General features: G+C 42.3%; 21 protein-coding genes across 22 annotated transcripts in view; 10 read left to right on the forward strand and 11 right to left on the reverse strand.

Annotated features, from left to right (window-relative positions):
* Positions 1-2375, reverse strand: part of crcp (calcitonin gene-related peptide-receptor component protein) — a 3877-nt gene extending 1502 nt beyond the window's left edge. The window contains exons 1-5 of the mRNA XM_079171544.1: positions 2340-2375; positions 1541-1577; positions 1344-1430; positions 1146-1240; positions 937-994 (exon numbers count right to left, since the gene is read on the reverse strand). Coding sequence (XP_079027670.1) covers positions 937-994; positions 1146-1240; positions 1344-1430; positions 1541-1577; positions 2340-2347 — 285 coding nt within the window. The 5' untranslated portion in view covers positions 2348-2375. The remainder of the gene's footprint in view (positions 1-936; positions 995-1145; positions 1241-1343; positions 1431-1540; positions 1578-2339) is intronic.
* A 554-nt stretch (positions 2376-2929) lies between these two features.
* Positions 2930-8031, reverse strand: LOC306704621 (serine protease FAM111A-like). The gene is made up of 3 exons (XM_079171051.1): positions 7981-8031; positions 5809-5933; positions 2930-5728 (listed from the first exon to the last, which is right to left on the reverse strand). The coding sequence occupies exons 2-3, from the start codon at positions 5872-5874 to the stop codon at positions 3839-3841; spliced, it is 1956 nt and encodes a 651-aa protein (XP_079027177.1). The 5' UTR covers positions 5875-5933; positions 7981-8031; the 3' UTR covers positions 2930-3838.
* A 1336-nt stretch (positions 8032-9367) lies between these two features.
* Positions 9368-14491, forward strand: asl (argininosuccinate lyase). The gene is made up of 16 exons (XM_079172308.1): positions 9368-9503; positions 9739-9933; positions 10484-10567; positions 10992-11048; positions 11168-11265; positions 11362-11439; positions 11573-11650; positions 11739-11791; positions 11943-12005; positions 12097-12211; positions 12645-12729; positions 13151-13210; positions 13312-13395; positions 13515-13595; positions 13896-14002; positions 14129-14491. Exons 1-16 carry the CDS (start codon positions 9489-9491, stop codon positions 14271-14273), a joined length of 1398 nt encoding a protein of 465 aa, XP_079028434.1. The 5' UTR covers positions 9368-9488; the 3' UTR covers positions 14274-14491.
* A 1067-nt stretch (positions 14492-15558) lies between these two features.
* ca4c (carbonic anhydrase IV c) lies at positions 15559-21395 on the reverse strand (the record flags this gene model as incomplete). Its single annotated transcript, XM_079172404.1, has 8 exons — positions 15559-15747; positions 16220-16379; positions 16529-16599; positions 16697-16789; positions 17429-17574; positions 17690-17854; positions 18344-18391; positions 21341-21395. 8 exons carry the CDS (start codon positions 21393-21395, stop codon positions 15559-15561), a joined length of 927 nt encoding a protein of 308 aa, XP_079028530.1.
* Positions 21396-23557: 2162 nt separating this feature from the next.
* Positions 23558-32334, reverse strand: LOC306704747 (aldehyde dehydrogenase family 3 member A2-like). Of its 2 annotated transcripts, XM_079171254.1 has the most exons (12): positions 32262-32334; positions 31115-31277; positions 30357-30494; positions 30263-30290; positions 28276-28361; positions 27489-27697; positions 27248-27365; positions 26342-26483; positions 26026-26192; positions 25805-25904; positions 25179-25417; positions 23558-24319 (listed from the first exon to the last, which is right to left on the reverse strand). In XM_079171254.1, the coding sequence occupies exons 2-12, from the start codon at positions 31274-31276 to the stop codon at positions 24305-24307; spliced, it is 1404 nt and encodes a 467-aa protein (XP_079027380.1). In that variant the 5' UTR covers position 31277; positions 32262-32334; the 3' UTR covers positions 23558-24304. The 2 variants fall into 2 exon arrangements, with proteins under 2 accessions (XP_079027380.1, XP_079027379.1); XM_079171253.1 differs by having other exon boundaries at positions 30263-30494.
* A 4371-nt stretch (positions 32335-36705) lies between these two features.
* LOC306705034 (uncharacterized protein) lies at positions 36706-37999 on the forward strand (the record flags this gene model as incomplete). Its single annotated transcript, XM_079171678.1, has 3 exons — positions 36706-36835; positions 37078-37256; positions 37349-37999. 3 exons carry the CDS (start codon positions 36706-36708, stop codon positions 37997-37999), a joined length of 960 nt encoding a protein of 319 aa, XP_079027804.1.
* Positions 38000-39477: 1478 nt separating this feature from the next.
* vtnb (vitronectin b) lies at positions 39478-42795 on the reverse strand. Its single transcript, XM_079171503.1, has 8 exons — positions 42719-42795; positions 41984-42100; positions 41613-41870; positions 41299-41438; positions 41026-41182; positions 40408-40566; positions 39990-40319; positions 39478-39822 (listed from the first exon to the last, which is right to left on the reverse strand). The coding sequence occupies exons 1-8, from the start codon at positions 42780-42782 to the stop codon at positions 39686-39688; spliced, it is 1362 nt and encodes a 453-aa protein (XP_079027629.1). The 5' UTR covers positions 42783-42795; the 3' UTR covers positions 39478-39685.
* A 3479-nt stretch (positions 42796-46274) lies between these two features.
* Positions 46275-57282, forward strand: LOC306705072 (solute carrier family 13 member 2-like). Its single transcript, XM_079171739.1, has 12 exons — positions 46275-46399; positions 48677-48805; positions 49458-49594; positions 49944-50200; positions 50276-50453; positions 50540-50662; positions 51316-51525; positions 52005-52105; positions 52266-52381; positions 52982-53143; positions 53225-53362; positions 53693-57282. The coding sequence occupies exons 1-12, from the start codon at positions 46298-46300 to the stop codon at positions 53822-53824; spliced, it is 1785 nt and encodes a 594-aa protein (XP_079027865.1). The 5' UTR covers positions 46275-46297; the 3' UTR covers positions 53825-57282.
* Positions 57283-57305: 23 nt separating this feature from the next.
* Positions 57306-66665, reverse strand: LOC306705073 (protein unc-119 homolog A-like; the record flags this gene model as incomplete). The annotated part of the gene is made up of 5 exons (XM_079171740.1): positions 57306-57418; positions 58329-58501; positions 58621-58720; positions 59024-59137; positions 66416-66665. The coding sequence occupies 5 exons, from the start codon at positions 66663-66665 to the stop codon at positions 57306-57308; spliced, it is 750 nt and encodes a 249-aa protein (XP_079027866.1).
* Positions 66666-72542: 5877 nt separating this feature from the next.
* Positions 72543-73670, forward strand: LOC306704760 (beta-crystallin A1-like; the record flags this gene model as incomplete). Its single annotated transcript, XM_079171274.1, has 5 exons — positions 72543-72590; positions 72756-72874; positions 73001-73142; positions 73241-73383; positions 73523-73670. The coding sequence occupies exons 1-5, from the start codon at positions 72552-72554 to the stop codon at positions 73668-73670; spliced, it is 591 nt and encodes a 196-aa protein (XP_079027400.1). The 5' UTR covers positions 72543-72551.
* A 1815-nt stretch (positions 73671-75485) lies between these two features.
* On the forward strand, positions 75486-86221 carry LOC306705348 (Golgi SNAP receptor complex member 1-like; the record flags this gene model as incomplete). Its single annotated transcript, XM_079172080.1, has 9 exons — positions 75486-75528; positions 76470-76590; positions 76949-77024; positions 77361-77468; positions 77599-77690; positions 79772-79846; positions 85189-85218; positions 85444-85526; positions 85758-86221. The coding sequence occupies 9 exons, from the start codon at positions 75486-75488 to the stop codon at positions 85880-85882; spliced, it is 753 nt and encodes a 250-aa protein (XP_079028206.1). The 3' UTR covers positions 85883-86221.
* LOC306705349 (trafficking regulator of GLUT4 1-like) lies at positions 86216-88029 on the reverse strand. The gene is made up of 3 exons (XM_079172081.1): positions 87602-88029; positions 87277-87403; positions 86216-87195 (listed from the first exon to the last, which is right to left on the reverse strand). The coding sequence occupies exons 1-3, from the start codon at positions 88001-88003 to the stop codon at positions 87182-87184; spliced, it is 543 nt and encodes a 180-aa protein (XP_079028207.1). The 5' UTR covers positions 88004-88029; the 3' UTR covers positions 86216-87181.
* An 18379-nt stretch (positions 88030-106408) lies between these two features.
* LOC306705179 (apoptosis-inducing factor 3-like) lies at positions 106409-114201 on the reverse strand (the record flags this gene model as incomplete). The annotated part of the gene is made up of 19 exons (XM_079171881.1): positions 106409-106493; positions 106785-106889; positions 107004-107079; positions 107423-107521; positions 107661-107778; positions 108131-108207; positions 108673-108736; positions 108860-108931; positions 109016-109131; positions 109621-109769; positions 110768-110859; positions 110990-111076; positions 111172-111284; positions 112007-112088; positions 112819-112863; positions 112940-113049; positions 113459-113568; positions 113868-113958; positions 114183-114201. 19 exons carry the CDS (start codon positions 114199-114201, stop codon positions 106409-106411), a joined length of 1710 nt encoding a protein of 569 aa, XP_079028007.1.
* A 2797-nt stretch (positions 114202-116998) lies between these two features.
* LOC306704937 (F-box only protein 40-like) lies at positions 116999-123303 on the reverse strand (the record flags this gene model as incomplete). The annotated part of the gene is made up of 6 exons (XM_079171549.1): positions 123171-123303; positions 121076-122227; positions 120103-120389; positions 119138-119269; positions 117949-118285; positions 116999-117220 (listed from the first exon to the last, which is right to left on the reverse strand). The coding sequence occupies exons 1-6, from the start codon at positions 123171-123173 to the stop codon at positions 116999-117001; spliced, it is 2133 nt and encodes a 710-aa protein (XP_079027675.1). The 5' UTR covers positions 123174-123303.
* A 595-nt stretch (positions 123304-123898) lies between these two features.
* LOC306704706 (F-box only protein 40-like) lies at positions 123899-129219 on the forward strand. Its single transcript, XM_079171198.1, has 9 exons — positions 123899-123953; positions 124570-124608; positions 124731-125280; positions 125362-125774; positions 127143-127322; positions 127587-127828; positions 127917-128048; positions 128465-128798; positions 128907-129219. Exons 2-9 carry the CDS (start codon positions 124606-124608, stop codon positions 129117-129119), a joined length of 2067 nt encoding a protein of 688 aa, XP_079027324.1. The 5' UTR covers positions 123899-123953; positions 124570-124605; the 3' UTR covers positions 129120-129219.
* Positions 129220-130767: 1548 nt separating this feature from the next.
* Positions 130768-133173, forward strand: LOC306704791 (coiled-coil domain-containing 92B-like; the record flags this gene model as incomplete). The annotated part of the gene is made up of 3 exons (XM_079171309.1): positions 130768-130897; positions 131031-131078; positions 132455-133173. 3 exons carry the CDS (start codon positions 130768-130770, stop codon positions 133171-133173), a joined length of 897 nt encoding a protein of 298 aa, XP_079027435.1.
* A 3112-nt stretch (positions 133174-136285) lies between these two features.
* Positions 136286-148569, forward strand: LOC306705180 (clustered mitochondria protein homolog; the record flags this gene model as incomplete). The annotated part of the gene is made up of 28 exons (XM_079171882.1): positions 136286-137411; positions 137874-138031; positions 138140-138311; positions 138964-139104; positions 139202-139332; positions 139450-139604; positions 139893-140018; positions 140257-140404; positions 140514-140606; positions 140851-141069; positions 141607-141782; positions 141879-142187; positions 142295-142377; positions 143358-143459; positions 143560-143660; positions 143778-143930; positions 144430-144492; positions 144593-144840; positions 144917-145001; positions 145742-145895; positions 146428-146567; positions 146692-146772; positions 146904-147029; positions 147675-147796; positions 147915-148008; positions 148105-148236; positions 148338-148396; positions 148491-148569. 28 exons carry the CDS (start codon positions 136286-136288, stop codon positions 148567-148569), a joined length of 4776 nt encoding a protein of 1591 aa, XP_079028008.1.
* Positions 148570-149744: 1175 nt separating this feature from the next.
* Positions 149745-160896, forward strand: LOC306704886 (lissencephaly-1 homolog A-like). The gene is made up of 11 exons (XM_079171474.1): positions 149745-149899; positions 154857-155126; positions 156268-156352; positions 156439-156513; positions 156628-156834; positions 157717-157885; positions 158147-158249; positions 158382-158610; positions 159086-159187; positions 159270-159426; positions 159571-160896. Exons 2-11 carry the CDS (start codon positions 155095-155097, stop codon positions 159642-159644), a joined length of 1233 nt encoding a protein of 410 aa, XP_079027600.1. The 5' UTR covers positions 149745-149899; positions 154857-155094; the 3' UTR covers positions 159645-160896.
* Positions 160897-165088: 4192 nt separating this feature from the next.
* Positions 165089-177960, forward strand: mntb (MAX network transcriptional repressor b). The gene is made up of 6 exons (XM_079171273.1): positions 165089-165383; positions 168197-168800; positions 168917-168958; positions 169326-169437; positions 173851-174043; positions 174233-177960. The coding sequence occupies exons 1-6, from the start codon at positions 165311-165313 to the stop codon at positions 175039-175041; spliced, it is 1833 nt and encodes a 610-aa protein (XP_079027399.1). The 5' UTR covers positions 165089-165310; the 3' UTR covers positions 175042-177960.
* A 605-nt stretch (positions 177961-178565) lies between these two features.
* Positions 178566-184372, reverse strand: LOC306705181 (septin-5-like; the record flags this gene model as incomplete). Its single annotated transcript, XM_079171883.1, has 13 exons — positions 178566-178637; positions 178715-178817; positions 179089-179251; positions 179385-179481; positions 179570-179671; positions 179775-179892; positions 180056-180190; positions 180394-180517; positions 180684-180770; positions 181123-181219; positions 181831-182217; positions 183352-183377; positions 184315-184372. The coding sequence occupies 13 exons, from the start codon at positions 184370-184372 to the stop codon at positions 178566-178568; spliced, it is 1569 nt and encodes a 522-aa protein (XP_079028009.1).
* Positions 184373-185034: 662 nt separating this feature from the next.
* LOC306704834 (LIM domain kinase 1-like) lies at positions 185035-194949 on the reverse strand. The gene is made up of 15 exons (XM_079171377.1): positions 194760-194949; positions 191617-191755; positions 190657-190766; positions 190379-190552; positions 190137-190242; positions 189759-190030; positions 189491-189680; positions 189296-189382; positions 188867-188998; positions 188735-188794; positions 188584-188649; positions 188044-188230; positions 187307-187362; positions 186647-186804; positions 185035-186277 (listed from the first exon to the last, which is right to left on the reverse strand). Exons 1-15 carry the CDS (start codon positions 194801-194803, stop codon positions 185746-185748), a joined length of 2313 nt encoding a protein of 770 aa, XP_079027503.1. The 5' UTR covers positions 194804-194949; the 3' UTR covers positions 185035-185745.
* Positions 194950-216636: the final 21687 nt, after the last annotated feature.

Raw genomic sequence — 216636 nt, forward strand, 5'->3', positions numbered from 1 at the left:
GCTGCAGGGCCATTCTGCACGTGTACCACCACAGTTTATTGACGTTTCTGGTGATGGACTGGATGTCTGAAAACCCCCAAATGCTTTATGGCCTGGGTGTAGGGGCAGTACATCACTGCTTCTACTTTGAAATTGCTTCTCCACGAGAGGATCAGTGACACAGATTCGTACATTTCCAATGTTCCACCGACGAGTGATTCTGACAGGGATTTCCCTTCTATAATGGGATCAATGGAGTCACGTACGGTGCAGAAATGGCTCCATTCAACTTGTGTTTTGGAATAGTGAGACACATATAGATGGTCATAAATAAAGCATGCCCTATGAAATGTATTTATTACAGTCTGTAATGACAAGGCTGGCATTATTCTATATTTTCTTTAATATCAACGAACCCCACGAAAACAACAAAACTAACAATTTACAAGTCAGTTTCTCAATATTTCAGAACCCTGTCTGAGGTGTTCAGCCTCAAGCCTATTTATCCCACTGTGGACTGAAATGTTAAAAAATGAGTTCAAGTTTCAAGTAATAAATATTGAAGAGCTGGGGATTGTGTATTTTAGCAAATGTTACTTAAAGAATAGTAAATAGACCATCGTAATGAAGGTATATCTCGACCAGAGCAAAGGTGAGGCTCACTGATGTGTTATTGATAGGGACTGTACTTGTTATACTAGGATGAGTTCATTGTTAGTTTTTTTACTTTCTTTGGGATTTGTTGACGATAAGAATAAAAGTAGAACGCCACCATAATTATCCTTTAAGCAACTCTTAGCATATGACACACTGGCTCATTTCTATCACGATAACTGCGTGAAAGAATCGTGGAAATGTACACCAGTAGGGAAAAAGAGATGAATATGAATAAGAGATAAAGAGAGGTATGGTAACGTGTAATAACAGTAATTGGTGACGATTAAGTAAAACACTCACGAGCTGAATTTCCACTGCTGTCTGTGGCCGGTGGTTCAATAGCTGCAGTTTTTCTGCCCTGATGGGGGAAAAACATCAGTGAATATAAGATGTAAGGAACAGCACATACAGCGTATCTGCTTATCTTAAACATACTGTGCATCTTGGGTCATCTGTAAATTCCAAATGGCAACATGAATGAGAACATAAATGCCTTTGATGTCACTGACTTTGTGAGTTTGTGAGGCATCATGGTGGTGAGGAACTCTTTGACGATCTCTGGAGTCTGCCTGCTGCAGGGCGTCTTCGACAGGTATTTCAGTGTCTGAGTGGGAACGCAGAGGAAACTGTGGTCACGCTGTTGCAAAAGTTTAAATGTGACACAAGAAGTCAGTGCAGAGAGAGCGAGGAGGAGGACGTGTGCTTACCTCATACGTGATGGTGTTGAGGTTCTGCTGTTTGCTCTTCCCGCTGTCCTTCCTCTGCTCCTTCAGGTCTGTCAGGAGTTTGAACACCTGAGAAACACAGGCGGACAAATCTGAATTTGCGACACTTCATTATTTGCATCTCTTGACTGGGCGCTACAAAAAGATTTAATGGTAAACAATGAGACACAACACATTACCTCATAGTTACTGAGCATAGCAGCGTTTGCGTTTTTCCTGAAAAGAAGAAAAGAAGTCATGATTAAGTATAAGTTCATTCTTGACTGTTCAAAACTGTATATGACACCAAATAATCCAAGATGAAAGGTCAGTTTAGCTTCTAAATCTCACAGTCACCTTACTGAATGAAGACTGTGAGACCTGACTCAAAGCTCCGGAAGATGGATGATTTAGTTTAGATCATTTTGGTTAAATAAACGTGACAAAAGTATTTATGATTACAGTAAAATTCACAGGAAGTTGTGATTTAGACAAGCAGACGGGGCAAAAGGAAGAATAGGCAAATTAGAAAATGCTCTTAAAACTTTTCTATTATTTTATGAAGTTTTTAAAAATGGTGTCAGCTTGTGGCTATTTGTCAGACAATAGTTCCTCCAAGCAGGACTTATTTAAACCATTTATATGTAGAAATCCACCAACACAAAGTCTCAGTGTTGCATCAGCTGCTGCAGTGTTGTCGGGACCAGTGAACTAAAGCTTTAGCTAACGTATTCACTTTCAGAGTAGATCGTTATTGTCTTATTCATCTTTTTGTTTTAAAAACAATTGTTTTTTTTTAAATTGCAATCACAGGGACCTGACATGTGTCTAAACCAAGTTAATGTGTCACTACATCTTTCCCACAACTCGATCAATAAATGAACCGGAAACTGCTACAAAGACGTAGTGACGATACTTTTAACCATAATAAACACAACATAGAGCCGCCAAATAACAAACATATTGCACAATATTCAGAGTTTAAAATGAAATTCTTACACTTCCATTTCGCCAGGCACTTAGCTTTGGTCCGTCGCAAAATGTGCCCGTGTAGAAAATGTGAAACGAGTCAAGAGTTCCGCCCTGGCTTCAGTGTTGCGGTATATCTCCCCCTCATGTTTGGTGCTTCTCACTGCAGAAAAGCACAAAGCCAGGACCGGGCTCTTGGAGGAGGAGAGACAGAATGGCTCTAATACTGATTCAAATTAAATGATACATCTTTGGTGCACGAAACCAAATAAAGAAACCCTGTAATCCAGGATGTGACATTCATTCACAACTCACAGCACATTGCTATGTAACAATACACTTAATATTTTAGATAAAATGAAGACATTATCTTGTCCTTTTGTCTTCACTAACTCAAAATCAGATGTATTCAAGGTGACAGATTCTCAGTTAGTTGAACTCAGAATTCCACCTTTGACTTCTCATTCACACATTTATACTGTAGACGAGAGAAAGGACACATAAAAACACAAACAAAATCCACACATGAAAGTTATCACTTTATTGAATATCGAAAAACAATAATCATCACTCATTTGTTAAAACAGGTTTTTTTCATGATGACAAAATTTAACCAGGTAAGAAATTAAAATTCTCACGTTCAAGAGAGACATTCCCAAGACATTGGTGTCAACACACTGACAGTATGACGGAACATTATAATATCCAATATTATACAATTTATTAAAAATGAAAAATATTTCTGAAAACATAAGATCTCAAAGGGGATTTTTCTTAAAAACAGCCCAAAGACAGAAGATAAAAAGGTATAAAGCAGATCTTTGAGGCCAACGTCAATATTTGAGTTTTAAAAAAACCTGATAGATAATTATTCTTCAAACATAAACGCTGACACATCGCTATGGAGATAGATCTGGTTACCCCAAACATCTCTGAAGAGAATAGTGACCAAAACATTTACTGAACCAGTGTACAGTCAGTAACCTACTGTATCTTTGGCATTTCTGTGCTGCAACTTCATGTTACTTGTGTGATGACATATAAACCAACACCGATATATCTGTGGTAAGAGAATAGCGGCCGATAAGACATTACAACCAGGTTTTTCAAATCTAACAGGGCAATGGTGGACAGTGCAGTCGCAATGAACAAGCACAATAACCAAAATTCACAAATATTATTCACAGATATATCCCCAGAACAGAGATTTAGCAGTTGCCAAACAAAAATTATACAAAATACAGTAAAGACAAAAAAAAGCATTTAGAGATTCAAACACATGACTAAAAAATGAATTATGAGAAACCATAGTTCCCTTTATCCTAAACCTGATTATGGTTCCCCAAAACATTGAAGACAATAAGTTTTGTATGAGATCTTTTCCCCCATCCCTGCACCACTTCAGTGCTTAACAACAAGAGTACCCTGATCATAGAGCTGATATCTGAAAACAGACATGACAGTCTTTGTTGCTCACTGCTGAAGCTGCTCGCCCTGTATCTTTTGTCAGCAGTTAGCTTTGTATCTGCTCAATTAGTGTCCATTGGGACAGAATCCTCTCTCTGAGAGATAAATTCAAATAACTTCTTCAACCTCTCGTCATGTGTGACCACATTTTTAAATGAGAGATTTCTGCTCTCGACCAGTTTCTTCACATTGGTCATCATCTGTTGTTGATGTTTATAACTGCAAGCCAGGTATTCCTTCAACACATCAAACCTTCTTCTTTCCACCATTTGGATAATGATGTGCTCAATAATGACGGACAAAGGATAGCCATACTCTATGACACTACGTTCTTCACCTCTTGCATTGCGGTAGGGATGTCCGCCTGAATGCATTGCAACAACATTGCAGTGATCATCAAAGACAGGAGAGCCAGATGAGCCAAAAGAAAGAGAACTATTGTAAAGTAGAAACTGCTCGTTCTCTTTATCATTTTTCACATCATCAAAGAAACGGGACGTAATCAACTGAAAGGGAGCATTATTTTCACTGTAATGAGGGTTGTGCGGCCGAACGCCCTCTGGATTTTTAAGGCGATGCCTCTCGACAACCTGGTTGAAGTTTTCAGTTGGAACTATGAGGCATGGCTCTATCTTTTTCACACAACCACCAGGATGCCCAATAATGCAAATTCCACCACTTTTGGGAAGGAATCCAAAGCGCGTTAACAGACCTTTCGGTAATTTCTGTTTAGCACTGATCTTCAACAAAGCCCAGTCATGCTTGTGCCCCGACACATCACAGCAGTTTTGAAATCCAGCAACCTCTTCCACTAGTGCTCCTGAATCTTGCTGGCCTAGACTTTCAAAAGAGAAATGGACTGTGACCGTCTCAGTAAGCTGCCGTGTGCTCTCATTATAGACGCTATCAACTACATGGCCATTTGTGAGGACAAACTTGTCAAATAGGAGGAAGCCACTTCCTTCCGCTCTCCCGTTTGTTCTCACTTGGCAAACAAAGTTACTGAGCTCCATCAGTGTCTTCATTGTTTTCACGTCCCTGCATGCCTCAGCGCTCTTTCCGTACTCCACGCGGTAAAGATTCTGGATACGAGAACGCTTAAATACTGGCTGACTTTTCTTTCCCTTCACCGAATCGTTAATCTGTGAAGGTGGGTAACTCTGCATCTTTGTTGAATTAGCTATTTCACGTAACACTATTTCTGGTTCCTTCTTACCATCCAGCCCTGCTTTCTGTTTTGGTGTGTTGACATTCACTGACTTAGCTGTGGTAGACTGCTGTAGAGCATCTCGGTTTCCTTCAGAGTCACACCTCTGAGATTCATTTGGCGTCGTGTAAGCATCTTCCAAACTGCTAGACTGACTGTCTGGTGGACTGGACTTATCGAGCAGTTTGATCCTGAAAGTTTTACCATCAAGACAATCAACGAGATCGGACATTTCAGTGGTTACCTCAGTGGTTGTGTTGGAGAGTGCACAGTTCTTTGTGAATACGATATTCCCTAAACGACCATCTCTTTTCAGAGCACGCTTCACTTTTTCCCCTCTGTATGCATAAACAGTCATTTCCTCAATGTAATTTTTTAGTGCTGGGTTTCTCATAATTTTCACTACATCTTTACCTCCCTTTGTCAGTAAATGAAACGTCACAAGCTCACTAGATGACCCCTTTCTCTGGCAACGATCAGAACGACTAAGAGGTTGCTTTGGCCCGTCAACATACTTAATAATAATCCGTTCATCTTTGATCAAGCTGCATGGAAAGTGTGAACTGATAGCTTTCCCATCTCTTACAATAACGAGCTCTTTGTTTTTGTTCCTGTTTGCAATTTTTCTGAACTGTGAACTTCTCTTCAGCAAGCTCTCAACAGTTCCTGCTTTATTGCAGGTGATAGTTGTGCTTTTCTTATTCCAGCACCACTGGAAAGAATGGGTTTCATGTGGCTCCTCTTCCTAGGAATGAAACACCATTAAATCTCATTTCATTTCATTTAATTACAGAAAAAATGTTTTATTTTACTGAGGAGAATTACCTTGATTACTTTATCCATTTGTTCATTGTTTGCGGTCTTCAAGCGTTGATCTTGGGACGGTTCCATTTTTTATTTTTCTGGCTGAGTTTTAATTCCCCAGAAAAGAAGGTGATGTAGTAGCTTACCTTCAGGAAAAGTTCATGAAAATTATTAATATCTTACAGTACACATGGAATAAACATATTTATTGTGCTTCACAAAAAAACAGCAATAAAAACAACAAATGTGAGATGGCTGTTATTAATGCATAGTTGTGTGTGGCATGATGTCATTTTTTTCTCTTGTTCCTGGAACACATATCTCTCACTCGCTCTAATGACACAAAACTAAACATAAGAAAATGTGCATCTTATTGTTGGAATGCTGATTCAGCATTCCAAGTATTGTTATTCTATTCTTTATTCCACTATTTCCTCTGTACCTATTTTGTCCCCTTTCTCCTATATATTTTAAAGCTACAGAAATCGTTCAACTATCAAAATGTTCAGCTCTTTCAGGAGAGGGCTGCTATGACTTTTTGTATTTCTACCTCGCAATTTTTTTAAAAATGGGATCTCCATGGAGAAATTTTTCGAATCCTCTTAAACTTCTTCAATTTTCAAAGCTTTCTTCTTCCTCATACTTTCAGCTACAGACACCATTTTAACTTTAAAATGTTGAGAAAACCCTGAACATTTCTGTAGCATTTCGCTCTTTGATATCTTTGACACACTTTTTGAACTGTAGCAATTGAACTTTTATGATTTTTTCAGTCCTTTTCTGACTTTATAATGTGTGATGTCATCGCCAGAGTGAAGAGTAGCTTCAGATTCTTGTGGAAAAAATATTTTTTGGTAAAAAGTAGCTATTCGTGTTCTTGTCATAGACAAATGACTGTGACTCCCACAGATTGACACATTTAGAACACCAGCCTCACATTGAGAGGAGGTCCAACTATCTGCTCCATAGAGACCAATGTTAATTCTTACTCCAAGAACATCTTCTACAGGTACCTCATTGCAGGCACACAGGTGTTTATGATTGAGCTAATTAGTGAAGTTTAGAAACACACACACACAAAAGATTGTTAGAACTTCTGTCTGTCTCACTCATTCACGCCGTCTCTCTCTCTATCTTAATAAATATAATAAGTTATAATTATAAAAAAAGAAAGAAAAAAGGTATAATTGTTAATAGTTGTTTAAAAAAATGTAATAATAATAAATAACCACAAAGAAATAAGAATATAATTGAATATGATTGTCTGATTTATGTTTTCCGTTTGTTTTTTGTTAAAAAATTCTAAGAAAACACTTCTGTAGACTACTGCCTAATAGTCTTATTATTGACATTTGATGACAATTGCTTATATACTGTAAGCCTAAATAAGTATATTTATTATTTTGAACAAAGTTTAAATGTTATTTCAAAAGTTTCAAAAAGTGCCCCCAATTCTTTTTAAATGCCCCTGGATTTCAGTCAGTGGGGGCAAAAATAGCCCCCTAAAAAATATGTAAATGTCCTACCCTGACTCCTACTACTATTCATGCTACTACAGCTATTAGTATGACCACTATATATCGATATATAGCCAGACGAAGTGGGGGTAGGAAGGTTTTTGTACTGTCCCTGATAGATATGACTTATGTGCAGGGTTAGTTACAGTGACAGATGCTGATTGTATTTTGGCGTACTGTCACTTTAAGAACAGTGAAGCGTGAGCTACGCGAGAGCACGGAGTTCACGTGAGATGTGTAAATAAAGAGCGGGAATCAGAGGCTGCTGAGGACCGAGCATTAGCATTTAGCATCCAGACTGAACTGAAGGGAAAGACCTGAACTACGGGTCAGCGTAACTAGCGGGAGAAGTTACTTAATAAATGCAGAATCAACTTGAAATTGGGGCCGTTAACTGTTTAAAGACATGGTGTTAAGTTGTATGCATATGTAGCTTCCGAATATAGTGTTTCCAGTTGTCAGTCCATGTATATTGTAATCCTAAATTGAATAAAAAGCAATTGTTTAAGTTTGCTGTCACTTGTTCTGTACCTTAAAATTGGACTAATTAACGCTGTACTCCGCGAGTGCAGTCGGGGGAAATAAAAAACCCACATAAAATATAAATGTATCTTATAACAATACATATGCCTAAAAGAATGTTTACATTTAGTTTCAACATTTAGTTTCAACATACCAAAACCGAGTGTAGTCAGAGGGTCGGTTTGGACGTACACCCTCTTCAAAGAGTGGCCAATGAATGAATGGTGTTGAACATGCGCTGTGATTGACGGTCACTGCAGAAGGTGCTAGAAGGACAGCCTTCCAGGGGTACATCCCAAGTCTCTTAGATGTAAGTTCCTCGTTTCCTCTCTCCTCGCATGGTTTCATTGCGTATCTCCACGCATCCCTGGTGGGAGGGACTAAGACGCAAGGAAATGACGCAAGTGAGGGAAACGAGGATGCAATTAAGAGACTTGAGATGTTATCCACCCACAGTGGTTAGAGACGAAGCTTTAAACGTCTTCGGTGACGCCACGTCTTTTAAAGTGACATACACAGCAAACGGCCACCCTTGGGAAAAGGAGAAGAGGGAGACAAGAAGCTTTGGATGGACAGTAGCACAGAAAGCAACAGAACTTGGCATAGCTAAATTAAACTTCAGTCCAACAGTCCCATTACCAACAATAGCACCGTGGACACTTCCTGATGCAACAGTAGACTTTACATTATTAAAAAAGAAGAATAAGGGTAGAGCGGATCATTTCAATTAGCATACAATACAGGCACATATTGACAGTTACCAGGCTTTTACAGATGCATCAAAGAATTTTGGAAACAAGGTAGGAGTAGCATTTATTGTCCCAGAATTTAATATTAAAATAGGTAAAATGATCACAGAGGGACTATCGGTGTACACAGGGGAAATGCTGGCAATAATGTTAGCACTACAGTGGATAGAGGACACAAGACCATTGAGGGCAATAATTTGTTCAGATTCAAGTTCATCATTAGCCAGCTTACAGAACAGCCATTCAGAAAGTAGACCAGACATCCTTATAGAAATACAACACACATTATACAGAATTCAAATGATGGGTCTGACCGTCATATTCCTCTGGGTACCAGCACATATTGGGGTGAAAGGAAATGAAATGGCAGATAAAGCTGCAAAAGAGGCCACAAAAAATAGCTGCACTAATGTTGCAGTCAGCTTCAGTAAATCAGAAACCAAAAGTATTATTAAACAGAGGTTGAAGGAAAAAGGTGGCAGAAGCAATGGGAACAAGACAGAAAAGGTTTTACCGAGTGCAGAGGAAAGTGGGAGAAATGAGATGTGCAGGAAGGAACAGGTAATATGAAAGAAACAGGATTGAGCAATATAATTTAAATCACTGAAAAGATGAATCTCCCTTTTGTTTTGTTTTGTTGTTTTTATTTTGTTTTGTTTGGTCTGGTTTTGTAAGGGGATAGGGTACTCTGGTCCACACTCCACTACAGTAGGTGGCGGGAATGCACCTTTCACTGGATGCCATCCGCCAAGAAATTTAAAAGAAGAAGAAGAAACCGCCCCGCTCGCGAACCACGCCTAGAAAAGCTCCAGCCGTTAGCATTGTGCATGTGTCCGTTAGCATTCAACGTTAACCACCAGCCAAAAACATTTCAACCGGACTAAACCGCTACAGATACCCATCGGAGACAAACATGGCCAACACCGAGGTAATGTTAACGTTTAGCGTGAGGAACCCCGACCACCGGCACGTGTTGTTGTTTTAACACCCAGCTGAACGCTAAAGCAAGCTGTCAAACTGGGGTCCGCTCTTCTCCATTTTACACCGATAAATACGCGTAATAGCTAACGTGTCATACTGCATTGAGTCTGTTGCCAAAGGTGTTGAATCTAACGTTACTGTAGCAGTGTACTCACATTATCTCTGTCTCCTTTGCTCACAAGGGAAGTAAACTTTGGGGAGGTCGCTTCCTGGGAGACACTGATCCTATTATGGAGAAGTTCAACGCTTCCATCGCTTATGACCAGAGGATGTGGGACGCTGACATCCGAGGGAGCAAGGCCTATGTGAAAGCTCTGGAGAAGGCAAAGCTGGTCACCACGGCGGAGATGAGCCAGATTTTACAAGGCCTGGAAATGGTGAACTCTCACACACACACACGCACTCACTCATGGAAGTTCACCACATTTTAAATCCAAGCTGACAAGGAGGCTGTTTAATTATTAACTTTCTGATATCAGTTCTCTCACACTTGCATGCAAGGAAATATACTCCTGCTGCATTGTGGGTATACGCGTGTCATTGTCTGCCCATCAGTGTTGGATGTAGGTTAAGATGACAGCTGAAAACGTGCAATGGTGTAGAATTCCTCTCTGTATTCTGCTGAGTCGGTGCTGAACAATACTGTCATCATGTGATGGATGTCAGCTGCCAAACAGCTTCATTAATTCTTTCACTCACACAGTCAGGTCATGGTTCAGGCTGCCGTCTATCCTGATGTTTTGCTTTGGCAATGCAAGTGGCGTTAGGCAACCAATACAGAAACACTTAATACGATGTTGTTAATTTGCTGTGCAATCAGACATAAGTGGAGAATTCTGCCTAGGATTCAGTGGGTCCATTCGTGTGCTGTGTTTACGTGGATCTATTTAGCCTACTTGGTGATATAGTCCTCTTTTTACCCTCCAGATTTCTAGAGAGTGGTCTAGCAGTGATTTTGTGATCAAACCTGAAGATGAGGACATTCACACTGCCAATGAGCGCAGGCTAAAGGTGAGGTAGCGCTCGTTTGTTTTTTGACATTACTACATAAGAGTCCTCTTATTCAATAAGGAGGCAGACATTAAATTGTTTTGTTATGTTTTTCAGTCAGATAATTACAGGATAAATCCATTTAATTGAAACTGAGGTCTTATTTTCTTATTTTAGAGTTTAATGTTAGCTGTCATTCACCCACTTGCTATTGCTCTTTTCATGGGATATGTTAAAAAGGAAAAAATAAATAAATAGAAAAACACCAGCCTTATCTGTTAAGTGTCAACATCACATGGAGCATTTGGAGGAATGATTAACCAGGATAATTCTAGTATTTTTATCCTTTCTGTTGTGGGCTATGAACGTAGCAGTATAACTGTTCTACTGCTGGTTGATGAGCGATGTTTTAGTCATTTTCACTGATTGTTTTTTCTTGTTTCAGGAGCTGATAGGTGCACCTGCAGGGAAGCTGCACACTGGCAGGAGCAGAAACGACCAGGTTTGTCCTTTTATAATAACAAAACTGTAGTGACTGAATTACTTTTTGGACTTGTAGCCGCATTAACTGTGGTACCTGATGCAGTGAGACGCTCGCTGTGCTGTGCGTGTGTTGACCAGGTCGTGACTGACATGAGGTTGTGGCTGAGAGATGCCATCTCCACCCTGACAGACACCGCCCTCCAGCTGATGTCTACCATGGTGGAGCGGGCGGCAGCGTAAGACGGATACACATTGGTACACACAAACACACACACTTGTAACTGGGCCTTTTTTTAAATAGTTGCCCTTTTATCCTCTTTCTGAACCTTCAGAGAAATTGATGCCCTGTTTCCTGGTTACACCCACATGCAGAGAGCTCAGCCAATCAGATGGAGCCACTGGATTCTAAGGTGACTTTAAAAGAAGCGAATCCTACACGTCTGACACCTTTTTTTTTTCTTTTTTTTCCTATATTAGATGATGTATTGTTCATGTCATTCTCGTGCATTTGTTTCCCCGCTCGCTGGTCGAACCAACCCTCAGTCATGCCGTTGCTCTAAGCAGAGATGTGGACCGACTTCTGGAGATCAAGAAAAGAGTTAATGTTTTACCTCTTGGCAGGTACGCTGTGAACACGCGCTAACTATCCAACACTGATTTTCACCCACAGAGAGGACCAGTTAATGAGAATGATTCTTGTTGTTTTCAGCGGGGCCATCGCTGGAACACCTTTTGACATCGACAGGGAGCTACTGCGGAAAGGTCAGGCCACTTGTGCAAAATACTGCAGGATTAGTACTCTCCTGTCAAAAGTGCACTTTTGTTGCAGCTGTCCTTTTGTGTCTTGTTTATCAATGAAATGCGTATTAAAAGAAAAAACAACTGAAACAATGTCCTTTCTGCTCATCTGTAGAGTTGGAGTTTGATAGCATCAGTCTTAACAGCATGGATGCCACGGGCCAACGGGACTTTGTTGGTACGTGAACCATACGTGTGTGTCGGCGCTCTCATCCATTACAATGAAATAGTCTGTTCTAAGTGACCTCGTGTTCTGTGTGTTTCTTTAGCGGAGTTCTTGTTCTGGGCTTCGTTGTGTTTGACCCATCTCAGTAAGATGGCCGAGGACCTGATGCTGTACAGCACGAAGGAGTTCTCCTTCGTCTCGCTCTCTGACGCTTACTGGTCAGTTCCTGTTTTATATTACGTGGTCCTAATTTACAGTTTAGATTAAAGCCATTCATTAATATAGAATAATAAATATGTTAAACTGTCTGGGTGAATTCTAATGGTGAGTGATGTTTGTCAAACACTGATTACTGCACTTGATGATAAATGTGTACATCTGGTCATTTTAACAAAAATACATTTTATTCAACTACTGTTAAAACCTCATGTTACACACTGTATGGTGTCAAATGAAAATATGAAATCATTGCTGCCACTGAAGTTGTCCACCTCCACTTTCAATCTGGCCTTGAGAAGTTCATTCTAAATCTTAGAGCTGGTGTTACTGCTATGCTGTATTTTCATGAAGCCCAGTCATTTATTGAGGAGTTGAAACTCGTGTCTCCCTCATATTCACTCCTCTATATCTCTATACTCGTTGTGTATGTAGCACAGGCAGCAGTCTGATGCCCCAGAAGAAGAATGCTGACAGTCTGGAGCTGATCAGGAGTAAAGCAGGACGCGTCTTTGGCAACGTAAGACCTCCGACTAAAGATACTCTTTGTTAAACCGTCTGTTTTTCTTTTCTTTCTGTTCATCAAAGGGCCCACGTTACCAGTTATGTTGTGTCAGCAGAGCTCACATCCACTGTCTTTTTTTTTGATCAGATGGTGTAAAAAAAACCAACAAATTATGCTGAAATGGCTCCTTTCTTTTGTCAAATTAAACAGTGATATTTTGGTATAATTTCTGCAAACATGTGATCATTGCAATTAGTGCAAGTGAAGACCACATTTCCCATAAACACGGTTGCTTCCTGTTGCAACAATGTTCCTTCTTTCTATGCTGTTCTCTTTCCCTGATTAGAAAAGGATTAATGTGTTAAGCTAATGTTGTATTTGTCTGCAGAATCAAAGCTTTTCTTGTCGAACTGTTGACTGTCTGTCTGTATTTCAGTGTGCAGGGTTCATGATGACACTGAAGGGCCTTCCCAGCAGCTACAACAAAGACCTGCAGGTATGAAAGTGTGTCTTTGTGAGCTTTCACTACATTGTTTCTCTGGATATTTCCTCTCTTAACTTTTTTTTGGTCACGCTGTCCTCGTCACCCTTCACCAGGAGGATAAGGAGGCCATGTTCGACTGCTATGATACGGTTCACGCGGTGCTGCAGGTGGCAACTGGAGTCATGTCCACTCTCAAGGTCAGAGACCTCAGACAGTGTTGATTGTCCTGAAAAACCTGGTTGCGACTGCTTGCTTTTACTTTGTATAAAAACCCTGACCTCTCTCTGTTTTTGTTGATGTTTGTCCGGTGTTTCAGATCAACCAGAGTGTGATGGAAGCCGCCCTCAGTCCGGACATGTTGGCTACTGACTTGGCCTACTACCTTGTCAGGAAGGGGGTGAGTGGTGTTTAGGTATACTCCTAAGAAAAGTAATTTTAACTACATTTTATTCAAAATTTGAATATTCTAGTCAAGACTATATTAAATCAGATGGGTACTCGCCTTCATGCAAACTGTTCCACTAAGTGAGAAACGTCTTAGCTACATCAAGGCTTTTCTGGTGACTCCATTTAACAAGAACCACAGAGAACAGGTGGATGAAATAAATGCTTAATATGTGGGATATCTATAATATTTGACATGGCGTTACGTGTATTGGTGTGTTGTTGTGTAACCGTGTGTTCTTCTGTGTTGCAGGTGCCGTTCAGAGAGGCCCATGGTATTTCCGGTAAAGCTGTGTTTGCAGCTGAAAACAAAAATATCGCCCTGAATCAACTCACTGTGGGTGACCTGAGTGCTTTGAGGTGACTCTCTTCTTCTCATTCTCGCACACACAAAACCAGAAAGAATAACACCCATTGTTTAATGGAACAGGATTTTCTACAACAGCCATTTAGATTTTCTCACATTGGCCCTCTCTTTTATCTCAGCCCTCTGTTTGGAAGCGACGTGTCCTCTGTGTGGGACTACAGGAGCAGTGTGGAGCAGTACAGCGCCGCCGGAGGAACAGCCAAGAGTAGCGTTACTGCACAAGTAGAACAACTGAGGACCTGGCTTCAGAAGCGGAAACAGTGACCTCGACCTAATCTCACTTCAGTGTTTTGGCTCAAATTTACTGCCACAATTTAGATTATCAGGAAATGTCACATTGAGGTCAGATGGACTTATTTATGACTTGAGAACCATGTTGCCTTCCGATTGTCTCCTCTCTTCTTTTTAAGTAGCGATGTTTCAATTGATCATGGACCAATCGTAAGTGTTACTAAAGACCTGACAATAAATAAATGTTAATCAAACTAGCAGTGTGTTACAGGTTGATCCATTGAAGCAACTGATTTCCACCACACAGACTCAAGATGGTGCTTAATCCCACAGATATGCTTGTGTTAACTAATGAAAGTCATGACTGGTTTCAGTGATCCGTTTGCCCAAACACATAACAGCAGAAATAGGTGTGGTTTGGTTAATTTAATGGTAACCTACATACAATCACTGTCAATTTACAGTTATGTTAATGTAATAAAACTCACCTGTTGATGAGCTCCACACAAAGCATGTTGTGGTGCGGTAAAGCAGATTTAGTTTAATAGGTTCTATTTAAGTTTTAGGCAAAAGTGCAAAACATTTCACGATGTTTGTACAGAAACACTCAGTGATCAGTGTCAGACTAATGACATGAAATCCACGATTGGTGCAATCAGAGCATCCGTCAAGGGTTCATATCAATTTGATGGTTTGTACTGTCAATTGTTTTTCATAGTTATCTGTGAAAGTTTCATATAAAGCATTGCATTCAGCACTTAGTAAGAGTCATATAAGCAGGAGTCGGTATGCTGGCTGAGAATTACAGGCATTTATGTACATTTAGAACTCATTTGTTTTTTCTAAACAAAAGCAAGTGTACAGTACAATTTAAAATGCCTTCATCCTCTAATCTGCTACATTTAATTATCTGACAGTGAAGAGAACCATATGCATGTCAAGTAAAGAAGAAGTAGTAAATGAAACAGTCCCAGAGCTTGTAACTCAGAAAGAAAAACTGACTTGTAAACCCCTAATTCTACACTTCTATCTTACTCTAAAACACATTAAAGGAAAAGCTGATTTTAGTTGAGTGTGCAAATTTAATATATTGACTCCTAATGACAACAAAAATAAGGAAAAATAAAGGCCTAACTGAGGTAAAGACTAAACACCAGAGGTGGACAGTTTACTTTCCCTTTGCACAATAACTTAGCTGTAATTCATGTGCCAAATGCAGGTGACATTCTTTAAATGACTAACTTCTCACACAGGTAAAAGTTGCCTTTATACATACAGTAGCGTTTGTCATTTACATCCTGTGTCTTCATGCGCCGGGTCAGTGTATCAGACACGTTGTCCCGAGCACCACTGAGAAAGCGCTGAGCCAAAGGAGGACCGCGCTCGTCAGAGCTGCACTCGCCTCGGACCGGTACACAACTCTGCCATCCAGAGGCTGCGTGGGCCTGAAGATGTCCGTCATGGGCTGTCCCGTCCAGAATCGACACTGCATAACTATTGCATCCAGCTGGAGAGGAGAGGAAGACGATTTCACATCTTTTAGTCAGAAGTGGCAGTATAAAGTATTATGTTTCTCCTGCGAATAGGGACAATGCAGATTACTTTTACTGGCACTGACCCGTCAGACTTCTCAACATTGACTTCTAGTTCTAGTCTTTGAAAATAAACACGTCTTCCCTCTTACCTGTAATGCTATTTATCATGAATCATGACCTGTTCATGATTTCTGGAAAGAGACTTTTTGAGTTTTTCCAAATGTATTTCTTTGAGAAGCACAAGCCGAGTGCCATATAGTCCCGTTATATTTGAGAGACGTCTCTACGGCCCATACCTCCAAAACTAGGCACCTCACACCAGTAACATAAAAAGGTTTACCTGTATCTGTATTTTATATCAAAAGTCAGTTTGGAGGTTTGAGGAAATACAACGGGGAGCACTAGTTTGTCACCAGCGTGTAGCCTCCATCTATAGCTGCTCACCTGTCGACTGCTGATGGACAGGGTCCTGTGAAACACCGTCCAGGCCACCGCCTGTTCACATCCTGGAGTGGTCATGGAGCCCACATAGCGGTAGTAACTGTGGAGGTCCTTCGCTGGCGGGATAATGTCGCTGAGTTGAAAGTTAGTGATCACAGTGCTGCTGCCTTAACACAGAAAGACGGGTGGAGACGTGTTTGGAAGAAATGTCGAGGTTAACTTAAATGTACAACAGACTAAAAAATGCATCTCAATAAAAGGCTCAGGGCCCTTTTACTATAAGAAAGTTAGTTATGTTCTCAGTGACCAAACATACCATTGTTCTGTACTCGGCCCAAAGCAGCTATTACTGCATCCAGATGAGGATGATCATCTGGTGTTTCCTGTGAGGACGACACCATCAACATTAGGACACAAGCGGAAATGGTCTTTGTATTAAGAATGCCGAGTCACCAAGAGGAATACATATGAAAGCATTACCTCAAACAGGAAGGCAAGCAGAGCGATGCCCGCCATGTCATGTTCTGCCTCTGCCAGAGAGCCGTACGGCTCCTTGATGTGGACTATATGCAGCTGGAAACCCAAAACACAGCCAATGAGTTCCAGTATTAGTGGTGCAGCTCACTGTGTGACACACAACTGTGTGAAACATGAACTCTGGCTGATATTACGATGAACGAAAAGGCTCACGTTAATCACAATGAATATGAACATATACCATGTTGTACTGCCCCCACATGCAAACCGTGGCTCCTGTAACTCTGTTAGTCCTACTTATATGATTTTAATAAATAAACAAACAAAACATTGAAGGCGTATGCTTGCATTTCTGACACGTCTGTAAAACGTTGGCCTTCTTGAGTCCTAAAACCAATAAAATAAGTAGCGTTATTGCACTTACGGATCAGAGTTAATGTTTTTTTTTTCTGTTAGATGCCTGTAATAATATGTCAGTAATGATCTCATTCGTAGGCTAAATCACTCTCTGGTACACTGCAGCCACTGCCAAGGACAAGCGCAGACCGTGCTGCGTATCGTTTGATCTGCTCAGAAGCTGATTTTCTGCAATCTGCATATCAAAATACTACTGTGACTGTTTATTGTTATGCACCAATCACCGTTTGACCCCTGCGTTGTCTAAAAGATCTTTTTCCAGCACACCTCTTTTACTTTCATCGCAGCCAATGATATTGAGGCTCCGGTGTGACGTACCTCCATGGGGTACCTCTCTCCGTCAATGGTGTGCTCTGATCCCGGCCTCCCATTACCTCCCCAGTGGAAGTGAAATTGGGCGGCTCTGTAGTGACCAGGCAGAGCTCCTCCTGTCAGTCGGACCGACTGCGGTAGAGCAAAGTGAGCTACGGGGAAGAGAATACAAATGTCAAACTTAAGAGAACATCAACAAACCAGAGGTGTTCAACATCTGGTAAAAGTCTGGATGGTGCGAGAATAATAAAGTGGGCTCTTAAATACCCGAGTGTCCTTTGTTTTCCACTGTGACGTTGATTGTGTTGGTGTGGCCGATGAAGTTGAAGGGCGGCAGGGCGCTGTTGACGTGCACTTTGTTGGTGACGATGTTAATTGGTGATTGGCGTAATCCACCACAGCTGGGAAACTGAGCTGCCCAGTGGATCGGGTCTAAACCATTCAAACAGCGGCAGGAACAACATCAAATTATTTGTGTTTGAAAGAAGTGGGCATTTAGGAGGCAGGGGGATCTAAAAAAACAAAACTGAGTTGCATTATGTATGGAGTTTATGTATTTTGTTCACTTGCGCGGCAGCATTTAACAAGCTGTGAACGTAACACTGATGTGTTTTCACGTAATTAAATTGATGGGGTGAACATCGAAGCTAACAGTTGCCTTTTTACACATCCAGCAGACTTGAAGCATCCTTAATATTTATGTGGAGTTGTATATTTGTCAACCTGACAAATGTACGTCGAATATTCACTCGTCCCTGTTTATCTCTGTTTTTGGTCTCCACTAACTCCTTCAGCTGCTAAATGATCCTCAATGTGGTTTGACTTTCAGATGCTTTGACGGATCACAAACCTGCGATTGATTTGTCAAGTGTGTTCGTACAATTTTTGGGGTTTGTCTCTTCAAATACTCGGGAGTCTTACCTCTGCATGTGTCGTCACAGGAGTACTGGCTCTGGTAACACCACTGAGCTGGAGACAAAGCACAGCTCTCAGTTCAGACACAGACACACAGTATGTTCTTGTTCAGGACACAAACAACATGGCTCCCTCCAGTTAATAAATGAGTATTAATTCTTCTCATTCTCACGCTCCATTAGACACGGTGTTTTTGTTCTCAGTCAGCAGTCTGACTGGCTGATCTGCTAATGTGTTTGTGCTCTGCAGCTGAACTTTGAGAAGTCAGAGCGGGTGAAACATTCTCACACACACACACACACACACACACACACACACACACACACACACACACACACACACACACACACACACACACACACACACACACACACACACACACACACACACACACACACAAGCCCAGATAATTATTAATTCTCACATTACTTATCCTGTCCTTCAGATGCCTTTTTGTGTTCATTAGTTTAACATAAATTCTCTTAATAGCACTTATATGAACAAAACATGACAAAAGAGTCAGCAGTGATAGATTAACAGTATCTAACAGGACTCAGTGAAGTCCTCACCAGCTGTTCTGTGCTCAGCTCAACGCACTTTAACTGGAGGTTACACAGACACTAAACAAAATGACTTTGACCGTGAACATTTAGGGTTAAAGAGAAACCACAAAGACCGCTTAAAGAGAACGTACGTATCCAGCCAGCTAGAACGCTGCTGTCATGACAATAGGATAGAATACACAAAATAGTCATTATTTATAACTTGTGCTTTATTCAATTATATAAATGTAAAACTAAGTTTTCCTTTATTGTTTTGACATTGTGCTAAAAACAAAAAAAGAGAAAAACTAAAAATATCATTTGGAGAATAAGCAACACAAACATCAAAGCTCTGTTTTTAGCTGCAAAACAGCAAATGCTTCCTTAAAAGTGTGTTCTCAGAACAGACACCTAAAATATGACAAACCCTCGGTGTGAGTGCAGTGATGTCACCACGGTGACCTCTGAGTGTGACCTCTACGGGATTTGTGTTTGAGGAATCTCCAACATCAGAAGAAATATCCCGCTTTCTTAGATTTCTTTGGTAAAACTCCTAAACTGCTGCATTACTGCTGAATATCCTCCCCTCATGGATTTACTCATCTGACATTGTCCACATCACAGATGCATTTCTTACTTCTTACTTCCTACGGCCCCGTTTTTAGGCAAACACCACGAAACAAACTCAGTGTTTCCCTTCACATGAGAGAGTCAAACACTCAATGAGTTGAAACACAAATACAATTCTCTTTACTGGGAGCAAGATTGAGAATAATACGAGCAGAAGATGTAAATGTACACAAACCATATATATGTATATATATATATATATATATATATATATATATCAAATATAAAGGAAACTGAAATCCTTAAAAGTTGAATGTGTTTGACACTTTTGATCGCAGAACTTGGCAGAACATGAGAGAAAAACTGTTTAAAATAAATGTTTGTATAATATTTGCATCTTGGTACGTGTACTTGCTTGTAGATTTTTCTTTGTTCTCCACTGTTAGAAGTGAAGAAGTGAAGAAGTGAAGTGACTACCATTAGAAAAGACACTTTCCTGCATATGATGAAGACGTCAAGTGCAGCTGTGACCATAAGCTCTGTTGAATCAACGATCACAGTAGACGCTAAATGGAGGGAAGCCATTATCTTTCATTGATTGAGTCTAAATCAAACAGTGAGTTGTAGATATGGAGGTACAGACAGTCGTGCAGAAGTGGCTGTGATTACACCGACTGCACCGCTGCGTTAAACGCGTCCGTCAAACAGGTGCTGAATAAGTCATTCAGTCTTGTGCTGGCGTCGTGTATTGTGTTGCAGATGTGAATGAGACTCCGGTGTCAGACTCAGCGGTGGGAATGAAAGGCGCTATAGAGAACCATTTAGCTAATATAGGAACGCAGATTAACCCCGCTGAAGCTCCCACAATGCCATTCTCTGAAATGGGACAACAGTTCTCACCATGCGAGAACAATGCACAGGTGGAGTTTGGCTTCGCTCCACCTGGCTCGTACACATGCAGCACAGAAAAGTCAAACCTGAGACAACCCACCATAAATACACCAGCTTTAATGTTTTCCCCTTATAATTAAAAGAATGAACCAACATCCTGGAGAAATTGATTTAATAAGTGGTTTCCAACTTTTTTTTTAGCCTTTAAAACAACACCATGTACATTTTGAAAGAAGAAATAACACATTTGTTCCTCTTGCGATAGAGACGTTGAGCTCATAATAGAAAGCACTTAAGAGCATTGATCTGGTGTGACCAGTAAATTGTGGTGGCTAATGTTAGCGCCTGCTTTTAAACAAAGCAACGTCTTATTGAAATTAGAGCTGCAAAGATTCGTCCATTAACCAATTAGGTCATCAACAGACAATTAAGCATTGATTGATTTTTGTTTTAATCTTTATTTTTTCACGGTCTTAGATTGTAGTAAATTAGATGTTTTGGACGCTTGATTTGACAAATCAATGACGTCACCTTGAGCTCTAATTTTTCTCCACGGGTATTTTTTTTGTTACTGTTTTCTGATGTTTTATACACTATGAAGCAAAGATGAAAGACAATCTGATACAAATATAAATATCTTTGTGCTGCAGAAATGTTTTTTCTGCTTTTTGATTATCTTGTGATCCCCTCAATCACTGCCTTTCATTTCATTTCTCTAGCTGTAAAAGCCTTTCGGTGTCACATTCAGTATTTCAAGCCACATTCACAACGCGTACCAGCTGTGATCTTTCTTAATTAAATTATGCAACAATATCTTTAGTATATCTTAAGTAGCTGCAATCTCTGCAACATAATACTCTTAATGTTGTGCTGAAATGATGCTCTCAAATTAAAAGAATGGGGTGTAAACTGAACTCAAGCTGAGATTTTGTATGCAGTTTTAATCGTCCTACTAATATAAGTGTGTGTGTGTGTGTGGGTGTGTGTATGTGTGTCCTACCTGTGCACTGAGAGAGGAGGGAAAGCAGAGTCGAGAGGTAGACAGAAAAATCCATGATCAGCCCAGAGACCAGAAAAGATCCTGACAGACTAATTTCAGATGCCTTCACATACTGACTCTGAGCAGCATTTGAGGGTGGGAGGTAGACCGTCATGAGTTAGACAAAAGGTGTGTGTGTGTGTGTGAGAAACAAAGAGAGAAGAGAGAAAAAAGTCACTCTGAGAAAGTTGTCAGGTGTCTGATCGAGGAAAGACGGACACCTGGTGGAGAAATCTGATATTGTGTTGTTACAAAGTCTGTTTACAGGCCTGTATAGGACGACTGCACATGCACAGAGGGAGCAAAGTGAAGTCTGATAAATTTACTCAAGTCATCACTTCAGCGTCAGTTGATGCTGAAGACTACAAGCTTGCAAATGAAAAAGATTTTGAGGGTGTGGAGTTAGCAAAAAGGTGAAGTTACCAGACTGTAGCTCATTCCTCAGCTCTGCTTCATACGGACGCAAAAAATGTATTCACTTGAGAAAAAACATTCCCGTTTCTGAATCAACGAGATCATTATCTCAGTAATTATGAGAACCACATGCGACCAAAGATCTGTCAAGCGACTTAAAATTTTCATAGATTGCACTGGAGCGTGTGACATTTATCAGGTCTGTCTCTGTGTGCATGCGTGAGAGCACGCGCGCACACACACACAGAGTGTATGTTCCCTATAAATGGAGTGTGGTGATGTCTTGCTTATCTGTACGACGTGATGAAGACATGTGGAGTGAATGAGGACTCTTGATTGGTGAGATGCTCCTCTGCTCATCCTCTGCTAGTCTGTTGTACGTCCACCCAGCGACAAATCATTGGGGGCAAAAAAAAGAAGAAACAACCTGCATAGACAGAGCAATACTTAGTTAATCTCTTTTAAATTATAATATTATCAAATCTGGTATCTCAAAAATGGAAATTAATGAATTACCTTACATTCAAGATTAAAAATCACAAAGCTGCTGCACATGTAAAACACTGATATTATTAATTCAACTCAAGTTAAAGCATTTTAAAGCAGTTACTTGACATTTTTTTCAGTAAATGTTTTAAAGGGTTAGGGTTAGGAACTTCTCACTCTGTGACAGAATAACGTTACATGGCTGAGCTAACTTTAAGCTAACTTTAAGTATCTAACTTCAAGTATCTAACTTTAAACTAACTTTAAGTATCTAACTTTAAGTATTTCACTTTATTAAGTAACTTTATGCTAACTTGATGTTAGCTAGCACAAAACGGGATATTTGGAACAAACACTCACGGGACAATTAGTTAAATTCTCGGCAGAACTTCGACCAGTTGCTCCTTGCAACCCATTTTGGGGCAGACTTCGTTCAGAAGAATCTTCAAACTAACTTGTATGTTGAGTTAATACTTTCTGCTCTGTGTGGTTCATTTACTTTAGTTAGCTTGCTATCATTCTGTGCTCTTATTCTACTCTCCCTCGAGCGAGAAGCGCTGTTGTTGTTGATCTCTCTCTGCAGCGCCACCACTGCCCTCTGCTGGTCAACAATGGCTAGTGTAGAAGGAGAAAATACTAAATAAACTCACTTTTTTGTGCTATTTTAAGTGGGTTGCATTAGCATCAAAATATACTTCAAGTACCGAAAGTAAAGGCACTCATTATGCAGAGGAGCCTGTTTCAGAATAATATTATTATTGTTATATTATTGTTATTATTTTATCATCATTATTGAAGCATTAATGTGCTCATCATTTTAATGTTGCAGTGGGTAAAGGTGCGGCTAATTTTATTATACTGCTGAGTTTTGTATTACTACTCTGAGACTGCAAACTAAGTAACTTTGCCAAATAAATGCAGTGCAGTAAAAAGTACATTATTGACTTCCAAAATGTAGTGGAGTAGAAGTATAAAGTAGCATCACATGGAATATTTAAGTAAAGTACTTAAGTACATTCCTTGACTACATTTATTTGCATTCCACCACTGAGGTTCAGGTTCAGGTGACCTATATTTGTACCCGTAGGTAGAGTGAGAGATTTTGAAGTATCTCGTTACATCAGAAAAAAGAGCAGATTTTTTTTGTACTTCTCCCAGAAATACCGTAATAACTATCTTCTTAAATAAGAAAAACAGCAAAAATGCATTATGATTATGTACTGGAATGGCTTTATAAATTAAATGATTAATTATGAAAAAAATCAAATCACAAACTGATACATGTAGAAATATATTTATTTGAATATTAATCCAATATAGAAATACATGTATGTATGTTGTATATTCAACTATTAATTACAAATTCCTAAAAATTGCGATGGTTTGATAAAACCAAAAACAACGTTAGCAACTACAGTTATTTATAGACCACTAAACAAGTTACACGGTTGCTTAAATTCGTTAACAAATCTAAATTAATGTTCAGTAATTAGCTGAACCATCATTGAAATGGAATGGACACAAAGTGAACTGTAGGTTACTTCGACACATAAAAACAGTTTCATTATGCAGAAATTGCAACTAACTTCATTTGTTTCAGCCCTTCAATTGTTATCAAATGCTACAAATTGTGTTGATCTCACACTCTCTCACATCTCTTACTTCATTTGAAATAATTCTAGCAAAATCACAGCATTATATTGTATGATTTAAAGTGTATTTAAAGTGTTTTTTAAGTATGTAAACGTTATCTTACGGGTTAAAATGGAACATAGTCATGCTGAAGACAAATTTAAGAGCCATACATAAATAATTACCTTCATGAAAATAAGATGCTGGCTACATTGAAACTTCTGACACCGTTATTGAAATATAAAATGAATTAAGGCATCACCGCAAACATTTCCCATATTATGTCCTGAGCAGATGATGATCTGATCCATACAGACACTAATTGTTGAAATGGTATGAAGTTCATGCCGTTCTTTTCTTCAAACAAGACATTTGTGAATCAGCGCGATGTCTTCAAAGGAGATAATTCTGGAGGAAAAAAAAAGAAAAAAAAACATTTTATTCCCTCTCTTTATCAGGAGTAATATACTTCACCGTCAAGCATCTCAAAGGTATAAGCTGTGACGGGTGCCTGTCCTGTTTGTATCCTGTGTTGTGCACAAGTTTGTTAGTAGTATCGTCAAAATGTACTCAAAGCATCAAAAGAAAGTACTCATTATGCAGTAAAATGGTCCCTGTCCGTGTTTTACTGTTATATGTAATGATTTTGGATTAATATGACTGATGCTTTAATGAGTATGCTGCTAATCTTAACTACTTTATATACTGATGTGTTGTTTATTAAATAGCAACGCATCATATTCTACTTAAAACAGCCTGGTTTTCAGCTTTGTTATTATACATTTTCCAGCTGATCTTCGTGGTTTTTTAATAGTTTATTCATCTTAAGAAGTAGGAGATTTTTCTTCATCCTTCAGTTTATCAGAAATCATAATCACCAAATTTGGCGATTATGTGGTTTTCACTGGACAGGAAAGGTTATGAAATATTGTAATTTGAAAGGTCAGTGAAGTTTAAAAAACTACAACATTTCCCTCTATAAAAGTAGAAAGTTGCATAAAATGGAAATACTCAAGTAAAGTCCAAGAACCTTGAATGTGTAAATTCTGAAACTGAAATTAAACTTCTTGGCATCTGCAAAATATACACGCAGCCGATGACTGGCATTTCAATCTTCCCAGTTCTTTGCAACTTAAATAAAATACTCTGACAAACATCTTAAAGTTGGTGCTTGAAGAGCGATCGGTGTGTTTTCGTTCATCTCTGCCTCCTCACGACACTCAACGTGAACATGTTTCTATCTGTGTTCGTCTCCTCTGTGACCCACCTGCAGCACAACAGCAGCCACCACAGCCAGGACGGCTAAGAGCATCATCCGCCCGATCCAGCCCACGTCTACGTTATTCAGGATGAAGAAGCGCGCCCAGCCCAGTTTCTTGAGTGTGTGAGGCGGGTAGCGCATGCTGTTCACGCCTTCCATTTTCAGCTGCTTGATGAGACAACCACGCAGGTGGCTCAGCTGGTCGAAGCTGAACTTCCCGTGGTAGCAGCCCATTCCACTGTTTCCTGTTCAGGAAAGCAGAGAGAGAAGGTTTGACTGTTTCATGGCTTTAAATCAATCAAAAACATTTTGATGTGGGATCAAATATTGATGGCACTGATGGGCTTTGTAACCGTAAATCAAATCGGGTCTTTTTAAGCATTTGCATGTCCACAGAAAAGTGCCATAGTTTTGAAACCTTTTTCTTTCCAGGTATGTTTGTGACTTATTGGCTTTATTTTTCCATAACGTCACACTGGAGAGCACCTTTATGCCCCTCTGCATGACCAATACAGGTAGTACTGAGTGAGTGAACGGCTTAGTTCCCCAACGAGTCAAAAAGCAAAAGAATAAAACTAAGAGAACTCTTGTTTTTAGCACCATTTCTACAAAGAGTTTCTGTTAGTACTCACCCACTCCTCCGAAAGGCAGCGAGCTGACAGAATAGTGCACGAGACAGTCGTTGGCCAGCAGTCCTCCACTGGAGGTCTCGTCTGTCATTCTCTTTATCACCTGAAGAGAGAGAAGTCATGTTCTGCTCATGAATCTGTAACTACACCCTGTACGTGTAGACGCCTGCATCTGTCAACTGCGCTGCTCTGCGTCTGCATGTGTGATATAATGTCGTGTATACCTTGTCATCTGATGAGAAGACATACAGGGCCAGAGGTTTCTCTCCTTTATTGATAAACTTGATCGCTTCGCCCAGGCCGTTGACCGGCAAGATGGGAAGCAGAGGTCCAAATATCTCCTCCTGCATCACCTTCGCCTCTGGCTTCACGTCCCGCAGAACCGTGGGGGCTAAACACAACACAGAAACACTGTTTATCAAATATTGCACGGTTTCCATCGTCTGTTCTTCTTCACTTACGTCTCTGTAATTGCCTGAATGAAAACCATGGAAAGAGCTCCCTCCTGATTGATTTTCACTTGGCTGTCGGCAGGATTACCTATGTAGCAGTCTGACTCGTCGTTGTCTCCTCCTGCGGCGATGGCGCTGTCCTCCAACATGTTCATTATTCTCTTGAAGTGGCGCTGGTTGATGATGCGTCCGTAGTCCGGACAGGTCTTGGGGTTGTCGGTGTAGAACTCCTGCAAGAGGAAACAATCTCATTACTACACAAGTATTCTTGTTACATGCAGGCAAAGAAGGCTGATTCAACTGAAGAAGTACTGTAATGGTACATTTTTACTTAGTCTATATTTCTACTTAGTATAGATATTTCTACATAGTATAGTATACGTAGTATACATATTTCTACTTAGTTTGCTCTGAACTCAGTTGAACTTCACAGTGTTAGCGTACATGCCCAGATGTATCTTTCTTATTGTTGTGCAAAGGAAGAATTCACCCTTGCCGGCGCGCAAAGATAACTGTAACTGTGTTGTATTAGAATGTTCCAGCACCAAGGCCGTCCCGCCACTTGTTTTTCATTGTTGTTTCTATCAGTCTGAGACCAAAATGGCTGTAACATCGGCCCCCACCATTGCTCCTTCAGTATAAAGAAAGCGCGTTGACTTTACACTTGGTTCACTGAGACTGTACGCATTCTGATGTGATGATTGAATCTTCTCTGCGCAGAGAATAAATACTTAAAAGACAACCTCTAGTTTTCAGCATTAAAAGACTCACGCAAAGCGGGTATGGAATTTTATTTCCTACATTATTGATTGTTTTGTGGTATTCTTCGGTTTTTAAACTATTTTACAACAACATGACTTTCTGACATTGCAGGTTACAGCTACGGATAATTTTGGAGTCTTTGACAAAGAATCTGGTGGAGAGCATTGCCTGTTTTTGAAGTTTAGGATTGAATGAATTACTTTTCCTGAGTGTGTATTCAGGCCTTCAGTACCTTTATGGACTTCTTGACCTCTTCAATGACCCGGTCCTGGACGCTGGGCTCACACAGGATGTAGTCTGGGGCGATGCAGGTCTGACCACAGTTGGTGTACTTTCCCCAGGCAACACGCCTACACAGCAGCAGAAGAGTTAACAGGAGGAGCTAAAGAAAAGCTACAGTAAAACCAGGGACTGGTGTAAAAAGAATGGAAAGATAACCGTGAAGCCAAACCACGTCCAATCATCGTTCTGACCTGCAGGCTATGCTTATGTCACAGTCCTTGTCGATGTAGCAGGGGCTCTTGCCGCCCAGCTCCAGGGTGACAGGCGTCAGGTGTTTGGCAGCAGCCTCCATGATCAGTTTGCCCACCATGCTGTTGCCCGTGTAGAAGATGTGATCAAACCTCTGACGCAGCAGCTCCTGGGTCTCTGACACTCCCCCGGTTACTACAGGGTAAAGCTCCTGACACACACAGGGTGGAAACACACACTCGGTTATCACAAAGCAGCGCGCAGTCCCTCAAGCAACGTGTTGTGTGTCTTTGTAGCACAAGTTATAATCAAGTCTTGTGATGTGTCTTTTTTTTTTTTTTTTTTTTCCGACCTTTTAGTAGAAATAATAGAGATTAAAGGAGAGAGAGAGAAACTGGTAGCTGGATATTTTTCACAATAAAAGAGCCAAGCAAAGACTTTCACTTTACCTGTTATGAGCCTTTGTATGCATGGTTGCCCACCACCAACTTTACATTCTACCCTAAAGGTGAGAATTGTTTGCCTGATTACTGTGTCAGTGCACATGGAGCCAGCAGGAGAAAAAAAGGAAGGCTAGTAACGTGGACTATAAACACGGCCAAAAATCTGTGTTTTTGTTCAAAGAGGAAATAATCGTGTTTGAGAAAGTACATTTTTCTTGAACTTATCATTTACATTATATTTAATTTGTCTGTTGTCAATTAAGTCTGCTTAAGAAACAACGATATGCTGACATTGTCATGAACAATAACAGTGTCTTGGTTCACTTTCGTGTCACGTCATCCTCACTTTGTCGATGTACACCGGCAGCAGGTCCTCCATGACCTTTGCAGTGTGAACACAGACCTCGGAGGGCTTCACCACAGCTGCATTACCTGGACAAGGAAATGACAAAAGCAGCAGATATCACCAGATAGAAACACATGGCCCACTCTTAAAAGTATAATCCCCAAAGTCTTGTTTTCTTCCACTGTACCTTCATTTGAACCTGATATAACTTGACTTATTTGGCCACTAGGGGGCAGCAAAGACAAGTTGAACACTGAAATCGTCACATCTTCAGTTGACACAGTGAAAGCACCGAGCAAACAGTGGCTTATTTACACAGTATATGAGTATATCAGGCTTCTTTTTGAATGGAGGATCAATGTAATACCACTAACATAGACTACATTAGTAGTTGCTTCTCCTCGTCATCTCTACAAAATGCCCTTTTCAGTTATGAAGCTGCATTTTATTTATGCAACTTCTGATGTACCTTTGGATTTTCTTTGACCGCTGTCAGTAGGTGGCGCATGATGACACAGCACACACATTTTCTCCACCTGTAACTGTCTTTATGTGTTAAAGGTTGTTATATATAAGAGCCTGTCTTTAAAATCACTTTTGTCTGGTGCTGGTGTTGACAGCTGCCTTTCAGGTTGATTATCTGTATTTGTCCAATAAATAAAGAGAGAAGATACGACAGTCAGAGTAAGATCTGATAATGCAGGAGCGAAGGATAAAGTCCACGCTGTGCAAACACTTAGTGCATGGGGCTGCAGTCTGAAAACACTCAGTTCATCTAAGTGCTTTAGCCATCAATGTTTTTAGTCTAAAGCCTTCATCCAAATGAAGCACACATGAGCCGTCTACCTGCCGTCGCTCCCCTATAGCACTACTATGTAAAACTATCATTGGGGTCAAGTTACAAACAAAAGACTCGAGCACATGAGGACCAAGACAAAAGACTGTGAAAATACTGCAGTGTCATGCTAAACAGTCACAAGAAAACTCTCCACACGGGGGTTCGCATCACAAAGCGATGAGATTCGAGCCAAAGCACTCAAGGCAGAGTGGCCATTTAAGAGAAATAAATTATACATTAGTTCACTTATTATCGTGGAGCTGATTAGTGACTCGCTCAGGCTCCAACCTTGCCCTTCGAGAAATCACCGATAGGATCAAGGCCCAAAGTTGAGACACGCGTGTTCACGCGTGAACAACACACCAACACGGACACATGATCACCTGCACCTGTGTGTTAAATACAGACGTTAGAAGACATTTTCTTACTCTGAATCTACTGCTAATCTTATAACTTTCTCTCGGCTGCAGCGCAGAGTGTGGCCTTTGACCCAATAATCACAAATGGATAGAGAGAAAAGAATGCTGAGCAGTGACTGGATTAAACAGGAACTGAAGTGGTTATGATCACACGACCGGGACTAGAAAAATAAAAGGAGAATGATAGAGAACTGGATACCCACATTGCCTCCAAAAATTAAATAGAGATGTTGTGGTTTATTGGTCAAAAGACAGTTATGAAATGTAGGGAGCCTTCCGGCTGCATAATCACCTTTTTTGTCCACCGGACAAAAGGCTCGTGAATGTTCAACTTTTACCAGCCACTCTAAATATTAACATTGTTTTTCTTGGCTGGTGAGTGAAGCAGATGTACCAGCCACTTGTAACAGCATTTGGCTGGTGGCTGGTGCTAATGTTGAGCCTTGGGTGCCTCTAGAAACTCTACATTGTGATGATTGTGCTATCTTGTGTCATTTTGAAATTGCTCAAGCGGGTCAAAGCGGACACAGATCTTGCATCAGTGTTTCCAACTAATGGTGTCTGAGATTAGACAGATCCCTTCTCAAAGTTCATCACAGGGGGAAGTGACGATGGAATCAGATAGAAATGTGAACGCTGACCTGGTTACATCACACACACACACACACACACACTGCCCTTTCACCCACCCCGCCCCACACACACACACACACATAGCATGCTGCCGTACCAGCTGCGATGGCTCCTATGAGCGGCTGGATGGTGACAGCCCAGGGGTAGTTCCAGGCCCCGATGATGAGCACCACCCCCAGCGGCTCCGGCTTGATGTAGACCGTGTCCGAGATGGTCATCAGGTTCTTCTCCACGGGCCGAGGGGCGGCCCACTCCTTCAGCTTCTTGATGGCCAGGCTGATCTCCCCCTCCAGACCCAGAGTCTCGTACAGCTGGGTGCCCACCTCGCTCTGGGGTTGAAGACAATAACGTTGGGCTTGCTCATTGCTGATGTTGCATTTTTGGGGTATTTTTTTCACTGTATGTTTTCATTATAAACCCTGTCTGTGCAACCAAAAAGGTATTACAATTGTAACCACTTTAATCCTTTCCTTTGTGGAGATCTTAATATGTTTTCTGATCTCCTTTCTACGTCATTAATATTTGCATCTTTAACTTGTTTCACAACTGTTGTCTTTTTGGACTGTTGGATGATAATTCTGACTTTCTTAAAAGATCGTATCATTTGTTTGTTCACATAATTCCGGTCGTCTAGTTCTTATTTTCTACTCAATCTTAACGTTAAGACTTTGAATGCCTTTCCCTGCCTTGATAAAGGTTTGTGAACATCAGGGACAAGAGTGGAACTAAGTCCAGGACTTCATTGTTATATTTCAGACCTGACGTCTAAACCCTTGTTTAAAGTTTAGATTAAACCATGAAAACCAGTATTGTGCACAATCTAAACACACAGGTCCGACCCAACAGACTCAGAACTGACGAGCTTTACTCTCAGACCCTGACTCTCAAGCTTGTTGGAGACCAGGTATATATTATTTTGGGCCGTGAGGAAGACCCTCGTACTACTCACCTTATTGAGGTCTTTCTTGACGGCATCTGAAATCACACTCTGTTTCTCAATGAATAACCGCTGCAGGTTCTTCAGTTGGCGAATCCGGTGGTCTAAGCATTTGGACCTGCCTGTTTCGAAAGCTTTCCTGGCACGAGCCACCGCCTGCTGCTCCCGGGACATCCTGTGGAGAAAAAGATTCCCAATTAGTTTTTGGACTGTTGTGTAGTGCACTGTGCATCACAACTGTCAAACAGGTCATGTGATGGCTACTAGGCCACACACTGTAGTTTTGGTTCACTTCCAAATACTTTAATTTAATTATTAATAATAATAATTTCAAACTAGAGAACACAAAGCACTTTACTGTTGAATATTTTACCCAGAAAGTAATAAGTGACGAAATATGAATTGTTACAGATAAAAGTATGCACAGTATCCGTATGTAAAGTAGATTAAAACTTCTATCATGAAAGACTAAGAAAGCAGGAAATGTATTTGTGATAAACAGGGAATTTAGCAATTATTTTGTTTCTTAAAAGATAACCCAAAAGGATTAATCGACTATCGAAATAGTTATCTGTCAATAGATTAATGTTTGCAGCTCTAATCAGAAACAATAATGCAATAAATGTCTTTGGTACATTCAATACTGTATTTTACTTTATTCAAAATGTCGTAGAATTCAGGACTTTTACTTGTAGTGGAGTGTTCTTACAAATAACTTTAATAAAGTAGACGACCTCAACACTTAATACTTATAACTATAACTTATAATACTGTATGATAAAACCACTGAAGGCTGTTCACCTCATAAACTCTGTTATTGTTCTGCAGTGACGCAGTTTAAATGTCTCTCCTTCCAGGTGGTAGTCTGTGCTGCTCTTTCTTTTGTTTATATACGACATGGAGAATGTGTTATAATAGGATCGTAACAGGAAACCTCCATGAGAACTACAACCAGCCCACTGGGTCAGAGTTGAAGGTGCAGTAATGGGAAACTAACGTTTCACAGTTACAGTTAAAATACGCGTTACAAAGAACATCAACGAGGACATCCGGTATAGTATGCTGTAGTTACTTGATAATAGACCTTTATATCTTTTTAACTGAACCTGGACTATTCTGCACTTATTAAACACTGCACAGTTTTGTTTTTAATTCCTACCTGATTAATTGGAGTTCGGGTGAATGTCTTGAGATCCTTCGCTCTGGATGGAGGGACAGTCCGTAGCAGAGAGGCTGAATAAAGACGACTGCAAGTAAACACAGCCCTTGTTCCGTTAGGTCACGCCCACACAGGGGCGGGGCCTAACTGACAACTGCCTGCGGCTAGCTTTTAGCCACGTTAGCATCAACGCTCCATGACTAGCTCAACGTCTGTCAGTTGGTCCACCGCTGTAGTCCGGACCATCCCGGATGTTTTGAACAGACATGTGTAGTACCCAGAGGATGAACCCAAACGTTACGTTTTCCTCTAACGCCACTGTGAGGTTGACGTTTTTACTTTGAGACAGTTTGCATACATACTTAAACTTACAAAATACCTGTAACAGTAAAGTTATTACCATTAGCTGCAGCTAGGTCTATATTTTGTGTTTAGTGCTTAGGAAGTGATAGGATATGAAAGCCCATTCCTGCTACTGTGATGGAAAAAATAAAGATCCTGTAAGTCATTAGTATCTCATAATTATGACTATCTCATAGTATCTCATAATTTTGAGATACCAAGTCATTATTTTTAGAAGGTTTCTCATTATATTGACTTACAGGATCTTTTATTATTTTTCGGGCCTCCATAGAATGGCCTTCCATACTAGCATGCTCACATGCTAAACTAAGATAGTAAACCTGATTATAGCTGATTAACACAAACCAACCTGCATGATGAGCCAAAGAGAAAGAGTCCTCTACCTTTATCACAAATAATTAAAAAAACACACACAATCCCTCATGAACATGTTTAAGTTGTGTAGGTATTATACAGAATAATTCACTTTTTTGTCAATTTCATGAATAGGCTAGAGCTTTATAATGACAAAATATTCTCATACCAATTTGATGCAGCAATATACAGATATAATGTTATCTCTCCAGCCTGGTCCTAGTCCCTGAGAAACAATGCTAAGATCCAGAGGAGTTCATTTATTTATTTTTAGATTCTAGCCTATAATAGTTTGCAGCATATGTCGACGGGAAAATATAAACAAAACACCAAATACACATATTAGCCTATACAAATCTCATTCAGAGTCAGATAAAAAGTAGAGTCCTTCCAGGCTTTACATGTTATTAAAAGGGTTCTTTTGATAATATCTGTAAAATGTTTACTTCAACCTTACTCTATCAAGTTCATGTCTTCACCACTGACTATCCAAACACTGGCCACTGCTGTAAAATATTTAGTCTTTAGTTTTCTGCTCTGCTCTCCTGCTGTCTGTACTTTGATCCAAAGCTTAAATCACATCGACCAGCTGGATCACAGTGCTGTAAATGCTGCTGAAAGAAGATTCCAGTGTCTTGTCCTCAGCATTCCTCCTGAGCCATGATATCTGTTTATTTTGTTACTTAATCTTAACTCCTGCTTTCCCTCCCGTCCCTTCAGAGTCTGACGGTCTCTTATCCCCAGCCAAGCTGGAATCACACTCAGCTTCTATTTCTCAGATCAAGAAAAACTGTTTACAGCGCGGGACATGATACAAGGAGTAACCCTCTTACCTCAGGCATGCAGCGCATGGATTAGACCCATAAATCCCTCAGGTTGACAGGAAATGTGGACGGAGTTTCCACATCAAACAGCGGGCTGAGGAGTGGTGTTTGTGTATTGTGAAGGATGGAGCGAGGACGTAGGTGAGGGAGAGGAGGGCACAGCGTCATTCACACCTGAGTGTCACTCCTGATTTCTTAGAGAGGAGTGTGGACACAGAAGACCAGCATTTCTCTGTGTGCACACCTGAGTGTGTGAGGTATACACTAAGGCATTCAGACACAGAGAGAAGCACAGTTTGTGTATTGTGAGTTGTTTTTTTGTATTTTTGTTACAGTTTGAAGGCTAGAAAACTCAAAAGGAGATGAAGAGTGTCACTCCATGAACAAGGAAAGTGAGAGAAGTAAAGATACATTTCAATAATACCAATATGTCTATTTGACCCCATACATTTTAGTAGAATGAGTTAATACTAAAGTATAACAAGTCACAATCTAATCAAATGCAACTAGTGAAAAATACTTAAAAAACTAAATAATTGGCCTAATTTGGCACAGAATTGCATGTTGACAGTTTGTTGTGTTTAGCCACCATTATTGGTTCTGTCTCTCTCTCTCATACATCCACTAATACGCCCTAATAATATACGGAAACTATCCGCCTGGTGAATAAAGGACTGAATTATGGGCTCTATCTGGGGCGTGGCACATGAAATAATTAAATGCATCTGCCATGTGAACTATTTCCTTATAATTATTTTAAATGACTTAGATTACTTTTTGAATGCAACTGCATTATCAGCTCAAAGCAGTCCCAAACAGCTCTTTTACTTTTAATTGTCTGTTTGTTAATATGTCTGTTTTTAATTATGACCAAAATCAAATTGCCTTTGTGGAATAATAAAGTTATATAATTGAATTGAGTTAAAACAATCTCAGAGCTCTACTGGAGGGATAGACAGCATTTCTACGAAATGTATTCCCTCAATTGGTGTTTTGATGAGACACGTTGCTCCAAAATCTCCCATATGTGAATTGTGTTGAGATCTGGTGGCAGTGAAAGTCCTAGATTCACAGAGATGACAGTGAACATGTAGAGGACATGTGTGCTCACTGTCATCTCTGTGAATCTAGGACTTTGTTGGAAGCATCAACATTTGTTATATTTTTCCGTCATCTTATTTGGGTTTTTTTCTTCAATTTGTCACCTGTCTGTATATTTATCTTTACCATACTGTATTTTAGCTTGTGTAGGCCTATCGTGTTCTCATCATTTTGGGCTGCCACCAATACATTATCCACATACCAAACACTTTTGCAGTGGAAAGCAAAATAAGTGTTACATAACCTGTTACATACATATATATATATATATAAAGAGAGATAGATAGATAGATAGATACATAGATAGATTGACAGACAGAGAGATAGATAAACTGTCTAATGTTGCCATCTAGTGGCGTATTTTCACCTCTCACTCTTCTTTTGCCTCTAACAACATAATATACTACAATAACAGTATAAGCTATGAAGTAGGCCAACTAAAATAATACGAGGTATATAAAACATATTTAAATATATCACAAATAATACATTGTCAATCTTTAAAAATGGGAAATCTGCAGATATCAAGCTTATAAATAAAACGTGTACGCCATGTTTCTGTTTGAGAGAATAAAATGGTCAGGGTCAGGGGTCACAGAAGCTCTGGCAGCGCGTGACCCCGTTTCGACAGCCCATCTATTTGTTTTTTTGGTTTCGATGTACAGTGGCCTTAATGTCAGTCATGTGACGGTCAGCGGTAGTTTGAGTTATGATCGTAATGGCCCATTGTTCGTGGGAGTAGGAGTAAATGTGAATACTTCACTGTTGATGTGAAGCAATCATCAGAGTTGGTGTCTCATCTTCAGACCGTTATGACCCCAAAATCATTTCTATCACGTGCTCCTCATATGACCTGACAAGACAAAATTAACTAAATGTATGGCGTGTCATTGTCGTTTATTTTATATTTTCGATACATTCAAAGCAAAAATACGCAATTGAACTGAATACATTTCCATCTTAGATTTTAACCTTCTGAGGCCGCCTTATGTTTGTAAATTTAAATTCAGTTTCCAATGGTCCGAACCCTGTGAGTCTGGCACTAGCCTGGGAACTGGCTGTGCATTGGACTGTGCGTTATCCGGTGTTTTGATGTCTCGATCGGTGGAAACACAACCGACCAGGAAGGAGAAAAAGTAGCCTGATTTGTCACCTCAACACATTATAGCTGACTGAAGCCTCACACTCCGGCAGCTTCTTCAATACACTTCCAATATCCACACACTGCTTTTTCTTCTTCTTCTGATGCGCACCAGGAGGCAGCAAAGGTGGAGGAAAGGAAGTGCCACAGACTGAAGTGTCAGAAAAGTGTGATTGCTGCTTTACCTGTCAGGTTATTAGCCTTGTGGAGCCGAATCTTTTGGCTACAAATTGCAGAAACATGTTGCTCCTTCATTCTTCCATTTCCCCCAAAAGTAAACAGGTATGAGTGACTTTAGAAATGTTTTTAGGCTATGACGATATCAGTGTTGTGTGAGCTGACGCTCCCGCAGGCTACAAGCTCTGTCTAGGCTAAATGGCCACATTAACGGGTCGTCGGGGATCAAACAGGCACCTAATAGCCGAGGCAGTGTATAGGTGTGTAATACATCAAAGGCACGCGTTTGTAAGGCTTGACAATATCCACTGAGACGTGCAAGAGGGTGGGGGTGCAGGGGGGGGGGGGGGGGGGGGGGGTCGTCCTGTGTCTGTCAAGCAAAGTATAAAACCCTCTTGTATCCTACCTGATCACCAGTGTCGTGGAGAGACTCGATGAAACATATCCCTCTTTTTGCTTTTGTGTTTGAACTCTGTAGAGGAGAATGGCATTCGGGTTGGATTTTACTGGAGGTCATGTTTCTGAGATAAACACGTTTTACTTGGGACATTACTGGCCCGCTGCATGCCCGGACATGAACAACAACGACAATTACGCCCAGGACTCCAGCAGAGGTGAGTGACTGACATTTATTTTTAAATATGGCTCAGTGGACCAATTTTAGTGGATAACAACGCATATGCTCTCTTTAATTTTGGTTGCAAAGATGTACAAAGTTAAGTTTAAAGCATTTCCTCAAGTCGTTATGTAGCCTATCTCCAAATGTAGTTACTTGCAATGTGTTTGTTTCCAATTGGTAGGTCAGAAAAGCTGATAAATAACTGTAAACATAACATGTAATGTTTTCTCCCTACAGTGCATCACGGTGCTCCCCACAGGACGCGCTCGGGAACCCAGCGCCGCCGGAAGCGCACAACTTTCAGCAAGGCTCAGCTGAGCGAGCTGGAGAGGGCCTTCTCAGTCACACAGTACCCGGACATCAAAATGAAGGAGTCTCTTGCATCTATTACTGGGCTACCGGAGTCTAAAATTCAGGTATGCCACACGCTTCTCAAACTTCCAATGCGTAAATGTGGATAACGCGCGAGTGTGTCATGAAAATAACCACATCTCATTCTTTCTATCAGGTCTGGTTTCAAAATCGACGGGCGCGCTATTTCAAGAGCAAGAAACCAACAAAAGAGGTCCAGAAGCCCTCCACGGACTACCTTCATCAGTTCTCCTACGGCCAATCTCCCAGTCCACCATTCCCACAGTTGGTTCCTTCTTTCCCTCCTACTCCCAGCCTACCGGCCCCGGAAATTTACCCTGATCCAAGTCTACCTCAGTCCACCAGGCTCTCAACCATACTGGGGAGTCAGGCCATGACCCTGCCCGCACCTACATCCCCTGTCACCGCCGACCATGCTACATGCTGCTCCCCGCATGGACCGGGTCTCCTAAGAGTCCCCCAAGACCACTATTATCAAACCCCAGACGTTACTGATTACTGCCATGATATGTTCCCACATGGTGGGCTCGGTGAATGGGATTTGACGGAGGACTTTGAGGCTTTCCTCGGAGATGCACAGGGATCCCAGCCTGTCGGTAGCCGCTGCGTTGCAGTCGGACATCCTGGACCCAAGGAGAACGTCCAGAGTCAGCTGGACCATCAGAGCTTCTACATTACTAACGAGTCCATGGACGACCTGTCTGATCTCTGCTTTCAGCAGCTGGGCGACTTTAATCTGTCAGATTTGGATATTTCTGCGGCAATGATTGATTATCTTTTGGGTTGACTGAAATTGTGGGGGAAAGTTACATAGTTTATACAACATTGTAAATAGGCTTAGTAGTATTTATGGTGTGACTGCTCTAAAGAAAGGACTTTCCGATGTGAATTAAATGCATGAAATTATTCTGTTATTTACAAATTGTGGATTATCATTGAGATTTTTACAAATAAAACATATCTATTCTATACCAGTACAGTAGTGTGATTCATCACAGGTCATGTCGGCGTGGGAATCACGTGGCGCCGTGGCTTAGATGGTTAAAGCGCCTGTCTAGTAAACAGGAGATCCTGGGTTCGAATCCCAGCGGGGCCTTTTTGTTACTGATTCAAATTACTTAGTGTTCAACATAGTCGTCAAACAGACGACAAGGAAATGTTTGCGTGAACTGCAGCTGCTTTAACACTGTGGTACTACGATAAAGGCAACATCTTTTGACTCTGAAAAAACCGGAAGCCATCCCTCCGTGATGTTTATAGGCTAACATACACTGTAATGTTAAACGTAGTTTTTGTAGTACACTATGGTTATGATGTTTGGTCTTTACATGGTGAAGAGAAAGTAGTCGCAATGCTACTCACGAGCAGTTATATGAACGGTCTATTGTTATCCATAGTGCAGTCACGAGAGCGTCTTTTTTCGACACTTTACGTTCGGTTTCGATAACGTGACTCACCGCGCTCATCCAATCAGAAGTCGTTTTCGACAGTACGAGGCAACACACTTACAAACGTGTTACAACTCATGTTTGGAATCAAGATAATCTCACGAACACTTCTAGCATTCATGTACACTATCTTAGCAGGTTAAATAGGGGAAAACAGAACATGAGACTTTAGGATATACGGCAGGCTGCAGTATGTCCTCCTCACTGAATCAACATGCTAAACAGTGACTGTCTAAATGTAAAACTGAGTATATTGTAGCTTGTATTTAAGCAGGATAAGTGCATCAGGGTTGTATGACTGCAAGCAGAACACAGTGATAAAAAAAGTGTTATGAATGAATTACATAGGATGGCAGATCTACACAGACATATAAAATGCTCTTAATTTACATGTTTTCACTTTTGTCCAGCAGAGGGTGCACCTCTTTCAAGAGAGCAACTGTGTGCTGGACAGACTGGAGACAGAATCACCAGGTCACAGTGCACCAATCTGTTATTCTTGTAACAGGCTATGTTAGAATATCTAGACCACCTGAAGTCAGTGTGTACATGTGCATACATAAGTTCACTTATACCAATGTGACTATTTGTAAAAACAAATAAAGAATCTTTTGTGAGGACACATTCTATACCATTTATTATTGAAGGGCTTTGATTTATCGGTTCAGGTAACGGATAGGGTCAGTGTTAAGGTTGGGCATGTAGTGATAGCTAGACAGGGCATTAGGTGTGTGTGTGTGTGTGTGTGTGTATCTTTGTGTGTGTTGACTACACCATTTGGACAAGAAGATTATTAAGGCGCTCACAGAACTGAAATCTCAAGTTTATTAAATCATGCAGAATTTTAGCCTTTCCACCTAAATATAGAGGGGACATCAGAGGGGCTATTTATCATGAATAAAATGCAAACAACAAAAATAACAGAAGCTATTATAAGCTCATTTTGTAATTACGTCAAGACTTCTCACTAAGAGGTGCGTTTAAAACAGAGTGACAAAAAACAGAGCTTTCTCCAGTCAGCCGGCCTATCTCTTCTCTGCCCTTGATACATCAGGTGTCGCTTCACGCTTGCAGCCCAGCCAGTATTTCGCAATGGATCGTGGGTAAGGAGGGTTGGCAGAATCCACATGTTTTGTCTGCAGATCCACTCTGTAGTATTTATCTGCCATCATAAAAAGATAAGAAACACACAATCCAAACAGCGTTAAAGGAGGAAGCTCAAAGATAATCTTTATCATTCCTGTTGTAGTTTTCACTAGAATTGTTCTATTGTGTTGAAACACAGCCGAGCCCGACTATGGAATAAAAAATAACTCCATGTATTCATACCTTTCTTGAAAAAATACACATTTTGCACGGGGGTGCTTCTGGACTCCTGCGTGGGGGTCTCATCAAAGAAGTCGCTGAAGTCGCTGTAGTCAAACCAATCATCATAACCCCACAGATCATCGAGCAACGTGTGGCGACTCTGCCTTCTTCGCTGTGCCCGCTTCTTGCTGGGCTTCCTCCTCCGACTGCTGCGCCTCCTCGCTGGTGGAGGAGAAGGGGGCATGGGTTTGGGGCTGAGGTAGACTCGTCCCACCATGGCACCATCTACAGGAGAACTGATGCCCTGCCAGTCCCTGCTGGTTAAGCGAGGGCCTGTTTGGTGACTGCTGACTGAGTAAGGGTGAAAAGTGCCAGATGATTAGAAACAAACACACGTGTAAGAACACCATGAAACACACAAAGACAGCTGAGGCCTTACAGGAGCTTCCAAAGAGATCCGTGAAGAAATCCTCCCATGTCTGATCACAGAAGAGGTCCGTGTATCGTGTGAACAGCACAGAGGGGGAGGTCCTGCTCATGGAGACGCACTCCTCATGGGAAGGCTGGTGCTTGAACTCATACTGGTAATACTTGTCCCCTGAAGAGAGAAACAAACTCATTTTGACTTGTCACAGTAGGAAACACAAAATAATAAACTTGATGCCTGAATTCCATTTAGCTGCTGGGGTTTCAGGGTCCTGCCATGGTTACATCTATTGTCCACGCCAACATTTCTTTGGGTGTCCTCATAGTTACTAAGCTTTGCCCAGTACGAAATGATGAGACGAGGTACTTTCACTTTCAAGCAGGGATTTCCAAAAGTACTCAGTTCTTTTACTGAAGTAAAAGTAGCAATAGTGTAGAAATACTCTATTACAAGGACAAGTCCTGCATTTAAACGTTTACTTAAGTATAAGCATCGCATACCTCAGAAGCGTATGCAAGTTGAACACTGCATTCATTCAGTGGTCATGTCATGTATGATCAAAACCCATCACAGTCTAAACTCAAGAAGCTTTTCAATACTGAAAAATATCACACATCCTTATAAAGTTACCTTTGAAAAAGTAGGCTTTCTCTTTGCCACGGTGACTTGGTGCTGGTATGGCGAAAGAGGCATCGACGTCATCTGGTATGGCATCAAAGCCGACTGAAATGTCCCGCGGATAGTCCTCATCCAGAACGTCACCGTCAAACCTCCAGTACTGTTTCCCCTGAGAGAGAATAACGACAATGCACAAAGCAGAGTCACAAAGAGTAGTCAGAATACACCTCCAGTTTAATATAAAGACTCATTGTTTGCAGACTCTAGAGAGGAAGAAGTTTCCACCTTAAAGATGTAGGATTTTCCCTGGCAGTTGATGCGTGTGAATGCCGCGTCTATGGGTCCAGAGATCCCCCACACATCCTGGATGAGTTTTGGGTAACCGGGAAGTACGGACGTCTCATCCAACTCAAAGAAATATTCACCTCGGAGGAAAAGCAGGCGTTGGATCAAAAATCCACAAAGTATCAACACCGAACATTTTGAAATACCAAATGAAATGTACAGCCTGCACAGGTTGGTCCAGTCAAGGGTACTGATGTCCAGATTTGAGAAACATACTATATAACACAGAACCCCTTGTGGACATCGAGGTTTACCTCTAAAAGCATATATCGAGCCATTCTTCAGCTGCAGAAAAGCATCAAAAGGTCGACCACTGCAGGCCGCAGCGTCAGGCTCCACAGATGGTGCAGGCCCTTGTGTGGTGATGGGTGTGGGAGAGGCAGTTACGGTTGCTGCAACTGTGTTGAAAGTTGGTGGGAGAGTTGTCCCTTGGGCTTGTCCTTGTTGCTCTGTGACAGTCGTCGCTGCTTCTGTTACGTCATCCGTTTCCTCGAAGGTATCGCCACGAGCAGCTGAGGGCAGAACAGACGAACGTTGTGTCACGTGAAGGTGTTTCCGTAAAAATGTATTCATTTGCAAAAACTGTTTATTCCGTGAAATGGTAATAATCTACTGCTGTACAGACTTTTTTTGGGGCAGATGGTGTCAAAGTCCCCGCAGCAGCTCCCATAGTACACACACATGGAGTCACACTGGCATTTTGTCTTCAGCTCGAAGGAGCCACAGCGACCCACACAGGACTCTGAGGAAATGCAGTTTGTTTGTTTCAAATGACATGACATGTATTGATATATTCAGACTTGGACAGACAGTGGCGGAGGAAGTACTCTTTTACTTGAGTAAAAGTACATTGGTAGCAGTGCAAAATACACCATTACAAGCATTTACTGACACATTATTATATACTGCACTAATTCATCAATGTGTTGGTTACTGTAAGTAGCATTTTACTGATGTAGCAGGTCGAGGTGGAGCTTGTTTTATCTACTTTATTTACAGATAGCAGGTATTTGAGACTAGTGGTTCGACGCCTCCAGTAGGTCAAAGGTCCGAAAGGTCTGCCCCACACTTTTCTCAAATCTTTGCTTTTTTTTAAAAATATATAGGGAAATATGTGATTCATTACTGAAATGGTAATACATTTTACAATGCTTACGAGTTACTAATACAATGATAATAATAATTTATATTTATGTAATTTATATGTCAGAAATGTCATGCCTGTGAAATCTACATTCATAAACATAATGCTATGACAGTCTCTGGTCATTCTTTTACTTTTATTATTTAGTGTGCCGGTGTAATATTTCATTTAGCTTCAACATTAGTTAAATTAGAGAAGACAAACTGGAAGACTTACCTTCTGCAGCAAAGCTGGTGTCCAGCAGGAGGACGAGGCCCAGCAGAGCCACTGCTGGCTTCATGTCTACTCACAGAACAGACACTTCTGACCAACAAACCAAAAATGTGGAATCTTAATTCAGAACACAACCGTGTGCCTGTTTACATCAGTGAACTCAGATGAGTTTGAGTGCCCCAATTCAGGGTGCAGCATTGTGTGCAGATGATCAATAGATGTTTTTCAGAAGCCGTTGACCCCCAGGCTTCTGCCATCCTGATTGGTCAACACTCAGCTGTGACAATCATTAAACTGTGACGGCTGATCTCTGTCCTGTCTGTCCAAGAACATCCCCCAAACAACAACATGATCACTATACGGCTCAGAATATACAAATTGACTTTCCAGTTATGTGGCAAATTTAAAACTCAACTTCAGCAAATTATTAATTTATTTTATCCCCAAAAAAAAAACAAGACAGATGATTAGAATAAATGTATCATTGGTGGTCTATTTAGCTTGAATGGCCCTTAATAAGGAAAATAGTTTAAATGCAAAATTACAAACCAGACTAGACACTACAGTGTGCTATTGTCTCATGAAGTCGATATATACGGTGTATGTGACTTCTGGTCGAATGAGGGAGCGGCTATCTGAGCTCAAACATTGTGTAACCAGGGCAGTCATTTTCCTCTTATTGATCTGTGGTGTAAAAAAACAACCCTAAAGCAAACACAATGCCTTCCTCTATGAAGCCCTGATAACTAAAAAGAGTTCAAACAACACAAATGTTCCGTATTTTTTAAAAAGCAGTATGCGTTTTCCTTTTCATATGACCGACAGGAGATTGTCTCACAGAAGTTGTTGATCAGATTCAGCACCACGGAGAGACTGAGAGGCCGAAATCAGCAAGTCACCACCAGGCCGACTGATTCAAGTGATGATATTACTTCCTCATCACTCTGTTAAAGATTGAAATATCTTGATTTTTCCATATAAACTAAAAGACTCAGTCAAAGAGTTAAAGAGCAGAAGAGTGTTTGTATTTATTTTTTCTCCACACTCAAATTGAAGCATTTCTGGCCCAGTCGCACCAAACATGAAGTGAAGTGAAAACTGGTTAGATTAGATTTTTGGGCAGCTGGACTTTGCTTTCTCAGTCAGTTAGTGAGAATATCGATGTTTGGTTTGCTGCTGCATCTTTATTGTTGTCAACTAATAAGACATTTTAAAAGATCAGTTCAAGGAACACACACTGAAAAACATAGAAATGTCCCGAAGAGTGTTTTAATCTACAGAGTTTAATGAGTTATATTTTTTATTCTAATTATTATTATTGTTCAGATCTATTTATCGAGGAGCGATGTGGTGTAGTCCAGACTGTTTATATAGCTTAACCTCAGCATCTGATGCGAGTCCTGTTTAAAAAGCCAGCAGCAGGTCTGACAGAAAACAGCCTCCTGGAGTTTATAAAGATTCAGATTTGAGTTCAGGATGAGCTGCACCAACAAGAATGAAGAAAAGATTTCGGTCAATGAGTTTTTATTTATACTGGATGTGAACCAAAACTATATTGAAATTGAAACTGTGTGCATGTCAATATTGAATATGTATTTCAATATGGTGCAAACCAGCACAGTTTAACAGCTGTTTTTTTGGTCAGTTGGTCTAGCTTTATAAACAACATTAATAATAATGTATGTTCAGTATATAAAAAAAAGTCCCTAAGCTACAGAAATAGCTTCCTGTGATTAGAAAAGATGAGAAAAGAAACATGGTGAGAATTATGTATCAGAGAGAACCTCAGAGCTCCCATTGTGAGGCCTAAATATAACATTTATGTAAATATAATGTTGATAGCTACCACATTTAACTTAATGATTCTCTGGTAGTCCCTACATTTATACCTTCTGTGATGCGACACATGCACTTCGTTTGATTTTATGTGTTTTATGACTTAATTGAAGCTATTCCTTGACCTTATCTCACAAATGAAGAATAAGTCATAAAACAACAAAGAGATCTCGGCGATTTCTGTGTGTTGTGTAAGCTCATAAAACATTACAGTGATGTTGATAGTCTAATAGTGGGTTGTTCTCACGTTGCTCTTTATTGGTATACACACTATGAGTACTTATTTTTAGTTAGTACCTGTGCTGATATTTGAGTTATTTCTGTGATTTCTGAAAGAAACCTTCATCTCCAACAAAGACAAACAATGCTGAAAACAACTCTAAATTGACTTGAGTTTACTTTACTGTTTTATTTCACTCTCCTTGGGTCTTTCTCATTTCCCAGTTCCCTTGATTCCTCTCCTTACCTCCTCGCTTGTGTCTTAGTCCTGCCCACAGGAGACGTGAGCGGAGGAGGCAAGGAGGAGACTTGAGGAGAGAGGAGTCGAGGCAACATGCATTGAACAAATGAGACATCCTCGCCTTGGAGCCGTCATTTTAAAGCATCATCAATTAAATATTAGGTATCACAGCTGTAACATACAGCCTAACGCAGTATGTAATGATCCCTGTCAGATCAGCATAACAGCATTCATGACAACTTATATATTTACTAATAATTCAAATCACAAAGTAGCAAATATATATATATTACTTATGTTTTTATATTGGATGTAGGCTACTAATTAAACTGCTATAATCTTGACATCGTGACATCGGGAGATACTGAACCAGCTTGTTTGCAAACATGTAAGCAAGAAAGTTGTTTAAAATGACACATTTTTATTTTTACACTCAGGTTTTACGTTAAACAAATGAGTTGTAAGTGTCAATAAGTGAGCTTTAGAGGTGCTATTGTGACCGTTTACAGAGCCAGGCTTACTGTTCACAGGCTCTGTGCTAAGCTAGGCTGCCGGCTTCATTCCTTTGAAGTCTACTGGTGTGTATGTGCAATGACAAATACTAGTAACTTAGGTGTGACAGTAGCACATTAATGACTCATTAATGTCAGTTACACAGCGATGTATTTTGATAACATTTTAGTCATACCAGAGAAGTATGGCTGCAGTAGCAAAATCATTGAGTGTATTGAATGGAAAAAAAGGCTGCTTATTGATTATACATTTAACTTAGGCCAACACATGTCAGACATTAAATCACTTCTGTCCTCTGACACTGAAAAGTGGCTACATGCTCATTGGCTTTTTCCTTTCCTTCAGCCCAGCTGGCCGTGTGCAACACCCGACCTTTGGCTACACCTGACAGACTGCTTTCCTTCAGTTGATAAACCTATCGTTTGGCTATCTTTCTCCTCATGTCAACCCCCCCACCGCTCTCTACCTTTACTATTACCTTCTTCTCTTTCCCAATAGCTCCACTTCCCTCTCTGCCAAGGATTGCGATCTCTTCGGTGTTGAGTTAATGTTCAATTTGCAACTAGAGATATCAAGTTTTTTTTTTTTACCATTCTTATTAGTCTCATTACCTCAGTGGTTCTCTGTGGAGCACATCTGTGTTTCTTCACTTGTACTTTACTGTTGTAGGCAGATTCAGTCTTTGTTCGTCTTGGTCAGCTGTCTCTTCTGAGTTGCACTGTGGATAGTTTTCCTCCTCCTGGCGGCTTTTTGTCAGTTTTGCCAGGAGAATCATGGCTAGTTGGCTGAAGTGGCTGTGGTACCACAGAAACTACATCATCATTGTTGTCACTCCGCTCGCACTACTTCCCCTGCCACTCATCATCCCTACATCGGTGAGTGTGTGTGCATGGAGGAGACTTGACTAAATTAACTGGGTGTTTTTAACCTGTGTTTGTCTTGACTGAAAGAACATTACAGGTGTTACGTCTTAAACAACAGTTGTGATGGGTTTGACTGTTGAAAAAGATGTTTGCTGCCTATAAAATGCTTATTAATTATGCTTGGCTAACATTGTCCACGTTATTAACACCTGGAGACGATTGCAACAGATGTGCACATGTTTCACATGCACATCAAATATTTGTCCTGAAGATTTAATATCCTTTGAGTAGTCTACAACCTGTTAATTATTAGTTATTTTATATTGGTACGCATTTTGAGGTCTGTCTCTAAAAATGTCAGGACACACTACAGTGCATGTGTCGATCGCATATTAACACATTATGGATTTAAAGAACAACTTAAAACCACAAATTAAAAGGAAATCAGACACTTTACTTCCCACTTTTAGAAATGAGTGACGTCACACAGGATTCTCTGTCTGTAAAGGAAAACATAAACCATCAAACTGATAATATTGATAACATAAATCCAGCTATAATGTACAAAACATGAATGCAGGTGACTTGTTCTGTAGCTTGTCTTTGGCCATTGAATGTCACTTCCTAACATTCCTAAAAGGATCTGTAGGAACGCAGTCATCTTATAAACCTGGTGACCCATGTAACCTCATCAGCATGTCGATTTGCTTGTAATTATTTAATGACTTACTGGGCGAAGGTGAGGTGAGTGTGCAGTTAATTTTAAACCAATTTGTAATCACATTTGGCAACAAAGAGCCTTGAGGTGCCAATAAAGACGCATAAAGATGGCTGCATGATAGATATTTAAATGGTCAAATGATACATCGCATGCAAGGTTATTGATGCATCTCGGCTTTTTTCATTGCAGAACATGTTAAACTATGGAAACACAATTACATTATTGTCATTACTATAATAACAATAATTACAAAAATAATTGAAAATGTATACCACTCATAATCTCTATAAAGAGATTCTGCAGTCATATGCAGAGTTGTTATCAGAAGCATTCTGGTTTCCGTTTGTAGTCGGAGTAGTTTTGACTAATCTCTTTCCAGCAGACTTTGGTTGAATGGAGGTAAACAGTCGGTGTGAAGAGCAAAAGAGGCAGAACGCATTGGCCGAAATGCAATCTGGGAACCCACAGATTATCGTTTAACGATGGTTTAGCTTTTTATTTGTTTGAAATTAGCTTGTAAACTCGCTATTTGTGAAACAATTTGGTCATACACAATGTCTCTGCACTCTAAATCCAGTCTCCATCTGAAGTTGGTAATCTCACTGTGAACAATAAGCAGAGCACGCAAAAGGAAGTCTTTCCCCAGATATCTGCTGGCTACAGCAGAACCCCTGAAATAAAGCCACTTCTTAGCTTAGCTTAGCATAAAGACTGGAAACAGAGGGAAACAGCTAGCCAGATTCTACCCGAAGTACAACCCCCCCCCCCCCCCAAAAAAAAACACTGACCAGCATCACTGTCATATTTTGTTTGTTTAATCTGTACAAAAAAACAAAGTGTGACAATGACAAGTTGTCGTTTCACGAGGGGTTTATCTGCCGGACATTGACTTCCGGGAGTCTTGTTGCTGCAGCTAAATATTGGTTGCTAAGTAGAGCCATCCGGCAAAAATGATAATAGTTGTAAAGTAAGTAAAAGGTATTAAGAGCAAATATGATACACAATACTGTTGAAGTGGGCTATCGTTTCATAAAGTGTAAATAGATATTACAATTAACATATTTTACACATTTTGTGATTGCTACTTTCACTCAAAGTGTGGAGCTGAGCGAGCTCTCGTGGGGAGTGGAAACAGTTTAAACAGCGTTTGTGAACTGAGGACCCATAAACAGTTATCTAGTGAGACAAGAGCACAACAAACTGTTTGTTTTATGATCAAGGGTTGCCGTTATCTCCATGTGTCTTATTGCCTTTACAAGAGAGGACAAAGGACGAGAAATCGGACGTACTGCATGAACTTCACTGTAAAGTGTGTCTGTCTCTGTTTATGTGTGTGTGTGTGATATTTGTGCCAAACATCTGAATCTCTACTTTGAATATCATGTATTGAATATAGCATATTTTAGATGTACAATGATATAATGCTGCACTAATGACGTGATGTTTGTCATTTCTCATGAAGACAATTTGGCCTGAACACTTCTTCTTCACTGCCAATTACATCCGACCCGAGTATGTGTGTGTGTGTGTGTGTGTGTGTGTGTGTGTGTGTGTGTGTGTGTTTACAGGAAGCCAAATGTGGTTATGCCATCATCCTCATGGCTCTGTACTGGTGTACAGAGTGTATGCCTCTGGCGGTGACTGCCCTGCTGCCGGTCGTCCTCTTCCCCATGATGGGCATCATGAAGGCTGGAGACGTACAGTACTTATTTAGACGACAGTTTTGTGCTTCATTATGCGCCAGCTTATATGTTTTTTACCAATACCTGTAGGAATACTACTGCTTCTCAATAGAAGGTTCTCTGATATTTTGGTAGGTTTCTGAGGTTTTGTTCTTCTGTCGTCCTTGACAGCACTTGGAGCAAAGTTTTATAATGTGAACAAACAATCAGAAAAGGGATTTGACCAACTTAAGTTAAATGCAGCTGACTTGCTATGAGTCATCTTCACTTTTTTCCTCCTCTTACCCCTTGATCAAGTGATTATATTAAGCTACACATCTTTGAGATTTCAACTTACTACGACCTCATATTTGTCTTTCCTTGGCTTGCAAAAGGTCAAAGGTCAGAATCAGACAGAGCAGGAAATTGGCTTTGTGTTAATTGACGAAACACCGCATACTGAAGGAGTCGATCCGACCTTCAGTCTCATAACATATTATAGACACAGTCAAATCTGCTGATCCAGTGTTTTACTTTTAATGCTCATAAAACAAATTGGATGAAACATTATGTACAGGGAAGCATGTTCACAGGTCATTGCATTAGTTCAAAGACATGCAACGTTTGTTTTGCACGTGTTTGGATTTTTGATTATTCTGCTGAAGTTAGTGTGTGTGATGCGTTTCAGGTCAGTATTGAGTATCTGAAAGACTCGAACATGCTGTTCATTGGTGGCCTGCTGGTGGCCATCGCAGTGGAGCACTGGGGCCTTCACAAGCGCATCGCTCTCCGAGTTCTGCTGCTGGTTGGCGTTCGTCCGGCGCTGTAAGGAAACGTGATACGGCTCACCTGTGTACACTACAGCAGACAGCGAAAAGAAAGATGTGACCGGAAGGTCAACGGTGCCTCCACGGATCTTTTTAGTCTTGACTTGCTCATGTTTTCAGATGTCAGAAATGCTCAATTGATTACACAAATCCTCCATTCAGCAGTTCTTATGATATAATGTGTCTCTCGGGATGATAGATGCACATACACAAAAATAAATCAAAGACCTCAGCTTCATCCATTTGACAAAAACAAAAAAACAGCACAGATCTAATCACCACCCCTACTGTTCTACTCGTGATCCCCGTCCTCGTATTCACTAACCGTCACCAACCCTCTCACACAGGTTAATGTTGGGCTTCATGATCGTCGCATTCTTCCTGTCCATGTGGATCAGCAACTCGGCCACCACGGCCATGATGCTGCCCATAGCCCAGGCCGTGCTGCAGCAGCTGAAGGCCACAGAGGCTCGGGCGGACGAGCGAGATTTCCAGGCTGCAGCCGAGGACAACCACGCGTTTGAGCTGGAGATCGCACAAACTAAAGAGGAAAAGACGGAGGAGAAACAGCCAGACACCGAGGTTCAGCTGGAGGACGGAGAGTGTAAGTAACAAAGTCTGCTATAGATGACAACAACCTTTCCGATAACTTTAACTTACTGAATGCCTTGGGCTCCAGATGAACATGAGTGTAGGCCAGAGTCACTGCAGGAGTCCACGAGAAAAGCGCTGGAGATGAAGTACCAGCTCCTGACCAAAGGGATGAGTCTGTGTGTGTGTTACTCTGCCAGCATCGGAGGCACGGCCACGCTCACCGGCACGACCCCTAACATCATCCTGAAGGGTCAAATCGACGAGTAAGGCATTACCAAACACAGGAGAATGTTATTCCAGCTGTTTGTGCTCTCCTCTCATCTCGCCGTCTTTCTCATCTTTTGTAAAGGCTCTTCCCTGGGAATGATGATGTCATCAACTTTGCCAGCTGGTTTGGCTTCGCTTTTCCCAACGCGGTGCTCATGCTGGTGTTGACCTTTCTCTATCTTCAGTTTGTGTTCCTGGGCTTCAAGTAAGACAACTTCAGCCTAGTACAGTCAGTATGTTTGAATGGTCACTGAATGGTCCCACTTCCATTATGTGGTGTTTATTTCTCAATAGTTCAAGGTTTGTGGAGTACCCTGAGTAATCAGCACATTGCACACAGTGAAATTACCTCCACTGTGTTGAAGGTGGCAGGTGCTTTTAAAACCCTTTTTTATTTCACAAAATCATGACTTTGGGTGAACTGAACCTTTAGAAAGGAAGCTGAATTTATACCAGAAAGTAACAAAAACATACCTTACAGTATTCTTCAACATTTTGGGGAAAATGGTTATTTTCTTTCTTGCAGAGCGTTAAATATCAGAAAGGAAGCTACATGCAGAAGCTTGTTAGCCTAGCTTAGTACAAAGAATGGAGACAGCCAGCCTGTTCTGTCTGAAGTTAAAGCACCTAAAGCTCACTTAGTATTTATGTGTATTTTATTTGTACCAGATTATTTCTTGACTGGGACCAGTAACTTTTCTGTTCAAACTTGGTATACCATATAATGACACTATGAAAAAAAATGCTGTAAATCCATGGTTTCCTCAACCTTTAAGTTTAGTCCATGCTCATAAATCCTCAAACGTTTCTTTGATTTCCAATCTGCGGCATATTTGAACTTTGTACTTTTCTCCTCAGCATGAAGAAGTCATTTGGCTGCGGCATAAAAAGCGACAGAGATAAGGAGGCGTACACGGTGATGAAGCAGGAGCACAGCAAGCTGGAGCGCATGCCGTTTGCTGAGTGGGCAGTGCTCACCATCTTTGTCCTGCTGGTAGCCCTGTGGTTCACCAGGGAGCCGGGCTTCATAGACGGCTGGGCAACAGTGCTCTTCAATAAGGGGGGGCCGTGAGTCTTTCACTTTCTTACGCTTTTTCTTTCTGATATACATTATTCTTCTGTGCCATACACCTCCATTACTGTCTGAAAACTATGGAAAACATATCAGTGAGACACACCGTTGCACTTGCACGGGTGGTCATGCAGTTTTGAGAGATGGACTGTTACGCAATGTTGCTTTTGGTCTTTTCATTTGTTTGACAATTGCAAACATGTAGAATATTTTCTGATTTATCCTTTAAACTTCTCTCTTTCACTTCCTTTTACTCTTGGCCTCTCTTTTTCCGTCAAAGCATGCAGAAACTCAAGAACCCTTGATCTCTTCAACACAAATGGCATTACGATGTAACACTAGCACATCATTTACACATAAATGCATCGCTGTTCTTAGTTCCAGGGTTTTGCGCTATGACAACAGTGAAACAGAGCCGGAAAAAATAGCAGCAACACATTCAAACTACAACATGCGGAATCATTTTGTCCCTCAGGTTTGTGTCCGATGGAACCATCGCTATCTTAATGTCGATGCTGTTCTTCGTCATCCCCTCCCAGATGCCCAAGCGTGGAGGCTACGGCAACAATGCCGAAGGTGAAACGTTAAATCCACTAATCCCTAATAACACAATGCCTTCATGATGTTCGTCATTTCAGCTCATTGTAACACTGGATGATGATAACCAAGCGGATATCACACCGCTCTTTAAAACTAATTTACTTTTTCATGCTCACACTTCATCTGGGTCTCACAGGTGAGATAGTGAAGGCTCCCACCACTCTGCTGACCTGGCAGGTGGTCCACGAGCGAATGCCCTGGCACATCATCCTGCTGCTGGGAGGAGGCTACGCTCTGGCTGCTGGCAGTGAGGTAAACACCCAGAGAGGTATAGTACGGAGTATTTGAAGTGGGGTTGTGTTAGGTAATCCGAAGTCTGTGCATTATCTACAGTAAATGGCGATAAGCATGCCCCTAGTTTGGAGGAGCAGCCAGGAGTACCAGCACGAAAGCAAAGCAATGTACTGCTGTCAAAAAGAAAGGCCCACCTGAAAAAAAAAGTATATTTAGGTGTACGCTTTATCTAGAATAATTTCCCTGCTTTCCCTCGCTGTCAGTCAGCCCTTTCCGACGGGGAACTGAAAACTTTCTTTTAGGTCTCTAAAACATGTTTTGCTGCTGCCCCTGTCTACAGCAGTGCATTGCTTTGCTCCCGTGCCGACCGTCATCTACTGTAGATAACACACTGACTCTGGATAAGTACCTCATACAACCCCACTTCAAAACATCCCAACTATACCGCTGAGAATTCATGTTTCCTTTTTATCGATTTATGATTTGTTGACTGATCCACGACTGAATGCTAATTTCTATTTATCTTGTCAAAACGGTTCTGTTTTCTGCTTTTCAAATGCGAGGAGTTCCTCTACCTCTGTGTTTCACGTCATTTCTGCTCAAAACCTTTGTTAACAGGAGTCAGGTCTGTCCAAGTTGCTGGGAGATAGCTTGGCACCTCTGCAGCAAATTCCCCCCTACGCCATCTCGTTGCTGCTCTGCATGCTGGTGGCAACGTTCACCGAGTGCTCCAGCAACACAGCCACCACCACCTTGTTCCTGCCCATCCTGGCCTCAATGGTACGCAGGTGTCCACGTGCACACACAGGTGTTAACACACAGCTTCTCCATGTATTTAACTGTGCTGTGTGTTTCTGATAGGCCGTATCTATTAAGATACACCCGCTGTACGTGATGATTCCCTGCACCATCGCGGCCTCTCTGGCCTTCATGCTGCCTGTGGCCACACCACCCAACGCCATCGCCTTTTCTTTTGGAAAACTCAAAGTCATGGACATGGTGAGATTCATACTCACAATACACAATCTATGTTACAAGAATCATTCATGTGAGGGAGGTTTAGAGGACCTAATTTAAAAAAAAGACAGTCTTTGTTGAGGCCGGAGGGAGGAAAAGTGTACTTTACAAAGACTGGTGAGAAATATTGATGCAGCAGAGACCTTTTAAAAACATGTGTTGAGTCTTTGATTTTAGTTCACGGTGTGTAACATCTCCCTTTAATGAGACTTAATTCATTGCTTTTTAAGACTTTTAAAGACCTGTACATACCATGTTTTTCGACCTCTACTCGTACTGTATACTGATCAGAATGTCACTCTGTTCCTTCAGGTGAAAACCGGCTTCGTGTTGAACATCATTGGGATTTTGACCGTTAATTTAGGCATCAACACCTGGGGATATGCCATGTTTGACTTGGGCACCATACCTCATTGGGTCAACATTACAAACAGCGGACCTTGAGTCGGGGAGGACGGAGAGAGAGACATGGAGAACAGGAATAACACAGAATTGTTTTTGAAAACTTCAAACCTTAAGTGACTCTCTATAAAACAGTGTAAAATATTCATGACTAAATAAGCAATTATAAAGAAGGGGAGTAAATTAAAGGTTGGTTATAGTAAATGTAAAGAAAATAAAGTTTAAAGACCATTTAGATACATTTTCGCTTGGCAGTGGTGCACCACATACTCTCATACAAACCTGTAAGTATATAAAACAAGACCTTGGCAGAAAAAAGAAAAAAGCTGTGATAGGTTTGAAGCAATATCAGACTATCAGCTCAATAATTAGACGGACTCTCTCCTCTTTGTGTTCAGTACTTCCTCGTGTCATTCCAGTGACAGAACAAAACAAAAACTAAGGTCACTTCCTTGTACACACTTCCCTGAATTTGACGTCATCTTTTTGATCTATTTATCACTCACTGTGAGTGTGAGTGGTTAGTTAAATTGTGATTATTCTGAGTGATGTTGTGTTTACAAACAATGTGGAAATGAGCTGGAACTGAAATAATTGCATGAGTTGATTTAATTTATTAATGTAGTCTTTTGTTGTTAAATACTTTTTTTCATTGTCGCACATTTTATTTTGTATCAGTGTATTTGTCGCACAAGTATTTACTTTACATTTCTTATCATCTTTTGTGATTATTTGTTTTTCTTCAAGGGACATTATAATATCAATTTCTAAATACGTTGCCGAGATTAATCTGGCTGAAAGCTATTAAAGGAATAGTTTGACGTTTTGGGAAATACGCATATTTGTTTCCTTGCAGAGAGAAGACCGATGTCACTCTCATAATTGTACGGTAAATGTAAAAATAAAGCTAGCAGCTGGTTATCATAGATTAGCATAAAGACTGGAAACCAGGGTAACAAGCCAGCATAGCTTTGTTATGATAGAAAAAAGCCTTTAAAACTCACTAATTGACATGTTCTTTGTTTAATGGGTACAAAAACCCAAGTGTAAAAATGTTATCCACCAAAAGATTTCTTGTCTGATTAAACAAAGCATTTGAGGTGCTGGTAGGCTAATTTTTAACCATCTTCATGGTTAACCATCCCCTCACTCAGCTTCACACTGAAGGGACAAACATGAGAGTGGAATCAATCTTCTTATCTCGGTAAGAAAGTGTATTTCCCAAAATGTTGAACCATTCCTCAGATAAATTCCAGTTATAAGGGCCACATGTCCTCAAAGTGCTTGAGATGCTAAAAAAACATCCTTTAGCATCGAGGAAGTTAAAACATAGAAAGTGCACAAATCAGTATCAGGAAGCGTAAGATGAAACGGCTGGTTGAAGGATAACTTTGAGATAAGAAACTGCCAACAGGACATGGTTGTATAGTGGAGGTCAGTATCTACTAATGTTATTACAGGTAAAAGTAATAAATGTAACATTTTTATTTAGAGGAGAGGTAACAACCCAGCAGTGTTATATTCCCACATTTATGTACCAGAGCTGTTTATGTCCTAAAAATATCATGTAAACAAAGTGTGAAATATCTTTAATTCACTCACAATATTAACAGTCAAGACACTGTGATATTTCAAAAAAATCTGTATTTATTTTTAGTTTTTTGTTCAGTCATACCGACATTTGAATGGTCAAGAAATCGACATCAGTTCAAAATAATTTGTACATGAGTCACAATCAGTCAAAAATAAATCTGCTCTACTTATCTGTTACATTTTTTGACATAACATTCAAGTTTATCAACACACCCGAGTTCAATTTGAGCTCTTCTTGTCTGTATTTTGTATTCATTTCTTTAAACTTGTGCAGACTAAAACAAAGTCCCAATGACAATCTGAATCCATTTCCACCCTTTTCTTGTGTTGATCTGAACACACAACGGGTGCATTAATGTAAGTTCCTCTAAACTGGCTGCACTTCCTGACATGCCTGACTCATCTAGTATTTGCAAATGCAGCTCTGCACTTGCTGTAACAGACAGGTTGGATTTTACTGCAGAATCACTAAAAACACAGCAACCAAAATCTACTTTCGAGAAATTCAAATCAAAGAGTCATATGCTGAAATAAAAGAACTATTTGGACCCTTTTTGAGTCAGGTTGTGTCTCCGCACAGTCAGAGAGAACGTCAAGTGCGCGTACTACGACTTAGAGGCGTCCCAAGACACTGATTCTCCGTGTGATAGATTCCCTCAAATAACAAGAGATCAACACATTCAGGTCCTAACTTACTGGAATGTGTCTACAAAAGAAGAGACAGAAATGTATGAGAGAAAGAAATTAGAGAAACAACAAATGGACTTAAGATATGAGACAGACGGATTTAGAAACAGACATTAGAATGCACACAAACCAAAAAATATATGAGATTTTTAGGGTGATTTCTGCTACATTCCCTCTATCTTTTTCCTTTGTGCAACACAAATCTGATTGAAACATATCAACATTTAAAAATGTTAATTTTCTTCGCTTCTCTTCTCTTATGAAGTGTTTCCGAACAGCAAAAACGTCAACTCGGATAGGCAACCTAACAGAATTTTTAACATCTTCTTTCTGACCTAAACAAAGCAACATGAGGCTGGAAAAGTACAACTAGTACACACATGACAAAGTGCATTATGGGAATTTCAGATTTGCTCATCTTCACAAGTTCCCCCCCTGTTAGCTCTGTCGACATGTTGTGCTTTGAGCAAAGACAATGAACACATACGCCCTACGGGCAACACACGTCACACAACTCTAGAAATCAACAAGGAACAAAGAAAACAGGTCTGATGAACTAACAGGTTTCCAAAATCTATTTTACCTTTAGAAACAAAATGACCACATTATTGACATTTAAGTTAATATATTCTTACCAGACCATTAGTCATGCTTCACACTGACAGACACAGACAGTCATACAAAGTACACAAACACACTCCAAAAAGCTCACTCACAGAAACTGAGAAGAAGAACTGAAGTCCATAAAACACTCGAGTTTAGATGCAATATTTGTTCCTAAACCCTAACATACAGCAATGAAAAAAATAATAATCTATCAATATTACGGAGGTTTTAACTTTTTCCACTTCACAGAACGTGGCTAGAGAGCGAAAACCCATCTGATGTTTCCTAAAAAGTTGCTTACTTGCTGGTTTATCATGTTACAAAATCACTTTGTCACAGCGACCCCACGCCGTGCTGTGAACTGTGTGTGTGTTTGCAGCTTTTAGGTTTTGCTAAACTTATACATGCTAACACACACACACACACACACGCAAACACACAAACAGTTTGCAACTGACACGTCTGTGTGGCCGTTTTCTGGATGGCGTTCTCTCAGCAGGAGAAAGAGATAGAGAAAGAGAGAGATAAAGAGAGAGAGACTACTGGATTGACAGGATATTAGTCCCACCAGTGTACTCTGATCGCCCCCCCGGGTCAGTCCGTACATCCACCCGTCTCTCGTGCCAGCGTGTCGTCTCTACGTCCCGCCGTTGTACGAGTAGTCCGCCTTGTTGTGCATCACCAGCTTATTGTCCACAAAGTAGAAGCTGTCGGACTGCGTCTCATACGGGTGCAGGACCATCTCTCTGACTGAGGGCAGACACAAACATCACTGCTGTTAGAGCACTGGTTCACAACCAAGGGGTCCAAGATACATTTGAAGGGGTCCCAAGATGAGTATAGCGATAAGAAACAATTAATACACATTTTGTATGTGTTTTCTTTTAGCGATGCTAGCAGCACGGCGCTATAGGGATGGCAATGTCGGTCTGTCGGTCCACCACTTTGGTCCAGACTGAAATATCTTGACAACCGTTCATTAGAGTGCTATGAAATTTGGTAAAGACATTCATGGTCCCCAGACAATGAATCCTACTGGTCTTGGTGATCCACTGACTTTTCCTCGAGCACCACCATGAGGTTGACATTTGTGATTTTGAGGGAAATGTCTCAACAACTTTGGGATTGATTGCCTTGACATTTGGTACAGACATGCATGTCCCCCCTCCGGATTCATTTTAATAATTGTCTTGATCTCACAAGTTTAATTTAGCGCCAACATCAGGTCAAAGTGTCACTTTGTCTAGTACTCTGGTTCATGACCAAATACATGCAAAACATACTTAAACGCATCAGTACTTTGCATTAGTGCTAATTAGCAAACATTAGCACGCTAACACACTAAATTGAGAAAGTGACCATTGTCAATATTATACCTGCTTATCATCAGCAGGTTATCATAGTTATTGTTAGCAGGCTGATGTTAGCATTTAGCTCGTAGCATCATAGCCACACAGAGCACTCCAAGACCCGTCTTGTTGCTTGTGAAATACTCGATACTTTCACATCTCTGGGTCTCTAAAAATCCTTCAAATTAAAAAATCGGAGAAGAAAAAAATACTCTTCGACAGAACTGCTATTGAACGCCAAAGAAAGAAAGCTTATCAACAACTGTTTTGTTAATTGAGTATATATTATAAAGCAAAAAACATTGACTTACTGATGTCTTCAGACAGAGGTGGAAATTCGTAGATATGTTCACAGGTGTTTTTGCTGCTGGGCATGCAGAAGCCAAACTCAAAGTCAAAACTCTTGAGCAACTTCTCTCTGAAATAATGTCTCTCAATCATCCTGAAGTTTTCTATCGGCATGTCTCCGACCGTGAACTCAACACTGCAGGGACGAAGACAGACAGACAGAAACCGGTGAGCGGGGCAGGGAAATGACAGACAAACAAAGAAAGACACAGAGGACACATCCTGATAAATAAAGATTCACACGTTCTCACTTACGTGGCTCCAACTTGCCGCAGTCGGAGAAAAGCGGGGGTGAACTGGTAACGGACAAATCGGCCGGCGTTTGGGTCAACATCCCCCTTCTCCCCTGCTTTGTCTAAGTTGAGTCAGTTTGCACGGAACAGAAACAGAATTAAAGTAGATCTTTTTAGTTACGGTTATTTTCTTGGCTTGCCTGTTGCAAAACACACAGTATTAAACAACCCAGAAAAGTAGAATAAGTGCCCGTTTTACATTCCAGTTCATGTCTGCTATCAAAAACTATGCATTTTGTTTGGTAGAATAAACACCAATGTGTTAAAGGATTTGTTTAGTGGATAAGTGCTTTATAATGTTGATTTACTGCAAGTATTTTCATGGTAATTATAGGTTACGTGAAAGAAATCCATCAGTGACTCGCCTGTGGATGGAGGTTTGGTGATTTCAAACAGCACCGTGGCGGACTCCATGTCTCTGATCCTGAACCTGGTGAAGTCAATGTTGTAAATGTTCTCGTCCGGGCTGCAAAGATAATCTAAAAAAGATAGGGAAACATAGAGAGAGAATTACAGATTAGACACTAATACCAAGGATGCACTTTTTTTAACTTTCTGATCAATACGTTTTGAGAGTGAAATGTGTTCAGAGCAGAGAGGGTCAAAAAGTGATCAGATATTATAAGATGTCATTGAAGAAATATTTCATTTAGGCAATGTGTTAGAGGAGCCATCTCCTCAAAAATGAGACAATGGAGGCACAAACACACACACACACACACACACACACACACACACACACACACACACACACACACACACACCCAGTAAGAAAGAGACACAAGTTATTTTCATTCCTCTAATCCTTCCTGCCCTCACCGGGCAGTGTCACTGCGTATTAGCGTTCCCCGGCAGAGCAGACACTTTCTGCCTGATCCGATGGCACCGCAGGCCGGCATGTGTAACTTCCACATCTCCCCATCGTCTCCACTGCCTCACTACGGCACATCATAAAGCTCACGTGCATGAAAAGTAAACGACAAATACATTTGGGATAACGTTGTTTCAGAGAGGGGAGCGCTGCAGGTCTGAGTCAGTGAATGTGTGATTACAAGTTAATACATCTGCAGTTGTCACACAGACACACGCTGTGTCGGCTGACCACATCTGTCTGCTCAAAGACAAAGAGGAACAACAGTGGAGACATGGACGCCTATCAGTGCACAAGGGATAATTTAATCACTAATGATGGGAGCTCTGACTGTCCAATCAACCCACCAGCTGTTCTCTGACGCATCGACAGCTTCCCACTAAAAAACAAGATGACGTGATGTGTCCAGATGTTAACATCAGCTCCCAACTCTGCATCTCATGATGGTTTGTTTGTTTTTCATATTTTTGATTAAATATGAAGTTTTTCGCTAAATTCAATCAGTATCTTACTTTTGGTACATTTAAAAAAATGTCATGATGTCTTTTAGTTTGGTAGATCAGGATGTGTGTAAGAAGAAACAGGAGGGTCAGCACTGACGGTAAAGGTCTGATTTAAAATAAACATGCAATTACGCAGTGCTGTGTTTATTCATAGTCACTTACTCACATTGTTACCAAGCTGGAGCCTTTTTGCTTCCTGAATGCTGTTTATCTCTACATTAATTCCCCCTGGAGGATTGTTTACAATGCTCCCTGCATGCTATTTCTCACGTGCATGTGTTCATGCCGGAGCAGAGAAACATAACCCGAAGTCACAGCGTGTTGTCGACTCCGTTTAAAGAGTGCTCCCTCCTGACAGAGCTGATCTGATTCGTTGTGACGCTCGGATGCCTTTGCTCCTCTGTCAGTCTGAATGCTGAGGTCGGCTCTTCTGAACACATCAGCTGAACACGCCGGCGTACAACACCTGAAGATCCACACACACACACACACACACACACACACACACACACACACACACACACACACACACACACACACACACACACACACACACACACACACACACACACACACACACACACCTTGCTGCTAGGAGCTAATGAAGCCGCGATCAGACCCCTGTTCATCACTGTCAGCTCTCCTTCGGGGTGCTGTGATAGTAAACACACCCAGACAGAACCCGTCCCTGTCCCTGTGTGTGTGTGTGTGTGTGTGTGTCTTTATAGGACTTATCCGACCAAAAGACAACATTTGTGAATTCAAAGTGTTCAGTGACGTGAAGTTGAATGAGGAAACACACTAAGATCACTATAAGTGTTGCAGTAACTCTGCAGCGCTGCTGGAAAACAGGAAGCTCGTCTCAACCACTTCTTCAAACTTCAACGTCAGCAGTTGTTTTTACCAACAGGGACTTCAGATGTCTTGTGTTCTCGTCACAAGACTAATGTATCGACCTCCAGATTCAATATTTTACAGCCTTCACTTGTAATTTATTCAAACTTCAATTTTTTGTTTTTTTGGTGTTGGAAACCAACACAACGATATGTCTCTTTAGGACTTTTATAGTTTTTTTAACAAATGGTTTAAAGTGTGGTAATAAAAAAAGTAAAGATTTCTGACGAAGTAGCTGCTCAACGAGTGTTTGCTGCAGTTTCTTTTCTGTCATCTCTCGGCTGATTGGTGTCCCATCACAGCAGGAATCAGCAGTTTACTGGCTAAACTGAGTTGCTCAGGTCCACAGTTCAACACACACTGTACCACATGGCCTAGATTCAGCCTAAATAAACAGTTCTTAGCTTGTTTTAGCTGTTCACCCAGATAACGTTGGGACAGGAGAGATCTTAGGAACCTTCCAGTGGGAGGGTTTAAGATTACTGGCATATGAAGCCATATTAAAGCAACATGAAATTGGACAAAAACTGAGAATGATCGATCTTAAAATGGCGAAATGCATTTAAAATATTTTGTGAGCATGTTAGCATGCAGACATTATCCTTTTTAAGCACCGCTGTGCCTGAGTGCAGCCTCACAGAAGCTTGTTGTGAATGATACTTGATTTGGAGTGGAACAAGTATCGATCGTCAAATGCTGAAGATAAAATCTAGAGAACTGGTGGCATTAATCAGGTTTAAAGGAGCAGTTTGCAACAAGTTTGAGCCGTTCAGAGAGTTTGGTGAACACTCGTACAAGAAAGCCTCGCGGGGAAAAAGAAAATGTCATTGCGTGCTCGTGCTTCGTTACAGTAATTAACACCCACCACTCTCAGGTTTGTTATCCCACATGAGACATAAGCTTCCCTTCAGCTCAGTGAGGGCTTCTCTACTATTGACACAACACAACCAGCTCATACTGGACTTCTACCACTCTGTCCCGTTGGCATGTAAACCACACATATCGTCTCCTCTCCTCTTGATCACCTCACAGCGGCTCTCAGTAACAAGTCAGATTGAAGAGTATCACATGTGGACAAACTGATTTTCTCTCATTTTGTCTTGATGAAGGTCCCCAAACACACAAACAGTGTTTGTTTTATTGGCTGCTTTTTATGTATATTTGATCTCACTTACTTAGTTTTACAATTTTCATATTAAAGTTGAAAGTAGAATTTCCTGACACAGCTGGCTCATGATTACGAGGATTACGTAGGAAAAGACAACTTATTGTGCATTCTTTTTGTAGGTATAACTGTAAACAGTGTAAGAGAAGAGCCCGACCAGATAAGTGGGAGGAAGAAGGCACTTAGGTCCAACACAGCTCACATGGACTGATCCTGTTTAGTTTTTTGTATCTGGGCAAATCCAACAAGTTACTGGAGCGGGAGGGGGGGGGGGGGCATTGTTAAAGCAGCAAGGGGAAAGGAAATGTGAAACGGTGGAGAAAAAAAAGTGTTTGAAATGAATGAATGAAACGTAAAATATGCCAAATTGCAGAAGGACAATGCTCTAAAATGCCATGTCATCTTCACTTTACAACTTTTTAATTAGTTTGCATTGTAAGCCAGAAAAAGGTTGCAGTGCCAAAGACAACATCCTCTTCTAATCACTCCGCGAACTGTGATGGAGTTCGATAGTGTTCAGGTTTAGAGGGCGACACGTCTCGTCCCTGTCTTACTGACCTGAATTTACCTGACTACAGGGTCATGGCACAATGAGTGAGTCAGTGTATGTGTTGGGCCTTCTCTAATTTTATGACCCATCTGTATAATCTCATAATTATTCTGACAAAGCAAATCAATTCGACCTCGGTTTCATCACCTGCTGCCCCGTTTAACTTGACAGTACGGAGCATTTAACTGCATCAGATCTGCTCCAGCACACTGCTAAAAGACTCCGACCACATTTCTAAAAAAGTAATGAGACGTTATAACACCTGTTAAAACATATACCGTGACTTACCATAGCAACAAAGATAATGCTTTACATTCAGTAAATTAAACTTAAAACTAACTGGCAGTTAAAACAAAAGCACTCAAAGTAACACTTGTATAAGTACAATGATGCACTACAAGGTGTCCAGATATAGACAATAATTCATCAGTCCTCGACCTCAACCAGTATGTTCCTTTGACAATCCGAGTAGCGCTGCAACAAACCATTATTTCATTATCAATTAATCTGCCAGTTGCTTTCTCTATTAATCGATTTGGTCAAATTAAATGTCTTTAACAGGGCAAAATCCGAAAATACTTAATGACTAATTTGTACTCATATTAGCAGCTTAACTTGTTTATCAGGCTACAGTTTCAAACATTTGCTGGTTCCATCTTCCAAAATGTGAGGAATTGCAGTTTTTCTCTGATTTATAATGTAAATTAAATGAATGTTTAAGAGAAATGTGCTACTTAAAAACGTTACTGTGAGCTCTGGATTTTATAAACAAAATTAGGGCTGGAACTAACAATAACTTTGCAATAATTCCTTTTTAGAAATTGTTTCGTCAATGTGTTGTTCGACCAAAATATCCAAATGTATTCAATGTCAATGATCCATGTGTCAAATTTCCACATATCAAAAGCTGGAATCAGAAAACTATTGGCAATTTTTCCTATTTTGGGCTCGAAATATAATGAATCTTTCATCAAAAACATTAACTGAATCAACAAATCATTTCAGCTTGAAACAAATCAATTGATTAATCTGAAAAGATAATAATTTCTAACTGTTCCCCTAAAAGAAACAAGTATCTGCAGGGGAGTCTTTCTTGCAGATCTGAGTCTGTGATGGGTCCACTGACTCGGCAGATTAAGATTCAGTTAAGAACATAAGTTTGATCAGATCAGTCAACTGAGCAGAAAGCTTACATCTATAAAAATCTGAATAAATCTCAGCAGTTTGCTTTGATTACCAGACGGATGGAGCAGAAAATGATTAGTGGGAAATTCACACTATTTGAAAGTCTTTTTTGTGAGAATGTATCCGACACAAAGGGAAGTTTCCTCTCCTGTGAGACATCTATGCTCCTAACAGCTTCAATCAACAACGTTTTTGACTCACAACTGTTGTCAAGTATGACTGAGCTGTGCGGAGTTTTGTCAATTGTGTATCATGCCACTTCGGGAGGGAATCAATTTCAGCCACTTGAGAATGTGCAGCAGCAGGAAATAACCGGGACAGACGAGTCACAAAACAACAGAAGGGCAGCAGTGGCTTTCTTCAGGCAGTTTCCTGCTCTGTATAACCGCCACAAGCAAGCGTGAGTGTGTGTGCACATATGTCCGTTTTGTCTGTGTAATCCATCAAGTGACAGCACAGCTACGTGATACGGCGAAGCAGAGGAGAAGAAAGAAGAGGAGGAACTGTGTAGGAGAACAGAGCTGCACGCTCCAATGGCTGTAACCACGGGGAGATGCTTCATGATGCCGTAGTGATTCAAGCGTGTGTTCACGTTGCTGTGGTGATTCACACATGCCTCCTATATTGCCTCCGGCGATGATGCTGCGAGATAGAAAAGTGAGAGTTTCCAAGACCATATTAAGTTCGGCGTGGGAGACCGAATCATTACGACGTCGCTGTGCAGCTGGACAACGATCCCACACACAGACTCACTCATGGAAATCACCAACGACAGACAGATCAAAACACAAAGATAGACACTCATGTGTGCAACATATACATACAAAAAAAAACAGCTGCAGTTAAAAAGACATTTAAAGAAACTTGACGGTGGCTGTCAAGGAACAAGCTGAGCCAAAGGATGTTCCCAGAGCTTTTCCTCTTCTCAGTAAACTGTGATTACGTTGGGAGTGGATGAGCAAGATCTGATTCCTCATTACAGCATGAACGTCCTGTATTAGCATGAGCTCCGCGAAAAGGTAATACGAATAAGAAAAAGGATAAAATGATGACAAATATGATTTGAGGAAGTTATCTTCACTGTAGAAATAGTTTATAGAGAGACGAGCACTAGTTGCATGGCTTATCTCACTGTCACATGTGGAAAGCTACAAGACCATCAGTACAAAATGTGAATGTGTGCCGGTGAGTTTAAATGCCTTTTAAAATAGCTGGAAGAAAATCCAACATGTCTGCATGTTATCACACTCAGTCTGCACCGTAATGGCCAATGTAACCGTGTTGTGTAAGGTATTATACCGGTCTTTAAATAGTCAAATGCCCTGCTGGCCACCTATTAGCTAACTACATGGTTTAAGACCTGAGTTGGTGATAAATGTAGCTGTTCTTTTGCACATAAGAGCTATCGCTCCATGTTTTCTCTATAAGAGGCTTGTTTGAGATTTAGAGGTGTGACATAAAAAAGAAAAATGCATTAAGCTTTATAATTGTAACATGATGAATATGTCATTAAAATGAGCCGTTTAAAGTTCAACATGGTATTCAAAATGTGTGAAGAGGCAGAAAATGCCAAGAAAATAAATATAAAATTGGTTTGTTTATCATTGAATGAGATGCTCTACTAAACCTAAACTTTACTTTGATAGTAGCTACTTTTCTGATGTTACAGCACTGTAATATGCAATCATATGCAGATGTATAACAGGGTCAGTCTGTCTGATAACAAATACCTAAGTGCTGATAATAACCTTTGTACTTTAACTTGGATTTTGAGTGCAAGACATTTACTGTAACGGAGTGTTTTGACATTGTGGTATTACTTGTATATAAGTAATGGACCTTATTGCTATTTATATTTAAGTAAAAGCTTAATTTACTACTGATACAATACCATACAACCTTTTTGATGAAGTTTATTTTAAATCCCAAACAACCTGCCTGCAGAATTAAACTGTAAACTCCAGCTAGAACATTTCAACACCAGCTCCAGAGCTGGAAAAGGTTTTTTAGATATCTGTATTCTACACAAACAAAAATGAATTTGTCGATTACAAACACACACAGACATGACACCTGGGTGTTTTAATTCTCTGCTCAGGTGAAAACTTCTGCACTGAAGTAAATGTGAACTGATGTAAAGGAAGCATACTGCTTTGAAGGATGCCTCCTCAGTCCTCCCCATTCTCATTCTGCATCCTTCTAGTCGGATAAAATCATCCTGTTTAAGAGGATAAAATGGAAGTCATGCATGTTTGCAGCAAATTAACTAACATCTGCATTTGAGGACGCTTTCACCGCTCCATCACAATTACTCGAACTGCACATGGTGTTATTTAAAGCACACCCACCGTGTGCTGAACTTAACCTCCAACAACGCTGGCAGGTCACAGGGCAACCGAGATGCCTGCACAGGAGGTTAACGTTCACTAGGGCTCCAGTGATGCATTACCATGTGCTGGAATAGGGCCTAAATAGATTACATAAATAAGGGGACACGGCAATGACGTGATACGTGACTCATGCAGGAGCTGGAACATTTCAACACCTTTGTCCTTGTGCGTGTCACGCAATAACCGACAGTAAACTTACTCTCTGTGATCTTCTGCAAGCCCAGAACATCCTCCGGAGTGATCACCGTGTTGCCGAGCAGGTCCTCCTCCGTGGTCACCGGGACCCCGACGTCGGTCGAGTTGCAGCCCTTCTTCACTTTCATCGCTGCCGTTTGCTTCGGGCTGCTGCTGTCTGTGCCTCCGGTGTATCTGCCCGGATTATTACCGGCAGGCTTCTTAACGGTTGATGGGTCCTGGCTGCTGCCTCTGCTGGTACAATAATAGCTCATTCTCCGCTCCTCCTCCCCCCTTCTCCTAACCCAGGGCTTCCAAGATACAAAACAGTTGCCTCCCTCTCCCCCCTCCCTCCTTCACCGAAGGATGCACAGTCGCTGTATGTTATCCGGTGCTTAATTCAAATCCACTTCGTCTTTATGAGCCTGCAGTCTGTCTCCGCCGCAGACGGCTTGCATGCAAGCGGCCGCGGCTCTCGTTGGCTGTGAGCGCAATATGTGGAAAGCGGGCTGATTTTTGTATTTTTTTTTATTGCGCAGCTGCTTTCTGAGACGCTATTTCTGCGGTGTCAAGTGAAGCTATAGTCTGTGGTAAATAATCTGATGGGTTTGAAACTGAAAAAGAGGCGGCAGATGGCAGTTGCTGTCAAGGAGGGGGGGGGGGGGGGGCGTCGTCTCAGTGCCTGGTGCTTCTACGCGCAATCTGTGCAGCAACCGTCAAATGCACGCAACAATCCAGATGACAAAACCGCTGATAAACGAGCCTTATATCATATGCAATGTGTGTTCCCTTTCTGTTGAGGCCCCTAAGGCAGCAATAAACTCCGTTAAATGTTACCATTCGTCTTGAATAAGGACTTTTTTTATAGTAGTTTGTGGGAAATAATGATGAAGTCACTGTAACTTTCAAACAGTTTTTTCCGTGCATCTTTTCGGAAAAGTTGAGTCTTGATACACTCAACTTTTGAAAACTAATACAAAATTGGCAATGGCATAAGGCAAACAAATACAATTGGATAATTGGTTGAGGAGGATTTAAAATCTGTTGGATAATGGATCCATATGTGTTGCCAAAGCCAATGTAAAAGTGCCACTATCCCCTGCATTATAATAACATAAGATAAAAAAGAACACACATAGCCAATCTTAAAGAATTCGGAGCATTTGTGTTGCCTCCACACGGCTCTCAACATGGAGACGGCTGAGTCAGCGCCAAGCAGCTAACGGTGCTAACAACTCTAACAGTGCAAACAACAGCAACAGAGCTAATATAAGAGCGTTATAAGCTGTACAAGTACAAGTAGCCTACTGCATCCATCAAGTGTAATCAAGGAAACCTGACAAATTCAGTTCTTCATTTATGAGAGTGAATCCAACCTGCAGAGCGGTGAGTTGTCACCACCTCTGGAGAGGGTATATTTTTTTCCTTCTCCCCAGGAAGTTAGATTTGAATGCAAAACTGATACTTGATACTAAAGGAGTGTTTTTATATTGATGTATTGGTACTTTAACTTAGCTCAGGTGAAGAATCTCAGTAGGCGTACCGCTTCCACCACTGACAACATGGATACCTGCTTCCTTCTTAAAAGGTGCAGTGTGTGGGATTTGGCACCATCTAGCGGTGAGGTTGCAGAGTGCAACCAACTGAAATTTCTTCTGTTCGCCAAAACATTAGGAAAACTATAGGTTGACCCGAAAACGTGAAAACATGCGTTTGGTTACTCTGTTCAGGGCTACTATAGAAACATGTGAAACATGGCATCCGGCACCGTGAAGAGAACCAGCTTTGCATGTAGATTGAAACGGCTCTGCCAATGGATCACCCTTAATGTTACACACTGTTACTTTAATGCAACTATAACAATAGTCCAATAACAAGGAGAAGAGACATTTAGCATGAATTGGTAATTATTACTCTTCTGTACTTAAAACAACTGTGTTGTGGTGCCTTACAGGTGGACCCAAATGCAGGACACTGATACAGAGGTTGCACAGGTTACAAGAATACAAGGAAAGCTATTCATATACAAAGTTCAGCCTGAGCATAGCTACCGGTAGTTGTGACAACGATCTAATGAAATGCGAGGGACGAAATGGAGTTGATGTTCTGCAGCGTTAATGAGTAGATTGGTTGCAGCTGTGCAGTTTGCAACAGGTGAATCAGCTTGGCAGCAATCAGGGAGCCAGAAGAGTGAGTGGAGGAGCCACAACGACACCAACACACTCAGACATGAGACACAAGAGACGCTGGGAGATGGCCGACTTTTGCTATTCATGTAGATGTTTTCATAGTGTGTTATTGCTGCATTTACTTCTTAAAAGCAAGTAAAGAAAATGATCCACCACTGCTTGTGTTGCAATCAGCTCCCAGAAGTTGTGTTAAGGCTAAGATCTCCAGCCTCATTCACCAAATAAAGATTGATAAATTCAGCTCTAATTGCGTATTCTCCAGCCTTTACATTTAAAGTTGGTGCTGGAAACAATCACAACTGCTGTACAGTGGGAAACAAAGAGTCATATAGGCTTATTTTGTCCCTAGAGAGCAGAATGGAAACAACTCTCTGTGAGGTATTAATCCTATTTCTGTCTCTCTTTCACTGATGCATGTAAAGTCTCTGCATGACTCACTGGAGACCTCAGTCACACATGAAGATCCGTCACAGCTCTGCAGTGGCACTGTGTGTGATGATAACAGCACCAAACCAACTGTACCTGCGGTTAACAGCAGCCGCAACAACAAAGTCCCTGGTGAGACAAAGACCGGCCTAAATATTCAGTGTATGGAGATTTCATGTCAAGGAAGAAACAAAGTCCTTTTCAGCAATACGTTAATGTTTCACACGTGGCTCTGCACTGATTGACCGGGTTTATGTGGAAATGTTGCACCCTAGAGGCAGTCTGCGTTTACTGTTGTCCTTTCCTGAGTAGCTGAGGGATAAATGAGATCGAGTTTTCTTACTGTATCTATTTTGACAGGTGCCCTCGACCCAGAGCAATTTCATTCAAGCAAGACAGGACGTGATGGTTACATTTGTTCATATGCTGACCACAACCTTAAAATATTAAATTCTAGAGTAAACAAAAACCCTGCTTGGAAAAAGATAATGTAATGATAGCCTTTTACAAACAGATATCAAGATTTTGCTTGTTTCTTTGTAATTAGTATTAAATATGGCTGGTGTGTGTGTGTGTGTGTGTGTGTGTGTGTGTGTGTGTGTGTGTGTGTGTGTGTGTGTGTGTGTGTGTGTGTGTGTGTGTGTATGAGAGAGAGACTGTATGTGCTGTAATGTTGTCTGTTAAACATGTATAGAAGAAACTGATGTTTTGTTATGTGGATGTCTGTGTGCACTGAAAGCCGGCTATATGGTCACTGTTGGCTCTTCACATCAGCCTGCTGAGTTTGCTTGTCCCTTTGTCACGTCTGAGCTGCTGCTGCTATCATCAGCAGAAACACACACACACACACACACACACACACACACACACACACACACACACACACCTACACACACACACACACACACACACACACACACACACACACACACACACACACGTCGTGTTTTCATGACTTTTGGGGATATTGCATTGACTTACATTCAGGAGACCTACCATAACCGCGACCAGCCTAATCCTAACTCTTACCATAACCGTAATCTAAAACCTAACCGTAAACAAAATCTTGACCCTAAAATGTAATGATCTCCGTTATGGGGATGTGCATTTTGTCCCCATTAAGAAGAGTCCCAACACTGTGACTGTTTAACAGATTTATCACACACACACACACACACACACAAACATACAATATCCCGACTCACATTCTGATCTCAACAGATCCACTTTGATCAGGATTGTGCTCACAAAAATATTCTTATTGTGATATTATTACGTCAACCTGTAGCTCTCTCTCTCTCTCTCTCTCTCTCTCTCTCTCTGTACTGTAGACACAATCACATAATGATATGGACACACACACACACACACACACACACACACAGACAGAGAGTCTGCGCAATGTGCTGACCTCGGTAAGCCACTCCTAAATGTTTATTGTCCAGTGTAGCTAAGAGAGCGGAGGGTGTACCCATCAGCTGCTCTCTCTGTTTTGTGTGCTCTGTGCTTTCCTACTTTAATGACACAATAAAGGATGCCGTAAAATACGGTAAAAACAGCTTTTGATTCAGATGTTGGGAATAAATTAAATAAGCAGTAACGCATGCTCTAAAAAAGCTTCCACAAAAGTGTGATTAAAAGATGCTTGTGTGATTGGCTTGATGGGGGGATTGCATGGTACAGATCAATCAGCAGTCTGACAAGTTACTAACAGCTTGACGTCTTTCATACATCCCACCTATACTCAACATTTCCCCTGTGTTCCCGCTGCCACTCTTGCCAATGAGACCTTTCAGTCGGTGCCGTTGCCCCCTGCTAACCATCATTGTTGATTTATTCCCTCGGGCAGGTTTGCCAAAAATAGCAACAGGTGCTTTCATTCATAACTCACATTGAAACCACAAAGTGAAAACAGGACAAAAGCAGCATCATGTCGTCTGCTGCTGTCCACTGGGAGGGTGAATCAGTTTGGACTGGTTTTTGATAAAAGATTATATCTCTGAACACCTATCAGACTCTGATGATGGACTACTGCCATTTTAGTTCAAACTCTACTCAGCTTTGACTCTGTTGCCAACTAACTTGTCCCTCTTTCCCCCCAACATGGATTGCTTTGTTATTGTCCATAAAAGAGCTTGATTAGATTTCCAACACGGCCGCCAGCTTCCTGTTTCAAATCCTGTGTTAATGTCATTGATCCGTTTTTTTCCAGCAGTCATGAAACTTGATATTCAAGTTTCAGGAAATTAGATTACCTTTAATGTTTTAAAGCATTTTCAAATGAGTCAACACGGAGGGGGAGACAAACAATTGATCTGAGTCTTGACAAACAACATGATGATACACTGCACATGTAATAATGAGTAGGGACACTGGAAGTCAGTCAGAGTTGTGGGTGCTGAGACAAACTTCATAAAATAAAAAACAGATACAAAAAACAACCTCTATGTAGTACACGGTAAAGAATGAGGAAATAATATGAGTTCAAATATTTTAATTAAAGACTGATCATTTTTTAAATTCCTGATAGTATCCAACGTGTCAAGCATGTGATTGGTTGAATCCGTGTAATAATCTAGTAATTTAAAGATTTGACTTTGACTAATGATTGACTAGTATAGAATACATGCTCTTATTTGGAGTTTTTGCAAAAACTGTCATGCAATTCGTTCCAAGTTTGCCTGAAAAGTGGCTTTTGAAGAATTTTCCTCTTTCTACTAACATTAATATAACGACAAAAGACAATACATAGTGTCATTTTTTCATTTGATAAATCACAAGACATACAATGAGTGTAAATTATTATGAGAAAAGAAACGTGGACATTGAGTCAAGATTGAATCCAAAATAATTCAAAACACATATATATATCTACATACTGGTGAAGAAAACTATTATTTATATTATACTATATTTTTCCCCCGACATATATATTTACCACATGGCAGTATATGTGTGTGCCCTCTTTGTGTTTGCATGAATCCCTGTGTGTCTGCGTGTTAACCCCTCTGTGGCTCACACAACAAAACAATTGAGTCCAAAGCAAAGTGCTGACTGAGTCCAGGCGTGCCCCCCCCCCCGTCACCCGTCACCCATGGGTGTATAAATGCCCCCACACACATCGCCTCTGCAGACCGTTCAGTGGAACCCTGCGACACACAGTTCACCAGTTTGGGTAGGTCAAACCAGTTAACAATACAATACAGTTTCCTAATCTATGGACATGATGTAGTGGCATAGCAGTAATAATAATGGGGGGTCTTAATTGGTTGCAAGGAAGACATAGTGGCTTCACCTTTACTGCAAATAAGGGAATCATTTTTAAAACAAATCAAGGAAAGGAAATAGGAGGCTTGATTCTGTAGTCTGTGTGAGAAACCTGGGAGTTAATTGTGCTAGACAGTAAACAGCGAGGTACAAGTGGCAGACAGGATGAGTAATAGACTGTTATTTATTGTACAGGTTTGTTTTTTTAACATTGTCTTACATCGGCGGGCCTGACCATCTGTGTTTTTCCCCGCAGGTACTACTGAAAAACTAGACAAAATGGCTCAGACAAATCCCATGCCCATGGGCCCTTGGAAGGTAAGTGTTTGGTGTACACGTTTAACACTACATTACTCATGAGCACAGGGGTTCCAATGCATGATCAGAAGTAGATTCAATTGTTATGTATTTTTTTGGGGGGGGGCTAATTCGTTAGACTCGCCTTCGTTCATCCGTTTTCGTGGTCTTCTGTGTTTTTTACAGATCACCGTGTACGATCAGGAGAACTTCCAGGGCAGGCGTATGGAGTTCACCGCCAGCTGCCAGAACATCATGGAGTGTGGGATGGAGAACATCCGCTCCCTGAAGATCGAGTGTGGCGCGTACGTACCCACCGAGCATTCTTTTAATCGCTAGAGCTGATTCAAAAAACAAAATGGATTCTGAAAGTGTGCTGATTTTATATTTCCTTGGATTGTGACAGTATTATTTTCCCTCTCTACTTGCAGCTGGGTGGGTTATGAGCACTCTAGCTTCTGCGGCCAGCAGTTTGTCCTGGAGAAGGGAGACTACCCTCGCTTTGAGGCCTACAGTGGCAGCAACTCCTACCGCATTGAGAGGATGATCTCCTTCAGGCCCATCTGTTGTGCTGTAGGTTTAACATACAGCACAGAGACAGCCCTTATTTCCCTTTAGGCTAAGCCTCATCCCAGGTTGTGCTAAACCTGCTGCTCTCCTTGTTTGTATAGAACCACAAAGACTCCCGCATGACCATCTTTGAGAAGGAGAACATGACCGGTCGTCAGTTCGAGCTGTGCGATGACTACCCCTCTCTGCAGGCCATGGGCTGGATGAACAACGTGGTCGAATCCATGCACATCCAGAGTGGAGCGTAAGTCCATCGCCACAATGTTTGCTGTGAAGCTTCACACACACTTTGAGCACCTTCAGCTACTTACATAACTATTTTAACGATGATTATTTAGATGTATGCGCTTAATTAATGAGCATGTTCTTGTTTATTTCTGCAGCTTTGTGTGCTACCAGTACCCAGGCTACCGTGGCTACCAGTACATCATGGAGTGTGACTGTCGCGGAGGAGAGTTCAAGTGTTACCGTGAGTTTGGCTCCCACTCCCAGACTCCCCAGATTCAGTCCATCAGGAGGATCCAGCACTGAGAGGGGAAGGCTTCCATCACACTTTCTTATCTCCTCCTCTCCCTCCTCCTGCACCTCATTTCCTCCTTCTCTTCCTCCTCTCCCACCAAACCTCCATCTCCCGGTCCAGCAAATCAAAGCAGGATCCCGGGCTGGACTTCAGGTGCTTACTGGTGTCAGTTGTTCACAGCACTTTTGCATTTTTTAAAGAAACATCCCAAAAGAAAGGAATGATGTAAGAAAGACAGAAAAAAAGGAATGACAGAAATGAGAGAAAAAGCTGAATCAGTGTCAAAGAGAGGCCTCATCTGCTGGGGTTGGCTGCAGAACGGTGAAAACACCTCAACGTATTTGCTCTTTTTCATCTCCACCATTGATGGCATCATCATCGTCATCATCATCGTCATTGTCTTCCACATCAACACGATCACCAGTCTTGCTGTGATACTGTGATTTCCATGACTGCCTGTGATGATGAATAAAGAGAACGAGCAAAGAAACAGAGAGATTTACAATACGAGTGACATGTACCTCAATCACATCTGTGTCTTTTCTTTCTATACTGACACTTTGACGCCACTGCTGAGCAGCAAAGCTCAAAGACTAATCAACCCATGAAACATGAACTTAAAGGTGAATCGCATGGACTAAAAGTCAAGATATGAGTGAGATTTCATCTCTTTGAACCCCACTGAACTCATCATGGGGTTGTCCAAATACACAGAACTTAATTTTAATTAAGGTCTCAAAGTATGTCAATATGGTATATGGTAATATGGCAGGCTGAATTTGGGGGAAATAAATTGAAACGATATTGAAAACATATCTGCAATATTCACATTTGATTCAATGCTGCAGCCATAAAAAAATACATTCAAAAAACGTGGCGTCAGATTGAATATTTCAGACAAAAATCATAGCAGCGAAGAGCTGGAATATATTTATACAAAATATATTGTATGTCAAACAATTTGCAATTAGATGATAATATCCAGCCCTGCGATAGTCTGGCGACCTGTCCTGGATCAGCTCCAACCCTGAACAGGTCAACCGGTTAAAGATAATGGATGGGATGGGATGATTTTACCCATCTTAAAGTTATTGAAGGAGAAAGGGGAAAACCTGATATTAAGGGTATAAATCCCCACACAAACTGCATTTGGGTAGGTTTGACCTGCACTGTATGTGTACTGCATACTAAAGCACCTAAACTAAAAATGTAAAATGAATAAACAGTTCGGTTTAAAAGTCAAAAACTATTTAAGGGGAACGAACTAAGATTGATGAATAGGCTACATAAAAACTAAGATAGATTGAAATGAGTCCCGTTGTGTGCCACGTTTGTATATAATTTGGGAAATACAAGTCTCAGACTGCCTCACATCCCAACTACTGATGGATAAGATCCAGAAAAAAAGCCTCTTTGCTCTGTACATAACACCTGAGCAGGCGCAGCCTCACAATAGCTTATACTGACAATACTTCTGTTCTCTCACAACTGTGAAATGTGTAATGGGGTGTTTTATTTTGGTATTTCTGCTGCTCAAGTAAAGGAACAGTCACCATCATGGAGCAAACAATTCCCAACCGTTTGTCCAGCGATGAGTGTGTTTCAATCATTAAGCAATGAGCCCATTAGGCCTCTGCTATCGTGTTTCACATTCTAACCCTCGGGACAATAATGAGTGGTCATCCTCGACTGATTTGGTTCTTTAAGTAGTACGCTTGCGGCCAGAAACCACCAGAGGACGCCGTTCTCTTTACACATCCGTGGGGTGCTGTGTGGCACAAATGAGAATTTGCGACAGTTGTTTCTTCTTCACGGCCGATGATGACATGTCAACAACAAACATGGAAACCGGCAGCAACTATTGGGAAGGTAAATTATTGTTCCAGCATCTGATTTCAAACGACTGTCCGTGTGTCCATCTTTAACTGTTCGTCACCGATTCAGATTAAAAGCGTTAAAGATGTTGTGTGAGACGTTACGGTAACCGTCTTTGTATCACCGCCGATATAAATATATATGTAGCTGATTACAAGCTAACATGTTAGCATGTTGGACATTAAAAAGTTAACGTTATCAGCCGTTGTCAATGATTAACAATCATACTGCGGTCTTAAGTGTAGCTTCTCCTGTTAGCTGAGTTAAACTGTTCAGTTTGTATAACTTTAGTTGACAGTTTGCTACCTGTTTACATGAAAAGGTTAGCTAAGTGTTAACAGTAGAACAACAGTAAAAAAACATACAATGTGAACTTTCAAGTCGTTGTTTTGTTTTTACTACTCAATCTTTAACCCAGCAGAGATGTTTGCATCTGTTGTCATTCATTTTTGATTATTAAATCTATTAACTCATTAAAAACACACTGTTCACCACTGCGTTCATGTTCTAATTGGGGAACTGTCACACGAGCTGGAGCGTTAATCCTCCTGCAAGGTAAATTAGTGAAGATTCAATCCTTTGTTTTATAGTTTCTAAAATAGTTGTAATAAGTTCAACACTTGTACTGAAAAGTGAGTGTCCCTTTGACTACAGCATTGTGGCCCCAATGCTGTAATTTCATTTCTGGGTCAAATAAAGTAAAAGCCCATGTATTGTTTGCCATCTAAAAAAAACATGCCACTCCTTGTTCATTCACCTTATGGCCCTGCTAACCAAATACCAACAGTGTCAACATCAAGCCTCAGCATCAGTCTGCTGCGTGGAGTGATTTTTTTGAATGGTGCCTATAGGATGCCTTCTATCTTGTCTCCTTCTCGTTGCCTTCATGCCGTACTCTTTTCCTTTTCTTCTTGTTCCTCTGTCTCTTCACTCAGATTTGCGTAAACAGGCCCGACAGCTGGAAAATGAGCTGGACCTCAAGCTGGTGTCCTTCAGTAAGCTCTGCACCAGCTACAGCAGCAGCAGCAGCCGGGACCAGCGGACAAGAGACAGCAGGTCAGCCGGCCACTCTTCATTTAAACAACTCTTACTCTAGCTGGGATATAGTATTTAGAACCTCATTTTGACTACCAAACACATGGTTTTGTATTTAACAACGCATTGTTTTTACATTTCGACAGAATAGCTGATGTTGCACAATGTCTTTTATTAACTGTTAGCAATATCATTCGTTAGCCAGTAAGTGATCGAATATTTTGTATCCCCTTCCATTATATGAATTGGTGGGAATTTAAATTGCTCCTCTTTAATTGTGCTGCTCTAGTCTGTACACTGTTTTTATATATTTTTTATATATATACGAAAGAAAATGAGCTTGAACTTCAGCATCCTTTCCCTCTCACTCTTAAATCAGGTCTGATTCTGTCGGCTCATCTCACGACAACATGCTCGTGGCCATGACCACTGAGCTGGAGCAGCTATTGGCCGGTGTAAGTCAAATATCACACACATGTGGTCACTAACAGTCACAGTTGAAGGGCTGTTAGGGTCCTCTTCACAGGCAGCTGTTGGGGCCTCAAGCCCAGGGGACGGAATTTATGTGATGCCGAATTTGATTTGTAACAAATGTTCTGCAATAGAAAAAAAAGAAGTGAGCAGCCAACCAAAGCTCCTGTGTTTTATGCTTATTATAATACATTCACGTTTACTTTGAAATTCATTTTACTGTAGTCTGATTAGACTAAGTGGTTTTAAGATCTCATACCCCCCCAAAAATCATTATTTTTATGGCGACCTGTTTGCATTTTACCTTGTTTTTTTTGCAGCTTACTGGAGTCAATGACAAGATGGCAGAATACACACACACTCCGGGGGCTTCGTCGCATAACGCAGCGTTGATGCACACCTTACAGAGACACAGAGACATCTTACAGGTACATACAAGTACTTAAAAGTGTTCCAGCTCCACCTGTGAGTTTTAAGTTATTTCTATATTTTTAAGAAGAAACATTTGTGAAATTGTCACACATTTAGTCTTTTTTCTGTCCTTTGTTTTTCCCATAGGACTATACGCTTGAGTTCCACAAAACCAAAAGCAACTTCTTCAGCCTGCGAGAGCGAGAGGACCTACTAGGCTCTGTTCACAGAGACATTGAGTAAGCACCTTAATACATCTCTTGACAATAGAATATATTGTATAATGTTAGTAAATACAATATAATCATGGTGTTCTCCATTTAGCCACAACATTGCAGTTTGCAAGTCTTGTGTAGGACATCTGTGTGTTATAGATAGGAACTGTTGATGACAGATTGGCTGAGCTTCTCCTAATTTCACTGGCTGAGTATTGATGTGAAGTAGTTTCCCCAATACTGCTCTGCTGAAATATGAAGTTTAACTTCATTTTCCTAACCTCAATCGTGTTCTTATATTAACATTATTACCTGTATGCTTGGGACTCTCCTGTGAACTGAATGTAAACGTTTGAATCCACTCTTATTCTCAAAGTGAGGGATAAGGATGCAGTGATATTTAGATCTGGTCAAATGTATCATTATGTGTCAATCGACTGCTAATTTCAGCTCTAAATGCATTTGTTGCTTAAAATTATGAATTGTATTGAAACCTTCTTTTAGTGGAGTAGTCATTGCATTCATTTTGACCGTTTCTTGACCATCCTACTCTCGTAAGTCTCCCAACTTTATGGAAGTACAATACTAAATCACTGGATGGAGTACTCTCTTAAGTCTGCTTTATGTTGGCACAGTCAATCTTTCCATCCTCAGGTCCTTCCAACCCTGGTTTTTCGCTACTATGTTTTACATTTTCATCTTTCCTACCCTTCTTTTCCTTCTTTCCTTCTTTCTCTTCCTTCCCTTCCCCTCCTCCTCTGTGGATGTTTGCTATGTTATGCTTAACCAGGAGGAGGCAGAAATGTCCAGTTTGTTGCCGAATTCCCCCACCCTTTGATAATCTCCATTCCCTCCCATCATGTTTCATCGGCTAATAAGAGGCACCTCCTCTTATAAGCTGATCGCCCTCTCTCTCTCTCTCTCTTTGTCTGTATCTCCTGTATCTCTCTATCTGTGTATGTATCTCTCTCTTTCTCTGGGGATCTCTTTCCTAAGTGCCTTCTACAGTAAATCAAACCGCAAGGCTTTCATTCAGCCCAAACTGAGGGAGAGTGGTTAGGTCTGGCCTGACTGATACAGAGAAATGCTTCATCAGGGGAGGAGAGCAAGACTGTCAGAGAGAAAGAGAAACAGAGTGATAGAAAGAAACAGAGCGAGAGAGAGAGAGAGAGAGAGAGAGACACACAGACATTGTCCTGATCTGATGTTGACTGATTACAGTCCATTTTAATTATTCTCATAGAGGTGAGAGCTATGGAGCAACAGTGAAGGGGGGAGATAATGGCTGATGAATTGATGATCAGCCCAAATAGGGAGGGGATGGTGTAAATAAGAGATGGAGCACAGAGTTGTGGGTTAAGCAGAGCTAATCACTTAAAAGCCTTAACGCAGGAAGTACATAATCAGCATCCAGGCATCAGTTAATAGGAGGGAGTGAATTACCCTTTCAGACTAAAGACCGGCGAGAAACTTGTTTTTGGTGCCCATTTCTCCTGTTCGCCAATTGGAAAGCTGCTTAAAGGGTAATGTGTTGCTTCAGGTTTTTATGAAGCACCACCAAACGGAGCCAGATGTCCCCCAAACAAATACATTTGGCCAGAATTTGTTACTTGGCACATTCACATTTTCCTCAGGATGAATTGTTATAGCTTCAGTGATCCCTTCACTTTTCATCTAGCACCATCGTTCGGCAAAAAATGTCAGTTTGTCTCATACTTTGTTGACCAAATACAAAACAAATGACATTCCCAACAGCCTCAGCCGCACTTTGGGGTAAATGCTAATTAGCACATGTTAGCATGCTAATCTAAGATGGTGAACATGGTAAATATACCTGCTTCACGTCTGCATGCCTGAATACGGCCTCACAGACCCGCTAGCATGGCTGTAGACTCTTAGTCATGTTATATACATTTTTCTTCATTAGCGGAGACCTTTGTTGCGTGTCGTACGTCTCTCTCTCTCTCCCCTAATTTCTTGTCTGGCTCTCTACTGTCTCTGTCAAATAAAGGCAAAAGTGTTTAATTTGCTGCATCTGATTTGCTATTTGTCAATCCAATTCCCCATCATTTAATGTTTCTCTCCCTTCTGTTTTTCTTACTCAGGTCCTACAAGAGCAGCGCAGGAGTGAACAACAGAAGGACTGAGCTCATCCTGAAGGAACATGAACATCTCAGAAAGTAAGAGATTTCTTAAAAAACAACATGTCACTTAGAACCACTAGTACAGAAGGCCGAGGGCTATCATGTGAGAGTAGTTCAGGAAGTGAGTGGGCAGTGTGGTGTTACTGTATGTGCTCTAGTGTTTGTGTGGTCATGTGTACATGCACATATGCATGTTAATCGTTCACGTGACGTGGTCTTAATCACGTTACCGTGTGGCTTTATAATATGCCTCTCAAGCACTTTCTCATGACTGCACTCAAGTAGAGGAAGATAAACAAACAGAGACAGAAATTGAAAGAGCAGAAGTCAAACAGGAGATGTGGTGAGGAAGAAGGTTTCAAACAGCAATGTTCCCAAATGTGTTGTGGAACCGGTTAGCAATTTAGTCGTCAAAACGAAAAGAGGAAAACAGAAGAGAACCAAATGTTTTAAAAGAGTTGTCCTGATCAAGTTTTTTGGGCCCGGATCCGAGTCCTTTACTTGCCAATACAGATTCCGACTGATATTGACCTGAATGTTGATTAAATATGTATCTGACACGATGAAATAGCAGATGTACAACCTACCAAATCGGATATTCCTTATTTTACACAAGCTATTCAGAAACACTCACCGTTGTACTGTGGTGTTAAGAAATCAAGCTTCTTCTGCAGAGAGCACCTGACAAACGTTTGTTTTTGTTCTGTCATCGAGTTGATAAGATAAGGCGCTTCATCGTCATTGCATGTTCAACACAACAGAATTGTGACACTTTCAGAACCAACATTAATTAGCTTTGATAGCATCAAACCATGTTAGTTACGAAAATCAGTGCATTTTGCCAACGTCAGTGTCAGATTTCAGAGACACTCGCACTGCTGGCGCTATATCATTTTTCACATTCACACGCTCTAATTGTCACTGGTATGTGAGAACTGTAGAGCCCGATAACCGCTCTGCAACATCAGCAGGCTGAGATGAACAAAACACTGTAGAGAACAGAGTTTAGCCAATTCTGATTCGGCCCTGTCGCTAGTTTTCAGGTGTTTTAATAAGGTATTGGGCTCTGAAGGGATGGACACCATTCTGTCATAATATATCCCCATATTTGGTGTTTTGATGGTGGGGAGTGCTGTCTAACATTTCTCCCATAAGTCTATGTCTCTTTATTTTGACCATTCTTTTTAGCCAATATAGTGGTCTGTTGGTCAGTCAGTTTGCCTGATGGAGAGAAGACTCTGTGTGTGTGTGTGTGTGTGTGTGTGTGTGGCTTTGGGTGATGAGAACTTCCTTATATTTAGCTGGTGTTTTGTTTGTTCTGCAGAAGTCACATTTTACCACATTCTAAAGGGGGGGGGGGGTCTAGCACTGCTGCATCAGCACTACCTGTGATTTCAAATACACAGTTACACGCATTAAATTGCCTGGACACAGAACAGTTGTGTTAAAAACAGTCACAGGCGATGTTAAATTACATTTAAGATATACATTTACATCCACGTTTCTAGGAACGGTGGACTTTTGGGTTCTGCTATAATTCACTATTGTTGTCGACCTTCAGTGGAGTCATTTCATTTGTGTTCATATGTAACAAAACTGTGTCGTCCAAATTAATATTTAGGAAAATTAGATTTACACTGGAGTAACACATAACCGTTATTTGCATCAGCATCAATTTCAATTTTATGCAAGTTTTGCAAATATTTTCCACACAGCGATACACACTGATACCTGCACTACATTCTTAATGATGTCATTGATTTAAACCACATCACCCAATAGTTGACGTTAACATTTTCATTGAACAGCAAAATAATGAAATATATTGCTGTCAGTTATATGTATGATATATAGGTCCTGTATCAAACAAGAAGCTGGCCTCTTAGTCTAACTGAGCCACTATCTGCAATGTTGTCCTTATAAGTAATTTAACAGCACAGTTCAAAGATTTAATACGTTTTCTATGTTCACATTAATCTCTTTTTTTTTCATAACCAAGTTCCAGACTTGAGTGCACCTCCCCAGCATCATTTTCTTCATTCTGTTTTTGTCTTTGCTGTATCTTTGTAAATGTAGATCGCCTCATAGATCCAGAATATAACCAACTCACATGCAGCCTATTAATTATTTGGCATTGACTCCCACAAAGGGACTGTTGCTCAGTGATGTCTGGTGACGTTCTCATCTCTTCTCTTATAGACGGATTAGAGCTGAACGACGTGACTTCACAAATATCTTTGTTAAGCTTTATGGATTCATGGTTTCATTTTATTTATTGATTTCTCTAGATAAACTTAAAGTAAAAAACTAACTCGGCACATCTCTGCAGTATTAGTGTTTTCCCCCTTTTGAAGCAACTGAAATTGAGGGGAGATAATGAGTTACATTATACAGAGTTGGAAAACCCAACTGCTGGTTTCATGATTTAAAAAATCAAAATTGGAAGACAAAGCAACGCTCAAAACATATTAATGACAAAGTTCAGACAAAGGATGATTTAGAAGGACTCTGAAAATCCTTCTACAGCAAGGTCAGTTATAAAATGTTGTTTAAAACATCACACAGCAGACGGACTTTATTTTCATTTTTGTTTATTTTACATTTCTTAATGCTTTGTTGAAATACATTTCAATTAAATGTCATAGTTAAGCAAATGGTTCACCATTTTTAGAAGAGTTGTCCTTTCGTCTGTTGAAGGGCGATTCCCTAAAAGGGAGAAAGACAAAAAAGATTCAAATTGTGTAGTTTTAAAATAATGGATTCACAGGAAAATGTACATTATTGCTATATTTCAACTTTATAACTAGCATAAACATGTCATATCCACACATCCGATACTGTACATTTCAGACTTTGTACCTCAGTTGATGTTGACTTTATTCTTTGAAGCAATGGCTCCTGAGTTTAATACCAACTGTAACTTTAGCGATGTTGCCAACGCTTGCATCGGCTGGCAGTCCTGTTGAAACACGAGGAATGGCAGAAGGAATAAAAACACCAGAAACTCAGGCATTTGCCTAAAATATGCTGATATCTGAGTAATGAATCTGAAAAAGAAAATGTGATTAACTCATCAAAAACTGACCAAAAAGTAAGAAAGAGCTCCCGCCTGTCACAGTGTTGTCGTTCCCTCCCTCCGATGCATCCGCGGTTTGTTCCAGAAACATGAATGCCGCTGATGTCACCCAGAGAGACATTTTCTCCAGTGCGTCCTGTAGAGAAGAAGACCTCGGGGAGGACGATCCCGCTGAAAGTTACAGTTACACTCGGATAAAGATGCCGAGTTGAACTTACCTCTGACGTTGTACTCGTTCTCAGAGCCTGTCTTCCCTTCGTTGCAACTGATGGAAATGTTTCTGTTGTTGCCGGTGTTGTGAGACACTGGTGCTGGTGGTGCTGAAATGCAGACCGATGAGCCTATAAAGACGAATAAAACTGCATTGTTTAATCCCATGGCAGCGCTCTGCAGCTGTGACTCCCTGTTGTTACTGTCTGGCTGTAATGTTTTATTATCACAGCAGCAGCTCAATGTGTAACATGTCAATGTAAACAAACGGACTCGATGGAGACGGAGCAGTCGACTTAGAGTTAGAGACGCATTTAGTCTGAGATGGTGGAGATCTGAAGGAACGCCGCTGCGCTTTGTCTGATTCTGGTCTGTATTTCACAAGATCATTTATTGATCCAGATTATGACCTCATAGCCACACAATCTAAAATGGGGGAAGAGAGTTTGTTCAAAAGAGTTACAGCAACACATCGATCATAAAAACCACCTCATCATGGCGCCGCCAGAACATTTCTAGGGATTTATTTGAAAAGTGAGATTCAGTTTTGTGGTTTGAACATTGTGGATATTTGATATTTTTTGTCAGTAGCATTGCTGTAGGAATAGTCATTTATTGTAATCATGTTCTCTTCGTGGCCAAGCGCACCATTTTATTTTTAAAAGTCCGAAATTCACGAGTACAATTATATGTGTGGCCATGTGGTATTAGCGTAGCGACAGGCAGTCCTGATGCATTTCACTGTGAACCATTAGCTATCTGGCATAACTTGACTGTTGTTCGGCCTCTCAGCCGCAACAAACCAGAAGTGCTTCCCTTAAAAGGATCCGTCTGTGGCACGGACCGTCATGCTGCTCCAGGTCCAGCCTGCAGCTCGTTCTGTTTTCAGCAGCACAGAAGTCTGCCAGTTGTGTTTCTGCCTCACTTGCTGTTTATTTTTGTGAAGAGTCGATTGTTGGTTCAGAGAGAATCTGCAGTGGATGAACACCGTCGTTTAGATATTTCTCTGTGAAATGGGCTTTGTTTTGTTTATTCATCACAAAAGCTCATTTAGTACAGTTTTACTTTACCTACTTGTAGATCTTTGTATTTAACTACAGGTGTACATACTTTTGTTTCAGCCGACTGTCACGCTCAGACAGGTAGACATCTGCAGCTCATGAAATGCGTTTCCGATTGAACTTTTGTATCTTTAAACTTTGAACTGTTGCGACAGTGTCCCCGTCAAGCCAAGTAGGCCACACCAGGTTTACAAACCAGTGATCAGACCACTTTGTGAAGGAGGAAAGTAGTTACAGCTAGAAAAAGGTAGTAATAAAGAATAATAAAAAGGGAACACAAACACAAGCAAGAAGCTGCCTCGCCTGTAAAGAATAGAGAGAAAAAGCCGAGGACAGCAGTAGATGGATAGTGGGAGAGGCGGACGGATAGATGAGGAGGAAGTATAAAGCGCAGTATTGATTTTCGCTCTCGGGATGCACACTGCTGACCTGATATGGACTGCTCAGCTCAGCTCTGGACTGAACACTTCATGTTTCTGTGCGTCACTTATCTCAGCAGCTAATGGCGGCTGATGTAAACCTCCCACGTGTTCTGTCCGTTCTGCTTATATGCACATAAAACAAACAACACAGGGTTCGGGTTACCGTCCTGAGATTCATACTATCTGTCCGTGGTGAGAGCTGTGGTACTGTACTGGCTTCTCCTTCGATGAGGGTTTTGATTGGTCCAATCACATCCTGACGTTCACAGGAAGTGCTCCTCTAATGATAATACACCCAAAGAGCTGTGTGGTTTCATGGCACCGGCTTTCTTTGTCTCCTGTCGTAAATGTTCTTGGCTCTCAGACCAGGACATGTATATTTATGTATATTTATATATATTTTATATATATATATATATATATATATATATATATATATCACAGTATGTTTGACATTATATCACAAGGTTATTTGTTACAAGTGATGAATGTTAGATTATGGTACTCTAATAAATGATTTTAGTTGATGTAATTGTTTGTTCACTAAATTAAGCTTTCTGACATTTTATCCTTTTTCTCTCCTTTTTTTTTTCTTTTTCATGTCGACAGCTCAGATAGTCTTATTGACAACGCAATAAGGTACGTTTTATTGCCCCGTTCACTCTCCTCCTCTCTCCTTTTACTCTCCCTCACTCGAGGGTGAGAGTAAAGACACACACACACACACACACACGCAGCACATTCGGGTCTATTAAAACAGACCGTCATACCAGCCTACTTTGTGGCTCATCAGCCGAAACATTAGACTCGACGTGATGCCTCTTTTCCTTCCAACTAATCCCTCATGGTTTCTTCTTCCTCTAGCATCGCTATAGCTACCAAAGAGAACATCACATTTCAGCGTGGGATGTTGAAGTCCATTCAAACCAGGGTCACAACTCTGGCCAGTATCCTTTAATCACCTGTCCTGCTTTTCTCTCCACCTCGCCTTCTGTACGTTGTTTTGTGTCTGAAGCTGGTCTGACAGTAAGTACGGCCGTAGACTTTGACGAGTCTCTATTTATTCCTCTTCCTGGTTGTGTTTAGAGCTCGGCTGATGTGTTTTCCCCGCTGCTTTCTGTCTCAAGGCCGACTTGGATCTTAATTATTTTCCTTCACCACACCTCCCCTCCCCTCAGATCGTTTCCCCGCCATCAACAGTCTCATCCAGAAAATCAATTTGCGCAAGAGGCGGGACTCTTTAGTTCTAGGCGGGGTGATCGGCGTCTGCACCATACTCCTGTTGCTCTACACTTTCCACTGATTCCTTTACTTTCATCAAAAAAAAGAACAGAATATATTCATTGTATCTCAAGACTTAATATTCAAATTTACTCTCCTTAAAAAAAACTGTTTAAAGAGTTAAGAAAGGATTTTATTTTGAAAAGAAAATATCACATAAATGAAGTGATTTGAACTGACTGGAGAGTTTATTTATTTTCTGATTTATGATCAAGTTTCCATCTTTGGTGTTGTATATTGCTGGTTATGTTCTATTGTAATGTTTCACTCTTTATAAAAATCTTTGTGAAATTTGTTAACTGTTGATGTCACACTTCTTTATATAGTGTCGGCGGCGCCTAATAAAAATAAAGGTGATGAGCTCACTGTCAAGTTTGTCATGCTCATTCAAGTTTATTTCTGACATGCAGAACTATGGCACAGTAAACCAGTCATACAGTATAAATGTATAAACATCAACATCAGAGTGCCAAGAACAGTGCATACAGGGAGAACAACCCCATTCATATCTTGCAGTATATTGTAAACGTAATGAGATTTAGAGATCCAGGCAGTTCAGGAGAGTCCGATCAGTTTATCATGGTAGCACGCAAAGCAAGATATCACACTATGACTGCAGCAGGGCGTTGTTCAGATAAACGTACAGGAGTTTTAAACTTGATGTAAACAGTGTATGAAATCAGTATATACATCTTCCCACAGTCCGTACTTAAGATGCAAATTTTAAGAGAAACAGGGCAGGCAGTGGCGGCATTACAGACTAGCGGTGCACTGATGCCTTTTGTTTTTGTCTGACCACAAGAGGGTTTACTGTTTTATCTTCACATCACGTACTTGCTATATGTGTTGTTTTTTTTAGTGATGTATCCTTTTTTTTTTTTTTTTTTTTTTTTTGGTCTTTAGGAAATCCTCTTATGTAATGATGTCTTTTTTATAATAAGCAAATGACAGTGCCGTCCAGTTGTCTGTGTGTCAGGCAGGTGTGTACCTCAGTGCACCATTAGTTTGGACTACTAGTAGTTACACTTTCTCCTCAGCATGTGCTGTCTGACGATCCGACACTATGTGCAGCCTTCATTTTCCTTCCTTTCTTCCTGAGTTTGTGGGGTTATTGGAAATGAGTGTTGCCGGGAAAAAGAGAAACAACCTGCGACTTCTTTCCTTTCTTCTTTTCTTTGGTCCATAGCAGAAAAAAGCAATACGGTGTACACTAGAGTCTCTTCAGCTTTTTTTTTACGGTTTCATCCTCAAAACGACATTCATCCACCTCTCTTCTGTGCAAATTTGAGAAGTGAAATGACACTCCTTCCAATCCCACAGTTCACTTCTTGTTCTCTGAGAGGCAGAAAAAAAAGACACATTAAGTTACACATCTTTCCACTTTGAGTGTGTTTGATGTGTGTGTTTCTTTCATACCTATTGTAAGCACTATGAAGATGATGACAGCCACACCCAGCAGCATCGCCAGACAGCTGAGCAGCATAGACAGACGCCCATACTTCCTTGCTCCGTCAATATCTCCTGTATGAAGAACAGTCCTCGACTAACGGGAAAGGAAAAGGAGTGAGGGGATCAACAATTCATTTTAAACGCAGCAGAAGCAAAACACCTGTAGTGTTTGAAAAGATTACAGCCGTATTTAGAATATAGGCTACTCAAGCATCTCAAGCACAGACGGATTGGTAATAGTCTGCACTGTGTTATGAATACAATCAAAGCTTTAAATAAATGTAACACTCACCACATTCGCGTACCACAAGGCACATATGTTGAGTGGCACGGCGGGGCAGAAACAGGACAGCACGGCGAGCCAGAGAAAACTCGGCGGTACGGACCCGGGCGGCCGCGTGGAGGGCAGCGGGCCCAGGCTGAGACGGGACAAGGATTTGGGTGGGGCCGCCAGATGCCCGATGGAGCCCGACTTTAACGGTGATCTGTGTCCGTTCAGGTCCGCATCCAGGGACCGGACGCTCCCTCTGATGTTGAGGGAGAAGGAGTCGGACGGTTTGAGGTTGCTCTGCCCCGTGGGCTCGGTGGTCGCGGCGCTCAGCAGCTTCTCCGTGTCCTGGAAGTCGCTGGGATTGGAAACTTCCCTCTCGCCGAGCGCGCTTTTCCCAAAGGCAGCATCCGTGTTGATAGCCATCACTGAAAGATAAGAAGTCTCCCAGTCGTGTTATCTGTCTGACCGAGCCGCTTTCCTGTGGATGGAGATGCTGAAGAGTCGTCCTTCAGATGTTCTCCATTGGGGGTCATTAGATTAAATATTATATATTCAGGGAGTCCAATACCTTCAAGGCAACCTATTTAATTAAGTAGTCTAACTCCATCAAAATGTCTTATTGATGAGTGAGATGTTATTGATGTCTGAGTTCCTCTCGCGTTTAGTCGGCGTTGAGCGTCCGGACGCACTCCTTGCCTTTTACCCCCCCGCCCCCCTTCTCTATTATGTAGTGAGGTATTACCGCATCCCTTACATCTCCAAAGCATATTCCCGGTGTCGGAGGCCTACTTATGCACCAGGCGAGGCGTGTGACAATGCAAAAACAACAATTAAACATCTTTTGAAGTGAACACGCGCGATGCGTAAAAGCTTTCCATTTACGCGCGGGGGCATCAGCTGGATCAGCATGTAGGACACCGCACAGGTTGTGTGACGAAGAGAGAGAGAGAGATATGTAGAGGGCGTAAGGTGAACCCCATGAACCACAAGCCTCTCAAAACACGCACGCCGACCGAGGTCCACCTGTAAAGTCTGATTCTGCTATTTTTGGTCCCAGGTATTCAAACTTTACATGGCGCCCCAATTAAACGTTCTCGCCCCTTTAATCTTTCTTTGACTACCTAAATCGATTTAGGCTACTTTTAATTTACGTATATAGGCCTATTTCTAGTTTATACTTTAATTACCACTTTATTATTTGTCAGTTTTAGTTATTGCAGATTAAGATTTAACATAACAAACATATTACCTTTTGGAAAATATCAGTGGTGAAGGAAGTATTCAGATCCCCATTTTAAGTAAAAGTATTTATTGGCCAAATGTACTGAAGTAAAAATGATCATAATGCAAGAAACACAAATGTTACAGTATCAGATTATGATTATTATTGATTCATTCATATGTAAATAGCATTTGATTGTTAAGGTGGGGTCAATACAAAAGGTGGGGTTTCCAATACAACAGCACGTCATCTTAATGTAATGCATTATTGCAGATTAACAACCCAACATTAATGCACCAGTAATACTATTCCAATAATATATAAAATATGTTAAGTGTCAACTAAATGAATGCCGTATACTATATAACTCAATAGTATATTCTCTATAATATAACACTCATTTTCACTTTATTTTTCTGATAGTACTTAATGTACTTTTACTTCAGTACAATAGAATATTAATACTTATTCCACCACTTCCAATCAAAGACATTGATTTAAGTAATGATAATTAAATCCCATTTTACTTCAATTATTTCACCACATATTTTATATGATGTTAATCCACATAATTCAGTCTGATTTAATTTTCCTCACTATTCAGTGACACAAGACTACATGGCGCCCTCAGCCATGTTTCAACCGTTTTAGTTTAGTTTAGCACAGATTATTACGCCATCTAGTGGTGGGTTTGGGGATAACACCAAGATCCTGAAAATGAAGGTTAAAAACACTCCAAATTCAGATTATTTCCCTGATTTGTCCATGTACTGTCCCAATAGTTAGTGTAAACAAAATACTCAAACTATTATCTATTCAGTTTCCTGATGTTTCTGTTCTTTCTTGTCAGCGCAAACCAACAAAGCTCAATCAGGTCTATAAACAGAAATGCTGAATGCACAGTGCACTCAGAAATTACAAGCATTTAATTTAACAAATATGATAATCAGGCTATTTTATGAATAATTGACAACACATGATTGAAATAAACTGCTTCCTTTATTAAACCAATTCATCTTACAGTAATACAATTAATCAATTAAGCTGCTGCTGATGCCAAATAAATAAAGAAGCAGCAGCATTGCAGTAGATACTGGTCAGTTATAAAGACTATGTCACATCCAATGAGTCCTTCCTCAGTCTGGGAAAGTTGGTAGTTTGTGAAGGAATCCATTGAAGCAGCCGGTGATGCATTGAAGCCCTGAAGAAAAATGTTCACCTGGTTTCACATCTTTTATGCAACATTCAGTCCTGATTAAATGTCAACTAGCTGACTTGTTAATGTGAGAACAAACAGCACTTTCAGAAGTTATTGCCTATCTGAGGACACTTTTACATTTTAAAGAACATCTCAATTTACTCTGATCTTTCTTGCTCCCCTTTAATGGGATCACCAGAGACTTTAAGGTTAAAAGCGGATCAGTGTGACACATTCTTGCATAAATCTATTGTGTGCGTCTTTGTGTGTGCTGTTATTTTTGGACGAGAGAGCCTTCAGTGCTGGTTTGAGTTTTATTGTTCATAGTGTGCCGTTTTGTCCACAACAAAAAAGTCTGAGAAAATATTTAGTTCTTTACTGTAAGAAACCAAAACATCATGACAACATGTAAGCAGGTTTTTGTGAGGAAAAAAGACCACAAAATAAACATTCTCAACTGCCTAAAATAAAATACACCTTACATTTCTTTAAAACAGGATTATAAACAGTGGCCGGTCTGACCGAGCGTGAGAAACACCTCCTTCCTCAGTCTTCTTCTCAGCAACCCCCATCCGCTTCCATCCGCTTCCTCTTCTCGAGTCATCCGGGGCAGGGCTGACCAGAGCAGTTCTTCAGCTGGCAGCTTTAGCATGTGTACGGGAACATAAAGCTTGCCAGTGAAGAACTGCTGTGTGTCAGCAATTTGGGGCCAAGTGTGAGGGAGCTCTGGGAGTCAGCCAGAGAGCGTGAGAGTTCGAACCAGACAGCCTGGAGTGACGGCTTTAAAAAAGGCCCAAATGGCGACTCCTTCTCCTTCCTTGGTCTGCTTTGGGCTCACATATTCCTGCAGAAGGAGAAGAAGAGATGGTTTTAACTTCCCCTCTAAACTTCCTACTCCGGTAGCGTGGGTATGAGGTGGCCTGCAGCCAGGCACACACACACACACAAACACACACACCCACGTACAGTAAGTGGGTGCAGTCGAGCCACAGAGTGTGCGATCAGCTGTGAGTAAGTGGGTGAAATGAGCCGATATGCAAGAACGACTGGGAAGATGCACACAAGATCATGCCTCCGATTACCAGAAGGGATACACGCATCAGCTGCTCAGCTCTGCCTCTGCACGTTACACAGTGCCAGCAAGATATTACTAGATATTCTCTTATTATGATGCTCAAAGTCACAGGCCCCTCCCTCCACCCCCCCAGTAACCGTGGTTACAAAAGCGTGAGTGAGAGGGCGATGAAGAGGAGTCGACAGCCTCGACATGAATCCTTTCAGAAGTCATGAGGACTATTAGTTTTGAAGTCTTAATTAATAGAGTGACTGTTCTGGTGTTTCCCCAGAGAGAAAACCTGAAGCTACACCTGTTCTCTACATGTTGAAGCCTGTAGGTGGTTCAAAATCACACTTTAGTGTTAAGTTTATGTGTGAAAAAATAGAAACGCTACTTATCTGCAACGTAACCAGTAACATTTCTCTGTCAGGTAAATGTAGTACTGCAATGTTGTCCTCTGAAGTAGAAGTACACAGTGAGTAGTATACAATTGTGTTGCAAGTGCTTTGAGGGTCTTTTCTAACTTATTTCAGGCTACAATGAGTTAGAATAGCAGCATAATTCAATATTTTTAATAACTAAATATTATAATAAATGAACTGTTGGAGGCTCTTTTAGTTGGGGGCCCCAGGAAGTTGCCCTCTACCTAACGGTAAAACCTGCCCCCATTGTTTCCTCCACTGTTGATCACATCTGACCACACCAAAAGCTAAAGCAGGTCTGTGCTTTTCTTGCCTTCAAAGAATTTAATCTTGTGGTGATCTTGAGATATTTAGGACACGCTGCACTTCATCTGGTTGACGATGAGTAACACATGCTGTACATTCCTGCAGTAAGGAGAACCAGAATAATCTCAGGTATTTGAGTGTCCCACGGCCAGTGGACTGTGCACAGTAGGGGGGGGGGGGGGGGGGGGGGGGGGTCAACAGTACTTTTACAGACACCACTGCAGGGACAAATCAGTTTGTCTCACACTTAAGTTGGATTTGACTTCAGAATCATCCTGAGAGAACCAGAGAGTGATTTATATTTAGACAGATACCTTGCTGTACACGGAAAAAACCCCTGATAAAATTTTCCTCGTGACATGACAAATGTCAGTGTGAGTCAGCGTGCAGAGGCCTGTTCCGACTTGTGAGTCACTGACACTAAATGTATCCAGAGTCATATCTACTACTCCTTTCTTCTCTTCGTCTATGTTCTTCTTTTAAAGCAAGGTCTTATTAAATCTTCTACAATCACGTGTTAGTTTAGCGAGTCCTGGAACTGATAACTGGACTACAAAATGGCGCTCGTGATTCCAATGGAAGTTGCCGTCCCTGCAGGATTTCAGCTCTCCCCCTTTCAGGAGTCTGCAGGCAAAGAGAATGTGGTGGTACCTCCTCTCTAAGCCAGCCTGCTCCCTCATGTGGTCTCCACATCACCAGCATTTGGTAGGTTTGACATTTTTGCTGCTTTACAATACTGATGCAGCCGACCTCCACACCCCGTGCTTATCTTTTGTATGTAGTTAAGTTTGTTTAATTAAAAGGCAATGTTCATTGGCACTTAAACTACACACTCTGAGCGCACTAGTGCGTACGGCAGTAATACGGAAAGGTTTCGTCTCTTCCTGGTTTGCTTCCTCTTTTCGCGATCCACTGCACACGTGTGTGATTAGTGCATCCTCCCGCGATGTCATGCTAGGGTAAGGGTTTGAAAAGTTTGACAAATATTCAAACTCATTACACAAAAGAGTAATACATTTACTTTTAGTGCTACTCAAAAAGTCCAGGTTCACAGTTTTAAAGACGTTGTAAAAAAACAGACATTTGCAACGGTGGTCAATGAGGGAAACAGGATGTTTGCAGCACCGTGGTTGACCACAAGGAAACAAGACTAGAGCGCCTCGTGGAGGGTGAACTTAGACACAGTGGTGATATGAGCTAAAGGCTAATTTTATAGAAATAAGTTATTAGAAAGACATGCATACACAGTGATATCTAGCAGAATTAAAACAGGTAAATCCGCACACCGTTTGAAGGGTTTTTATTTGCTGTGTGTCTTCAGACTCGGACTACAAAATGCTAACGTCAACTTGCTAACATGCTGATGTTTAGCAGGTACAATGTTCACCATCTTAGTTTAGCGTGTTAGCATGCTAATATTTGCTGAATTGCACTAACCTGAGGCTGATGGGAATGACGGTAGTTTTGTAGTTATTCGGTCATAAACCACAGTGAATGAGTTTTTGACCTGATGATGGCGCTCGATGAAAAGTTAAAAGAATCATCAAAGTTATTACAATTCCTCCTGAGGGGGACATGAATGTGTGAACCACACGTCGTGGCAATCCGTCCAAAAGTTGTTGAGACATTATAGGTCGACTGATTAACTTTCACCAAAAAAAAAAGGCCGTAATTTATCCCTCCCCCCCTCCCAGGCCTGCCCTGCTGGTGTTGGTCTGAATGAATTTAGGGAGGAGGACGTACAGTACAAGTCCTCGGGCCACACACAGGACCACTGACAGTCATAACTGCCGACTACGGCTGCCACAACCTCCAACTGAATAAGTTATTTGTTCCATAGCGTACCACTCTTTCCACAAACAGTGACTTTGTATCGTTATGTTCACAATGACGGGCAGTGTTGAGCCCCTGACTCTATTACTGTGCTACTCTTTCCCGTATATCTTCTTCTTCCTCTTCTTCTTCTTGGGGCTTTCTTGTCCTCTCTTTCTTTCTCTCGGTCAGATCAGACTGTCCTGCATTCCTGACATTCTAGCTGCGTATGTTAAAAATTCCACCCGGCCGCTGTGGACTCAAACAGTCTCTTCCACTCCTCCTTTTCCATCCCGCTATCCCCCCCCCCTCCTCTACCAACTCGTCTACAGCTGGTCTGCACCGGACGAGGCAGACGTGGCTCCACCGCCAGGTTCACCCTCACCTCCCCTCTGCCTTTTCTCTTTTTCTACCTCCCCCTCTCCTTCCCTTTCCTTTTCTGGCCTTGTCCGAGCGGGGGAGTCAGACTGAGCCCATTGACAGCCAGTGTGGAAGGCCTTGAGACAGGGTTTTATACATGGGGCAGCGGTGTAAAAGGAGATAACACACAGTCTGATACACAAAAGACTGAGCTTATCTGGGACGTGCATTCTCTGCCACAACAGGGAGGAATGGATATGATGGTTTGCACACAGGAGGGTGTGAATGAACCACGTACAATGCAATAAGAGATTATTGACCTTATTGAGCCTTGGCTGCAAGAACAGATTCATTTATCTAGGGAGCTTGAATATTACGGAAAAAGATGAATAACAAAAGACAGATGAGATGCAAACAGGTAGAAGCAGCGCACCTCTGTTGAAGATGAATAACAAAAAAAGACCATTATCATAGAGAGTGGGTCAAACCTCTGTCCCTGCTTCGAGCCCACTCATACCACCTTTTCATATTTAGGGGGAATCCTAAATAAGGAGACAAGATAAGGTTGGCCAGAATTGTAGATTTTGCATTCTGCTGCTGCAGCTATGTGAATGGAAACGTAATAATTAAACGTTTTACATACATTACTCCAGGTGCATTCCTCTGCTGTGGGTGTGGCCCGGTTGGAGAGCGTTTACTGCCCCAGATTGTAGTCTGCAATATAGACCGATCATTGTAGTCTGCAATATAGACTGATCATTTTAGACTGGGAATAGGGACAAAGACAGGGAAAGGGCGGTGGCTTTGGCAACACGCTGATCACAGCGCAGGGAGCCTCTTCTTCTGTTCTGCTGCTGGCTGTTTGCAGGACTATCTGACTTTAGCCCTGAGATTAGTACAAATAAAAAGGGTGTGGGCTGTTTTACTTGCTAAGAGTAACAGCTGAATGCCATTCTGAACTCACGACATCCTGGGAGATGGTAGCGTGCGGTATGAGGCCCGTAAGCCTGTCCTCGGGCAGTCTGTGCCATTTTGTTTGAAAGGACTGGATTTTTTTTTTTCCTAAATAAACCTTCATAACACATACCTTTCTTGCCCCATCCTCCCTTGACAAGGCACGCAATAGGAATGAAGGGTGTAACCCAAGTTGAGCAACACGGCTACAGTTCTGCAAATGTAGGCAATAAAAGGTTGCATATTTTTTTGCCTGGATGCAGGACAAACGACACATGTAGGGAAGACGATTTGCTTTTCAACCGACGCCCTGTCACTGCCATGTGATCCTCATTGACAGGGTGGCTTATGTCACACTCCGGGTTGCAATGACACAAATGCAGCTCGTGACACAGCCTATTGCGCATTCCTGTCAGCACACTGAACTCTGGCTGTACAATTATGTAAGACCAGCTCCAACCGTGCACTAGAAGCAAGCTTTTCCCCTCCTGACCATTATCTCAGAGACAGATTACTGACACATTACTGCACTTTGCTTTTAAAAAAGGTTTTATAGACGTGTAAAAGAAGGTATTTATGTAAATGCATTGAGGGGACATGGAGGCCTACATACTTTGTTACATCACCTTCTTTAAGTTTCAACATAATATGCTTGTCTTGTATCTTTTACATGAAGAAAGAGCTGCCAGATGACTGCTGCTGTCACGGCATTTCTGAGGAACGACTCGGCCCTAGTTATCTTCCTGATTTTCACCTATCCCCTACTTCAGCACAGGCTTTTTCCTTGGCCTATAATGAACTCAGCACATTTGAAGGGGCTTTGAACGCTGACACTTTCTGACACGTTTGGACGACCTGAATGCAGACTTCACACTTCAGCCTATAATACAACATTTGACTGTTACGTGCTCACAAATGACTGAATGAATTAATCTTAAGGCTAATGTAATAAGGCATCCGTAAATCTTTAAGCACTGAAAACATGAGGTCTGTGTGCATTTACTGGCTCTGCTCTTCCTTTCTGTGTTAATTTAGACACAATTCTGACTTTTTTTAAGCACATTTCAAGCATCTCTTTAGCTGCAATCAGCCTGCATGTGCAGATACTCCATGCAGCATATTAACAAAGCCTCACTGGGTCAATCATCTAAATGTTGATTAAATGTTTGCATGAGCTGGGAGGTTGTGGTCAGATTTCTAAAATGTGCCCATAATTCACACCAGGTCCTCTGTGTCAGTGTGCCTGGACGATATGATACATGACACATAGACAGGCCTTAAACCAGAACTCCTATAACCCCCAACTGTATATCCTCCGCAATCTGACGACGCAAATGTATGCAGAAAGCTGCCGCTGTAACGCAGAAATCAGACCTGAAGAGGTGGATTTTACTTGAATAATGTTAAGGACTGGTTTCCCAGTTGCCGTCTCAACGCAAACTGGGTCATGGAAGCCGCCACAGGCTAAATCAGACTGTCAGGAAGAAGCGTTTAGCCAGCAGAAACACACAGACAGCCTCGCAGCCAGTAAATACGCCCCACCTTGACCACCGGCCGGGTCGCTCCTGCTCAGGCCAACCCATCTGGACGGTCCAGCGGAGTTCAGGCTGCCCCGGCCACTGCTCCGGCGGAGTCCTGGACCTCCACCAGGGTGTGTCGTGGAAAACGTGGATCTTGAGGTATTTAAGGATGTAAAACCTTAAATCTTCTTTTGAGGCTTCGCTAGGTCTACTTTTCGTAGCGGCGCGGCAGCAGTGGAGGAGGCAGCGCAGGACTTCAGCCCCTTTTACACAACTCCTGCCCCATTCCTCCCCCTCTCTCTCTCTCTCCCATTCCTCTCTCTCTATATATCTCTCTCTCTCTCTCTCCCATTCCTCTCTCTCGCTCTCTCGCGCTCTCTCTCTATCTCTCTCTCAAATTCACACACTCCCAACTCGGGCGCTCACCGGCTTCCCACTCCGATCAGCTGGCAGCGTAATGACGTAGCAGCCACGAGAATAGGGCGTCACAATCTGCACGGCTCTGACGTGTCCACGCTGCGTGCAGCCCACGTGTGGGCAGCAGGACTGACCTGTTAAAGACAATTCATGTGGGCCTAGCGCAAAGATAAAGGGAGCGTTACTAGCAGCTCAGTGCTCAGGGTGTTTTTAAGCGATACCATGATGGTGTGGTAATATATGTATGTGTAAAATAGATTTAATTATAGCTCTATGAGGATTTATTCATTTAAAACAAGACAGTTTAAGTTAAGTCTGACCAAAAAGAGTGTCTCAGTTGGAGCTCACTCATTAAAAGGGAGACCATGTTCCTCCTGTAATATCTAAAGTTTGCTATTAGCTAATGTTAGCAACCACTAGCTACTGGTCAAACCAAGTACGGCTGTGTAGCTAAATCCCTGTTAGCTGAGCAATGTTATTGCTAATGAACTAAACATGTCGTTTGTAAGAGAGAGACGTTCATCTTTTAAAAGTTACACAGCCTCGCTCCAGCGTGAGTCCTGTTTCATTTATCCTGAGGCCCTCTGTGTCAAAATCTTGTTTTAAGGCTTCCATTATTTTCAGTTTTGTGCTTACATGTTGCATATTTATGAATTGATGTGTTTAATTAATGTATGTGTTCCTCTGGGCCCCAAAGCAGATTAATCTAGCCATGTTCAGAAACCTGGATGACGTCAGCATCCGTGGTCGACATTACATGTGCAGCTTAAACGCTCCTCTGCTTCTGACTTAGCTGTGTTGAAAGTCTCGGGTAGAAAATAAATCATGAGGTGTCAACATTTAATAGATTCAGGATGAGCTTTCTGACAAAGCAGCCGTTACGTTTTTAGTTTGAACCTGCAACTAATCGAGCATTGAGCTGTGTTAAGACAGCAAATGAGTCTACAAACGGCCTCCGGAAGGATCAGCAGGTCAAGGTGAACGTGTTGACCCTCACTCACAGGCCAGTCCCGTTTGTTCTGTCTCTCTCTCTGGCCTGTGAACCGGAGCTTTGTCACTCTGTAGCTTTAAGGTTGCTGCAGTTTGAGAAGCTGCTTCTTTACTGTCACGTGACGCACTGAGCTCACGCAGCAAATCCTCATGAGACCAAACCAAACCCGCTGTCTCATTCGTCCTGCTTTATAACATCTTTGTCGATTTCTTTGTCACTGAATATAAGAGATTTTAAATATACAGCATCCACATCAGTCTGACTGATGTGGATGCTGTTTCTGTGAAAATGTCATTCACTCCATTTTCACCTTCATTGCCATCTGATTCAGCACTAATGTCCTCTTCAGGCATTTATGGAGGTGGAAATCAATATGAATCATTGATCCTCATCATAACAACAATAGGCATTATTATGTAGGATCAGTATTACAAATATAAGAAAGACGATTCATCATATGTGTGTTGTTTGGTATGCGTAGCTTATTGCCTCTAAAAATGTGCCCTTTGCTTTCTTTCACATAGCCTGCTGTGCACATATTTGGGAATCTTTTATAAATAGCTCAACAGTCAAATAGTTGGTTAGGGTTTAAATGTCTGTGGCAAAATATGTTTACTAATTTGACGTCAAATAAGCCCAAAGAATTAGCTGTGCTCTTCGTTTTCTAACACACAATCACCTGCTTCACCGTGTAAGATGATGTAACTGCTCTCTGAAGAAAAATAACTGTATGTCCTAACTGCTATTCATATCTAGAGTGACTGGAGGTATACCAGTAAGGTTAAACCCATACACTAAACCCTTCCCTTCACCCTGATTGGATTAAAATTTCTAAGGCTTTTATGTACAAGCTCCCTCCAAACAAAATCTAATTTGGCGTGTGTTGCAGAAGCTGTTGAAAACTGTCTTGCAAGCAGATGAAAGTGCACTTATTGCAACTCAAGATCTGTGTGTGTGTGTGTGTGTGTGTGTGTGTGTGTGTGTGTGTGTGTGTGTGTGTGTGTGTGTGTGTGTGTGTGTGTGTGTGTGAGAAGATGTCTGCACCAGCGTGCGAGTCACACCGTGAGTGGCTCTCGAGGGGCATAGTTCAAAACACATGAAAACTGAACTGTGGGTCAAAGGTTGTGTGAAGAGTTAGAATAGGTGTAAATGTGTTTTACCTGTACAAACATGTGACATGTGATTTTGTTATTGTGATATCCTGTCACTTTCACAGTAAGAAGCCCTTAAAACACACACACACACACACCTGTATTATGTCTCACTGTGAACTTTGTCACTACTGCATAAATAAATGGTACGTGTCCTCTCTGACTCAGCATCATGACTTATTTTTTTTTTTCTTCTTCCTGTAATTCTTCCTGGAAGAGCTCAGATATGCGGGGGGGGGGGGGGGGAATGCAGAAGCAGGACAGACTTGTTTGAGACTATTCGTAGCGCTGGTGGTTGAGTGTTTTAATATCATGACAGAACACAGAAACCAAGTTTAGTTTCCTAATTAACAGAAAGGTTACATTGTGTGTAACAATTTATAGGTAATAAACTCACCGTGTGTGTGTTTGTTTCTGTGTGTGCATGTGACTTTGTACTGAGGAACCAGTGGGGGGGACTGGGTTCTATGGGACAGGAATAGGATGGAAACTCCCTGGGAAATACCAGGCTGCGTGCTGTGGATGTTGTCAGAGGCGACATATGAAAACCCCATGCAGCGATTTAAAAGGACATGGTTTCACAAATAGCATTAAGTTCCTTGAACATCAGTAACACATTAGCACTCAGCTGTTCTTTCCCTGAAACAAACGCTGATTTGTTCAAGCGGAAATGTTTTTTTGAAATGTTGATACAGTTAGAAAGATACTAATAATAGAAAGAAAATGTCCAGAGATTAAACAGTGTATCAACAGTACAATATCTAAGACTTTCTAAAATGAGGGTGGTGTATTTGCCATGAAATTGCCTTTAAAGCTGCAATAATCAGTACGTTCATGTCATGGATCACGTGACCACTTTGCAAAAAAGTTTGCTTGTAGTGACAAAACTTGAATATTCTTTATCACCCGACTTTACAGTTGTCCTCAGCTCCACAGAGCTTTAATTTATACTTTATAGTGTTGTTTTTCATGTGCAGCAGGCAGCTGTTTACAGTAAAACAAAACTCTAAAAACACACTGCACCTGCTCAGCACCAAACATCAGACAGACACAGTTAGTTAACCAGCAGGTGGACATAGTGGAACATTTAGCAGCTAAAGAGCCAAATATTAGACTTGGACTTTGGTGGACCAAATGAGAGCGAAAAGGAGAGTGCATATTGGACTGAAATTCATCAGCTGACCAGACACATGACCCCAAATGAATGCTGAAGTTGCTCCAGTATATTTGCTGGATGTGATGGCAACTAAGTCACTTTTGCATTTGCAGCTTGTTTTTGCTGCACCCATGTGGCCTACGAATCAATTATTGCAGGTTTAAATATGATTTAAGTGAGACTATGGAACTTCAAACCAGTAAACAGTGAACTTTATCAAACGATAGCTAACATTAGCCACCATAGCGTACTTGGTCATACCAGATCAAGTAAGGCTGTTTTGAGTGTAAATAGAGCTACAGTGCATTTTTTTTAATTGCTTATGAGTTCGCATCTTCATTTGTAAAATAATATTGTATTGTTTCTGTTGTTGTAAGTTGCATAGTCTCATTTTGAACCTTTGCAGACCCTAACTGATTTCCTCAGAAGCAAATGTCATGAGAATAATGAAATAGAGCAGAAGCTAAATATAGTATAATTCTTCCTTGTGGACTGCAATCGTCTCTTCCTTGTTCTTTATCATTGTGGCTGTAGTTCAAGGTCAGTTTTCTTCTGTCCAGCTCACTTAAAGAACTCATCGATGACTGACGGACCACTGCCAAGATTCATCTAAGGCCTTAAAATAGTTCAGACCAGCAGCTCTCACACTGCTCTGGTTTCATCTGATGATCATGTGTGCTCGCTTGTATTGATATATAATTTCACTGACGACAGGAAGCCTGCAGTGGAACTGTTCAGTTCGGATGGATCGAGTTTGTCTGGTGCCCACTGAGGGCTTCAGTGTCTGTAGAGTTGTCCCAGAGGTGGGTGACGTAAACGTCACTCGTTATTTATTCCCAGTTATTGATGACTAACCTAGATCAAGCTCAATACCTAGACTTAGTAAACTACTAAAAAGTATGGATAAAAAAAAACATTTATAGCAAAGACAAAGGATGAGAAAGGAGGGGAACTCACATCCATGCTTTTTAAATTACAAATTACAAAAGGCAGCCATAATGGACAACATAGAAATATAAGATCCAAATGCATTGTAATTAATCCAAAAACGAATGTAATGAATCCAAGCAGTCTGAGGTGATCCAGGGACTAATGACACTACTTTATTACCATGATGAGTTACTACAACTCATTGATGCCGTGTGATCATTTGGAAAAGGCAGACTTTTTATTTGTATGCACTGATTACAACTGGAGTATTGCTAAATCATTCTACAGATATTTGCTGTGTGAAATGTTATAGGCTGTATAGAGCTATATTATGGTTACACGTATTTATGTTTACCTGTGTTTGTTCAGCTTTGTTGTTATTATTTTTTCGGTACTTATAGACGCGTGTCACTCGTCATGTTTTGATTTAATTGCTGTGACAACGTCATTCTGGACAGGATCTCGTGGCGCAACGGTAGCGCGTCTGACTCCAGATCAGAAGGTTGCGTGTTCAAATCACGTCGGGATCAATTCTTTGCTCGATAGTGGTATTATGGACGTGGTCTGAAGGCGGTATCCACACATTATAAATCACAATAGATGTTGCTGTAAGTACATTTCGGTTATTAGGCATTTGCGCAATAAGTATAGTTTGTATCATGGTTTCCGGTTATTTATTCAAATAATAATTATTTAACGTGTTTTTTTTATTTTTTTGTATCCGTTTCTAAACATTAAATCTTAATTTAATGAAGAGAGACTATAGCGTTGTCTGCCCAACGTTTGCATTCACACATCTTCACGTGTATCCTCTCTGAGAAGGTGTGTCTTGTTGCCATGGAGAGGCGTCGCAACGCAGCAGTAAAGCGTGATCGTGGAAGTGCGTGTCCCCGGAACAAATTACTCAAAAATATAAAAAGGTAGTTACAACACACAAACGTATATTACACCATGGGAAATACAGCGGCTTCACTCGGACTAAAGCTGCCAATACTCGCTGAAACAGCCCCGCTACGAAGAGCTCTCTCTGTGTCTCCGTTACATTTGTTCTAAACTTGTTTAGCTCCACAGACCTGCTCACCAGCAGCTGTGTGCGTCCAGACTACATCATGCCGGAAGACAACGACTGTAAGCTGCTGCAGCCACCCAGGAGCCCTGACAATAAAAAGAAGAAGAAGAAGAAGAAGAAAAGAAAGAAAGTAACTGCTTCCACCACAGAAAATACAGGTAAACACAGTTTGTTGTGTAGGAAGAAGTATTTAGATCCATTCATTACAAGGAGCACTACACCTACTGTATATACAAATAACACATGACAAGTAAAAGTCAAAAATATGAAAGCATTTTCAGTCAATTAATATTATAAATACTTTCAAAAGTAAAATAATGAATTGTTTAGGAAAAGGGCCACAGTCAATGTTGTACTACAGCTTTAATTATTGCTAAAGCATTACTGATCACTGGTGTATGTGGTTGAGCTAATTTTAATTACTTTATTCACAGTTGGGTAGTTTATCTGTTACAATGCATCATATTTTTTAACCGATGTTCAATTTAATAAAACCAGAAACTACAAACAGATGAAGTGGAGTAAGAAACACAATGATTGCCCCTCAACCGTAATGAAGCAGAAGTCTTAAACATCGTAAAATAGTAATACTCAACTAAAGCTGTCAGTTACATTCCACCATCGGTGTAAAGTAACAGATGATCAAGCCCTTTAAAAAAAAAAAAATGTAAATGCTGTTGAGGTATCAGCAATAATTAACAATAAAAAAGCACCATTCTTCACAATCTATGATTTTACTAAACTATTAGAGCATTGAGAGCGAAACAAAGGAGTAAAGATTTGGGCCAGAAAACCAAAACAACTGTAAAGTCATGAGATAAATAATCCTCTGGGTTTGTCACTATGAGTGAACCTTGTCTTATTGCCTTTAACGGGACAGTTTAATGCTCTGTCAAATTATAATTTAAAAATGTAAAAATATTAGTTTTCTTCATTTTCTTTCAAGAGAGATAGGGATCAACATCCTCATTCATCGCCCTCACAAAAATTGAGTAATAAAAAAATAGATTCGAGGCTTTGTTACACTAAAGAAAATGTAATTATTGTGCCACATTTTTTTATTAAAACACATTGTAAAAGCAGGCCATGAAATATATGTTAATACACATTTAAAAAAACATTAGCCAAAATCTCACTCACAGCAGGCATTTATAATTAGTCATGCTACAGACTTAACGTGCACAGAGTGAACCAAGAGTTGGAAAAACAATAATTTGAACTGAGCCTAATGCGTCATCGCTTTGGCAGTTCAAACCAAGGCCACTGTAATTGTACACAATGTAAACACAAGTATAGGGATCATGTGGTGCTGTAGTGGATTCTCTACGGGGTTGAATAGGTCAGAGAGAATAGGCCCCCAGTGTCGCTTCCCCACACTGTCCTATTACAGCTCAGTACTGTAAACCAAGCCATCAGCCTTCCAGCTCCAGAGGGAGTCATTAGTAATCTAAACCCTCAGCTTTGTTTGGCAGTGAGCATGAACCTACATGTTTATGTCCCCCCCCCCTCCTACAGAGAAACCTCAGGCTGTGTCTTTGCCCCCTGAGACCTCGCCTGTGGTAACCAGCGGCATTGGGCCGCTCAGCGACCAGGCCAGGGAGAGCCTGAGGTGGGAGGGAGTGCTGGAGGACCCCCAGGCTGAGGAGAAGAGGCTGGAGCTGTACAGGGCCAACAGGCGGCAGCGTTACATTGCACACAGAGACACTCTGTTAAAAGAAACCCAGGGTGCGTTGAGACAGACTGTTCCTTAAGAGAGAAAAGAGAAAAAGGCTCCTGTCACCACTGCATTTGAGCACAGACTGAATTAAATAAGCAAGTGAGAGCCTTCCGCTGTTCATCTCAGGCTTTATTTATGAACAGTTTAAAACAGATTCAGCAACAATGTGCCACAGAGTGAAGATCTTTGGGTGCCAGTAAGAGGTTGCACTGAAGACAAATCAAGCATGTTGCCAATTCAATAGCCTTTAAAGCACTCGATAGAAATGCTCTCTCTGTCGGGTACCAGAAACTCATACCCGCAGTGCCTCGACTGTCCATGGACAAGGACCTGCTCCTGGTCAATGGACCTGTTAAAACTTAATAGAGGATTAGCCCAGTTTATCACCTGATTCTAAATTATGTAACACTTCCACAAAAGACGCAATGTTGATCTTTCAGGACTGAAACCCAATCAGGATCACTGAACCCCCCCTCACATCCGCGTGTCCACAGGTCAGTGAGGTAGCGGAGGGTTAAGTGTTTGAGGGTCGCATGATATATATATTTTACCCCTACAATGTAAGGACTTCAAAATATAGGTTAGCAGTTTTTATTTAAAAAAAAAAATCAAAAATACCCAGAAAGCCATCCACCAGTGTGGGCGTGGAGTCTATTAAGACTTTAATGGGACTGCTATGTTAAAATGCTGTCCTACTATCTAATAACATATTTGGTACATGGCACATTGGTCGACCTGCTGTACCAGTGATCAAATGTGCAAAGTCCTAAATCCAGCCATGGTTATATACCCTTCTCTCATTCTACTTATGTCTTGCCGCTCTATACTGTAATTTAAAGACACTTTAAAAGAGTAAATCTTCTTAAAGACTGTAAAATAAATCTTAGAAACACTACCACTGCTGGAAGGTAGATGGCAGAAAAAGCACGTGTCCCCTGAGTGAATTATATTCTCCAACACTGATAAGTTAATGAATGCAAAAAGAGAGACGGTACTATTGTGCCTGAGATTTTTTTTATGCATGGACAAATTCAAACAAAATAGACAAAAAAGTTTAAATGACAATTACATTCCTGTTATTTCTCCCTGGGCATCAGAGTTCACTTTGCATTGATAACAAAGCTGTTACTAACAAGAGGACTGATGTTCAGCACTGTGACTGAGAGGCAAAGAACATCCTTCACTTGAACTCCTCAGGAGAACAAAGCTGATACTTCTTCTTCCCTCAAGAATACATGATATGCTAAATTACTTATTGTAACAATGTGTGAGACTTTAAGATGTTCCGTGCATACATTAACACTTTAAGCTGTTACTTAACAGTATAATGCAATACTTCAAGAGAAGTGAGGTTGCAGGAATATCGGGGCAGTCAGTGTTCCCTACTGCGAGCAGAGAGATGGAAATCATTTTACATTTAGCTTCAAGAGCGGAAGGCAACATGTATGACGATTTATACCAGTGACAAAATACGTTTATGAATGTTGTTTTATATAATTTTCTGCATTAATGTGTTGCTTAATTTGTCAGGTACTGAGTTTGTTTAATTAACCCAAAAATACGATTTTTTTTGTCTGGTTATTTTTCCCCATTAATGCTTTCTGAATTCATTATCCAGAACATGGATTATATTATGATGTAAATGATCTAAATGCTGCTGCAAAAAAACAAAAACTGAATAATTCATGATTTATGACAAAGTACAAAATATAAGCCTTCAGCTCTAAAATATTCTGACCGGTACTGGCCTTGAAAAGTCTGCATCAGCTGAATCCCGGGTACGGGGAACCGAGGCATGCTGTTGACAGGAAGGGAGAGTGAAGCTCAAAGTAAACGTGGAGGTGTGAAGTAAAGACAGCGATAGACCAGCACAGAGACAGAGGGGGGGTAAGAGGGGAAAAACGCAGCATTTCCTTTGTGAAGGTTTTGTCACACTGCATTTGTGTGCTGTTTGTCGAAGGCCTATTGTTCCCTGTTGGTGTGTTTTGTTACCGTTGCCTATTTCAGCATCTCTGCTTCAAAGAGCTGAGCACTCCCCCTCTGTTCTCATAATCCCCCCTCCGACTCACCGACCGGACCACGTACGCGGCCGCAGTGGGCATTAAGGCCACTTGTGTTTTTCCCAGCAGCCCCGGGCATTGTACACCACCTTTTTAAAGATTAACAGCAGAGAACATCCCGAAGCATCTTAACTGTGACGTCTCCGGACTGTCACTGAAATATCCCTTGAGACATAAAGCCATGAAATAAAATAAACAACTCTGAAGAAATTATAGGAAAAAAAAATATCAAGATTATAAAAAGAAGTCCCAAAAGCTGCATCTGTCTGAGGTATCTGTTGTTTGCATGGGGGAGTCCCCCCCTCACCTGAACACTGAGTGTGTGACGCACAATTTACATCTAATACAACAGTGTAAATATAAACTCCACTGTAGATTGTGTGAAGTCTGTCTCTCCTGAACCACACACACGTTAATCCAGGTCTTCAAACTCTCAGCGAGAGAGGCGGTGACAAAGAGACGGATGGATGACGTTCTGGCTGCATGTCAACATCGTACGGATGACGTGTTGAGCAAAAGATTAGAAGAAAGTCTAGATTGGGACAACTGCAGCCAGCTCAGGTCATCTGATCTGTCACGGAGAGGAAAAAGAGAGAACTTTACATGGATTTACATCATTTTATGCAATGATTAGCCCCAGTTACATTTGCATTTGAGTCACAGACCTAATTTCTTTGGGTAACTGGGGGCAGCAGAAACACTGCTAGAGGTCCATACACATTATAAGATACTTTGTTCCCCTTTGTCTGTTTACTGTAAGTAAAACTCTCTACATCTTTGTGATCCCACCCAGTCATCCGTCATTTAGACGATGTTATTGTCCGACGACAGAAAGGAAGAAGAACAGAAAGGTTTTGCATACTCAGCCTCTTTCTTCGTGATGACCTTTCCTGCTACGAGCCTCTCGGCCACTGCAGACACTGCTGGGTCATAGTTCAGGCTCGCTGCCGCTATGACCTCATCATTCCTACAGGTTACACAATTTTGATTTAATCAAACATATATATTTTAACATATATTCATCAGGGAGTTACATGTTTTGTTTTTTTGTCAACAACAGCAGCTGTTTTTTTCAACTCACTTCATGTACAATGCCAGGAACTTCCTGTCCTCAAACGCTCCTTTCATTACAATGTCCGTGTATCCCTCCCCATAGCCTGCACACAACCGGAATACAAACACGAGTTACATTTAATGGAGATAAGTGGGAAAATCTGAAATTCATCAAGGTGGGATTTAGTGTCTATAGTTTGTGCATATAGTTTGTCACTGTTGCTCTTTTATTAAAGGGTCCAGTTAGTGAGTTAATTGTAGCTTAAATCTGAAAATACAAACATAAATAACTTCAAATGAAACTGGACATACTTTTTTTTTTTTTATTCGTTCCAACAATACTAAGAACAAACCATTTTCTTACATCTGACATCTGCACATGTTGGGGGCTGTGGTTCTGTGTGTGTGTGTGTGTGTGTGTGTGTGTGTGTGTGTGTGTGTGCCCACCTGCATATCGAATGGTTTTACCCAGTAGGACGGTCCAGTAAAATGGAACTGAGCTGAGCTCACTTGATTTATCCAGCATGTTCAGAGCCGCTATCCTCCCTTAGAAACAATTAAATCAAGTGTTTACATTTAGCTGGAAATTAAAACGAAACAACACATATCGTCTTTTAAATCCAAGCCGCAAACTAAGTCTGTCGTCTCAGACTTTGTGACCACATTGACATCGTTACTACGTTACCGTGAGCTTGTGCCATCTGCCAGTGTCCGATGTTGACCAGCCGGTTCTTGGCCATCGCCAGGGGGAAGGTGGCCAGGTCGCCCCCACAGTACACACTGGAGATATTGGTGCGCATGTACTGCAAGAGGGAGATACTGTCATGTCTCGCTCTGATCTAATGTCATGTTTGTCTTGTTTCCAGTTTTCAGTCATTTCCTGCTTTATTTTTCTCTTGTTTTAGACACTTCACTTCCTGCCCTTGTGTGTTTTCCCGCCTGTGTGACTGTCTGCCCCGCCATGATTGTTTTCACCTGTCCTTCATCAGCCCCGCTGTCACCTGCCCCTCGTTATCACCCTTTCACTGTGTATTTAGTCTGTGTGCTAGTCTGTGTCAGTTTGTCCTTTCTGTTTTTAGAAGCGATGAGAGGTTGTGTGTTGAGAATGAAGGCACAGAATGAGATCATCGGGTGAACAGCTGGTTGTTAGCTCACCTTGTCGACTATTACAAAGTTCTTTGAGTCCGTCAGTATGTTGCTGCCCCGCAGGAACTCAGAGTTCGGTTTGATGCCTGGTGGACGAAAGAAAGAGGACAAAAGCATGTTGAGCATGTTTTGTAGGAATATTGTTAGTGTTGTTGAGACGTTTATCGCTGCGAAACATCAAATTTATCAATATGTTTTTGCGTCAATTATATAAAAAAATACAAGTAAAAAGATGCATTTCCATATCTGTCCACTAAATATGATAACATGTTAGCTTAGCTCAGCACAAATACTGGAAACAGGCTGAAGTGACCAGAGGTATCTGCTTACAGTACCTCAAACATAGTTACTGAAAAAAACAGATACTCGTAATATAATGTACAACAGGCATTCTTTAAAGTTCCTGAGGCTTTTCACTGTTTTTATTAAGTGATCGTACGTTACAGAAATATCTAATAGTGTAAAGAAGTTCAAGAGTCATAAAGCGAATGAGCATAACATGAATACATTAATTGTATGGAGATGTGTTATAATGTCTGCATTGCACTCACCAATACCAACAATCAAAACATCTGCTGGGATAACTTTTCCACTTTTAAGCACAACCTCCTTCACCTTGAGGAAGAAAGGACAGAGGACAGGAGGAACCGAGAGTGCTCAGATTTTCATATTTGACTCTCTTTACTGAAATTGAAGTGATAAAAGAAATTGGCACAATGTGTATTTTCCCCGCTTTACCTTGCCGTCCACACCTTTGATCTCCGTGATGTTAGCATTCATGTAGAATTTCACATTATTTTCTGACAGCATCTGCAGCGACAACAGAGTTTAAACTACAAGTAGCTGAAAAGAGAAGGAGTGCGCGGATATAAAACAGGACTCTCTCTTTCTCACCTCCAAGGTGACTTTTCCAATTTCACGACCCAGTGTGCTCTGGTACGGCAGCTCACTGCTGCCGATCACTGTGACGCTGGAGGCTTTGTCTATACAATAAGATGCAACTTCCATACCTGGAACAAAAATAAACGTGTGAAGGTGCAGCAGTGAATATCATGAAGTACAGAACAATCAAATGGAATCCAAGTGTATAACAAAAATAAAATACAACAAAATACATCAATAAATAATGTGGTTTGAACTCCATTACATATTATAATGAAGTATAAAAAGAAATATAAAGCTTTATACTTTTTGTCCTAGTAAAACATGAACACAGCCATTTCATTATGAAGGATAAGTAATTTAAAGGAAAGGTATAGCGCTTTATATTTCTTATTACTCTCTGTTAAGGATTTAACTAACAGTAATATTTATTGTTGTAATCCGTTTTATTGTCATATTGTTGGCCCAATAACCTTTTACTGCCTTTTGTAGGTTTTTGACATCCATAAAACTGCTGAATAGGAAACTGTTAAGTCTATTTTCATTTCCTACACACCGACAGTCCAGACAAATGTAAAAACACAGTGTGCGTATTCTGCACGCTGTAAACACAGTACCGACAAAAGAGGTTCCCACGAGGACGACGTTGCGGCCCAGACAGGCTGTGTGGATTTGCCGGGCGTCCTCTGGAGTCTCCAACATCCTGACGTTGTCCAACTTCATGCCGGGGACATCCAGACCCTTCGCTCTGAAGGACAGGCCATGACTCTGTTTATAAGCAATGCAGTGCAGTGTAGTGGTGCTCCAAAAAATGAGCACTTTTCTCTTTCAAGGTGCAGTTATCACATCTGCTGTTGGTTGTTGTTGCAATCAAGAGAAATGTGTCTGAGCCCCGTTTTCTGATAGCGATCAATCTTAGGAGGATGAACGTTTCAAGAAATGCTCTTGAAGTTCTGCAGAAAACATTTTGATCAAAGCAACAGTCAAGAGGGAGTGCTCACCCTTATGAGTCTTGATATCAGCTGTCTGTGGAGCTGAAGATGATGCTCATGACACTTTTAGACAATGTATACTCTCTCTGGTCTGAGTTCTTTCGTATGAAAATGAATCTTAATGTGCAGCAACAGCTTTATAACTCATGTTAGAAGAAGCCGCTTGGAGCCCCTCAGTCACCACAGGCTGATGAGAAATTGCAAACGTGAACTCTTTGTGCTTTTGTTGTTATCATTAAAATATTTAATGATACACTCCCTGATGTTTTTAAAAGTTAAGATGAAATGAAAAATGCCTTTTCAACCCTTTTGGATCACATCCTCGATCATATTGCAAACCTATTTAACAATATAGGAAATTAAATTATGAAATGTTTTATTTTTATGTCAAAAACTAATCATCTTTTCTCCTCGTAAAACCTAATATGATGTGGGCTTACGTAAGGTTTGTACCAACCAGTTTCAACCAAAAATATCTTGACATCCATCCATTGATCATATATAATACAATCATATCTTATCTAATCTATACAAACATTTTGCGTTTTGAGGCCACTATAACAAAATTGGGAAGTACATCTTAAAGTCATTGTATACTATGTTTTATGTATTTGTTACATTTTCCACAAGAATTACTTAATTATTGCACATTTGATGGATAAGGGGTAGCTGCCTGGGGGCCTCAGAAAGGCTCAGGCTGGCCCTGGTTTCAAATGGAACACTTGCACACACATGTTTGTGTGTGTGTGTGTGTGTGTGTGTGTGTGTGTACCTGCAGCCTGTTGAGATGAGAAGCTGGTCATAGCTCTGAACTGAACCGTCGTCAAATGTGACTGTCTTCATGCCTGTGTCCACTGACACGGCCTGCAATGTGTTGCACAGTTCAAATTACCAAAAGCATCAGATGTAGACTGTAGTCACTAAAAAGGTTATTACGGAATTGTGCAACAAGACTAAAGCTGTGAGTAGACGACGAGCTGGAGAAGGAACTCACTTCTTTCCGGAGCCACACCTCGATGTCGTGCTGATGGAAGAACTCCGTCCTCCTGAGCAGAATACTGTCGTTCTCCACATTCATTACCTGTACAATAGGTGACGGTAGTCAATAAAAAAACACACATCCATATTCATGACTAAAATGTTGGTGTTCGTATCATTTCATTCAGCCCGCAGCACCTTGCTGAGTCGTGTTTTGTCGTAAGGTAAAAGGTCGTCTCTCGTGACCATGATGATTCTGCCGCCAAAGTTTTCCTGCCGCAGAGTCTCAGCGCAGATCAGCGACGCAGCTCCTGCGGCCACAGAGATAACACTATCACACACTGAATGAACTTCCAATGAAGCGCCTCACTATGTCAATACAAGACAATGAACAATACCTACCAGACTTGCACTCACCATGTACATTATATAAACATCATTGGATATATTTAGAGTTTGTGTATGGTAGGTCTTTTGTTTTAGTTCAGTTCTATCTAGTATTGTAGTTATTCAAAATAGGGTTATAAGAGTAATATAGTAGTTCTGCTCAGTAAATGCTCATGACCGCAACAAACGTTTTCATCAATGACTCATTTATTTGCAATTAACTGATTAAACTGATTACTGTATAAAATGTCAGGACATGTCTGTGACAATTACCCAGAGCTCAAAGCTATGTCTTCAAAATATCTTGTTTCGCCCAACTGTCAATTCAAAACCCAAAGATGTTCAATTCGCAACGAAGCAAAGCACAAAGTCTTCACATTTGAGGAGCTGGAACCAGAGAATATTCTGCATTTTTGCTTCGAAAGTGATTTTAAATACTTGCTGAATCATTTTCAGTCCGTCCATTCAGCGATTAATTATAATGTTTCTGCTCTAAATGACAACAACAACATATACACGCACACACACGCACATGCACACACACACACACACACACACACACACACACACACACACACACACACACACACACACACACACAGACACACTCACATATACAAAGACATTCAGAGTGCTCCCCACTCACCTCCTCCCAGCAGCAGAACAGTGTGAGTAACTCCTGCTACTGCAGCTCCCATACGCTTCACTCTTTTTTCCTGCTTGAGAGTCTGAACCATGTAGAAAACATGAACATCATATCACCCATCAACAGAAATAATTATTTACATATTAAAATGGTTAACAATATATATAAAGGATATGTTGTTAGACATCTAAAATAGATCCTACATTTGGTATTCATCCATCGATTATTGGTTAGAGAGTTATATTGCATTACAAAGAGGAAATTAAGTTTACATTCCAGTTTGCTGCTGTTTAAAACTGTCTTGTCTTCACATTCTTTCCAGTGTGCAATTAAACTTATACCTACTTAAATGCATTACAAAGCTCATACTTTTTTCTTTTTTCTTTTAGTACATACTGCAGCTGTCCTTACAAAGTACATACTGCTGCATGCAGTATGCATTCAATTGGGTCATACCACTTTGGCATAACATTGTACCGTGAACTTTGACTCTCTTGCGCATATATTTTTGCCATACTGCATTTGACATCCTATGTTTTGGGATATATTAAATTAATTTGGGTTTAAAAAGGGAGTTTTAATAGCAATTCATGGTCTAAACCATGAACCATGAGGACTTGATCCACTTTAAGTGCAAACTGTCGAAATTATGGAATACAAACAAAAAAATATTTCAATAATATACAAACATATTAGTACCCATTTATCATATGTGCTGATTTAAACACTGAACCGAGTAAATTCACAACGACCTGATGAAACAGGAAGCACCATGACATCAGAGGAAACAGAGAAGTTAACTGTTAACTCACCTTTTTGTTTATAGACACATACACTTTGCGGTTTTGAATTTTGACCTTCAAAAAAAAAAGAAGACAAATTAAAATTACAGTGAAATGAGAGCAAATGTCCGTCTGTCGGTCAGGTGTGTACCTTGTGGCAGGGTAAGCAGTCCATGCCGGGGAACTCCTCCAGATCTCCTGTGTGGACGTTGAAGCAGGCGCCGTGCCACGGGCAGCGCACTGTGTTGCCTGAAATCACCCCTGAAGACACACGCGAACACACACACACATCATTGACATGTGCTGGTGTTAAGAAGGGAAGCAATAATTTAGGACAAACAATTAAACTGCAGAACACATCGAAAATTCTATATTTTAAACTGTGATGTGTGCCAGAGCTTTACATTGAAGCTGTTTTGTCTGCCTAAATGACAACTTATAGCTCCGATAGATGAAGGCATCCCATCCTCATAGATTCAGTGTGTTTGGCCAAATGTTGAATAAAGACGCAATATTAAAATACAAAATCTGTGCAGATGAAACATACTAATACGACGGGTAAACTTTATGCGACAGATACAAAATATGATGAAATGGAATGAAGGTGTCTAACCCTTAACCCCAACCCTGCTCCTCTGTGCTCACAAACTCACACCGTGTGCATCTTTACCTTTACTGAGTGGAGCTCCATAGTGCGTACACTGGTTACCAATGGCACTGTATTTGCCCTCGCTGTGTGTCAACAGCACGCTGTGATGTCCCACTTCAACCTCCATCATCCTGAGGTAACAAACACACACACACACACACACACACACACACAGAGATACTGCAATAGGTTTTCCGCCCAAAGTACATTTTTATTCAACTTCAACTGCTTTAAATTAGACAATTAGTAATGATGTGTAAACAGGTTGTCATGTTTGTCAGTGAGACAGACTTGGTTTCATATATCTGAGGCTGTCATCATTTGTTGATTAATGGTGCATAAATCATTTGATATATAAGTAATACATAAAGCACTGATGTATAAATAAGTTTTAGGTTGCCAGGTTGTGAACACCTCCCCTCCTCCTTACTGTCCATCCTGCAGGTCTGACTCCAGACACACCATCTCAGTCAGCTCCTCTGATGTGTCCTCTGGATCAGAGTCCGGAAGCTCCTCACGGGCTGAACACACGCACATGCAAGAATACGCGCACACATGAGCGTGCACATATGCACACATATTTCAAAGGAATTTAAAGGAGTTAAACAAACTACATCAGCAATAATGTAGGTTTCCTAAATACAGAAAACTCCCAATGATTAAACAGCTGTTAAATTCAGTGAAACATTGATAAAGTAGGCCTACCGGACGGTTTAATGTGTGAATATTCAGGCAGGTTACTCACGCGGTTTGGTCCCAGACATGTCAGTGATTCAGTTGTAACACCACAAAGATATACACAAAACCTCCAGAAACATTCAAAGCTTGTCAGATGCTCCGTTGAGAGAAGTTCTTCAACAGCCCAGGTTGTTTTCTGCTCATCTGCTCAATGATGGGATAAGAGTACATTTCCACGGCATCCGGTCCATCCCCAATCCTCATCCCTTGATCCTGGGAGACAAAGTGAAAAAGTGGATGTTTCTGGGGGGCTTGATAAGACGAGCGAAAATCAAACAAAAAGTTACTTTTGGGAATGAACAGTGATGTCAGTGGTCATGTTCAGCCCCGTTTTTGTTCCAGAGAAAGGCGATGGTGGTCTTTTGTGTTTCACAACGGCGGTATAGAGAAAGGCTGACGAGGCAGCAGCAGACGACACTGAATGGACAGGCGACAAAGCACAACTTACAAAACCGGATTCAGGCCTACTATCATTCACACATCGGTTCAAGTTTCAAGATTCATCACCGCAAAGCCCAAGGATTTTAAATCAGTCACTTATTAAATGCTAGAAACATTCAATTCAATTCAATTCAATTTATTTTGTGTAGCCCAAAATCACAAATTACAAATTTGCCTCAGAGGGCTTTACAATCTGTACACATACGAAACATGAAAGAAGTTCAGTAGGCGAATGTGGTGGAAGAAGTAGTTTATTCACATCTTTTACTAGTTACCAGGCAGGTACTACCAAAGGTAAAAGTACTCATTATGCAAAGTGGGCCATTACAGGATAAAGTTTTATATTATTGGATTATGATAATTGGTGCATTAATGTCAATATCACTTTAGTATTGCAGTAAAAGTCAAACTAATTTAAATTACTTTACATACTGCTGAGTAGCTTGCAAATGTTCTCACAGAGATCAATAAAGTCTAAACTTAGAACAAAACATTATTAATTATTTGTTGATTATATTTTGTAATATTTACCTCTGAATTGTGGAAAAGAAGTATAAAGCAGCAGAAAATGCAAATACTCAAGTAAAGTGGCTACATGTACCTCAAAATTGTACTTAAGTACAGTACTTGAGTAATGCTTTATTTCACATGCGCAATTGTTCATTTTCATTTTCTTGATAAATACATAGACAGGTGTGAGCTACATGAACTGGATGATAGTATTTGGAATTATAGGGAAAATAGAGACAATGTTGATAATATCGAATAAAAGTCAATAAAACTAAGAAATAAGGAATGACAAATATAAGAAATATATTAAATATGGGCATCAAACATGTACAATATATAACCACGATGTAAATAAGTGAAAAAAATGTTAAGAAATGGGATCTATTAAGTGTGTAAAATATAATTGCAAGAATAGCATAAATAAATTTCTCAAAATGTACAGTATAGATGCAGTAATAATGGCAGAGTGTGAGGGATCCTGACTGGAGGCCGACACGAGAAACTTTGTCCAGAAAACAAAAGGTGTTCATTTACTCAAGTGGCCCTGCTACACGTGTAACCAAACGTATATACAAAACCCCACAAAAAAACAGTTAACTTAGCTGAACTGAATAAAACTCAACTCATCATAACGGTATAAAGTATAACTGTTACCCCCCCCATATTTGTTCTGACCCCATGACATCACTGCTGACTTCATCCTGTGTATAAATAGAGGGAATGGTTGTGCACGTCCTCCTTGTGACTCTGGAACACATGGAGGGTATAAAGTACGTATCAAAGAAGATAATGATTAACTGATGAAATACAGAACTGAATCAATAAAGAAACTTTTACATTACATAACAATACCTGTCTGTGTTTTACTTTAACTTGCGACGTTGATATTATATGAACTGCAATTAAACCAAATACGAAACACAAACAAACCCGAGATAGTAAGTGTCTTCAGTTACAGGTCATGATGGAACTGTGGCTAAAGAAATGTGTAGATCAGTGAAATATGGGGACAAGTGTGTTCTCACTCACTTTGTCACAGTGTGGTACATTTGAACTAATGTACAATTTTGTGTACAGTTAAATCATTATTGCACATAAAAGTAATCAGACATTTATTCAGTTCAATTCAATTCATTTTTTATAGCTCAAAATCACAAATTTGCCTCAGAGGGCTTAACAATCCGTACACATACGACATCCTCTGTCCCAGTCTCGACCTGCAGGTTATTGGTGTTTCGTGTCTGCACGCTGGCTTGGATGACCCGCTGGCTGGCGGCTCACAGTGAACGTATGTCTCGCTACGTCCTGATGATGGGGACAGTAGGCCTGAGTCTCATCTCCATCATGAACATGGTGCTGTTTTACAGACTGCTCAGGGCCGACTTCCTCCCCAGCACACACAACAACACCAGCAACGACCACTAGAGAAGCCAGCTCTGGGTTTCTCCGTGTCAAAAATGACTCCATTGGTTCAGTTGAACAGTGGTTCAAGGACCCGAATGACCACTGTAACTTATAGTGTTTGCTTGTAACTTCTAATGTTTGTCAATAAAGTAAAGATGAAGCACACGTTAGCAGATGTCTTTTGGGAGTTTAGACATAAAAAGTGCAGCGATCAGCTCCAATAAACTGCCTAAGCTGCATTTGTTTTTTGGAAATTATTTGCATTTAATTTTCTTTGAGCATTTTTTATGCAACACTGATTATTTAATATCATATGGTCAGTTCAGTGCAGTTGCTGCTATGTACAGCCGCTCAAGTATTTATTCAGGTTGTGTGTTTCTAAAAAGTTATATTCAGTTTCTACATTTTAAAACAAGGCATCATGCAACTAACCACATGCTTTATAATAACAGATTAAAGCAGCATACACTACATCATGATCCTCTTCTGCTGGAACAATTGGGTAAGAGTGGGACCATCACAGCTTGTCTTAGTTTGGACCTCTTCTTCTCTGACGTGAGGCAGGTGAACCTTCTCTGTCCTGGACTCTCTCTCATACCAGGGACACACCTTTAGGTGCTCTGACATGGACGGGACGTCTTGGAAGCACCAATCGTCCACAGGAGAGAACAAAGTGCTGAACTGCCAAACCTGAAGTCACAGAGAAGAGACAGGCACGAGAGAGAGAGAGAGAGAGAGAGAGAGAGAGAGAGAGAGAGAGAGAGAGAGAGAGAGAGAGAGAGAGAGAGAGAGAGAGAGAGAGAGATCGGGATATTCAGTCGTATATTTTCATTTACACTCAATATTCTCCTAAAATTGTATTCAATCAAATATTAAATGTTAGTTAAGGCAGTAAAGGACAGTACTCTTTGTGGTGAAGCTGCACATAGAATATTTAGCCGTTATAAAACTTGAGGTCTCTGCAGAGGAAGTACTCTGGTTCATTATTAATGTAACATTACTACAGCAAGTACTAGATGTGCTTAAATATCAAAAGTAAAAGTTAGTGTATTATAATTATGTGAAATAATTAGACTTTGGATCAGCAGCATTTAACTGATGTGGCTGGCTGAGGAGCTAGTTTTAACTACTTATTATAATCAATTTCCACTTTATTAGGTACACATAACTAAAACTAACAGTCCTGCAATAAATCCAAACTTCATGAAGATTATAGTGTTTTTATTCAATAGAGATAAAAAATCCATACCTACGCCCTACCTGATTCTATCTTGTATCATATACTGTACTCTCCCCTAATGTTGACCATCTCTTAAATATTAAAAAATCACTTTCTTTTTGATGACATCATTTAAACTGGCAGATGTTGCTGATGAACGGTCAAGTAAACCAGATAGACACACTGGTTCTTATCTCACCGTCTGCTTCACCCTCCACTTGGCTCCTCCATGTGAGTAGGTCTTCTTCTCCCAGCGGAGGGTGACCATCCCTCTCTCCTGCAGCAGAGAGGAGCTCACCTGCCTCATCAGCTGGGACACCAGAGCCAGCTGGGACAGGGACAGACTGTCCAGGAAGCTGGCCATGTGGCACAGCACCTCGTAGGGCAGCGAGCTCAGAGAGTCCTCCGGTCCTCCTCCCCGACCTCCTCTCTTCCTCTGAGTGGTGGAGGAGTCCGCTGAGCTCCTGGACGGCTGGGAAGCTTCACCCGGAGAAGCAGGGATGGTGGGATGCAGGCTAAAGCAGCCAAGGTCCTCGCTGAAACAAAAGTGGAAACTGTGTTCTTGAAGGTTCATTAGATTTGTACTGCCCCGCATGACTGTAATTTATCTGCAGGGGAACTTGGTTAACAATAACAGAGTGATGACACTAGAAGAATGTGTAGCCCCTGTGTAAAGATAAGAGATTAAAACTAGTCAGTTCCCAATAAAGTTGAGTGAAAATAATTAAGTAGTATATGTAATATTAACAATATGAAGGAAATCATGGGGCAGCATCTTTGAGTGGGATAAACAAAATAAAAAAACACAAACTGCGCCTTTAGTTTCCGCCATTTTGTTTGATTGGTTACTGGTATCAGTCAGGGCCACCTGTGGTAAAAAAATACAATCGGGAGAGACGCGAAGGAAGAGATAGCGGCTAACAAGTAGGAAGGAAAAGAGAACTACTTATGTCAAGTAAGTGGGGGAAAAATAATATCAGAAAGATGAGACACACACGTTTTTTAGTTTATCTCGGCCTGACCATAGGTGTGTGTAAGTGTGTGTGTGTGTGAGTGTGTGAGTCTACGGTGAGGTGTTGAGTCGAGTTGAGTGACTAGTTTCTAGTTTTCTTATTTGATCTGAGTTTTTATAGGGAAATAGTGGAAAGAGGAAGGAGAGGAATTAAGTTGTGTGGTAATATTTTGATATTTAGCCAATTCAGGTTAGCATGGCGGTTTCAAGCTACAGCTTAATTGTTCTGCAAATTTCAGTAGTGAATCTACAACTCAACATTCCAGTTTAAAGTTAGTCAACTAATGCATGATATAGAGTTTTGGGGTGCTACAAAAAAAAAAAAGAAATGTGAATCAGTACGACACCATAATAACGATGAACTGTTTTATCTTACTTGTAGGAGACGGTGGCTTCATGAGTGGAGGGCTGAAACCTCGTCTGGCTGTAGGTGCATCCCAGGTAGGCCAGAGGGCATCTCTGCTCGAACCATCCATTCACACCCATCTGGATGTCACTGTGGATGTTCCTGCATGTGAGAGCTTTTATTATTAGAAAATGACATGTAATGTTGTGCATTGCTTTGGTTCAATAAAATAATGTAACATCAGACATTTTTTATTTGTACGGTTTGTTTTTCATCTCACTGTAACATCAGAGATGTGGTGGTTAGAGCATCTGGATAAATCAGATTAGGTCAGTGAATTCCTACAAAATAGATTCAAGTAATAATGATCGAGTCTCTATTATTTAAATAATATCCTTTTATCTACTTAACCTACTTTCCATCTTCCAGGATAACCTGGACTGGTATGAGTACAAACACAACATTTCATTTTATATTAGAATTGTTTTACTAAGGTGTAAGATCTGGCTAGCAACAGCCCCTCTCCTCCCGGCAAATTAGTGTTCTGGCGGGAGGACATAATGATACAAGATGTATTCTCATTTCTGTCATTTAATCCAATAAAGAAACTATCAAAATGTATATGAATTCCCAGGTTAGTGGCAGAGTAAAAACAATATAGATTTATGCCACACATGACGATTACGATCGATTCGCAATGTTATTTTGACCAGCTTGCGGAGTTTCAACCGTTTGGTCAAATTTGGCATATTCTTGTCCTGCTTTTAGTTAGAAGTTGGCTTTTTTTGGTATAAACAATAACTGTACATTTAAAATGTGTGGACCCAGTAGTAGACGTGAAAATGTTGATCCCTATTTGTTTGGCGCATGCGGCCATATTTGACACAAAGCACCTTTTTAAAACTGTGAATAAACTATATTTGGAATTTCTTATTTCCTATGCAGGCAATAATTCGATTTCAAAGGATAATTGGATAAAAAATAAGAAAACCCACTTATAATGTTTGCCATACTCTCTGCGCTGGAAGGTGTGTCCACAGAGGAAGGTGAAGGCAGAGCTGCCCTTGTGGTGCCGACTGGTGACGCTTTCCACCTGCAGCTGTAGGTGCAGCTCCAGCGGTTTGGCAGCGGTCAGGTCAGCCAGCGATGTTTCTCTCCGGAAAGGAGCAGACAAGAAGTTGTAGGTCTGTGTGCCTTCATCTTGTAACAGACCGTCCGTGCATATGTTCTCCGCAATGAGGTGACCCCTTTGCTCCTTCTCCAGGGAGCACAGCAGAGAGGCCTGAGAGGCACATCGAAAACATTATGTGACAGTATATTTAGTTTATCTGTGGTCATTAGGATTTATGAAGAGTTAAACATTATGCCACTGAATTCCACTGAGCAAGTCATTTGATGTGGGTATACTATTTTTAAATGAATAGTAGTTTTTGTATCTCAACATCGTCACAAACGGTGGTGCACCGGGGTATAAAGCACATTTAATCTGACACAACAAGAGCTGTAGCTCACAGAATGTCGGCATATTTCCTTTGACTATCTTTAAAATGTCAAAAATAATTTAAAAAAAGAAAACTGTATACAGTACATATATATATATATATATATATATATATATATATTATATCACATCAGAATGTCCCAGAGCCCAAAGTGACACTCAAATTACCTGTTTTTTAACCAACAGCCCAGAACCCTTACCCTTGCCTTACCTGATAAATGTATGATAAAAATGTTTAATATTCTATTGATTGACAAATTAATTAATTGACAAATTCTTCCAGCACTGAAAATGCTTTTATAGTAAAAAGAAAGTGAGACGTTCAATTCAATTTTCTCTCTGGCTTGACAGACGCTCAGGAAAATACACTTTCCCTAAGCGCACCAAAAATGACCAAAACGAGGACATTTTAATCAAAAGAGGTGCGATGGATTTAAAAGATAAGAAGGAGGATGAATCTCTCTCACCTGAACCTCATCCCACACTGGCATCTCCTCTAGCACCACCCCCAGGTCGCTGGTATCCACAGCTCGCTTCTCCCTCTTGTAGAAATTGGGGTTGCGGATGCGGGACTGCCTGGCACAGAAGCTGGTTGGGATTTTAAAGGTACGCACAGTGATAATCTTCATCGGCTCCAACAGTTCGTACACATATTCCATTTTTTGTTTTTCAGCGAGACAAGAGGAGGGTGTGGAGGAAGCAATGCATGCACTGCTGCCCCGTTGGTAGTTTGATGCTGAGCCATCCATACAGGTATCTGATGTATCTTCTTCTGTCAGAGTGGCCAGGCCGTCTCCTCTCCCTTCAGAAAGTTCCTGGTCTCTGCCTTCCATAAGTGCCTCTCCAGCTTTCCTGCAGCCACCCATCTCCATACTGAACATGCTCTCCCAGGCGTTGTAGTTTTCCAACAGATCAGGATTCACTTCTGTGCCCCTGGCAATAGCCTCTCTCTCTTCCTGGGTTAGCTCCTGCTCATATTCAACGTCGACCTCATCTTCATCCTCCTCTTCTTTTTCACCAGATATCTGCATGTTCAAAGACTCCCAAGTGGGCTCACTGGCCTCCTTTGCAGCTGCCTTTTCTGCTGCCTCTTTCCTCTGCTTCTCCTTCCTCCTCTTGTCCCTCCTTTCTTCCTCGTCGTCATCCACACTCTGGGTCAGCTCTGGGAACAGATTTCTCATCTTCATGGAGTGAAACAGGAGGTCCTGGTCTTTCAGGGCCATGGCAAAGTCCAGACATCTTTCCTGCTCTCTTTCCCTGAGCAGGTTTTTCAGTAGCTCAGTGTTTGGATGAGAATGGGCGTCGTTGGCCGGCCATCGGTTCCACTCCATGGAGCAACACACTACGCTGGCCGGACACATCTGGAGGTGAGCCGCCTGCGAGGAGCGGGGCAGGTGGAGCGGGCAGCCGTACTCGGCGTTGAGGCAGGGCACCCTCACGTTAGGGCAGAGCAGCAGGTGATCCTCCTCTTTACAAAGGTGGAAGAGGGCTCCACAGTGCAGGGGGCAGGGGATGACCGCACAGCACACTGAGACCTCCACCCGAGCCCTGCAGCGCCGGCTGTAGCAGGAATCACAGTGGACGTGCTGTCGCACCCTGGAGGCTCGAGAACACTGACTCTGATTGGGTTCCGGGAGGAAGAAAGGAAAATGATGTAATGGATAAAAAGCATAAAAACAGTCACAAAATCATCTTTAATTTGGGGCTTTTAATCTCTACTAGTGTAGTGCCCTTTGAAAACATGCCTCTTCAGAACAGGCTGAATGCTTGGCCTGTGGTGCTGCTGCTTGCAGCTTTCTTGAGTACCGCTAATTGAAACACCTTCACAAACACCAGTGAAATACACTCCGGTTCAGGAAAGAACACCTGGGACAGACTTTACCATTGAGCAAGATGGGCAACGGCGAAAAAACAGCTATATATTTATATTAAATATTGAATAGTGTTAATATGCTAATTGTTCCCCAAAATAACTCACAAAGCACCGAAGCATTTAAAAATATAGTTTTACTATTAATAGTTAATAATTCTATTTCTGGAAGAAAGTTTTGAGTATTGGTAATAAAAGCTGTTAATATGCTGCTTTATTAGGTTTAAATATATTTTCAGGCGAGAAAGTAAGTAAAAGTAGATTCCCAATAAGTTGTCAGTTAAACCAAATAACGAGACAGGCCAAGGACACACAGGTGGCCCAGCTTAGCAGCATTATGCTACACAGAGCGCTGTTTACTTGTTTATTTAAAGCGTATTAACATTGTCACGTTTCCAAGTTTGAAGAAAGCATTCCATACATCTCCCAAGTAGATCAGACGAACGGTTTGTGAAATATGTGAAGGACAGAGATTCCCTGCTTCATAGTGAAATGGGTCAGCCATTAATAAACATGAAATTGTGGCTTTGAATATTTCACTTTGGGTAAACATGTTATAGCTTCAATGGAGAGGCAAAACAGAATATACCGTACGTGATACTGTCAACTACTGTAAAATAAGATGATTACAGCAACTTAAAGATAAATACAAGTGGAAAACTGAATCCTGGGGTTGCAAAATAAAATCATACCATGCTTCAGATCTTGCAGGTCCTGCAAACAAAGAAGAAACTATGAATCTCAAAGTCCTGCGTGTCATCACACACAAGGGCAGGATACCAGCAGGGTCCTGTGACATTAGAGTCAATGGGAACAGAACTACAGACATAAGCCCACCGCTCTGAGAGAAGGGAAAGCAGAGAAACATACTCTGTGTACTCCGTCTTGTGCTTTAAAGACCAAGTGTCTGTGTGTGTGTGTGTGTGTGTGTGTGTCTGAGTGTGTGTGTGTGTGTCTGTGTGTGTCTGAGTGTGTGTGTGTGTCTGAGCTATGTGTGTGTTTTATAAATAGAGCCGAGCGCTGACTGAGAAATGTTACACAGGTGGTCAGAAACATGGTTTGGGTTACCAGTACCCTCAGAGACTTACACCAGGAAATCTCTCCCTCTGATTCACATTGTGGTGTTTTGCACAATTGATTTGCAGCTGCAGAGAGCAAAATTAGTCTTACTTATTATCCAAACAGTGTCCTCTAGTGGAGATTCAATAACAAGTGTCAGAGTCACTCCAACACAAGATAAGCTGATGACTCTGTGCTTGATTCAGGTGCACATTCATTTGGCCCAGGAATGAATAGATAGAAGTTTGGTGGCCGTGATTGAGTCCGCTTCAGAAACTGAAGGGTGGGGGGGGGGGGGGGGGGGCTTGGTGCTTGGTGGTTCTTGGCTAATTTTAACCTGGCAGTACAAACAGCACAGGGAGCAAAAGCAACGTTATAAAACGAGGAGGAAGCAACACGTCTGCGGTGGCACCTTGGTAAGAGCTTTGACTGGATACGGTTTGATCCCGTTGTGAATGTGTTGAAATACTTCGATGATGTTTATTTTTGTTCTTTTTAAGTTGCAAACGGTACAGTGACACTTCTTAGACCAGTAACACAATTGAAGTAAAGTTGCTTCAAGTGCTCGTCTGTGCTTCAGGACACACACCTGAACAATACTACTATATAGGCCTCTAGTTTACCTTCAGCTCCTCGTGGAACATGGAATAAATACATTTAAATGCAGTTTTGTAAGAGTGCTTTTAGAGCCAAGCTGAAGAACAGACGTTGATGCTTACCTTTACTGTTTGTTGTGAGGCGTAGGGATCATAAGATACATGATATACGAAACAAACAACATTAATGCTGCCTAAAACTCTTGAGAATAATAATATCATTTTACTATGTCAGGCCTATAATAATTCATATTAAACCAGAAGGTAAGAATCTCTCTTTGTTTGACCTGGTCATAATAATCTGCCATATGTGACTTGTGATGATGGATCCCAATCCAAAAAGGTTGAGTAACACTATGTTATCCACTATTTGGGGTATTTAACATTACATGGTTTACGTATGAATCTGTGTGTCATTTCTGTGTTTTACTTGCAGGATTACAAAAAACCTTTGCTTCAGTGTCCTCTAGATATGGTGAGTCACAGACCTTCCACATCTAATTCATGTTGAGTTAAAGCTTTGATGCACCATGTTTGTTATGCACTGTTTTTTATGTTCCAAGTTGACTCCTCTCTTTTTCTTTCTCATCCAATCAGAGTCATCGTTCTCGAGCCTCCGGGGTGCGACAGCATGTCCACTGTGATTCCTGCTACAGCCGGCGCTACAGGGCTCGGGTGGAGGTCTCAGTGTGCTGTGCGGTCATCCCCTGCCGCCTGCACTGTGGAGCCCTCTTCCACCATTGTAAAGAGGAGGATCACCTGCTGCTCTGCCCTAACGTGAGGGTGCCCTGCCTCAACGCCGAGTACGGCTGCCCGCTCCACCTGCCCCGCTCCTCGCAGGCGGCTCACCTCCAGCTGTGTCCGGCCAGCGTAGTGTGTTGCTCCATGGAGTGGCTCCGGTGGCCGACCGATGACACAAACCCACACGGCGGCTTGGCCCTGCAGGTGAACGTGCTGAAGGAAATCAAGGAGCAGGAGGAGCCTCTGGATCTTGCCATGGCCCTGGTGGATCAGTCAGACCTTTATGACCGCATGAAACTGAAGCCTGTCTTTCCAGAGCTGATCGAAGCAGACGAGGAGGAAGTAAAGGATGAGAAGAAAGAAGAGACGGCAACGGGAGGGTCCGTCAACGGTGTCACAGATGAAGGTAATAATACAAAAGTGTTGTGATTTCTGGTCTTTCTTTCCTCAGCTGTTGTCTTTACACTTCACACCTCTGTTCCTGCAGAAAGCGGCTTGTGTGACAATAACGCTGTCGAGGAGACTCTACAGAACAGAGTGGGGCAAGCCTCAGGCGTCAACAAAGAGAGATACGACCTGTGCGAGATGATGTTCGGCATGGACAAAGGCGGCTGCGCTGTTGCTCAGGCAAACCAAGACAATCCCAAGCCGGGTGAGAAGGTGAAGGACAAAGATGATGCGCTTGTAGACATAGATGAGACTGGTCATGCCCCGTGGAATGAGGGGGTGCTGGAGCGTCTGGGGCAGGAGCTCACCCCGCAGGAGTTCCACATGTATGTGGTGCATCATGGGCACATGCTGCTTACCTTCGGACAAATGAAGGCCTGTACACCGAGGGAGGATGATTTTGTGTACGGCAGCCTGGAGCCTATCCCAGTCCAGACCCTGCGCTCTTTCAAGGTGATGATTTCAGCTACTGTTACATAGAACTGTTGTTATCACCCTTATAAGGGGTGAGTTTGCATCAACCGTAGTGATGACCTCCTTCTTTTCGTGCATAACCAGGGCTTAAATCTCAGCGGGCCTTAGCAGTAACATACCTGTGTAGGGGTGTAACGGTACACAAAATGCAAAAAAAACGAATTCATTTTCCTTTGATTTGAATTCAACGGCACCTAATTGGCCATTATTCTTATTCTTAGAGTTAAGGCACTCAAATTGGCTACAGGCATATTGTCAATAAGAAAATGTTAATCGTAAAAATGTTAACACAAATGTCAGTAAAGCTCAATCGTAAGACTCTGACCTGTCGGTAATTCCTGAACTGCAGCTTTGCCACAACAGACTTATTAAAATGCACAAGTGAAGGAACATTGCTGGGGTGCTCAAGCCCTTTGACCGAATACTTTTAGTATTAGTTTAGTATATTCAGTATTCTCTTTGACGTGGTCTAAAACTGCAGTGCTGCCTGAATGTTGTGGGGAGAAAGACTTGCCTAGTCTGTGTTTGTCTCTAATTGACACATTCAGGTTATGCCGTCATAAAGTAAATGTTTATCCGTAGATAAACTGAACTTTAGTTAATCAATGTTGGCATACAGTTTGACACAAGTTGTGGTCCATTGAGCTTGACTAACTTGGCTATACAGTACTTTACAGTACAACCAGCTGCATCATGAACAGAATTGTTCACATACTTGCCTACGTACGACGTGTGGGCACACCAGAGAACTAAGACTGTACAGACGCCAGCTATTTTGACGAGCATATTTTTCACGGTGCAGCTGTGGCTCAATGGCTGGAGCAGGTCGTCCTTTAATCACAAGGTTGGTGGTTCTATCTCTGGCTCGTCCTGTTTGCATTTCGAAGTGCCCTTGAGTGAAAACTCGCACTCCAGAACCTCCGTTCCTCATGTGTGAGGAGTTGGCAAAAATAGACTGTTTTAACAGTGTTTTGGTCACAGGGCGTACCGATATGAGGATGCGACATACGGAACATCCTGTACCCAACGGTTCAGGACAAATTTGACATAATCGTACTGTTACATCCCTAGTTTAGACCCTTTTTTGCTCAAATGAAATTTAGAGTCGAGTAGGGTACTTTTCCACCAAAAGGAAGTGAAAAATCGAAACTTTAAGAGTGTCGTACAAACTACAGCAACTAGGAAACGCTCCATCCAAATAAAACTGCACTCAACTACATTAAAGCCTAAAATGGCCCAATACAGCTTTAAAATAAACGTAAACAAAACATACTCAACATTCATTTACGAAAAGATGTGTTCACTGTGCTCTGTACTTATTATGTAAAATGTATTTCTTCCTGTCAGATCCCCGACAGCTATCACTACAGCAGGCGGCGGATTCATCACTACGACACAAGTCGGCCTCCGAGCGAGCCTTGCAGTGTGGACACATCCGACCTCGTGTTCAAGGATGAGGACTGCTTCAGTGATGAAGCAGCAGCCACCCTGCTGGGCTATGCTGAAATGGAGGCCAGGGGTCACAAGGTCAGTGAGATATTTATGACCGTATATATATGAAACACGATGGTTAACAAGCTAAATAAAATCAATTGTACCAGCAGCAACAGATACAACAAAATACTAATTTAAATGTGTTTTTGTTTATATTAAAACCAGTTTCAAGTTACTGCAGTTTGACTTGTATATTGTGTGGAAGATACAACAACCTTTAGTGAGGTACTTCATGCAAAAACAGTGGTCCTTTCACCAGAAATAACGAGGGATCGTGATCATTTGGTTTCCATGCAGATCAGTGAGGCAAATTCATCCGATGGGATTTATATCGACGCGGCAACACAGACGCATTCGTTCCGCACGGCTCCGTTTCAAGCGAAGACGACCCTGGCTGAGGTGATGGCCGACAGACCTCTGAAGCTTCGTCTTCAGCTGCAGTCAGAGAGGGTGAGCGGCAGAAACACCAGAGCCAGCTGTGCCTTCACCTTCCTCTGCGGTCACACCTTCCACCGCAGAGAGTTCCCCACACATTTCAGGTATACTACTGACTACTGACTTGTCTCTCTTATTGAAAAAAGGATGAACATTAAAGTAATGGATGTTGATCTCTCATCTCCCTCCCAGGAACGTCCACAGTGACATCCAGACGAGTCTAAGTGGATGGTTTGAGCAGAGATGCCCTCTATCCTACCTGGGATGCACCTACAGCCAGAGGAGGTTTCAGCCCTCCACACACAAAGCCACCGTCTCCTATGAGTGAGCACATTTCACATTCATCGGTACAGATTTGAAATATTTGGGTCGACCATTTGCCATTAAATAGTATCACAACATTTTAAAGTGGCCATGATTTATACTCTCATCACTCTCGTAGCTTTGTGTACGCTAGCTGCTCATTACCAAACAGCAGACAGACAGTTTAGCAGCTAAAGAGCCAGAAGGTTCCCTCAGGAGTTGGTAGAGACAAAAAACAGAGCTAAAAGAGAATGAATATTGGATTTACATTCAACAGGTTGCCACCAGGTTGCCCTAAACCTGCATTATTTCTAACAGCCGCCAGGGGGCGACTCCTCTGGTTGCAAAAGTCTGATTGTATAGAAGTCTAAAGTTTAGAAACGTATTGGCTTGTATTTGTTTAGTGAATGAAGGGCTTTATATTTTCATCCCTACAGTCATCAGCTGAGGAGTTTCAACTTGCGTCCAACACCTGTAGCCTCAGTAGGTGACGACTCCCAGCCGCCCAGGAGCTCAGCGGACTCCTCCACCACTCAGAGGAAGAGAGGAGGTCGGGGAGAAGGACCAGAGGACTCTCTGAGCTCGCTGCCCTACGAGGTGCTGTGCCACATGGCCAGTTTCCTGGACAGTCTGTCCCTGTCCCAGCTGGCTCTGGTGTCCCAGCTGATGAGGGAGGTGAGCTCCTCTCTGCTGCAGGAGAGAGGGATGGTCACCCTCCGCTGGGAGAAGAAGACCTACTCACATGGAGGAGCCAAGTGGAAGGCCAAACCTGTGAGATATGCGTACTGAATCATCCAATCCATTATTTTAATTTATAATAGGGAATCCCATACTCACTGTGATCCATATTTCCTTTTGTCTCTTCCTGTTTCTCTCCAGGTATGGGAGTTCAGTCACCTCTTCTCCTCAGTGAATTCGTGGCATATGGCAGACATCCCTCCCATATCGGCTCATCTAAAAGTCTGTCCTTACTACGAGTCCTCTCTGCACAGTGAGCCCGTTCCCCTCCCAAGCATGAGTGACAAGCAGGTGTGCAGCCAGGAGAGGATTAACCTCGTCGCCCATTTTGCAAGAAACAGATTGCAACAATGAAAAAGATCCTTTTCATTCTACCTGCCGTTTCAGAATGTATTTGTGCATTATTGACACTGAAGGCAGATTACACTGCACAAGTATAGGGATGATGTCTTATAACCAGTATGTCACGAAGAACTACACAGAGCAAATCAAATAAACCTGAACTTGTAGTTTTTCTTCTTCTGTATTGTACGTTTTACTCAACTACATTTATTTGACACCTAAAGTTACAAGTTACTTTGCAAATTAGAAATGTACGTACAAAAATATAATAACTATAAGTAGAGTGCATGATTATTGATTGAAAGCCAAACAGTATAATAATTAGTTAAAATGGGCTGTCTTTAGGATGCTGTTAATAGTAATCTATACCTAATATTCAAATTATTGGATGAATGGTTTATGTATACAGCTTTAATATATGTACTACAACATTTTATATGAAAACAAATGTAATTCAGATTTGATTCTGGTTTTAATCAAATATAATTAGAGCTGCAAGGATTAATCAACTAGTTGACTGAACTTCTTACGTCTTAACTTCAGAAGAACTCTTTAATACTTAATTTAAAACACTGCAATGGGCCTTTTACTTTTGATACTTTAAGTATGTTTTGCTAATACAATTAATGTGAATCAAGTACTTTAACTGTAACGGTATTTTAACTCTTTTCTTTTACACGTTTCAGTACTTTTAAGTAAAGCATCAGAATAATTCTTCTGCCAATGAAAACAAACGAAGAGCCTCATATGATGCATAAGCGTTTCCAAAAGATTGATGAAAAACAAATTTAAACAGACATTGTTACCCAGAGGTGGGATGAGACTTCAGCTCTCTATCATCTCAAGGAATAAAATACAAATATTATTCCTTTCTTTGCTCGCAACAGCTGGTAGCATCACTTCCACGGAGCTCCTCCTCCTCCTGCTGCTGCTTCGTGGCACTGATCACCCCTCATACCGGACTGCTTTGTTGTGGGTACAGCAGCCGCACTGCACGTACAGGCAGAAGGTTAGGAGGAGGTTATTTCTACTCAGACTGCAGCAGGATTCGTTCACACGGTCGGGAAACACGTCGGCCTGCTGCAACAGAGAAACGGCTCAGCTGAGAGCACGAGAAACGCGCAAAGCGCCGGTTTGCACGCAGGACGTTTTTGCACGAGTCCTTTTTGTTTTTCTCCATCTCCGCTGCATCGAGGGGCGGAGACAGCGCGGCGATACGAGGATCCATGAGAGACGCTCTGAACAGGACACAGCTTCAGTATCACGGTAGGCCACGGTCACAGTGATGAATACACAGTTACAGGTAGACACCGCGTGAGCCACGGTGCAGAAACTAGAAAGCTTTTATGGGCTAGAAATAAAACCGAAAGAGGTTATTAAATAAGAGAGCGTTGGCATTTTGGCAATAGATGTATGAGATAATTTACCTTATAAAGCTAATGCAGAAAATCGGAGTGAGATAGAATATCGAGCAGATGGTTTATCAGTCTAGCTTGGTCAATAGATTGTATTTACTTTCCATGAAACAGACGCATAGTAAGCCTAAGCTCTGCTCTATGTCGGTCCTCAAAATGGACCCAAAACAGCTGTAGTGGGAGAAACCTTACCCAAAGACATCCAGCCTCCTGCATCTGTGTGCAGGTTGTGTAGGGCTGCAGCCATGGATGCTGGGAAGCTGGAGCAGCAGGTGGCCAGTGTGGAGAGAGGCATAGCCTTCCTGAAGCAGGAGCACCTGGCCATGCTGACGGGTCTGCAGCTGGAGATCACACACCTGAGGAGGCGCTGTCATGGTCAGTGTATACCGGCGGCCTGCTGCTCTCCATCTCTTCATGTGTTACTGAACCACTTGACTGTCCGTCTGTCACCCTGTCTTATCTTTCTCTGTCTGTCCGCCTGTTGTGCTTCTTTGCCTCGTGGCCGCAGAGCTAAGCTGTGAGCTGGACTCCAGGTTTCCTGACAGAAGCACAGAAGGTAAGACATTACAGTTCCTTGATGACTAAGTGGGAAATGATATGAGGGAGTTATGGAGAGGAAAGAGGAGCAGAATTCACAAGGACTTCATGATAGAAAGGGGTACAATGACCAGACTCAATGCCACATTATTACTGTAAATTGAGTTTGATCATTTGATGCATTACTGTTAACATTTTATACTCATTTGTTCATATTTGCATATCCTATTATATTTGTTAGGTATAGCGATGCACTGATACAATATGCCAGATCGGTATTGGCACGTTATAAAGCGGTTCAAGTCGGTATTGGCCATGACATAATCCATCCACATTCAATACAGTTTCCTTGTTAATAACATCATGTAATTCAGTGTTTCTGCTACAATCAGTCAGACGGCTGACTTTGTTTTTAGTTAACCTAAAAATTGTCAACAATGAGATCCAGGCAGCAAGGTACTCAGATTTAAAGTTTGGGAGAAATAGACCACTGGTGTTGGATCGGTTCTTGGTATCGGTAGATACCCTGAGTTGAGGTATTGGAATTGGTTTTGGGAAAGAAAGAGTTGGATGGAACAATGTGCTCAGTTTTTCCTGCAAGGAAAGTCAATGTTCCAGAAGAGAGAGAGAGAGAGAGACATAAACAAGTTAGAAGGTAACATTTAGTTCGAATTTAAAGCGCTGTTTCTTCCTACAACACGGCATATACAGTATATTTGGTTTTGCATATTTTTGTTCTGAAGTTGCAAGTTGTATCGATTTATCCATGTCCGTCAAGTGCTTTAGTCCAGCCTTGGTTTCATTGAGAAAACTCAAGCACTGTGATTTTGAACGTAATCTGCAACAAATGAGTTATAAAACAAAAGTATGTGTGCAAATATATAAAGACATATACATTTCTCACCCAACATTTGCCTCCAGGGAGGGGAGTAATTATTCATAGGAAGTGATGTCTAGACTAAAATCTACTTTAACACTGAATGAGTATTCTTGTGTTTATTGTTATCGTAAGTGTTATCGTAAGTCTTTTGGAGAACCAAAGCTAGTTGGGTGGTGGTGGTATGTTAGTTGTGCTTCATATATTTGGTACCCCTTAAAATTGCATGCGGCACCAGCCTGGCCCCCAAATTTACAATGATCACTGATAGGGAAGTAAATTACAGTATATGTGGTTATTATTTATTTAAGTGATGGAGCACAGAAAGGCACAGTGAAAAGAAGAATGTATGAAATGTAATAAAAGAGAGATTAATCAAGCAGACATAAAAAAGAGATATGGAGGATAGAAAAACAGACCAAATAATGACATCCTAATATATAGAATAATCTCCTCAACATCTACAGTATTTTCTGTATCTTGATGATTTTCAGTCCGTATTCGTTTATGTTTCTCAGAGGAAGAAGCAGAGCTGGCAGCACGCTGTGAGGCTGCACAGCGTCTCCTGGAGGACCAGCAGTGCGTGATGGTCGCCGCGCGTGGGGAGCTGCGGGCCGGCCGGGCACGGGCATCAACACTGGGAAGGAGCCTGAGAGAAGAAGAGCGGCACTTCCTGGAGGAGCTGAAACGTCGCAGCCACAAGATCACACTACTGAGTCGAGAGCTGCAACGCCAAAATGTCACCACGACAACCCTCTGCCACGAGCTCCACACCGCACGCTTAAAACTGTTCCAGCAACGGCAGCAGAGCACAGAGTCTGGGGCCGAGGGAGAGGGGGAACCCAGAGGAAAGGAGGAAGATGAGAATGATGAAGAAGAAGACGAAGGTGAGGAGGATGAAGATTACGAAGGGGAGGGCTCAGACTGGCTCCTGTCGCCACCTCCCCCGGCCTCTCCGAGCCAACCAGAAGCGAGACACAAGAGGCGTGTCAGCGCGAGGGAGGAGAGGGTCAGAGCTTGCGTCCCCCAGGAGAGGGTGACGTCACCGCAGAGGCCACACCCTATGCCTGACCCCGCCCTCTTCCTAGTGCCGCTTAGATACCGCCTCCTCCGCTTGAACCAGCCGATCAGAACGCAGAACGGAGAGGGGATGGAGGACGAGTGGGAGGATATAGAGGACAGCAGGGTGCACAGGAGGGTGGACATGGGAGCAGGAGAGGGAGAAACTGCTCTGTGATGAAGTTAGAAAAGACAACGTTGTCTTCCAGCAGGTTTTTGGCCAAGATCAACCAACAACTGAAGCAGTTATTCTAGAAAAAAAGCTTAAGACAAGATGTAACCATGTGATTGTCTGTAGATTTCAGGAAGTGAGTTAAATATTTAGAAGTTAGTTGCACAAGAGCGTGTGATCACAACAGCGTATTAACTTAATCCGTCACATTGATGGTACAACACGTACTTTGAAAATGTGAAGATAAAAGAGCTGGTCCAAAAAAAAAGACTGAATTGTGGTACTATTTCATATGGATGCCTTTTGAGTTTAACACTGTTGATCACGGCTTTTGCTTGTAATTAGTAGCCTTGCCATGAATACTGTGAACACACCGTACTGTTGACGTACGTGGCAACCTGCTCTTTCACTGCACTAGCTGCATTCCAGGTTTGAAAAGTCACTCGAGAAGGCTTAGGGACATTTTGTATGATTTGCACTTTATTAAATTCATGCAATGTGCCTCGTCATGGCAGAGAATTATTTCTGGAGTATTGTTGTCTTTTCTCTCAGTGTTTAAAACGTTTCAGTCTGTCTGTGTCACAGCAATACTTCATAAGCACTCCTAGCTTTAGTGATGGCTCTGTTCTGTGAGCCATGACAATGTGAAAGTGAGCCAGCATGAACAATACCAGGACCCTGACACAGCTAAATGGAATTCAGCCATCATCGATTTTATTATTTGCACCTTTGCTTTTCCTACAATGACATGTGAAAATATCTGCTGTAAATAAGGCCTGTGTGGCTCTACAAAGATGTTATGACCAACTGCTCTCAAATCTATTATTTCTTTTGTATCAATAACTATTTTATTATTACTCAAATTGTACAATAGCTGAAATGATTATCCAATTAATTGAGTAGTTAATCAGCAGCAATCAATAAATCGATCATACACGTCATTAGTCAAGCAAAATCATTAGACATTCTCCATCTTTTTTAATGTGTTTAGATAACAACATAAAACTGACTGTGGTCAAACAAAACAAGTCATTATAAAACGTCACTTTTGGCTTTAGTAAATGATTACAGACATTTTATTAATTTCCTTTTTTTTTTTTTACAAATTTCTGATGTTTTTTAGGTCAAACTATTTATCAACTAATCAATAGAATAATCTGCCCTACATTGTACAAAATAAAAACATTCACCAGTAATAAATATCAGCATAACCCTAACAGAACGGTTCACAGCCCACTTCTGGATCTGGAAGATTGTGATGACTCACAGTCTGACCGTCCTTCATTTGTAATCTGCATCTTTTTCTACTATACATATTTATTTGCAACATGATATAGCAGCACACTAAATGATGCAAACTAAAACAGAAACAAAATTAAACTGGCATGTGATTTTTTAAATATAACTTGTTCAGTTATATCTTATTGAAAGGAGCATTACTGAAATGTATACATCCATATAAATATTTTGGAACACTCAATCCTCACCTCTTGCCAATGCAAAAAGTTGCATGAACATTAATGCCAATTATAACAATTAGACGATAAATACAAAAATACAACTAAAATAGGTTGGAGAACTAGTCGAAATACTCAATGCTTTAAACGAGATGTATTCAGGCATCGAAGTACCAAGCTCAGGAACATAAAGCACCATGTACAAATGAACAAATGCACTTAGTAGCCATTACTGTTTCAATAAGTCACACACACATTTAAGCAATTGGAGAAAAAGTATAAATACATAATTTGAAAGGACACAAAATACAAATAAACCAAAGGAATAACTGTCATTCGGTGAGGTAACATTTTTAATTAATTAATGTATTTACAATCATGGGGAGTCATGCAAACGACTGTATCGCTCGCACGTGGTAACGTTAGCTGGTTGTAACTTGTCTCCTAGCAAACGTCCCATTCTAGAACGTTCCCACGGTTGTCTTGGAGACTGTGCCCAGAATGTCAATTTATTTCTCTGCAGCGCTGCCATGACAACCGCGGAGCTGCGGTCGAGCGCTCGTGGCTGAAAGACGAAGATACTCGATGCTTGTTTCCAGGACTTTTGAGTTTTGGGGGGAGACGTTTGCTGTCGGTCGCGACTCTGGTACAGCTTCCAAAAATATAAAGAAGAGCCAAACCTCCTGCTGCTGCTAGGCTATTTATGCACCTCTTGCACGTGCACACATTCAAGTTTGATAGAGAGGTGCACGGGCCGGTCTGAATACAGGAAGTGACATCATCAGCGGCGGAGAGGTCAGCCTCCTCTGGACATGAATGGGTAGGCTACTCAAATGTGTGGATGTGTGTGAATAGAGGGGCCTGCATGTTCTCTCCCAGCTCACCCATGAAGGGCAGACACACACACACACACACACACACACACACACACACACACACACACAGTTTGTGTAACGTGGTTTTGCAGCAAGGACAGGGGAGCCTCCTGCTGTAGAGGAAAGACTGGGACACTCAGCTCTCTGATTTCAGCAGGATGAACAGCAGAGGAGTGTGGATAAGATGACACAGACTTGCAGTCTCTCCCTCTCTCTTCGCTGGCTGGTAGGGTCCATAGATCGATTACACTAATGTCATTTTCATGCTGTGTTATTCTTCTGTTGTTTGAGGATACATGCACATTACTTCCTTCTCATGAGCTTGAATAAGACGTGTTACTTTCGTAAAAAAAAACGCATCAGGATTCAATAGATTAACATTGAGTCTATTTAGGATATCCTGCTGTTTTGATTAAGACACTTTTATGTAGCCAAATAACTGTAAGTGTATACTCTGCTCAGCGTTCCCTCTCATCTGTGTTCCAGGATTCCCAACACATCCAACACCATTCCAGAGTCCATCTGATGAGATTTAGTCACCACGGTTCTCCACTCCTTTCCTTTGTAAGGTGACACCACTGCAGGGACACTTCATAATCTCCCTGTCGTCAGCTGTAATCTAAGGCTCTTAGCTGCTTGCATTTACACATGCCACACAAACAGACACACACATGTGACAGTTACTAATACTGAGCAGCTTTTAAAAGTGTTTTTTTTTTTTTAAATGATGGTGTTTCCTCCCATAGGCCACCTGCACAATATTGCAGTTTCTTGCAAAAAGGCACCATGGGAAACATAGTCCAGTGCTGTCACTCACTGTCAAAATACTTTAAGTGTAAGGATGCACCGGCCCAGGGTGAGGCGGAAAGATCCCCTCTGCTTTCCAGCGAAGAGAGTGAATGTGAATCGCCCAGCATGCCGGACGACTCGGAGGACGATCTGTTAACCATCTCCCCCGGCGGGAAATACCCAGCCCTCGAACGGGAGCACTTCCTGTTTCCTGACATCATCCTGAGCAGCAACCTGGGAGGAGATGTGACTCTGGTGGAGCCGATGGTGTGTCTGCTGGTGTCTGAGGAGGAAGAGGGGGTGAGGCTGGACGAGGCGAGAGATGAAGGACAAGAGAGGAGCAACTGGTGGAGGAACAGGGGGTTTTCGGAGGTTGAGACACAGACCGAAGTGGAGACACAGATTGGTATGGGGGTGCAGACTCAGACAGAGTCCCAGGCAGACGTTCAGGCACAGACAGAAATACGCGTGTGCAATAATCAATCTGTGGAGAGAGAAGTAAACACACCAAGCGATACTGGAGCTTCAAAGGAGATGGTTGTGCAGGAACATGAAATACTGAGCTATACCAATACCAAGCTGATGGAGGAGTTGAACACTGATGAAGGGAATGTCTTTAAGTTGCAACAGACAACTGTTGCTGCTCAGGAAAACATTGTCCGGACGGAGCCGACGCAGGAGAATGTTACAAAATCCGAATGCACCTCAGTGATGCCGACTGAACACAACAACAATACGGACGAGAACACTGAGTCACAGACGGAAGTTCAGCCGACGAAACGCAGCATCAGCAGCACTGAAGTTGTGGTGAACTTTGACCCTGCTGAGCGTGGCGTGGACCTGACCACACAGAGTTATGCGGAGGATGAACAGACGGGACAGCCGACTGTGGCGTCAGATCAGAATGTAAACGAAAAGGTCTGTAACGTTATCCACACGAAAACAAACATGAGTCCGTCCGAGGACCCCACAGATCACATTCAGTGCCACGACCTGGTGAAGAGAGAAGAGGACGACGACATCGAGACCGCTCCGCCACATGAGGAGGAGGAGGAGGAGGCCGAGACGAAGCAAACCTTGTTTTTAGTCGACAGGCTGTTTCTGGCAGCACCACATGTTAAAGGTGAGCGGTTTTATTTGATTGTGTTTTATCTTTGTTGATTTATTCTATCTAATGTTATTATATTTTAGTATACTACTCAGGATATTCGGGCCATAATTAAACGTTAATAACAAAAGGTAAACTGGAAAATGAAATTGGATATTAAAATGGCAGATTGATGTTGAGAAATTACAAATTTAGAATAACAAAATAGAGGGTGGAAAATGGAAAACTAACTTAATCTTCGATTAAACATTTAAATTCAAACTTTTGCATTTCAGGTTTTCAATTTGAGTATTTAGATTTCAGCTATTTTCTTTTTCCGTTTAAGGGATGGAAATTTCACTTTTCTTTTTTTTTAAATATCCATCATTTCAGTATATGATTTCCTTGTTCTTTTGAACTTTTAATTATCACCTTATTAACCTGCTTTGAACTGTTTCCATCCCCACATTTTTATTTTGTCTCTTCTGTTGCCAACAGCGCCTCCAAGTCAAACTGAAGAAAGCCCTGAGGATGATCGCCCGCAGCAGAGTGACGCTGATAAAAGGAAACTCAGCATCGAGGACGTCGTCGCTCTCCAAGAGACTGACTTCACTGTCCGGATTCAACCTCCTGGAAAAGAAAGTTTTGAGCTTCAGGTTCTGTGTACCTCTGTCTCCTCTTTTCTTTTAAAGATATCTTTTTTTTAAAAGATGTATATTCACGTTTGTCTGAATCCCTCCAATCCAACTCTCCTCCATTCTCAGGTGTCAGGCCAGATGTTGGTAGCCGAGCTGCACCAGGTGCTGATAGAGCACGAGATCAGCTGCCATTGCACGTGCTTCTCCCTCCAGCTGGGGGGCATCGCGCTCGACAGCCTCTCAGAGCTGCGCTCCGTCCAGGGCATCCAGGACAGAGCGCTGATCAAGGTGGTGGAGGGTAACTGCCTCGTCCTTCTCTTTCTTCTCTACAAGTTGTGTTTTTGTGATAACTAAGTGTGTTGTTCGCTCCCAGCGGGGGGGCTGGCGGAGCAACAAGGCGAAGCTCTGCTCCTGGCCAGAGGAGGAGACGCAGCTGCCGGGCGCTGAGCTCTCCTCCTCCTGCCGGAGCTCCGGCGGCAGGTTGAAGGCAGCAGCGAAGCCAGATCTGAGTCGGGCCCTGGTGGGCTGGTTTCTGCCGGAGGCCCCGCTGTAGTCTGAGCTGAAGGAGTTTCTGGTGAACCTGCATGATTTCATCTGATTTTGTGCAGAATCTGACCCGATGGCACCGATGACAAGCCTTAAGAATAACTGAATAAAGAATAATCGAAATACCCAATATTCTCGCTAATGGTGTCGTTTACTTATGTTGGTCATATAGAGCCATCAGTATTAAATTGATTGTTATCATATAATCCTATGATAACACAAGTTCTTCTCCACTTGAGTCATTTTATTCTGCACTATTTTGTCTTGTATTGTCAATATATGTTTCTATACTGATTTGTTTATCTTCTTCCGGGAAATGCCAACACAGCAATGACATTTTTTCTTTTCCATTCATATCTTGAATCAAACCCTTTTTAAAGGCCTCTTTTCTGGTCTTGTTGCAGATCCTTACACAGTGCGTGATGCTCGTCTTCATCTCAGACACGTTCGTGACCTTCTGAGGAGCCTCGACCCAGCAGATGCATACAACGGAGTGAACTGCAGCTCACTCTCTTACCTCACCTGTTACACCAGGGGAGGCACGGGTAATATTACTCTCTTATTACCTCCTCACTTCAGGTTTAGTCTGAGCACTTCCGCCTGTAATCAGTCAACGTTTCGCCTCCATATTCGTCCCTTCAGACTGTGACAGCGTGGGGATCAGGCGAGCTTCTGAAAAGGAGTCAGCTGACTGCAGCCCTCCAGAATACATCCTCCCGGGATGTAAGGACCGACCACTAACTCCACTGCAGCCACTCAGAGATGACTGGAAGGTGAGACATCCGATTTTGTAATCGCAAACGCGATTGGTCAGATATATAACATGCAATGAAACGTGTACTAGGTTTGTCGTGAAGCAACAGATGGACTTTATGAAAGTATCATTACAGCCATTTCAGTGTCTGCGGGTTCTGACCATGAGCAGCTGGAACCCTCCTCCAGGAAACAGGAAGATGCACGGCGACCTAATGTACCTCAATGTCCTGACTATGGAGGACAAAGAACTCAACATTACATCCTCTACGCGTGGCTTCTACCTCAACCAGTGAGTGTTAAACTGTTGAGACATTTGTTTGCTAAGCTATGAAAATTGAAGAGTTTTTAGCCATGCTCGCAGAGTCCACTACTTTTTGTCCAGACTGAAATATCTTGACAACTATATAGACTCTTGAGTCTCACTCTCATGTTGTATTTCTTCCAAGTTCCACCACAAAGCAAGTGTTTACTACAGCAACAGCGCCCACAGAGAGCAGTTAACCGACAACAATTATGTACGACGAGGACAGTAGAAACTTAGCTGGATTCAACTTGTGCTCTGCTCTGACTGCTCCAGGTCAACTACCTTCAACTTCAACCCTAAACCTGCACTCCCCAAAATCCTTTGCCACTCTCTAGTTGAGCTGCTGAGTCAAGTCAGCCCTGCTTTCAGGAAAACCTTCAGTGCCCTGCAGAAGAAGAGGTGAGCTGTCTGTAATCGAGCTGGAACGACACGCTAAAACAAGACCAAGTGACATGTAACACTGTTAATATCAATAAAATATGTGGATGGAAACACAGTAATAGCGGTCGACTACATTTCTAGAGTTGAGGCTTGGGTTGATACAAGACAGTAACATGAGTTGAATAAAACAGAAACCCTCACTTCCATGCACGCTTTACTAATACAATATTTGTCTCTGTCCCTTGCTGTGAACCAGAGTCCAGCAACACCCTTTTGAGCGGATCGCAGCACCTTACCAGGTGTTCACCTGGATCGCCCGTCATGGAGACCACACCCTCGACTGTGTCAGAGCGGAGGAGACGCACACCAGTCGCATGGGCCAGGACGAGCAGACAGCTGGGCAGGTTGCGGACATAAAATGTGCATGAATGCACATGCGGGTGTCATGGAGCATCTGAGGCTAACTGGTAGGGATGCTGATGCTGATTTGTAGGCCGTGTGTTATGACCACAGAGTCGGGAGTGGAACGAGGAGCTGCAGGGATGCAGGGAACTCGCTAGGAACTCTCTTCGGGAGCGCCTGCACAGAGAGAGGAACATATTCAAGGTGAGGCCACAGATTTCTAAACATCTCTTTTCCATCTGAGTAATGATTGGAGAAGCAGACTTGTGACCGTGAGATCATCCCTGAAGCAGTGACCAGGCGTACAGATGTTTAAGATCTTTGTCCCCCTTAACTTCCTCTCCACTGTTCAGTGTTTTCACTGTGAGAATGTTATTCCTTCCTCCTCCTGCTCTCGGGTGAGATTGTGAGAGAACATGTTCACCAAGATTTGAATCCCTCCATCCAGACAAACAGTGACTTTGTTGCGGCTGCAACACGAGGCGCTGTAGCTGTTGTTGACGGTAACGTCATGCCGTTAAACCCTGGGGAGGCACCTCATATGCAGATGTTCATCTGGAACAACCTGTTCTTCAGCCTCGGGTTCGACATATCGGAGCACTACAGCCCACTAGGGGGCAACACTGCTGCTCATGCTGCTGCTGTCTGTGACCTGAGGGGAGCACAGGTAGGTCCTCACAGCAATACAGTTACCGTTTAATCTGTCCCATTTAAAAGTATATTTGTTCCAGAAAGGACAGTAGTAGTTCTGTAAGGGTACGATTACGTGGACTTTAATGGGGGAAACAATATTCAACAGTTAAAACACAAAAAATGTTCCTGTACAACTGTACTCCCTATATTTTCACTTTCAAATATACTGATTGTAATCTAATCCATTCACTCCTAAACACTGGGTCACAACCCTCAGGTGGAGATTCTATTAGGGTCGCCAAATACATTTCCGAAATGTCTTCCACAGTGTTTTATTCAACATTCACATCTGCAGTATGAGCCACATGAGGGAATGTAAAATTAAAGACTAGCATACATTCTGTTTGTTTAACTGATGAGAGGAAAATGAAAAGAATGAGATAGCCTGCCTAAATGCATCTATTTGGTCTCATTTATATAGTATTTAATATATGAATATGTTTTCAATAAGACACGCATGAAACAAAGTTGTTGCCATCGAAACAAAACTACTAATGTTGCTCTGCTTCAGGCTTACGCGTCTGTAGACGTAGAGGGTCTTCACACACTTGGGACAGCTGTGGTAGATTATCGGAGCATCCGTGTTATCGCTCAGACCATCGTTCCTGGGATACTGGAGAAAAATCAGGAGCAGAGTGTTGTCTATGGCTCTAATGACCATGGAAAAACTGTTTTTACTCACCCCAGGTAACACACGCATGCTCACAAAACACAATAAAGTCTTATATTTTAAGTATTTAGAGCAAAATTAAGTATAGGTTTAAACATGCAACCTTACTCCAGGTTTCTGGAGCTTCTGGATAAAACCAGTAAACCGCTCAGAATCCAACGTCACCAGGTGCTCGATCACAGCAACAGCCCAGTGGAGCTTTGCTCTGGCATCGAGACCAAGGGCATCCTGGGTAATGATGGAAGACCCTACATCTTGGACCTCCTCCGGACCTTCCCCCCTGACCTTAACTTCCAGTTCTCAGAGACGGAGGAGAGGATGGAGGTGCCGAAGGAGTGCCAGATCTTTGGTTACCCACAGCGACACCATCACAGCCTGGCCAGCCTGAGACCAGAGCTGATAGAGGCCTTCGTCCAGCACAGGTGAGGAAGACGAGATGTGGACACGAATGCAGCTACCATGCAACAGGATGAGCTGAGCTTTGGAAAATAAGCATCTCATCCCTCTAATCTTGCATTTTCTGTTGCAGGTATGAACTTTATGGCAAGATGGTGTCCCGGGATCTCATCCAAACAGAAGAACAAGCCATGGAGCAGAGCGGAGAGCCAGTCAGTGAGCCGAGAATTGGGGATACAGCCACATCTGGTGCTGGTATGGGTGAATAATACCAGCTAAATGAAGTGAAATGATAAACCAGGAGAAATTGTGTTGCCAGAAAGAGAAATCATGCTGAGGAACACAGAGTGAGAAGGTACTAAACTAGCCGAACAAAGGATGTACAGTAATAAGACATGTAAGTAAGGGAATGCATGACTTTGGAAACAACAGTTGGGAAAACAATGTAATCACAAGGTCCATTTAGTTGTTGTTCTGGAACTTTGAGTCACATGATCTTAATCATCAGATGGAGTTTGCTCAGTTGTCTTCTTATTATGAATGTTGAAATAATAAAAGCTTTCTTTGGACTTCGCAACCATGATGGCTTAAAAGCTGAATTCAGAAGTTCATCCCCAGTGTGGTGGAATGTAACTTAGTACAAGTTCTCTGCTTACTGTCAGTACATTTTTGAAGAACTTGTGTTCTACTTGAGTGTGTTTATTCTCTGCCGCTTTATGCTTTTGCCCCGCTGTGTTTTCCTGACAGCTTTTGTTCGTATTTATTTTTCAAATTAAAAGTTGACAAACAAATTTTATTTGAGTTCTTAAAATGGGATGCATTGTTATATATTAAAGTACCAAACGGTGTAAAAAATGTATTCCTACTACAACATTAACATGCTGCTAATGCTTATATGTTTATGCATCAATAATAATGAACTAGTGATATAATATATAGTCATTCTACTGCACATACTTTAAGTAAATTTTGCCTTTAATAATAATGATATTGTTATACTTAAGTAAGTATTTTAAATGCAGTGCTTTTACCTTAACAGTGTGGTTTTCCTACTTTTGCTTAAGTAAGACATCACAGTTATAGATCTTCAAAATTAGCAAATTTTCATTGTTGACTAATGATTAAGGCTAAGGAAAGTGGTGAGGATAGTTTGATTGTCTGTCGACTAATAATGCATTCATGTGTTACTTTTGTAGAATTACAGAGAAGAAATGTGATTCTGAAAGCTTGCGAGGCTGTCGGATCAGTGAGTGACTCCTGCTTCGACATCCGCTTCAACCCTGATGTTTGCTCTCCGGGTATTGAACACACTTGTGCGCACACACACACACATATCTACGATCATGTTTATAAAGTAAAAAAAAAAAAATCTGATTGAACTGTGTGTCTTTGCTGCAGGTGTTCGTTTCTCCTCTGAGTGTGTTGAGGAGGTTCAGAGGCAGAGGCAGTTGTTATGGGACGTAGCTGCTTTTCTACTGTCCAATCAGATTCCAGCAGTGGTGAGTCGCGTGTGGAGCAATAACGTCCAGATATAGCATGTGCATGAAGTCTAACGTAATATCTATAATTCTACTGCTGTTCCTGCGTGTGTGTGTGTGTGTGTGTGTGTGTGGTAGCTGAGGGACTGTCTCGACCACTCAGCAGTGCCGATGGATGGAGCGACCCTGACCTCAGTGCTACATCAGCGGGGTGTGAACATGCGATACCTGGGCACCCTACTGAGTGAGCTGGACAAGGTGGAGGACAGAGGGAGACTTAGCCACGTACAGGTACTTGCTACAGCTATTATTACCCTTATGTGAAGTCATCATAGCTGCTTACCTGAGTTTACATTTACATTGACTTCCACTACATCACTTGAATCCCATTTTTCTCAAATAAATGTGGCCTGACGTGAGCGGCAGATCTGTAGGCTACATTTTGTTCCAGGCAGAAAATGAGGATGTACTGAAGATACTATTATTATTATTATTATTATGATGATCAATTGCACAATTGTTTTTCTGTCCTTGACTCTTGAGGTTGTGGTCTAATTGTTCCATCTCTACTCAATCTTAGATTTAGTTAAGATCAAAGATTTTATTTTTGAAGTTCTTGGTCAAGGGCTAAAGTTATCTCTGATCGCTGTCCTTCGTAATATGACAGAATAGAATACAACATTATGTTTTATATAACGTGAAAGAAACACTAGGAAATAAAGGATGCCAACTGTCCGTCAGGATGCTGAAATCCTCCTGATCACATAACTGATAAAATGTTCCCTCACAGAGAATTTCTATCAGTGAAGTCATCATCAGAAGCGCAAAACACATCTTCAGGACGTATCTACAGGTGGAGTGCTCAAATAACGTCAATAAGTAAAATATTAAAATAACGTTTCGCAATCTATCATACATTTTCTAATATCCACATATATCTTATTTTCTCCCAGGACGTGGAACCTGCAGCTTTCTCCGCTGCTGTCAGTCACTTCTTAAACTGCCTGCTGAGCTCCTCCTCTTGCTTCGCCGACTCCTGCTCAGATGAGCTGCTCTCCCGCCGCAGGAGCCGACGGCGACGGAGCAACGGGAGTCGGGTCCCCTTGTTGACAGACAGTGTGTGGGCTAGAATGACCCCCAGTGAGCTGTGGGGCCGGATCAGGACTGAGGCTGGAGATTATTACCACTACACGATAGACAGGTGTGTGTGTGTGTGTGTGTGTGTGTGGTTGGATATGTGCTACAGGATTTTACCCTGCCATCCTCTCTGTTTCCAGTGAAAGTATAGATGAAGTAATAAAAAAGCACAGCCTTCAGAGGATCTCACTACTGAGAGAGATTGCCATCAAGACGGGCATCCAGGTCAGACATCTACAATGCACCTCTTCACAATTAATTTATCTATGAAATTCAATTCATTCTGCTGTCTTAAGGGGAGACACACCAGGTGAATATGGTACAAAAGATAACTCATAATTATCACCATGAAACATCCTTAGTTGATTACTTACATTGAGACCATTTTTTTTTAAAGTTTTCTGAAATGTTATGTTTAAATTTGCAAAAGAGGTATTATCTAATGCTAACTTTCGGCAAATTTAGGAGAAATCTACAGACACAAATGGAAGCAAAATAGCCCAAAATCTCTGCCTGGGGTGTCTCACCTTAAAGCTGCTCTAATTGTAGCTGAATTCACACCTTTTGTATTGTTAAGAATCATATCTGGTGCTTCAATAGATGAAAGTTGAGCAATAAGGACTAGAGAGATAAATATGAAAATGTTCTTCTAAACAGCAAGTTCTCTTTTGATTGAAAACTGGGCTCACCAACAATGGTGGTAATTGTTGAATCTGCTGCAAAAGCCAAGATGATATTTTGTTGTTTTTTTGGCCCCACCACTAGAAATATCTGCTCATATTTTATGCTTAATAAGACATAAGTTGAGGACTTACATTATGCTATTGTGTTTGCTGAAGTCCAACAAGCCCTTAAAAAAAATGAAATGATCTCCAGCGTTGACTGGGGGCAGCCAAAATGCAACGTGATCTAATGAAGCTTTAAAATGCAGCTGTTTTCATTCTCCCTGTTTTCTCTGTATTTAGGTGCAGCTGAGGGAGTATGTGTTTGAGTCTCGTCACAGGCCAGTGTTCGTAGAGGAAGATGTTGTCAACATGTTCCCTGTGGTCAAACACCTCAAACCTACAGCGACAGACGCCACACGGCTTGTGCAACGCGCACAGGTGGCAGTACAGCAGGGTGAGGGACACGGACACAAAAACATACGCTTAAAATACAGTCTATATGTTCACATTTAGGCACGGTGGCCTTGCTTGGGCGCTTCAAGGGACTGACCATGACCTGGAGGGCCCATGTGGAAAAGTAACACAGCACGGAATGATATCGTTACCAGCTGCACAGGCACTGTGAGGGATGTGTAACAAGCATCAATACACAGTAGTATCACATTGTTTGGCGTATAACACAAAAATGTCATACTTAATAAAACTCATGAGGTCATGTTTTCGATACAGGAGGTAAAGTTAGCAACATATTTTACATTTAAGTGCCTTAAGAGCACTGTTGGTACATACTGTACATGGACAATGTGTTTGTAATAACTGTGACTTATTGGATGGGTTATTGTGCAGTTGTTTTGCATTTTTGTCATGTTTAGGGATGACTAGTAACTACTTAAATGTCTTCAGACACTGAAAAACATCAGGATTTGGTGTACTTCATGTTTTTGTACATTCAAGGCTCATCAGTAGTGTTTTATGTTTGCTTTCAGGGCTTCTCAAAGATGGCCATGAATTGGTCAGCCAGGCCCTGACTCTGTTCAGCAGCGTATGTGGTGTCCTGCATGAAGACGTGTGCATGTGCCTGCGTCTCCTGGGACGGATCTGCTACATCCTGGGGGAGTATGCAGATGTAAATATGCATTACAATTCATTTCTACCATGAGCTTTTACCAAGCCTGGTTCCAGACTTCTGAATCATCACCCACAACAATTTGTGGGCTTTCGTAAAGTAATGCTTCCCTCATGTCTCACAGGCCCTCAGCCACCAGGAAAAGGCTGTTATGAGTAGTGAGAGAATACAAGGTATAGACCATCCACAGACCATTCAAGACTATGTGAGTTCCTTTACCTTTACATTGATCCACAAACAGATTGTTGGACCACGACACGTTAACCCTGTTGTTCTTTAATGTCATATTTCACTTGCGACTTCACATGGAAGTGTTCTCCTGTGTGTATGATTCAGACTTACCTGGCTCTGTACTGCTTTGCTGGCGGCCGGAATGCGACCTCCCTTCAGCTGCTGTATCGCGCACGGTACCTCACCCTGCTTGTGAGTGGAGAAGACCATCCACAAGTCGCACTGCTGGATGTAAGTGGGACTTCACCTGCAAAGTGTTGCTCTCTTTCTTTCTACTTTATTTTGCACACAAATCTATTTCTATGTTATCTTCCTATTTTAAGGAGGATTTGGTTTGATAATAAAATAACCCAAGTTGAAGTGTTAACAACCTCTACTCAAATCCTTATAATAAAAAAATACAACAAATTAGGCAGGAAGGAACAAATGATGATTTTGTTTTTCATGTAGGTTCAAATGTTTTTCATTGTACAAACTCAAAAGAGTTAAAAGTAGATTTGTATCCTTTTACTGCAAACTCTCCCTCCAGAGATACACTGACATCAACAAAAAACAACCTATTTTAAAACACAATGATACACAATTACTGACAAAAGTGGCAAATAAAGACAAACTATATACAAAGGTAAAAGGAAATCCCTTCAAGTACTGTGGGAGGACTTATAAGATGATTAAAGTGTTGGATCAGGACTCAACGTGAATATTTTTTCCAAAAAAGAACTTCAGGTGGATAAGATGGCCTTGCCAGATCAAAAGAAAACACTGAAGGAAACCCTGAGAAAGTTACTTGATAACTCGTTGGTATTTCAGCAACCAGCCTAGTGATCATTAAGGCACGGCTTCCGTTAATGTCCCTGTTGTGCTCCCCTACATTAGAGTATGCTGGGTCTAGTGCTTCATGGCCTGATGGAGTATGAGCTTTCCCTGAAGTTCCTACAGAATGCCTTAATGTTAACTTCAAAATACCACGGTGCCACATCCCTGAAACATGCACAAAGGTAAGACAGGTGGTCGTCAGGTGTTATCCCCCTATTCATATACTGTTCCCTTCCTTAATTTCCTTTATATCAAAGTTTTCATTACTTCACTGCCTGTCTGTGTCTATCTTCTGTGCAGTCATCATCTGCTTGCCACCGTGTACGAGAGCAAAGGAGAGTTTCGATCAGCTCTGCAACACGAGAAAGAGGCTTTTTTAATATATAAGAGCCAGGTATGCTTTAGAATGCTGGAATGCCATGGTTTCTGTTATATTTATGTCATGTATTCATCATTTTAACTGAGAGACTTAATTGTTGGACACATGAAGGTTGGGGAGAACCATGAGAGTGCGGAGGAAAGCTCAAAGTACCTGCAGAGCCTCACTCAGCAGGCTGTGGCCCTTCAGAAAGCCATCAACCACATCTACAGAAACACACCTGCCTGTATTCCACCTCTAAAGGTTTGTACAGTTTTGTAGCACACGACCACGTGCATGCAAGGATATCCGGTTGTGAGATAATTTATTTTATCTGTGTTTCTCTCTAGTTTTCCACACCCAACTTTCCCACAATCCTTCAGCAGCTCAACCTGACATGTGGGATCATTCTCGTTACCCTCAGGTGAACACAGGAAAAGTCCCATCTATGGAATCAAAAATAACCACTAATTTGTTGGTGGTAATGTTCATCTCACTTATTACGTCTTTCTCTGTAGTGCAAAAGAATTTGCAGACCTGAGGACTGAAATGAAAGGACAGGAAAAGGTTCAATGGGAGAGCTGGAAAAAGACTTAAGAACTGCAGACAACAACCCTGAACTATGGACCAAAGGGACCGTTACAATAGAGCATCTGTGTCGTCAGTCAAACTCCTGAAAATGGCCGTGGACAATGAGCAACAATGGCCAATGAAAGCCTGGCTAATTGACGGTGGTAACAAGTAGGTTAGCCTACTTTGAACAACAAATCCAAGACCCAAACAGATGCAGCAGTCTCTTTTTGGAGGAGGAGTTTGTTCTGCTGTTGAAGAGCCTTGTGAAATATGTGGGATCCATGTATGACTAACATATCTAAACTCTTTTCCTATTATCAGATAAATGTATAAACCCTCCACACTAAATCAAATGATACTGCTAGATGAATAGACCAGCACAGTATGTTAGGCCTACTTGTACAAAACAGCAACAGTGTACTCAAATTTCTTACATTTTTAAATGGTGTTGTCATCCTGCAGTCCCCTGTGTGTCCACTGGGCTTCACAATTGTGCCAGGGACACTTCTCACAACATGATATTCCTAAATTCATCTCTAATTGTTTTGGATGTGTATGAGCTGTCCATTATTGTTTAATCCATGTTGTTGTCATTAATATCCAGGTGACTGTAGAGAAATAAACATCTGAGCATCTAATGTCTTCACTCTACAAGAACAAGTCTTATTAGTGCTATCTAAATGTCTCCCTGAAGTGAAAATGAGAGCGTTACACTTTTTGAGTTGTATTGTTAAGTTACATTTCGTAGAGTTTGTCCACTGGCACCAAATTACTGACTAATTGTGTGATGAGTGAATATTATTTGAGATATTAACCCAAATTACTGCTATTTTGATACATTATATTTTGCTTACAATTGTTTATCTGTAAATGTACTCATATAGTAGGCTACATTTAAAATGTGTTGGAGTTTTTGTTGTAGTTTCCTTGGAGTTATTCCAATCTTCACTATCAATAAAGCGTAATGATTCGTCTCAAATTAGTGACATCTTCACTACAGGATGTCCTTCTGCTGCTCATCTCAGTGAGAAACTAGTTTACAATAAAAACAATTGCTCAAATTAAAACGTGGCTGTACATAACAATAAAAAACATATTGTAAAGCTAATTCACGGTGTGCTGTCCCTTTAATTCCAAGAGCAAAAGAGGTGCACGGTGCGCGCCCCCGCTTAACGTGCGCGCAGCCGATGTCCAATACGCGACCGTTAGCTGGGGCGAATGCGGTGGTACCAAAGAGGAGAACAATCTGACCGACCGGGTGATGTGAAAAGTCACAGTATCACATCAAAACCAGGGACTCCAGTCGCACGCTTAGGCCTGTCAATGGGATATGAGAAGGACCATTCGTCAAAGGGTAAGTTAGTGTTCCTCTACACACGTCTACATTGTTGTTTCGCCACTTAGAAAGACTTGTTATATTTTTAACGACGAATTGCCTGCAGTCTCTGCGCTTTGCCGTTCCGATCGCAAAATGGCGGAGAGGCCGACAAGCTAAGCTAAGCTAAGCTAAGTGGCAAAGTTGGCGTTCACAAGAGCATCGATTTTAAAAAACTGAACGTCAAGATAACCTGACGGTGGTATTATCTAACCGCGCTGAACGTGGTTGTCATCTCAAAACCAGTCAGGCGCTTACCGGCCAACGCGTGATTAGTACCGAGACACTTGTTGTGAAGCCCAGCTGAACATTTGGCTAGAACGTTTGCGTCTATTTATGGTGATGAGCTAACGTGGTGCGTTAGCCAGCTAAGCTAACCTAGGGGCTGTCAGCTTGCTGCCGTATTCTCTACAGCCCGGTGCAAATGTTCTGACGTTGACACAAAATGCACAAGTCAAATGCTAAATTTATACGTTTGAGACGTTGACCGTGTTGTGTAAGCCTCGGTGTGTGTATGAATGACGTTATACAATACCAGTAAACCAGTGAATAACAGCTCATAGCCCATAATCAAACTTGGGTTACATATCATATTCCCCTTTTAATTGTAACGAATAACTTGTTTGTTTTCAGCATGGGACTGTGTTGCTTAGCTCCTTGTTGTCGTAGACCAACGCCCTTCGTGTGGTTTGGTGTGGTGTCTGTGTGGTACTGTAAATCTAGTCTAAACTGACAGCTCCAGTTCACGTCTACGTTATCGTGCTAAGCTAACGTTAGCTGGAAAGGGCGTTGCTGAGCCATTGCTGCAACTTTGCCCTTGTGGCCACAGAAGCCTTGGAAAGACGTCACTCGAGCCAGATTTTTGAACCGAGGAACGTTACTGTTGCTCAAAAAATATTAAAGCAGCTTTTAGCCAATTTGGGGTGTTTTCACGCATAGTGCAAACTCCCTAAAGGCAATAATTCCCTTAAGGCTTGAGGAATCCCAATCGGGGTGGAGACTAAAGAAGGCACCAGAAATACTGATAATCAACAAAGCTGTACCGATTTCACGTGAGGTGTCTATAGCTGTCCGATGAGCTGGATTTCACTCCCTATTTGAATGCCCTCGTAATTGTCCAGTAGCTGCAGCTATTGCATGGCATTAAATGGGAGGGTCTATGTCAGTAGAAAAGGCTCTGAACCTCTCAGGGTGTAAAGACATATTTTTTATGTTCGCCATTATCTGTTTGAAATTAAATTAAATGTTGCTGAAAGTGCAATTCATGTTTTACCTCTGCTAAATTTCATCCTGTATTCCCACTTATTCTTTTTCTCTCCTTTTTGTATGAGAAGATCCTCACTTATTAAAGTACAATACTTCTTAATTAAGTGGAATATCAAAGAGTAACTGGTTTTATGACAGTCTGTCAAACTTGTTTCTATATTCTCTCTGTCTTGTCACGTTTAGATATTGGACTGTTGGCATTGATAACGTGTGCGCTATGTTTTAGATAAAGGTTGAGTAACGTGTGTGTCTTTTATTGTAGGGGAGTAGACTCGTAATGCAAAAAATCCTGTTCTGCAGCGAATGTAATGGTGTAGGTGAGGCTGACAGTTTGAAGTGAAAACATGACTTGCCTTGATGTTTGATTTGTAATCAAACATCACCTTGTGGTTCCGTTTGTGTCAGCAGGGACTTGTTTTGGCCTGAAGGTCACCCATAAGGAGAGGCATTGTACAACAGCTTGACACAAACGGAGCGTGATGATAACTGGAGCTTGATGTCCCACCAGAATGTATGCTCGTGGCTGCTTTCATTGCCTTTTTAGTTTTGTCAGATTAACATTGATTCTCTTTTCTAAATTCAATGCTGCTTCTTTTGGTAATCACTCCTGCTTTTAAGAATAACATTGACAGGAAATAAATCCGCAACAATTTTAATTGAATTATCAAGTGAGAATGACGACCATTCTCTGGTCCCAGCTTCTCCAGTGTGAGGGTTAGATGTTGGTGTCAGTTGAATATCTTTGGGCTTTGGACTGTTTCTGTGACATCACACAGACATTTGAAGATGTCACCTCAGGCTTTAGGAAACTGTCATGGACATTTATTATAGACTAAACTATTTATTGAAATTTTAAAATTGTTAGTTGTTGTTGACTAAGTGTCCATCTAAAGGAAGTCAAGAAGTAAGTCTTCACAGACCACCATCATGATCAAGAATCAGAGCCCTGTAGATGAAGTCAAATTGTCCTCATGTCACATAAGGATCACACCATTACAATTACAGATCCATTCCTACATAGTGTTACAGAATGCTGCATTCATATCAGGATTAAAACGTGTTGTTCATTTGGAGAAGAGGTAAAGTATGAGTCACTGAACATGGCTCACATTTTGAGTGCTCTGGGGAAGACGGTTTGCTTATGTCATAGTATGATATTGTAGCCTAATGAGAGCTTAGTCAGGTGATCTGTTCATCTTTTTAAATTTCACAAGAAGATATGTTGCGGTAACATTCGGTCGTTCTTGAGAGAGCAGAACGACGTCCAAGTTATTATATCTGTGTGTGTGAATAAGGCCGACTGTGGCTCGGTGGCAGAGCAGGGTGGTCCTTCGTTCGATGTGTCCTTGGGCAAGACACTTAACCCCAAATTGCTCCAGCAGGTTGTTCCTGTGGTGTATGAATGAGTAGATGGTCCTGTTGTGCAGGTGGCACCTTGCATGTTAGCTCCTGCCATCAGTGTATGAATAGGTGTGAATGATGACACGTGGGGTTAAAGCGCTTTGAGTGTTCAAAAGGCTCCATACAAGTACAGTCCGTTTAGCATTTATGAGTAAATGCAGAACGATGTGAGGCTGCTCCATCTCCTGATGGCGTCTGTTTTCTTCGGTGGCAGGTACAGGTCCTCATGCTTCCTGTGCGGTTAGTGGCCTCCACATAGACACGTGTACCTGACTCTGAACCAGATGTCCGTAACTATTGAGTATCTCCTGATACTGTCTGATCCGATCATATTTACCTAAATAGTGATTAAATATGTATTAGACAGCAGAAGTTTGTTAGACGGTAATGTTATACAACAATCATATTACTGCAATCAATCAACTGTTGCTAATTAATGTTAATTCCATTTGTGTGTTGATGTAAGGACAAAATTAAACTTGTCTGCTGTCGACTTTGTGTGTTCTCCTCAAGCTAGTGTCTCAGAAAAAGACTGTCTATGAGGTAAAAGTAGCACCTCTCTGTTTTTTGTTAATCAATGAAATTCTCGTTTGATTGCTGAATCTTTAAAATGTTAGAAAAGTAGCAAAGCCTCACATTTTAGAAGCTCTCATCTTACTTCATAAATGACTTAAAAAGGTATTTTGTTCAAAATAGTTAGCAATCATTTTTCTATGAACTACTGCAACTGTGTTTCAAAGCCAAACTCCTGAGCACTTAGTCTTCATACTAACTTAATACTGAAATAATAAAGCTTATCTGGAGGTTGAAGTCCTCAAGTAAAATACGTTTCTCACCAGTAGCTGACCACAGGCGGTGTCCACACATGAACAGATACTTACTCTATAATAACATGGCAAACCTTTTGTCCTCCTTCAGTAGAAGCTGTGTGAAAATTCATCGAAAGCAATAATTTTATTAAGATAAATAGTGTTTAGATGATCGCACAGGTTGTAACAACCCCCCCTACATTACTACCTTTTGATAAGCCTGACACATAGACAGGACCTTGAACACTTCCTCTTTATTTATGATCACGTTCTCACTGTGTTCCACTGAGCCGAGATAACTACATTTGCCTTTCAATGGAATAACTGGAGGACTTCAGCGAGACTTTCTCACTGACTGAAACCAGGCCTCGTACGGTCACGCGTTTATTTCTGTGTTCCTTTCAAAACATTTCTCTCTGATACAGTTGCTGGTGAAGCTCAACAGTCTCAGACAGGTGCAGGAGCCACAGAGATTGTCCCAGTTACATAACAGTTTGGAGGTTGGTCTGCTTAGTCAAATGGCTATTTTTGAACCACACTGAGAATGCTGTTCAGCTAAAATCGTTAGCTCGGTCTCGTCTGTGCTGAGCGCTCATCATGCATGCAGGAGAGAAGAGTTCTTTCTAGGACACGCCATACATGTTCCTGGGTAAATGTGTTGTTGTCTGCTGTGGCTGCAGTGCTTTCACTGAAGACAAGTGCTCATCTATAAAATAGAAATATGTGCCGGAAACTTATAAGTGGCACCCGACGGTTAAACGGACAAGAACGATGCACCAGACATTAAGACGGCTTGCTGTCAAGGTCCCTTCTCTGTGTCAGGGGTTAATCCTGTTAGCCAGCGTCCCAGGCCTTCTTTACATCGCCAGCTGTGTGGAGGACTTGTGGTCTCTGTCACTTAGACGCACACACACACACACACACACACACACACACACACACACACACACACACACACACACACACACACACACACACACACACACACACACACACACACACACACACACAGTCACTCCAGGTTGTCTGGTCTAGCCACTAAGCAGCTTAGTGCTATTGTGGCCCCAGGTGACAGCAGTGTTGAAGCTCAGGAAGTAAACAGTCCCACTAGCTTCACAATCACTGAGTGGTGTTTTTCTAAATGTGTCATTGGTGCTGTTGATCTGTGCTCTTCTATTGGAATGGTCACGTTGTCCCAAAGTATAAAGAATCTGTCGTTATCTTAAATGTCCTTTGCTTGTGCAACATCCAGAGGTTCAAATCAGGTGTGCAGAAAGAAAAGAGCTGCTAGTCCAAGTTGTAGAACAAATTTTTTTTCTCAGTACAAGTTATATTGTAATAATAAGAAAAATAAATTGATGTAGTTAGTGGCAGCATATATGTTCTATGTGTATTATAATTGTTGCCGGCCATCAGTTGTTGTTTTTTAACCCCTTCTCTCTCCGTTCTCTTGTCATCAGGTGATGGGCACGTCTGATTGTTGAGTAAGATTTGGGCCGCTGAGAACTCCGTGAAGCCTTGACTCAACCGTCGATTGACAGCAGCCTCTCCAGTTCACCTCCCTCTCTTCACCACCTCAGAGTCTCTGAAGGAAGAGCGTCACCGAGGGATCGGACACACACTTCCCAGCCGGACTCCCCCTCCCCAGAACATCACCTCACTCCCACCTCCCCCAAGAGGGAGAGAGCAGCAGCCACCATGGTGCTGTCACAGAGACAAAGAGATGAACTGTGAGTGCCTGGATAGAAATATTTATGCGTAGGCTCCTCACACATGCAAACAAGAACAGACATGTAGACAAACACACATGTGGTGCTCATGAAGAGGAGCGTTTTCAAATTAAAGTGTTTGTACATGTCGGCTATTTTAGCAATACCTCAAAGTTTTACCACAAGCACAGACTCATGTGTCACATGTAGAGCAGTGGAACGTGTTTAGCTGTCTGGGATTAATAATCCAGAAGAGGATAATGCATATGTTGTGAGAAAGTGCGTACCTTTACAAGAATGCGTATTCATTGAGGAAATGTGAAGAGACGCGAGCTTCAAGGTGCTTCATTTGATAGCTGCTTAGTGAATATTTCATAACCCACATGACGGGGGCAGAGGAGTGAGGGGGATGGGAGGAGGAGGAACTTATGTGAGCGGCTCTGTGCCGATCATAGGGCACCCCATCTCAATACACCTCAGTCCAGACAGTGTTTTATGTCATCATCATCGTGGTTTAATCCTAATTGGTCATGCAAATCTGGATTGTTCATGTTCTGATGAGTTCCAAAAAATGGATAATTTGGGGGAAACCCTTCTTCCAGTGACGGCCCAATGTTCAGACAGTCTTATCAGGGTTACATTTCTCAGCCGTTCAAAGTGGCCCTGAAGCCGCCGCCTAAATTTAGCACCGTTACTCATGAAATATTCACCCGTCTTCTCATGAAAGAGCCGTCCCACTCATTTATACTACTTAGTTCGTCTGTGTGCGAGTCTATACTTGTATTTAAGGGTGTGTTGCCATGTGCTCGTGGTTTCTCTATTCTTACGTTTCCCAGTGATTCGATCCTCACGTTTTGTTTTGTAGTTTCTTACGGCACTTAGTCAAATTTGAGGTGAAACGTGAATCCCATTTCTCCCATCTGTTAAACAGGGTGTAGTCTAACAGCGTTTCTGTTAAGGTGGAGCTAATATTTAATAACTGACAACCTCACTTTGACTTTTATTAATTTATTCAGCTCATGTTTGTACATAAAGAAGTGTAATTGCACTGATACTGACCACTTAAGATTGGCAGAGGCATCTGTGAGGACCACTTCTGTGATTGATGACGAGTTAACGCCTGAAATTCGTCAAAAATCTGTTTTATTCCACTTCTTCACAGAAACCGGGCGATAGCCGACTATCTCCGTTCCAATGGATACGAGGAGGCCTATTCCACCTTCAAGAAAGAGGCTGAGCTGGATATGGTAAGAAGAATACAACCGTGTACAATCATTTTTACTGAGAAGAATGTGGATCCCTTTCTCAGTGTCTTGCTTTTCTGCATCCATAGAATGAAGAGGGAGATAAAAAGTATGCCGGCCTTTTGGAAAAGAAATGGACCTCAGTCATCAGATTACAGAAGAAGGTAAGGACCGTGTGTGTGCTGTCTCATAGTGTAGTATCTAGATGTACAGTAGGATGATATACAATAGTTCCCAGCCTTCTGACTCCTCTTCTCCTTCTCACCGCTCCGCCTCAGGTGATGGAGCTGGAATCAAAGTTGAATGAGGCGAAGGAGGAGATGACACACGGTGGACCTGTGGGTCAGAAGAGAGACCCCAAGGAGTGGATCCCCCGTCCCCCAGAGAGATACGCCCTGAGCGGGCACCGCGCTCCGGTCACACGGGTCATATTCCACCCCGTCTTCTCTGTCATGGTCACGGCCTCCGAGGACGCTACCATCAAGGTGCGTGTGGATAAAGGGTTTACACACTAAGCTGCATCATTTGAAAACATCAAAGTTTAAGAAAACTAGAGGTAAAGTCCAATCTTGACCTACCTTATTAGTGCCCTAAAAAGACTGTTTTACATCCATCAATTTAAAGATGTACCAGCACTGTCACAACGATATATTACGCATCAATGTGTCCATCAACAGGTCCCATCTGTACTCTAGAACTCCTTTAGCTTTTCTCATGTTCACATAATGTAATATCTTTGAGAGCAGCGCTTTTAAAACGTGTCTCCACCAGGAACATTACAGTGATGGCTGCGTGCAGCAGCATTTGTAAGCAGAATCGCCACACCTTGGCCTCTGCAGCTCTGACCCTTTACATCAAAGCTGTGCTGCAGATCTGAGGCTTTTTATCCTCAGTGCTTCTGCTTCATCACGCTTTGCTCCCTTCCTCCCTCCCTCCTCCCTTTATCCTCCCTCCCTCCCTGCTTCTCTTCCTTCCTCACTGTTTCTGTTTTCTGCTGTGTCACTAATCATCTATGTGGAGATGGGCTGAGGCTCGTGTTGTCAGAGGCAACACTCCCAGAGCACGTCACCTTGGGAAACATGCAAATCTGTTACTCTTTCAACTCAGCCCTCCTCTTTCCTTTTCAGCCTTTCATTTCTCCATATAACATGGTTTTAGCCAAAAGGCTTTTCTTAACCATTTAAACTGTTTAAACAGTTTGTCAATATAGCATTTTTGGCTGTGAGGCCACTAGACGTAATTGAAGTGACCCAAATCAGTAATGTCATAGTCGCATCATGATTTTTAGGTGAGATGTACGTCTCTGTTTGATCATTGGCTGAGACTGAAGTGCCTCCATGACTGACTGTCGCTACCCCTGATCTCAGGTGTGGGACTATGAGGCGGGGGACTTTGAGCGAACCCTGAAGGGCCACACAGATTCTGTGCAGGACATCTCCTTCGACCAGACGGGGAAGTTGCTGGCTTCGTGTTCAGCTGACATGAGCATCAAACTTTGGGACTTTCAGGGGTTTGAGTGCATCCGAACAATGCATGGTAAGAGATATTCACAGATACAACAAACATGAGCTCCTGTACAAGTGTGGATCTATTTTGCTACAGTTCACTAGAAAAGAGTTTAAATATTTGTTCAGATTCTGGGTTTCTCTCTCACTGGGGTTACTTTTAGTTCATTTTTAGAAAGTCTTTTCTGATGATTAGTTTGCTTTATTTTAGAAATCTCAAGTGCTTTTTGACTCTGTGACTTTGGGCACATCTGACTATTTACACCACTAAACTCTCGACTGTGTCGTCCAGGCCACGATCACAATGTGTCATCTGTAGCCATCATGCCGAACGGGGACCACATAGTGTCGGCCTCCAGAGACAAGACCATGAAGATGTGGGAGGTGGCCACTGGGTAAGTTAGCTGCACTTGTTTTCCATCTTCCTTCACGTGGTCTTAGTTTTATCCCTGATAATATTTCATTAGTTCACGATTTGATTTTTGCTAAAAAAGCTGCTGATAATTTAACTTTATTCCCGTCTGCAGGTACTGTGTGAAGACGTTCACAGGCCACAGGGAATGGGTGAGGATGGTGCGTCCCAACCAGGACGGCTCGTTGATTGCCAGCTGCTCCAACGACCAGACGGTGCGCGTCTGGGTGGTCGCCTCCAAGGAGTGCAAAGCTGAGTTGCGGGAGCACGAACATGTGGTCGAGTGTATCGCCTGGGCCCCCGACAGCGCTCACCCCACCATCCTGGAGGCCACAGGCTCGGAGGTATGTACAGCTGTCGCAGGGTCTAATATTTACCTTCAGAGGATGTTTGTGTATGTTCGGTTCAGCTGGAGGGTTTCCCACAATTGTTTATAGCATATGCAGCGCAAGTAATGAGTGCCTCATAAGACATTAATGCACTTTAATTGAATAGAACCGTAACATAAAATAGAAAAAGGCCCATTTCAGTGAAGCCAGTGAGGCTTTTGTTTATCTAGCTAGTAATTGAGTTTATCCCCAAATGATTAGATGTAGTCAGAGTCTTTCAGACTCGGCAGGTTTCAGCAATTGGTTTTGATTAAAACAGAACATGACAAAAAAAGGGACAGCTGAAGATGTGTGAAGGAGAACTCACCCCTTCTCCGTGGCTCAAAATGACCTCTTTATACCTTTTTGTTTTTAAAGCATCTCTTTGATGACAAACGTTCATGTAGCCAATCACTGTTTCTTACTACTTCCCTGTGTCTCTGTCTTGCAGAGCAAGAAGAGTGGGAAGCCTGGCCCCTTCCTTCTCTCCGGATCTAGAGATAAAACAATTAAGATGTGGGACGTCAGCATTGGCATCTGCCTTATGACTCTGGTGAGTAGCCCGATTGCTACGACTGTCTCGTGTTCTTGCTTACCGATGAGGGGAGCGGTGGGTAATCGTCTGGTCTCTTCAGGTGGGACACGACAACTGGGTGCGTGGGGTGTTGGTTCATCCTGGAGGAAGATTCATAGTGAGCTGTGCCGATGACAAAACCGTTAGGATCTGGGACTACAAGAACAAACGCTGCATGAAGACCCTGTGTGCCCATGAACACTTCGTTACCTCTCTGGGTAAGAACCAGGGATGAATGGGATTAAAAACATACTACTTTAACCTGCACTGCACGTGTACAAATACAGAACCCAAGCTCAAATGCTCACTCTGTACGCAGATTAAATGCAGCGTGCCTGAAAAAACGTTTTCCTCTCTTGCAGATTTCCACAAGACTGCTCCCTACGTGGTGACGGGCAGTGTCGATCAGACAGTCAAAGTCTGGGAGTGCCGCTGAAACTGTCTCCATCTCTTGCCCTGTCCTGCCCCCCCAACCCCAAAAGCATCCCTTAGGCCCCACCCTGTCCCACCCGTCTCTTGGCCCCTCAACCCTCTTCCTTCTGTCCTGACACCCAGCCCCTTTCCTCTCGCACTCCAACCCCTAGTTGACCAATGGCGCTTTACCTTCTCCCCGTCCACTCTCTCCTTTCCTTTCCTTTCCCTCCTCCCCTACATCGGTCCAGCCCTGTTAAGATGACTATTGTCCTTTTATGTAAATTATTCTGGATGTAGGGTACGCTTAATAAATGTCACGCAATCTCTGACACATAAACACACTCAAAAGATGAGAAGTATTCCTTGCATGGTGATTCAAACAAAAAAAATGTATACTGTAAAAAAATGTGCCGAACTTGCATACTGTTCCTGTCAGGTCAAAGGGTAAATATCCTTGTGTGCTGGCGCAGGTGGATTCCAGTTAACTGACAGTGCACGAAAAACCAATGGCACCCCTCATTGAGGGGGTTTAGCTTTTGTTTTGTTTAGTTTTTTCTCCATGCTTCAACTGTCGTGGTCTGTCACTGCGTGGATGGTGATGGAGAAGGTGTGAGGAAAGTAAGCATAAAAGAAGGAATGAGTGGAATCTGTCCAGGGGCTAGATGATAACAAGTCGAAGAAAAAAAATGAAGCAGGATGTAGCTCCCTAGTCGAATCACATTAGGTTCTGTGGGCGAGTGCACGTGTACATGTGTGTATACTTTGAGTGTGTGTGTGTGTGTGTGTGTGTGTGTGTTTGTATATTATGACAGGAGAACCTCTCCACCATCTCTGCTCTGATGGTCAGAGGAGAGAGAGAGGAGGCAAAGCTTCTCGTCCACTGTGTTCATTCATACTTCTTTGTCTCTTTTAACAAACTTGCTTTCTGGTAGACACTCACAGGACCTTAATGATCCCTAAGCTGCTGAGAGCACAGGCACACGCCCCCCCATAGCAAAAGTGTGTTTTACAGAGGAAAAAAGTCTGCTCACCTTCTATGAGGTTTGTGCGTGCGTGTGTGTGTGTGTGTGTGCGTGTGTCGCCCCAGAGAATCGCCCAGTGCCCTCTTGCTCACTATCTCTGCCTTGTTAACCCATTGAGGGCTCTCTCTCATGGGATTTTCATTCTGCTTTCTGTGGTCTCACTGCTCTCTTTACACACACATACACTCACAAATGCACATACACGCACAGTAAAAATTGTGTATCAATATATCTGGATGTCATTGTTTGCAACATAATGAAATAAAATTCTGTAAATATAAGTTATCTTATTTGTATGCTTTCTTTAAGGAAAGGAGGCGAAATGAGATGAAGGAAAACCTCGCGGAGTCTTGACAGAAATGACCACCGCAAAATGTCATAGTGAGGTCAGACACTGCAGCACACCTTCCAGTTCATCCCACATAGGAAGACATTAAAGGCACCCAAGCTTGCAATGAGCATTTGTGACCGCAGTCTCCTCGGTCTATTCAGCCCTCTCCACATTCTCAACCATTTTACAGTCTATGTGACTGTAAAACTTTGAGTGTTGTTGAGTGGACAAGGAGACCAATGACAGCCTGTGGCCCACAAAATTAAGTGTTGATGTAAATATAAGAGTTTGGTCTAATAACTTTAAAATCATAAGAGAAAAGCGTTTTGAAAGAAATGGGTCACAAGAGACAAACTGGAAGAGCACTACTCTAGGCAGCGGATATTATTTATGTATACCTATCTGGCTCTGGTGCACAGATGAGGATCAGGTGCTAGACTGTGGCATCTTTAAGTGACTTCAATCAGTCCTGACCTAGTCGTAGTTGGGATGAGATGGGGAGGATGTGGTTGAAGATGCCAAGTGTGATGTGGAGGGAACAGTATAATGCGTTTTGACATTTATTCCTCGGGTACAGCCCGGTTACTTGCATTGCAAGCTCAGACTGGAGAGGCAAAAACATCAGGAGGCAAAAAGGGACAGATCAGACCCCCTTATCAATTATGCACAGTACCCCCAGCCTACCTCTGTGTTCACACACACACACCTGCTCACTCACCCACACAGCCATTACTCTTTCTCTGTGCTCTGCGGTATCCTGGCAACAGTTTCCAGGATTGCCAAGTGTGCGAGCACCACACCTTGCTCTGTCCTGCAGGTCTAAGGTGGGGGAGGAACCGGGGGAGGGAGTAAAGAAGGATGCCGATGCCAAAAACAAAAGTTATTACAGCGCAAGGTTCACGTAGTCAAAGGACACTGACGACGGAAACTGTTGTGCGAGATGTGTGCGCAGAGAAGTGGCTTCATGGGACTTAATGAAAGGATAATAAACCTGTCTGAGTCTGAAACTCTCCTGTTTCTCAACAGAGGCACTGGAGTAGAAACATTGGCCTACATCTGCCAGCCACCTCTCTCACTCTCACTCTCTCTCTCTCATGCCTTGCACACACTTTCCCCTCATGCAAGCTAAAGACATCAAAACGGGGAGAAAGAAGCTCACTTTCTCATTTATATTTCTATTAGGTCACCCATTGCTCTCCATGTGACGAAACTAGCAAAGAGCGAAAGAGAAAGGAGCAGCAGAGAGGTATAAACCAGCATTGATTCCGATAAGCTGGCGTGATATGGGAAGTGTTGAGAGGTTTCAAGGTCACTGTATACAACAGACCGGTCTCTGACAGATGCAGCAGTATCGATTCTCTCTGAGGGCACTGAACAATTTCATTGGGCATGCTGGATTTTCTTTATTAACATACGCAGACGGGATACTAGTAGTTTCATGCGCAGACCGAGGCTCAGACGGCTGCAGGGTCCGTGTTAATATATAGGTTTGTGTGTCATTCCAGTATATCCCACGTGAGTCCCACTATAGTTTACGTGAGCGGCATTCTAATCCCTCCGAAGCCTGGGGAGGACGGTGGGATGAGCTATTTTTACAGGATGTGGCGCTCTCTAGTGGTAGCATGTGTTGAGAGGTCCATGTCCCTAAAAGGAAAGAAAGCTGCCCGTCTCCCTGCACTGTGCACAACTTAGCCGTGGTCACATGGCTGTCATGGAAAAGATAACCGTGTCGGTAAGATCCAGATAGAGACAGCCAGTGAGTCATGTTTATCAAGTCTAGGACTAGGGTTGTAATTAAGTTGTGGTTAGAGTAAGAGCAAGTGTGTTTGTCACCAAAATGAATCCAAATTTGATAATGTGTTAATATCCAAGAAGTTTACAATTTCAACTTTTCACCCAAGGAAAAACCACCACAGAAGGGCTAGTGGCATTCATATAAACCGCCTTTGTGGAAGTTTTGTGATTAAGTTTTGATTGTAAATTACATTTTTGGGCCCTATTTTGTGTGTGAGAAATGTTAAAACCGCCTGCTATTGACAGGCACTATTTTTGCACATTAATCACATACGAAACAAACAAATCCTTGAGTTCTTAAATTAATCAAAGCCAAACAATTCCGGTTTTATTTCCCCCCTCTAGAGTCTGTGACTCCACACACTCTTTGCTCAGTCTAATTGAGTCCCCTGTATTGCATTGCTTCCTCTTTGTCTCTCCTCTGTAGATCCACTAGTGATGCAGCACTTCTAACTGGGTCAGCCCCATCTCTGCCTCACATCCCCCCCACCTCACTGTTTCTCCAAGCCACCCCTCTCCTCCTCTTTTTTCCTCTGTATGTGCATAACATCCCTATGGACTTGTTTTCTTGCAGCTCATGTGCTTACCATGTGCAGCAGCTCTCTTCCCCTGCCTAATTCATTTTCTGTCATCCATCCTGCAATACAGCCTGTTGCAAGGTGACACACACACACACACACACACACACTTTACATCTTGTGGTACAGTTGTTGAAATACAAACCTGGTTAATGGTTTGACAGTCTAAACAGAAGCGGTGTTAGTAGGTTTGTATGTACGCATGGCGTGGCGGAGGCAGCTCTTATGCTCTTCTGATCTGCTGTTTTGATTGGCTGAGACAGTCGGAACCTGTGATGTTAAGGGATATATAAGACTGAGCGGTGTCCAATCAAAGCCTGTTACCGTGCAGCAACACGTACACTACATACATGCATTTGTATCCATATGTAGACAAACAACACTGTAACATGAACCATTAATCATAACACTGAGACGAGATTTTATTTTCCCCCAAGGCAGATATATTGCACAAACCACCACATCATGCATCACACGTTGCATATAATTAGACAGCAGAATACATCCAACATTAGTCACTGCATCGCAATATGCAACATAAGAAGTAGACCACATGTACCATACCAGATGGAAATAAAAAAGAGAGGAAATACTTGTGACGCTAAATATTTTTTCAGTGTGCGAGACAGAAACAGTGGGTGTGAGTTGAAAAAAATCTGTGAAAGAGATGCGGTAAACTGAAACGACGGGTAAAGTGAAATGAATGACATCATAAAAGAGAGATAGACGTAAATAAGAAACTGCAAGTTCTTATACACATTCAGACATATCTTTGAGGTCTTTTGGTTGCCACTTAATGTAAATTATTTGTAGGTGGCAAAGGAAATGTAGCAAAGAATTTATGTATTTCCTTAAAAGAAAAGAGAAACTAAAATATATCTACTTTATGTTTTGTAAACTCAGCAGTTTATAATCTCATAATAGCTGTTAATCTAAATGTTGATCTCAATATGTGCTTCTAACACATTATCTGGGATAATTTAATAAAACCACGTTATTGTCAATACCCCACACATTTTAATTGTAAAATTGAAGAACTTATGGTAATAAAATAAATCCTCGTTTGTATTTAAACTTAAACTTGTTAACTTATTAGTATGGTTGCTACATGAGGCTTAATCATCAACCAACTGAATAATAATATTGATAACCGCTCATTTTGGACGGCTGCCTGTCTCTGCCAGTATCACACGCGGACACTAGTAAGCCCCGCCCCTCGTCGCTTGATTGACATCTCCGATCCCGAGACAGCAGGGTGGCCAGTCACGCTCTCGCCATGCAAATGAGCCGCGCTCGGGCCGGGCGGGTGCCCATGTGGACCAGCACCATGCCTTGTTGTTCTGAGCGCTGATTGGCTCTCCGATGCCTGATTGTTCTTCATGCGCTGCGGGCCAGCAGCGAGGACGAAAACACGGAGCACCAGTGACATGAAGCGGACTTCCCTTTCTCGACTCCCATGGAGGTACGAGAGTACACCGTGACCCATTTTTGATCCAGACGTTTTTAAACAGAGGTTTAAATAGTTTTAATGTGAAGTTTTACGTTATTTGAGAGAGCTAAAGGTTAGCGCTAAGACGACAGCGCGGAGTCGTATAGTGTGAGGCGGTCGCCGGGTTTTGTCAGAGGCCGTAGTAACAGGGCGGGGCAGGAATCTTGGAGGGCGGGCCCTAACGAGAACACGACTCGCCTTGTTGTGTGTATTCCCGTGCTCGCATCGCCATCTTGTTGCAATCCTATTTTTTTTTTTTTTAACGTATGCGAGGATCTACTTTCCGTTCGGCCGGATTAAAAATCGACCGTCTGGTATCAGGAGCAACACACAGGGGACGAGAAGCTCGGGCCTGTGGGTGTGAACCGTGCACACGGCGCTTCCTACCGGGACACTACCTACCTAACCCTCTCGGTCTTTTTCCTCCTTCCGTCCCGAGCCACCGGGTCGCCTGTCGTGAGGGTTTTACGCGCAATGAGCATCGACACACTTTTGGAGGCGGCCAGATATCTGGAATGGCAAGCCCAGCAACAACAGATCACACGTGGTGAGTTCAACAGCAGACTGGTGCATCGCGCGGAACGTACGTGACAGTGCGGGTTACATCCTAAACTGCGTTTTAAGGGGGGGACCGTATCCCGTTACTATCGGCGACTGGGGCTTGCATTTTACAACCGACCCGCCTATGATGAACGGAAGCCTCTGCAGTTTTTGTTCATGCAAAACAAAAAAAGAGACTGAAGTCCCTGCAAACTATCTGCGCATTCCGAGTCGCTAATTGTTGCACAAATGTGTCTCCCCTTAATGCGGAAACGGTCTAAGTTGTTTTCGGAACTACTTTGCGCGCTCGCGGTGTGTGTGTATTCATGTGTGTGCGTGACAGTTTGAACACTAGTGACTCCGTACATGTGTGTGCGTGCATGTGTGTGTGTGAGGAGTTCCTGTCAGTAGCCGTGGTCCATGTATCTGTTGTATCTTTGTCATGAAGTATCTCGCTGTATGGTGTGCAGTTTATGGCAGTGTATATACATTTAAAAGCTCTAATGCACGTGTTTCCACCCCCCCAATCTAAAATGAGTGATAGTTTCCAACAGAGGTTCACATATATGTTACAAATAAGCTCTTACAATCGATTTGCCCCATTTCTTTTTCTTTTTCTTGCCCGTCGAGCCCCGGCAGGGCGGTGTCGAGCAGAGCTCTGCTCTTTACATAATACCCTGACATTGCTCAGCTATCTTGTGACACACACACACACTGGGGCGGGCCCCTCACGCGCTCTCCACCTCCCTTTTTTTATCTGCGTGCGAGCATTTTAGACTATTTGTTTGCGTTCCTTATATTTATTTGACACGATGAGTCAGTCGAGGTAAAAATCCGTGACTCGCTAGAAGGAGGGGGGGGGGGGGGATTTTCTCGTGTTTCTCCCTTCTGATGACGTGTCAGACAAATCAACCCCCTTCCCCCCGCATACTTACCCTACCGCGTGCTAGGATCCGCCCACAACGACCACGTGCACCCCCCACCCCCCCTCCTCTTCCAGATACACACCAACGCGCACGCACGCACTCCTCGTCCCCGCCCTTCCCTTCCCATTCAGTCTACTGACAGTGGCGGGTGAGAGAGAGAAACCCAGCCTCTCTCAATGCATAACTTATATTTACGTTTGGGTGCACTTGCCAGCTCATAGCATGGTATATGTGGATTGTACTACAAAAGTAAAAAATTAAGTTTTTTGTATACACCAGTAAATGTCAACATATGTCAGTGTGTTGGATGTTATTTTTGCCTTCTGCTACTTGGCCCCTCTGTGTCAAATTTGTTTTGTGTCCTATTTGCAAACTAAAACAACACCAGTGTATCCTTTAGAACCAAGCAATACAGTTGCACTAATCATGTTCTCATAAAGGCAATTTTTAAAATATTCACGTGTATCAAAATATGGGATGCGTATGCAAAATCTAAAGCATTGAACGGTGTTGGCCTGTTATACATGAGAGGAGGCTAAACTCCATGATTGTAAAGCAGAGACTTTGATAACTCTCTTAAGAGTCTGGATAGAATATATATCTGGAATGATACGATTACGGCTGCACCAAATGATTCTTTTCTTGATTAATTGCAAATCAGAAACTACAGAATGAGTGGCGTTTTATTTCAGCTCGAGGTACTACGATGATGTCCCATGCAGTCTGACTTTAAACCAAGCGTAGTGCATCCCAAAGAGGGAGTTGCACTTCCACTGCTCAGCAAGAAGAGATGTGAGCTCATTAATAATTAATGAGCTCACATCTCTACTCCGAGGAAGCCCTATTAATAGACAACTCAATTGTTGACAAATCCCACAAATTAAAAACTCCGACATATGACTTCTTAAGTGCAGAGTGATATTTTTAAGGCACATGCATCACACTTCTCTGAGGTGAAGAAGACCGGCAGGTGAGAGGAGAATTGCGTCCTCAGAGGTTTGCAGTGACACGTGGAGAAGAACTGAAAGTATTACTTAACAGGCAGCCAGGCATGTTGCCATGTGGTGTCTCTATCTCCTCTGTAATGGTGGAAATGGCTGGGCCGTGTGTTGGCATCGTGCAGATTTGAGGAATCCCTGGGATCGTCTTGTTTCTAATGCTGCTGTTTCCATGGTGACGGAGGGCTTTCCACAGTCGGCCTGGTGCGGTGTGCAATAACTACTCACTCACAGCGGTTACAGTGTGTGTGTGCGCGCTGCTGCGTACTCAACACGAGCACAGCGTGGGAACATTCCCGCCCTACGATGGGACTTTTTAGATTAAAATTTTTGGGCTTTTTTGTTGTTTTGTTTGCAACGAAGCTAAATTTGAATTTATATGTTATCCAGTTGACCCAGGCCAGCAGAGTGGCTCCTTGACATCAGTCCTTATGCTGCTGGTCAGACGAGCCTGATGTAACCCAGCATGCTCGGAGCTGGGACGGTCCAATCGCAGCGCAGACAGAGGGGGGTTCTCTCCAGTCAGGGAACGGATGCAGACTTGATTTCTCTGATTATTTCCCCCTCCCCACCATCCAATTGCCTGATGACATCATTCTGTGTGTGTGTGTGTGTGTGTGTGTGTGTGTGCATGTGCATGTGCATGTGTGTGCGCGTGCACACCAATGACTACTTGAAGACTAAACCTTTACATCATTCATCTGATGTTGATAAATTATAAGTTATTGATGATTTCCATTAAGTATGGACGTTTGCGTGTGCATCCGTGTCGTTGCAGACTGTCTGTAAGTGTATGAGAGGCAGATTTATGAGTTTATCTTAAATCTGAACTCTTCTTCTAACCACTCTTATCCTCTGTCCTCATTTGTTCGTCTTCTTTTCCCGCCTCCACACAGAAGAGGAGCAGCGCAGAGAGAAGGAGCTCATCAACCGGGAGGCAGAGTCGCGGCGCGTGGAACTTGTGACGGCGTTGTCTCAGCCAATCAGAGCCAACCACATCGCTTGGGGCCATGACACTCACTGCCAACAGCTGCACCACCCGCACCACCCGCCTCCTCCCCCCTCTCTCCCACCTCCTCAAGTCCCCATCGCTGTCATCCCAATGGTCCCAGTTGTCACCGCCACACCCTCTGTGCCGCCTTTTCCGCTCGCAACGCAGATTGCGGTGGCGGCGGCAGCAACGTCGCTCAACGGCTCACCGCCAGTCAAGATGGTTTCCTCCCCCCCACAGCAGCAGCAGCAGCAGCAGCATCAGCATCAGCATCAGCCGCCCTCTCCTCACCTGTTGTGCACTCACCAGATTAAGGTAGAGACCAGTCCGCAGCTCATTAGTGTAAAGCCCGAGGTTCAGATTCAGTACTCGGCCTCCATCAGCACTAATGGATCTGGCTCTCTACATGCACTGGTCCCCCATCAACTTCCACCTTCAGCTCAGCCGCGGCCTAACGGAGTGACGATGGAGGACCTGAGGGGGATGGAAGGGAAGAGGAGACCAGGAGGGTCAGTTTGTGCGTGTGTTTGTTTGTGTGTGTGTGTGTGTGTGTGTGTGTGTGTGTGTGTGTTAAAAAATGTACGTTGGTTTATGGTTGTATTGATGATTTATTTTGTGTTTCCAGAGCGGGGACCAGAGAGGTGCATAATAAACTGGAGAAGAACAGGTTAGTCATAATAAACTACTTGTTGTTGTTGTTGTTGGTGTCATCTCATCAGAAATAAAGGAAAGCAGCCATGTTTGTTTTACCTTGACCACCACGTTCACACAAAGTTTTGTGTTTTTATCAAGTTTGTCGTGAAAGAGTTTCATCAGCCCAAAAGTTAATTACATTTCCTCAACCCATGCAAAACCATGAAATCCGTCTCAGGCATGTAAAATTGGAGTCATGCGGTCTCTTTTTGATGACCACAACTTGGTTTAAACTCGCAAGCTTTTGCTAATTGATGGTGAATATTCTCCAAGACAGTAAGCTAATGACAACCATATCAAAAAGTTTGACCCTTTCTCGTTTCTGACTCTTGGCCCTTCAGGCGAGCACACCTCAAAGAGTGTTTTGAGATGCTGAAGAAGAACGTTCCAAATGTTGATGAGAAGAAAACCTCCAACCTCAGTGTGCTCCGCAGCGCTTTGCGTTACATACAGGTAGAGTTTCAACACATTTTCTCAGCTTTCCCGGCATGGAAAAGGCTGAAAGCCTTAACATACTGGTGCGACACATTGTTCTGGGTGCTGCTCGCTTCCTGTTTTGTCATCTTATTGTTTTCATCTTTCTCCGGTCTTGAACGGATCGGTTCAGCTCAAGGTACAGCACAGGCTTGTTTGTTAGCCATTTAGCCCTTTTTTTGTGTATTTAATTGACATTTCTATCAAGTGTTGTTGTGTAACTCCACCTTCTAGTCATATAGCGTCATGAAGTGTGTCTATAGAAAAGGCTCTGCTTGTCCCAAGAACTAAATAACTGTAAAGAATAAAGGAGTGACATTGTTTTGGGGAGTTGGGTGGAGAAGTAGCATTGCATTGCTGCGGGTGTTGTGTGTGTGTGTGTGTGTGTGTGTGTGTGTGTGTGTGTGTGTGTGTGTGTGTGTGTGTGTGTGTGTGTGTGTGTGTGTGTGTGTGTGTGTGTGTGTGTGTGTGTGTGTGTGTGTGTGTGTGTGGGGGAGGTAACGGTGTAGCCTGGGGAGGTGGGTTTTTAGAAGAGGGATGACTTCTGCACTGTGGTAGAAATGAATGGCAGCCTGGAGCCAGATTCAGAGGTTCCTTTTATTTTAGTGAAGTAGAAGCTTCACGATGGAGAGTTCAGTGGAATAGGCCGTGGGGAGTCGGTGGAAAGGAGCTGAATTAGGCCACGAGATGGAAGAACTTGTTCAAAATAAGACTGGCTTCAAAGTCGTGGGCCAGCCGTCAGGGAGCACAACAGATAAGGGTTGGACTCTTTGACATGAGATGATGCTGTGAGGAAATCCATACAGTGTAGTTAAGGTTTCCATGTGACGTAAAGAAGGTTTACAGAAGACGGGTCACTATTCATCAGCCACAAAAACAAACGCCAACATTGTTGAGAGGATCTACTAGTGCTGAAACAGTTAATCAATTAGTCAGTCGACAGTTAATCAACAACAGATTTGATAACATAATGATTTATTGAGCATAAATGTCAAACATTCAGTTACTACATCTACTCAAATGTGAGGGTTAGCTCCTCTTCTCTTATTTTGTAAAAATGTAATTAGGGGAATAATTAAATAGTAGAAATAATCATTAGTTGCAGTCCGGGTAGCCACACAGCTACCAGTAGATACCACACAGTACCCGGCAGTAGTTCCCTCAGTAGAGACTGGTTAGTGGGGAAATACACACATTATTTAAAGGATTATTCAATATCAAGGAAATCACTTTAAAAACCCAATTAATTGTTTCACTCCCTCAACTTCATCACATCTAACGAAGCGCTTCACATGTAAAACCTAATCTTTAACCTGGAATCTTTCATTTGGACTTGGACTACAAACGTATGTAAAATAATAACCAATATGATTCGACTGAAAGTCAATAACAATAACACAGAATTATTTACCAAAACAAGCTTACACCGCTGCACTAATCCCAAACTGCTTCTAGCTGAATGTCTATCTCTGTGTATTCCTCCTGTGATCTAGAATATAATCAGTTTTATTGTAGACGAGTGGCTCGCCCCCTCCTTTTCCCCCACCTCCTCTCTCTCGGTGCTTCTCCTCGTGTAAACCTTCCTCCCTCTCCCTCTCCCCCTCCCTCTCCCTGAGCCATGTGAGATCTGAGCACATGGCTAGCGCAAGCCTGGTGACGTCACCCTCGCCCACCCACTCCGATCTGCTCTGCACCTCTAGACTGCGGAGAGGCCGTGATAGGTGCCGGCTACAGCAGCGTTTCCGTGGAGGAGGTGCCGATTTGCGACAGCTGTATCCGATTTGCTTTGTCTTTTAAAACCCCGTCTGTCTCGACCTTTTCTTCTCTACACCTCGGTCCTTCTCGGCCCGTTTCTCCCCGCTGTCTCCTGGTAACCATCGCAACAGGCAGCAGGTGGCCAGGCCAACTGTAGTCTGGTAATCCATGTTTGTCTGCACAGGTGTGTGTGTGTGAGTGTGTGTGTGTGTGATGTCAAAAACCAATCAAATTCTTGTTATATTGGTCTTTTGTCAATGGCTATGCTGATGTGAGCTTTCAGCATTTCCTTCTCCTCATACCAACCGTGTGAAAACGTCCTCACGGATGTGTGATTAACACACCTTCTTCACGCTTGAGTCCTTTTCACCTCTTTCCTCTTAGGGAGGACATCTTGGAAGAGGAAGGATAAAGGAGGTATAGATGAAGGGGAGGAGGGGTAGAAGGAGGGAATGGTGTCGAGGGAGCGAGGGATGAAGGAGAAGGAGGGGGGGGGGGGTGGAAGTGTAGAGAGAGGGGGGGGGGGGGGGGGGTCTGAAGAACTCGACTGGCAACCAACCAGTCACATCACTCCTTTCATGTAATTACCTCCATGCTTCACCCAATTAGATAGCTCCTTATGTTTTTTTTTTTACAAACTGCTGCTCAAGCAGCCAAATCCTCACGGATGAGGTTGCCAAGGAAACTGCTATGGGTGACAGCTGTTTCCTTGGTGATGTGCTGCAGGCCTAATGGTGCCTGGGTTTTAAGACCTTTGACGGGATGTTCATGGATGCACATGTAGCACATAAACACGCAGCTGTAGAGGCACTATATTCATTATTCAGTGAGTTTTACGACAGATGGATCAGACATGAAATAACGGGCACGAAGCGGCTGGAATCACCTTTTTTAAGTAAATGTGACACGGCCTCGATCTGATTGGCTGTGGTTTCCAAACCTCCCTGTCACTCGTGACCTCACAGTTCACCGGTCGCTGTGAGTTTGGGTTGGGAGCAGTGAGGTCATCACATGCGTGCAGAGAGCAAACAGCTCATGCTCCACTGAAGTGAGTCTCCTGTAGTGGGATCATGTGTCATGTCTCCTCCATGTGCTCATTTAATGTCCCCGGTCTCGCATCTCCGTCCTTCATTTTCTCTCGCAGGACAGGAGACTGTTTTCTAACAGCGTTGAGCATTCAACAGCTGGATATTTATGTCTGGTAATGCAGTGATGTAACCAGTACAAGCTTACCAGCATTTGAATGGTTTCTGTTTCTGGTAACCAACATAATGCATTAGCCCGTCCTGTCCCACCTCTCGACCTCCTTCTTTACCCCCCCACACAATTTTCCTCCCATAACTCCCCCCCCCCTCATTCCTCCCTAGTAATCTGTTAATGACCTTATCCTATCATACTGTGTGGCGCTGGTGCATCAGCTGAGCCACACAGAAACTGGGTCACAGAGGCCACATGCTCGGACCGGAAGGGCTCTTTAAAAACCTGTTTTGTTTTCTGTCTTTTTTTTTTTGTCTACTGCTGTTTGTCTTCCTTGTTTCATTTGTAAATCTATAAAAAAAACACACGTGCAGCTCCGCGCATGACAGCGCTGTGCTCATAATTAAGTGTAATGACTGCAATGTTCAGGCTAAAGTAATCCATTCACTTCAGAACTGTTGGGATGGTGGCGAACTTGAGTGATTGGTGGTAATAAGAGGTGACAGGACGATTACTCGTGCTCTGACCCCGTCGTCTCGAAAAACAAGCATGATATCCAGGAAATGGGCGGAGCTTAGGTCGATTACCCCCAACAAAAGCAGTGCGAACATGCTTGAATTTGCGTGCGTGGCTTCCTTCTGGCGTATGAAACTGAGAGCGCGTGGGGAACATTTTGTTTCAGGATTGTGCAAGCTGGGAGAAATGTGGGAGTGGCTGAGAGTACACAGACAAAAAAAAAAGGTCTTAATTCTCTTTTCTGTTGCAATGACAGTTCTTTAAACGATTTAAAACTACTTCTGGCTTCATAGCCTGTACGTAAGGTACATTCTAGTAGTAATAATGGCCCCAGACAGAACATGTTATTTATTTCTGTTGTTAAAAGTATGTTTCATTTCCTTGTTTTGTAATCTGCTCATGTTTTCCGTGTTAATCTGCTGTTGCTGGTGTTGGCTATTAATGCAAACTCACACTAATATTTCAATACTCCTCCATCTGTTTCATATTAACTCATGGCCAGTATTTCACGGGGCATAATCCCTCCACTCCCCTCAAAAAGGCTTTTATTGAAAATGTCTGCAAACTACTTTTAACGGCTTCTAACACCGAAGGAAAAACACAACAAATGAACAGAACAAATGATGTGAGTGAGGACTAACTTATTGTTAGAGAGAAGCTCGGAGCGACCAAGGTCGACTATTGCATGACTGTTGTTGTGCGGGTGAAAATAATGCTGTTGAAATCAATATTATGCAGAACTTAGATGATAATGTGAACCATTGTGACAGCCTTTTATTTGAGAATTAATACAGTACATGTACCAGCAACGTACCAGTCTTAATTTCTTAATTCTACTGCGATTGTCTCTGAGATTTATTCTCCAGTGTTTTCAGATGTGCTCGTGATCCTAATCTTCCGTGCCGTCTGTATCTCCTCTGGTAGACTTTGAAGCGTAAGGAGAAGGAGTATGAGCACGAGATGGAGCGTTTGGCCAGAGAGAAGATCGCTACGCAGCAGCGGCTGGCCGAGTTGAAGAACGAGCTCAGCCAATGCATGGACGTGATGGAGATCGACCGAGTCCTCCGTCAGACCATCCAGCCGGAGGACGACCAGGTCTCCACCTCCACCGCCTCAGGTACGGGGATGAGATGCAGCGACTCGCAGAAGAGATGCACCGACCAGTCTCGTATATCAGATCTTCAAATTTACACACACGTGCTGCATGATGGTTTTACATTACACACACATATTTACATAAGCCTTCATGTACACACTCTGTTTGTGGGATGGTTCCATGATGACTGTTTTCCTCTCTGGTCCACAGAAGGAGAAGACAACTTTGAGCAGGACATCGACGAGGACGTCCTTGCTCCTCCCGCTCTCGCGTCTCTCCCCAAACCGACACCTCCCATCTTACAAGCCCAGCCGCTCCTCAACCATCACCTGTCGATCCAGCACGCCACCCTGCCTCTTTCCGGAGTCCTGAACGTGCCCTCCTCGTCCTCCTCCGCTCCTCCTCACGCCATCGCTCCGGCCCCGGGTCCGCCCCCGCCGCAGCCCGCCCATCCCATCCACCCCCCGGCGATGCAGATGCAGTCCACGGTGATCGCTCACGCTGCCGTGTCCCACCCATCGGTCATCCAGGCTGTCAATCACAGCCTGCCGGCGAGTCACAAGCATCTAACGCACATCGCCCCGTCGCCCGGCCCCATCTCCTCCATCCATCAGCCGATGGCGGCGGCGCCGGCTGCCGGCGCCCACCAGCCGATGGCCGCCCAGCCCATCGGACACATCACCGTCCACCCGGTGGCTCACCTGGGAGGCTCCCTCCAATCCCACCTCCCGACTCTCTACCCGCAGGGCGTGTCCGTCTCCCAGCCCACCATGGTGGGCCACATCACTCACACCTTCACCCATCACGCCCTGCCGCACGTCCAGGCCAATCCTCAAGCCAACACTAACGGAGCCCAGATGAACAGTGCGGCCGTGATCAGCCAGGGGAGCCCGTCGCTGGGGAAACCCACCGCCGTGCTGGCCCCCCACCCTCAGCTGGTCGGACAGGCCGCCGTCCTCAACCCTGTCACCATGGTTACAGTCCCAACCTTCCCCGTCGGCACGCTCAAACTGGCCTGAAGGTAAAACACAACATAGACGCGGGACTGAGTCGGTTGAAGGAGAGAAAACGTTTTTTACACTCCTATCAATTATCAACTGCAGAGAATCTCTGGCACACAAGAATTGACAAAAGAAAAACATCAGTTGTTTTTTTGGACAACTTGTGATGGAAAATCTCCAGAGATATTTTGGTCACAGCTCTGTTAGTTTGTGAACAATAACATTAAAGCAGTCAGTGGGTCAGGCCATTGTTTGTGAAAAAAATATGACATTTGTCTGCGCTGCAAAGACAGGAACTCTGTTCTTCCTTCCTACTGCTCTCCTTCCTTTCCTTTTTCTCCCCTCCTTCCTTTACAACCAGAAGCACTAACATAATAAGCTCAGTTCACACTCAGGCATCAAGGATTTACCTTAACTATTCATCCACTCATCGAGGGAAAGAGGGTTGTTTGTCGTTAGACTGTTGGTGATTCAATATGTGCCCGTTTTTTATACTCGTAAAATCATGACGTCGCGTGGAATAATGTCACTGATGTGTTTGAGAGCAGGAGGAGCTCCGTGGTCTCACGGATCCTAATGAATTACAGACCGGTGGAAAGTAGCTCACGTTACATAGTTGAGCGAAAGCGTTGTCAGTTTCTGATGCAGTTCTTCACTTTTTTTACATCACTGTTTACTCATGTTTATTGCATCCAGGTCTTGCTCCTCGAAGTGACTGTTAAACCTTCTCCATTTACCTTCAAATCAGGGTTCCTTGCCACGCCACGTGGCACCAAACACCTTGCAAATAGTTTAAGAAAAAGCCTGAACAGTGCAATAATAAAACCTGATCTGCAGTTTAAGAAAAGAAAAAAAGAAAACAGACCTCTGACTTTGGTCACGTGTCCCATTCAACAATGGAGTTTTTTTTATCCACTACGTCTCTGTTATTAAATACGGAGCAACTCCAGATATGAGCGGCCGGGTTAAAGGGGCAGAATTGGGGCAATGATTGCGTGGTTTGCTTAACATACAGAAGCATACCGGCCTGTTGACGACTTAAAGAGTTAGGAGGAAAAAGTAATGAATGAATGCAGGCAGTTGAAATATACATTGTTACAGACTGTTTTTGACACGATGCTGAACGAGACTCTACATTATCCCAAATGCCTCAAATGTGTGTGGTGAGTTTAATGTGAAAGACTGAAAAAAAAAAAAAAAAGCCTCCTGTACAGCTGCTCTCAAAACATTCAGTGACAGGTGTTCCTGTCGGGCCACGGTCCTCTTCACTCTAATGCAACAGCTCCCTCTGCTGCCTCATCCCACACCGCATTCTGATGTTACTCACACACACACACACACACACATACCTGCGGCACAACACAAACTTCCTGGCTGCACAGGCTTTTAAAATCTACGATGAGACATGTTGAGTGTTGAGTTGAAAGAAAAGAAAAAAAATCTTAACTCAAGGAAGTTTTTTTACCTGCATTACATCCCAAACGGTCGCCTGAGTAACTCAAACTGCTGAGAAGATTGTAAGATTGTGAGGTGTGGATGAAACTCCAGAAGGGCAGCAAATGGACCTTGAGTTAAGATTTTTATTCGTCAAACAAGGTGAGATACATATTCTCATTAAACAATTGGGGATACAGCACAAAACAATGTTAGAAAGTATTGTTTTCAGGCCTAAAAACAGTTTACTACATATTGCAGTTTTGTGAAGAATAATTTGGCAGCGACATGACATTTCTTTTTGACGACAAACGATATGAAACATTACGCCAAATCCTCTGAAGAATATGTTTCACAATGTTTCCATTACAAAAAAGGAAAATGTGTTTTGACACCCACTTTTCTTTTCTGTTTGTGTGTGTGTGTGTGTGTGTCTGTGCACACACTCAAAACGTTCATGGCCTTACAGCCTTCTTGCCAGCCTATACATGTCACACCATGAAATCTCCCATCGTCGTATGTGTCCGTAGTTAACGTCGCCTCTTCTGCTGTTTTCTGTACGTTATGTCTGTATATGTGACTGTATTCAATATGTTTTATAATCTGTACTATAGTTAATCCTACTGTACCTGTAGCATGGCTCTGTTTGTTGGTTCTACAGTTTGCCCTGTGCATGATGGAGTGTGCGTGCGCGTGTGTGCGTGTGTGTGTGTGCGCGTGTGTGTGTGTGCGCGTGTGTGTGTGTGTGCGTGTGCGTGTGTGTGTGTGTGTGTGTGTAGCAAGCAAGATATTTTTTTACACAGAGGCGATTTATGGTATGAGCCTGTTTGAATGCTATCGTGTGTGCCTGCCTATACTCAGTTTTCCTGAACACTGTGACAACTCCGGCAAAACACGAACACATTGAGCGAATGGAAGAGACAAAGATTTACTGTCATGATTGTTTCTTTTTTTTATGTTTTTAAGTTTTCCATTTTGTGAGTTGGACTGAGATGTGGAGTGGAAAAAGTAAAAAATAAAAAAAAGTTGTTGCTCTTTTCTTGATAACATGTCTAATATACGATTTGACTTTTTTGTAATATTTGTATTTACGTATGAGAGATTTGTGAAGTTGTGATGGTATGCACGTTTTGGCATATGAGTGTATGCATCTTAAAATTTTAAATGCTCGTTTCTTTTTGTTTTGCATGTAGATTGCCCTTTAGTTTCTTTTGTTTAAATGTTTTTTTTTGTTATTCTGTTTATTTTTGGGACCATGTACAATACTGTATAACGTGGGCAGGATCTTGGACCTCATGCTACATTGATATTATATATGAATATAAAAACATGTTTTCCCTATGGAGAAAGTTTTAAGTTATATATCGCCTGTACACTTTGGGCTGCCTTTTAGATCTAACTGTCCACTGTTTAAGATAATGATGATAATGAATAAAACATATTAATGATGAAGAATGATGCTGATGAAATAATAAAGATTCTTAATAAATCTTATTACATTTACTACACATGTTGCTCCTGTATTTATTGGTCTTGTGTGAAAAAAGACAAACTGCAGTTGAGAAGCTTTTTAAAACATTTTTTTTTTACTTGTCTTTACGAAAAGTGAGATTAAGAATACAAAAAGATAGAAAATACAAGTAACTCACAGGTAATAAACATGAAAAATGCTGTTTACAAATTCAAAACCCAACTTCAACATGACTACAAAGACCCCTAGATGACTGTTACATCCTTATCAAGGTTACTACTCAAGTTGCAGTCCTGGAACACATTAATGGAACAAAGGTAACTATTGTCTCCGGATGAAGACGTTTGATGATAAAGAATAAAGAAAATCACAGAATGGAGCCACCCGTGAGCTAGTGTGACCTGCTGAAGTCTAGAACATCTCCTGGCTGCAGGTCAGCAAACATGCGCAGGAGTTTGAGAGGCTGCGTCTTTATACTTGGAGTGTAAAGGTCACTTGTTTTTTTTTTGTTGGGGGGGACAGACAACCTCAAGGTCGCTACTTTCATTTTCATACAAGTACATCTCTTTTTGCTGTCATGCATTGTAGACGGGGTCTCCTCTGTGTTCCTGGGCACTCCTCGTCCGTCTCCTCCTCATCAGAAACCACCTCTCTGGCTGTGCTGCATGTGCTCCTGGACCCTCTCCATCACCTCCTGCATCCTCCTCAGCTATACAGAGAGAGATAAATGACTGGTGAGTGGTGATAACTTCACTCTGACCGAGTGAGTGAACGAGAGAAACGTACCTCTTCATCTTTCTCAAATAGGAGTCTTTCTGTCTGAGAGTTGGGGGGAACCAGCGGCAGAGGAAAATCGCCCTCGCTCTGCGCTCCGTGCTTCTCACGCAAACTAAGACCAAAGAAGAACACAACCTGCGTGAGCACCTGGCTCAATCAGCACAGAAAATATCAGTGTGCACATGTACTGCATGGATTTCTTCTTCTTTTAAGAGCCTATATTGTATTTAAAACATCCTGTAAAGCAAACCCCTCTCCTCCGAGAAGCAATGTAGAAGGTAAGTGTGTGAAATAATCACCAAGACTCATGTTAGAGTTTTATTGACTCAACGAATTGTAATCAACCGATCCACGGTGTCTGCGTGCGTCCCGACTCCACACACCTGCGTTGCTTCTCCTGCACCACCATGCGCGTCATATTCTGAATGCACTGGGCTCTGTAGTTTTCATAGTGCGTCTCCCCCGTCACATCCTTCAGATCCTGCATGTGCGTCCTCACCAGCATGTTCCTCAGCAGCAGGAAGTCAGAGTGAGCCGGGTTCTCCACTGACCATGCAACGACAACGTGACACGAGATCAGAATGTTAAAAAAAAAAAACGGATGCAAAATCAAGTAACCACCCAAGTACAAACACTGTAAAAGCTGACCAAGACAAAAGAGGAGTTGTGTGTGTATTACCTTCCACCACACCCCAGGGATAGACACGACCCCTGAACTTGCGACCCTCACTCTCCGCCTGCACATTACTCCCAATTACTGCAAATGGGATGCTGTCCTGCAGGGAGAATCAAAAACAAGGAGCCGTCAGTCTTAACCTGGATGAGACGGCACTTTTAAACAAAAATTAGAGTCAACTGAAGAACCTTGAGTATCTGGTCCTGTCTTTTAAAGTCTTCGTCCTCATCTGAATCACACTCGGGAAACTGGTAGATGTTGATCCCAAACTGCTCGATCTCCTCTCTGATCTGGAGTACGTGAACACATTGAAACAATAGCGCTTGAGGAGAAACAGACAAGAAATGAAAAATAAAACTTCTCCTCAATTATGTGCGTCTAATGATTTCACACCTTCAGCTTCTTTCTGTCGACCTCCGCTTGTGTCAGGCTGTCGGCTTTGGCCACAACAGGAACTATGTTCACTTTGTTATGCAAAGCCTTCATGCACGCCACATCCAGAGGCCGAAGACTGATGTTACGAAAATAAAAAAAAAACACATGTATGTGTATGTTAGTGCACACAAGCAGGAACATGCCAAAAAGATATTGAACAACTTTTAGGTGAGGGCGTTGCAGTACTGTTTGACTAGTTTAGCCTCGTGGGCAGAAGTAAAAACATGTCGTCAGCGTACCCGTGGCCAATTGGAGAGATGAAGTAGAGGCAGCAGTTGACTCTGTTGTCCTGGATGTTCCGTCTGTTCAACCCGCTCTCGTCTCTGAAGTACTGCTCAAACTGCTGGTCGATGTAGTCTTCTATTGGATTCCAGCTGATGCAGACATACAATATCTGTGAGTAAAACAACAACCCTGGCGGATAGCTGACAGTTTAAATTATGATACCGTGAGTTGCAGTCTGGTTCACTATCACGGGGCCTGTCTTTGCCACCAGGACAAATGTCACGTCCGTGTCAAGCTGCTTTGAGTTTGAAGGAGGAGAAACATGCCGCGGGCGCACGCTGAGGACCCCCACCTTTCTGTGTCGTTGACGGCGTCTCCGAACCCCGGTGTGTCTATGATGGTGAGCCTCATTTTGATTCCTTTCTCCTCAATGCCAATGGTGTGTTTTACGATGTCGACCGTTTGATCAATCCGTTCTGTGGACACATACAAGTGCAAAGTAACTACGCAGGCCACGAGTTAACAGTGTGTGCAAAGCACGCACAAGAACACGCGCACGCCTCAGGGCCAGAGGAGAGGAGTCGCAGCATCAACATCAGCACAACAAAAGCTAACAAAGATAAATAATAGAACTAATCTCACCTTGTGCATTGGGAACCTTTCTGTCTTGGTAGAGGTCCGTGAGGAACAAACTGTTGATTAGTGTGGATTTACCGAGGCCAGACTCCCCTACAGAGAGAAAGACACAACCCAGAGCTCTTGAAGTAGCATGAGTAACATATCACATCCAAGTGTGCAACGTCTGTATTCCTCGGAAGGATTTACTTCAACGAATAGGAAGTCCTTCTTCACACATAAAACGAGATTACATGTAGAAATCAGAGCAGGTATGTCTGTAATCTACACCGATGAACGCATTTCTTAGCATTGTATCAGTTAATTTAACATCCAAACTTCTAGATGTTTGGATATGGTGGTGTGATTTGCAATGTGTAATACAATCCCCGTTATAGGAGAGATGTTCTGTCACGATAGCAGCATGTTAAAGGTTCCCGGTTAGCAGACATATGGGAGGACTCACCCGCCACCAGAAGCGTAAATGTGAATAATTTCTTCACCGTCTTTCTATGAACCTGGTTGGGCAACGTGGCGAAACCCACATACTCTTTGTCCTGATCCTGCAGAATGAAAACACAAACGTAATATGTGCATATAGGATTAAGAGAGTGACTACTAATGCTACTTTACGTCACAGTCATGGTAACAACCATCACTGTAGCGGCCTGACCTGGACAACGTGACCCTCATCATGATCTGCAAAGCATCATGGGGCCAGACCACCTAAGTCTGGTCTAATATCTGTTAACCACGTCGACATGCAGCACTGATTTTAACATGAAAGTTAATGTCTGACATCTGTAACTAACTTTATATTTCATTTATGTTGATAGTGCAGCTGTAAAAGTGTTTTCCGAACGGTTTAGAAATATACTAGGACTTAAGAATTCGGTACACGATTCTGAACTCCATAGTGGGAGTTCAGAATCGTGTACAAAGTTAAGAAATGTATAAAACTTGTGCTGTCCTCGACAAAAGAAATCCTTAGTTTACTCACACGATTTTGTCGACTAATCAATTGGCTGATTTATCGACAGATCTGTTAAACTTAAGTTACTCCCCAAAGAATCATGCAAAACCACCATAAAAAAATGACTAATCGACTAAAGCAAAACAACCGATTAGTCGACTAAGAGTCTTCTGACACAGGCTCTGGCACACAGAAACCCACCTCTGGAGAGTCATAAGGGTCAAAGCGTCCCCAGGGGCTGTGTGGACGAGAGGCCGGGCTGAGTGGAAAGTCCATAGACACCTGAGAGATGAGCTGCCTCCTCAGCGCCAAGAGCTGAAGATCTGCGTTTGGTCCCGCGCGACTTGGTCTATGGGGGACTGTCGGAGAGCCAGCGGGGTTGCAGAAGACGGCACGGGGCGGGGGGGGAGTCCCGGGGAGGGTGGTGAGTCCATTGGTTGCTGTCCCAGTTCCCTCCGCCTCGCGGTGGACTGGTGCCTGGTGGTCTGGCGTCTGGTGCTGGTCGCCAGGCTGAGAGATGGGAGGCAGATCCCTCAAGGTGAAAGGAAACTGAGTGTCCTCCTGGTCCTCGATGGACAGACTGGACAACTGGGACAGGAGGCACATTATGGATTTTTATGTACGATCGATTGGAAGTCATTTCCCCCTCAACTGAAATGTAATAATCTTTAATCTATGTTTGTATAGCATCATTGGTATCACAAACTGACTAACAGGCACTGTCATGCTCTCTGAATACATAGCATAATAAGTCTTCTGTGTCTTTTGTTGTGGTGGATATCCTTTCTTCACTGATTAATCCTGACTTGTGATCCCATTATATCATTACAGAGGCCTTCATCCATCTGTCCAGGCAGGGTGTGTTGACCAACAACACACCGTCTGTAGTTGGAGGTCTGTAAACACTAGTGTCAAACTGGATATACTAACTAGAGTGAAGTAGTAGTTTTAAAAATCCTACTCGCTATCATGAGCGGTTAGCACAGCCGAGACTCCACACCTGCTTTACAGGAGACGCACATTTCAGGGCTCACATTGTGCTGCTGAGGCCCAAAAAACAGCAGAACAACACGGCCCACTGTGCTGCTGGCCTGATCAGGGTTCGTCCGCCATCCCTCTACCTGTCAGCTCTCATTACCCACAAAGCTTTGCAGCAGGCTTAACCCAGTTTCTAATGCTGTGACAGGGTGGGGGTTGGAGATTTAACTCTTAAACACACACACACACACACACAAACACACACAAACTACAAACACTATCATTAAAGACTATTCTACAATCGTGTCCTACCTCCTTTTCTGAGAAAGTTGCATCTTTTTTGAGCAGAGGATAGAAAATATAAAAAGGGAAAACATTTAATGTTTGACAATACAAATGCATAGCGAAGTGTATAAGCTGGATAATGATTAGAAGAGTATGGCTGTTGGTCCAAGTGAAATAAATAAGTAAGTAGCTTTACGACACCCTCCTGCTATCAATACTCAAAACAAAATGCATACTTTAAACTACTAGAACATAATAGAGTGGCTTATAACAACATTTTCTCCATTGTTTATATCACACACAGCATCCTCCTCATGCAAATGATGCATTATACTTACCATGCCATACAAAATACCTAAAATAAAAACTCTGGCTGCCTTCGATTAGATTACTAATTAATATTGTCAGTTATTTGAATAAATCGGTGATGCAACCTAGATGCGTTACAGACGAAGTTACCTTTCTTGTTGCTGCTGCTGCGGAACCTGACAGGAGAGGACATGTGCTGCATGATGCTGCCTCAAACTGTCCCCAGAGGAAGATCAGAGGAAGAAAAATAAAAACGCGATGTGAGTGATGCCGAAAGAGCAAACTATACAAGAACTAATACAATGTGATGAGGCATGTGGTGTGCGTGGGTTCATGCACACACACTGATCTCCGGGTACAGTCCGCTCTGACGTTAAGTACGAGAGAGAGAGAGAGAGAGAGAAAGAGGGAGAGAGAGAGAGCGGGTGGAGGCTCAGTTGACCTCAGTACTAGCAGCTGGTGATAAGACTTCAGTGCAGGATGCTAACAACAGCTAGCTACTACTACTGACAATAATGATAATACAAATAAAAATAACTGATATTACTGCATTGTTCATGATTCTGATCAAAAGTATGCTAGCTGTTATAAAAATGTTTAAATGTGGACAAAATATTTAGTGTGCCTCTGCTATCGTGTTGGCTAGCATTAGCTAGCTAGCTAGCTAGCTTCGGTTCGGCTCTAGAAGATAACTAGCGTAAAGTTAAACCTCACCTCTCCCTGGCTTTCTGGAGTTACGTACGTGGCTAAGCGTTGAGGGTCGGTGTAGACAATCCAACAATTAGTCTCACGGTAAAATATGTATTGAAAAGAGTCCATGGAAACCGTTAAACTACACGTTTGATCTGTATTCGCTTAACAATTTCTCCGCTGTCCGCTTGTATGAGTATTTTTCTCTTAGCAACGTTTGTACCGTCGGCAACGTATCTTTATAGAACGTTATATAAACTATTACGTGTATACACGTATTTTATATTATATGTACATTCTTGTATTTTATTTATTGAAATTGCCGTTACATCCCAACAGCAATCAATTATAATAAAAAAATAATCTAGTAACGGTTTGTGGCTGCCGAGTGAGATGATTGACAGGTTCTGTATGCCCGCGCACATTGCGCGTCACCGGAGTCTTCAACTGAGAGAACCACGTGGGTACTAACAATAGCCATATGCGTTGTTTACGTTTATTATTATATGTAAACGTTAACAATTATAAGTTTGGAGGAGTTGTCCTTGGACGGGGCTGATGGACCGGCTGCCAGTGTTGCATTTTATTTTGCATTGGCAACATTGCTCTTGTAATTGAACTGAACTACTGCTAATGGTCTCAAAGTCGAGTGTAGGGAGCCCCCCAGGGCTGTGTGCTCAGCCCCTTCCTGTTCTCGCTCTACACCCACAAACATGAAGAGGACTCTGTGGTGAAGTTTGCCAACTACTGCTCAGCCTCAGTAAACCCAATGCCCAGGACAGCAGGGCTCCACAACTTCAATTTAATATGCTGCACTTTTTTTCAGAGCCACCTGTCAAGCCTACAGGAGGTGAGTGTGTGATTCCGGGTCCATTCAGGATTTCAGTTAAGTATACTTTTAAATGTATTAAGGTCCCTAGCATTATACTCTTAAGTTACCAATTATTTAACATTCATAACACCAAAAATGTGTGGACCCTTCAGGATTAGTAAATTGTTGGCCTTGGCTACTGTCTATGTTAACATATAAAGAATAGCCTTAGAAAAAAAAAAATATATATATATATATATACATTTTTACCAAGGTGATTCAATGGTAGTGATTTAACATTAGTCATATGAATTTATATTTCTCTTTATTAAGTTGTACATTTATACGTTCACTGCTCAGTATGTGGGTGGAAACATTTCAACAGAAAATACAAAAAGCATTCTCTTAAATACTTGACCCATGCAGTGTAGCTGTAAGTATAAAGTGCCATGTGTTTCACAGCTTCTGGACAAAGTTGATGCCGGAGCCCAAACGATACATTGGCCGACCGATTTTTACCAGCATCATCGCAGATGTTGGCTGATAAGTAAAGATAAACTGTAGCACTAAAATGCCAAAGATATGACTTGAGGTAATTTAGAAACGGTGTTTCCATTACGTAGACTGTCCACCAGAGCGCACTAACAAACGTTATGGAATTATAGGAATAATTCTGTTGTGTCTTATGAATAATTACCGGCCAATGTACTGCAATTTAATTAATATCGAACTCTGTCATGTCAATATGGGTATCAACTAAATCTAGTTTTGTTGGGTCTTGTTGAAACATCATAAATACTGGTTCACAGAGCAATAAGAGGCAAATGTAATGTGCTCGGCATTTTTCATCAAGCAGCACACAAATATGAACTGCTTTTCATGCTAACTGTCCCATATGAATCCCACTGTTATGCCTCCGCAGGTTCTCCGCGTATTAATCCTCCACACACCTTTTTATGAACCTTTCACTTCTCTCCCAGTTGTTTGAAAAGGCACAAAATGTCTTCATAAATAGATTTCTCCCTCAAAAATGTGCTGCACAGTCAGAGAAAAGAGCTGTCCTCTGTAGATTTGTCCCACAGCACTCTGCATGTCCTCCTGGTCCTGTTGGAACGGCCTAGCAGCGAGACGTTGACCTGTAGCGGCTGTAAGGGCTCGTCCTCGGCTTTAGGTTGTCCTAAGGGGTTACTGCATTCATAGGTTTCAGACCCATTCACGCCTGGGTCCATGCTCGTCGACCTGCAACAAGTCAGGCCATGTGTGTGTTGCTCTTCGTCCGAATGGCTCTCAGGTAGGCCATTTTGGTTTTGGCTCTGAGTGAGGTGATTAGGCTCCATGTGGTTGTTCGCATCGTCCGAACGTCGCGTGGGGTCGGAGCTCTGTCTTAGTGGCTGTGAGATGTGGGTTTGCTCATGTGACTCCAGGGTCTTGTCCCGGTCGTGAGACTGGTTTTGATGGTTGTGCTTCTGCCAGAAGGCTCTGCGGTGCTGCTCTATCTCTGACAGCAGGGGCAGGCCGATGTCCAGGTGCATCAGCAGGTTCTCAAGCCACTCCTGCAGCTTCGAAAAGGAAGGACTGAAAGACAAAGAGTTGCAGTGGTTAGAGGCTGTAGAGCTTTACATGCTCTACTGCAGTAACTGCAGGACTATTCTGCACTGTATTAGTTTAGTTTGTTTGTGTAATGCATTGCTTAGAGTATGTGCACAGTACATGGGCTCATACATTGGGATACAGTAGACTTAGTACACTGTACATCAACTCACCAGAAAGTAACCTCAAGACTTTCTGACTGTAGTGGTAACAGATGAAACGCATTAACGCAGCATTACCGCTCTAATTGAAGTGCCTATTAGTTTTATTTTGAGTAGTGGTGGCGTGGTAGTTGTGTAGACTGAAACTGAGCTGAAATGTACTGTAGGTTGTGTTGAATTCGTGCAGTCGTACCGTTGATCAGCGTCCATGTCACAGCAGAGGACAGCCAGGGGCAGGAAGGCCGGGGGGCAGCGTGGAGGGTGGTACTGCTGCAGGAAGCCGGCTACATTTAGCCCAAAGTCATTGGATCGGGGAAGGTAGTCAGGGTCAGCATTCACTCGACCTATAATCTATGGAGAGACAGAGATAGATACTCTGCTTTAAAACTGATAAGATGCTTGATCAATAAAAAGAAGTGTGGATAATATAGGCCTGGGCAATATATTGATATGTTATCGATAACGTGATATGAGACTAGATATCGTCTTAGATTTTGGATGTCATATAAATATTGTCTATTGGTTGTGAAGGCTGCATTACAGTAAAGTGATATCATTTTCGGAATTTACCAGACTGTTCCAGCTGTTTTATTATTTACCTTGAGCCACTTAAGTCATTATATCAACATTACTGATAATTATTTATCAAAAATCCAATTTTGTAAATATTTTCCGAAAGCACCAATAGTCAGATCTCCAATAGCGTTGCAATAACGATAAGAGAGGTAAAAAAAATATCATATTTTATCCATATCACCCAGCCCTAGGATAATATAGGTTTGTTTGTTTTGACATTTATAGAACATTTTAACACCACTTTTAGGAATACTTTTCTTTGTCCAGATGTTCTTACCTCACATATCATGATACCAAAGGAGAAGACGTCCACCCGCTCGTCATAGCTTTTCCCTGAGAGGTGCAGAGAAAAGATTGGGAAATATGAGCCACATCTTTACTGGCCCATAGTGGAGATGTAGAGATGTTGTTTTCAGTGTATTCATATTAAACCTGCAACTAGACCTCAGAATAATTTCCGGTCACACACTTACCCCTTATTTGCATATTTTGCTATCTTGCACTACTTCTGGCATGAAGAGGCAAGCTGAGGTTTGTCAGTTCTGCTTCGAAACATCACTGAGAGTATTTATACCTTTTTCAAGTCATCATGGTACATGGTACAGTACTTGAGAAAATAATTTCTGTGCAAATTTTCATTCTTTGGAAATTCGTTGCATTATTGTAAAAGCAACATTTATTGTAGGGAAGGTATAAATCTAAAGTAAGTCTTATTCCTACGCTGTGACGTCTCACATGAATCCAAAGTCCTTTACTCGTAATCAGAAGTATTGTACCTGTGCCAGTTGCCATATTTAACTGGTATAAATAAGGTAATAAGGCTTACAATGAATTTTCCAAGTGTCTATATAAGCGTTATAGAATTAAGAAAATGTAGTCCAGGACCTCCAGGCTACCAAAGTTGTTAGAATTAGTTACATCATACTCTTTACCTTCACGACAAACAAGCCTCTGTGCGATTGGTTCAGGTTCAGAGATTGCTATAACTGTTGGCCTGGAACCTTGTGCACTCACCGTGGATCATCTCAGGGGCCATCCAGTAGGGGTTTCCTACCACGGTGTAGCGCTTCCTCCGGTCAGGCCTGCGGAGCTCTGACAGTGTCCCCTTCGCAGGCCGCTCCATCGAGGACGTTGTGGTCTGATTCCTCTCCTTTATTACCAGCCTGGCTAGTCCGAAGTCTGCCACCACCACAGACTGGTTCTGAGAGAGCAATGAGAGCAATGTTAGGAATATTTATATTGTTATGTTGGTTTGTTTTTGTTTAAAGTGTTGCAGGAGTGTGAAGTATCAATCATGTTGATTGAGATACAGATTGAGAGCGACAGATTTAATAGACTTGGATTTGGATCCAAAATGAAGCTGGCTATCAAAAGCTAACCCTCGTTTTGTTCGTTCACAGTACGTTTACAATTTTATTAAATTGAATGAAGCAATCAACATATTGATGAAACGCCTCAACGCTGTGGGGAAATAGTCATTTCTGATGGGTTTGTGTATCCTACGGTGAAGCTATCTGATGTTAGCTGATGTGTGTGATGGAACCACTTGTTTACCTCTCTGACCAAGCAGTTGTGTGAATTCAGGTCTCGGTGGATAACATTCATGGAGTGTAGATATGCCTTTGAAGGAGAGATGTTATATACATTAGGGGAAGTTGGTACTCGATCAAATAAAGATTTTGGATATTAACCTTGAAAGACTCACCATTCCAGCTGCAATGTCTTTGGCGTAACCCACTCTTGTACTCCAGGGGAAATCCTCATCCTACGATAAGCAGAGTGTGATCAACATACTGTGCCCGTGTGCTCTCACAGTCCTTCTGGAGTTTTAACGTACCATTTTTACGATGGTCTCTCGGAGAGTTCCTCCCTGGATGTATTCAGAGACAAAGTTTATTCGTTTGTCTTTATAAAACAGTCCAATGAACTTGAGGACGTTGGGATGGTCCAGACAGCGCATCACCTTCACCTGTACAAATAGAGAGGAAAAGTGTTTAAACAAATGCTTCACGTCATTGCAGCAGCAGGGAAATAGCTCAAAGGTAACATAGTGACCTAGTAACCCTCTTGATGATGTAAGATGGGGTTAAAACTGTGCTAGCGAAAAATACAGCTTTCTTACCAACTTAAAACCTAAAGTGGGCTCCCGTAGTGAAGAGCACTTATCTTCCTTAACTTAGACCTGTTCATTCTTAGTCCCCTAAATACAAATGACCATCAGCCAGGTGGGAAAACAGGTTAACTTCCTGCTCTAATGACCACTTACCTCCTTTAAGAAAGTCTTGTGGGTCTCTTCGTCGAAACGTATCAACTCTTTCATCACCATCACCTCCCCTGTCTCCTGATGCGTCACCTTGATAACAACAGGTTAATCACAAGGCTGATTTAAAATCAATCGTACAGAATAACTGCCGACTAGGCGTAGAGCCGTGAAGAATGGAGGGAAATGTAACTGCCGTACCTTGACAGCCTGTCCAAAGAAGCCCTTGCCAAGCACTTCTCCGTGGATGAGGTCCGAAGGTCTGAAGATGCGATGGGTTCGATCTCCGGCGTCCGCACGGAGAGACTCTGAGCGAACCATGTCTCTCCTCTGAGATAACAGCGACAGTGCCCCGGAGGACAGAGGACACTTATCGATACTACAGCTGCGCCTGAGAAAGAAAAGAGAGACTCAGACAGAGAGAAAGAGAAGAGTAAGAAATCCAAGTAAGCCGAGAGTCAGCGCTTACAGGATATGTCTGGATCGCATTCCCATGGTCCCCTGGTGCTGAGGAGGGGAGAGGCTCATGCTGATTGGTCCATCTGTCTCCTCCCCTGGACTGGGCTCTTCCTTCAGACTTGGGAGTTTGTGGGTCGAAGAAAGTTTGTCCCGGACACGGGGGTCAGGACAGCTGATGTCGTCCTGGGGATCGTTTGAGAGAAGGACTTCATCGGGAGGCTGCGGGTTGTGTTCGATGGTCAGCTGCAGTGGTCTGCTTGTGTCCTGGATCACACAGTTTATCTAGAGGATAGCATATCGTATTGACCTTTGGTGACATTTTTCCGGTTTAATTATGTTTTTTTTTTATTGGATGGTATTATGAATCGGTGGGTAGTTTGAGGCCTACCTCGTCTGGGGTAATGTTGTGGACCGGGATGCCGTTGACCTCAAGTACTCGGTCCCCATTGTGGACAGAGGACAGCAGGTCGGGGCTGAGGGCAGCTGTGTCTAACCTGAGGGAGACCGAAAATGAGTTAACGGGTGCAGGAAAGGTGGGGGAAGACAAAACGAGCCTGGGTTGTTGGCTCCGTCTAGCACGAACTAAATACAAAGTCCACTCTTGGCCATGTCTCGGATTCATAGACTCACCCTGTCACAGTGACAAGAGGGCCTTTCTCCTGGCAGAGGTCAGTGGTGAGAGTCAGGGCTTGTCGGCCACCTGCACGGGGAGGGAGAGACACCAGCGCCACCATGTGGGGACTCTTGGCGAGTGGAGAAGCTGACCTCGCTGCTGAAACTACACCCTGACAGAAACAGTGGCCGCTGCAGAACGGACAAATCAAGAGATGGAATAAAGGAGAATCAGAATCATACATCTTTACATAGTTTACCAAAAATTAAAGAAGCTCAAAGAACTTCAAACTTACCAGTAGAGTTTTGTGCGTTCGACGAGCGTGTAGGTGTCTCCATCTCCAATGAACATTTCACAGCTCATACAAGTGAAGCATTCAGGGTGGTACTTTTGCTCTCCGGCAACCTGTTCAGGCAGTGTGGTAAAACACAACGCAGAAGCCAATGTCACAATATTGTTTGATACAGAAGATGATAGTTTGGTGGGGTTGGGACCAAATGCAGCTCTGAATCATAAAGAGTAATTTCTATGCAATCCTGCAAAAGAGCATTGTAATGTCAGGATGTTTTCAGAGGATATCCTCCGGTGTGAGTGTTGAAAGACAAAATGCATTTACTTTCATACCAGGAAGAAACCAAGACACAGGAAGTCTTTAAATCTCTGAATAGTATCATGCTGAGATCCTGTATTTCTTGTTACAGAGATTATTGCCGTACTTCTATCTGTGAATCTTACGTAATACACATTTTGATATTTGTCTCAGTTGGAACAAATGGGGGCTTTGAATGATCGATAAAGCAGCTATTTTTAAACCAGCACACCAGCGATCAATCAATTTGTTATTGGCTGAGTACAACATGTTTTGGTGCGAGTAAACTGAAAAACAGACAGGAGGATTATATGCTCGGCGGCTTTGGCCTGGGACTGTTGGTTTGGTCTTTAACTGCAATGTTGTGACTAATTATAATGAAATGTTAGAAATAGGGCAGAAATAGGGAAGGTCTGATTCTAAAATGAGTCTTTCCTGTTAGAAGTGCATGTACAGTAAAGTGTGTGGCCTACACAGACAAAAACATAAGCAACAGTTTTACTCTGCTATGTATACTATGAGTGATATATATATTGTTGATTTGTGGTACAAAGCCTTAACCCTCTCTTTTTGATTATCTAGCATATTCCATAATAAGAATAGTTCCTATTGGCTCCTATTAATTGAAGCCCTGATTTGAGGTGTTTTCAGTGATTATCTTGGTACCATAATGAGTCCTGTGGCGATGGTCTCTTTGCAGCCGTGGCAGTGCTCTCCATAGCGGGCCCAGTAGTGCTTCTTACAGTAGAGCTGTGCCTCTCTCTCATAGTACCAGTGAGACAGGATGCAGCCACATTCACAACACCTGGAGAGAAGGGTGAAGCAGGGAAGAGAGAGAGAGAGAGAGAGAGAGTAGGATGTGGAAACAAGAGAACATGGAGATTTAGAGCGGATGTAAGATGATTCTTCAGAGGCGTGTGAGAGCAAAGTAACGTGAGCCTCATCAGCGATGGAACACGTGAGACTCGCGAGGATAGTCGACCTCTGAGATCGTCACACACGGGGTCAGGTGCAACACTTTCAGGCCAGTTGGACCGCAAGTTATCGTCTTCAGTGTAGCCTTTTTTAACACACAGTCGTGTTCACTGTCACCGAGACGCATCTCCTTTCCTCTCTTGACTTCTTTGACCCCATGCTTGTGTTGAATGACAGTGTGAGTCTTTTATTAGTCACAAAGTTGAGCCTAAAATACAGTTGACAGAGATTGTGTTGAAATGATGCGTGGTACAACGCCTTGCAAAAGTATTCACCCCCCCTTGGTGTTTTTCCTATTTTGGAATTAAAATGGATTTTTATTTGATTGCCGACACAAAATAGTGAAAAAGCTAAATTAAACAAAAAACAAACAAACTGATAACTGGTGTGTGCTAATTAAGCCCCTAAATACGATTGGGTGCTACCACTTACCTTCAAAAGTCACATCATTAATTCATTACAGTTCACCTGTGTGCAATGGAGCACCATTAAATACATTATAACAAAATGGAAAGAATATAGCACCACAACAAACCTGCCGAATGAGGACAATACTCAGGGAGCAGGCAAGGAGGACATTAATCAGAGAGGCGTCAACGAGGCCAAAGAAAACCCCGAAGGAGCCGGAAAGCTCCACAGAGGAGATTGGAGTCTCTGTTCAAAGGGACACTTTAAGCTGTACACTCCACAGAGATGGGCTTAATGGAAGAGTGGCCAGAAAAAAAGACAATGTTTGAAGAAAAAGATAAGAAAACGTGTGTAGAGTTCGCCAAAAGGTATGTGGCCACAGGTTGCACACAATCTAAGTGGGACATGATCTGTCACATGACTTTATTTAAATAATGATGTGACTTTTTAAGGTAATTGGTAACACTAGACCTTAATTAGGGGCTTCATAGCAAAGACGATTAATACATAAGCACGCACCACTTTTCAAGGTTTTTTTTTTCATTTCACTTCACCAACTTTGACTATTTTGTGTCGATCTATTATATAAAATCTAGATCAAAATCCATCGCCAAGTGGGTGAATAGTACACTGCGACAGAGAGCACATTCAGCCAGATGCCAAACTAATACTGCTTCTTACAAAAGGACTACTCATGTAGGGTCACTGGTCTGTCAGATGTCTTCACTCCAAGGACACACCCACTCAAAGATTGCAAAAGAGTAGCTAAACAAAGTGAAAACATTGCTGCAGTTTAAAAAGCTATATTGTTGCTTGAATGCAGCACAGCATGTTCACTTTCAGTCCTTTTTAAAAACTGAAAACAGAAACTCCCAGTGGCATCCTGGGCTGAAACTGAATGAAGAATAATACCTATACACAGCAAAAACCTGCTTCCTTATCTCTTCAATGCAACCGCCTCAGTGGGAAGTGACTTCCTGGACAGAGCACAGCCCCATGTTTCCTCTCTCCCAACCTCAACTGTAAATGCCACACTGTCCTCACAATAGAGAATGAAAAGGTTGCCTTTCTATTGAGAATAAAGCAGTTGGAGAGTTTCCTCCCATGTACAGTGACGACGTTTCACTGTGATCAATCGTCTTATTTGATTTAGTCGTCTTAGATCTTGGAACACAAACTTAAAGTGGTGAAAAGCACGATCCTACATCTACTACTAACTTCCGTGCTCATCAGTAATTGATGTGGTTTTGTATTGCGCTTGTCGGAGGCTACGTCAGTGTCACTGTTGTGACGACTACACCCAGTCGTTCTTCTCTTCGTTCTAAGAAACTGTTGTTGCTCCTGATGGAAATGTCAAACACGTCACTTCTTCTGGTAGAGATTATAAATACTGTATTTAACTGGGGATAGGATCACTTTTAAGTTGTTTGTTAATAGAGACCACAACATGGTCGTGTATGATTACTTGATATTGACCTTTAGGTTCACTGCTGCAGCTCATATTCAGTAGGACTTGAGTAAAGTTAAAGAGTTTCTACTCTTAACAGATACTAGGTTTGCTGGGGAAACGGTGCACTACGGGAAGTACAGTTAGAGATCTATTACACCTGACTCCCAATTATTGCGGAGGAAATAATAAAGTAATAAAACCTCATCAGACAGCTGCAGTTTTTTTTTCTTTGTTCTTCTGCTGGCATCGGGATGTGGAGCCTCCCAGCTTCACATCTGCAATTTCCACCTCAACATCTGGTCATTTATCCTCCTCTCTGTTTCCTACTGCCACCCATCTCCTCACATTACTCTGTTTGACAGTAATACCCTCACCTGGCTCGTGCTGCGTCTCACGCTTGTCGTTAGCCATGAATAAATCTCCTGAGCTATGTTCCCGTGTCACTAATAGTGCCAGCACCTGTTGTACATATAACAAACATGTTGTGATGTCAGGACATTAACGCAGGTCAAATGTTAAGAATCTGATGACGTCTTTTCCTGCTAGGGTTTCCTCCATGTTCTGTCTGTGTCGCCCTGCAGGATTTCCTTTAAATAACAGGAGATATTAAGAAGTAATGTTTGGGTGTTACAGGGATATTGTCTCAATGGTGTTATGTATGCAGTATTATACATGCATCTTTTGATATAGACCTGAGGAAGAGGAGGTAGAACAAACAGGGATCCACAAAAACAACACATTTGCCTGTTATTGTTTTGGTTTCATTACACATACTCATAGTTGATGTGAAAGTAGACAGAATATAGAAGCACCACAGGTTACTCATGTGTCTGTTTGCCACAGCAGAGTTGTTTTTGAGGAAGTATCGCAGATGTTGAATTACAATTTGCTGTATTCTGTGTTTCACTTTTGCTCACGCTTTTACACTCTTTCTCTTTTACACACATCGCAGCAAATTGATGGAAGTCTCTCTTACCGTCCTTTCATCCCTCTCCGAAACCTTTGGTCCCGTCGTGACATTCTGCCCCGTCAGTTCGCCGATAGACAACTCTTTTCTCAGAAACAATCCGCCCAGTTCCGAAAAGGAGCTTTTTAGTTGCATGTGGTCATGAGCGGATCCTTCATTTATTCCGTGGCAGCAGGCGTTGTCTTTTTCTTTCTTTTTTTACTCTCTGTCTCGCTCTGTGTCTCTCTCTTCATGCGCTCAGAGGCTTCCTGTGCATTGGAGTTCACTCTCTAATGAGCAGAGTAGCTGTGTGAGAAAAAACTCTGACCTACTGACACCAGCTGGCCAGGCTCCCTCTGCTGGCTGCCAATAAATAGACATCTCCCAGTATAGACGTTGTGCTCCACGGTCCCTCTCCTGTTACTCCCAGTATGTAGACCTCTGCACGATACAGTTACGCTCCTCTGCGGCGTCCACAGAATGTGGAGCTAGATGGGGGTTTATATGAGTTCAGTGTGTTTTTCTCAGAAGTGGTGAGCTTGTGTGTGTTTTTGAAACGAGCTCTGTTCCCATCAGCGCAGACATAATCTCTTTATGAATGCTCCAATTACTGCACTGCCCTGATCCTACAGTAAAGCACTCTATTCATTACACACAATCAACAAAAAGGGAGAATTCAGTTAATTAGGGAAAGAAAAACAATACTGTACGATACCCTCAGATTATCCACGTGAGTGTGGCTCTGCTGCTGTTGATGTGGCTTTAAAACAATAAGATGTCAGAGGAATGAACAAACAAAAATGACACCACTGTAGATTTCTTATTTTGTCTTTTGTTTCAAAGTACATTTTCTAGAATGAGTCCAGTTTAGTTTACATCTCCAGACTGTAATTCATAATAGTAGTAGGCTGTGTGTGTGTGTGTGTGTGTGTGTCTTCTATGGTTTATTCTTAGTCGTTGTTTATCTTGTTTATGCTTGTTTCATTTAGGACTCACTGGTCTATGCTGTAGACTACTTAATACGCTGTAGTGTGCACTGTTAGCTGAGTCACGATGTCACTATGAAGACAGCGCTTGAATGCTGCTCTAACTTTGGCCATAGTTAGTTGTTCAGTTGTGGTTATCACACTGCCACAGCACACTGAATATGTAGCTTCCTCCTTTTACCTTCTGCCTAAACCCCCCCGACTGTTTCACATATTTGTGCATGGGCTACATGTCAATTATTCTAGATGCTTTAAAATGAGAATAACCTGAAACAACTGTCATTGGTCATTTCTTTATTTCAGAGAGCGTTGTCTGAAAGTGTACAAAAGTGCATCATTTTCTTCATAGGAACACAGATGTTAGAAACACATGTTGAGTTACATGGTAGAGACAGATGCAAGAGCAATAACACTTTTTATCCAAATGACATCACAGACTGTGTGATTTAACACAATGTAGAAAACAAAGCATTTATATTAATCATAATAGTACACAAGTTTTAAAAACTGTTAAAACACACGCACACACACACACACAAAATAACTAAAATATTTAAAAGTGTATTAATGCACTTGGATTTGTAAAATGAGACTAAATAGATAACGCAATCAGCTTTTTCTGCTTTTTGTCAGCATAATTTAAAAAGACGAGCAAACGTGAACAATTTCCCAACAGTGTTATTAAAGGAGGTAACAAAATAAAAACAGTAACCAACGCTCCTCAAATAGTATTTCAATGGCTTCTAATCATATTGCTTAACATTTAGTTTGAATTCTTACCTCAACAGCAAATGTAAAAGCCAAATCATATTATCATAACAAATACATCCTTTTGATAATATAAAGGTATCCATGTCAACAAAAAGTTTACACTAATAGCAATTAGTGTTATGTAGCTATAAAACGATGCAGAATGTCATAAGTGTAAACAGCTGAGGACCTTCAGCCTCCACATTTGCCGATGTTGCTGAGGCCTGAGCACAACACAGACGGCTTCAGGGTCAGATAATGACCAGTCAAAACTCCACCTTCACAGTTCCCCCAAAATAGCAGCCGTCTGTTTCTTTGTCCGTACAGATTATCCCAAGTTTGCACTTTGAAGTAAAAGCTAAAAACAGTGAATTAATGAAACAAAAATGACACTGTGCAGACCAATGGAAAACCAGGTCTAACTGGGTAAAAGTATGCCCTCGGAGAATGTTTTTTAACATTTTGTCAGCATGCAGACAGGTCTGAAGGAGCTGCCCTGAGGGAGTCCTTGGTATCAGTCTTCACCCATTGGATCTACGGTGATATTTGCAAAGGAACACAAATTGTGTTCAACAACACTAAACAAAAACTGTATTATAGTACAGCTTGGCCTCACAATTTAAGAAGAAAGAGAGTCACAAGGTAATTCAAGAGCGAGACATTGCTATTCCAAGTACACACAATTTCATCCCCTTTTAGACTTGTGCTTGTATAATGGTGTACATTTTCAATTATTTGACCAACGTTTTAAATTGCTGACACAGCAGCCTGCAACAAAGGAATTTCCTTGTTTTAAGGAATCACAACACTAACGGGTTGAGAACCAGTGCTCTTTTTGAAAGAGACGCTTGTATAAAATCAAAGCAAATGAAAAGTGTGACATGTGGAATGTGTTGAAGCTCTAGCTTCTATGGCAGGTAAGACATTTACAATCTGGGATCATGCAGTAGCACCACTGTTGTTTTGATGAGGTCACTTCCTGTCTGTTGGTCTCTCACTTCCTCCTTTGACCACAGTATTTACCCTGACAGCCAGCACCTAAGTATCAGAGCAGAGAAAATTATAATTTTCTTGACGTACAATAAAAACAGCATATGGATAAAAACTACACTGTAAAACATGGAAACACAAGTTCCCTTGATGTCTTCAAGATGTGCGAGTTGTGATAGACAACACGCATTATAGTCAGAATTGCGTCCCAGTGACATTATCTCAGTTAGAGGGCTCAGTTTTTAATTTAATTTCCACACAACTACATAGTTCCTGTATTTGTGGTTGTAAAGCTGTGGCAATTCTTAAGCAAGTCATTTCTCTGGAAACCATGTTTGTACCAGAATTAGGTGGTACATTGCACTAGAAGCTTCTACTGGCTTTGTTGAATTCCTAGTGTATAGGGATCATTACTGAAGTGGATAGTAACTTAACTCAAGTTACAACACATCAAGTTTGAAGAACTCCTGGAATGGGTCTGACTAGAACATTTTAGTTGACTCACAAAATTCCAGTAAAATCTTTTACAGTGTATAGATCCGGCTTACTGGAAAGCAACACAATGTGTGGTTGTTGTTGTTTTTACCTCTGTAGCCCCCAGCTCCCAGAAACGCCTGCATGGCTGCATATTTGGCGGCCTTCTGTGCCTTGGCTGAAGAACATGAAAGTAAAAAGGAAAGTTATTCTGCAGACATACACAGGCTCTCTATAAAAATACCCAGCAGTAGAGATTTTAAAAGCATACACAACAATATTTCCACCTCAAAAATTTAAAATGTATTATGCCTGATGGTAATAAAAGTACAGGACATCAGAAATCCAAATGTCACATTTTCTCTGTTTTGTGCTTAGGATACAAAAACAAGCTCTAAACGAATATTAAAAAAGTTATTTTAAGAAACAAGGAATGAATGGGTGAGTGTCATGTAGATCATCATGTGGGCTGGACGTATGTGTGTTCAGAGACTGAAGCTAATTAGAGCTCGGTCCAGAGGACCCAGCCAGTTTTCTTACATTTTTGTCCTGCCCCCGTATATCCTAGAAAACAATAACAGGAAAGACAGAGTCATAATGAACAATTGATAATCTTTACAATGGTCCCATTTGTTATCTCAGCAGTGACATTAATGAAAATATGCCAAAACAAATATTCACCACGCAAAGGCCGGACACACAGGATGAAAGCATTTCCTGTTTCTTACATTGTGTGCATGTAACTTTTTGGTACCTTCAAGTTTTAACAATATTATTCATTTAAAAATCCATACAAAGAATGTGCTGTGTGTCAAAGAGAGAGAGAGAGAGAGTTAAAGTGTGACAAAGTTACCTGGATAGTTTCCACCAGCCACTCCACCGTAGCCAGGGCCAACACCCCCTGCTGGAGCAATGACCACATTACAACCTGCATCACTACGCACTTCTCTCCCAGCAGTCAGGCATAGGATTTACTGTGCAGTGGTCTGTACTTTGTGAATGCATGTGGTTTCAAATCTCAAAATGTGAACTGCAAATGTTAATAGTCCTGACCTGGTAAGCCGCCCGCACCTCCTCCTAATCCCTGACCTGTTCCAGCAGGACCTCCTGCTCCTCCTGCTCCTCCTGTTGCACTACCTGGACAGTCAAGTGAGTATTAACGTGTAGAAATCTAATGAACATTGCTGTGGTTGCAGTAAATTATAAAGACTATACATGAATGGCAGGTAGCATGGTGGTTAAGTATCGAAGTAAGTTTATTATCTTAGCACAGTAAATATGAAAACAAAGCAACATATGAATAAACATGGAAAAAGATGGAGACAGAAGAGGTTTACAGTCCAGTGTTATCATGCAAGAAATACATATGGAAACAATGGTTTTATTTCTTTGTTTTAAAACAATTATCAGAGCTTTTTCATGAAATGTTTATTTATTCTCAATAGAGAATTTTACCTGGTCCATAGCCAGTTCCACCCAACGACGAGCCGTAACCTGATGTAGGAGGCTTCCTTTTTCCTAGTGCTTGGCCACCAGGTCCATATCCACCGACACCACCTGGTCTAAAACCCCCTGGCCCAGTTCCAGCACCTCCTGGGCCAAAGCCACCGGTTCCAGCACCTCCAGGCCCATAACCAAAAGGGGCTGTTCCAGTTCCAGTTGGACCATACCCTCCTGGGCCATAGCCACCAGGTCCAGCTCCAACTCCCCCAGGAACACTTCCTGTACCTCCTCCTGCTCCTCCTGCTGGGAAAGTGTTTTTAAATATATAAGTACAACTACATAGTACATAAATGTATAAAAAGATAATTACTATCCCTGATCCTAGTCCGAACCTCACCTGGTCCATAACCAGCTCCTCCATAACCTGGAAAAAATGAACGAGAATGGTCAAACAATGTTCCAACTTTTCTTATAAAACAATCAAATAGGTGTCTCCATCAGTACAATGAATGTTTTAATATCGCTTATCGTTTTAATGGTATGATCATTACTTACCAGATTTAGAAGGTTTTCGTTTTCCTAATCCTTGGCCCCTTTGTCCAAAACCACCTCCTGTGCCAGCACCGCCTGGTCTGAAACCACCTGTTCCTGTGCCAGCACCGCCTGGTCCGAAGCCTCCTGTGCCAGCTCCGCCTGGTCCGAAACCACCCGTTCCTGTGCCAGCTCCGCCTGGTCCGAAACCACCCGTTCCTGTGCCAGCACCGCCTGGTCCGAAACCACCCGTTCCTGTGCCAGCTCCGCCTGGTCCGAAGCCTCCTGTGCCAGCTCCGCCTGGTCCGAAACCACCTGTTCCTGTGCCAGCTCCGCCTGGTCCGAAACCACCCGTTCCTGTGCCAGCACCGCCTGGTCCGAAACCACCCGTTCCTGTGCCAGCACCGCCTGGTCCGAAACCACCTGTTCCTGTGCCAGCACCGCCTGGTCCGAAACCACCCGTTCCTGTGCCAGCACCGCCTGGTCCGAAACCACCCGTTCCTGTGCCAGCTCCGCCTGGTCCGAAACCACCCGTTCCTGTGCCAGCACCGCCTGGTCCGAAACCACCCGTTCCTGTGCCAGCTCCGCCTGGTCCGAAACCACCCGTTCCTGTGCCAGCACCGCCTGGTCCGAAACCACCCGTTCCTGTGCCAGCTCCGCCTGGTCCGAAGCCTCCTGTGCCAGCACCACCTGGTCCAACGCCCCCAGGCCCATATCGGCCAGGTCCAGTACCTGTTCCACCAGGTCCAATTCCTGCACCTAGAAAACCGGCACAAGTTAACTTAACATTTGCAGTCATTTTCAGTTTTAGTTTAGTTGCTGCACCTGCTTAGGAGTAGAAGCTTTTTAACTTGCCAGCCATTGCATTGCTTTACTTTAAAGCAAGTAGAAGAAGTACTGCTTCATATAGCTAATTCAGCTGTATGGTAGCATACACAGTTAATCACAACACGGCACAACAAAAGTATCTATGTACCACTACGTTTTCTTTGCTGCATTTCAAACAGAACTGCTACAAATCAGCAGTATGAAAGACTTGCTTTTATTTGCAATGATAAGGTAGATATGGTATGTTTTCATGTACAGAGGAAAACACTAAACAATCTCTACATTCTACAGGTGTTTAGGTGATAAATAAGTTTCTCACCTTGCCCATAGCCTGCTCCACCCAGTGATGAGGATCCATAGCCTGTCAGAAGGAGTTAACAGTCTGAACATGTTTTAAAACATTATACATGATTAAATGTTGTCAGTGTTATAATAAATGGCCATTGTACCTGATTTGGGTGGCTTTCTTGTCCCCAGGCCTTGACCTCCAGCAGTATAAACACCAGGAATGACCCCTGCTCCACCTGGTCCATAACCACCTGGCCTGGTCCCTGCACCACCCAGTCCTGTCCCGGCAGTGCTAGGCCCGTATCCACCTGGTCCAGTGCCACCAGGTCCATAACCACCAGCCCCGCCAGGACCAACTCCACCTGGTCCAGTCCCATATCCACCAGGCCCGACGCCAGTACCACCAGCTCCTGCCCCATAACCTAAAAACAAATAGTGGTTCAGTTTCAGTTCTCTGTTTTAAATGTTTGCATCTGCACTCTGTGTATGTGTCAATTCTTATCATACGTTTTGGTGCTTTGCCAGTGCCGGTTCCCAGACCTGGTCCTGTGCCATATCTTGAACCTGGAAAACAGAGCAGATAAGATAATTTGACCAATGTTTCAAATACATGCTATTTATATGAGATGTGTTATTTTGATAGAATTCAACTTAATTATTAAAATTGAGTCACACTGTATAACATTTTCATAAAGCTCAACTTACCACCAGGAGCCACGCCACCACCATATCCCCCCAGTCCACCACCGACTCCACCGGGGCCCGCTCCTCCTCCTCCTCCTCCTCCTCCTAAACCTCCAGCAACAGTTCCAGCCCCTCCAACTCCAAGGGTTCCAGCTCCCCCAGGACCACCACCAGTGTGTCTGCTTCCAGTCTTGCCTCCATATCCCCCAGGCCCAGCACCATAGCCACCTGGGCCAGCCCCGTAACCTCCGGGTCCTGCACCATAGCCACCTGGGCCAGCCCCGTAACCTCCGGGTCCTGCACCATAGCCACCTGGGCCAGCCCCGTAACCCCCGGGTCCTGCACCATAGCCACCAGGACCAGCTCCATAACCGCCAGGCCCAACCCTACCCCGGCCTCCTGCTCCAAGAGTCCCATATACTGATAGGAAGATAAAAAACATTTAATGTATTATGTAGCTTCTTTCATTGCTCTCGTCCTTATTTAGGAGAGGAGAACATAGTTTACAGTTTTTCTTTTTGTTCACCTTTGCCTGATTTTCCTGCTCCTTGTCCTACTCCAGCTCCAGTCGGGTAACGTATGCCTGAAGGAGATAAAGATAGAGATACTGCAGTTCAGATATGTTTGGGGCATCTGTTTGCTGTAACTTAGATGGTAAGGATAGTGTTAGTTAGCATACCTCCACCTGGTAAAACTCCACCAGCACCATAGCCTATGATGGATAATGTACAAACATCATTATTATTAAGGCATTGGGGTTTGGGATGAATACACAAACATTCAAAGAACAAAACATGTTAGCAGCTCACTTTTTCCAGGTTTGAGGGCTCCTGTTCCTACTCCACCAGCCCCAGGTACCAAGCCGGCTCCTCCAGGACCTCCTCCTGCCACCCCACCTACTCCACCAGGTCCACCACCTATGACTCCAGCTACAGTCCCATCAGGTCCGTATGCAACATTAAAAAGATAGACAAATACAATATATATTTTTCTTGAGTATGTGCATTTTTATGTTACAAAACTGTGTGTTAGTCATTTTTTAGTGGCTAGATTGGAAGTTTAATATACAGTGGTGGATATTGGATGGTGGTAGATGTAGTGGAGTGTACATTCAGATGTATTGTACATTCACCTGTGGGCGGTTTGGGTGTTCCTCCAACTGCACCAGCTGCACCTTCTGGTCCAACTCCAGTGCCAGTAGCAGGACTGTCTCCTCTTCCCACTCCTGTTATGCCTCCTGAAACACCTCCTGCTGCTCCTGCACTGGTAGGACTCCCTCCTGCTCCTCCCGGTCCTCCCCCTGTGCCTCCTGTACCACCTCTCTCTCCATCAGGACCTCCCTCTCCATCTCCTTCACCTGGCGTGTCCCCTCGGGGGACGCCTGCAGACAGAACACCGGTGAGTTTTCTTTACTTTAATCACCTTTAGCTTCCACAAAGTCTAAACAAAAACAATAACAAGCCTGGTGAATGTTCAACAGATTTTGATAGGTGACTGTTGGAGCTTATACTGTATATTGCTTTGTCATCTACCATTGATAATTTAATGTTTGTTAATAGGTAAGCACTATGAGTAACTTGAGTGGTAAATTCCTTTAGGATGAATTGGATTTTATTTCATTCACCTGGGGGTTTGAGAGGTTTGGCTCCAGGTAAGGTTCCACTTGAGAGATCACCACCAGAACCTGCACAATTATACAGTGAAATGTATTATTCCTTGATTTCAGCTACAAGATCTCTGCTGAGAGGAAGTAGAAACTGTGGAGGAAAAATATAAATCATAGTTGGAAGGTATAAGGCGAAGAAATGCTCTGCACTGTATGTATGTGTCTTCTCGACCCCTTCTAAGTTTTCCATTATTTAAATGATGTACGCATTTTAGAAATGTTAAACAGCATCAATGTAAAAAAGTAGCTAGCAATTATTCAAAATAGGATAATCTGTGTTTGCAGAAATGTTTAATTTTGAAATATTCCTGCATCCTGGTAGAAAATGTTTTTTTTTTTCTATACCTCAAAGTTCAGAAGTTATGAGTGAAAACTTAAAGCACTTTATAAATGGCCACATGATGGCACTGTCCACAAGAAAAACTAAGAAACACAGATCTTCCACCTGATTTAATTGAAATTTATTTAAAATCTGCATTATGGTTTATGGTTTTTTGGATGTCCGGCTGACTAACAGTTACACTCAGAAGACAGAAATAGATGAACATGCAGTGTTTGCAGACAAACGTGCAGAAACTCTGTGAAATAAACACTGACCTGGAACTTCTGTCCCATTGAGTCCTGTTTTATAAAGATGATTACAAAAATAACACATTTTGGTTAATACTGCTTCTAAAACACGCCTGAATGAATTAGTAGCAGATCAAATCGACACCTTAACTTACACAAATATTTATTTTGAATTTGTTTAATACATGACTTAAGTACCTGGCTTTGCTCCAATGATGGGGATTCCTGTTCCACCCAAGCTATCTCCATCATATCCTGCACCCACTGGTCTGCCAGCTACACCAGTACCTCCTGTTTAAATACACACATACATACACACATTTATTGTTTTGTGTTTTGTTCCTTAATTTTCACAGGTGTTTGCCATGCAGTCTGTTGGCCATCTTGTATACCCATCATATCATTTCATCCTTGGACCTGAGTTTTAGTGTTTTTGATAATTGTTGTCATGTAGGCCCACAATCTGTGCATAATTTTAAGGTAATAAATTACAGTTTCTCAAGACTCCTGCAAGTTTAAACACACCTTCTCCTCCAGAACTTCCAGACCCCTCTATCACACTGCCAGTCCCACCATCACCTAGAATAAGGTTAAAATATCAATAGTAGCTTTGGAAACTGTGTGAACTGAATAAATCAAACAAAGACAATGGCAAAATCATTTTTAGATGAGCCAGTTTTCTCTTTCTTTATCCTCTAATTTGGAAACTCCCCTACATCACTGTCTTTTCCATCCCATGTAGGCATATGTTGTATTAACACTAATGTAGGGGATGCCCTCTGAGTGTTGTGGTAATATGTGATTTAAATGTGTTTACTGTGTAGATACCTTCTGATGCTGGAGCTGGTGTGCCTCCTGTGGCTCCAGGTCCTGCTCCTGATCCACCAGACATAGTTTATCACACATAGATCATCGGATTAATTATTGATAATTGATTGTAACCAAAATGTGTATTCCTAATCCTCAAAACATAAGCTTACCACTGGGTCCAGCTGTTGTCCCTGCACTGCTGCTTGTGTGTGTGCCATTCACTGAAACACCAATGCCGGTCCCTGTACCAGCTCCTGCAGGGCCAGTCCCTGTGCCAGCTCCTGCAGGGCCAGTCCCTGTGCCAGGTCCTGCAGGGCCAGTCCCTGTGCCAGATCCTGCAGGGCCAGTCCCTGTGCCAGATCCTGCAGGGCCAGTCCCTGTGCCAGGTCCTGCAGTGCCAGTCCCTGTGCCAGATCCTGCAGGGCCAGTCCCTGTGCCAGATCCTGCAGTGCCAGTCCCTGTACCAGGTCCTGTAGTGCCAGATCCTGCAGGGCCAGTCCCTGTAACAGATCCTGCAGTGCCAGTCCCTGCTCCTGCCCCAGGTACCACTCCACCAGGTTGCCCTACAGTTTGTAAAAGAGATAACTTGGTAGAATCAAAAGAGGCGCTCTTGTTTTGTAAACCAGCTCTATTCCTGAGTTCAAACCACTCTATAATATGCACATGATGCTCTACTTGACAGTCTTGTCAAAGTACACCTTACCGTACTTAGCAGCTTTGGATCCTGCTGTGCCATAGCCTGAGGATCACAACAAAAAAAATGTGGGTTAAGTATTGACAACTAAAACTACTATGAAGCACAGTGATTAAAACACATTTGTACGGATGAGATAAGCAGTTAAAGATTACCGTTAGAGTCACTGACTAGTGCTAGTTACAAAATCACTTTCCTGACTGAGAATTCTAGTGATCTAAATTACCTTTCCAAACAAACATGTTTGGGGGAATTAAAGCTTATGTAACCTTGCACAAACATTGTCACCTTTCAGCTGCAGCTAAGATGGTGTGATCAACTAATATAAATATTTTACACCATAACACATTGCTACTTTTTATCAGCATAATATCATCGATATGTCTTCGTTGAGCAGGCTGAATAGCAGGCTGTAGAGTAAATTATTATTTTACCATACTGCAATATACTGATGGGTTATGAAATGTTGACTGTCCCTGTCCTCCTCTACTCATATTTCCAGCATATCCTCTAGTTTGAGACTGGAGGAGCATTTGTCATAAAACAAATGACGGAGCATTACTGTCATTCCAATATTTCAATATATTACTATTAGCTATACTTTTCTATTGCATTTCTGTTACCATGAACAGTATGTGACCTGATTATTTGTTTCAGTTACAGGCCAGGTGTGGTAAAATGCACTTATTGCTGCATTTCCTACTAACCACCAATAGAGGTCAATAAAGGAATAGTTCATACTTTTATGTGATCTAAACGTCAAACATGATTCAGATCTTAACACTAACGAAATGACATGTCACGACACACTAATGAAAACCAACCTAGACCTCTAGTGCTAGTTCCAAAGCCTCCTGGTCCATATCCGCCTATAAAATTACACAAGATAAAAGGTGGAGCATGAAAAACTCCATCAAGATCAGCACAACCAGCAATAAGAAATCTCTCCTGCTCTCAGCTTACAATGCTCGAGGTCATCATACATAAACAACTCACCACCTCGTCCTGCTCCACCTCCAAGTACCCCACCAGCACCAAAACCACCTCGACCTACATCAGGATCATATGAAAATGATTTAGCTTTCTACTGGAATTTTGATGAAAACATCCATCATCATGTTTTAAGAAACAAAAAAAGTGATATTTTGATACCGTATTTAGCAGGTTTTGATCCAGCTCCATAGCCTGTAAATATCAGAAATCATTTAGGCAAGTTAGGATTTGGTTTAATTTGAGTTTGGCAAGATTTGGCCAAATTGAAATTCCCTCTGAACCTGTTCCATATCCAGCCCCTGGTCCTGCACCATAGCCTCCACCTGGTCCGTAACCTGTCCCAGGCACAGGTCCCACTCCAGGCCCATATCCACCAGGTCCATATCCTGTTCTGCCTCCTGTTCCTCCACCAGGAAGCCCTAGGAGAGAGTGAGGATTTTAGCTCAAATAAAGGCTTTCGAATGTATTGAGTCTTAACCTCTTGAACCCTAGGCCTATTTTTTTATGTTAACTACAACTAAGAAAAGAAACAGCAGAGGCAAGTGTAGAATGTAAAAGCTTCTGTAATTGAGGAGTTAATTCATGTATGTGTGTATCATTTGTAATCTGTGTCTCAAATCTGTGTTTGTTTTATACAATTCTGAGGAACTGTGAGAATGTTGTTCTTCTCTTCATACCTCCTGCAGCAGTGCCGGGTCCAAAGCCACCTGGTCCACCTCCCGTTCCAACACCATAACCAGGTACCGCGCCGGTCCCCAGTCCTGCTCCAGGTCCACCACCAGTTGTTAGTCCACCACCTTGTCCTGGGACCCCACCACCAACTCCTCCTGCACCCAGGCCACCTCTGGGGAGACCTGCAGTGAGCAGCATTTTATTAAAAAATATAGATGAACCCGAAAGCACTTTATGGTCTATTGACAAACAACAAGCTGTTTGCATGGCAGACATTTTTACATGTTCTAGCTGGAACTAGTATATGTATAATTGATAACCTTAATAATCGCTGTCTATATAAGTCCAATTGGATACTACTATATTTGATTCATTTTCTTTCTGTTGATACATATTACATCAAAAAAGTTGTTTCTTACCATATTTGCGGGCTTTCGCTCCAGCATAACCTACAACATGGAGACACATAAAGATCTTTTAAAATGATATTAACCAGTGGATCGATTTGAATGTAGACATGCCTTCTTATTTTATCTTTCATTTTCATCTTTCATCCTACCTCCAGGTACAAAGCCAGCACCACCTGGTCCGTAGCCTGTGCCAGCACCACCAGGTCCAACTCCTCCACCTGGTCCATAGCCTGTGCCAGCACCACCTGGTCCTACTCCTCCTGGTCCGTAGCCTGTGCCAGCACCACCTGGTCGTACTCCACCTGGTCCGTAGCCTGTGCCAGCACCACCAGGTCCAACTCCTCCACCTGGTCCATAGCCTGTGCCAGCACCACCTGGTCCTACTCCACCTGGTCCATAGCCTGTGCCAGCACCACCTGGTGCTACTCCTCCTGGTCCGTAGCCTGTACCAGAACCACCAGGTCCTACTCCTCCTGGTCCATAGCCTGTGCCAGCACCACCTGGTGCTACTCCTCCTGGTCCGTAGCCTGTACCAGCACCACCAGGTCCAACTCCTCCACCTGGTCCATAGCCTGTGCCAGCACCACCTGGTCCTACTCCTCCTGGTCCGTAGCCTGTGCCAGCACCACCTGGTCGTACTCCACCTGGTCCGTAGCCTGTACCAGCACCACCAGGTCCAACTCCTCCACCTGGTCCATAGCCTGTGCCAGCACCACCTGGTCGTACTCCACCTGGTCCGTAGCCTGTGCCAGCACCACCTGGTGCTACTCCTCCTGGTCCGTAGCCTGTGCCAGCACCACCAGGTCCAACTCCTCCACCTGGTCCGTAGCCTGTACCAGCACCACCAGGCCTGACTGCTCCAGTACCTGGTCCCAGACCTCCAAGTGCTCCACTTAACATGCCTATAAGCAGAACAGTCATGTTTGATTTGTTCTGATATTCTTTGTTAAAAACAAATAATGATACAGTTGAATGCGGTTTTCAATTATATAATTCTTACCATATTTACGAGCTTTGGCATTGGCATCGTACCCTGAAACACAAATACAGTAATTATTCATTTGTCTTTGCTAATGCAATACAGTCTGTTGAAGTTTTTAGATTGCAAATGAACACCTTCTGCCCACTTCTCCCTTTCCAAGATTGTGGTAACGTGAGCTGCTAACTACTGTAGAAATATGGCGGTGCAACATGGTGGACTCCGTGAAGATGACCTGCTCTCTATGTGGATATGAAGGGCCCATTCTAAGCTAACAAAAACCTAACAATTTTTTGTTTCAGGTGATTATACAGTTACGAAAAGTAGTTATGAATAGGTATGAATGGTTCTCCGACAATGCTATTCACTGTACCTTAAAGCCTTCACTGCTAATAGTGTCTTAAGCCACTGTTACATAATTATAGGCTACATTTAAAAATTAAAAATAAAAAAAATCTACTGTTTCATCATTACCTCCTGTTCCTGCTCCTCCTAATCCAGTTCCTGTTCCACCTGGACCGTACCCGGTTCTACCTGGCCCATAACCCACTCCCCCTGGGCCAGTGCCAGCACCACCAGGACCATAACCAAGACCACCTGACCCAGTGCCGGCACCAGCTGGACCAAAACCAACCCCAGAGCCAGGTCCAACTCCCGTGCCGAGTCCAACGCCTCCTCCCGGTCCTCCGCCTCCAAGTCCTCCAGCTGCACCAGTGCCTGCACCGCCAGGACCAAAACCGTAGCCACCACCCAGCCCACCAGTCCCCCCTCCTGTGCCAAGACCAACACCAGCTCCTCCACCTGGTCCTCCCCTTCCAAGGCCTCCAGCAGTACCAGTGCCAGCACCACCCGGCAGACCTGGAGAGATACAAGACATTTTGAGTGTGTCTCACCTATCGACTAACATATGCACACACTACATATGTCATATTCATCATGTTATTTTGGTGTAAATAAATTGCAAATATAACTCACCATATTTGCGTGCTTTGGCTGAGCCAGGACCATAACCTATGAAACAAAAAATGTTTAAGTCAACAGAAACACAAAATAATTGCAAATATAAAAGCTTCTGGCTACTCCAGGTCCACTTCCTGTTCCAACTCCACCTCCATATCCAGGAACAGCTCCAGGTCCACCTCCTGTTCCAACACCTCCAAATCCAGGTCCACTTCCTGTTCCAACTCCACCTCCATATCCAGGTACAGCTCCAGGTCCACCTCCTGTTCCAACTCCATATCCAGGTACAGCTCCAGGTCCACCTCCTGTTCCAACTCCACCTCCATATCCAGGTACAGCTCCAGGTCCACCTCCTGTTCCAACTCCACCTCCTAATCCAGGTGTGGCTCCCGCTGCTGCTCCTGGGAATCTTCCAGCCCCAACCCCGAAAGCACCTCCTTGACCAAGTGCACCAGCTCCAGCTCCACCTTGTCACAAAAGCAAACAGATGAGCTCACAAAAATGTAAATACCAAGTATTTAATGATTACATAATGCTTATTTATGTAACCGTCACATGTTGTACACAAGTTTGAAACCTCAGCTTAAGTGTCTTTACCATATTTAGCTGCAATTTTGGCTGGATTCTTTGATTTGCCCGCCCCTGTAATTGGAAAAAGTTAATTATTTTATGTTTCTGCCTTACAATTTATTTTTGAAGTTATATAACTCTACAAGCAGCTGCATAATTTACTGCATTGCTAGGTCCTATGTACCTGTCTTTGGTGTTATGAGAGGGTAACCGCGAAAAACTCCAGGCAACTGCTGTGCACGACCATCTAAAGTGAGAAATACACCACAGAGATGCCCATCCTGTGAAGTACTGTAATGCATACAAAATCTGCTTCTAGTATAATATAGTTTCTCAGTTCAGAAATTTGACACTTACTGCCTGCTCCTTCCGGTCCAGCACCCCCCTGGCCGAGCACCCCGGCCCCTGCAAGGAATAAGGTAATAGTCTTTTGTCTGCCAAAATGTGATGTCCCAAGATGAATTAACATAGAGTGCATTCACACACCAGTCTGAGGCCCAAGTCCCGATCCTGTGGCCACTCCAGGGAGAACACCACGGCCTCCAAAACCTAGCCAAGGAATGTGAGAAGAGAATCTGTTATAACTTTTTCTGTAAAAACACAGAAATATATATTGTATTGTTTAATATTTTTTAAGTTTGTTATATGTTGCTTCTGTTTCAACATACCTTGGCCTGGAACATATCCACCTTGATAGAGTCCAGGCACCCCGACCCCTGTGTCACAGCATATGCAGTTTTAGAACATTGCCCCCAAAAATTCAGTGTTTCTGGTTGATCTGAACTGAACTGATGTTGCACATCACTTTAATAACAACGGGATTGTATTTTATTTATTTTTTACCTGGAACTTGTTTTGATGCTTTACTACCGCTCTTTCCTCCAGTTCCTACCCCGGCCGTGCCCGTCTGTGGCAGCGTAGGAACTGAAACAGGAATGAAAATATAACTTCCACAGAACTGAAATAGCAAACATTTTTAGAATTACTTTTTGACTTCCTTTTTTTTTAAGAAAGAATTTAGAAGACACTTAATAATGTATGTTTTATACTTACTTGAAATATGCTTTTCTGCTGAAATTAAATATATCTCATTGTCTTAATTAATGTTAATATATGTGTTTACAGTACTGAATTCCATTTAATCTTTAGTAATTGTCATGTGAAACTTTTTTAATTGCAGAATAGATATATGTATGTGTCTTTGTATACAGTATAGCATAAAGTAAATCATATTTTTACCTCCTCCTGGCACAGCGGCTCCACCAGGACCAACTCCTCCTGCACCGCCCGGCCCAACTCCTGCACCGCCTGGTCCATACCCTGCACCGCCTGGTCCAAACCCTGCACCGCCAGGCCCGACTCCTGCACCGCCTGGTCCAAACCCTGCACCGCCTGGTCCATACCCTGCACCGCCAGGCCCGACTCCTGCACCGCCTGGTCCATACCCTGCACCGCCTGGTCCATATCCTGCACCACCAGGCCCGACTCCTGCACTGCCTGGTCCATACCCTGCACCGCCCGGCCCAACTCCTGCACCGCCTGGTCCAAACCCTGCACCGCCTGGTCCAACTCCTGCACCGCCTGGTCCATAACCTGCACCGCCTGGTCCATACCCTGCACCGCCCGGTCCATACCCTGCACCGCCTGGTCCAAACCCTGCACCGCCTGGTCCAACTCCTGCACCGCCTGGTCCATAACCTGCACCGCCTGGTCCATACCCTGCACCGCCCGGGCCAACTCCTGCACCGCCTGGTCCATACCCTGCACCGCCCGGCCCAACTCCTGCACCACCTGGTCCAACTCCTGCACCGCCTGGTCCAACTCCTGCACCACCCGGTCCAACTCCTGCACCGCCTGGTCCATACCCTCCACCGCCCGGGCCAACTCCTGCACCGCCTGGTCCATACCCTGCACCGCCTGGCCCAACTCCTGCACCGCCTGGCCCAACTCCTGCACCGCCCGGTCCATACCCTGCACCACCAGGTCCAACTCCTGCACCGCCTGGTCCATACCCTCCACCGCCCGGGCCAACTCCTGCACCGCCTGGTCCATACCCTCCACCGCCCGGCCCAAATCTGGCTCCACCAGGCCCAACACCGGCACCACCAGACCCATAACCTGTTTCGAAGGTAAAAACAAAAAACAACAACATTCAGTCATATTTCAGTGATTGAAACTGTGAAATGTTGATAAGTAAACAGCAAATACCCGTTTTAGGAGGTTTGGGACCGGTTCCACCAGCTCCTGGATATTGACCAGCACCTGGTCCACGACCGCCTCCATAGCCTCCATAGCCACCTAAGTCAGGGCAGAGGTTTTTTGGTACTCATTATTCCTCAAGGTAAGCAATATATAAATGCAAGGTGTGTGTTACCAGTTAAGGAGAAGAGAATAATTTTCCATAGTTTTGGGAGTTTCAGAGGAGCAGCATGGTTAATCTGTGATGCTTTGTGCCAGCAGGTTGGTTTGTAAAAGTTTCACAGGCATGAGCCAGCTCTGTTAATTCATGTTGTTCAGTGATTCGCATAGTTGCATCACAATGCAAAAACACCATGGACTTGCATTATTAATGCATTTATTTATTCATGCAGATGCAGATGAAATAGAAAGAGAAACAGACCCATGCATTCAAACATTTTATTGGGTGTCATGTAAATAAACAGAAACCACTGACCTCCAGGTACATAGCCTGTTCCAGCTCCCTGACCTCTGCCAGTCCCAAGGTCTCCTGCTCCGAGCACTCCTCCACCCAAACCCCCTGCCCCAAGGCCTAATAAGCAGATAAAAGAGGAAAAAGTACTTGTTAATTCCTGTACTTACAATACAAGACATCACACATTAATGAATTCAGTGTGTCCCTGTGCGACTCCACCCTTTTGTAATGTTATACATATATACGATGGCTGCCCAAGAGAAACCTCAATGGGATTAACTGGTTCTCCGGAAAGGTTTTGAGCATTTGTTTGAAGTGTGCACGTTTGACTTTAGAACTAAATCTCTTACAGGGTTTGGCTGTAGATGGGCCAGTATCAATTATAAGGCTGCGGAGAGGGAACCGAAGCCTGTGTGGGAGGATGACTGAGAAGAAACACTGGGAGACCTAGACGACTCTCTTTGTAATAAAAACTGTTACCACATCAAGCTATAAATTAAATTATCTAATTTCCCGTTAAAGGAGAGCTAGTGATCCTTCATATTGAAATACAAGATATTAAACTTCAGTCTTACTTCTGGCATTTGGTTGAATAAACCATTTGTTTGATTTCTCCCCCCTCAAATGTTGCCTTAATTATAAGCAGCTCTAGGTCACCGTGTCCATGTTTGCACAGTTTTTGCTTAAATTAGTTTTGTAGGTTTTTGCTTGAAATTACAGCACACTGTTCATAAATGCATGCCTCCCATTGCTTGTTCAGGTGAACCAGGATGTTTGCGTCTTATTCTTCAGGGTGGAGCTTTGCAACACAAACACACACCGTGGTCATTATTGTGTGTTCGGCTGCGACGGCCAGACTTTTGGTAAACTGGAAAGTGTGACACATGAGTCTGTTTCCTGTGCTTATAGTGACTCATTTTCCGACATAATGGGTGGAATTCAAAGGGTTCCACAAAACCGAGGCTTAACCTCTAAGGATCGTTTGGATATTATCGCCAACATTCCTCATCCTGCACAGGCAACTTGCATGTTTTGGGTGATGAAAAACAGAGAGGCCTGAAATTCCAAAGCATATCAGTCTTTCTGACTGACGTGATGACTTCCGTCCTTTATCAGGGACCTGCCATGCCTAGTGTGTGTGTGTGTGTGTGTGTGTGTGTGTGTGTGTGCATGAGGGTGGGTGGCCCCTCAACAATGGCCTATAACCTTGAGGTAATGAGGAAATGAAATAATGGTACATGTATGCAGTCCTTATCCTGCAGCATTGACTTGAATAGAGGAACAATATTGACAGTACGGGGCTGACCACTGATCCATGTGTGAAGAACAGAGAACTTCCTCTTATTGTGAATGTCGCATGTCGCAAGTAAACATAACAGGCAACGTGTTTGTAGCTAAAGAGCTTTCTAGATGTTTAAACTAGATTTTGATAATACAACAGTATCTTCAAAGGTTGTTGAGTACATGACTCTTTTTTACCAGCATTTATCTGGTGGTATTTGTTATTTCTCACCCCACTCTTGTGATCAGTCTGGCTGTGCACACTGTAACAAGTACACAATACTAGCAGTCATTCATTGTTCCTCTCACTGTAACGGAAACTTTACATAGCTATCCCATTATAATGGGAGAGGAAAAGTGTGCTCAGTGTGTATGTGCTTAATGAGGGTGATGTTTATTTTCTATTTTATTTGACTTTTTTCACCGGCCCCTGTGCACAACAAAGACAAACCCTTACTACTTACTGTAAAGCCTTCCAATAAATCAAGGTCTAATATTTATCATTGAATATGTTCAGGAGGCAAAAAAACAAAATTCCATGCCTGTGCCTTGGCCACCTTGTCCAAAACCACCAGGACCAGCTCCTCCAGGCCCAGTTCCATAGCCTCCAGGACCGGCACCTCCGTGTCCAAAACCACCTGGCCCGACTCCGCCCGGTCCCAGTCCTCCTCCTACACCTCCAGCTCCCTGTCCTGCCCCAAACCCTCCAGTCACTCCTCCACGACCACCGTAGCCACCTCCTAGAGATAAATAAGATAGCCAGAAAAATCAGACATACTTTTATACAGAGGTTAAAGGTATCATGGTCTGTAGGCTTGTTCCTGCACACCTCATATAAACATTTTCTATGCATTTAGCTCATGACATTTGAACTGTACTGTCTATAATAATGCTGTGAATCTGGTACACTGCACCTTTAAATCAGTACTCTAACCACAGGTGGGCCTGAAAGTCTTACCTGTTTTTGGAGGCTTTCCACCTGTAAGAAAAAAGCAATCACAACAATTAAATCAGCAGTAGCTCGATGGAAATCTTGCTCGACTTTGCTCTACAGATAATCTAGATGTCAACCAGCCATATTTGTCTTACCGGCCCCAACACCTCCCGGTACGACTCCCAGTCCACCACTGCCTGGGCCAAAGGTGCTGGGCCTGAAGCCTCCTGGTCCAACTCCTCCAGGTCCGACACCCCCTGAGCCGACTCCTCCCGGTCCAAATCCTCCTGGTCCAACACCTCCCGGTCCGACTCCTCCTGGTCCCTGACCACCATAGGCCCCTGTGAATTGAAAAAGGCATGTAGATGAAGACAAACCATATATCATTTTTTTTGTTCTGTATGTGTTTCTTGAACAGTTAAACATGTTAAAACATGTCAGACCAGCACCTCCACCAGGCTGAAATCCAGTCCCAGTGCCTCCAGGGCCAAATCCAGTTCCTGTCCCACTTGGTCCAAATCCTGTTCCAGTTCCTGCACCGGCTCCTATGCCGGCTCCAGCACCTCCTGCTGCTCCACCAGCAGGTATATATACACCTGATACAGAACCAGTTCAGTAACAGCAAATGACAACATGAATTTATGATGGTTTCAAGTTATAACTATATTTCAGAGCAATAGCACAGAGAAAAGGTGTTTGTGTGTGTGTGTGTCTGTGCGCGCGCATGTTCAATGTGTGTATGTGTGTACTTGTGTTATCAACCCTGTGCTCTTGAGTTTCTTTAAAGCTGATAACAAACAGCCCCCAAAAGGCATCTTTGGTTATAATTCTCACACTTTTTGACACCTATGTTTTGTTTCACGATAGCCAAAAATAGAAACACAGAGAGGAACAACTATAAAAGGAAAGGTTTTTTAACATCCAACAGTCCAGATGTGAAAAGAAGAGGTCTGTGGGGAATCCTAAAGAATGTGAGTAACTGATCTCACAGTAATACCATGTACAGCACATTAACATCAAGCGGTAAATAACTCAACAGTTCAGTCATTCAGCTCTGCCCGCTGGATGCTGCAGGGCAGAAACCTCCTTGCCCAAAAGCTTTTGTTGTTTTCGGAGGAATCTTTATTGAAATTAAACTTTGGACATGAACAACTATACAATCATATTCACCAGAGATGTGTCATGAAAACAAATCAGCAGTTGTTCCTGGCAGTGAATTAAATAATATATAATGTATATTTAACATGATACATGTCATCTGTATTTTGACTAAATAAATGAATAGAGATCTTGTTTTTTTTTTACATTTAGAGATTGTCCAGGGTTCCCTGTTTGTAAAAGACAGTTTTTCCAGGGTGATATTAATATCTCATTATTGAATTAGTAATGTTTGTATTCTTTTATTACTCTGTCCATGATATCATACGGCAACTATTATTATTATTTTTAGCCTCTCTGGCGGTGTGGCTCCAGGGATGACAACGTCAGTCTGTCAGTCGGCCCACCGACCGCTTTGCTGTAGATATCTGAACTCTGCTTTGTACAGATATTAGTGACTCTGGTGATCCCCTGACTTTTCTTCCAGCGCCACCAGCAGGTCAATACTTTTTATCCATCTAGTAAAATATATCAGTTGTCTATGAGATGGATCAGCACTAGGTTTGGCCCAGACCTTTATGGTTCACAGGGGTTGAGACTGAATTTGGTGCAGGCATTCATGGTTTTAGTAAACTTTAGTGTT

Source organism: Pholis gunnellus (assembly GCF_910591455.1).
Source record: "Pholis gunnellus genome assembly, chromosome: 13".
Lineage (NCBI taxonomy): Eukaryota > Metazoa > Chordata > Actinopteri > Perciformes > Pholidae > Pholis > Pholis gunnellus.

Excerpts from the sequence above, each read along its gene's own strand:
- LOC306704621 (XM_079171051.1), bottom strand. The coding sequence starts at position 5,874 with ATGGAACCGTCCCAAGATCAACGCTTGAAGACCGCAAACAATGAACAA. Across the intron at positions 5,729-5,808 it reads AAATGGATAAAGTAATCAAG|GAAGAGGAGCCACATGAAAC; the intron begins GTAATTCTCCTC and ends TTTCATTCCTAG.
- asl (XM_079172308.1), top strand. Across the intron at positions 12,730-13,150 it reads CAGGACGCGTCTTTGGCAAC|TGTGCAGGGTTCATGATGAC; the intron begins GTAAGACCTCCG and ends TCTGTATTTCAG. Across the intron at positions 13,396-13,514 it reads GAGTCATGTCCACTCTCAAG|ATCAACCAGAGTGTGATGGA; the intron begins GTCAGAGACCTC and ends CCGGTGTTTCAG.
- LOC306704747 (XM_079171253.1), bottom strand. The coding sequence starts at position 31,276 with ATGTCCCGGGAGCAGCAGGCGGTGGCTCGTGCCAGGAAAGCTTTCGAA. Across the intron at positions 26,484-27,247 it reads AGGTCAAGAAGTCCATAAAG|GAGTTCTACACCGACAACCC; the intron begins GTACTGAAGGCC and ends TTCCTCTTGCAG. Across the intron at positions 25,905-26,025 it reads TCTTCTCATCAGATGACAAG|GTGATAAAGAGAATGACAGA; the intron begins GTATACACGACA and ends CTCTCTCTTCAG.
- vtnb (XM_079171503.1), bottom strand. The coding sequence starts at position 42,782 with ATGAAGCCAGCAGTGGCTCTGCTGGGCCTCGTCCTCCTGCTGGACACC. Across the intron at positions 42,101-42,718 it reads CACCAGCTTTGCTGCAGAAG|AGTCCTGTGTGGGTCGCTGT; the intron begins GTAAGTCTTCCA and ends GCATTTCCTCAG. Across the intron at positions 41,871-41,983 it reads CACCATCTGCCCCAAAAAAA|CTGCTCGTGGCGATACCTTC; the intron begins GTCTGTACAGCA and ends TTCTGCCCTCAG.
- LOC306705072 (XM_079171739.1), top strand. The coding sequence starts at position 46,298 with ATGGCTAGTTGGCTGAAGTGGCTGTGGTACCACAGAAACTACATCATC. Across the intron at positions 49,595-49,943 it reads GTTGGCGTTCGTCCGGCGCT|GTTAATGTTGGGCTTCATGA; the intron begins GTAAGGAAACGT and ends CCTCTCACACAG. Across the intron at positions 53,144-53,224 it reads TGCCCATCCTGGCCTCAATG|GCCGTATCTATTAAGATACA; the intron begins GTACGCAGGTGT and ends TGTTTCTGATAG.
- LOC306705349 (XM_079172081.1), bottom strand. The coding sequence starts at position 88,003 with ATGGCTATCAACACGGATGCTGCCTTTGGGAAAAGCGCGCTCGGCGAG. Across the intron at positions 87,404-87,601 it reads CCTTGTGGTACGCGAATGTG|TCGAGGACTGTTCTTCATAC; the intron begins GTGAGTGTTACA and ends CTTTCCCGTTAG.
- LOC306704706 (XM_079171198.1), top strand. Across the intron at positions 127,323-127,586 it reads TGGAGGCCAGGGGTCACAAG|ATCAGTGAGGCAAATTCATC; the intron begins GTCAGTGAGATA and ends GTTTCCATGCAG. Across the intron at positions 128,049-128,464 it reads AAAGCCACCGTCTCCTATGA|TCATCAGCTGAGGAGTTTCA; the intron begins GTGAGCACATTT and ends TCATCCCTACAG.
- LOC306704886 (XM_079171474.1), top strand. The coding sequence starts at position 155,095 with ATGGTGCTGTCACAGAGACAAAGAGATGAACT. Across the intron at positions 156,835-157,716 it reads CCGAGGACGCTACCATCAAG|GTGTGGGACTATGAGGCGGG; the intron begins GTGCGTGTGGAT and ends CCCTGATCTCAG. Across the intron at positions 158,611-159,085 it reads TGGAGGCCACAGGCTCGGAG|AGCAAGAAGAGTGGGAAGCC; the intron begins GTATGTACAGCT and ends TCTGTCTTGCAG.
- mntb (XM_079171273.1), top strand. The coding sequence starts at position 165,311 with ATGAGCATCGACACACTTTTGGAGGCGGCCAGATATCTGGAATGGCAA. Across the intron at positions 165,384-168,196 it reads GCAACAACAGATCACACGTG|AAGAGGAGCAGCGCAGAGAG; the intron begins GTGAGTTCAACA and ends GCCTCCACACAG. Across the intron at positions 174,044-174,232 it reads CTCCACCTCCACCGCCTCAG|AAGGAGAAGACAACTTTGAG; the intron begins GTACGGGGATGA and ends TCTGGTCCACAG.
- LOC306704834 (XM_079171377.1), bottom strand. The coding sequence starts at position 194,803 with ATGTCACGACGGGACCAAAGGTTTCGGAGAGGGATGAAAGGACG. Across the intron at positions 187,363-188,043 it reads GGCCCCTGAGATGATCCACG|GGAAAAGCTATGACGAGCGG; the intron begins GTGAGTGCACAA and ends TGCACCTCTCAG. Across the intron at positions 186,805-187,306 it reads TTGGTATCATGATATGTGAG|ATTATAGGTCGAGTGAATGC; the intron begins GTAAGAACATCT and ends GTCTCTCCATAG.